The following is a 242,441-nucleotide window of genomic DNA, read 5'->3' as shown; positions in this document are numbered from 1 at the left end:
GGGTGCTGACTGTCAACTCTATCTATGCCTCCCATAATCTTGTACAGTTCTATCAAGTTGTCTCTCATCTTCTTTTGCTCCAAAGTGAAATACCTACCTTGCACAATTTTTCCTCATAAGACATGCTCTCTAAGCCAGGCAGCATAAATAATGAGGTGATCAGAAATGAACAAAATACTCGAACTGTGGTCGAACCAGAGTCCTATAGATCTGCAACATTACCTAGTGGCTCTTGAACGTAGTCCCCTGACTAATGAAGACCAACAAACCATATCCCCTCTTAACCACCGTATCAACTTGCGTAGCAGCTTTTGATGGATCCATGGGCTTGGACCCTAAGCTTCCTCTGTTCCCTCGCACTGCTAAGAATCCTGCTGTTACTCTGCCTTCAAGGTCAACCTTTCAAAGTGAATCACTTCACACCTTGTTGTTTTGATCTCCTTCTGTCACTTCTCAACTCATTCTATGTCCTAGTGTAAACTACGACAGCCTTCCACAATACCACCAACCTTTGTGTCAAGTGCAGACTTACTAACCCATCCTACTTTCTCAAAAAGTTAATTATAAAGAGCAGGGGTCCTAGAACCAATCCTTGCGGAACAACACAAAAAGACAAAGCAGACTATGCTCCATTTATTATCACCCTGTCTGCTGGTCACCAGCCAATTCTGCCAGGTTACCGTGAGTCCCATACCTCACAATTTTCTGGATGAGCCGACAATATCAAATGCTCTACTAAAATCCAAATGCACCACATCCACTGCTCTACCTTCATCAGTTTGTTTAGTCACTTCCTCAGAATTCAAAAAAAGCTCCTGAAACATAGCCTGCCCTTCACAAAGCCGTGCTGATTATTCCTAATAAAACCATGCTTATAAACTCCCTCCCTATGAGTTTACCCATCAACGAGGTAGGGCTTGCTGTTCTACAGTTCCCAGAATTATCCCTATCATCTTGAACAACAGGATATTTGCCGTCCTCGGGTACTACTGTAACCAGTGTCAATACAAAAATTGTCAGTAGGCTCTTTTCATTCCTTATTAACCTTGGGGATACCAATTTGGCCCTGGGGAGTTGTGTGTGCTGATGCTTTACAACAGCTCCAACACTGGCTCTTTCTTGACCTTGACATGCTCCATCACAATAGCCTGTTCAAAATTCAGAATAAATTTGTTATCAAAGTACATGCATGTCACCATATACAGCCTTGAGATTCAATTTTTTTTTGTGGAATTTCACAGTAAATAACAAAGAAACAAAAAAAAATAAATAAGCTACAACTATTGAGAGCACGAGATGAAGAGTCCTTGAAAGTGAATCCATAGGATGGGAGAATAGTTCCATGTTGGGGTGAGTGAGGATGAGTGAAGTAATCCCCTCTGGTTCAAGAGCTTGATGGTTAACGTGTAATTTCTTGAATTTGAGAGTGTGGGTCCTGTACCTCCTTCCTGATGGCAAAGGCAAGAGGAGAACATGGACTGGACAGTGGGAGTCCTTGATGACAGATACTGCTTTCATGCAACAACACTCGTAGATGTGCTCAATGGTGGGGAAGGCTTTGTCCATGACAGAGTGGGCTGTTCTGTTCAAGGGCATCGGTGTCTCCAGACTGTGGTGCAACTAGTCAATATAGTCTCCACCACACATCTAGAGAAGTTTGTCAAAGTCTTAGATGACACACCAAGTCTTCACAGTATGCTGACCTTGCATTCATCAAGGTTCCTTGCACTGGTGAATACTGGAGTATTAAGGAACCCCCCCGCCCCCCGCCCCCCGCCCCCCGCCCTTACCTCCTCTGACTTCCCCTTTATTCCTCAGCACTCTTACGCTTATGGGACAAATCTATCCAAAACCCCATGCAATTGCAACTGAGACAACCTTTGCATTTCTGTTGAGCTCTGTTCCCAGTTTACCCTCCCAAGTTCCTGCTTAATAGCATCATAATTAGCCCCTTCAATGCCAAATTAAATACTTTTCCATACCGTCATCCTATCCTTATGCATGGTTATACTGAAGGTCAGAGAGTTGTAGCCACTGTGTCCGAAATGCTCACCCACCAAGAGATCTGTCCCTGACCAGTTCTTCAGCCATGAGTTCATTTGCCAAATCATTCTATTCTTGCCCTCACTGGTGCATGGAACCAGCAGCAATTCAGAGGTTACTACCTTTGAGTTCCTGCTTTTTGACTTCCTTCCTAACTCTGTATTTGCTCTTGAGGACCTCTTCATTTTTCCTAACCAGGTCACTGGTACCAATACCTTGTCTTTTTGCTGCTCACCCTCCCCCTTAAAAATGCTCTGGACCCAATCCAGGTCGTCCCCGACCCTGGCACCTGTAAGACCCCTTCACACCCGCAGAATCTCCCTTCAGAGCTGGCGACCTTGTCACCACCGCTTTTACCTGGTTGTTAATTTAGCCTGTGTTGGCACATGGCCAAGTGGTTAAGGCATCGGTCTAGTGATCTGAAGGGCCCTAGTTCGAGCCTCAGCTGAGGCAGCGTGTTGTGTCCTTGAGCAAGGCATTTAACCGCACATTGATCTGCGATGACACCAGTGCCAAGGGGCACTGAGAGTGTATTGGCCCTAGTGCCCTTCCCTTGGACAACATCGGTGGCGTGGAGAGGGGAGACTTGCAGCATAGGCAACTGCCGGTTTTCCACACAACCTTGCCCAGGCCTGCGCCCTGGAAACTTTCCAAGGCACAAATCCGTGATCTCCCGAGACTAACGGATTCCTATAAAAAAAAATTTAGCCTAACAGTATCCAAAGTGGTATTCTTGTTATTGAGGGGAACAGCCACAGATGCCCTGCACTGGCTGCCTATTCCCTTCCTAACAGCCATCCAGCTACCCAGGTCAGGCAGCGTAAGTGTGGCTGTCGCCCTACAGATCCTGTCTAATCAACCCCTCAGTCTCCCAAATGATACAGAGTTCATCTGGCTCCAGTTCCCTCACACAGTCTATGAGGAGCTGCAGCTGCAATTGCCTCTCACAGGTGTCGTCATTACTGACTTCCTACATCACCCTCGGGATCTCAGGAACTGGCATGCAAAATGACAACCCTCAGAGAAGCTATATAGTACATCACACAACTCTCAAAAGCCCCAACAAGGCTCTGGGAAATTTCTATTACCTTATGTGTAGCAAGATCTCAGCCAGAGGGTTATGAATGACTGTAAAGTGAGGTCAACTACAGACACATGATTTTAAAAATAAATTGTGTCTTCTGAGCTGCTATTAAGTCCATTCACCAAGGTCAGGGACGCTGAAGTTAGGACTGGTTTGCTCATCCTCTAGTAAAAGCAGGAATCCCAGTGACATTCACCATGTTTCACCTTTTGAAAATCCCAATTATTAATCAGAGAATCATTAATGTAATTTTAAATGAGTCTGTTCATTTAACAGAACGACAGTCCACAGTAATTAAAATGCTACCATGGGTAATACACAATGTACTACCATTATAGAGGTGGTAGGGTTGGAGATATGTCTCTACCAAAGGGGGCGTAAGGCACGCCTTCCCTCCGCTAGCCTGCAGGTCACCCTTGAGCAAGGTGTGGCACCTGCTTAGCCCCCTCCCCTCCCGATCAGGGTCACGTGAAGCCGTGGGAGCAGCTGGTGGATCGTCGTATGAGCAGCTGGTGCGTATCACAAGTCTTGGTTGTGAGACCGCCGATCAGACACTGCCCAGCTGAAGGCAAAGGCAAAGCCCTTCTGTAGAAAAAATTGCCAAGAACATTTATGGTTATGGAAGACCATCAGATATAGGAGCAGAATTAGGCCATTTGGCCCATCAGTTCTGCTCTGCCATTTCATCATGGCTGATCCAATTTTCCTCTCAGTCCCTTCTCCCTGTATTCTTTCATGCCCTGACCAATCAAGAATCTATCAACCTCTGCCTTAAATATACTTTAAGACTTGGCCTCCACAGCTGCCTGTGGCAAAGAATTCTGCAGATTCACCACTCTGGCTAAGGAAATTCTTCCTCATCACCATTCTAAAAGGACACCTCTCTATTCTGAGGCTGTGTCATCTGGTCTTAGACTCTCCCATCATAGGAAACATCCTCTCCACATTCACTCTATCAAGGCCTTTCACCATTCAATCACAGAAAGACCATGACTGTCCATATTGTCTGACATGGCACATAATGAACGGACTATCATTATAACAATGGAAATGTACATCTTTAATGGTTTTTCATTAAAGAGGAAAGTAGTGGTTAGTTGTTGAAAATCAAATTCCATTGTTAGTGCCTTAAAAGTATTTTATCCTGATGGAGACAAATGAAGAAGAACTTCGAGATCTCAGTGAACAACTACAGGCTATGATTCAAGAAAAGGAAAACTTGGAAACAGCAGATACACTTGAAAAACAGCAATTTAAAAAGTATTTTATCCTGAGCAGATTAAACATTCTGGTGTTTTGGAGTCAAGGGGTCAGATTGGCAGCTACTTAAAATCCCTAAATGATACAAGAAATGATGAGATTTATCTTTTCTTTCCTCTTCCCAGTTTTTGATCTACTGTACTTTGTTCACTGCTGTTAAACGTGATGTTTCCATTAATCTGTCACATGGGGTTTCATTTGTGACAGCAGGAACCACACGGGAACATCTTGGAAGGAGGCCAATTGAATATTAGACTCATGAATCACATACAATCTTTGCCGTACTCTCCATTTGCACACTTACCCCCTGCTCTTTCCCAAACCCTGAGCCCTTCTCACCTTGGGTCCACCCTCCCACAATAGTCCTACCTCTGTTAACCCTTCACTATCTTCTAGCTCCCACAACAATACGAGCTTCCTTCCACTTTAGTTGCTTTGGTCTTCCTGTTCTCTTATTTTCCTCCAGTTTCCATTTCAACTCCCCAACCAAAAGAGAGTAATTGACCTTTTAAGGGTCACTTCCCTGATGATCAGTCAATTCCCCTTCCACCTCATCCACCTCAAAATACAGTATGATGTAAAAGTCTTAGGCACATATACTGTATCTACATACATGTAAAGTGCCTAAGACCTTTGCACAGTACTGTAGTAATTTTATGTATTGCACTGTACTGCTGCAGCAAAAAAAATGAATTTCATAATACATCTGAGCAATGATAAACCTGAACACGAGGATATCTGCAGACGCTGGAATTTCAAGCAACACACATAAAAATGCTGGTGAATGCAGCAGGCCAAGCAGCATCGATAGGAAGAGGTACCGCTTCCTAATGATAAACCTGATTCTGATATGGGTCTCTATTGTGGACTGAGAGTGGGAAGGGGACAAGGAGAGGGGAATCACGGTTGGGAAAAAGGGAGGGAGAGGGAAACATCGGAGAGGCATTCTGTAATGATCAATAAACCAATTTTTTGGAATCAAATGACCTTGCCTGGTGTCTGAGGGCTGGGTGTGTCAGCACCCACACCATCCCCCCCACCCTCTGCCCCCGGAACTCCTCCTCTGCCACCTATCCCACACCCCTCCACTGCAGCTCCACACTCGCCATTCCCAACATCCTTTGCTCCCACCAGATTTACAAACTCACTCTCCACTCCATATTGACAAATACAGCTCTGTGCAAGTTTGTTCATAATAAATATTGAATTTTAGATATAAATGTGGGAAGAGTGTAAATATTAAGCATCAATTTCTCTTTTCATAGAGATCAAAGACCAAGAACCATAGGCACAAGTAGGTCATCAATGGATCAAAGGGAGATGAGGTAAAAATCATCACCTGAGGGTGGTAAAGGATTAGAACTCACTGTCTGAAAGGGTGGAAGAGACAAATACACTCATCACATTGGAACAATCTGTGTATGTGTACTTGAGGAGCTGATACCAACAAGGCTACCAACCAAATGCAAGATGGGTTTGGGTTATGCACAAATATAATGGGCCGAATATACTCCTGCACATACAGATTTATAAGTTGCACATAAATGACTCAGGCAGTAAATATAAGGAGGTACATTTGGTAGCAAGAACAAGAATGTCCTAATAACAAAGTGCATGATTAGGTGAGGTAGGAAAACACAAGGAATGTCTGATCACACAAATAGACAAATTACAAAATGTTCATATGATGGGTTAGAAAACGCAGCAAGAAAGTAAACCAAGGTCTGAGGAAGTGTGGTGCCAGCACAGCAGTGAGTTTGGTTGTCTGCACTTTAAGACCATTGTTTACATTTATAGAAACATAGAAAATAGGTGCAGGAGTAGGCCATTCAGCCCTTCGAGCCTGCACTGCCATTCAGTATGATCATGGCTGATCATCCAACTCAGAACCCTGCACCAGCCTTCCCTCCATACCCCCTGATCCCCGTAGCCACAGGGGCCATATCTAACTGCCTCTTAAATATAGCCAATGAACTGGCCTCAACTGTTTCCTGTGGCAGAGAATTCCACAGATTCACCACTCTCTGTGTGAAGAAGTTTTTCCTAATCTCGGTCCTAAAAGGCTTCCCCTTTATCCTCAAACTGTGACCCCTCGTTCTGGACTTCCCCAACATCGGGAACAATCTTCCTGCATCCAGCCTGTCCAATCCCTTTAGGATTTTATATGTTTCAATAAGATCCCCCCTCAATCTTCTAAATTTCCAATGAGTATAAGCCTAGTCGATCCAGTCTTTCATCATATGAAAGTCCTGCCATCCCAGGAATCAATCTGGTGAACCTTCTTTGTACTCCCTCTATGGCAAGGATGTCTTTCCTCAGATTAGGGGGCCAAAACTGCACACAATACTCCAGGCGTGGTCTCACCAAGGCCTTGTACAACTGCAGTAGTACCTCCCTGCTCCTGTACTCGAATCCTCTTGCTATGAATGCCAGCATACCATTCACCTTTTTCACCGCCTGCTGTACCTGCATGCCCACTTTCAATGACTGGTGTATAATGACACCCAGGTCTCGTTGCACCTCCTCTTTTCCTAATTGGCCACCATTCAAATAATAATCTGTTTTCCTGTTCTTGCCACCAAAGTGGATAACCTCACATTTATCCACATTGAATTGCATCTGCCATGAATTTGCCCACTCACCTAATCTATCCAAGTCACCCTGCATCCTCTTAGCATCCTCCTCACAGCTAACACTGCCGCCCAGCTTCGTGTTATCCGCAAACTTGGAGATGCTGCATTTAATTCCCTCATCTAAGTCATTAATATATATTGTAAACAACTGGGGTCCCAGCACTGAGCCTTGCGGTACCCCACTAGTCACTGTCTGTCATTCTGAAAAGGTCCCGTTTATTCCCACTCTTTGCTTTCTGTCTGCCAACCAATTCTCTATCCACATCAATACCTTACCCCCAATACTGTGTGCTTTAAGTTTGCACACTAATCTCCTGTGTGGGACCTTGTCAAAAGCCTTTTGAAAATCCAAATATACCACATCCACTGGTTCTTCCCTTTCCACTCTACTAGTTACATCCTCAAAAAATTCTATGAGATTCGTCAGACATGATTTTCCTTTCACAAGTCCATGCTGACTTTGTTCGATCATTTCACCGCTTTCCAAATGTGCTGTTATCACATCTTTGATAACTGACTCTAGAAATTTCCCCACCACCGATGTTAGGCTAACCAGTCTATAATTCCCCAGTTTCTCTCTCCCTCCTTTTTTAAAAAGTGGGGTTACATTAGCCACCCTTCAATCCTCAGGAACTAGTCCAGAATCTAAGGAGTTTTGAAAAATTATCACTAATGCATCCACTATTTCTTGGGCTACTTCCTTAAGCACTCTGGGATGCAGACCATCTGGCCCTGGGGATTTATCTGCCTTTCATCCCTTCAATTTACCTAACACCACTTCCCTACTAACATGTATTTCCCCCAGTTCCCCTATCTCACTGGACCCTCTGTCCCCGACTATTTCTGGAAGATTATTTATGTCCTCCTTAGTGAAGACAGAACCAAAGTAGTTATTCAATTGGTCTGCCATGTCCTTGCTCCCCATAATCAATTCACCTGTTTCAGTCTGTAGGGGATCTACATTTGTCTTAATCAATCTTTTTCTTTTCACATATCTATAAACGCTCTTACAGTCAGTTTTTATGTTCCCTGCCAGTTTTCTTTCATAATCTTTTTTCCCTTTCCTAAATAAGCCCTTTGTCCTCCTCTGCTGGACTCTGAATTTCTCCCAGTCCTCAGGTGAGCCACTTTTTCTGGCTAATTTGTATGCTTCTTCTTTGGAATTGATACTATCCCTAATTTCCCTTGTCAGCCATGGGTGCACTACCTTCCTTGATTTATTCTTTTGCCAAACTGGGATGAACAATTGTTGTAGTTCATCCATGCAATCTTTAAATGCTTGCCATTGCATATCCACCGTCAATCCTTTAAGTGTCATTTGCCAGTCTATCTTAGCTAATTCACGTCTCATACCTTCAAAGTTATCCTTCTTTAAGTTCAGAACCTTTGTTTCTGAATTAACTATGTCACTCTCCATCTTAATGAAGAATTCCACCATATTATGGTCACTCTTACCCAAGGGGCCTCTCACGACAAGATTGCTAATTAACCCTTCCTCATTGCTCAATACCCAGTCTAGAATAGCCTGCTCTCTAGTTGGTTCCTCGACATGTTGTTTCAAAAAACCAACCCGCATACATTCCAAGAAATCTTCTTCCTCAGCACCTTACCAATTTGGTTCACCCAGTCTATATGTAGATTGAAGTCACCCATTTATAACTGCTGTTCCTTTATTGCACGCATTTCTAATTTCCTGTTTAATACCATCCCCAACCTCACTACTACTGTTAGGTGGCCTGTACACAACTCCCACCAGCGTTTTCTGCCCCTTAGTGTTATGCAGCTCTACCCATATCGATTCCACATCCTCCCGGCTAATGTCCTTCCTCTCTATTGCGTTAATCTCCTCTCTAACCAGCAATGCTACCCCACCTCCTTTTCTTTCATGTCTATCCCTCCTGAATATTGAATATCCCTGAATGTTGAGCTCCCATCCTTGGTCACCCTGGAGCCATGTCTCTGTGATCCCAACTATATCATAATTCATTAATAACAATCTGCACTTTTAATTCATCCACCTTGTTACGAATGCTCCTTGCATTGACACACAAAGCCTTAAGGCGCGCTTTTACAACTCTCTTAGCCCTTATACAATTATGTTGAAAAGTGGCCCTTTTTGATGCTTGCTCTGGATTTGTCGGCCTGCCACTTTTACTTTTCACCTTACTACTTTTTGCTTCTACCCTCATTTTACACCCCTCTGTCTCTCTGCACTGGTTCCCATCCCCCTGTTGTGAACTAATCTCCTCTCGCCTAGCCTGTTTAATTTGATTCCCACCCCCCAACCATTCTAGTTTAAAGTCACCTCAGTAGCCCTCGCTAATCTCCCTGCCAGGATACTGGTCCCCCTAGGATTCAAGTGTAACCCGTCCTTTTTGTACAGGTCACACCTGCGCCAAAAGAGGTCCCAATGATCCAAAAACTTGAATCCCTGCCCCCTGCTCCAATCCCTCAGCCACGCATTTATCCTCCACCTCACTCTATTCCTATACTCACTGTCACATGGCACAAGCTGCAATACCGAGATTACTACCTTTGAGGTCCTTTTTCTCAACTCCCTTCCTAACTCCCTATATTCTCCTTTCAGGACCTCTTCCCTTTCCTACCTATGTCATTGGTACCTATATGTACCACAACCTCTGGCTCCTCACCCTCCCACTTCAGGATATCTTGGACGTGATCAGAAATATCCTGGACCCTGGCACCAGGGAGGCAAACTACCATCCGGGTCTCTGGACTGCGTCCACAGAATCGTCTATCTGACCCCCTAACTATTGAGTCCCCTATTACTACTGCCCTCCTCTTCCTTTCCCTACCCTTCTGAGCTACAGGGCCGGACTCTGTGCCAGAGGCACGGCCACTGTCGCTTCCCCCAGGTAAGCTGTCCCCCCCAGCAGTACTCAAACAGGAGTAGCTATTGTCAAGGGGCACAGCCACCGAGGTACTCTCTATTACCTGACTCTTCCTCTTCCCCCTCCTAACCGTGACCCACTTGTCTGCCTCCCATGGCCCCGGTGTGACCACCTGCCTGTAACTCCTCTCTATCAACTCCTCACTCTCCCTGACCAGATGAAGGTCATCGAGCTGCAGCTCCAGTTCCCTAACGCGGTCCCTTAGGAGCTGGTTCTCGGCGCACCTGGCGCAGAAGTGGACGTCCAGGAGGCTTGGAGACTCCAAGGCCTCCCACATCTGGCACCAAGAACAACAAACTGCCCTCACACTCATACTGCCCCTCTCCTCAAATAACAACAAAAAATGAATACCAAACCTTCCTCGCCTGGCCCGTTTCCACCTAAGCCCGTTGAGCCGAAGCCCTTAAGCCTTCATTCTGCTCCCAGCTCACTCCGCAGCCTGCGAACTACGCTGCCCACTGTATGAGGCTGTATGTCCATATTATTAAGTATGGAGAGGATATCCAGAACATGAATGTGTGGTATCAGGAAGGAGTGAACAGATTGGGTCTCTTTCAGATGGAAAACGGGACTAGGGTGATCTGATCAAGGTCTTTTATATGCTATGGAATTTTCTGATGATGTGGATGTAGAGAGAACATTTCCATGTGTGGGGAAGGGCAGAACTAGAGGCTGTTGATATAAGGTGGCTAATAAGAGATCCAATGGGGAATTGAGAATAAATGATTACACAAAGAGTGGTGAGAATGAGAAACTCACTCCCACGGGGAGCAGTTTAGTTGAAAAGTGGAGGAAATAAAAACAGGAAATGCTGGAAATGCTCAGCAGGTTCAGAATCTGTTAACTTTTCAGGTTGAAGATCTCCGGCATCTGGAGTGTTGTAATTTACATTTAGGGAGGCTGGACAAGACAGATGAAAGAAAGGGAAATGGTTACATTGAAATGGTTACAAAGGGAAAGATCGGAGGAGGCTCAAGAGGACCATAAGACATAGGAGCAGAATTAGGCCATTTGGCCCATCAAGATTGCTCCACCATTTCATCATGGCTGCTCCATTTCCCTCTCAACCTCATTCTCCTGCCTTCTCCCTGTAACCTTTCACATCTTGACTAATGGAGAATATATGCCTCCAGAGTCACCTGTGGCAACAAATTCTACAGATTCACCACCCTCTGACTAAAGAAATTCCTTATCACTGTTAGCGTGGTTATATGCAGCTGAATGGTCTGCTTCTGTGTTCTATACCACATAAAATCCTATGGAAATATAATTATTCCCAATTGTAGGAAAAATAGTGTGCAGTGACAAGGTGACAGTAGACAGATAATCTGTTTTAGGAGCATTGATTGAGGGGAAAGTACTGGATGGAAGACCGTGGATAAACCTTCAACATCTTTATTTCTTAAGGGAGATGAATGTTTAATGCTTCATTCACAAGTAAATACCTCTAATGCAGCAATGGTCCAGCACTGCTCTGCTTTAGCAAGAATCAATTGTGTTACTAATTGAGCAGACAACATGACACTCGAGATACTGGAAGGAGAAAGGGGGTTGAAGGCTAGACAACTGACTCAGCACTCCCACATTTGGAGTGCACCTTCCATTCTTGCACTTCAGAACACAGTTACATGCAGACTGTGCAAACGTTCATCTCTGCATTCTGACTCAGGCCACTGGAGGCATCCCCATGAATTCACCAAAGATAGCCAGCAGAAACTTTTTATCTATGAAATTCATAATGTTCCAACAATATAAGCTCTTCGATAGACAACCCTTTTCTCATTTCCGAGTAATATTCAGTAGGGTCTCGTGTGCTTGATTACTCTTACCCCCCTCAGTCACTTGAGCATTTGTTTTTGCACAACAGTCTTTGCAACATTCTGCTGTTTTGCACTGATTGTTGTATGTATTATTGCCGTGTATAGTCTTTACTGAGCTTCATGTGAACAAAGAATTTCATTGCACCTGGTGTATGTCAATAAACTAACCTAACCTTGAAAAGCAACCTTGAAGCAAAACCAAGTTTTGGTTTTGAACTCATTTCCATTTTCCATGTGGTGTGACAAAACAACATCAGTGCGTTTATAGTCTTCAAGAAGTAATGAGTGTACCTCATAGGTTGGACTGGATGCTTTTATCTTGCCTTTACCTGGCTGGAGTCACTCAGTACCTCTCATAGCCAAGATAAGAAAAAGCAAACTGTTAGAGGAACTCAGTGGGCCAGGGAGTATCTATGGTTGGTTTGGGACCGTGTAGCAGAACTGAGACTGCATTAGGACAAAGATCCTCCACAGACGCTGCCTGGCCCTGTCAGCTTGCTTTTTCTTCGCTCCAGATTCCAATATCTGTGGTCTCAATATATGGCAGGTGGTGACTAGTGGGGTGCCACAGGGCTCGGTATTGGGACCACAGCTGTTTACGATTTACGTCAATGATTTAGAGGAAGGCATTGTGAATAACATCAGCAAGTTTGCTGATGATACTAAGCTGGGTGGCCGTGTGACATGTGATGAGTATGTTAGGAGAATTCAAGGTGACTTGGATAGGCTGGGTGAGTGGGCAGAAACTTGGCAGATGGTGTTTAATGTGAATAAGTGTGAGGTTATTCACTTTGGGAGCAAGAACAGGAAGGCAGATTATTATCTGAACGGTGTGGAGTTAGGCAAGGGAGAAATACAAAGAGATCTAGGAGTACTTGTTCACCAGTCTCTGAAGGTGAATGAGCAAGTGCAGCAGGCAGTGAAGAAGGCTAATGGAATGTTGGCCTTTATTACAAAGGGAATTAAGTACAAGAGCAAGGAAATCCTTTTGCATTTGTACAGGGCCCTGGTGAGACCACACCTGGAGTATTGTGTGCAGTTTTGGTCTCCAGGGTTAAGGAAGGACATCCTGGCTGTGGGGGAGGTGCAGCGTAGGTTCACTAGGTTAATTCCTGGGATGTCCGGACTGTCTTACGCAGAGAGGTTAGAGAGACTGGGCTTGTACACGCTGGAATTAAGGAGATTGAGGGGGGATCTGATTGAGACATATAAGATTATTAAGAGATTGGACAAGATAGAGGCAGGAAATATGTTCCAGATGCTGGGAGAGTCCAGTACCAGAGGGCATAGAAACATAGAAAATAGGTGCAGGAGTAGGCCATTCAGCCCTTCAAGCCTGCACCGCCATTCAGTACGATCATGGCTGATCATCCAACTCAGAACCCCGTACCAGCCTTCCCTCCATACACCCCGATCCCTTTAGCCACAAAGGCTGTACCTAACTCCCTCTTAAATATAGCCAATGAACTGGCCTCAACTGTTTCCTGTGGCAGAGAATTCCACAGATTCACCACTCTCTGTGTGAAGAAAATTTTCCCTAATCTCGGTCCTAAAAGGCTTCCCCTTTATCCTCAAACTGTGACCCCTCATTCTAGACTTCCCCAACATCGGGAACAATCTTCCTGCATCTAGCCTGTCTAATCCCTTTAGGATTTTATACGTTTCAATAAGATCCCCCCCCAATCTTCTAAATTCCAACGAGTATAAGCCTAGTCGATCCAGTCTTTCATCATACGAATGGTTTAAGAATAAGGGGTAGGTCATTTCGGACAGAGTTGAGGAGGAACTTCTTCTCTCAGGGAGTTGTGGAGGTGTGGATCGCGCTGCCTCAGAAGGCAGTGGAGGCCGATTCTCTGGATGCTTCAAGAAGGAGCTAGATAGGTATCTTATGGATAGGGGAATCAAGGGTTATGGGGACAAGGCAGGAACCGGGTATTGATAGTAGATGATCAGCCATGATCTCAGAATGGCGGTGCAGGCTCGAAGGGCCGAATGGTCTACTTCTGCATCTATTGTCTATTGTCTCTTGCACCTCCATATAGTGGAGATAAGCTACTTCAGGGACCGAAAAGCTATACTTGACTCTCTTCAACAATTCTTTTGCTTCTCAGATTCAAAGTATATCATATTGATCCTTTTTACATTTCTACACTCTTATTCCAGTCATCTGCTAAGCACCTATGACATCTGGCACTATTCCTTGGAGCACCAACCCCAGAAGATGCCTGGGGCTGATGCTATCACAAATGGAAGCCTATTGTAGTGGAACAGTCCAAAGTGATTCTGATTCTCATTCTCATTGTATTCCTTCAAACCTTTGCCCATTACAACCACATGATATGTCAAATGTTTACCAAGATCCACTCTTCCTGGATGGACCAACACATCAGAAAACCATAAGACGCAAACACGAGGAAATCTGTAGATGCATAAGACATAGAGGAAAAAAATTCAGCTTTTTGGCCCAATGAGTCTACTCCACCCTCCCAGCATGGCTGATTTATTATCACACTCAACTCCATTCTCCTGCCCTCTCGCCATATCCTTGGATGCCCTTACTAATTAAGAACCTATCAATCTCTGCTTTAAATATACAGAGAAGTCCACAGAAATTCTTCACAGTTAGCATCAGTTTACCTTCTCATACACAATCCCCATGGACCTTAATGCTGCCGTGTACCTTCACTACATCAATCTGCTTCATTTCTTCCCCAACCTGTTTCCTCACTATAAAGCACAAGTTGTGTTTTGAGGGAGGTACAGATTTACCTTTGAGAAGAATCCTCACCTCCGGAACTTTAACACTTCCAGGCTTATCATGAAAGCACTTGGGGTACTGATGCAAACACTTTCTTTCTGTTGTTGGTCTCTCCCTGGTCCAGCTGCTTCACCTGAACTCTCATATTGGATCCTCACCTGAGGCAATTAGATGAGGACACTTTGCTTTCCTCCAAATACTTCCTACTGTAGCCTTGCATATCCCTATCTGCAGTAGAATGGTGTAAGAATGGCAGATAGTTCCCAGCGTAGCACAACATAATCCGGCCACTGCCATCTCACACATCACTGAAACGGTAACACTCATGTTAGTTTCCACTGAAGCTCTCTTTCACTACATGTATTCTTACGTACAGAAAGCTCAGCCTTTGATACATATGAGTCACCACTTTCTTCACTTAACCCATATAAACAATGCGGGTCTTACTATTCCTTCGAAATACTTTCACACTGCCTACTGGCTTCAGTTTGTCATTGTTTTGGCTTTGTTTTTGAGCAAACAGTTCACAGTTTTCCCTTGTCATCAGAATTAGTCCAGACAGATGTGCCATGTTCACCATGTGTATTCACACAATGATAACATCTACCCTGCAGGTGACAATTCCCTTTCCTAGAGGATGTGGTTTAGCTTGACTCCAACTTATCCCCACTCTGAGGATGTTGCAGATCCTGCCCATGTCTGACCACTGTCAAATGCTGCTTGGAATTCAGATTTTTTTTGCTGAGCAGCGAGCTGTGAGTATGGACTTCAAGAGAAATAGAATCCTGCGACATCTCACCCCAGTTTGTACCACCCATTTACTGTTTAGCAATGCACCCCACATCTACAACAAAGTATGCCTAAATTTCATCATGATGCTTATTCCTGCTGTTAAAACATGGGATACTCATAACAGCATCAGAACTTGAACTTCCAGCCCTTCCCCCATCACCCAGCTCATGCCTCATTCTCATTGCTACCATCAGGCAGGAGGAACAGAAGCCTGAAGGCACACACTCAGCGATTCAGGAACAGCTTCTTCCCCTCTGCCATCCGATTCCTAAAAGGACATTGAACCCATGTACACTACCTCACTACTTTTTTATTTCTATTTTTGCACTACTTAACGTAACTACTTAATATATACTCTTGCTGTAATTCACATTTTTTCCTCTATTATTATGCGTTGCATTGTAGGTTACATGGTCAGCACAACATTGTGGGCCGAAGGGCCTGTAATGTGCTGCAGATTTCTATGTTCTCTGTTGTCACAAAGACAACAAATTTCACACATATGCCGGTGATATTAAACCTGGCTCCGATTCTGCTGCCGGCTTTGCCACTGAATAGAATCACGCGTCTTCTTTTACCTCAGCAGCTCTTTCTTGTACAAACCTATTGTCAGACTATTTTGGCCAACCTGACAAATTCCTCCTCTCCTGTTTTCTGGGGAGCCTGTCTTTTATTCATCACAACATCTACAGTTGAGAGTAAAATAACCTTCCTCCCTTCTGGAATATTGTCTGCAAGGAAAAGACCTCAACGTTTCCATGTAGTTAAGCTACTGATGTTATCTGTGGTACCCTTATTGATCATCTTGGCCTGCACGCCAAAAGCACCATTGCTTGCTGCTGGTTGATGTTTCCAACTGAGTTCACAAGATAATACAACGCTCCCTACTCAGGCTCATCTTTATCGGCATCCAGAGACAGACGACAACATTCCCCAAATTCTCAAGAAAGAAACATAGAACCATAGAAAAACTACAGCACAGAAACAGGCCTTTTGGCCCTTCTTGGCTGTGCTGAACCATTTTCTGCCTAGTCCCACTGACCTGCACACAGACCATATCCCTCCATACACCTCCCATCCATGTAACTGTCCAATTTATTCTTAAATGTTAAAAAAGAACCTGCATTTACCACCTCATCTGGCAGCTCATTCCATACTCCCACCACTCTCTGTGTGAAGCAGCCCCCCCTAATGTTCCCTTTAAACTTTTCCCCCCTCACCCTTAAACCATGTACTCTGGTTTTTTTCTCCCCTTGCCTCAGTGGAAAAAGCCTGCTTGCATTCACCCTATCTATACCCATGATAATTTTATATACCTCTATCAAATCTCCCCTCATTCTTCTACGCTCCAGGGAATAAAGTCCTAACCTATTCAACCTTTCTCTGTAACTGAGTTTCTCAAGTCCCGGCAACATCCTTGTAAACCTTCTCTGCATTCTTTCAACCTTATTTATATCCTTCCTGTAATTTGGTGACCAAAACTGAACACAATACTCCAGATTCGGCCTCACCAATGCCTTATACAACTTCATCATAACATTCCAGCTCTTATACTCAATACTTTGATTAATAAAGGCCAATGTACCAAAAGCTCTCTTTACGACACTATCTACCTGTGACGCCACTTTTAAGGAATTTTGTATCTGTATTCCCAGATCCCTCTGTTCCACTGCACTCCTCAGTGCCTTACCATTAACCCTGTATGTTCTACCTTGGTTTGTCCTTCCAACGTGCAATACCTCACACTTGTCTGTATTAAACTCAACCTGCCATTTTTCAGCCCATTTTTCCAGCTGGTCCAAGTCCCTCTGCAGGCTCTGAAAACCTTCCTCACTGTCTACTACACCTCCAATCTTTGTATCATCAGCAAATTTGCTGATCCAATTTACCACATTATCATCCAGATCATTGATATAGATGACAAATAACAATGGACCCAGCACTGATCCCTGTGGCACACCACTAGTCACAGGCCTCCACTCGGAGAAGCAATTCTCTACTACCACTCTTTGGCTTCTTCCATTGAGCCAATATCTAATCCAATTTACCACCTCTCCATGTATACCTAGCGACCAAATTTTCCTAACTAACCTCCCATGCGGGACCTTGTCAAAGGCCTTACTGAAGTCCATATAGACAACATCCACTTTCCTGGTAACCTCCTCGAAAAACTCCAATAGATTGGTCAAACATGACCTACCATGCACAAAGCCATGTTGACTCTCCCTAAAAGTCCCTGTCTATCCAAATGCTTGTAGATTCTGTCTCTTAGTACTCCTTCCAATAACTTACCTACTACCGACGTTAAATTTACCAGCCTATAATTTCCTGGATTACATGATGCTTAAAAATCTGAAACAGGGTCCTGATGAAGGATCTTTGACCTGAAGCATAAACTGTTGACTCCCCTCCATAGATGCTGCCTGACTTGCTGAGTTCCTTCAGCATTTTGTTTAGTCCTTGTCACCAACTAGTTGATCACAACAGCACCATTTAAAACACATGTAGAAACAACATGTACTTGATTTGTTACAAGGTGATCTCTTTGTGATTGTTACTCTCCACACTATATATATTACTTCATATTCAGAGTCAGTAGCAGTGCACATTAGGGTACTAGCGTGCAGAGTTATCACAAACACACACACATTAAAAATGCATATAGTGCAAGACCATTACAGTACCACGGTCACTGTGACTGGGGAAAGAGTTTGGTTGGTTGTAGCATTGTCACAAAATGCAGTCTTTAAAAGATCGATAATTCCATTAATTTTACATTCTGGTAGTCCTCTTGCTTCAACTTCTGAAGCTATCACGGAAATGCGCCAATCTTTAGTGGCCACCAACCTCCTGTGATACAGCACACGGGTTTAGTGCGGTGGCCACCAACACCCCCTGCTTCAGTACACTGACTCAGTGAAGCGGCCACCACCTCCACTGGTACACAGGTTCAGTAGCCAAGTGCTGTTTGCACCCTACTAAAAATAGCTATCCTACACACCCACTCAAATACCTCCATCCGTGCCGGGTTGAGCGTCGAGCTAGCCACTCGGCCTCGTTAAAAAAAAGGGTCGAGTCAGGAACGTTCGTATCGTGACCCGGTTAATCCGAAAGGAGACCAATCCCGACACTACGCGCCAGACAAGAATGGCTGACTGCCTGGTACGACAGGCTAAAAAATAACTTGCACCTGCCTTCAACCACCCCTCACCCCAAAGCTCTGACCAGGACAGATGGATAAAAGGTACTCACATGAATGTCCATTTCTTCTCTTGCTTTGTTAAACATTATGCCTGTTGTGAATTTCATAATATAACTCTGGAGCATACAATTGTTGACCCAAACCTGCAACTGCATTGGCTTCATGATGGCCCTTGCATGACCTGACGATGAATCCAGGAGTCAGTAAAAGAAATGGCGAAGTAACTAAGGGCTTATTTACTATTTTAAACATGAGAAAGTCTGCAGTTGCTGGAAATCCAAAGCAAAGCAGACAAAATTTACTATTTTAAAAGTTTACGCAAAAGTTTACTATTTTATGGATAGATTAAAAAGATAGAGAATATAGTTTAGAATTACATTAATACTAGATATTATGATTTATAAATTATTGCTATCATTGAATATCAAACTGCAGCATTTTACCGAGGAGAGACCAAAAGACTGGCTGAAGTGAAGGAGTTAGTAGAATTGGGGAAATGTAAACATTTTGGCCTTAAGTGTTGGCAGGTGTGATTCGAAATGGGAGTAACTCACTTAGGCAACTTGGTCAGTACAATCTACTTGGGCTGAAGGGCCTGTTTCTGCACTGTATAGCTCTAACTCTGCGAGTGCAAATTCCCTGAGTTTTTTTCCCCACTTTCTGAATCACAGTGCCTTGATTGTGGCTGTGTCAATGTAAAAAAAAATCCATGTCTTTTAGTGGTTGGAAATGAGAAATTGTGTTAAATTGGATTCGAACCTTGGTGCATCTTTTGCCTAAAGTAGCACAGCGTGTATGCACGTGCATCTTCTCAACAATTTCTATAATCTCGTGTCATTTTTGCCCCAAGGTGAACAGATATTTAATTAGGCAGCTTTGGGCAAGGACTGCCACTCGATTCAATGCCTCTTCTTATTTCATTTAATTTTGTTGTGTTTTCTAGAAAATCTGAATCAACATTCATACTTCTCTGACTTCCTGACGAGCGTAGATGTGACAATTTGCATAGCAGGTCAGACATGAGCAGATTCGGGAGGGAGGATGATTCCATGACTAATATCACTTCCAGTTCTGTCTGGCTGGTTTCAGTAACCTTTTCCATCTTTGGCAGTTATATAAAACGCTCTGTCGAGCTCCTGTTTTCCTCATTGGACCTTTTGTTCCTGTTCCTCACCGATATGAATTTTAAAAGCGTGGCTTAAGCGTTGTAGAAGTGTATAACCCTTTCCTGCACATTAATTCTTATTGAACCTGCTAACTGTCCGACCGAATGAATAAATCCCACGCTGCCCAGGCAGTGCAAGGTTCCACTTGTTCTCCCGTGATTTTTTTTTCTTTTTGCGGTCTGAGTCGGCAATTAAGCTCTGAGCCTATTGTGAGTGTATAATGCTCTTGGCAGACTGTCGTTGTAATCTGTTACATGCGCAGAATAATAATCATGGAAAAATGGTGATGACAAGAGTGGCATTTTGTTTACAAATCCACCCTCAAGCTTTACGGCTGTCAGAGTGCAATTTGAATGGGTGAACAGTAATTGGTACCACAAGTGGTCGAACAACATTTAGATTAACACTTTTCTCCCATGTCTACAAAATTTTTGCAGACGCCTTATTTTTTCCTTCTAGATGATTTCCTCGCCAGATTTAGATATTGTTTGTATCTAGCGTGCTAGGGAAAACTTACAGTCCTTCCACTGTGCAATGTAAAAGCATTTCGCAGTAGTACATTTAAAGAAGAAGGAAAATAAAATATAAATCATGGATTATGCCACATTAGTTAAAGAGGGAATTATAGATAGGTATTTTTGGTCTGATGACTGACAGAGTTTAGATCAGAAATTTAAGTTTAACATTAACAAACTCAATGAAATCATACAGTTGTAAGCATATTTTAAACCTTACAGCAATAACAAATTCATAACAGAACTATTAATGCTCGCACTTAACCACCTTCTGATGTCCCTATGTTCTTTGTATCCAGTTATATAATTTGTGCGGTGACTATTGCAGGAAAACATTAGAAAGTGTCAGTCGGACATGATGGACAGATAAGACCAATTGTTATTATGATAGGGATAGGCAGATTCCCATGGTGATGCTCCAGTCACTGTTCCTGAGGACTGGTGTCTGAGCATCCCCAAACTCCGGCCCCCAACAAATAAATTCCTAATATTTCTGGAACTAAATCTCTTGTTTTTAAAATGAGTCAGATATCCTGAGATCTCTTTAGCGAGTTGGTAAGGCGGCTGCCAGGTGTGTTATAGGTTTGTCAGCTCTTCAGAAATTCCCGATATTCTCATAGGATGGAAGGTTCCTAAGCAACCAGAAGTGGTCAGCCCAGCAGCCAGGGCTTAGACCTCTCTACTTCCTCCACCTGTTTATGTACTGCCTTTCCGATCTCCTTCTACAACTGCTGGTGGAACGCAAAGAAATACAATTGCAGGTAAACGTGATAATACCTGTAAGCTGTGGGCGTGTCTCCTGCTCACCTGTCGTAAAATCAAACCACCTGAAACAGAGTTGGCAATCTCAACCAATAGTTGTACAAGCCAAAATAATGCTCAAATACTGAGGTCCTATGTGTTATATGGTTTTTTACCTAACATCTAACACAGTAGTGATGGAACAATTTGGTGGCGCAGGATAGTAAGATAATTGTGACCTGTCCTTGAGAGACTAATTGGGTTGAAGAGCTAATAAGTAACAAGCCCAAGAGTATCTTCTCATCAACTTCCCTAATGTAAACTGGGCCCTTCTTAGTCCAAAGGGTTTAGATGGGGCAGAATTTGTTAAGTGTATCCAGGAAGGTTTCTTAGCAAGAGGAGAGGACTGGTGTTGTGTAATGAGCCTGACCAGGTGTCTGACTTTTCAGTGGGTGAGCAGTTAGGGAACAGTGACCACAACTCCTTAACTTTCAGGCTAGCTATAGATAAGCATAGGTATAGTCCTTGAGGGAGTGTTTTAAATTGGAGTAAGGAACATTATGAGGGCATTAGGCAGGAACTAAATAGAGTTAATAGGGAATACCCTTTTTTCTGGCAAGTTCATATCAGACATGTGGAGGGTGTTTAAAGATCAATTTTACAGACTATAGGGAAGGTATGTTCCTGTTAGGACAGGGAAGGAAAGATAAGAGAACCTTGAATGGCCAGAGAGGTGATGAATTTAGTCATGAAGAAAAATAAAAGTATGTAAAGCTTTGGAAGTTAGGATCAAATGAAACACATGAGGAGTATAAAGAAGCCAGAAAAGAACTAAAGACGGCAATGAGGAAAGCTAGGAGGGGCCAAGAAAAGTCCTCGGCAAGTAGGATTAAGGTGAACCCCAAGGCATTCTATACATACATCAAGAGCAGGAGGATATCTGGGGAGAGGGTGGGACCACTCCAAGGATAAAGGGGGGAAACATTTGCTTGGATGCAGAGAATGTGATTGAAGTATTAATGAGTACTTTGCTTCAGTATTTACCTAGGAAAAGGATATAGAGGACCTGGGGATCAGTGCTTTGTGTATAAATAAGTTAGGGTGTTCAGAGGTCAGGGAGGAGGAAGTGTTGGCCTCCTTATGAGCATTAAGATGGATCTGTCCCCAAGGCCTGATAGGATTTACCCCAGGTTATTGAAGGAGGCAGATGAGATTGCTGGGGCCTTGACCAGTATCTCCAGCCACAGGTGAGGTCCTGGAGGACTGGCAAGTGGCTAATGTTGTACCTCTGTTTAAGAAGGGAACAAGGGGAAATCCTGGGAACTATACACTCGTGAGTCTTACGTCAGTTGTAGGGAAATCACTAGGAATAGATTCTTAAGGATAGTATTTATGAGCATTTAGAAACACATGGCCTAATTAGGAAGAGCCAGAATGGCTTTGTGAGGGGCAGGTCATGTCTTACCAACTTGATTGAGATTTTGACAAGGTGATGAGGGTAGGGCAATGGATGTTGCCTACGTGGATTTTAGTCAGTCATTTGACAAAGTTCCACATGGGATGCTAATCCAGAAGAATCGTTAAGATGCACGGGGTCTGTAGCAAATGGGCTGCTTGGATTCAGAACCAGCTTGCACATAGAAGACGGAGGGTAGTGGTTGAAGGAATTTATTCGAGTTGGAGATCTGTAATCAGCGATGGTCTGCAGAGATCTCTGGTATTTGTGATAGCTATAAATGCCCTGGATGAAAATGTAGATGGGTGGGTTTATAAGATTGTAGATGATACCAAGATTGATGGAGTTATGTATAGTGTAGAAGAGTGACAAAAAATACAGCGTGATATAGATCAGTTGTAGATATGGGCAGAGAAATGGCAGATGGAGTTTAACCCAGATAAATGTGGTGTTGTACCTTGGTAGAACAAATGCAAGGAGACAGCACACTGTTAGGGACAAGATCCTTAACAGTGTTGCTGAGCAGAGCCATCTTACGATCCAAGTTCATAGTTCCTTGAAAGTACCTACACAGGTTGATCAGGTGGTTAATAAGGCTTATGGAATGCTTGTTTTTATTAGTCAAGGCACTGAGTTTAAAAGTCAAACTCAACTTTATAAAACTCTGGTTAGGCCACCTCTGGAGTATTACACACAGTTCTGGTCTCCCCACTACTGGAAGGATGTTGAGGCTCCGGAGAGGGTGCAGAAGAAGTTTACCAGGATGCTAACCAGAGGAATTCTGCAGGTGCTGGAAATTCAAGCAACACACATCAAAGTTGCTGGTGAACACAGCAGGCCAGGCAGCATCTCTAGGAAGAGGTACAGTTGACATTTCAGGCCGAGACCCTTCGACGAACTGTATCTCTTCCTAGAGATGCTGCCTGGCCTGCTGTGTTCACCAGCAACTTTGATGTGTGTTACCAGATTGCTGCCTGCTTTATAGGGCATGTGCTGTCATGAGAGGCTGCAGAAACTTGGTTTGTTTTCAATGGAACACTGGAGGCTAAGAGGAGATCTGATAGAGGTTTATATCCTTAAGATTATGAGGCATAGAGTAGAGGGGAATATCTGTTTCGTTCAATACCAGAGGACATGCATTGAAGTTGAGAGGGGTTAGGTTCAAGGGGGATGTGAGGGGTAAGTTTTTTTACTCAGAGTGGTGGATGACTGGTATGGTGTAGAGGCAAATACAGTAGAGGCTTTTAAGAGATGTTTGGATAGGCTGGTGGATGTAAGGAAGATGGAGGGATATGGACATGGTGTTTTTGATTTGCTTTTTAGCAGGTTTGGTATAACAATGTAGGCCAAATGGCCTGTTCCTGTGTTGTACTGTTCTATGCTCTATCAGAAGGCTTCCACAGTTCAGTCAGCACAAACAGGTTTCTGAGGAGCTGCTTTGTGCAGTGGTTTAGAGGAAGTAAATAATTATTTGCATAACATCACCAAAGCACGGGGGGAAATGGATAAAACCCAGTGTCTGGTTTATCTCTCCAGGGTACCAACCACACACATTTGCTAAACAAATAAAAACACATTTTAAAATATTAATCAAAATGTTTATATATTTGTTTTAATTGGCACATTGTTTATGAAGGTCAAAATCCAGCTGGGTTCCCTGTATCATTAAATCACCAGTTTCCTCACTACTTGGAAAGCAATGAAAGAATCCATTGTAACTCAAAATCATATGGTGCCTCTATGTATTGTTCATGTATAATCAACATCTTCCAGTCGAAGTGTTTGATCTTCATGGTATTAGACTTTCAATGTAATGCATTTCCCAGCAGATTAATCCATGCCGTGAAATCATCTCCAACAATTGCTATATGACAATAACCTTTATAATCTACTTTAGTATACTTAAACATCCTAAGGGACCTTAGAGGAATTGTAGCTAATAGAAATCAATACAGGGTTGCACAAGAAGATTTCTGGTGGCCAAAAGCTTGGTCAAATTAATGTGTTTTAAGCAGTGCCTTGGGGAGCACACATATAGGGAATGAATTTCAGAGCTCAATGTCTAGGCAGCTGAATAGAAGACACGCAATGGTTGTACACAGAAAACCTCAGTGGCATATTATGCTCCCCTGAAAACATGTATGAATACCCTGACTGGTATTCATTAGGGGACTCATACCACATACTCAAATGTATAAAATTTTACAATTAACCCCAGAATATATTTGGCTTATAATATTGATAGTTTCTAGTTGATTTAGTAAATGTATAATAACTACATTTCAGCAGCTGGTAAGTTTATTTAAATTGGTCTTTTTTTTAAAAGAACAAATGGTAATGTGTGTGGAAATTGATTCTAAAAGTAGAAATAACAACTTTTCTTAGCACACTGACACAATAAACTGTCAAATTTTACATAACTAACAATTGTTTAATTCAAAGGCACAATTCTCAGATCACTATTTTGCATTACTCAGTAGGAAAAATATTTCATCACAGACAAAAGACCAAACATCTTTGAGCACTTCAAATAGTTCAATATAACTTCTCTTCCACAATGACACTAAATTCTCAGAATAGGTTCAGATATTATCAAGCTTAGAGGTGTCTCAAGATTTTTCTACTAAGAACTGTTTTCCTTTGTTTTCTTACAAAGAGTAATCAGGGTCTATAGCGAATAGAGTGAAGGTTATTTACACAGCACACATATTAATGAATCAGCACAGAATTATTATCTCTCTCACGCAGAACACATATTATGATGTGACTGTTGTATCTGATCACTGGAATAATATTTACAAGGCGCACTGCACAGCAAGTTTCCTGCAATTCATTCCCTAGAGCAGGGGTTCCCAAACTGGGGTGCAGGGACCCCTGGCTTAATGGTATTGGACCATGGCATAAAAAGAGGTTGGGAAACCCTGGCCTAGAGTAACATTAATACACTAAAACACAAAAGAGTAGCTTTGCAAAGAAATACTTCCATCATATACAAATGTTAGAAATTAAAAATTATTGAGCTCTATTTATAGTTTAATAAAAAGTCTCAGTGGGTTACTAAACAGTAACTGTTGTTGATAGGTTCAGTTTAAAAACAAATCATCCAAAATTTGGTCACATAGTTCAAAAGTCAATTGAAGCCTTTATATGCATGAATTGTTCCTTGGGGTTGGTTCAAGGGAGTTGTTTATCCAGCTGATCAAACTAAAGGTACAGTTGAAAAGCAAAGCTGCCACATAAGTTATATCAAATAGTTGAAAGCTAAAATGCTAAATAGATCTTTTAACATGTTCATTCAATGTATTACCAGAATCATCTTGTAAGCATTCCAACATACCACAGAAAGCAACTCTGCATGGTTGCAAACACAATTTCATATCAAATCAATTATTTTGTTCAGCAAAATAGTGATTTATATTCATTAGCTTGTGAGTCAACATATGGTTTGGGAGAAATTTCAAAGTTCCCACCTCCCTACTATGTGGTGTATTAACTGGTAAAGAACTTGTCATAAAAGTATTAAAATCTGAGTTACTCTGTGTCAAAGAAGTTGCACCAGTATATCTGCACCTTTACATTTCAGATTTTCTTCTGCCTTGGATATCTTTTGTGCTGTTCCCACCCTTGGCATTGCACAAATATCAATCTGCATCCACTGACTGAAAAGAAAGCTCACTCTCCTCATAAACACTTCATAAAGGAAAAAGTTATAATTATACAGAATTTTTGATTAAAGTGCAACTGGAGAAATAACTCCACGAGAAGATACAGAGGAGGAGGTAAGGTTTTGGCCTTAGATTGGTGCAAAGGAGAATCTGTTTAGATGCAGTATCACTGTAGATTGCAAGCTTTTGCAGTAATTGGCTTTGCTGTTTCTGATCTAATGTTAATTCATAAAATAATACCAGCTGGATTGAAGGTTTTTGGAACAAAGGGAGATCAGAAATATGGAAGAGATGGTGGAAAATGCTTATGCCATCATTAGCAACAAACACAAAATACTGGAGAAACTCAGCAGGTCGGGCAGGATCTACAGAAGTAACAGTTAACTGTTTGGGCACAGACCTTCAGGAATGGAAGTGAAAGGGGAAGACGCCAGAATAAAAAGGAAGGGGGAGGGAAAGGAGGATAGCTAGGAGACAGGTAAAGCCAGGTGGTTAGGAAATGTAAAGGGCTGGAGAGGAAGGAATCTGGTAGAAGAGTGGACCATAGGAGAAAGGGAAGGAGTATGGAACTAGAAGGGAGGTGATAGGCAGGTGAGAAGAGATAAGAGGCCAGAGTGGGAACAGAAGAGGGGAGGGGGAAGGATTTTTTTTAATTGGAAGTGGAAAGCAATATTCATTGCATCAGGTTGGAGGCTATTCAGATGGAATATAAGGAGTTGCTCCTCCAACATGAAGATGGCTTCATGGTGGCACAAGAGGAGGCCAAGGACGGACACGTCGAATTAGGAATGGGAATGGGAATTAAATAGTTTGGCCACCGGGAAGTTCTGCTTTTGATGGATGGGGCAGAGGGACTCGATGAAACAGTCCCCCAATTTACAAGAGAAGGCTGCATCGGGAGCATTGGACATAATAGACTACCCTAATGAGATTAGCAGGTGAAGTATTGCCTCATCTGGAGTACTGCTTAGGGCCCTGAATGGAGATGAGGGAGAAGGTAAATGGGCACGTGTAGCACTTTGACCTCTTGCATGTTAATTGCTGAGAAAGAGTTTAGTGGGGAGGGACGAATGGACAAGGAATGCTGTTGTTAACTAGTTTATATAACTGGCCTTACCACCAGCTACATCATTGACAGAATTACTAATCTTGAACTCTCTACAAAGAGCAGCAAAGCTAATAATTAAGATGGATTTGAGAGATGATTATTAGTTGTGTTGGCCTTTTACAACAAATACAGAGAGGAGCTTATTTATCTGAGTGAATAAACCAGTTCAAGGATGAATAGAATAACATTATTCCAAACAGATATTTCAAGATAGATACCAAAGGAAATTCTACAGATGAAATTGAATATATTCAAAGACCTACAATTTTATAATTTATTGAGTTCTAAAACATACAGCACACTTTCCCATCTTTACACTACTTCTACTGCAATTTATCTCCCCCCTCCCACCCCACCTTTCCATCAATTTCCCCCAGATTCTACTACCCACCTACACACTAGGGGCAACTTACAGTGGTAGGAATGTGCTTAATTCTTATTATAATATTACGGTCTGTCATATACTGTACATCTATTACTGTATAGTTAAAAAGAGAGAGTAATGGAGGAATAAAGAACAGTAGCTTCCTATTCAAAATTAACAAAAACGCTCTTGTCAACCACTATTTTTATGTATAGTAACTTTCTGAGAAATTGGAATGGGCTAGGTGGATTATAATACTATTTTCTGATTCCATAAAATCATTAATTAACTCAAAGTGACTAATTTCAAAGTAATTGAAAATATTTTGGTAAAGATAAGAGAATATGAAAGAAACTACTGATTTGCTTTTAAATATTTGATTTCTCTGTCTAAACCTTGCAGTAAAAGGTGATCACTAGATTTTTAAAAACCTGGACATTCTATAAAAAATATGAACGCCAGTAGGGCTCAATCTGTGGAAAATAAATGAGAATTTCCAATAAATTCTTTGAAACATAACTTCCCTTGAAATCTTTAATGTTGTATTGATGCTTTGATAAGTAGATAACACCTGCTGCACAAGAATGGCTGCGACACATTCCATTACGATTCACAAGGTTTCTACAGCAACTAGAGTGTAACCTTGGATACAGTAACCTAGGACACTAGAGTTATTGGCAATGAAAAGGTATCCAATCCGATGTTAAAACTCTGGTACTCAGTCTTTACGGAAAAAGGGCATCAGATTACATCAAACTGCATATAAGAGACCGTTTGACTCAATTTCTTACCTGTATTACTTTTCAACTAAATACAAAAATACTGGAAATACAAAGCAGGCTTCATCATCAACATCTATTGACAAATAATATTATGAACATGAATGCTTTATTAAAATCGTAATTTAAAAGCCATGCCAAATCAAAATTAATGTTCATTATCGAGAGGAATGACATGTCATATTTATTTCATCTGCCCAAGTCTCCAACAGTAAAAGCTTACTGTGCGAACACTATTGCAACATTTTAGACTAAGATTTAACACTTGAATCACATTCTTAATTTTTCCATTTTGAATGGTTACAGCTAATAACAGGAAAGCATACATTTACATACAATTAATTCAAACAAAGCAGGCTAAAACAGTGTAATTACCCACCCACACGTATCAATATAAAATAATTATCAATGTGGATAAAAGGAATATTAAAAAGTGCATTTACAGTTAAGATCAGCACATTAATAGATTAATTAAATGAAATATCCTCCACTTGGGCTGATATAGTCAATAATTTGGCCTGTAGCTCTGCAGAACCAAAAATGTTGAATCACCGTTCAGAGAGTTTATATAATGCAAATACTGTTCAGGGAGTACCTTCTCTAACGATTAAGGGTTACTTTTGGAGTACTTCACGTGTATTCCTTCACATAAAACCAAGGTTTGTGATCTACAAAGTCACAGCTGACTCTTTGAAACACGCAGATCATGATCTTGGAGAGTATTTATTGTAACCATCACAGAACTGATTGATTGTAAATTTCACTGCACACTGACTCTATCTTGACAAAAGTTAAATGTGTTCTATTTCCGTTCTTCCAGTAACAATTAAAAATGTTTCTTCAAGTAGGTAGCTTACCGCGAAACAAAATGTCTGTTGCATGAACTTAAACCATAAGTGAAGATGCAAGGAAAAAAATTCAAAAAAAGTACCCTGGAAAAAATAAACATCTAAACCTTTATTGAAATAGATTATTCTTGTAGAATTCCACATTTTAATCACTAAATGCTCCAATTCCTGAGGTAGTGCACCATTGGCCTCATGACCACAAAACTCCCTATTTCAGTAACAGTGCTTGTTACTCAAGTCTGCTTTCACTAAACCCGTTTGCACAAATAAATTGCAGTCCATGCTTTGATGGGGCTTACTTCACTGTGGTCTCCAGTATTTATCAACATACATAACATGAATCATGCAATATCCACACAATGACATTGCAAAGAAAGGAAAAGTGAAGATATTAAAATTGGATGACTGCTGATGCAGTGGGTGGAGGATGAGGAAGGAGGTGGACCATTAGAGATTAAATGTTGCAATATAAAATTGTAAAACATAAAATTTAGACCTAAACCAATAAAAATTTGTATGATTTTGTACACCATTATAGAACAATAAACTTCTCCCAAGAAAACTGGGATGTTTTCAAATGGGAATGTTATTTCGTTTTAAATAAATGTATATTAAGACAACTACAGCAAACCTTCTAAAATTTATATTGTTGCTTCAATTTCTTTTTGAATATTCATGTTAGAACTCCTTTACACAATATTCCTGAAATATAGCTTGCTTTGAAGAAATGCAACAAAAGATGCCATTACTGGGACAGGTGATACATTCAGGCTAATTTTGACCGGGGTGGGGTGGGGTGTAACTACAGCAGTACTGATTCAGCTGTTTGCTGTTAGTTCTATTTCCAAGGAGGTCAAATAGCAGAGATTTATAACAGACATTAGTCCAACATTGCTCATTTTACATTGCACTCTCCAGTCAAGTTACCCTCTGAGAGCAGCTACTCGGACACATGGGTTTGCCCGATTTAACTCAGTGGCTGGTTGAGGTGGCTCATGAGGGCTTTCATTTGACCCTCTGGGGGGAGAAATAAATAGACTGGAATATTGAAATTGCTATGTATTATTTGTGTTACTTAGTAAATTCACAAACCAAAAAAACAACTCAATTTTTTTAACAGCTTTCACATTTTGAGGAACTATTGTAAACAACACCCACTGCATCCACACTGCAAGATGCATCCTCTACCCTGCTACATTCTGTTTGGGCTTCAGGAAGAGCAAGGTCTGCATCTGGACAACATTTTTACATTAGGGTAACTTTACATCCGCTGGGGTGCTGAGCTTTTCTCCTCTTTCTATGACACCTTAGCTATTATCATTCATTCCACTCAGTACCCCGGCAGAGAACTAAAGGAGTGAAAGTGAAAAATTTACTCATTTGACTAATTTAAAATCTAGGCTTTTATAATTTTTTTCCAACAATCAGAAAACTGGAATGAATTTAACACCTCATTATAAGATTGCCCATTTAAAAATATTAAGATCTATACCAAAGTTGTTTCGCTGCAACTATTAAATGCAACTACAACTTCTAGATTTCAAGTAACTAGGAACAAACAGATAAGTCTAGGTCTGGTTCAATCTGAAGTGCTGCTGTATCTTCTGGAAGCAGAACGTAAGCAACCTTGCTTGTTAGACAGGAGCTCATGTAAATAACATTAAATATACTTAAAAAAAATAAAAGTTGCAAATTGATCTGCTTTACAGGCTACCTTGCATTATCCACTGATCTGTGTGAAATGTCAATGGGGTGCAAGAAGTGGACATGTTTAACAGCATCCAGCTCCCATGACTATGTGTCAGAGCAAGTCTGGGAGGATGAGGCCTGGTGGCTTAGGCTCCACGCAATTAATCCAGAAATTGGCACAGCTGGCATGATACTGGTGACCACCATAAGATAACTTAAAATTGTCACTTGCTGAGTTAAAGGCCTGAAAAGAAGAAAACAATGGTAAGAATAAAAGATTAAACACAACTAGATGTAAAACTGAAACACAGATATAATATACATTAATGTCTGCATAAATATTTCCCATCAAATGTAGTTACTGTATATACAAGTGGAAATACTGGGATTAAAACACACACGTTTACAAAGATACTTATGGCTCAAAGTGCCCCACATGAATACAGTGCCTTTAGAACAGGGGTAAGGAGGGATTTTTTTTAGCCAGAAAGTAGTAAATCTGGAATGCTCTGTCACAGATTGCAGTGAAGGCTAAGTCCATGCATATATTTAAGGCGGAAGTTGATCATTTCCTGATCGGTCAGGGCATCAAAGGATATGGAGAAAAGGCAGGTGTATGGGATTGAATGGGATTCAGGATCAACCATGATTGAATGACAGAGCAGACTCGATGGGCTGAATGGCCTAATTCTGCTCTTATGTTTTATGGTCTTATGATGTGAAGGGCAGGCAAAACAACACCAAGTTACATTTGATTTTTCCTTGGTATATATTAAAATATGTAACAAAAAATGGAAGCTTGCAAAGCAAAATAGTGTTTTGCAAAAGTACAAGGGAACCAATTCCCATCCATGCTTTGAGAACTTGGGGTGAGTACTAGTTACAGCCTTGAAAGTAGATATGGTGAAAAGTCTGGGAAAGCAGTAAGAGCACAGGGTCTTGAAGGGTATAATAAGGGGCAATTTCTTTGTGGAAGTGGGAGATAGAGACAAGGACGTTGAGAGGGAGAGGGACTTGCAGTTCCCTCTAGCAGTTTATTGTGTGGTGTGGTTTAGTGATCCGTTTAGTGATAGTATTATTTTGTTTCTTTTATTACTCTATTAATCAGTTTTCTCTATTTCTGTATTTTACTCTTTATATAACTAAAAAAGTAATTTCTAATAACCTTTAACATGTGTACAGTGCTTTTTTTGTTTGCTGTTGAATCAGGAAAGGACAAGGAAGAAATTTTAAAATATTTTCGGTATACTATTTAAATGGGTTAACTTATCCTTTCACAAGTGAGGTAAGGCCGGGTAAGTTCCTTCAATAAATCTAATTACCTTAAGAGTAGGTAATGGAGGCAGCAGTTAGGGCAGTCGCGTACTCCATTTGCAGTATGCAGGATGTCAGGGCGAGCACAATCGTCCCTGATGACTACACCTGCAAAAGGTGCATCCAGCTGCAGCTCCTGACAAACTGAGTTAGGGAACTGGAGCTGGAGCTGGATGAACTTCAGATCATCCAGGAGGCAGAGACAGAAATAAACAGGAGTTACAGGGAGATAGTCACCCCTAAGAGTCAGGAGACTGGTAGCTGGGTGACTGTCAGGAGAGGGAAGGGGAATAGACAGAATGAGCAGAGCACCCCTGTAGCCGTTCCCACCAATAATACATCGTTTTGGATACTGTTGATGGGGACGACCTACCAGGGACAAGTTGCGGTGGTTGCATCTCTGGCGCCGAGACTGGACCCTCAGCTCAGAAGGGAAGGAGGGAAAAGAGGAGAGCAGTAGTGATAGGCGATTCGATAGTTAGGGGGAAAGTTAAGAGGTTCTGTGGAAGAGATCGAGAATCCCGGATGGTCTGTTGCCTCCCTGATGCCAAGGTCCGCGATATCTTGGATCGAGTTCTCGGTATTCTCAAGAGGGAGGGTGAGCAGCCAGATGTTGTGGTCCATGTAGGGACCAATGACGTGGGTAGGATAGGTGAGGAGGTCCTGAAAGGGGAGTTAGGCGCCAAGCTAAAGGACAGGACCTCCAGGATAGCAATCTCAGGATTGCTGCCAGTGCCACGTGCAGGCGGGTTTAGAAATAGTAAGATAGCGCAGATCAACACGTGGCTGAAGACATGGTGCAGGAGGGAGGGCTTCAGATTTATAGATAATTGGTCAGATTTTCAGGGAAGGTGGGACCTGTTCCGGCGGGATGGTTTCCATCTGAACTGGAGGGGGACAAATATTCTTGCAGGTAGGTTTGCTAGAGAGGCTCCGGTGGATTTAAACTAGATATGAGGGGGGAGGGGAACCAGAGTGTAGGAACAGTTGTAGGGAAGAAGGAAGAAAAAGAAAATAGTAAAGTTGTTTGCACTGTTAGTGATAAACAGAGAGTAAGAGGTGGAAAATTTCTTAAATGCATTTATTTTAATGCTAGGAGCATTATAAGAAAGGTGGATGAGCTTAAAGCATAGATTGATACCTGGAGGTATGATGTGATAGCTATTAGTGAAACATGGTTGCAGGAGAGGTGTGATTGGCAACTAAATATTCCTGGATTTAATTGCTTCAGGTGTGATAGAATCAGAGGGACAAGAGGGGGAGGTGTTGCATTGCTTGTCAGAGAAAATATTACAGCGGTGCTCTGGCAGGATAGATTAGAGCGCTTGTCTAGGGAGGCTATTTGGGTGGAATTGAGGAATGGGAAAGGTGTAACAACACTTATGGGGGTGTATTATAGACCACCAAATGGGGAGCGAGAATTGGAGGAGCAAATTTGTAAAGAGATAGCAGAAATTTGTAGTAAGCACAAAGTTGTGATTGTGGGAGATTTTAATTTTCCACACATAGACTGGGAGGACCATACTGTGGAGGGGCTGGATGATTTGGAGTTTGTAAAATGTGTGCAGGATAGTTTTTTGCAGCAATACATAGAGGTACCAACTAGAGAAGGGGCAGTGTTGGATCTCCTGTTAGGGAATAAGATAGGTCAGGTGACTGAGGTTTGTTTTCAGGAGCACTTCGGGTCCAGTGATCACAATGCTAATAGCTTCAATATAATTATGGAGAAGGATAGGTCTGGACCCAGGGTTGAGATTTTTGCTTGGAGAAAGGCTAACTTTGAGGAGATGCGAAAGGATTTAGAAGGAGTGGATTGGGACAATTTGTTTTATGGGAAGAATGTAATAGAGAAATGGAGGTCATTTAAAGGTCAAATTTTGAGGGTACAGAATCTTTATGTTCCTGTTAGGTTGAAAGGAAAGGTTAAACATTTGAGGGAGCCATTGTTTTCAAGGGATATTGGAAACTTGGTTTGGAAAAAGAGAAATATCTACAATAAATATAGGCAGCATGGAATAAATGAGGTGCTCAAGGAATATAAAGAATGTAAAAAGAATCTTAAGAAAGAAATTAGAAAAGCTAAAAGAAGATATGAGGTTGCTTTGGCAAGTAAGGTGAAAATAAATCCCAAGGGTTTCTACAGTTATATTAATAGCAAAGGATAGTGAGGGGAAAAAATTGGTCACTTAGAGAATCAGAGTGGACAGCTATGTGTGGAGCCAAAAGAGATGGGGGAGATTCTGAATCATTTCTTTTCTTTGGTATTCACTAAGGAGAAGGATATTGAATTGAGTAAGATAAGGGAAACAGGTAGAGAAGTTATGGAAACTACGATGATTAAAGGAGAGGAAGTACTGGCGCTTTTAAGGAATATAAAAGTGGATAAGTCTCCAGGTCCTGACGGGATATCCCGTAGGACCTTGAGGGATTTTGTTGAAATCTCCCCCATCTCTTTTGGCTCCACACATAGCTGTCCACTCTGATTCTCTAAGTGACCAATTTTTTCCCCTCACTATCCTTTGCTATTAATATAACTGTAGAAACCCTTGGGATTTATTTTCACCTTACTGTTGAAATAGCAGGGGCTCTGACAGAAATATTTCAAATCTCATTAGAAACGGGGATGGTGATGGAGGATTGGCGTATTGCTCATGTTGTTCATTGTTTAAAAAGGGTTCTAAGAGTAAACCTAGCAATTATCGGCCTGTGAGTTTGATGCCAGTGGTGGGTAAGTTGATGGTAAGTATTCTTAGAGATGGTATATATAATTATCTGGATAGATAGGGTCTGATCAGGAACAGTCAACATGGATTTGTGCGTGGAAGGTCATGTTTGACAAATCTTACTGAATTTTTTGAAGAGGTTACTAGGAAAGTTAACGAGGGTAAAGCGGTGGATGTTGTCTATATGGACTTCAGTGAGGCCTTTGACAAGGTTCCACACGGAAGGTTAGTTAGGAAGGTTCAATCGTTAGGTATTAATATTGAAGCAGTAAAATGGATTCAGCAGTGGCTGGGTGGGAGACGCCAGAGAGTAGTGGTGGATAACTGTTTGTCAGATTGGAGGCTGGTGACTAGTGGTGTGCCTCAGGGATCTGTACTGGGACCAATGTTGTTTGTCATATACATTAATGATCTGGATGATGGGGTGGTAAATTGGATGAGTAAGTATGCAGGTGATGCTAAGGTAGGTGGAGTTGTGGGTAATGAAGTAGGTTTTCAAAGCTTGCAGAGAGATTTAGGCCAGTTAGAAGAGTGGGTTGAAAGATGGCAGATGGAGTTTAATGCTGATAAATGTGAGGTGCTACATTTTGGTAGGACTAATCAAAATAGGACATACATGGTAAATGGTAGGGCACTGAAGAATGCAGTAGAACAGAGGGATCCTGGAATAATGGTGCATAGTTCCCTGAAGGTGGAATCTCATGTGGATAAGGTGGTGAAGAAAGCTTTTGGTATGCTGGCCTTTATAAATCAAAGCATTGAGTATAGGAGTTGGGATGTAATCTTGAAATTGTACAAGGCATTGGTGAGGCCAAATTAGGAGTATTGTGTACAGTTTTGGTCACCGAATTATAGGAAAGATGTCAACAAAATAGAGAGAGTACAGAGAAGATTTACTAGAATGTTACCTGGGTTTCATCTCCTAAGGTACAGAGAAAGGCTGAACAAGTTGGGCCTTTATTCTTTGGAGCGTAGAAGGTTGAGGGGGGACTTGATAGAGGTGTTTAAAATTATGAGGGGGATAGATAGAGTTGACGTGGATAGGCTTTTTCCATTGAGAGTGGGGGAGATTCAAACAACAGGATATGAGTTGAGAGTTAAAGGGCAAAAGTTTAGGGGTAACATGAGGGGGAACTTCTTTACTCAGAGTGTGGTAGCTGTGTGGAACGAGCTTCCAGCAGAAGTGGTTGAGGCAGGTTCGATGTTGTCGTTTAAAGTTAAATTGGATAGTTATATGGACAGGAAAGGAATGGAGGGTTATGGACTGAGTGCAGGTCAGTGGGACTAGGTGAGAGTAAGAGTTCAGCATGGACTAGAAGGGCCGAGATGTCCTGTTTCCGTGCTGTAATTGTTATATAGTCATATGGTAATTGCTGTTGGCTTTATTTCACAGGGCTCCCACAGGGTTATATCAAATACAAAGTTCCTGCCCCAGCTTCTGGAGGGCTAGAAAGAGTATGGACAACAGCAAATAAATACAAGGAGAAGGGATTTAAAGTAAACAGGATTATTCAAAATTCAGGATCATTGTCACTAAGCTTTCAATCGTCACACTCAAACAGCGTTGTTGATTGAATTGGGGGGAATTTGTTACAGCATACAGTAGAAACTTTTTAATGTTGATCCTTATTGAGGTTCACAGCATTTTTTTTCGGGGGGAGGGAGGTATAATTTGTTGTGAGTTCTAACAACGCACAAATATATGTGTATCACAAGTCAATGAGCCATGTATTATCATCAACAATGGCTCACAAAATGCTGATTTTTTTATGTCACTACATTCACCTGAGTTAAAATTTATTCTTACAAATCAGGAAATAAAAGTAGTCTTGAATTAAATGTAAATGGCAAGCCACATGCTTGGAAATTATGAGATTCAAAGGTACTCGTGAATCAGCATTCCACATTTAAAACTAGTGGAAACCAAAAATAATCTATCATTATTTTCTCTGAAGCATTCATTTTTATTTGTAATCTGATTGGTCAGTTTACTAAGGATGGCCATATTTGCAACAGTATTAATCAGAAATTTTCCACAAGGTATTCTTCAAATAATAGCTCTACAACATACCCAATGTTCATCAGAAAATAATTTTTAAAATCTGATATCTAATTTAGAACAAAAGGCAATGGGAGTGAAAGGATTTGTTCTATGAAGCCTTAGGTAGTTGGAATTGTAAAATCATTTATTGTAGTCTTAGGAAAGCGGTACCCTTACAGGTAGAGTTCAAGAAACAGTAGACCCAGTATGGGATCATAGGAGTCCATGAAGAAGGTCTTCAAATAACATCAGACTTTTAAAACAGCTAATCAAAGCTCATGTTGAATAATGTACAAGGAAGAATGAATCTGTACTGAAAATAGGCCCATACAAATATTCCGTCTTGTGGGAAACAAATTGTGCTTCAGAAGACTGAATTTGGAAGCTGACAGGACATAAATGCGAACTATAAGTTGCAATATATAAGGGATAAATAAATGAACATTAATTGAATTTGAACTGCAGCTTAAAATAAAGATAAAATTCTACAGATTTTGAACATGAGTGCCAGATAGGTCAATGCTGCAAATTACTTTCATTAACCTAGATTGTATGGATATAAGGATCAATATAGTTGACATTCATTGTAAAGTCATTCTTCACGTTGGCAGTTACAAATGCCACACCTTAAAAAAAACCTTAATTGGTAATCCATCTTTGAGCTCTCACAGCAGAATCACCATTAGAACACGGTTTACATGAGGAAAGATGTACCAAGCAGCATATAAGGGGGTGGGGGTGTGGAAGGTTGTTAATGAAGCAAGTTAAAAGTCAGTCTAGTGATATAACAAAAATCGTTCCAGGAAGAGATCTGGCCAATATTAGTGACCTCTGATGTGGAAAAATGTGGCAATTAAATGTGCCATGAAATTGTTATATTTAATGGTAAATGACATAACATTCAGCCAGATTCATTCAATTCTGAATTAAAATCCATTAGGAATCTAGATAGAAACATAGAAAACCTACAGCACAATACAAGCCCTTCGGCCCACAAAGTTGTGCCGAAGATGTCTCTACCTTAGAAATTACTAGGCTTCCTATAGCCCTCTATTTTTCTAAGCTCCACATATCTATCCAAAAGTCTCTTAAAAGACCCTATTGTATCCGCCTCCACCACCGTTGCCGGCAGCCCATTCCATGCACTCACCACTCTCTGAGTAAAAAACTTACCCCTGACATCTCCTCTGTACCTACTCCCCAGCACTTTAAACCTGTGTCCTCTTGTGGCAACCATTTCAGCCCTGGGAAAAAGCCTCTGACTATCCACACGATCTCATCATCTTATACACAGATAAATACTTTTCTCCAGATAAACACTGGAGAAAATATGATGAGGCTATTTGTAGTCATTTTAACAGTAAAGAATGATAAAAATGAATCTCAAATCAATAATATGAAATTTATCATATATATGTGTGTGTGTGTGTGTGTATATATATATATATATATATATATACACACACACACCAAAATATGATCAAATAGCCCGACAGTAAAATCTATCAATAATTACTTAAGTTCACACTCTCTTTTAAGTCCCCATTAAAATTACGTAAGTTGTATGACTATATAGTCATTTGTATGTGTTGTTCTAGATTTCCAGCATCTACAGAAACTCTTGTGTTTAGTCATTTGTCAATCAAGATCAATCAATACCCTACCCTTAGTCTATTTAATTATTTTATGTCATTGTGGTTAACACATCTAGGATAACATTGCATTTTACTTGAACAAAAGGACCAAATACTAATAGACTGTAGAGGAAAGGGAAGAAATTAACTCAACTTTTCTGATAGCACACCAACAGACCAAAATCTGCGTTGGGTTTGAAGTAATGGATGAATTACCATCTTTTAAATGATAGTCATGCTTTATTCTGGGATATATAAAAATATTTCTATAACCTCCAAGTGTTTTATGTTATAACATTAACAAGAACACAGTGTTACTTTTAAAGAATAGAACATTGGAGCATTAATGTTTTCTAATCCTGAAAGGGTTAATTCCTTCTATATTTTATAACAGCAGGATGAAGAATTCCTCAACACCTACTTTCTACTAAGAAAATTCTCTAGAGAGTTCACTATTCTACATAGAAAAAATTACAACAAGTTTTCTACATAATTACCTGCAATCATTCTTTAAAACTAATGCATTGTTCCAGTTCCACAGAAATGGGTAACTATGAATTCTTGCAGCAATGTCTTAATTATTACTTTGACAATTACAGTGTAATTTGAATTCAAGCACAGTGACAGGCTCACAGGCTATAATTTTAGTCTTTCCAAGATAAATATTCTATCATTCTCAAATGCATTTATAGCGCTGGCCTTATTATATGCCGTGAAATCGTATATCATCACTCAAATACAACTTGCCCTTTCTGTTCTATGGTATTGACTCCCTCATTAACGTAGAGTTCGATCAACAGCTGTTGCCTCTATACATTTCCAAAGCAATTCTATACACAATTGAGAAATTCAAAGGAGAACATGATCATGTTCTCATCTGACACCTGGCTATGCCATCTTCCAGCTGAAGGTTCACCAAGTGATTGAAAGCAAAAGTGAGCTCCTTGAAAGTGGCTACACAGGTCGATAAGGTGGTTAAGAAGGCTTATGGAATGCTTGTTCTTATTAGTTGAAGCACTGAGTTCAAAAGTCAGGTGGTTATTTTGCAACTTCATAAAACTGGTTATGTCACATTTGGAGTATTGTGTACAATTCTGGTCACCCCACCATGGGAAGGATGTTGAAGCTTTGGAGAGGGTACAAAGGAGATTTACCAGGATGCTGCCTGCTTTGGAGGACATGTGCTATCACAAGAGGCTGGATAAATTTGGGCTGTTTTCTCTAGAGCACTGGAGGCTGAGGAGAGATCTGATAAGAGGTTTACAAGATTATGAGAGGTATACGTAGAGTGGACAGAGAGTATCTGTTTCCCAAAGTTGAAATATCTAATACCAGAGGGCACACATTGAAGCTGAGAGGGGTTAGGTTCAAGGGGGATGTGAGAGCTAAGTTTTTTTACTCAGAGAGTAGTGGATGCCTGGAATGTGCTGCCTGGTATGGTGTAGAGGCAAATACATTAGAGGCTTTTAAGAGATGTTTGGATAGGCAGATGGATGTGGGGAAGATGGACGAATATGGACATGGCATAGGTAGGAGGGATTAGTGTTTGGGTGTTTTTGATTTGCTTTTTAGCTGGTTCAGCACAGCATTGTGGGCCGATTAGCCTATTCCTGTGCTGTACTGTTCTATGCTCTTAGCTGCACATGTCCTGGGTTAAAAGTACAATTTTCTGCAGAATGCACATAACAGACTTTGAATCTTGGACCTTCCTAGGATGTTGGCCAGAACTTGATACTTTCTCATCTGAGTGAGCAGGACCAAAATATTGATTGTAACAAGAATAAATTGATAATCTTGGTCCATCTGTATCATTAAAAAACAACTGGTTTGCCTTTGGCATTGTAACCAATACAGCCCTCATTGATGAGACTAGTGGTCTCTAAGCAGTTAGCTATCAGAGCAACCATTAAACTGAGCCATGACTGGTGTCCATTGTTGTTTGAAATGGTTATGTAATTCTGGGTGATTTCTTGTACAGACAATTCTAACAAAGATTCTCCTTCAACAGAGGACTTCAAATCTATATTGATAGCACATCATGTCACTTGCCTTTCAACGGCAAAACTATCAAAGTCGTCTGCATTTCTGAAATGAACCAAAACAATTCCATGGACCATACTTTATTTTGTTTATGCTTTGTTTTTTTAAATTGTGTCACAATGTACAGAAGATTGAAAATCAGTTTCACTCAGAAATCATGTGCTACTTGGACTAATGTCGTAGTTACTTCTGTGGAGTAGTCTGCCGAAGGTGAACATTTAAAAAATAAACATAAGGTATGATGTGTTCAGACATGCATGTGACTGACAGTGTTTTTGACTAGTAATCAATAATTAAACTGATCTAGTTAATTTTTCATGGTATTTATCGGCCTATACACTTCAAACCAATGAATTACTTTCGGAATCTTCAAAGAGAGATCATCCAACATGAATCTCTAAAGAAGATTTTAAAAAAAACTGATCCAGGAGAATATATTGTGAAGTAACTATCAAGAGATTAATAAAGTAATTACAGTCACACATTTAGTACTGGCATAATGGGCTATTATATATTTACAACTGAACAAAAGATGTCTTGAATACATGTGGAAAAATTTTTACACTAAAGTGAAGTACTGACATAATGCTACATGGTTAAAGATGACCTCCTTCAGGTGAGAAGTTGCTAACTACCCCTCGACTCTCTCAGTTATGTGTAAAAGACTCTGTGGTATTATGTTGAAGGGGTAATTCCAAATGTCCTGACTAAAACTGATCTCTCTAATAATCTAGTCATTATCATAGTTCGTGGGAACCATGTTCTCTACAGTACAATAACTACACTTCATCGGTTGCAGATAGCTGTGTAATATTCTGAGAAAAATTTGGTGATGTGGTACTATTATTCTGCTCAATTATTGTTTCTATTCCTGCCCTTTAATGTGGCTTGAATGTGATTCTATTGTAGCCAGCATCAATTAACATTCAGCTAAAGAGTCTTTCTTGATATGTAAGAATTGGGCACTCTATAAAAGATTAGCTTTATTTGTCACATGTGCATTGAAACATACAGTGAAATGTGTCACTTGTGACAACAACCAAACATGGCCTGAAAATGGTGCTGGGGCAGGCTGTAAGAGTCATGTTTCCGTCACTGACATAGCACACTCACAATTCACTGACCCTAACCGTAGGCCTTTGGAATGTGGCAGTGAACTGGTGCACCTGGGGGAAACCCATGCGGTCATGGGAAAAATGTACCATCTCCTTACAGACAGCGGTGGGAATTGAACCCTTAATGGGGACCACTGGCACAGTGATCTCTTTTTAATGTTGTAGAAATCATTGCTAAAGTTTGATTCTGTTCCAGCTGTAAATACTCGTTAGCCTTGGGTAAGTCAATTTAGAACAAGGAGGTGATTTCAGTGCAACATGCGATTCCGAGGGCACCTGACAAAGTGATGATGTTTCTCTTGGAGGGAAGGTCAGCAGGTTATAGACTTAAGGGAAGGTTATTATTTATTTCAGTCTAAAATGATGAGAAATGTCTTCTCCCAGTGACTTATGAATCTTAGGAATTCCCTGACATAATGAACTGTATATACTGAATCATGTAGTACATTTAAGATGGATAGATTTTTGGAATACAGGAGCATCAAGGGTTATGGGGTTCAAGCAGGAAAACAGAGTTGAGGCCAAAGATCAGATCAGCCTTGATTTTGTTGAATGACAAGGGATCCTATGGCTACTTCTGCTCCTAGTTCTTGTGTTCTTGCCCAGCAGAAGTTACTGCTTTATATGTCTAATTCAGTCTGAATGCTCCTAGCTATTGACAGACACACCACTGCCCTTGTCAAGATCGACAAACACATCACAGACTGATGAATAAACTTCTAATCTTGAATCATGCTCATCAACAATTTTTTCTGAGCATAATCACTAAAACTGTGAAGTTCTATGATGATGGGAGACATAATTGCGCCATTGCATTGTGAAAGGTTAATCAGGTCCCTAATTTGTCTATTATATAGAACAAGTTTATCATGAGTGAGATCTGTTTCTACCATAAGGAGTTAGATATGACCCTTGTGGCTAAAGGGATCAGTGGGTATGGAGGGAAGGCTGGTACAGAGTTCTGAGTTGGATGATCAGCCATGATCATACTGAATGGCGGTGCAGGCTCGAAGGGCCGAATGGCCTACTCCTGCACCTATTTTCTATGTTTCTATAAAGAACCTGCACACTGATGCAAGCAAGCATTTGAAGACATACCTTACTGCATTTAACAATATATTTTTTATTTGTTAAATGCAAGGAATTCCAGTTTTATTAGTAAAATGCATAACCTTTCATTAACATGCATGTTAAAACCACCCAGTCCTGATCCATGCATCACCAATTTCCCCATGCAATCCAAAAATACCACTGTAACACCATCAGGAAAAGGAACCCATCAGCCGTTGGAAGGAGATGATAGATTTTAAACAATTCTAAAGAAACTCAAGAGCCCAAAATTATAGTGCAAGAAAGGACAGATAACAAATTTATCCCCGTGCCAATTCTAGAGTTAATATTAATTTTGCCCCAATTCATAGCAACTTGGCAGATTTTGGATATAACTTTTAGAAGGTCATACTTGTTTTGGATGATCCTCCAAGTTTTCTTCCTTCTGGAATAAGTAAGACGTGACGTCATTATATAGTTAGTACCACAACAGTGGAATGATTTCATCTTCAAAATGTCAGTTTTTATCCCTCCTCACACTGCTTACTTTTAGCTCTCTCCACATTACATTAAGTTAACACTGATTGAAAGGACTGCATGAAGTGGTGTTGAGGCAAGAAGTTTTTTATGCATGTAGGTGCCACTTCATAGCCAGTCCAGCAACAAGCAAGATTTCCCAGTCATCACCAATTCTAATTTTACTCCCCATTCTCATTCCAACATGTTGGTCCATGGCCTCTTCTATTGCCATGATGAGGCCACTCTCAAGCTGGAGGAGCAATACCTCATCTTCTGTCTGCATAGCCTCGATCCTGAATGAATGTCAATTTCTTTAACTTCTGGTAATTTCTACCCCCCTCTCTTTTTCTATTTCCCATTCTGGCTACCCCTTACCCGTTCCCTCTCTTCACTTGCCTATCACCTCCCTTTTGTGCCCCTGTTCCTTCCCTTTCTCCCAAGGTCCACTCTCCTCCCCAATCAGATTCCTTCTTCGTCAACCCTTTACCTTTTCCACCTATTACCTCCCAGCTACTTACTTTATCCCCGTACCCCACCAACCTATCTTCTTCCTCACCTGGTTTCACCTATCACCTGCCAGCTTGTACGCCTTTCCCTCTCCCCATCTTATTATTCTGACATCTTCCCCCTTCCTTTCCAGTCCTGTTGAAGTGTTCTCAGCCAGAAACACAGGCTATTTATTCCTCTCCATAGACGCTGCCCGACCTGCTGAGTTCCTCCAGCATTGTGTGTGTGTTGCTCTGGATTTCCAGCACCTGCAACATCTCCTGTGTCTTAAGATTTAGTTCCTTCTGAACCCTGCTATGTACCTGACCATCTGGATGAGATGGACAAGGCATTACTCTGGGCCAAATGAGACTGCGATGGGAGTAGTTCATGTTGCAGCTCAAATCGCTGTGCAACCAACCGAGGCTTCAAATCCAATGAGATCATGAAACATTTGCTGTTTCTTCAGCTGCAGGTTTTAATTTATTAATGAAGGAAAAGAGACACATCAATAGCCATAGACAGGTGTTAACTAGGCTAGATCTGCTCCATGCAAGTTACTAATTTAAAATCTTAGTTCATTAAGTAAGAAATGAGAAACCTTGTGTTTACCTTGCTTCTGGAGTCAACATTAAGCAGACAAACTCCACAGGCTAGCTCTTTAGCATTTTTTATTCCTGGACGCAGGATACAGGAAGAGAAATCCAGAGAGTTTTCATCAGGCTGCAATGAATGTAAATAAATTACATATACAATTAAGATACAGATATTTTGATTTCAATGTTTAGATTTTCCATCACAGTCATTATGTAAATTAATGCATTTGTTGGGTGCATCCCAATGTCCATTTCCTGCTGTACAAAATGTTATTATCAATTCTATTACACCACACTCGGTAGTAGATATCTCCTGTACCTAATAAAGTTGCCACTGAGTGTATGTTTGTGGTCTTCTGCTGCTGTGGCCCATCCACTTCATGGTTCGACTTGTTGTGCACTCAAGGTCGCTCTTCTACATACCACTTGTGGTTATTTGAGTTACAGTCACCTTCCTGTCAACTTAAACCAGTCTGGACAGTCTCCTCTGACCTTTCTCATTAACAAGGTGTGTTTGCCCACAAAACTGCCACTCACTGGATGTTTTTGTTTTTTCTTTTGTAAACTTAAGAGACTGTAGTGTGTAAAAATCCCAGGAGATCAGCAATTACTGAGATGCTCAAACCACCCCATCTAGCACCAACAATCATTTGACAGTCAAAAACTCTTAGATCACATTTCTTTCCCATTCTGATGTTTGGTCTGAACAACAAATGAACCCTTTGAACATGTCTGCATGCTTTTATGCATTGAGTCACTGCCATGTGATTGGCTGATTAGATATTTGCTTTAATGAATAGGTCTAAAGGTATGTATAATAAAGCGACCACTGTGTGTATACCCCTAGATAAATTGAAGAAACCACTTTCAACAAGTACAGCGACATCCAGTTTTGGTCTAAAATGTTAGGGAATTTTATTAAGTAATTGACTGCAACAACTATGTGTAGTCACAGCCTCACAAAATATTAAAGGAAAGGCAAAAGTAGTCTGCAGAACACCACTTCAGCCAATCAGCGAGACTGAGAGGCTGCCTCAGCAGATTGGATTGTTGAGAATAGTAACTCAAAGTGCAATTGCAGTTGGAAAATTGACATAAAAATCTATGAAATACACGTGGTACATATCAACGTTATATATGTAGAGAAAGATAAAAGAGAAAGTTAAATAATAAACATTAGCTAGATTTCCCATGATCCTTTTCTTTAGGAATATTGGGAAGTTATGACAAGGCTGAAATTTAAGAACCAATGAAAAACTTTGAGAAATCTCACAGTTTTTCACCAGTTCTTTTAATTTCATTCTTAAAAATATTTTTAAAAAAAACAAGTTTTAAACATCATTCACCCTTTCCTACAAATTTATGGCTGTTTCAGAGAAGATCAGACAATCATAGCTTTTGTCAAAACACTTCAATTTGGTTGCCCAGGGAATCACTTCAGATCCCATCTAAGCTATAATTCTCCTGAGGCATAAAGGAATAACTTAAGAACGTAACAAATATTTTCATCATTTATGTTCCCCAAACCTGTACGATGGATCTTTAAGCAGCATTCACAAAAAAGATGGATAATAAACACTATAACTTAAGATGGAGGTCAGTTCACTGACGTTAAAAGTTATCCAAGAAAACTCTGGACAGGTGGGTGCATGGATGGGTGGAGTTTGAAGGGCTATGATCTAGGTACACATTGATAGGACAATAGATTGGCACAGATTAGATGGGCTGAAGGGCCTATTTCTGTATTGTTCTAAGACTCTGAAAGGGTTGTGGTTATAAAATCATAATCAGTGTGCACTGGAAAACAACAGGATTTGAAAATGCATTAAAGTTCAAGGAAAATGTCATTTCTTTTGCCAATGCAGCCTTTTCTTACTTCATTGTGTATATTATGAACATGTATTTTTATGATGCATTTAAGCATACAACCATAGTAAATTTTTAAAAAGTACACTGCAAAGTTTTACAGCATCTATTTCAGATTTTCGGTATCTGCAGTGTATTGTCCAGTGTACACAAGAGTATATAACATTATATATATATATATATGTTTGTAGTTGTGATTGTACCATGTGGTCAATAATGCTAGTTCCTTTATTTATATGATGGAAATAAAGGAAGAAAAAATTACTTTTATTGAAATACCAGATAAGTGACTATCAGATAGAGAACGGGCTTGCATCATTGTAAAAAAAAATTCTCAGGACATCTGATGGAGAAGGGCAAAGTATTTATTCGTAACACATTACCAACAATTTTTTTTGTAAGATTTTCATTTGTCTCCTGTCTTTTGCTGTATGCAGATAATAAAATTTCACTGAACAAGTGGGAAATATTTAGTTCCCAAATTTCTCAAAGTGGCGTTAATAAAAACACCATAATCATTAGGATTCATTTTTCTCAACTTAATATAACACACTGTTACAATTTAATTCTGACATAAAATTCTCATCTGTGAACAAAATGAAACATTTTCCTTACCTTCTGCATTATTCCAAAGGAATGCAGGTATATAAAGAAAAATTCAATGTATTTAATAGCTTTAATTTTCTGCTTCAATGCACTTTTATTTTAAAAATCACTTGATTTCTTTGATAATTTGCTCAAAGCTATTGACTTCATTTCATGGGAAAATCATATCAACTTCTGATCTGAATTAAGCTGAATCTAAACTTAAATTACTAAAGTAAAAAAATAGAAAGCTGCAGCCTATTCTACATGTATGAAGAACATAAATGTCAAATATAGTGAATTACAGCTAATTGGGACACTTTGGGGCCAGCACATTTTAACCCAGTTAAATGGGTGCCCTGATTAACTGAAGTTTCATGGAAATAGAAAGGTTTAAAAAGACAAATTACCATTTTAACTGTGACAAATTACGTATCTAAATGAAACACAGAATAAATTATAACACTATTAATATTATAAAACAGTGTATTAACTCCTACTAGTTATTGATGGAGAAATTCAGCTGTGTTCTGCTGATTAACTGTAAATGGGCAAAATCATTGCAGACACCTACTGCAGATAATGGACTGCCTCCATACAATCTTTTCGATGATTACATCTTCCAAATCTTCATTTTCATTGTAACATTCAAGATGATTGCCAATACCTTGAAATTCTTCTAGTTCCTAACTTTTTGAAGTAGTGAAATCATTTATTTTCACTCCTGGCCATTTCTGGTATCTGCAAGCCTGAATGCTTGAAACTGCAGTGAGCAAAACATTTCTGAATTGTCTCATCATTTATTTCTCATCAACCATCAGTGACAAACATCACTGCTTTTTGAACACAAAGACATGCAACTGATGCTATTTATTTTTTTTTTAAATTTTTAAAAAAATTTTATTTTTATTTGGATAAAGAATTCACAAATATCATGTACTTTTTTCACACATATAACCTTTTCCATTTTTTTATATGTATAAAACTACAATTATTTATACATTCTTAAGTACACATTGAGATGATATAAAAGGAAAATAAACATTTAAATAGATAATTATGTACTGTGGTAAATCTAACCTATTAGGCTAAGTAATGGAATTAGTTGTTAAGAAAAATGGTAATAATAGTTTCCATATAACCCTTCTGGACCATTTCCACTGGTCCAAAATGTTGTATATAAGCCTATGTATCAACCATTGTAGGTGTTTATATCCTAATTTGTTCATGCTTGCTCCTGCCTGCAGACATAATTATCCAATCCCTATGTACTTATTTACTTAATTTTTTCATTTTTTTATCCCTTTCCCAAATCTTTCCCTTTACTTGTGTTAATTCTCTATTTTCCAAAAGAAAACAAAAAAAGCAAACATTTAGACTAGGGGTGCTTACGTTAGCAATATTACTGTGTTGATGAGAAGAGCAGTATAAATCATTAGGAGAGTCATCTAAAGTCTGCTCGCATTGGGGTTATATATTCAATCCATTTATTCCAGATTTGATAAAATTTTTCTTTTTGAGTTCTCAGGGAGTAAGTCAACTTTTCCATTTTAAATATTTCCAAGATAATTTCATACCAATCTTCCAATGTAGGTGGTATTGGATTTAGCCATTTGCTAGTGATTGATTTCTTACTTGCCGCTAAGAGGGCCTGCAGCAACTTTATATCTTCCTTCTGTTCAAGAAACAATACATGCCCCAAATAGAGCGTCTCAAAGTTCAGAGGTATCTGGGACCTAAGTACCTTAACTAATGTTCTATGAATACCTTCCCAAAATAGACTTAATTTAGGGCAATCCCAAAAAATATGAAAATGATTTGCCCCCTTGGAGCCGCACCTTCTCCAACATATCACATTTGTATCTTTATATTTTTCCTGATATGGGGTCTTGAAGTATCTTATAATGTTTTTCCAACAATGTTCTCTCCAAGTCAAAGAATTAGTCGAGGACCATTGAAAGCTGCAGATTTTCCCCCAAGCCTCCTCTGAAAGTACCAACCCCGCTTCTTTCTCCCACTTCTCTTTAATATACAGTGTATTTACATTTTTAGCATGGGAGAGTGCATTATATAATCGAGAAACTGATTTACTAGGTATTGAACTGCAAGCCGAATTCAGAATCTTGAAAAATTCTAATTCTACTGTTGATAGGTCTGTATATCTACAACTCTGGTTAACATAGTTTCGTACTTGAAGGTACCTAAAAAAGTCATTATGTTCTAGGCCATGTTTGTCCTGCAGGACTTGGAAACTTTGTAATACTCTTTTATCTATAAATGAGAGGTAGGTTGTAAGACCTTTCTTTATCCATAGCTCAAATCTTTTATCTCCTCTGTTGGGAAGGAATTCGATATCATATGCACACCATCTAAAGAGTTTTAACATGTTATTAATTCCACATGAATTAACCACCTTCTGCCATACTTTTAATGTAAGATTTATCCAAGCGTTTTTAAATTTTTCCAACTGGGCCATCAATCCTTTGTCAGCTATTGAGGCCCGAAGAGGAAAACTGTCAACTAATCCAAATTCTATTTCCTTCCATCTAGCCTTATATTCCCTATTACACCAATATAACAGAGGGGATATCTGTGAGGCATAAAAATAATTTCTCAGGCAAGGAAGAACCATACCTCCTCCTTCCTTCCCTAATTGTAAGGTGTTATATCGAATTCTAGGTTTCTTTCCTTGCCAAATGAAGCGGGAAATCCATTTGTCCCATTCCCTGAATTGATTATCATCCACCTCCACCGGTAAAGTACGGAAAAGATACAATAACCGAGGAAGAATATTCATTTTTATAGTATTTATCCTTGAATTTAAACTTAAAAAGGGGATAAGATTCCATCTATGCATATCTGCTTTTATCTCTGAGATTAATGGCCCATAATTTACCTGTGACAGTGTTGAAAGATCCTTCGGCAGGGTTATTCCTAAATATTTTAATGATTTAGCTTCCCACTTAAGATCATATGTATCCTGCAATTTTTTGGATGGTGTATAATTTAGGGACATAACCTGCGTTTTCTTTACATTTATTTTATAACCTGATATTTTCCCAAAGTCATCCAACAGTGTAAACAATCCTATAAATGATTTTGTGGTTTACTCAGATAGACCAAAACATCATCCGTGAATAACGCCACCTTCTGTTCAATCCCTGCCACCTTGATACCTTTTACGATTTCGCTCTGTCTTATTAGTTGGGCAAGCGGTTCAATATATAGCACAAAAAGGAGAGGAGAAATTGGGCATCCCTGTCTAGTGCCTCTCTCTAAGATGAAGGAATCAGAGAGGTCCCCATTTATCTTAATTCGGGCTGTAGGGCTGTCATATAGAGTCTGAATTACTTTAATAAACTTTTCTTGAAAGCCGAATCTTCCTAACACTCTGTATAGGAATGCCCAACTAACCGAATCAAAAGCTTTCTCAGCGTGCAACTGATGCTATTTAAAAGCTCTTCTAAGCACGGTTTAATGTTTAATGGCCATAAAAGTGTGCGCAACTGACACCAGTTATAACCTGTTTGGCAACAGTCTCCTGCCCCAATTAAGTGGCAGTGTTACAAATTAACAAAGGAAATCCAGGCTATTTTCTTGATTCTTTAAGAGTTGTCTCAAATAAGCGGCTGCTCCAATTAACCGATAGGCCAATTAACCATTGTAACTACAAAATTACTAGATTGTATAAAATTTTTATTCCAATGTAGAGATCAAAACAAAATAGGGTTGGTAAATGATCTTCAAAAGTAAAACCTCTTGTTGGAGGTGGATTATATATAAAATTTGAACTTTACTATTTTTGCTAAGGGCAGAGATGGAACAAAACGTATGCTAGCTTATCCATAATTCCCTACTTGGGAATGTGCCTCGAATACTATGGGGTAGAATGTACAAAATATTACCACTTAGTATCAGAAACATTTTCAATTGTAACATTAAAACGCTATCCCAGCATACAATGGAAGTACAAAACTAATTTGACTGGAAGGAAAATTCGGTTGAAATGCAGTGGCAGTCTTACCGTGAGGGGAGTGAGTGACATGAATATCATAAGACTACTCCAGATCTTCTCTATTTCCTTCATCAGTAATTGGAGTTTCTCATTGCACACTGCTGTAGCTTTGATTCCGAGCTCAACACGTTTGGTGACTCTATATACCTCTATTACCCCTGTGAAAAGAACACAGTGTTCACTTAATGACAGCTAGATGGATTCATAATTACATAATAAGCATGCCTAGCAGTTTTTATAAATAGAGTATTTTTTTTTAAACTATGGTTGAAGTGGTTAATTTCCTTTGTTCTGATCTGGTTTATGTTAAAATATCTTTTTAGGTGCATAAAGAGTATGGAAACAGCAATGATCCAATTAGTATTTATAACAAATGCTGCCTTTGGGTATAATCTGGTTTTTCAGGTTCCTCTTTATCTGTGGGCATAATAGCCCCAGAAAAAATGACCCATTAGAAAGAAGCCAGGGACTTAGGGCCTGGTTTATAAGGACATCAATCAAATATTACCGTTCTTTTTTTTCACCACAATTCGACTTTACCTCAATTCTCCAGGTTATGTTCTGTGACATTTGAATGATTTTTCACTTAATTGTGAATTTCGAGGTGACTTTTTAGTCAATTGCTAAATGTTAAGGGAAGGTATTACAATAACCAACCAACAAACTTACTATGAGCAATCCCTCTGCAACCCGGAAACTTGCCCAAAAACTATCCCTCTCTACAAATTGGAGCAATTAGGCTGTTATAAAAAAAATCATACAATGATGGTAGAGGGAAAGAACAGTCTGAGGAATCAAAATAATAAAAAGTAAACTAGTATGGTAATCAAATATAAATTAACCATTGCTATACAAGTCAAAAACAATTTCATTACGTAGAGATAAGAAGGATCTTTCAAATATTTGTCTAAGTCTGCCTTATATATATAGTATCTGATGATCTTGCCTCCATCATCCTTGGGGCAGAAAATTTCAGAGTTTCATTACTTTTGGAAAAGAACTTTATGTATATATCAATTTTAAATGAACAGCCCCTTACTTTGCAGCTAAATCTCCTTGTTCATGACTCAAAATTGACTAAAAAGTCACTTCAAAATTCACAGTTAAATGAAAAATCATTCAAATGTCACAGAACATAACCTGGAGAATTGAGGTAAAATAGAATACTCTTGATGGTGAAAAAAATGGTTACATTTGAAATCTGAAATATTAACAGAAAAAGCTGCAAGTCATGAAGCAACTGAGGAATGTGAAACCGTTTACATTTCAGGCTGAAGATCCTTCATGGGGGAGGGAGAGAGAGAGAAAAAGAAAGGGGGTAGAGGGAGTGAGAGAGAGAAAGGGGGTAGAGAGAGAGAGAGAAAGGTGGGAGGGGGAGAGAGGGGGGAGGGAGATATGGAGCCAGGGATGGAGGGAGGGAGAGAGGGAAAGGGAGGGAGGGAGGGAGGGAGAGAGGGAAAGGGAGGGAGGGAGGGAGAGAGGGAAAGGGGGGAGGGAGGGGGAAGGGAAGGGAGAGGGGTGAGGGAGGATGTGGGAGGGGTGGGGGAGGGAGAGAAAAGAGTAGGAGGGAGAAAGAGAGGGAGAGGGAGGAAGAGAAGGAGAGGAGGGGAGAAAGAGAGGGAAAGAGAAAGAGAGGGAGAGAGAAAGGGAGAAAGAAAGAGGAGAGAGAGGGGGAAGGGAGAGGGGAAGGGAGAGGGAAAGGGGAGGGAGAAAAGGGGGAGAGAAAGAGAGAGGGAAAGGGAGTGAGAAAGAAAGAGGGGAGAGGGAACGACAGGAGAAGGAGTGAGTGAGAGGGAAAGGGCAAGGGGGAAGGGAGAGGGAGATAGGAAGGGGAAAAAAAGGAGGGAGAACAGTGTGCATCATAGAGAAGATGGGTGCAAAGGCAATTTCTGTGATTGGGTAAAATAACAAAGTCATTAGAAACTGTTGTGTCTTGGTTAAATGCAACTAATGTAAAGTCTACAACAAGTGTTCTTCCAATAAGATGGCAGAGCGTATACACGCAGTGGCCTCTCGGGGGCCAACCAAAGGTGTTTTTCTTCCTTGATAAATATGTCTTTATACATAGTAAGACTATTCTCAACTCCAATAACTACCTGTACAGCAGGTCCACCTCATCAGTGAGCTACTCATTGTTTGGAGTAGCCAGCTGGCGGCTTAGAGAAGGCAAGTCGGCCCGCTGGGTGGGGAGGTCGAATCAGCCTGTTGGGCCAGGCGATTAGAGCCGGACCGTCGGACCTGGGGGTTCGAGCTGGACTGTTAGGCTGCAGAAGCCAGTTTGGGTTCGGAAGAGCTGACCTGGGTGGAGACCATGCTGCTGTGTGCTACTTGTAGAAATCGGAGTTGGTGCCTTCGAGTTGGCGTGAAGGCGGCATGCAGCAAAACCGTGAGTGACAGTCTTGGATGTTTCTTTTGCGATTGCAAGACCCTGTTGGACACTGATTGCCACAGGCCTGCTTCCCTTGTTTGGTGGCGAGACAGGCAACGAGTAGTAGTGTTGCCTTGTTTGTAGCTAGGACTGGGCCTCAGCCCTCAGGCTTGCGTTATAGCATGGTGTCCGGGCTCAGTTGGGGGTGGCCTCTCCCGTTGGTGTGGTCCTCCAGTGGTGGATCAGTGGAATTACAGGCTGGACTGCCGGGGACCATTAATTTGTGGGACGTCGCTCAGGGACCTGGACAAAAAATTAGTTTTCTTACATGACTAAGTTCTTTCTTTCTTGTTATTTTGAACACGTGTGTATGTTTTTGTACCTTGGCCCCAGAGGATGATTCAGCTGTACCCATGTATGGTTGAATGACAATTAAACTTGATTTGATTTGATTGATTTGTATCGTCTAGCCCACTAGGATATGCTGTTGATCATCATCTGATGGATATCACATACTGGTACATTGTTCAGTGCTGATTTGAATCAAAATCATGTTTATTGTCACTGATATTAGTCGTGAAATGTGTTGTGTTGTGGCAGCAGTACTGTGGTCGTGCTGGTCAGGGGTAGAATATACACTGCAATCAGGGTGACAGTAACAAACTTCCTTGACAGATAGAATAGCAGGCTAGCAGGGCTGAGACAGAACTGCCACACTTGTGCACCACAATGAGTTAATCATGAAGCAAACACTGCTGTCCCTGCCTTTCCCTGACGCTTTTTTCAGGTCCATTTCATGGAAGGTAAGCCCCTGGGGCTGGAGCACTCAGTCCAGAATGCTGAGGTTGAGCCATGTCTCTGTGAAGCAAATACACAGCAGTCCCTGATTTCCCCTTGGGACTGCAATCTTGCCCTGAGGTCATCAGTTTTATTTTCCAGAGACCGTACATTAGACAGGATGATGGTAGGGAGGTGTGGACCCTGAGCCTTGCATTTCAGCTTTATCTGCAGCCTACTCTGACAGCCATGTTTTCTCAAACAATGGAGATGTTTCCACCACTACATTCACTCTCTGAGTGGTCTGCAGTCCTGGCTTTTAATGATTGATAAAGTACTTGAAACGTCGTTGCTAACTGCAGTGATTTCAGCTGAGTTCACAAAATGCTGGAGGAACTCAGCAGGTCAGATAGCATCTATGGAAAGGAATAAACAGTTGCGTTCTGAGACCTTTCATCGGGACCTCTTGTGTTTAAGATTTCATATGCATTCGTTCTGAATGGGAATATCAGATGATTCCCTTGAGAGCTACACACAAAATGTCGCCACTCTCTGGCACCATTTTGGAAAACATTTGTTTTCATGCATTTGATACGAACAGGTAATCTACTGGAGACATGCTCACAGTCTGTGTACTGCTATGCCATGAAGCCTGTCCTGCCCTTTCAACTGCTGCTCCTGTTGCCCATTGTACTTGTTATATCCCAAAGCCGGGGATAGCAGTGCAGCCAATAAATAAAGATGATGGCTTACACACAATCAACCAGAGGATTCTGGTGGTCTATCAACAACACAGGAAACAACTGCTGCTAGTCCTCAGCAATGCTTGCACTCATCATGCCAGCAAGGGTGCAGCCCTGAGTCCTGCGTCTTTCCTCTTAGCCTGTCCAAAGCCAGTCCTCAAAGGCAGCGTCTGCAGATTGCCATTCCACACCAAGCCTTGGGCTGCTGAGGTCACCATTTCACTGCTGCAGGAGTGTCAATGCAGAGCAGAGACTCACATCAGAATCCCAGCACAGCACAGTGGGAGGTAATGGGTTCATACCGCGTTCCTGGTACAGCAGGGTTGCTGGTAACCCACTTAAATGCTCTAATGACATCAAGGGCTAATTCCACTATTGCTCCTATTCCAGGGAACTCATTCTGAGTGGCACACAAGATAACCAGTCTAATTGGTTAACAGGGTCTTAGAAATATGAGAAGCCACTTTCTAATTGGCAAAACTACAAAAAAAATCACCTATAGCAGTTTATTATAAATCAGAGTTAGCTCTCTTATTTTGCACATTCACCAGCCACTTATTGTCAATCAGCAGCCAGTAATCAGTGCCTCTTAGCCTTCAAACAACAAATTTTGACTTCATCACTACAATGGACTTGGAAAGCACCCTATAAGGTTAAAATCTGAAGAAGCATTAGTGGGCAGAGCTTCTTCGGATTGCAAAGGCAAATAAACGCTAGTAACTAATAGACAAGTGTACTCTCTCTGCAGCTATATTGTGCTGTTATATTTATACTGTATGGCAGCTTAAATGTTGAAAAACTTCAGGATTTTTTTTAGCAGCTTAGTGGAGTGTTTGGATGCACAAATGATTGCTGGGAAAAATGCCCACATGATAACCTGGCTACTGTAACAACTAATTTTGTAGTCAGCTTACTGCATCATTTTGGTACCTATATGCCAAGCAGTTTCTGACAGCTATTACAGTAACCAGGAAGAAAACACTGTAATCCTTCAGGGGACTTAGAGATGGAACATTTTGAATCATGTTGTTAATTAAAGCTGAAGTGCCTGTGACAGGAAACACTGACAAGGTAAGTTGTGCGATGAGGTAGAAATTAGAGCTCTTGAAGTGGCAAGACACTCAGCAACAAATCACATGCCCTAGACATGCTTCACTAATCTGCATGTAAAAACCAATGATAGCATTGGACAATTCTGATGTGAAGGCTGTAAATTAAAACACAGGGTCTGAGAACAGCAAAATTAATTAATTACTGTATATAATTGACCACAACGGGAGAAACAAAATAAAGGATAAAAGTTCATTATTTGTCAAAGACTAGAATTCTGAAGGTTATTGATGTTTACTCTATAATGTTAATGAAATAAAGTATTCAGCTTTTATAATCGAAATCGACAAAGATGCAAATCAAGGACATCAGTTTGTCTTTTTTTATATACCTTTTTAACTATTTCCATAAAACTTCGGCTAATTTGGCCAAAATGTACTGGTCCCAATGTGTTTTAATTAACCAAAATCCACTGAGTTTATTCCAGAAATTAATTCATTTTAATTAATTATATATTCTACAATAAAACTAAGCAAAGGGAAAACTACTTGTCTTTAAACATAACAAAGGATTAATATGGAATTAAGAACATAAAAAAAACAGAGTAACTAGGCTCTTTATACCCATGAGTCTGGCTCCACATTCAATAAAATAACAGCCTCAAATCACCTTTCCATTTAAACCCATATTCTTCCATTCCCTTTCTGCACAAAAATATATCTTTCTATTGTGATTATAAAAGGATAAATGTCCACAGAGCAACTTAAATCATTCAACCTGTTGTCACCAGATACATTTCACAGTTCCCTGTTTCACCAGCATAGAAGCTCACTGCAGTAGGCACACATCTGCATCGACTCTTATCCTGTTTTTAAAATCACTTAACCATTTTTCTTCAAGCTAATTGCCTAAAACTGAGTTGCTTGGAACTTATTTCACAGGTTGCACACCACGCAGACAGATTTAATTTATCCAATAGTTTTGAGAAAGAGCTGATTAATTTTGGGCCATCTCTTTTAGTTCGCTAGGTAACTTAACTATAAAAACATTAAAGCTTCTACTAATGTGTGAAGAAGAGTAGCAAACATTAACAAGTGCATCTTATAGGAAGAAATTGTAATGGGGAATTAAGAAATAAACAAGTGAGTCATTCCACATGTAGTCTGCAAATTGTGTTTGCTATAGCATACAGTAAAATGATCAGAAAGAGTGGGGTGATAAAGTGTTGAAAAATGTTGGTTAATAGGTCCGGTGTTCGTTTCTCATTCTAAATCTGTATGTTAAGAGTTACAACATGCGAGCCAGTATATTCATGATGTAATTTTTCAACCCACCATCTGCATCTTTAAATATCAAGATACCCTTTAGTTATTCTCGCAAAGTAGCTGTGTAAAATACAAAAGAAATCAATGCACCAAATGTTAAAATACAGAAACAAATGGCACTCGACTTCAGCCTATTACAAGGGTTTGCTAAACAATCCTACAGTGCTATTGTTAATAGATCTTTGGAAGTGAACTAATTATTTCACCGAACACCATGTTTCTAATAACACAGTGCTCTTGATATTTTCTCAACCACTCTAAACTAAGATATTCCAAAAGCATTTCTTTTACATACATTACAACAATTTCATATAACTTAAAATTAAAAATCAAGTTAGTAAAACAGCATGATTGCTCTCGATACTAAATACTGTGATGTCATGCAATCAACATTTACATCACAATACCATCAAATGGGAGTATTTACTTAATTTATTGTTTTCTAGATTTCTATAAATATAGAGAACTCAGACAAGACCCAAACATGAACATCTCTCATATGCCAACTATACATACATGTCATATGGAGAACAAGATCCCAGATTTGACTGCATGAAAATGAACCAACTTGATTCAAGCTTGCCGACATGAACTCCAGGAAGGAAATATTTTTAGTTTTATTTAGAGGGATACAGCACAACAAGCCCACACCACCCAATTATATCCACGTGACTAACTAACCTACTAACCCGCACCCCTTTGGAATGTGGACGGAAACCAGAGCACCCAGAAGAAATCCAAGTGGTCATGAGGAGAACGTACAAACTCATTACAGAATTGAGTCTGAGTCATGGCGCTGTAAAGCTGCCATGCCACCCCAATGACTCAGTTAATCAGAGAATAATAAGATCATGGCTGAGCCCAAACATCTGTTGTTTATGGCCCATCCACCACGATGTTGCCGTAAACCAAAGAAATCTCCTTGGTTGCACACACACCAACTTTCTGTGCCATAAACACTGGCATCTGGCTAATACTTTAAATACAGGCTATGCTGCACTGCATTTATATGGGGCAGGGGTAACATGTTTATTTATTGAACCAGTGGGTTATCATGGACTCACTGTACACTCAGTGGCCACTTTATTTAGCACACCTGTACCCCTGCTCATTTATGCAAATATCTAATCAGCCAATCATGCGGCAGCAACACAATTTGTAAAAGCATGCAGACATGGTCAAGTGGTTCAGTTGTTTTTCAGACCAAACATCAGAATGGGGAAGAAATGTGATCTAAGTGACTTTGACCATGGAATGATTGTTGGTGCCAGATGCGGTGGTTTGAGGATCTTAGAAGCAGCTGATTTTCTAGGATTTTCATACACAGCAGTCTCTAGAGTTTATAGAGAATGGTGTGAAAAACAAAAAAAAACATCCAGTAAGAGGCAATTTAGTGGGCAAAAATGCCTTACTAATGAGAGAGGTTGGAGAGAGAATGGCCAGACTGGTTCAAGCTGACAGGAAGGTGATAGTAACTCAAATAACCACATGTTGCAACAGTGGTGTGCAGAAGAGCATCTCTGACTGCAAAACACATTGAACTTTGAAGTGGATGGGCTACAGCAGCAGAAGATCACGGGCATACACTCAGTGGCCACTTTATTAGGTACAGGAGAACCCTAATAAAGTGGCCACTAAGTGTTCATGCAGCAAGCACTGCCAACTTCTACTTGAACTTCCATTTCATGGAGTGTCTGAAGCAATCAACTGTGCCTGGCTGCACAGCATCAATGACAGAGAAACTTAGCCATACAATTTTCATTTACTAGTGCCTTTATTTGCCCTAACCACACACAGAAGTAGAAATAGCACGTAGACCGGCATGGGTAGAGACAGCATTGTTCTGAGCTGTGAAGCACTTTGCAGTGAAATAGCCTAAAGGCAATCAATACGAAAACTACTGTATGAGAAATTGTAATTTAAATAAGGCAAAGCAAGACTTACATGGCTATCTAGTCTTTTCCAAAAACATCCAAAATCTTTAGGGTGGAGGGGAAATAACTGAAAAATGCAATAGCTAAGGAAAATGACACCACAGGCTGTATGTGGTTTGAGAATTCCTCCCTGCCAGCCTGAGTTAAAATTACATACTTTAAAATATTAGCTATATTCACTGAATGGAGTCAAGACCCTTTGCGATTTTCAAAATACACACAGAACACCTGCTAAATTATTTTATGTGAAGTTACGAATGAAGAATGTCAAAGTTGAATTGGAGGATATGTATAATGTAAACACATTTAATATTTGATGAAATTCCAATTGCTGGATCCTACCTGCAATTTGACACACTACAGGCTCTAGCTCGCAAGCCGCTAGACAAGGTTTAGAGAGGAGCCAGACTGTTTGCAATGTGGGGGTGGGTAGAGAGTAGCAGTGAAGGTAGGAATGAATAGCCTAATCAAATGTTGGCTTAACATCACAATGTAAAAGCCCGAGGCCAATCATCTGCTCAACCTCAACCACAAACTACAAAGTATACACAGTATGATTTTTGAAGTGTCTATCTGGAGACTTAATAAAATTTACAAATAGGAGGTTGACATTTTTTCAGAAAATTATTTTCTACTTTGGTGCCAAAATATTGCTGTTGTCTGTTCTAGAAGACAACATACGCATGGGTTCTCAATAAATAATGAGTAACCCCCTAAAAATTAATAATATTAATTAATAATTGTTGCCACTCTCCTCATAGACTGTTGGTCCCACTCCCATCAAGGAGGAGGCTATGTAGAATCCACTCCAGGGCCACCAAACTCAAAAATAGTTACTTTCTGCAGCAGTAAGGCCGATCCACACCTCTACCCAATAACGCTCCCTCCATTACTTTCTAGTTTCTTGTCAGACACTCCTATGTCTAGTGTCACTTTATGGACATACAATAAATATCTTATCTCTTTATATTTATTGTGTTTTTTTTACTATGGTGTTCTTTATCTTACTGTAATTTTTATGTGCTGTGGAGACCTGGAGTAACAATTATTTTGTTTTCCTTTACACTTGTGTACTGGAAATGGCATTAAGCAATCTTGAATCTTGAAATATTGCTAGTATTTCTCCTAGAGGACAACATAGTTACAGGCTCTCAATAAATAACAGTAATCCCTAAATATTAATAACACAATAGAAATTAATAATTGATGTCTTTTGATACCATACCCAAGAGATATTCCATGCCCTGGGTCGACTGAATGACTTCACTACACACAGATGAGCTGCTGATTCCATTCAAAGTCTCACTGGCCTTGTTGATCACCTAAAAGAAGAAAAGCTTATATAGGGCTCTGTAAGATATCCTAAAAATGTCTTTTAAAACTTTATATTTACAACAAAATATAAAAGACTGGTACATGGAAACAGAACAGCTAATGAATTGTTATACTCACTAATGGGCAATTAAACAGTATGTATACTTAAGGTAAACAGTATCTTTAAAAAGTGAGTCAACTATTTGAAAATCTATTAACATTGGCAGCTTACTTGAAGTTGATCTGAAAAATCCCTCACAAGTATGTATTTATGCAGTGTTTTAAATGCCTACTATGTTCCAAAGTACTTCCCCATGACAGTGGGCACAAGCCTTGGTGATTGTAGCTGGTGGTTCTAACGGGAACCATCCATTTTCTGCCATTTGAGCTGAGGGAAGACATGGGCTTGTATGTGATTTGAGAAGTTCCAACAGGTTTGGATGGGGTAAGTGTTTCTCAGATTCTGTGCTAGTCAGAGCCATTTAATGACTAGCATAGCTTTTAAGGGTATTTGGAAGTGGGATCTCTGCACTACACTGCCTGCTGCCTAGCTCATCATTCGGATCCCGTTGAGTGAATTCGGTTATGAAATGCTGACAAGATAGGCCTGCTGGGTATTGTAGACCAGGTATGTGTAGGCTTGCAGGAGGCCTGACTCACAGGGTAGATAACTAAAAGCTTTGTAAGTGAGATTTTGAGGAGCACTTCAAAAGAGAGAGTAGAGATCAGGAGAAGTGATCCTGTCCTGTCCTGGAAGAGAACAACTAAATAAAGTGCTAACAAAACTATTCACAGCAGGAGGATGAGATACAGTGAGAAATTAAATACCAAGTTTAATTTCAATCACTTTATTTCCATAGTGACTTAATGTTTATGCTAATCTGCAGTGAAGAGAGATTTCATTTACCTAAAATGCAGTATCCCCCCCAATCATCTAAGACTACTGTGTTCAGCAAGTAATTGGTTGTCAATATATATCAGTAATTCATAATTTCCTCTAGACAAGTAGGACTGCCTATACAGTAATAATGTACAACTTTTAAAACTCAACTTGAGAGTGCGGCAAGTACAAATCTCTGTATATTTGCTTGAACTTCAAATATGTCCATACGTCAATCTGCAGCTATATTAAGAAATATCCCATTCTTTTCTCAGGAATCACCCACTACTGTGGTATAGGGTTGAAGGGTCTGTTTATGTGTGGTATTACTCCATACAGTCAACATGTATATGTGTGACTTTGCTCTGGCATAACATGACAATGCTTTGCTAAATAACATGCTGAAGGTTTTACCTGCAGTGCACTTTCTAAGCATCTTTGCCATTCATATGCGTAGCGTTCATTTTCCTGGAAAAGACACAAAGATAATTTTATTGGAAACTAATTCCCACACAAATTCCATATGCAGTGCTCTCTGCCTATAATGACACAGGTGATAGCCTCTCGGCCCATTGAGTCCATGCTAGCTTCCAAGATTGCTCCCTCATTTCTTTGTACCTCTGCAATTTACAGACCCACTTTGATTCTTTTTGCCATTAACCTATTATTTTAAACAGCCAATTAACCTTCCAATCCATCTATAGGATGTGGGATGACACCCAACACTCCGACACCCTGAGCTGCAATAGTGTTGCGCTAACTGCGACACTGTCGTGGGGCCCCCAGGCCACACCCACTCACTTCGTTCCTGTAATGGACATTAGATTTGATCTTTTTTCCGCTTAAGCTTCCAGAATGTGATTTGAATCTGAGAAGAGTACACTACCGAGAAGAGAACACTACCGAAAGAAAAGATACCTGACAGAGAAACATCAAAGTATCTGTGGTTTGACAGAAGAAAACCAGAAATACTGAAAGCTTTATGTTAAAAACAATCATATTTACTTCCTCAGTGCAAAGTGAACAACTTGGGTTGTTCTCCCTACAGCATAGGAGGCTGAGAGTTTGGCAGAGGTTTTCAAAATTATGGAAGGCTTAGATACATAATCAGATTTTTTCCCCTGGGGTAGAAAAGTCAAACACCAGAGAACATGTTTTTAAGATGGGGAGAGGGGGCATGGGTAGCATAAAAGTGAAGTGAAAGGCAATTTCTTTCCCGCAGAGAGTGGTAGGGATGGGTTAGCAGTAGAAGAAGACAGTATGGGGGAGTTTAAGAAGTTTTCAAATAGACACATGAATATGAAGGGAATGGAGGGATATAGATGATACACCAGAGTAGGTTATTTAGTAGAAGGTGGCATTAAGATTGGTACAACATCAATAGACCTAGTAGCCTGTCCAGTGCAGTGTTTTAAAGTATAATTTCCAAATATTATCCAACACAGTTTTTAATCAACATTTCTTAAATATAGGATCTTTACCTCTACTTCTCCAGTCAGGTCCTTATATTTGTCTCTGATGACAGGCAAAGGTGCTGCTGGTTTCTCATTTAGTGTATTTGAACGGTCCCTGAACGCCTGCTCTGAAGGTACTGGGGCACGGGTTACTTCCTTATCTCCCAGGCTCAGGCTCCTTTTATGAGATCCTGCAGTTTTTAGGTTGAAATTTTGTGTTAAACACGGGGTTTATGACAGAAAGTCACCTTAACAAAAATTGCGAAGCAGCACATTGTAGATGCCGGAACCTGGAGCAACACATTAGAAGCTGGAGGAATTCAGCAGGTGCAGATGAACGGTCTTCACCTGAAACATCTACCATCCATTTTCCTCCAAAGATGCTGAACGGCACACTGAGTTCCTCCAGCTTCTTGTGTGCCTGGTCAATAAAACTCAATAATCTGGCATGATGGTGCCAGACCAGCAGATTTATTGGAGTATGGGATGATATTCCTGTAAATACCATAACACACTTCAATTTCATTTTTTTAAAACGTGTTACACCAGTAGGATAATAGATTTTCCAAAGAACCCATGAGTTCAAAGGGAATGGGAAATAAACAAGTATTTAGGATCCTAGCTCCAAATATAGCCGTGTTTTTGACTCTTAGTGTTTTAGACTCCAATGCTGGCTCCGACTGCACACACTGCTGACTTCGGAGCTTAGGCCTGACCATACTGTGCACCCCACCCCCCAGCTGTGTCTGTATACTTGTGCTCTGGAAGTCCAACTTACATCCTAGACTCACGAGTGAGTTAGAAGATGACCACCAGGATTTCTGAAGAATTAGATAGATTATTGGAGTTTTACTAAATACGTGATCACAGGAAGGGGAGCTCTCACTCAAGGCTTTTGTCAGCAACATTAACAAATCCCCTCTACTCATAAAAGCCAGGAGTACTTAACTGAGAATCAGATTTAACAATTAGACACCATGAGTTTTAAAAATGTGCCAATTATTTAGACGTATTGAGAATTTTGATATAGATAGCTGGATTTCACTGTAGGTCAAGAATCTCCCTGAGATCTCAATCTCTAATGGAATATTTTTCTTCTGTGAATATCTTGTACTGACCGACCTTTTTACCCAACTCTCTGAAATGTCAGAGTAGAAAGCAAAATGCATTTTTTTAAGAACATGGAAATGTTGCAGAATCTCAGGAATGGATTTGACAGCAAATGTAAAGATTTAACACTGGCAATCTTGAGAAATGTTGACTTTCACAGGTTGGTGATGGCTTGAGGGAATAGGAAGAAGAATTTGGCTCTACAAAGGAGAAAACTTCAGCAAGTGAGCATGCCTTTGGAAAGCTAAGATCCACTCTCTGAAAACCTTCTTTAAACATTCTCTCTCATCATTCTTAAAATTCTCCATTAAAATTCACCTTTTCCCAAATGAACAATCACCCCTCTTAGTTATACCTTCTTCAATCTGGCATCTATGAAGAACCCTGGGACATATCTTACTTTAAAGATACATAAATATAAGCTGCTGTTAATGATGTCATTGAGAAGGAAACTCAGTGCATAAAATATTCAATAATTCCTTGAAGTAGGTTAGTACACAAGTTTATAAAGTTGCTCTTTGTAAACTCAAAACAGGCAATACAACTAACTGTAGTTTTAAAATTTGAACATTTTTTCCCAGAAATCTAAATTTTCTTTTCACCAAGTACATGCTTTTGCAAAAGCCAATTTTGAGCTTAGGTAGTAATATTACCATATCAATTTAGGACTAGATACAGACTGTCACTACATACCTTGTACGGAAAGGTCAAATGTTTCCATCTCACTCTTGATCATCTCTTCGCTGGATTTCATCTTTCCCTGGGAACTAGCCATTAGAAAATCAAATTTACTAATTTTGGGCTTTTCACTTTGAAATTCTCCAAATTCATCAAAGGTTTCAGTTTTTGTTTCTTCAGAGGAAGCCCCATTTGTGACGGGGACCTCAGTACTTTGTTCTGCGTCACCCAGGGTTGATTCTGCCACATTAGGCTCTGTAATCTCTCCCCCCCTAGATGAAGTAATTGCAATATCCCCAAAGTCAGTATTACTACTTTCCTTTTTCTCTTTGGTCTGCTCTGCAGTATCTTTGAAGTCTCTAAAGGCATCAAACTTATGATGGGAGCTTGCATCCTCAGCTGAGAATGTGGTTACCGTGGAGACAGTTGTCATAGTGATGTTCTCAGAGCTGCCGAAAGAAGTTTCTTTCTTCCGTAGCACTGATGTGGAGGATAAGGATCTGCTTTCTGGATTAAAAAAGTACGATGGCTGCTTCTTAATCTGGAAGCCAGGGTCCTCTTTCTCAGACCAATCATAACTGGTCAAGCTGCTCACTGCCGAGCCATTGCTGAAGTTACCAAACGGGTCAAACTTAAAGTCATCCACATCTGAAAGAAACAGTGAATTCTGATCACTAACCTTATACTGTGAATTTTAAAGAATGACTATAATTTGGCAGAAAGTCTGCTTTTAAGTAATAATTATTTAACTGTAAAAAGAATACTGCAAAGGTCTGAAACTGATCAGTGCATGCTTGCCCCTGCAGTGTATTTGCACTTCAATAAACTCGTTTATTTGAAATAGACCTCAACGCTATTGTCAATATTTTCTATGATTTTCAGAAGTCTGACTTACATCTGCTGCAGGAAATTAAAAGAATTTGTCAGAATTGATTAATACTTCTTTGCCTTTGCTGATGCATGGCTTTAGCATTTATTTTCCAGTTGACTTGCCAACAAAAATCTTTAAGAGGTAGAGAGACTTGTCTTAAGTTATCGAATATCTATTCTCTTTCCATGGGCCTGGAGTCGCTGGTGTTAAAGATAGTGGTTCTCTAAATTAAGAGTGAAATAGATTTGACAGTTAGCTTCAGTTCTGTAAAGCTGAAGCATAGCACAGGTTATAACCTGCATGTGTCATCAATATTCCCTTAACTGCTGCTCTCACAAATCAAGCATGGTCTGTTAATTCTTAGCCATTTTGCATATGCTATGGGCTGTGACAACTTGTAACAGGCAACCAACAGTAGAGATATGACAAGATACTGTGATTTGAAAAGGAATTCAGCATTTCAACTGGTTAAACTCCTGACTATTTTTAGACTGGTTCAGGCTAGACAGCCGAAGAAACTGTACACAACCAGAATTTAAACACATTATTACTGGATACCATTACACAGTGGAGCTCCAGTGTTTGGTGTCATGGAATGGTATGCGCCCACGACATCGCACTCAGCAAATTCCTGATCTTGACCAAGCTGAATACAAAGACAGTCGTCTTTGGCCACAGCCACTCCCCTCCACCCTAGCATTTAGTTTAAGTTATTAATAGGAGGCCTCCACAAACAAGTCATTCAAGCAACTTCATCACACAGTTTTTTTTACAGCATTGGAAATGGTGAACAAAAATAAAATTCATGACATGATTGCCATTTACTAAGTAAAGATCAATATAACTCACAGACCAAATAAAGTCATTAGTCATTTTTCAAAAAAAAAATCCTACGTTTAATTTCCTGCACTGTCAGAAACAGATTTCTATGGTTTTTGATGCTGCTGGCATTAGTCTGCAAAGAAAGGTCAGCTTCTTGACAAGATCTGGAGCGAAATCCGCAGCAAATGCTGTTGATTGCCAACAGTGATGGTCAGAATAAATTAGTACTGTTGCACGAAAACAAAAACTTGCAAACAGCATCATTAACACGATAAAAATTCAACTGCTTTGAATACAACTGATTACAGTTTTGTTACATTTCAACTGCAAACCTTGTTGTCAACTTTGGAAGCAGAACTCTTTGTAAGAAGCTTCACTTGCCATTGGGAATATCTAATCAAAAAACATTATTCTGTATTGAAGTGCTTGAAACTCAGACATTCATCATTGCTTGATCTGGCAATGTTTATTTGCATAAAGATGTTCTTCAATCAGTTAAAGCAACCCAGGTTTTACATTATTTATTTTCCTGTCTGTATTTACACTCAGTGGCCACTTTAGGTACAATTACACACCTGCTCATTAATGCAATAATCTAATCAACTAGTGACGTGGCAGCAACTCAGTGCAGAAAAGCATGCAGATATAGTCACAAGGTTCAGTTGTTGTTCAAATCAAACATCAGAATGGGAAAGAAATGTGATCTCAGTGACTTTGACTGTGGAATGATTGTTGGTGCCAGACGGGGTGGTTTGAGTATATCAGAATTGCTGATCTCCTGGGATCTTCATGCACAACAGTCTCTAGAGTTTATAGAGAATGGTGCGAAAACATTGAACATCAGTGAGCAGCAGTTCTGCAGGTGAAAATGCCTTGTTAATGAGAGTTTAGAGGAGAATGGCCAGACTGGTTCAAGCTGACAAGAAGGTGACAGTAACTCAAATAACCACGCGTTATGACAATGGTGTGCAGAATAGCATCTCTGAAGGCACAGCACATCGAACCTTGGAGTAGATGGGCTACAGCAGCAGACCATACACATGCACTCCGTACCAAATACAACGGCCACTGAGTATATGTAACAACTGCTTTTGAGTAGGCCGTTCAATCAAAAATACAACTTGTTAGAGACTAAAATAGGTACAGCTCTTTACATTTATGTTTTCCTGGGACTTGAATATTACTCTGAAGACTAGCACTTAGCATCCATCTCTAACTGTCCATGTTGGACCACTGCAGAGAGCAAGGATTAACTACGCCTAGACCACACGAGATAAGGGCAGGCAGTTTTCTTCCCCGGACACTATTAAACCTAACAGGTTTTACATACGGTAGATATGGTAGTTTTTTTTTGTCACTATTACTAATCCAGTTATCATCCAGCTTTGGAATGACTTGAATTTAAATTCCGCTAATGCTCTGATGAGATTTGAACTGTGTTGTCCACAACAATACAAGGTCCTCTGGGGACTACCATGATCCTACTGAAGCAGTTTCTCAGTGAAAGATCATACTTTATAAAGTGACTAATTCTTACTAACCTAATGCTACTGGCTATCAGCTACCAACAACGTATAAAGATTCAGAATATAATCAGTGTATTGCAATGACATTGAGTTGCAAGCTCAACCAGCTACATTATGGGCACTAGCCTCCCCAGCATTGAAGACATCTTCAAAAGGCAATGCCTCATAAAGGAGGTATCCAGCATTAAAGACCTCCCCCCCACCACCTAGGACATGTCCTCTTCTCATCAATGAGGTGGTACAGGAGCCTGAAGACATGCACTCAACGTTTTGGAAACAGTTTCTTTCCCTCTGCCATCAGATTTCTGAAGATAAAGAACCGACCCATGAACACTACCTCACTATTTTTTGCTCTTGTCTACGTAGTTGCTATTTGTTGTACTGCTGCAAAACAACAAATGTCACTCTATACAGTACGTCAGTGATATCAGACCAGATACACGGTACGTCAGTGTTATCAGACCTGATACACGGTACATCAGTGAGATCAGACCTGATACACGGTACGTCAGTGATATCAGACCTGATTCTGAAATTATTGATGCAAACACGAGGAAACCTGCAGATGCTGGATTTCAAGCAACACACATAAAAGTTGCTGGTGAAGGCAGGCCAGGCAGCATCTCTAGGAAGAGGTACAGTCCACGTTTCGAGCCGAGGCCTGATGAAGGGTCTCGGCCCAAAATGTTGACTGTACCTCTTCCTATAGATGCTGCCTGGCCTGCTGCGTTCACCAGCAACTTTTATGTGTGTTGTCTGAAATTATTGATATGGATAGCTCAGAACTAACATTGAGCTGCACTAGCAGTTGAAATTCCAGTGCTCTTTGATATTCCAAGTCAAGTTTCTCAATTGTTGCCAGATCCTATCTAGTCAGATGAGAACATACCATCACGGGCACATTCCTCCCCACTTCTTGTAGTTCCTATGCAACGCACTGCCTCCGGAAGTCAAGATCCATCATGAAGATCCGTACCACCCGGGCCATGCCATTTTCTCGTGGCTACCAGAGGCAGGAGATGAAGAAGCCTGAAGTCCAACACTACTAGCTTCAAGAATTCCTTCCTTCAACCGTTTGGTTCTTGAAACAACTTGCACAACCCTAATTGCTTTAACACTATGATCACTTTACACTAAAATACTTTTTTTTTAAATTCTAATTGTTCTTTCTTGTAAAAGTTGTGTATAATTTATTGTGAATGCTGCTTATATGATGCCATGTCCCTGTGATACGGCTGCAAGTAAGTTTTTTATTACACCTCTTACACATCTAATTTGCATATGACAAATACAGCTTTGACTTTGATCAGCTGGTTACCGAATGTATGTGGGACAGATGTGAGGAGAGCAGAGGAAAGATGAAAATAAAGTATATATTGAAGAACAAGGACACCTCCAGCTAGGTCTCAAAGAACAGCACAGTGGATGGTCATCTAAAAAATGGTGCTAAAATTATATTTTCTTGGTCATGGTTATTTACAGTGAGAAATCAAGTTATCTTCTAACGTTCAGTGAGAAAGATTTTGCCAGTTATTTAACTCTTATTGCAATTCTTTGAATACCACAGTCATTTACAGAATCTACCAGTAAAAAAAACAAGACTGGGATAGACAGAATCTCCCTCCCCTCCATCTTGCAAACAAGGAGCCTGCTTGAATGCAAAGCAGCTGGCTAATCCAACACTTTCAGTATAATATAACAAAAGGCATTCTTTTTTCCAACAGTTAACACAATTCACTTAATTATATAATTAAAAGACCCGTTATCGTATATTTGACAGTTATTAAAACATTTATAATAACCCAGGGGAACACCCTAATCTCCCTTGTGCTATGTTCTACCTATCAAAATAAATGCAGCAATCAATTTGCTGTCTTTTAGCATTGTTGGTGAGAATTGTGAAACATGTTCAAAATCATTTAAAAACAATTCTCCCTCTGATTTTGCAGTTTTCAGTGGGCAGATGACGTTTAGAAACTAAAAACCATCAGGCTCCTGAATAAGCTCAACACTGAACTGACTCCCCAACCTATAGACCCTGGCTGCTCCAGGCTTTGTGCCTGTGGGCCCTGTGATGTTTACTTGGCTGTGCACTGAACTGAGACGGAGGCTGTGGCCTGCTCCATCCACCCCAGGCTTCATGGACTCACTTCCATTCTGAATGCTACTCGCTTACTTTTATCGTTTGCACAATTTTTTTATCCTCTCTGCACATTGGGTGTTTGACGGTCTTTTTTTAAGGGTTCTTTTGGGTTTCTTTGCCCGGAAGGAGATGAATTTTAATTGGATAATGTATATACTTTGATAATAAATGTACTTGAACCTTATAGACTCACTTTCAAGGACTCTACAACTTACGATCTCAGTATTATTTATTGTATTTGTACAGTCTGTCCTCCTATGGACATTGGTTGTCAGTTCTTATGTGTAGTTTTTCATTGGTTATATAGTATTTCTCTGTTCTACTGTGAATGCCTGCAAGAAACTGAATCGCAAGTGACGTATACATACTTTATTTGAACTTTAGCAATAACTCCTTTCAAGTGTTAAGCCCAATAAGAAATGCAACCAAAGGTGGGAGGCCGTTTTTGAAATTATAAATTCACAATAGATAACTTCTGTGAATATTTGTAATATCAATATTGTTATAGCTATATTATAAATTGAATATCACAACATAGATAAAAGCTAATTTTCCAAGTTGACTCTGGGAATAGTTGGGTGGAGAAAGAAACCTTGAATATAAGGTAATTTATTCTCCCACAAAAAATATGCAATTAACAATGGGCAGCCAAATGCTAAAATGTTCAGTTGCAATTTCATTGCAAAAATGCAGCAAAATTCATGCTATGTATTACACAAAATGGTCTACACGGGTACAACTGAATAGATAATAGACAATAGACAATAGGTGCAGGAGTAGGCCATTCAGCCCTTCAAGCCAGCTCCACTATTTCACTGTGATCATGGCTGATCATCCACAATCAGTACCCTTTTCCTGCCTTCTCCCCACATCCCTTCACTCCGCTATCTTTAAGAGCTCTATCTAACTCTTTCTTGAAAGAATCCAGAGAATTGGCCTCCACTGCCTTCTGAAGCAGAGCATTCCACAGAACCACAACCCTCTGTGTGAAAAAGTTTTTCCTCAACTCCATTCTAAATTGTCTACCCCTTATTCTTAAACTGTGGCCTCTGGTTCTGGACTCCCCCAACATCAGGAATAACTATGGAATTGTGGAAAACAATAACTTGAGTATGCTTGAAATATAAAAAGACACAAACACTAAAATACTTAGCAGGTCGGGCAACATCTATGAAGGGAGAAACAGTTAAGTTCAATGAAAGGTCTGATGAAATGTCATTCATCTGTAAAGTTACTTGTCTCCACAGAAGCTGCCCAACCTGTTAACTATTAGCAGTGTTTTCTATATTTTTATTATGGAATTGTAGAATTACTCACATGGATTTTCTTTATAAGATTACAGGACAACTAGTACAACAAAACACTTGGAAATGCTGTTGACAGTGCAAATGATGTGCCCAACTGTTACCCATGCAGGAGAAATATAACTGCATTTATTAATAATCTTTGTGTGTTTTACCATAATAGAATAAAGAAATATTTTAGAGTAACGGCAGTCCCAGGTCTAAACACGATTCATTTTCATTTCTATTTTCTGTGCACAATTTTTTTTATGAGGAAGTTGAAAGCCTGATCACACCAATCAGTAGTCACTGTCCCTCTGGAAGTAACGTTTAGCCATTTATCAAATTGATTTTTAATTTGGTGAATTTATAAACGAATAAGCCAAGACACTTGTGAATGTCATGCATGTTTCTTATAAAATTTTATAGAATATTATGGAATATCTGTTCCATCTGAAAAGTTCATCCTGTTCCTCTTTTCAAGGGTGCCACCCAGCCTTGGATGTATGCCAAACTTCCATTTGTTGAAAAGTGTAATAGCAATGTTCATGTGACTTTTTAATGCATTTAAAACAATCATATGACACTGAGGGGCATCCAGATGATTGGAAATCTATATTCAGAAGTTTTTAAGCTGGCAAGAGGTTCTACTTCTCATGTAATTCCAGGCTCTTTATATATTGCTAGGGCTCAGATCCCTCCCAAGAATAGCCTGTGGACAGTAACACTGGGGTTTCCCTTCTACTTGTATATTCTAAATCTGCAGATGCTAATGCAGTAGTTATATGACTTTAATGCTCGAGAGCCTGTCCCTACTGTTATTTCCAGCACCATGTTCTAATCCCATAACAATAATCTCCATGCCCAAATTTTACCACTTTCCCTGGTTCTCCACATTAATTTGTAACCTCGGAAATTAGCTTTGAGCTATGTCATGCTGGCTCCCAAACCCAGAAATTCCATTTTTGCCCCAAAAGAGATGAACACATACTTCCAGCTGAACCTTTGTGGCATCCTTTCAGGTGCTCCCATATTGCTTTGGAATTGGTTAGATCTACTGTAGAAGAAAGATGTTTCCAGACTGCTCTTCTCATGCCTCTATTCTCCTTCTCCCAAAACAAGCCCCCAGGTGCTTTCACACTCATACAATGCATTACCTTCATGGATTCTGGCCCCTGTCTCTTATCTTCCTTCCGCATGCCTTCAACTTTAGCACAAAACTTTAAATGATATTGGATTAAATCACATGGATCAATCAGAGCGATTGTAGAATAGTTATGAGAAATAACAAAAGTTAGGCAAGTACCAAGGAGAACAGAAAGTTACAGATTGAATAAATCAGCAAAGGTTCATGTGCTAAGACATATACAGAGTGAGAGATAAGGACATGGGACAGAGGAGAGGAGGCTCGTCAAAGAAAGATCAGAGAGACACATAATACATGGTTTAAAGATATACACAGGGAAGAAAGATGACAATGACTAAGTGGATATACAGACAGAAATGTAAAAAGCAAGGAAAAATATTGAGAGAGAGGAACACAACTGCAATAATAGAAGATTCCTTAAAATTTTGTCAGTGAGCATCATCATGGGACATCAACAAGTTCAGCTCAAATGAACATTATCCAACTTGATTGAACAGCCACAGGTGGGGGGGGGGGAGTCAGAGGTGGGACTTTCTACTACTGACTTAGAAGAATGCACAGTATCTTAACATAGTTATATCATTTAAATCATACAGCCTTTTATAGTCAAAATGATTTGAGATTTATGATTTGCTTAAGAAAGGTTTTGATATGTTATAGTCAGTGCATTGCATATTTTTGGTTGGTTATAGGTACATTTCTGAACCTTTGCATTGGTTTGGCAAATAGGGCACCTGCAACTTAATTTGGGCACTTTTAGTTATGGCAAGTCAACATGACATTACACCACCAAATATTCAAAGATCAATGTTTATTAGCAAGATGCCACTTCAGAATAAAGTCAGAAAATACTATATGCAGTAGTTATACATTACAGAGTGTAACAGCTATTTAAAATACAGATTAGACTTCACATGCAATACTTCTGCAAACAGAGCAAAGTACAGAAAGGAAAGTTTAAGAAGGCAAATTCAGGTAGAAGGTCTTTTAAAGCATTAAGCATTTTTATACAAGAGATTGCACTTCATTACAAAAAGCAGTAATATAAATCTATTGGAATGCAGTTGAGTCTTGATAAAGACATGACCAACACTGCTGATCAGGGATGTTGGCATATATCACTGGGCTATACTTAGATCAGAAATTCAATGGATAGTGTAAAATGGGACTCTATGCTTTCAGCAGGTGCGCCTTTATATGGACTCAACTGTACAGGATTAAGATGTCAATGGTACTGATGTGAAACAAAGAAAGTTATACAGATTTTTTTTGTTAGATACAGAAAGGGTAAACATGAAACCAAAGAAAATGATTAAAATGAATCTAACCCTATTTTCAGCTCAGATATGATAATTCTTCACGCATTATGGGTAGAATGGTTCAGAATAGTTTGCATCTTCAACAGTAAGTAGTAGAAACATATTTTGGCAACAGTTCCATTGATAAGACAGATTTTTAATTGAGAAAAAAACAGGTTAATATTCAGAATCCAACATATGATTGTCTCTGGGTTCTGTTTTGATAATGACATGCCTAAAACCTTTGTTATTTGTGTTGGTTTTAAATAATAGCTAATGCAAAACAAAACACTAGTTACAGAGCATTCTTGTGGTAAGTATGGAGAACATAGTTCAATACTGCTAAAACTTCCTACAAGTAATGGTTTATCTCACTAATAATGTGTTCAGGCACAATAGCACAAGACAGAGAAGGCTTATATTGTCTAAAACACAGTCCCTTAAAACAGTTCCTGGACAGTTGAGTGAGAATACAAAACAGTACACTGCAAGTCAAAAACATTTATTGCCTCTTCAAATCACAGATACTCTGTAAGCGAGAATCAATTATAAAACAAAATAAAGGAAGTTAATGAACGTAGATCCTTTTCTATCGGATCATAATATTTATTGTTAGTTTCATGTAGCTTTTAGTTTTAATCCTCCATGCATTCAAAAACCAAGTTAAGCCTGCTTCCACACAGGAAGTTGTTTGCCAATTTCTCATCTACTCTGAGAACTTTAATACACTAGGTATGATTTTTATTGTAAATACCTAAATCCCTGCCCATTGGCAATTCTCTTTCTAACACATCTGCTGTTTGCTTTGAAATATTTGAAAATTTTGGCTTCAAATGCATCCACGAGGAAATTAATTTGACAAATGTGGAGGACCTTTTTAAAGCTTACACATTATTTACATTTAGTCAGTATGAGGTATTACTTTTAACTTAAGCTCAGCTGCAAAGTCAAAACAAAATCAAGTGCTGTTCTTCTCATTCAATCGTTTTGGTTCCGTAAACTTGCTCATTCACCAATAGTCATACATGATCAAAAAGACAAATGTGCAATTCAACTTCAGAGTAATTAGTCAAAGTGGTATTTAATCTAAAATTTACACATAGTGAAGTGCAGAGAGTGGGTGTGTGGGGGAGGTGTTGCTCAGTACTAGTTTATGTACAGTACTTGTGCAACATTTTCCTAACCAATTAAAATAAAGATGTTTTTACCAACTTATCAGGTACTATAGGTGCCTTTTTATTATCCTTAGGCATACAAAGATTGGACTCTAAATGGTCCCTTTCTTTACGGGAATGTTTTGATTCTTAAGGCTTGTAATTTCTTTGTATATTGTCAATAAACACTGTGAATTATTCAAGACCACAGTAAGCAACACTGGGCAGGTTGCTAAACCATGGTTATTACAGCATTCTGGTACTGGGACCACTTCCGTTTTTTTTCATATAAAAACAACATTTTCACAAAACTGCAATGCTTAGATCTACTGACACAATGCTTATAAATAATTCACTTCTTCAATTTCAAGCTTAAGTGAAAAAGCCCTTAGTATAGTCTGGCAGATTCACAATTCTCAAGAGTCAGACGAAGGTAAGAGTAGAAATACAATTCAGAACCAATTCTATACTATTTCCTTTTCTCTTTCATTTGTAATACAACAGCATGAGGAAAAGAAGTATTTTGCCAGTCCTCAGCATGACAATACTCCAACTGTCATAGTTTCCTTAATTCAGTTGTCCACACTTGCTATTAATCAGTTGTTTCCTGAGCTGGGTTTTTACAATGTCATTGGAATCAAGAAATTACCATGAATATTTTATAATATGTGATAAGTGACATCTCATAAATCTGACTGTGAGGGTAGAACTATCATAGTAGGCACAGCACATTTTTTTTGTCTGTTTGAAGTTCGGACTGTGTGCAACCCAGTGACAAGAGGAATTTATCCTACACTTTGTTTTAACGAGAAAAAAAAATGGATCAATTAATCGCTAGTCTAGGTTACTTTTTTTGTTATATAAAACTTAACAGCGTGACAATTTGATGAAGATACTTTGAATTGGTGGGAGTGCCTCCATTCTCTTTTGCCTATACTCTGTTTGAAGTGTGGTGTAGAATGTTACCTGTGTGACAATTTGATACCCATGTGTGTGGATGCATCCATAAACTTCAAAGCTTCATTATTCTGAAACAAGCTAAAAGTCATTCGATTCTATTACTGACTACATATGCAATGCAATCTATTTAAAAAAACTAAACCATTAGATAACTGGATTGAACCTGGTCTAGTTGGGTAAAAAAAATTGTTTCATCTTTGATAGATTACATGATACTTCATTTTGAAAAATAAATAGTTCTGTGCAATGTTCAGTACAAGTTTCCCTCATTTCAAGGAATTCACAATGCAGATTTGTAAATGTTATTGTTTTGTATCAAGCTCAGCTATTGCATTAAGAAATTTTTATTTACTTATTGAGATACATCACAAAATTGACCTTTCTGGCACTTCCAAGCTGCACCACCCAGCAACCACCAATTTAACCCTAGCCTAAGCATGGGATAATGGGACCAACCAACCTATATGTCTTTGGACTGTGGGAGGAAACCAGAGCACCCGGAGGAAATCCACGCAGTCGTGGGGAGAACGTACAAACTCCTTACAGGCAATGGTGAGAAATGAACCCGGGTCACTGGTACTGTAAAACACTGTGCTATCCACTATGCTACCTGTTAATTCAGCTATCTTTGAGTTATTCAGTAATTTGGAATAAGCAAAATAAATAATACCATATAAGAATTTCAATTTAACAGATTTAGTTACCATATAATTTAAATAGATTGCACTGTCATCATATCAATCTATAACAATAATACTATTTCTACAATGTTAAGACAGTCTTTAATTACACTTACAAGATATTCTATAATAAACACACTTGCCGCTACATTCAAGGTCTAAACCTGAGCAGAATTATACAAGCCTGACATCACGCCATGCATGAAACAACCAAAGGTCCAGGAACTATGCCACATGAAGCCACATAGTTAAATTTGGTTCAGGCTAAAAAATACTTTTAATCTACAGTTCTCCAAATAATATTGTTTTTAATTTCCAAATAACGTGGTTTTAAATCTATAGTTCTTCAAATAACATCACTTTTAGTCTAATGTTCTCCAAATATGACGATGTTTAATTTACAGTTTCCTTCTTAATTTCCTCTGAAGGCCTTGTCCTTTATCAACCAAGATAGCCAGATTAGACAATACTGTTTCCTCCCCTATTAAACATCTAGCTCAATGTTCAAGCATTAAAAAACAAGGTTTGGATCAAAATTTACAACCCTGCAAATTTCCCTGCTCAATGTAGCTTCCTGGCCCAGCCCTCCATCCACTGCACTTTCAAAAATACTACAACACAGTGATATATTACTACCTGTGGGCTAGCCAGGACTTTGTCCATAACAGTTCAGCCCTTAGTGATCTATGTTAAGATTCAAACACTACCGAGGTAGTCCAATGGCCCGTATGGAAGTTGATTATCATCAGAGGAGACTAGGTGACTGGAAGCAATATCAAAAGGCCACAAATTAATATAAATCCAGTTACTTGGCTTTGTGAAAAGTGTCAGGAACCTAATTGGGACAATTTACACAACATGTTGATCCTTCATTAACAGGGAAAGATAACTTAAAATAATAATTACATTGGTAAACGACTAATAACAGGGAGAGTGATGGATGGACCAGGGAGACACGTTTCCATTGTAAGGGGAAATCAAGGGCAAGATTAACTGCCCATTAACTGTGAATTAGCACTTAATATAAAAATGACTGCAAGAAGGCCTTTGAACCTGCTTGGCCAGTCAATAAGATCATAGTAACACTCTAGCACAGAACCAGACCCTTTGACTCATCTAATCCATGTGAACTGTTATTCTGCCTAGTTCCATCAACCCACACGTGGACCATGGCTCTCTATACCCCTCCCATCTATGAACTTATCCAGGGTTCTCTTAACTGTTTCAATCGAATCCACATCTACCACTTCCGTTCGCAGCTCGTTCCTCAATCACATGACTGATCTGGTTGTTGGCCTCAGCTCCACTATCCTGTCTGACCCACCACCACCTCCATCACTTTCTATTTCCCTACTGATCCATCTCAGCCTTGAGTATATAAGACCATAAGACAAAGGAACAGAAGTCGGCCATTCGGCCCATCAAGTCTGTTCCGCCATTTTATCATGAACTGATCCATTCTCCCATTTAGTCCCACTCCCCCGCTTTCTCACCATAACCTTTGATGCCCTGGCTACTCAGATACCTTTCAATCTCTGCCTTAAATACACCCAATGACTTGGCCTCTGCTGCCACCAGTGGCAACAAATTCCTTAGATCCAACACCCTCTGGCTAAAAAAATTTCTTCGCATCTCTGTTCTGAATGGGCGCCCTTCAATCCTTAAGTCATGCCCTCTCGTACTAGACTCCCCATCATGGGAAACAACTTTGCCACATCCACTCTGTCCATGCCTTTCAACATTTGAAATGTTTCTATGAGGTCTCCCCTCATTCTTCTAAACTCCAAGGAATACAGTCCAAGAGTGGACAAACGTTCCTCATATGTTAACCCTCTCATTCCCGGAATCATTCTAGTGAATCTTCTCTGTACCCTCTCCAACGTCAGCACATCCTTTCTTAAATAAGGAGCCCAAAACTGCCCACAGTACTCCAACTGAGGTCTTACCAGCGACCTATAGAGCCTCAACATCACATCCCTGCTCCTATACCCTATTCCTCTAGAAACGAATGCCAACATTGCATTCGCCTTCTTCACCACCGACTCAACCTGGAAGTTAACCTTAAGGGTATCCTGCACGAGGACTCCCAAGTCCCGTTGCATCTCAGAACTTTGAATTCTCTCCCCATTTAAATAATAGTCTGCCCGTTTATTTCTTCTGCCAAAGTGCATAATCATACACTTTCCAACATTGTATTTCATTTGCCACTTCTTTGCCTGTTCTTCCAATCTATCCAAGTCTCTCTGCAGACTCTGTTTCCTCAGCACTACCGGCCCCTCCACCTATCTTTGTATCATCAGCAAACTTAGCCACAAAGCCATCTATTGCATAATCCAAATCGTTGATGTACAATGTAAAAAGAAGTGGCCCCAACACAGACCCTTGTGGAACACCACTGGTAATCGGCAGCCAACCAGAATAGGATCCCTTTATTCCCGCTCTCTGTTTCCTGCCAATCAACCAACGCCCTATACACATATGTAACTTTCCCATAATTCCAGGGGCCCTTATCTTGTTAAGCAGCTTCACGTGTGGCACCTTGTCAAAGGCCTTCTGAAAATCCAAATATACAACATCCACTGCATCTCCCTTGTCTAGCCTACTGGTAATTTCCTCAAAAAATTGTAATAGGTTTGTCAGGCAGGATTTTCCTTTAAGGAAACCGTGCTGAGTTCTGCCTATCTTGTCATATGCCTCCAGGTACTCCGTAACCTCATCCTTGACAATCGACTCCAACAACTTCCCAACCACCGATGTCAAGCTAACAGGTCTATAATTTCCTTTTTGCTTCCTTGCCCCCTTCTTAAATAGCGGAGTGACATTTGCAATCTTCCAGTCCTCCAGAACCATGCCATAATCTATCGACTTTTGAAAAATTATTGCTAATGCCTCCGCAATCTCCACAGCCATGCTTCAGCATTCAAAACTCTCCGGGGTAAAGAATACCAAAGATTCATGAATCTCAAGGAAATTCCTCCTCGTTTTAATCTTAAACAGGCAATCATTTATCCAAAAAGTATCTTCTCTTGTTCCAGATTCACAGACTATGGTAAAACATCATCAAAGCATGTGCCCTGTCATAAACCCTCAGTATCACCTTTCAATAAGACCATCACTCTACAAAATATACAATAGGTTTAATTAACTGAATTCTTTCTCAAACTCTTCCTCCTGGTAAACAATTGACCAATCTCCTTTGCATTGCCTTGAGGGCTAGGACATCTTTTAACATAACATAGAACATTACAGCACAGTACAGGCCCCTCTGCCCACAAAGTTGTGTCGACCTTTTAACCTACTCTAAGATCAATCTAACCCTTCCCTTCAACATATCCCGTCATGTTTCTTTCATCCATGTTCCTATCTAAGAGTCTCTTAAAAGTCCCTAATGTATCTGCCTCTACCATCACACCTGGCAGGGCAGTCCATGCACCCACTTATAAACAGTTAAATCAGACCAAAACTGCATGCAGTAGAGGAGATGTGGCCTCACCAAGGCAATGTACAATTGAAGCAAGACATCTTTGCTTCCATTCCCCTTGCAATAAGTGTGAAAATTTCATATGCGTATGTAGTGTTTCCTGTACAAGTATAGCCAGATCTCTTTGCTTTTTTCTTCTTCCTACCAAAGGGAATAATTTTCCATTTCTCCATTTATCTCTTTTTGCTCACTCGTTTAACCCGTTGCCCAGGAAAGCAGCTAACATATGTCAGGGCATTAACGGAGAATCAATGGTGGCAACAAATCAGCATACAGGAACTCTGGCTGAGTGGTGCCACAACATCAACTCTCACTCAATGTCAGCAAGAACAAGGAAATAATTATTGACTTCTGGAGGAGGAAACCGAAGATCAATGAGCCCAGTCCTCATCGGGGGATCAGAAGTGGACAGAGTAAATAACTTTAAACTCCGTAATGTTATTATTTCAGAGGATCTGTCCTGAACCCAGCACACAAGTGCCATTATGAAGAAAGCACAGCAGCATCTCTACTTTCTTAGAAGTTTGCGAAGATTCGGCATGCCACCTAAAACATTTGAGCACATCTACACAGAGCACTGTCGCAGGAAAGCAGCATCTATCATCAAGGACCCCTCCATCATCCAGGCTATGTTCTCTTCTTGCTGCTGCCATCAGGAATAAGGTACAGGAACCTCAGGACCCACACCACCAGGTTCAGGAACGATTATTAACCCTCAACCAGAGGGAATTAGTTCATTCACCCCATCACTGAACTGTTCCACAACTTTCGGACACACTTTCAAGGACTCTTCATCGCATGTTCTCGATATTTATTGCTTATTTATTTATATATTTTTTTCTTTCTTTTTGTATTTGCACAGCTTGCTTTTTTGCAGATTGGTTGTCCTGTTAGGTGCGGTCTTTTATTGGCTCTATTGAGTTTCTTACATTTACTGTGATTGCCCACAAGAAAATGAATCTCAGGGTTCTATATGATGGCCTATATGTACTTTGATAATAAGTTTACTTGGATTTTGAAAGTCAAGGACCTCTCTCATCTCAGTCCTTCTCTCCTCTACCTTTTCTCATTGGGTGAAAGATACAAAAGCCAGAGCACACGAACCAGCAGACTCAAGAACAGCTTCTTTCCCACTGTTAATCGATGGACCTCTCCTATACTATGGGAAAACATCATCAAGCCCCTAAGTATCACCTTTCAATAAGACTACCACTCATTTTTGATCTGTCAGTCTACCTCATTATCGCCCTTACAGTTTATTTGTTAAACAGCACTGCACTTTCTCTGTAAATGCAACACCATATTCTGCACTGTTTTCTTTCTCCTACCTCATTATAATTATGTACGACATGACCCGTCCGGATGGCATTCAAAACAAAAGCTGTTCACTGTATCCCTTTGTTGACTTATTGCCTTCTCCTCACCACTTATTATTCCATAAGGTAGATTAAAGCTACTGTAAAATTAAGACCACTATTCTTCATTTTCAGTCAGGATATATAAGATAAGGCCATTCATGTATATAATCTCTCCCAATTGTTTTGCGTAATGAATAATAACTAAGATTTTCAAGAAAAATATGGCCACAGCAAGCCGTTGGTTCTCAACTGCTGATTAACAGAAGTAATTAGAGACAGAACACAAACAGCAAAATTAAATACTGATTAAAAAAGGCAGCACTGCTAACTGCTTAAATATGCACTACAACTCTGTTATCAATTACAGAAGATTTAATATTTTCAAATACTTAAGTATTTTTTTGATATCAACCTTGCTGCCTATCAAATTGCATAAAATTCTCTATTCTAATATTCTGACATTTGTTCATGCCATGCTATAACAGCATTGCTGCTTCTTCATCAACTCGACTGGATTGGATTCAATATGTTAGCTGTGATATAGGAGGTTCAAACATTAACAAACTGAGAACAAGGCAAGCAGATTAGATTACAACCTTCTAATACAAAATGGTTTAAAGTAAAATGAAGCATGGATTCAGCATCTCAGTGTCTTGCCTACATGGAAACCTCAAATTTGGCAGTCCTGAACATGTAGACACCTGTTAATATTTTATTGGCACACGTGAAAAACAGCATTGCCTTTACCAATTGCATATCCTTGTACCGTTCACATCTTTCAAAATTAAGTCTACCACAACAGCTGCTTCACCACTATCTATTAATCTGAGTAACAACTGTCTTATTTATGGATACCCTTACCATTTCATCATAGTTTTCCATTCTGTTCTTTCCTAATGCAAATTCTTTGACTTATTTATAGTATATGACATCAGAAGATGGCTGCACTCCTGGACTCAGCGGTCACTCCAGCTCCAACCAACGGTGAAATTTTTTGTCCAGTTCATCTTTCCTATGACTGAAAAACACTACTGAACATTGAGAACACCAACGTCTGAAAATCTACCTCGCTAGCGAGCAGAATAACGTAGATGCTGTGCAGTTACAGGCTCTTGCTTCTCACCACAGTCTACTACAGCTACTCGGGCGAGAGACCATCGGAAGCAGTGTGCTCAAACACAGAAACACAGTAGACACGCTGGTATTAAAGCGAGACTTAATGCGGATTCCTGTAGGCCAATGCTCCACCGATTCTACTTGTAAACATCAGAAAGTAAACTGGAGTACCAGTGCCTGTGTCTGAACTAGCGAGAGATGAGAGACTATCGCACACTCGGCATAACAGAAACGTGGTTTCAAGACACCATTCCAGACTCTGTCATCTAGCTAGAAGGTCTAATCTCCTTTTGGATAGAGAGAACTGCTGCGACCTCCAGCAAGGCACGTGGAGGAGGTATGTGCGTCTGCGTCAATATGAACTGGCGTGTGAATGCCTCAGTAGTAATGGCCCACTGCTCACCATAGGCAGAGTTTTTAATAATGAAGAGCAGGCCCTTACTCACCAAGGGAGCTCACTGCCATTGTGATTATTGCTGTTTACATCCCGCTCCCCCGCGCTGCAGAGTGCTGGAGAAGTGCTGCAGGACCTCTGTGGCGCACTCTGCATCCTCAATATCATTCATTCTGATGTTGTTGGTGACTTCAATCATGCCTACTTAAAAACAGGCCTGGCAAATTTCTACCAGCATGTCAACTTCTTAACCAGAGGAGAGAATATATTTGGCCTGGTTTATAGTAATGTTTGTGGAGCCTATAAGGCTTCCTCCCACTCTCACCTTGGATACTCAGACCACACATCCATTTTGTTAATCCCTGCATACAGGCCACTGGCTAAACAAATCAAACCCATTTACAGGGAGATCAGGATCTGGCCAGATGGTGCCACCTCAGCCCTGCAGGACTGCTTTGAAAGCACTGACTGGAACATATTCAGGGAGACGGCTGCCTACGATCATCATGTCAATATTGATGAATATGCAGAATCGGTGACTGGCTACATAGGAAAGTGATTGAGGACATTATCGTGATTAAACACTCCACTGCCAGGGTTAACCAGGAACCATGGCTGATTGCAAAGGTTTGTACACTACTTAGGGATCAGGACGATGCCTTCAGATCGGGGGATAGGTCAACTCTAAGGTCAGCAACAGCCGCTCTCTCCCAAGCCATCAGGAAGGCAAAGCATGAGTACGGACAGAAAATTCACAGGCACCTTTGTAACATCAGGAACATCTGGCAAGGTATACAAACCACAACCGATTTCAAGTCCATTTTGCACATCAACAACAGCGACACCACCCTAGCTGATAGGCTGAGTGCCTTCTATGCATGATTTGACCAACTGAATGATGTGAAAGTGAAAGCCCCCTCTCTTCCTGAGGAACAGGTACTGGCGGCCGAGGTGAGGAGGACCTCGCCACGGTAAACTCACACCAAGCTGCAGGGTCGGACAACGTATCTGGTCAGGTGCTGAGGAACTATGCAGTCCAGCTAACAGAGGTCTTAACGAACATCTTTAATAGCTTTCTGAAACAGTCCACAGTCCCTGCAGGTTTCAAGGTAGCCACCATCATTCCTGTGTCCAAGAGGGTAACAGTAACTGGCCTAAATGATTACCGCCCAGTGACAGTGATTTTCACAATCATGAAGTGCTTTGAGCAGAGAGTAATGGATCGTATAAAAGCTACATTGGACCCTTTCCAATTCGCCTACTGCTCATTGATGATGTCGTTAGTTCAGTCCTCCACTCCATTCTGTCCCACACGGAAAACAATGCTTCATATACCAGGGTACTGTTTGCTGACTCAGCTCAGTGTTTAACATTATCGTTCCTAGAGGCTGGTGGGTAAACTGCCCTTGTTGGGACTCAACACCCCTCTATCTAACTGGATCTATCTAACTGACTTTTTCATGGGAAGACCGCAGTCAGTCGGAATTGGCAGCAACACCTCAAGCTCCATCACGCTGAGAAGTGGTGTGCTCAGCCCGCTGCTGTTCACACTGCTGACTCATGACTGTACTGCCAGATTCAGCTCAAAGAGTACCATCAATTTTGCTGATGACACTACAGTGAGTTGGCCTATCAATAATGATGCATCGGCATAGACAGAGGGGTTAGAGAGGGTTGTCAAATGGTGAGAGAACAACAACCTGAGTCTCAATGTGGACAAGATAAAAGAAATGACTGTGGACTTCAGCAAGGTGCAGGTCAATCGCTCTCCATTGCACATCAATGGCTCTGCCATGGAGAGGGTGAGGAGGGCAAAGTTCCTTGGTGTGCACATAATGGACAATCTAACCTGGACTCACAACATGTCCTCACTAGTCAAGAAGGCACAGTGGTGCCTACACTTTCTGAGGAAATTCAGCCGTGCAAGGCACTCTGCCCCCATTCTAACAACTTTCTACAGGAGCACCATTGGGAGTATCCTGTCTGGCTGCATCATTGCAAGGTACGAAAGCTGCAAGGCATCGGACCCCAAGATCCTACAGGGGACAGTAAAAACTGCCAAGAGGATCACCAGGTCTTCCTCTCCCCTATTTGTGACAATGACTGGGAGCAATGCAGGTGAATTGCAGGGCCCAAAGCATTGTTGAGGATCTCTACCACCCATCCCACAATCTCTTTGACCCACTACCATCAGAAAGGAGGTACAGACGTATCAGGACTAGGACTGGCAGACTGGGTAACAACTTCATCCCTCTGGCTGTGAAACTAATGAATATCCTGCTACCACCACGGCCTCATCACTAGGACAGCAAGCTGTTTACTGTACTGTTTACCTGTTCTATGCTTTGCTACATGCAGTTTGAATTATATTTTATTAACTTATTTATAGTACTATTTTTGTTTATTTTTTAATATATGTTGTGTGGGTGTACTGTGGTCAGGGGAAACGTTCTTTTGTTTGGTTGTATATATAAGACCATAAAACATAGGAACAGAATTAGGCCATTTGGCCCATCGAGTCTGCCTGCCATTTCATCATAGCTGGTCCATTTTTCCTCTCAGCTCCATACAGTCAGATGATAATCAATCATTGGGTATATTTAAGGCAGAGGTTGATAGATTCTTGATTAGTCAGGGCATGAAGGCATACAGGGAGAAAGCAGGAGATGGGGTTGAGAGGGAAAATGGAGCCGCGATGAAATGGTGGAGCAGACCCGATGGGCCAAATAGCCTAATTCTGTTCCTATACCTTACGGTCTTATGGACAATAAACTTGAACTTGACTTGCATGCATGACCAATCAGATGCTTCAAGATGGTGGTTGTGAGCTATCTTCCTGAATCACACTCATTTACCTACAAGCAGCAATATCTTGAAACTCAGTATCTTAGACAAAAGATGTCAGAGAAAGCCTCCTTTCACCATATAACCTGTCAGCCTTTTATGTTCAAGTAATCACCTGCCATCCTTTTTAAACCTGTGGGAGAATAGGCCCGTCTTACTCAATCTCTGCTTTTAGCACAACTCAGTTCTTCCTTTCAACCTCAAACACTCCCATAAACTTCCCGCCCCGTAAGTCTGACCACTCACCTACACACGTGGGGCAATTTCAGAGGCCAAATAACCCACCAACCTGCACATTTTTGAAACGTGGGAGGGGACTGGAGAACCAAGAGGAAAACCATGTAGTCACAGGCAGAATGTGCAAACTCCAGGCAGACAGCGCTGCAGGAGGTCAGGGTTGAACTGTGAGCCAGCAGTGTTACTACTGTGCAGCTTTAGATGGGTTAATGGGAGTGGTGGGGAGAATAACATGGGATTAGCATAAAATTGGCGTAAACAGGTTCTTGATGTTTGCTGTTGCTCAGTGGCTGAAGGGCCTGTGACAATGCTGCATCAGCCCGTGACTCAGAATACTGAAGATAAAGTGAAACTAAAATCTGGGCACTACAAATTCACCCAAATAGAAAAATACTCCATGACTTAAGGGGATAAATCTGAAGAGGAAGGGGAATAATATAGCCCAACAGGTTTGTGCTTTGGTTGAAGCAGTAGAAAGGCCCATCAGAAATAGAACAACTGTAACATCTTCATTATTTATAAAATTGGTACGCATGTGATTCTCAGGAAAATCAGAATGAAGTTCAATTGACTTGAAATATTAAAGCTGTTATAAGACAATTGAATGGTCCCCAAAATAATAAGATGGGTTCTTGGCCTCACAGTCTACCTTGATACTTTACACTCAGTGTCTACCTGCACTGCACTTTCTCTACAAATTTATTCTGCACTCTGCTATTGTTTTACCTTGTACTATCTTAAATGCACTTTTTTTCAAGGTACCTTGGTATATGTGAGATATTCAACCAATTTACCCGTTCCAAGAACAGTGCACTGTGATTAAAATGTATGACCGTGAATTTTGTTTCATGAACTTCACTACAGGCAGTAGTACTTCAAGAGGATAATAGGACTCCCACAGCTTTTCATGAGGGTTTTTATAATGGTTCACTAATACAACTTTGATAGTAGTCGCAAAATCCCCAGAATGTGAAGAAAATGTAAAATGAAGAAAGTAAAAAAGGAATAATAAATAAATTTAATAAACATGCAAATAAATAAATAGACCGATAGATAACTAGACAGATAAATAAATAAACAAACAGATAAATAAATAAATAGATCTTACTTGTCACAAGTACATCAAAACATACAATGAAACGTGTCATTTTCGTCACATCAAATCAGCAAGAATTGTTCTGGGCATCCCACAAATCCGCAAATATCACCAGCAAATATCCAGCGCCAACATAGCTTGCCCACAACCCTCTAACTCTAATTGTACATCCTCAGAATATGGGAATAATCTAGAGTAGCTGGAGGAAATCCACCACCACAGGGAGAATGTACAAACTCTGTTTACAGACAGCAGTGGGAATCAAAGCTGCTGTAAACTGTTGTGCCAATTACTACACTACTGTGTCATGCCACCTCACATCATACAACATCTTATGGAATGTGCTATAGCAAAAGAATTAAACTAGTAGTAGGAACATGAAGAACAGCATCATGATGCACCTATTTTCTATGTTTCTATGTTTCTATGTATTTAGAGACCATATCCTCACCGATCAACTGTAAATTAAAGAGCAGAAAGTAAGAGTATGTCTAATTAATTTGCGTCAATTCTTAGAAGAACACTTTTGCAAACTGAAAATAAAAACTACACTTGTCAAGAGCTTTACACCTGTAAAGAAGTTTAGTTTTTTGTTCGGAAGTCTGCAGAAAGGGATACTCACCAAGGCCAAAGAGATTACTAATTTTCAGATATCTCCTAAATTAACCACAATAGCAAGTAAGTAACCTGAAGCAATATTTTTTCATAGCTTAGAAAGGAAGGAAGCTTGTTGCCCTTGCCTGGACTTGTCTGCTTGTGATATTTCAATAGCTAACCACTTGTTACCTTTTAAAGTGACTTTGGAAGCTAACTAATTGTACCTCATTCTCTCAGGGAAAATACAGATGGTGAAGAAATTCAGTCCCTGAGGGCAATATCCCATAGCATACAAATGAACAAGCAACTGAATTTGAGGTGCTTGAATCAATCAAAAGACAAGATTGCTTTATTTCCTTGTTCTTAAAGGTTCATGCCGAGTATGGTGGTGTTCAAACCAATGCAAACAGAGTTCTAGATCGCATCCATTAAACAGTCTAATATAAAGACCTACTACTGGCTGAAGGAAGTGAACATCTCCTTGAAGGGATCCTATTTAATGTAATCCCCATTCTGACCTTTTACCTATTCTCACCTGCCTATTACTTCCCCCGGGTCCCCTCCGCTTTCCCTATCTCCTATGGCCACTCTCCTCTCCAGCCCTCAATCATCCCCACCCACCTGGCTTCACCCATCACCTTCCAGCTAGCCTCCTCCCCCCTCCCCCCAACCTTTTTATTCTGGCATCTTCCCCCTTCCTTCTCACTCCTGAAGAAAGGTCTCAGCCCGAACCGTGGACTGTCTATTCATTTCCATAGATGTTGCCTGACCTGCTGAGTTTCTCCAGCACTTTGTGTGTTTTACTCCTCTGCCTAGTGCATGACTCCTGGCAGCCAATGCAGTGATAAACTCAGTATCCCAATTATATGTAATGGTTTAAGTGGACCAGTTGGTCTTGTTTGTCATGTTCTATACTACAAATGGAGATGAAGATTAACACTTATAATGAATCATAAATAAATTTATAATGACTCTGAAAAATTATAATAGCTCAAAATTCCCTTTAACTGTCTGAATTAATGATTCTAAAGAGTAAACCCGTGGAATTAACTGGCATTAAACAATTCTAATTCCTTCTCTCCAACTGACTTCTTGTTCATTGCACGTCACTTTTTAACTGGGGTTGGAATGCAGATGGTATGAAACAGAAAAAGTAGTTTCAACCAAATGTGAACAATATCATCTAATGTCTAATATCATCAAATCTTCTTGAGGCATTCTTGAGTTGGTTAAAAGGATAAATCTGCAGAGATTCATGATAATTTCACTCTTTGATTTTTAAATTCTGGCACTTCCTGACCCCCTTTCCAATTATTTATTCTGCTCACCTGCTCTTTTCTAACAGCGATGACCTTCAGCTGCTCCATAATCCAGGCTTCTCAGTTATAGTAAACTGTACAGCTAGAGGTCTGTTGTTGACAACTATTGATTGGAGAGATTACACATGCAGTTTGTAGATTCCTATATGTCATTCAATTGGAGATACAAATGTACCGATGGAGGGATGAGAGGAGACAGAGAGAGTGGGAGACAGGGAGGTGGTGAGGAGTGCAGATGAGAGAACTAGACAAGGAGAAATGGCTTCATGCAAAGGGCTGTCATTTTTTTTTGTAGCTTTCTACTTCAGAAATCTGTGGATATTGCCTGAGTATATTCAAAATAGATCAATAAACACAAATTGAAACAGGAGGATGTGAGGATCAGGAGAGAAAATGGACAAAGCACAAGGTCAGCCATAACATGCTGAATGATGGAGGATGCTCAGAAATATTATGTCTACCCTTGCTTCCATTTCTTAAGTTACTGGGTGTGGAAACGCTCCATGGTTAACAAAAGCTTAAAAGTTTCCTGCAAATGAAATGCATGGCATAACAATTATAAACAATGAGTAAGCAAACTATAACCAAAAGAAAAGACTATAAATAGTAGAAATCTGGAAATGTTTAAAATTTTTGACAAGTCAAGCAGCATCTATACAGAGAGAAACAGAGTTAATATTTCAGGTTGATGACCTTACATCAGAAGCAGGAAAAGCTAGAAATCAAAGAAATTTTAAATTTCAGAAATGTGATGAGTACAAAGAAACATCTGTGATAGGGTGGTAAAGGCTTGTTAATCACTGCTATGTGTCTGGAAGTGATGTAAACATGAGGGGTGATTGATAAGTTTGTGGCCTAAGGTAGAAGGAGATGAATTATTAACTTCAAACTTTCTGCATTATCACTCAAAGAGTTGAACTGCACGTGCATGTAACGAGAGCATCTTGGACCTCCAGGTGGTCCACAGCAGGGGTGATTGATACCTTCGTGGCCTAAGGTAGAAGGAGATGAGTTATTAACTTCAAACTTTCTGCATAATCACTCAAAGAGTTGAACTGTATGTGCATGTAACAGGAGCTGTATAATTCATCTCCTTCTACCTTAGGCCACGGACTTATCAATCACCCCTGCTGTGGACCACCTGGAGGCCCAAGACACTCTTGTTACATGCACGTGCAGTTCATCTCTTTGAGCGATAATGCAGAAAGTTTGAAGTTAATAACTCATCTCCTTCTACCTCAGGCCACAAACTTATCAATCACACCTGCTGTGGACCACTTCTACAAAGAAGGGATCCGTATGCTCCACGACCACTGGACTAAGTATGTACATGTAGGAGGGGACTATGTTGAAAAATAAATGTGCTCGGTTTTCTAAAATTGACGCCTTCTACCTTAGGCCACGAACTTATCAACTACCCCTTGTAGTTGACTGAGGGTAAGAGAAAAGAAGGGAGACACAATCCTGAAACTGAGATACAAAGCACTAAGGTTGTTGTAAATCCAGAAAATAAGAATTTTGGAAATTCCCAATACATTGAGCTACTGTTACAGATTGATGACATTCCCCTCAGAACTACTAATTCTGATGCAAAATGGCTGGTTACCTAAAACAGTTGAGTTCAATATTAAGTTTCGAGACTTGCAATGTGCCTAGACTGAAGATGAAATGCTGCTTCTCAGGCTTACTTTGAACTTTATTGTAACAGTGTAATTGGTCAACATGGGAGTAGAATGGAGAATTAAAGTAAAAGGCTTTAGAGTAAAAAATGTTAGGTTCATCATTGCAGACTGAACAGATGTGATCCAAAAAAGTCAGCCGATCTGAATTTGGTTGCAGATGATCTCAAATTGTGAGCATCAAATACAAAGTGCTATATCAGAATACGGAAATTCTTTGGTTGAGTGGGTGTTGATAGAGATGGAAGGGTGAACCAGGGAATTGTTATGTTAAGAGAATGGTTCCTTAAAAATGCTGAAGTGGGAGCAAAAGGAAGATATGACTGGTGCAGATCACATTGGAAGTGGAAGAAAATACACAGGTGGTTCTCAGGACAAATTTCCACAAAACTACAAAAGATATAAGGCCTGGCCTTTCCATTCCCACTATACGGTGACCCAAATACCAAATGAAGCAGCAATTAATTTAGTGTAGTGCTCTCAGTGCTCAGAATATGGTCTAACCTATTACTGGTAAACCAATTATTTAGTGGGTGACATCTTGGCAGAACACCTATGATTAGTTTGCAATTTTGAAGCAGACCTTCCATATGCCTGTCATTTTAACTCTGCATCTCACTTCAACTCTCGCCCTTGTGCCTTTGGCTTCTTACACAGTTGTAATGGCCCAACCTAAACTGGAGCAACAGCAACTCATTCACTGATAGGTGCATAAAGACCCCCCAATGACTCAACATTGAATTTAACAATTTAGATAACCAGTTTTTTTCAGTTTCTGTCTGAAACAGGCAATTCTGAAACAAGATCACCAATCGATAACATTGACTTAGTGTTTCTATCTTCACAGATGCTCCCTGTCCTGCTGGGTAATTCCAAGATTCTACTTTAGTTTAGATTTCCAGCAACTGCAATATTTCATAATTACCGCATTCTTTCATTTTCCTTCCTCCAATGGCCTCTTTCATGTCACTCTATATCTATTTCCTCCAGAGAGATCAAGTGTCATTAAATAAACTTTCACCATCTCCTTTCTATCAGTGTTAGCTTATCATGTTGTTCAGTCTCTCTCCATCTCCTCTCCACCAACTTTTTTGTTCTTTCCAACCCTCCCTCTCCTCTGCAACAAAATACATTCACCTAGGAACTGCTCCTTAATCCTGATGAAAGTTTACTGACCTGAGCTGAACTCATAGGTTTTAGCCTGTGAGTATTTCTAACAGCTTTCGTTTTTAAAGCAAAGTCTCGTACCAGCTGGAATAAACACAGTGAATGAGAAAAATGTTTATGTACAAACCCTATTAATCACTCTCCAAGTGCAGAGTGTTATATACGCATAACAGTGCAGCTAGTGCAAAGCACAGAAAGTATCACAAAGAAAAGCTTATGCTGATGCACTACATCCAACAAAAGAGTGTGAATTTAAACTGTACCATACAGAACAGCATAAATATTATTACATAGTGCTTAACATACTGCAAGGATCTACTGAACTGGTTTTCATACTCTTTCAGCAGAATTAATTTTCAAGTGCTACTTGACTGACTTTCAAAAGAAATGCCTTCCATTTCATTTTGTAAAAGTTTTTTAAAAAGTAACTGAGTAAGTAGTTCTATTCATCAGAAAGCAGAGGCTCTCTATTTTAGTAGTGGCTACGAGGTTTTGGCCTCAGACTTCTTTGGTCACTATATAAAAACATTTGTTTTCAGCTTCTCAATAACAGTTAAGATTCCTGTAATAAAACCAAATATTGATTTAGGATACCATAAAGACCAGTCCATGCAAGGAACACTTAAAAGGGCTAGTTCGACACTGCTTAAGACGTGTTAAAATAAAATCAATCTGCCACAACTGAATTAGTATTACGGGTTAATACTTCACCTGCAACTACAATACAGGTAAGTTATGACATCGAGGCACTTTTGGAGATGTCATCAAAGTGTAGAAGATAAATCATCCTACCATAAGCTGGCTTTTATTTTGATATGCAAACACAAACCTAAGAATAAAGTGGCTTCATCTTTTAAAACTTGTCTTTGGAGCCACTGTACAACTGGAGATCAACTGTCCAATGCAAGAGGCAGAAACTACAACGCTAAGCCATATTTGCACAAATCCAAGCACCAACCTAACAATAACTAGAGTGCTGGAAATTTCATCTTCAGTCCATCTCCACATCAATATATTTAAATAAAAAGGGTTTTCTTTTTTAAAAAATGATCCCATTTAAAAGAAGAGCATGCATCTGAACTATCAACATCTTCATGCTCTCAGGTTGTTCAAAGCCAATTAATTATTTTTGAAGGGTAGAAAATGTAGCTTTGTAGCTGATTTGTTCATAACATGATCCCATAATACCAGATGAATAAATACCCATTTGTAAGTATCCAAACAGCTTTTTGTGGCACAACAGTTAAACGTTACAATGAAATGAATATATACCAGAGTAACACATACAAAATGCTGGAGGAACTCAGCAGGTCAGGTAGTATCTATGGAGAGGAATAAACATTCAACTGTTTATTCCACTCCAGAGATGCTGCCTGACCGGCTGAGTTCCTCCAGCATTTTGTATATGTAACTCTGGATTTCCAGCATCTGCACATTCTCTTGTGGTAATGAATAAACTGCATTCATTTTTACCAGATGCAGTGACAACAGCCTAGGGCCTGAAAACTCTACTCGATTACAGCTCAGGTCTCTGCAAAATACTTTAAAATAAATAATAATCTAAAGTAAGCATTAGCAATTCCAATAATTGTGAGAGGTCCACATACAATTATTCCTGCAAGATAGTGCTGGCAAGACATGGCAATGCTTTGCAGGCAGCTAACAAAACTACTTACAATTCTACCAAATATCCTTTGTTGAAACTACGGTCACTGCAACCTGCAGCCTGTAACTTCCCTCTGGGAGGTGTATTTTTTGAATGTTTGACTGTTTATGATGTGGGGTTTTTCATGAATTCTATTTTGTTTCTTTGTTTTGTGGCTGCCTGCAAGAAGATGAATCTCATGGTTGTATATGGTGCATATACTTTGAATCTTGCTGCAGTGTATTTTCACCATCTTTAAAAAACATTTTTAACAGCTGTGCTTGTAAATTGAAAAAAAGTTGAAGAACTAATACTACTTGTCAGTATCGTTCTACAATAAAATCTCTTCATTTTACACTCTGAAAGAAAACAATTGTGCTTCCACAGGCATTAGGGGGCACTTTACAGACATTGCTTCCATACAACAATAATGGAATAGCAGGTCAGTTTCTAAGCTATGACTAATAGTTTCAAAAATTATTAGTCTGTTCAGTCTAATTTCTGTCTGTCTGACATTTTTTTAAATATTATACACAATTGCTACAGATGCACACCACCTCCTAATAGGTACTACCATTATAGACACAGGTTAAACATAGTCTGGTATGCCAGTATTGTATGGAGAGATGTTAAATAGACTATAATTAATTTTTGGTACATTTATCCCATCCACGAATAAATGAGGAGCCAATATTTGGACCAAGAAAATTGTTATATTTCATTTTTTTTTAAATAACCTTTTTTGGACATTTATTAAACCAGTCAATTGACCTGGAACCCCTTTCCAAATCGCTTTCATTATTGTTTTTGAGGAGTAATTTTTGCTCATATAATTATTTATATGTAACTGCTGTATTCACCACCTTTTGTCTTACCTATCAGTTGAAGAAACTATAGATAGTTATCCTAATGCTGACTTAATCTTGGCATGGCAAACTCAGGCTTTGTACAAACATTAACATCTTAGATGAAGTCTAGGATGTTTTGCCCAAGCTAAATTTTTGAAACCAGCTTCAACTGGCATTTTGTAAGTGAAAACAACATTGCTTATCTTCAAATAATGGTGCCCCTTCACAAAGAATCATTTGCAACCTTGTAAGAAAATTGCAGCTAAAACTAGGCACCACCTTAAGGCACCTTGTTCTTTTTTTTTGTACAACAGTTGCTATTGAATATGGTGCTAAAATTGAAATGGAAACTTAATTTTCTCAAAGATGGAAGTAAAATAACTAACAATTGCCATCCAAGCTAATTGTCACTCTCTCTGGGATTATAATGAATGACTTGAAAATATAGGCGCAGAACAACATTAGTGCCATTCCACATACTGACTGAACACTGTTACACGCTGGATGGAAAAACAGTAACAATGTTGGCACAACAATATATTGATGGCAATAGAGTAAAGATAGGTACATCAAAACAATTACCCAGTGATATTTCTAAATCAAGGGCACCGGTTGGATTTTTCCACTCTGTTTAAAACCACTGCAAACAGTGGCACTCAATACAATTCCCAACAGTGATGATTATACAGAATAGATAGCTGGATATGTAAATGGTAATTCACTGGTGCGGCATTACAGAAAGGTAACTGCAGTACGCGATTGATTTTGATGCATTTACCAGATCAATCGAACCATTTCCTCACCTGTAACAGGAGGTGGCTGACCAATGACAGGTGGCAAATCCAGCGAGCTGTCTGACAATACATGCTTCAGGTCACCACCAACCTCAGCTGACTTCATGTCAAACTGAGCAGATAAGGCATCTTCTGAGTCCTCTTTACCAATACTGCTTCCACCAATAGAAGGAAGGTCCAAAGATTTCACAGAAGCAGAGTCCTCCTTTGCTTGTTTAAAAGCAGAAAGTTTATCCATGAAAGCCTTATCGGAGGTGCCAAATGAAAGGGGCAACTTGGTTACTGGAAAGTCATCATCATTCTTCCCTTGTGAAAGCAAGGTGCTGTCTTTTTGCTCCTCAAAGTCCAAAACAGACCCTTCCTCAGGTAACTGTTTAAAAACATCATATTTGTCTACAGTGGAAGCTGGAGGTTGCTCTGCTATGCCAAGTGAGGCATCAAAAGATACCGTGAATCCATCATTCTTCTCCTGCCTCAAAACATTGTACTTATCATTTGATTTTTGTTCAGAGGATCCAGTAGAGCCAAAAGCAATAAAATCTGCAAATTCATCCTGACCCCATTCCCCACCTGTAGTAGTACTGGAAGGAATGCCAAAAAGACTGAAGTCTCCAAATTCATCAATTCCGCCAACAGTCCTGCTACCAGATGAGGAAAAAGTACTGGATGAATGTGACGATGGCAATGATGGTGCAACACACACAGATGAGGCAATGGATGATGTCACAGAAACTGATGGAAATGATACAGATTTGCTTTCTCCAGAAGAACTGACAGAGTTAAAAAGGTCCGTGAAATTGAAAGTTTCTTTAGGTTGTGTAACAGGCTGCAGTTGCTGAAGAAATGGCACGGAAGGAAAGGCCGTTGTGAACGTCTTTGCTTTCTCTGAAGAGTCTACTGGTGAAATACTGTCTGCAGTTTTGAAGTCTGTGAATCCATCGTCATTTCCCGGTGACTTGAATTCTGCAAAGCCCTCCCCTGCAAACATAAAGCTTTTCAGTGACAAAGTACCAGCAGTTACAAACGGAATTCTGTGTTTCACTTTTCACAGCACTCAAGCACAAGCACTTCCAAGTTAACTAAGACCAAAGCACCAACCCATACCATGCATGCAGTGCCAAGTAAAATCCTACTTAGAACATACCACCATTTAATTTCTCATTGTAGGGAAGAGGGATGATCACCGAACCAAATTTAAATACCCAAATGGCCCAAATTAGGGCCATTTTGCAAATCTGGAAAAAAGAAAGTGAGAGTTTTAACCCAGCTATGATGGGCAAGAGTCCGGATGTTCCCATGGCACATACGGCATTTTGCTACTTTCTATTCAGACCACACACAAAATGAAGGCACACAGCCTAATTAGCAAAAGTTGGTCATTTCAAAAAGGACTCTTATTTAAATTTGTTTAGTTTTTTGGTTCATTTTATCACCTGGAGATGTCATAAGTACCCTTTTAAACAGCCTTTTGGAGGGGATTGAAAAAATTGCATTCTTAACTATTTTAGAAAAACCATCCAAGCCTGGTCAATGAAATTTCACTTTGTCTCTGACTTTGTTCACAATGGCAATAATAACTTGTGTTTATATAGTAGTTTTCAGTTGCAATGTTTCAAGGAGTTTTGCACTGAACACAATTTGTGATTGTATCATAAAAGTAAAAATAGTCAAGTTGAGAGATTTATGAAGGAAATTGCAGAGTTTAGGGTCTTGGCAGCTAAAGCCACAGCTACTAATGGTAGGGCAAATATAGGAGAGGATATGGATGAAGTAAGAAACATTGGAGTGTGGATATTTTGGAGGAAATTACAGGTATTGTGAGACCATCATGGCCTTAATACACAAAGAATGAGAACATTAAAAAGAAGAGGTTGAATGACTAGGAATTGTTGACCGTTGATTCAAAAACACAGCTGTGGTGACTGAAACAGAGTGAGGATGAAGACAGAAGAAACTCGGATGACCTTATTTATGTAAATTACACTTAGCCTTCCTGCTCAAAATACATCTTTCATGTGAGATGGTTACTTTTCTTTAAAAGCCAATTATATTGGAGATAATATGAAGTGATGGGTAAAAATACAAAAGACTTGCGCACAGCTTTTCATCCGCCATTTTTCTAAAAGCCGCAGTTGTTCAATACCAGATTTCAATGAAGTGATAAAACCAATGAAAATGTCAAAATCTAGATTCCCCTTCCATTCGAACAGAAATTTCCAACATGGATTGCCATATAGTAAAACTGACTTCATACCCCGCTAAATAAAGGAGACCAACCATTTGCAGTCTCCTACTGCCACCCTGACCAGTATTTGGACCTGTGACCTTTCTTAACTGGTTTAGTGATTCACTAGAATACAGTTTAAGTGTTGAGAAAGCTGCAGTCACAAACTGTGCTGAGGTTAAAAAAAAACTACCTAAAAAGTAGATTTTTGAACTCACACGTTAGTTAAATTCGAAGTGTGCTTAATATTCTTGCTTGTAAATCTTTTGGCCTACATCCTATTGACTAGTTTACTTCAATTTTTAGGAAGTTGCTATGGTCAAGTAGCAAACACATCACAAGCTGGGTCTATTTCATTAATTGTCTGGTTCTTCTTCTACATCCAGTGGCCACTTCATTAGGTTCACCTCTTTGTTAATTCATATATCTAATCAGCCAATCATGTGGCAGCAACTCAATTCATAAAAGCTTGCATATATGGCTAAGTGATCCATTTATTGTTCAGATGAAACATCAGAATGGGGAAGAAATGTGATCTGAGTGACTTTGACTGTGGAATAATTGTTGATGCTACACTGGGTGGTCTGGGTATCTCAGAAGCTGCTGACCTTCTGGGATTTTCACACACAACAGTTTATAGAAAATGGTGCAGAAAACAAAAAAAGATCCAGTGAGCGGCAGTTCTGTGGGCTAAAATGCCTTGCTAATGAGAGTGGTCAGGGGAGAGTAGTCAGACTGGTTCAAGCTAACAGAAAGGCGACAGTGACTCAAATAACCATGTGTTACAACAGTGGTGTGCAGAACAGCATCTCTGAATGCACAGCACATCATTGTTTGAAATGGATGGATTACGGCAGCAGAAGACCACAAACATCCACTCAGTGGCCACTTTATTAGGTGCAGGAGGTATGAAATCCTACCCAAATAAAAAAATGTAAAGCAACTTTTACTCTGATCTTGGATAGAAAATTGGAATCCAGAAAAAAAAAGAAACAACAGAATATTGCAAGACTCATGGCAAGATTTTTCTTTTCTTTCTGAATACGAGCATTTTAGTTCTGTATCTTTTCCCCACCCTCCCTAATTTCATGGCCAATGGAGAAAAAGCAGTAAAAGAACAACAGGAAACGGGTCAATCAAACCACTGTTTGGTCGAGTTTTTCTTTTTGGAATACAAACATATTCTATTTCACTCAATTTCCTTCCAAAAAAAAAGGTGTGAACAGAAACCTTACATCAAATTTAAAAACAACAAGAAATAAATTGGCAAATAAAATTGTTTCAAATATAAAGGGAACAGTCTAATCATCTAGCATCTATGCAATATTCTGCATTTTACCAGTTCATTCAGTTTATTTTCACTTGTTTGTGACTCTGCATCATTTTAAACCAACTTGGTTCCATGTGACCAAGTGAGTCTCTTTTTTGCTACATGGACATTGCAACAAACACAAAGGCTTCTAGACTCATCTCAGTTCAATGCTAATGTTGGTCACATCCTGAAAACAAACCTGATGAGGCTTGAACCTGGAGAAGAATTACTGCAGAAAGGAAATGTAGAGTGACAAGCAAGTTTAAAATGTATAATTCGCAATTTACACTCAGCTTACTCTTGGGATAAAAGAAATAGCTTTAGCTATTACATGCAAAGGCAATTATACATAGTGGTCAATGCCTACTCACCTGAGGATTTGCTCTCTGTGCTCTGACCAAGCTCCCGAAACACACTGTATTTATCACCAAAATCTAAAGAGAGTTCAAACAGTTATTTCCCGTCAGCTAAATAACAGCAATTCTACTCTGAAAACTGTAACATCTTCACCCTTCCCTCAGTTCTGAGTAAGGTTTGCTAAGTCAAGAGATCCACTGATTTCTCTTTCTGTAGATGTTGATTAACCAGTTGAGTTCTCCCAGCAATTCGATTCTTGTTTAAGTTCCAGCATCTGCAGTTCTATATGTTTTTCCTCTGTACTCTCTCATCACTTATATCACAGGCTTCAATTTATTTTTCTTGCCAAAATGAAAAAATTCTCAATTTTTCATGCATTTTAACTGCTAGATCTCCTCCCACCCACTTAACCTATCTATATTCTTTGTAGACTTTTTATTTGTTTTTCATAGCTTGGTTTTCTACCATTACCAACTGTATCAGATATGCTACTCTGTTTTCCGATTCATCAGCCAACCCTTATCCCCATCAATATATTATCTCTACATAACTTCTTATCTTCCACAATAACTTTTGATGCAGCACTATATAAAATATCTTCTGGAAATCTAAATACAGTAAATTCACAGCACATTACTTCTTTAAGGAACTTCAACAGATTGGTCAAACAAGTTTCCACATGCAAAAATAAACACGGACTTTGCCTTGAAGTTTTCTAAGTGCCAAAGAAAATATACTCTAACAATTTCACTGAGATGGATACCTTTCTATAAATGCTGCCTGACCTGCTGAGTTCCTCCAACATCTTGTGTGTGCTACCATTAGATGGAAGTTAAGCAAACAGGCTTGTATCTTTCTGCTTTCTGCCTTCCAGCCTTTCTGAATAAAGGGGTCACATTCACTCTCTTCCAATCCAATTGAACCTTTCCAAAAATCTAGGGGAGTCTAAACAATTAAAACTACACATCAAATCCCTTATTACCTCCTTCTGTTAAGATCCTAGGATAAAGTCCATCAAGATTTAGAGATTTGTCAGCCCGAGGTCCAACAACTTGCTCAGTATCATTTCCCTCATCACAATAATTTCCCCCCCAAGTTACTCTCTCCCTTCCAATTATTGATTTAGATATTTCCACAGAAATTCCAAAAATTTGAGTCTAGATTTCTAGTTTATTTTATATTAAGTTTTCTGTCCTTTTTAAATTTTAATCATTCTTGCTGTTATTTTTAGATTTGATCCAATCTTCTCATCTACCACACACCTTCACACAATTATATGTTTCTCCTTTAAGGATAGTACTACTTTAACTTTGTTTACGTTTGATATAATCTCCATTCCATAAACAGATTAGAATCCCCCCCCCTAATTACCTCCCTACGTTATAGACAAGCTCCTGTTATTTTTCCTTTTATTTTCTTCCCTGACATGGGTCTGTACACAGGTACCTTCCTGCCTTTTATTATTTCTCATCTGCACCAAACTGTTTCTATGTCTTGGTTTCCTGAACTTGGGTCAACCTGCTCTTTTGTACTCAGGCTTTCATTAATTAACAGTCACTTTTCCACCATAACTTTACTTCTTCTTCCTAAATTTCAAGTAGCTTTTAATGCTGAGGTCCCTGTCTGTGTTGTCCCATCTTCATAATGATTCCCAGATCATATTATTTCCTTTCATGCTCTTTGCTCATCTGAATCATTTACAATGATTGGTTTGTTTCACATGCTACCTGTACTCAGATACATATTGTCTTTATTACATAAACATTAGTCTGCTACATACAGATTTACTCTTAGATTTGTGCTCGCTAACCCTTCCTGCCAGTCTGCTTATTATTTCCCATAGCAATATATTTCTCTCTTACTTCGTCTTTATTCCTTCCTTTTCTGCACTTCTGCAACTTTGACCCTTGCCTCCTCTATTTCAATTAAAATGATCTTAAACGCTAAGGTATGTGGCTCACGGTATTACAGGTCACAGCATGGTGCAGGTGCAGACCAGGCTAACAGTTCAGCTCCCACTTTTTCCATTACACGTGCCAGCATTTCAAGAACCTGAACCCATTTTGAACAGATCATAACATCATAAGACACAGGAGCAGAATTACACCATTTGGCCCATTGAGTTTGCTCTGCTATTCCATCATGTGTGATTTATTAACTCTCTCTACATGCTATATGTTCTTCTTCCGAAACTTGTTTTCGCCATGCCAATTTGTATGTGGCTCAAGTAGAGATTGGTTGGAGACTCTGCTTTCTGATTTGGTGTCTAAATGCTCATGAGCAGTTAGTTCATACTGCAGTACCTTATGTAAATGGCTCCATTTTTAAAAATTGTTCTGGGGCAATAACATCATGATAGATACAAGGTCAATTTTCTCCCTTTTTCCATAAAAGGTCATCATATTTACCAGACACATCTTGCATGTCTTTTAACAAATGAATTTGTTGGGTGGCAGAAATTCCTGGATCACTGAGCAGTATGTAATGAGTAGGCAGGAGAATCAAGTGTAGAAAATAGGGCATTCCAAAACAAAATGAAAATATGAAATCTATTAAATAACATGGAGATGCAAGAGAATGCAGATTCAGGAACATGGAGCAAAATAAAAACTGCTGGAGGAATTCCTGAGCAAAAACATTGCTTAGTCCCTTTGTGACCCACTGAGTTCCTCCAACATTTTGTTTAGTAAATTATATAATATGGACCAACAAAATTTAGTAACCTTTAACTTATTTCTTGGTAAGTAAAATTAAAATATGAGACTGTAAGTATTTAACAAATGTATTCACATTCTTGACAACTTCCTTTTGTTTAAAAAAGAAATACTGTTTGGCGTGTATTGCAACTTCATTTATGTACGTAGATGAAAATGCTGATTTTCAAGTGCATGCTTCTTTATACATATGTATTTGCAATAATTCATGGGTAGATTCCAATCATTACATTTTTTCCAGTGCTCAGTTTTGGAATAAACATTCCTTAAGGTAGTCTTTTGTACCTGCAAATGATGAACTTTCTGCAGGTTTGTCTTCCGTCAAGTCTTTAAAAACTGCATATTTATCAACTGAAGATGATGTAGAGGTTCCTGAAATTGGCATCAGTAAAGTATGTGCACTAAAAGACAGAATTCATAAAACCATTTCAAACATCACTCTTCGCAAATCCCTGCCTTTAGAGCTGCCATAACTATTTTATTATTCAGCAGTGTTACAAACAAAACCTCAGATCTCACCACCAGGTTCAGGAACAGTTTTTACCCTTCACCCAGCAGGCTCCTGAACCAGATGCTTTGCTCGCAGCATCACTGAACTGTTCCTACAACCTATGGACTCACTTTCAAGGATTCTTCATCTCATGTTCTCGATTTTTATTGCTTATTTATTTGTTATTATTATTATTTCTTTTTTCTTTCTATACAGAAATATAGAAAGCCTACAGCACAATGCTCTGCCGAACATGTACTTACTTTAGAAATTACCTAGGATTACCCATAGTCCTCTATTTTTCTAAGCTCCATGTACCTATCCAGGAGTCTCTTTAAAGACCCTATTGTACCTGCTTTTGTTTTTACTTGTAGAATGCCTTGGGGTTTTCTTTCTTTTCGTATTTGTACAGTCTGCTGTCTTTTGCACAGTGGTTGTTTGCCCATCCAGTTGTGTGCAGTCTTTCATTGACTCTATTGTTTCTTGTATTTACAATGATTGCCACAAGAAAATAATCTCAGGGTTGTATATGGTGAAGTATTGTACTTTGGTAATAATTTACTTTGAATTTTGAATAAATCTCTCCAATTAAGGCATGTAATTTCATCTAGAAGCACCCAAGTGCCATTTTTAATCTACAACGTTTTAAAAGCTACCCCTTTTCACTTCTACTCACTTCAGAGAGCAACATCATTATACCATCCTTTGATTGTCAAAGGATAAGCAAATAAAAGCTCGGAAAACAGCAAAATCTGCTCATGCTAGGGAAGAGATTATCCTAAAAATGCTTGTTGCTTATACCTGCAATTTACACAATATAGTCTGCACATTAATGGCTAATATTGCTTAGATGATGTTAAGAAGCTATTTTCTCACAAGTAACAAGTTACTTCACTGCTAGCACAGATTCCACAAATGACTATACACATTTGACAAGAGGAAGATAAATCCTATTTCAAAGGGAACAAAGGAAGGTCCCCTTGTTGACCCAATTCAATTGCCATTAATCACAACAATAATTATTTTGGAATTTGATTCAATAATTGAGATTTTATTCATACCAATGAATAGAAGTCTGTTGAATTCCTCTATAGGATGTGAGTATGGGTGTCATGACCAGTATAAACCCCCACCCTCAACTTCCCTCAGGTAGCCATGGTAAATTTGGTACATTGGTATCATTGTGGAGTTGGCCTTCGCACAGTGTTGCACTGTAGTGACTTTAGTATTTGGCCTCAACAATGGTAGGTGATTCGCAAAATATTTTAACTTTAAATGGCCAAAGCCTGGGTCTGGAAGTCTGCGAGTCTACTGGGAAAGTCGAAGGCGCAATGTTTGGAGAACTATGGATGTGTGGGAGAGAGGAATGGAGATTGTTTTGCTATTGTTGTTTTGTTGTTTGTTATGTTCCACATTGTTCTGCTGAACACAGTGACCATGCTATGTTAGCACCAGAATGTGTGGTTATTAACACAAACAATGCACTTCACTCTATCTTTCAATGTACATGTGATAAATAAATGAATATCTATTACTTAAATAGATAAATAACACATAATCTAGAGGAGAACATTCAGGTGTAGCTTTTCCATACACCACTGTTCTTCTACATGGTAGAGAGTTCGGCTTTTGAATGTTGCTGTGTGCATTGAGTCTCAGTGCACTGGCAGAGGGAAAGAATGTTCAGGATGGAGGAGTGGATAAAACTTAGGCAGGCTGCTTTATCCCAAATACTGTAGAGCTTCTTGAGTGTTGTTGGAACTGTACTTATCCAGCAAATAGACAGCATTCAATCACATTCCACTTATAATGGAGATGGCTTAATGCTTTGGGGAATTACCACAGCAAGCAAACTCTAACTTGCTTTTATAGCCAGGGTACTAATATCAGTGTTCCAGTTAACGTTCTGCTCATGTTTTCCTCAGCACTTTTATGACAGAGGTGGTTAGGTTCTCATTGCCTTTGGAAGTGTTCACTGCCAATCACTTGTATGGAACAGAGCCATGATCTGTTTTGTTATCTGCAGAGTTGCAAACGGAACAAAACTCTGCACAATCAGCAACAAACAACTCTATTTTTGTCTAAGGGAAGGTTATTGAAGAAGCTTCTGGAGATTATTTGACCTGAGATAGTCCCCTGAGAAACACCTACAGCAAAGTCACGAGGATGAGACCATTGGCCTTCCACAATCATGCAAATTATATTTGTGCTAAGAAAATATTTATTCCTTAATTCCCAGTAATTTACAACTTTACAAAGGATTCCTTGATTCTCTCATTGGTCAAAAGTATCCATTGTGTTAAGGTCTCTCTTTACCTCCCAATTACAAAGGATCACTTGACAGCCATCAATTAGTTCTTAACATAAAATCTACTATTTTAAAGTGCATTTTAATACAGCCTTAAATAGTTCCTCTTCATTAATAATTGTGATTTAATTCTGACTCAATAGAGATGACTTTAGTAAGTTTTGGCAAGGGTATTTGCATTAGTTTTAAGAATGAACATTATTATTAGTAAGCACTGTTCTCTATAGCTCTCACATTATCAGGGTTCTGAAATCAGGGTTCCAACGAAACTGATCATTAAAATTTTTAAAAAGTCAAAGTACAGACAAAAAAAATGAGGGATGTCCATGACAATAATTCAAACCTGACTGAAGTTTGAGAGTTTGGTGCTTTTGATAAAGTTCCAGAGGCTTCACTCTTGAATCCTTTGAATGAATCATCAGATGCATTAGGCTTGGGTGCTTCCTGAAAATCCTGGAAGTCATCGTCATCAGATTTTGTAGCCTAAATAGTGGATAAATTTTAACCTTGTGATATATTTAATCTTAAGAATAATGTTTGGACACTGCTAATATATCATATTGTTATGCATAGCTTGACTTTTATTCAGTTGAATTACACTTCCAAAATCATCACTATAACTTTATGCCACATGTGTTTCAGCCAAATAACTACAAAAAACTTATAAAATATCCTTTTGAAGCATCATTATAAATTGGTAAACTACTCTTCATAAAATTTCCTTCTTCCATTACAGACTTGAAAGCCATTAATGATGACACAGAAGATGGTCATGATGCCCATCAAGTCCATACCAGACTGCAGAAGAGAAACCCTATCAATCATATTCCTCCTTGTCCTATTCCCCTGTAGTCCTGCAACTCATTACCCCGCTCAATTCCCTCTCTTAATTATTTTACTTCAGCCAATTAATCTAACAGCACGTCTTTTGGATGCGGGAGAAAATCGACACAGCCAAAGAAAACCTACATGGTCATGGAGAATGGGCAAACTCCACACTGACAAAACTGGAGGTCAAAAACAAATATGGGTCCCTGGAGGTTTAAGTTAACGGCATTAAAAGCTGCATCATCACACGCACCTAGAATGCAGAGATAAGAAACTGTAGCACTGACATAAAAGAATATACTGCACCTGCATAGAAATCAGCTTCTATTTTCGATTTCCAGCATTATTCTGTCTTTGAACCTCATTAATTAAATACAAGCTACTAATCCAAATGATTCTTATAGCTATGGATCTCTGTTTTTAATGGGAAATTCTAATAATTTCTATTAATATTTGCAATCTATAGTTTTTATGTTATCCGTTTAAAAGGTCAAGTAACTATTTTTAATTTCCATTCAAAAATGCATGTACTAAAAGGGTTTAAACAAAAGTGATAGCACACAAATTTTGGTTTGTTTATATTCTATATACAACACTGACTCAATCTTCTCTGTGATTATCTTGGAATTATTACTCTTCAAGAGCATCAATGATCATTTAAAAGGTGGACAGTTTTGCAACTCAAAAAATTAAAATAAGTTGAATAAAACAAATAGAAATGGATTCTAAAATATGGTGGGAGAGGAGAGTTTTGAATTATATTTTATTAACTTATTTGTGGTAATATTTTGTTTTATCTGCTGTGTATGATTCAGTCTACATATGGGGGTACACTGTGGTCTGGAGGAACGTTGTTTTGTTTGCTTTGGTTGTGTCTATGTACAGTTGGATGTCAATCAACTTGAACTTGAACTTGAGAAGAGAGTAAGATTAAAAAGGATGCTCAGACCTAATTTATATTTGTACATATTTCTTATTTTAATCTATAGTTTCGTTTTTGTCTTACAATGTATTGCTGCCGTAAAACAAATTTCACGACATACGTCAATGATAATCCTGATTCTGATTCTGACTGTATTCACTATCTACGTAGAGAAAACAGGGGCAATTGTGGAGAAAGGCAGGACCATAATGACATATTACCGTGAGGATGGGATGGTCCTGCATCAGGATTACACTTACTGCGTCTTGTAATCCATAGGAAAATATAAACTAAGACTAGGTTCTAGAAAGCTGAATGTGCTTTAAAAACTATATACAACTTGAAGTCAAAAAATGAGAAGAGAGAACTTCCAACATGTTAAGGAGAGAGAGAGAGAGAAAATAAACATTGACTGCGAATTGGGTTGCTAATGCTAGCCTGAAGTTACCAAGCAGTTCCATCAATGCTCTACTCTGCACAACATCGATACCTGGAAATAATGCAGGAGTCAGTATAAAGTCCATCAGCACCATGGAGAGAAAATCATTCTTATTCACTCAGTCAATAGCTAAATGGTGTTTCTAACTAAATGGTGCTTCTTACCCCAATTTTTTCATTGCCCATTACAAGAGTAGAAGTTCACATTACTGATCCTATTTTTATAGGGTATTTTTACAAACTTATTTTCATGTAAGACAGCTGAAAGATATGAAAACCCCCTTCCTTTTATTAGATATCTCTGTTGCATTGGATTATAGACGTAATTGTTTAATGTACCTGCTCATTAATGCAAATATCTAATCAGCTAATTATGTGTCAGCAATTCAATCCATAAAAGCATGCAGACATGGTCAAAAGGTTCAGTTTTTGCTGATGATGGCGGTGTTGGTGGGGAATGCGATTTAAGTGACATTGACCATGGAAAGATAGCTGGTGTCACATGGTGTGATTTGAGTATCTCAGAAATGTTGACCTCCTGGGATTATCCTGTACAACAGTCTAAAGAGTTTACAAAGAATGGTGTGAAAAACAAAAAAAAAAATCCAGTGAGCAGCACATGCATTGTTATTGAGAGAGGTCAGAGGAGAATGGCCAGATTGCTTCAAGCTGACAGGAAGCAACAGCAACTCAAATATCCATCAGTGGTGTGCTGAAGAGCATCTCTGAACGCACAACATGTTAAAACCTCAAAACGGATGAGCTACAGCAGAAGACCACACTGGGTTCCACTCAACTACCTAATAAAGTGGCTACTGAGTGTACACAAGTCATTAAGTTTAAGTTCAAGTTTAACTACCATTGAGCCATACACGAAAATAGCTAAACGAAACATCATTCTTCTGGGGCCAAGGTACAAAACAACAGCACACTGCAAATAGCACATATGCTATTACACACTGCTGCAACATCCATGAACTCAGGGGCTTGGACTTGTTTTTGTGTTGTGTGACTGTATTTTATTGCTATCTCATATGGGCTGTATGTGCCTTATGCTGTGTATGCATGTTGGTACGGTGTTTTGTACCTTGTACTAGAATAACACTGTTTCATTTGGGTGTACTTATGAGTACTAGTACATGGTCGAATGACAATTAAACTTGGGCTTGAACTTGATATGGTTTTGATTAACACTGTTATAACATAAGTCTTCGTACTATTTTTTAAATTAAGTTAATCATTAATTGTACATCCATATCTGGCTCTCAATCACAAAAGTACCACATGCTTTTGTTAATATTTTATTGTACATCATGAACTTAATGTTTTAATGATACTGTTACCTGGCTGGCAGGAAAAGATGCCACAAAACTGCTGGAAACTGGAGCTGTGCTGCCACCCACTGGTGCAGGAAGATCCATGCCTACCACAGACTGGCCTGCTTGAACAGGCAGACTTGCACTCGGACCAGACGGCACTGAAATCATGGGCTGCTGTGGAACTGAAGTAGGTAAAGTCATCGGCATTGCACTTAACGTAGGAACAGGAGCTGATGAAAACTGGTTGAGATTTTCAAAATTCAATGCAGGAATGCCCCTCTGGAAAATAAAAGCAGTGTAGAACTAAAATCACAATGACCAATTACACAGATGTTATCCCATTTATATATTTGTTAATTTGTAAACAACCCAGAAATATGAAGTCACAGGTTACAATCATTTGCTTATTGAGCACAATATTATATACAAAGAAAGGTATTATCAATATGTCAGCCCAATATTTTGTTAAGTACCTTCTCAGTCAATTGTGATGCTTCTGCCAGTGATTTTCTGTATTACAACATTAGATTTTCTAAGAAAACCAGTCATTTTCTGGGTTTCTTTGCATGTTATTGAAACAGTTTAATCACCATCAGAAGATGAGATTATAAATACTCAGGGAGGTGGGAGAAAATCCACAAGTTTGCGGAACTCCTCAAAAAACTCTATTCCTTCCACATATCTATTATCCTCTATTGTAGATTACCAGATCAATATACATTGAGCTGTCCTCTACTAAAATTTATCTTTCTGTGTTCTACAACAAAAAACTATAAATTGAAAATTATGAAATAATCTATATCACTGAAGGTACACAATTAATAATGTTACAATACCTGTGACATGGCTATCATAGCCAATACAGTATACAGTTCCTCTTTGGTAAGTTTGCCTGGTGTTGCTCGATTAGCAAAAGCCCATATCTGACCCAACATCTCTCTAGGTAATCCCGATGAGAGAAGAATAGGATAAAGTTTTGCTGTATCAATGCCCACTGGGGTGAGAGTGACTTCAAGAACTTTCTTGTAGAGCTCTGTTGGAATATTATTTTGTAAATTTACAAGAATGTATTTGAACTATTCCAAATTTATTTTTTCAAGATTTGCTGCCTTATTTTTCAACAAGAGTTTAACAAGAATCCTCCAAGTTCAAAAGTTCCACCCTATATCCACCACTCAATAACCATATTAACTTAAATTACTGTTACTGAGGCACTTTAAATATAAGAAGAAATTTTACAAAAAGAAAAGTTAAAGTATAATTTAAATTATAGTTAAATTATAATTACCTGACATGAGTAAAACTGTCTTTCCTAAAATATATTAACATTTGAATTCTTTAAATACAGACTAAAACTAATGGGGTTTAAATTTTTTAAATTGCCTGCCAAACATCAGTGCAGTAGCACCTTCACCAGAGCACAACAGCATATTAAAATAATGGGTCATTACCACCATTCAAAGAACAATTTGAAAAGTAGCCTTGCCAGTGAGGACCATTTACAATAAAATGAATGAAAATTAGACAGGAGCGCAATGAAACTGTGAAAATAATCTCATTAACTATTTTCAGAGATTTAAACAAATACAAAGTCCACTGTACCTGGGACAAGACTGTCATTGAAAAGCCAAGGAGGCAGCATAGGCTGAAGTGTATCCTGTGAAGGGTACACTCCTACACCTAAACAAGATGAAGTGAACAAACAATTACAAAATGAACCAAAATTCCAGAAACACTTCATGTAAGCTGCAATATGACAATTCTTCTCAACATGCTGAGTTCCAGTTTATCATTTCTGAAAAAACATTTAAAGTAATTAGTGAAATGTTAGTAAAAGAGAAAATTAGACCACTGAGTTCCTTATTGTTATTCAATCCTCGGAAGAATGCAGCATTTTTGATTCATCGGGTATTTCCACTTTGATTGATAAATTGAAACTGTTAGGAATTAAAAGAAGAACACTTACTGAGATATTTTAAGTAGAGTCTCCACTTTCCAAATAAATTTTACAAAAAGCACAGCAACCCCATGTTCCGCTCCACACTTCTCACATGTACTTTCCAATCTTCATGAACCATGCACTAACCAGATTCTGTTCTAAAACCACCTTCAAAACTGGCCACCAGGGGGAGCATGAGACTACACAATTACTTTTCCTTTTGGGTAGAAACCTAACTGACTTCCTCTGAACTACAGCTGATGATGTGCATAAAAATGCAGGGCAATAATTATATCTCTTCACAGTGGTGTTGCAATCCAGTGTGGCAAGGAAACAACTTACAGCTTTTAAAGTCATTATAGTGTCCATTAAGCTGTTGCTTACACTTGGATGCAAAACAAGCTGGCTTACAATTTTCATACACATTTTGTCAACTACTTTACTGGTGAAACACCATCTTATTTTAGTTCATAATATGGTATTCCTTGCAAAGAAATTCCAAATCAATAAAATATTACATGGCTTGCTAACAGGTAGAACATGATTTAACAAAAATTCACTAAGTAGTACCTGTACCTGGTTTAAAAAGAACTGAAAGCTCACGAGTAAAAATGTTTACTACATAAGATGAGCACCAGTTCAATTGTATTACTTTATACATGAATAACTGCATACCAAGCAGAATAATTTTGAGCAGACAAAGGCTGAACTTTGATGAGATGGCAAAAATGCAATTATAATAATTTCCTACAATTTAACTTGTATCACTTACTAAAAGAATTTCAAAATAATTTGAGCCAAAGTTAACATCTAGAAACTTTAATAATCGAGAAGTGTTGGTGACTTTCTTCCCTGGTAACCAACATTTTAATATTAATAGTTTAATGTTCAGCAAATGAAGTCAAGATGGTTGTACATTAGTGCTAAAAGTGATATTATTTTTACGATTATATTAACGTCTTGAAAGGCTCCACTATTTAAAAAAAAATTCTTCTATTTGACTGGCTTAATTACCTGCAAAAACTAACCATAAGACCATAAGATATAGGAGCAGAATTAGGTCATTTGGCCCATCACATCTGCTCTGCCATTCAAACATGTCTGATCCAATTTTCCTCTCAGCCCCAATCTGCTGACTTCTTCCCACAGCCCTTTATGCCCTGACCAATCAAGAATCTTGAAGTACAATGTATAATCCGCACAGAATTCTTAGAAAGTTACAACAGAGTAACTCGGCACAAGGAGCAGTACAGCAGCACCCTCGAGTAATGCTCTATATATGTTGGAACAGGTTTGAGACGCAGAAAACTTGTTTTCAGGCATGTGAATTACGACAGATTACAATTACATTATATGATGAGAGTTAATTATTGAGATATTATCACAAATAATAAAACTATAATTAAGAGATATAATTGCTCTGATTTTGCAGAGGCCTGGTTAGTGATTTGGAAATAAGTAAGTTTGCTCACCACTCTCTTTGGCAGCCTTCTCTGGCACTGGATCCTTTGGCATATCTGCTGTGAAGATACCACTGAGGCTTTCAGACTGGATGCCCCAGTTACAGGCCTTGGCACTGGGCTGAAACTGAGTCGAGACTGAAGCTTTAGACCCAATGAGGGCCAGTGGCTCAGACTTGTTAAATTTATTGTGCGCCTTTTTAGGCAGGCTGAAATCACAGGAAGCAAACATTTTCTCTTCCAATGAAAGGCCTAAACAAACAGGAGGTGGAACAAGCGTTTCCCAGCTTAGACTGGTGAATTTCAAGTTAGTTACAATAAACTTTTAGACTTTAGAGGTTAAGAGTCAATTCCTATTAATTCTGTAGCAATTAAAAAAGTGCCCACATTTTAAATAAAATTAAGCTGTCTCTTCTGACACAAAGGATCAAAAATCTAAAACAATTCATCATGTTATTTTGTTGAGAGAATATAATAAATTAATTTAATAAATTTATGATAACTTTAAATCACTTAATTTCAATATCATAATTTCCTCCCCATAATTTTTTGTGTATTTATTTTAAACGAACAATTTAAAATAAGTTCAGTACTTGTTACCTTGGCTGTTTTTTGCTGAATGCCCTGCTGTGGCATACAATGCAGATGAAGCTTTGGGATGGACTGAAGTAACAGGCTGGGCCGGAGCTGCAGCCAGCTCAGACTGCAGCCCTGACGCTAATGTGGGGTGGAAGGGTTGGACATGCTGGAAACTGGTGGGGACCGCAGGTGCGGCAGAATCAGGCCCCTGAACAAACTCACTGAATTCTTCGTCGTCAGAAAAAGCAGGGGATTGGGAAGGAGGGGCAGTTGATAGGGATGACTGGGGAGGATCTGTAAAATGGATAAATCAAAATAAGGCAACACAAATTAAACTAAAAGTATCAAAAATATAAGTACATATAGGCAGATAAATACAATATTAAATCTCTGAACAAGTAATGGTTGTCTATTTCCAACATACAGAGAAGTTCAAATTATAATAGTCTTTTCAGGACAAGTACCTCTCTTCCTCCAAATCTCAGAACTTTCTTTTTTTTTCTGCATGTCAAAAAATTGGTAAGTGTGTGAAACCAACAATAAGATTAGTAAAAACAAAGCACAAAAACCAGTGTAAATATGATGCACACAGCAATTTAGTGAGAAAATGCTAGACTTGACAAGTCCCATTTCCAGAGACAGAAAACAAAGCCACACCAATAGCTAAACTCAATGCTTTAAAGATGCTCGCTTAGGCTGAAGAACAGAATAATGTGGCAATGTAATCCCTGCAGATCTCTTCCATTCCCAATACCACACTTTCAATAGCCAGCACTTCAGACGATTCCTGACAAGTGAGCAATTCTAGACATTTCAAACTGTATTAAAACATCGCTTTTCATTTACGGGGTTTACGCTGACTAAAACAGCTATCAAAAATGTTTTATTACAGAGTGTTTAAAAAACTGGCAACAACTGAATTAGCACAGATTAAAGCCTGTAAATTGGTTAAATACCAGTTAGAGTTTGCAAACAATGACTGCTTTCTATTGCACTGTAAGCAGGAGCAAAAAGCATAGCAAGAAAAGCTGAAGATTAGACATTATGACATCAAATTGTTGTTTTCTTTGGAATGTATCAAGAAGTTGTTATTTGGTTTGACTTCAATTTATATCTTTGTTATTTAATTTTTTAAAAATCACTAATTTCTCTGTTGTCAGTCAACATTTAAGAATTATCAAATAGGTTTCATATTTGCAGTTGAAGACAGAATGTGGTTAACTAGCAAAATGACCATTATCACTCTAACACCACACACAAAATGCTGGTGGAATGCAGCAGGCCAGACAGCATCCTTCGGAAGAAGCACAGTCGACGTTTCGGGCCGAGACCCTCCCTCAGGACCCTTCATCATCATTCTAAACTGTCTTCTGCTGATCTCACCATGCAACATCTCCCCCATCCCTCATGACACTGCGATGTCAGTCTCTGAGGCTGACATGTGAGCATCCGTCAGGAGAGTGAACCCATGGAAAACATCCAGCCCAGACAGGGTACCTGGCCCATTACTAAAGACCTGTGCTGATCAAATAGCTGGAGTGTCCACTAATATATTTAACCTCTCGCTTCAGCAGTCTCAGGTCCCCACCTGCTTCAAGAAGGCTTCAATTTTTCTGCTGCCTAAGAAGAACATGGTAACCTGCCTCAATGACTATTCACAAACACCAGAAAATCTGCAGAGGCTGGAAATCCTGAGGAAGACATACAAAATGCTGAAGGAACTTAGCAGGCCAGGCATCATCTATGGACAAGAGTAAACAATCAATGTTTTGGGCTGAGACTCTTCGTCAGGACTTGTGTGTGTTGCCTTCAGTGACTATTGTCCTGTAGCACTTACACCCACTGTGATGAAGTGCTTTGAGAGGTTGGTAATGAAGCATATCAATTCCTGCCTGAGAAGTGTCTTGGATCCGCTCCGATTTGCTTACTGGCATAACAGGTCCACAGCAGATGTCATTTCATTGGCTCTTCGCTCAACCAGAGAGCATCTGGACAACAAAGATGCATACATCAAGATGCTCTTTATCGACTACAGCTCGGCGTTCAACACCATCAACCCTTCAAAACTAATCAATAAGCTTCAAGACCTTGGCCTCAAAATCTCCTTGTGCAATTGGATCCTCGATCCAGTCATTCTGGATTGACAATAACATCTCCTTCGCAATCTCCATCCACACAGATGCACCACAAGGCTCTAGGCCCCTGCTCTACTCACTTTATACATATGACTGTGAGGTTAAGCACAGTTCCAATGCTATACTTAAGTTTGCTGATGACTCAACTGTCATTGGCTGAATCAAAGATAGTGATAAATCAGCATATTGGGAGGGAGGTTGAAAAACTGGCTGAGTGGTACCACACCAACAACCTCTAACTCAATGACAGCAAGACCAAAGAGCTGATTATTGACTTCAGGAGGAGGAAACTGGAGGCCATTCTTATCAGGGGACCAGAGACGGTCATCAACTTTCAATTCCTTGGTGTTATAATTTCAGAGGACCTTTCCTGGCCCCAGCATGTAAATGCATTTACGAAGAAAGCAGGGCAGCATCTCTACTTCCTTAGAAATATGCAAAGTTTCGGCATGATATCTAAAGCTTTGACAAACTTCCATAGGTGTGCAGAGTATATTGACTGGTTGCATCACAGCCCTGAATGGAAAAGCCAATACCCTTGAACAGAAAAGCCTATAAAAAGTAGTGGATGTGGCCCAGTCCCTGACAGCTAAAGCCATCCCTACCATTGAGCACATCTGCATGGAGCACTGTCGCAGGAAAGCAACATCCATCTTGAAGGACCCCCACCTTCCAGGCCATGCTCTCTTCTCGCTGCTGCCATCAGGGAGAAGGTACAGGAGCCTCAGGACCCACACCACCAGATTTTGAAACAGTTATTACCCTTCAACCATCAGGCTGTTGAACCAGAGGAGATAACTGCTTTCAACTTTATTCACTCCATCACTGAACTGTTCCCACAACCTATAGAACAGACACAAAATGCTGGAGGAACTCAGCAGGCCAGGCAGCATCTATGGAAAAGAGTACAGTCGACGTTTCAGCAGGACTGGAGGAAAAAAAAGACGAGGAGTAGATTTAAAAGGTGGGGGGAGGGGAGGGGAAGGAGACACACAAGGTGATTAAGTGAAACCAGAAGGGGGAGGGTGACATAAAGAGCTGGCAAGTTGATTGGTGAAAGAGATATAGAGCTGGAGAAGGGGGGAAAGGGGGAGGACCACCAGAGGGAGGCAATGGGCAGGTAAGGAGATAAGGTGAGAGAGGGAAAAGGGGATGGGGAATGGTGAGAGGGCAGCATTACCGGAAGTTCGAGGAATTGATGTTCTTGCCATCAGGTTGGAGGCTACCCAGATGGAATATAAGGTGTTGTTCCTCCAACCTGAGTGTGGCCTCATTGCAACAGTAGAGGAGGCTGTGGATTGACATATTGGAATGGGAATAGGAAGTAGAATTAAAATGGGTTGCCATTGGGAGACCCTGCTTCTTCTGGCAGATGGAGCATAGGTGCTCGGCAAAGCAGTCTCCCAATCTACGGTGGGTTTCACCAATATACAGGAGGCCATACTGGGAGCACCAGCCACAGTATTTGACCCCAACAGACTCACAGGTGAAGTGTTGCCTCACCTGGAAGGACTATTTGGGGCCCTGAATGGTAGTGAGTGAGGGGGTGTAGGGGCAGGTGTAGCACTTGTTCCATTTGCAAGGGTAAGTGCCAGGAGAGAGATCAGTGGGGAGGTACAAATGGACAAGGGAGTCACATAGGGAGCAATCCCTATGGAAAGCAGAAAGTGGGGGGACGGAAAGATGTGCTTGGTGGTGTACTCCCGTTGGAGATGGTGGAAGTGATGGAGAATTATGTGCTGGATGCAAAGGCTGGTGGGATGGTAGGTGAGGACAAGAGGAACCCTAGCCCTGGTAGGGTGGTGGGAGGATGGGGTGAGCGAAGATGTGTGTGAAACGGAAGAGATGCATTTGAGGGCAGCGTTGATAGTGGAGGAAAGAAAGCCCCTTTATTTGAAACAGGAAGATATCTCCTTCGTCCTGGAATGAAAAGCCTCATCGTGAGAGAAGATGCAGCAAAGACACAGGAATTGAGAGAAGGGGATGGCGTTTTTACAAGTAACAGGGTAGGAAAAGGTGTAGTCCAGGTAGCTGTGAGAGTCCGTGGGTTTATAATACACATCAGTGGATAAGCTGCCTCCAGAGATTAGAGACAGAGAGATCATGAAAGACGAGGGAGGTGTCAGAAATGGACCAGGAAATTTGAGGGCAGGGTGGAAGTTGGAGGGAAAGTTGATGAAGTAGATGAGCTCTGCATGGGTGCAGGAAGCAGCACCAATGCAGTCGTCGATGTACCGTAGGAAAAGTGGGGGTTGGACGCCAGTGTAGACTTGGAACATGAGACTGTTCCATGCATGTTCCATGCTGACAAAAAGACAGTTATAGCTGCGACCCATGAGACTGCCCATGGCTACACCTTCTGATTGAATGAAGTGGGAACAGACAAAAGAGAAATTATTTAGAGTGAGTACAGGCTCCACTAGGCGGAGGAAAGTGGTGATGGAGGGGAAGTGGTTGGGCTGGTGTCCAGAAAGGAACAGAGAGCTATGGACTCACTTTCAAATACTCTTCATCTCAAATTCTTGATATTTATTGCTTATTTACTTATTATAATTTTTTTTTCATTTATATTTGCACAGTTTGTTATCCTTTGCACACTGGTTGTTTGTCCGTCCTGTTGGGTGTGGTATTTCACTGATTCTATTATGTTTCTTGAAGTTAACATGTATGCTGCAACAAAATGAATCTCAGGGTTGTATATGGTGACATATATTTATACTTTGATCTAATTCCCACATATGAATAAGAAAATCACGCAAAAAAATGACAAACCCAAATGTGAGAATATCACTTTCCCCCACTTGTCTACTGTTTCTTTTCCACCAAAGAATGTTAGATATATTAAATAAACTGTTTATCACTGCTTATATCCAAACAATGTACTTCTCACTTTATAAGAGTACAACAACAGCCAGTCATACCTGCACTAGACCAGGAATAACCTCGGAAGAAGAAAGCAGGCTACAATTTTTATTAGGATTCTTCCCTCCCTATAGTAAAATGGGATAACCAAGATTGCAGGGAAGGCAAAGATTCTGCGTAAATTGGTTAGTAGTCTTAACACATGAAATAAAGCACAAATAAGATCCCCCTGTACCTTTTGAAGGATTTCAGAGGGATGCTGTTAGATGCAGTGTCGCTGACAGAATATATTAGCCACAGCATAATAAGGTAGCATGTTAGGTTTCCACATTTAAGAACCATGTAACATATCATTAAAAAAAAATCACAATCCAATTAAATTTCGGAATTAATCCAGAGTAGTAACACTGCATAGTAATTCAATCTCAAATGGTAAATAACAAAATATTGACATCAAAGACAGGCATCCTAGGTAAAGAGAATTGAAACAAATGTGACTATTGCCTTAACACAATAAGTTATATTACTTAGATCAAAGAACTTTATATGTATTTGTGTATATTGTATAAATATTCAAATTTGCATGAGAGGCTGGTTTTGCTTCAGTATAAAAGTGGCTCGAAAATGTAATTGTATAAAGTACATTTTAAATAATTAATTTTAAATATTCATTCTTTGGTTATTGTTCAAGTGGCTAAGCCTTAATTGTTCTACAGTGGCAGTGGCAAGGAGTCACCTCAGTCGCCAATACTAAGCCAACCTCATCTCGCAGACACATTCAAGAGCAAAATCACAGGTTGTTTTTCTTTTCCGTTCTCATGGAGGAAGAAAAGCAAGTTTGCAGTCATCAATGCTGCTGAAATCAGCCTAAACTGATCCAAGAATCAGGCTTACACCCTTTCTGATCCTTGTGGTACCCTTCTATATTTATCAATTAAGAGAGCAAAACAGCTTTTCTTCAACTGGAGGTACAGCTCTATCAACGCAGATCGATTCTAGATTAATCCCTGTCAGTAATAGGTTGCAGAATACCATTCAGAAGGATCCTTCGATATGGGTAACAGTGCTAACATATACAAGACACTAAAAATAATTTTTGTCTAAAATCTATTGCAAATGTTTTTCAACCTGGATTAATGAAATCAAACTGAAGTTTGGCTGCAATATGCCACATGAAATTTGATCTTTTGATTCAAAAGACTCATATACATCAGTAATCAATATTTCCTCCCTGCTTAAAAAGCTGTGATGTTTAGAAAACCTGTGATGCCTTGCACTTTGCCTTTTCAAAATTGATTAATTACTAGCTCTTATTTATTATCTAAAATTTGGCCAATGCCTATCTGCTGTTGAAAACTCAGATGTTCTGCATTTGGTGGAAGTAGATTCCTACTCTACCCGAATCATCAGCAAACATATTTAGTATAGGGGTAGAGGGCAAAACCAAATGAAATATTTATCTTTCAGGACTGCTGCATAGCAGAAAATGACTTTCATTCAGTACAGGGTGAATATAATCTGACAAGAGATAGGGAAGGTAGAAGTCTTCAATATTTCAAATAATTTGAGTTCTCATGATTCACTATCACAATTATAAATTATTGACAAGAACATCTTGTCAAATTTTAAGCATCCAAACTGATTTTTATCTTTTTTATTTATCTTTTTCCCATTTATTTTTATGATAAGCTTCATTTGTTTAAAGAGGTACTGACCTGATTTACTGGAATGTGAAGTAGGGCCTGGGTGCATCTTTGCATCCCTTGTGAAACCAGCAAGGTTTCCTTTAATGGCTTCCAAGGCATCATCTCTGTTTTTTTCCCCCATCTGAAACCAGAATGAGAGAAGTAAGTGATTATAAAGTACCATGAAATTGGAAAGAAAAGCATTTATAAAACAAGAACTATTACACTTACACTGAGTAAAAAAATCAGAGGGTAAAGAATGTGTGTCATTCTTTTATAGGGTTGCAAAGCCAAAAAAATGAACTGCTGGCATAAAGTCCCACAGAAAGTGTGGAATGAGGGGAAAAAGTGCCTGACTGAGGCAGCATCTACACCTGCTGTAAAAACGGTAGAATAACTTAAAGGTACAGAGCAGAGAACCAAAACCATTGTATTTTACTGCATTTCATGACATTATAAAGGTAACTACCTCAAGGCAGCAAACAGGAATTTAAAGAAAAAAAAGTACAGTGTAAGCTACTCTTAACCAGCTTCTAGCAGCTGGATGTGATAGGCAATAAGCCAAGATAAGAAACAGCTTGCCTGCCAAGGGAGGCCAGCATGACACAGTAACATTATAGTATATAAAAAATACCAAAAATAAAAACCAACACTTCAAAACATCAACAATGTCTCACTATGGACTCAGCCAGCTGGTGAATCAAATTGTATGTAACTGCCATATGTCCCTCACATTTCACAAACTCATTATAAACACTCTCAGTCTATTAATCCAGCCAAGCATGATACATCATTCCATGTGACAGATTGCACTCTACACTAATCTATAGTTTCTTAAGCACACAATTCTAGAGCTTTCACAGAATAAATAATGCGTTCTTATAACCTTTGACAATACGCTTCAATTATCAGCAAGATTTCATTTTAAAGGAATTGAAGAGGACAGCATTAATTATTTTTTGCTGGATATCTGCTGTTCAGAGGCCATCAGCAGCAACTGTTATTGAAAGGTAAAGCAGACAGCATTTTCTCCAACTGCATATACAAATACAGAAATTATTATGTTACTGTCCAAGCTGCCCCTCAAGGAACAATACAGATATCCAAGAGCATCCAAATACACAGAAAGGCCTGAAATTGCTGTATTCTCATTAAGGATACCCATTCAATCAGTCAGCAAATGGCTTCTCCATTCCAGCACATACACAGTATATTTTTAACCTCAAGACAATATTAATTGCCACTGAAAAGTAATTTTTATAGAAGTCAAACCTCATTGCTTCATATTTTTAGTTGTTGAAGCCAATAATGGTCTCTTTTATCTCTCAAACGTTTATTATTATTTAATTGATTTAATTACTGTCATTAAGGATTTTTCAGAATCAGGTTTAATATCACTAGCATATGTCATGAAATTTGTTATTTTGTGGCAGCAGTACAATGCAATACATAATAAATTTTGGAAAAAAACTATGAATGACAGTAGTATATATGTATATTAAAATAGTTAAATTAATTAAGTAAAGAAACACAGAAATTTAAAAAAAGTAGTGATGTAGTGTTTATGGGTTCAATGACCATTCAGAAATCAGGTGGCAGAGGGAAACGCAAACAACAGGAATTCTGCAGATGCTGGAAATTCAAGCAACACACATCAAAGTTGCTGGTCAACGCAGCAGGCCAGGCAGCATCTCTAGGAAGAGGTACAGTCGATGTTTCAGGCCGAGACCCTTCGTCAGGACTAACTGAAGGAAGAGTTAGTAAGAGATTTGAAAGTGGGAGGGGGAGGGGGAGATCCAAAATGATAGGAGAAGACAGGAGGGGGAGGGATGGAGCCAAGAGCTGGACAGGTGATTGGCAAAGGGGATATGAGAGGATCATGGGACAGGAGGCCCAGGGAGAAAGACGGGGTGGGGGGGGGGAACCTAGAGGATGGGCAAGGGGTATAGTGAGAGGGACAAAGGGAGAAAAAGGAGAGTGAGAGAAAGAATGTGTGTATAAAAATAAATAATGGATGGGGTACGAGGAGAAGGTGGGGCATTAGCAAAAGTTAGCTCTAACTTCCGCTAATGCCCCACCTCCCCCTCGTACCCCATCCGTTATTTATTTTTATACACACATTCTTTCTCTCACTCTCCTTTTTCTCCCTCTGTCCCTCTGACTATACCCCTTGCCCATCCTCTGGTTCCCCCTCCCCGCCCTGTTGTCTTTCTCCCCGGACCTCCTGTCCCATGATCCTCTCATATCCCCTTTGCCAATCACCTGTCCAGCTCCTGGCTCCATCCCTCCCCCTCCTGTCTTCTCCTATCATTTTGGATCTCCCCTCCCCCTCCCACTTTCAAATCTCTTACTAACTCTTCCTTCAGTTAGTCATGACAAAGGGTCTCGGCCTGAAACATCCACTGTACCTCTTCCTAGAGATGCTGCCTGGCCTGCTGCATTGACCAGCAACTTTGATGTGTGTGGCAGAGGGAAAGAAGCTTTTCCTGAATCACTGAGTATGTGCCTTCTGGCTTCTATACCTTCTTCCTGATAATAACTGTCCTGGATGGTGGGGGTTCTTAATGATGGACTCTGCCTTTTGGAGGCTAGTACCCATGATGGAGCTGACTAATTTTACAACTCCCTGCAGAAGCGCCCCACCCCTCACACCAGACGGTGATACAGCCAGTCAGAATGCTCTCCGTGGTACATCTGTAGAAATTCAACCTGATTTGTTAAGGATCTATTTATCTATTTAGCGTTTCACGTGCACCAGGCCCTCTGAGGCACGCCACCTCAGCAACCCCAGAACCTGATTAACTCTAACCTAATCAAAGGACAATTTACAATGATCAATTAACCTACCCACTACACCTTTGGACTGTGGGAGGAAACTAGACCCAGGATAGTGTTGGAATTGAACTCTGAACTCCAGGATGCCCCGAGTTGTAAAAGCTTCACACTAACCGCTGTGCTACTGTGGCGTCCATAATTCATGTACACAAGTTCTGAAATTTCTTTCGAGGGCATCACACTGAACTCACTTTCTAATGGGCAATGTTACAATAGTCATGGGGAATTTCAACAGGCATGTAAATTGAGAAAATCAGGGTGGTGCTGGATTCCAAGAGGGGAACCTAAAACTAAGTCATTAAGAAGGTAAAGATGGAATACAAAAGTAAGCTAGCCAATAATATTAAAGAGGATGCCAAAAGTATCTTCAAGTACACAAGTGGATATCGAATCACTAGAAAATGATCCTGGAGAGGTAGTAATGGCGGACAAGGAAATTGCAGACGAACTAAATAAGTATTTTTCATCAATCATCACTGTGGAAGACACTAGCAGTATGGTGGAAGTGCCAGGTGTCAGGGGTCATGAAGTGTTTGAAGTTACCATTACTAGAGAGAAAGTTCTCAGGAAACTGCAAGGTCTGAGGTAGATAAGTCACCTGGTCAGATGGTGTATGCTCCAAGGGTTCTGAAAGAGGAGGCTGAAGAGATCATGGAGGCATTAGTGATGATCTTTCAAGAATCACTAAATTCTGGAATGGTTCCAGAAGACTGGAAAATTGCAAATGTCACTCCACTCTTCAAGAAGGGAGAGAAGCAGAAGAAAGGAAATTATAGGCCAATTAGTCTGACAGTGGTTGGGAAGATGTTGGAGTCAATTATTAAGGATGAAATCTCAGGGTACTTGGAGGCAGATGTTAAAGTAGGCCATAGTCAGCATGGTTTCCTCAAGGGAAATCTTGCCTGACAAATCTGTTGAAACTCTTTGAAAAAATAACAAGCAGGATAGACAAAGGAGAATCAGCTGATGTTGTGTACTGGGATTTTCAGAAGGCCTTTGACAAGCTGTTACACATGAGGCTGCTTAACAAGTTATGAGCCCATGGTATTTCAGGAAAGATTCTAGCATGGATAAAGCAGTGGCTGATTGGCAGGAGGCAAAGAATGGGAATAAAGGGAGCCTCTTCTGGTTGGCTGCCATGACTAGTGGTTTTCCACAGGGGTCTGCGGTCGGACCGATTCTTTTTACCTTATACGTCAATGATCTGGATGATGGATTTGATGGCTTTATTGCAAAGTTTGCAGACAAAATGAAGATAGGTGGAGGGGCAAGTGGTTTTGAGGAAGTAGTGAGGTCGCAGAAGGGCTTAGACAGATTAAGAGAATGAGCAAAGAAGTGGCAGATGGAATACAGTGTCGGGAAGTGTGTGGTCATGCATTATGTAGAAGAATTGAAAGATTTGACTACTTACTAAATGGAGAGAAAATGCAAAAAACTGAGGCACAAAGGGACTTGGGAGTCCTTGTGCAGGATTCCCTAGAGGATAACTTGTAGGTTGAGCCTGTGGTGAGGAAAGCAAATGCGATGTTCGCATTCATTTCAAGAGGACTAGAATATGAAAGTAAGGATGTAGTGTCGAAACTTTATAAAGCACAGGTGAGGCCTCACTTGGAGTATTGTGAGCAGGTTTGGGCCCCTAATCTTAGAAAGGATGTGCTGAAACTAGAGAGGGTTCAAAGGAGGTTAACGAAAATGATTCCAGGATTGAATAGCTTGTTGTATGAACAGCATTTGATGGCTCTGGGCCAGTTATTTATTAGAATTCAGAAGAATGAAGGGTAACCTCATTGAAACCTATTGAATGGTGAAAGGCCTTGATAGTGTGTATGTGGAGAGGACGTTTCCCTTGATGGGAGAGTCAAAGATCAGAGGACAGAGCTTCAAAATATTGGGGCGTCCTTTTAGAACGGAGATGAGGAGGAATTTCTTTCGCCAAAGAATGGTGAATCTGTGGAATTCTTTGCCACAGGCAGCTATGGATGACATTTCTTTATTTATATTTAAGGCAGAGGCTGTTAGGTTCTTGATTGGTCAGGGCATGAAGGGATACGGGGAAAAGGCAGGAGACTGCAGCTGAGTGGAAAATTGGATCAGCTATGATGAAATGGTGGAGCAGATCCGATGGGCCAAATGGCTTAATTCTGCTCCTATATCTTATGGTCTAATAATGTCCAGTTGAAATGCAGGAAATCTATTGGGAATAGCTTCTACAATGAATTGCTAGTGCTAAACGTACATTGCTGACTACAAAGTTCTGGCCAGTTTTTTTTAAGATGTTCCGTACCTTTCCCCCAATTTCTCACACCTTTCCCCTTATGACCCCTCATCTATGATTAATTGATGAGAGACCTTTGACAAAGAACGGAGAGACTTTTTGAACTTGATTGGCATTAAAGGTGGACTCAGTCATTGCATCCTATATTCATCTAAATTTTCAACAAATCTTGGGAACCTTGATGAATTTTATACTATCAATATACCATCACCCATGTATATATCTGTTAAATCAAAAGTAATCATGTACAGAAGACAGCATCACTTCAGCCTAACTACCCAATCAAGCTACCTTCTGTTAAGTTAACCTCTTCAGTTTTTGAAGATCTCAACTAATTTGGTTTCTTTGTTCATTTTCCAATTCTCCAAGCCTTTGAGGGAAGGCTGACCCATCACTGATAGGGAAGGCATATTTAGAACACTGGGCTCAATCATGCTGGACACTCATTCCAGAGAATCGCAGTTATCTAGCATGCCTGGGCTCAATCAGGAGGACTTGTCTCTCTGGCCCTCCACTTCAAGAACCTAACAGCATGGTCCACATAGCATCTGGGCAGACTGCAGTTGTACATCTCCCTAAATACCTCTAACAACCTTTTACAGAAGGCAAACTGAGGCTGGATTTTTTTTTAGCAAAGAAGTTCAGAAACACTTTAAAAACTATAATTAAAATTAAAGTAAACATCTTATAAAGTTAAAGTTATAAAATGTTTTTAAAACTCAAGTAAACTAAAAATACAAATCATTTAGAATTTATTAAAAACATTAATAAGCCAGATAATTTACCTTTTCCAATGCCTTGCAAATCCCCAGTTGGCGTTTTGCATGAGGATTCCTCAAATTCATTATTAAAATTCAGACTTCCACATTTCAAAATGTGTTTATGCAAACCCACAACATACCCGAACCTTAGCAGCATAATTTAACCCATTAAATGCAGATTATGGTCACTACGCTTAAGTGTTACACAAGCAGTTTCCATAATAACAAATAGATTTGAGTCTCACCAAAGGAATTTCTGTTCTGAAACTTCTGGAAACTTTCTTCACCAATAAATGAAATAAACCAAATAGAACAAAAACACATTAATGAAACTGTTGAGTAATACCTTAGGTTTTACACTGCTCAAAAGACGAAGCTTCTGCTTTTGCTCTTCAAATTGTCGCCGCTTCCGTTCTTCTTCCATCATCTTTTGCTGTTGTTCAAACCGCTTCCTAGAGAAGCAGAAGTGACCAAGGACTAATTAACAGTGAAGTTACTGTTAAATTCACATTCCATTCTTGTACTAACACAGTAACCAATTAACCCATTACCCATCCCCCACTAAATGATAAAGTTTTCAAAAGTTAACTACTTAAATTACATTAATTGGCCTGCTTTGAGTTGAGTTATTTATAATAAAGCTATTGATTTTTAATGCAAATGTTTCAGGTAATGGTTAAGAATTTAATCACTCTACATGGAACTGACACTAGGAGAATATAAGCTTGTGTCCGCTTAGGAATAAATTAAATGCTCCTTTTATTGTCAGTACGAGTAATATGTAACAACCCACTGGGAGAGGAATAGTAGATAAGGAGACGATCGTGTGGAATATAGTCTACAGAAAAACTATATATTTAACAAATGATGACTTGACTTATTTCTACAGTTTATACTTATTGGGTTCAGGAACACTCAAAAAGCATTTGCCAGCTTGTGACCTGCTAATCACTTATCCAAATCTGCAGCCCTACAAAAATCATTTCCACTACATAATAACCTAAACAATAGCTTCCTTTTGCCTAGTATTTCTAAGGTAATAACATAAGCTGTACAATTACTACAAAATCATTCCAAACAGAAAAGAATCTTACTGTTGCTCTTCAGCAAACTGTTTTTGCATATCTGGCGTGTACTGTGGCGGAGAAGGACGCATTGCCATGTAATGATGCTGTGGCATATATGGCATTCCAGCTGGTGGCATTGGACCCATTGTCATTCCACCCTGATTGACGTAAAGATTATAAATAATTAAAACAGTACCTCCAATTGAACATAACAGAAACAAATAAAGTTATTCAATCGAACTTGCTCGCCTTTCTGGTTAGTTCCATTTCCAGAAGCTGCTCATCTACCTTGGACCCTTTAAGTCAAGTTAAGTACGGCTTTATAATAAAAATTGTCTGATGAAAATATCACCATGGTAGCCCAATACACACTTGAATGAGTTGTTAATAATTAAGCCAACATTGTACAACACATGAGAAAGCAATTAATGGCCAAGTGTACCCTTTAAATAAACATTCAATTTGCACAGTGCCCATCAAGAACAGTATTCATTTTGATAAAGCTTTTGAGTAACATGCAACAATAAATATTCTGTCTCAGAACTAGGTTTAAACGGTATCTTGCACAGCATGGGGTAGAATTGTGATGTCAACGAACCCAAGGCTATAAATCGTTATTGTGACCTGATCTGTGAAAGGGGTTGGGGGAGAGAAATATGGCACTTGGAAAAATAGGTTGGGGGCAAAAAGCATTTAACTGCACAACTTCTCATTTCCTGCATAATGTACAGCTTGGTGTGCAAACAGTTACCTCTAGATAGCCATCTGGGTTGCATAATTACTGTTTTTGAGACCCAATTAGACTTCCGTATTTTACCCTCTTTCTGGCTGAAATAAAAACACGATATAGGCACAATATATTTCTGCTCATATTTCTCACTGTTGGTAACATCATCCACATCTTGGAGGAGACAAGGAACTTGATCTATTAAAGAAGTGGTACCATGCTTAACCATTCAGAAGCTATTAATATAGCCAAGATGCTCTATTCTAAATATCATACTGATGTTCTATTTTAAATATCATAAAATAATAGTCAAATTTTTATTACTGAATTACCTGCATTGGCATTGATCCAGGAGGCATTTGTGAACCAAAATTCATTCCCATCATGCCTTGCATGTTGGGCTGCATCAAAGGTACCATGGGAAATCCTTGCTGCTGCTGCTGTTGCTGCTGCATTGGTGTCATACCTACACAGAAAAAATGGGAAATGGAAAGCTTCAGTTCAACTTTGAGTGGTTCTTTAAAAATGAGGAATAACACAGTATTTGAACAATTTCATTAGAGTTAAAAATATAAAACATAGGAAACAATAACAGGAGTTGGCCCACTAGAACTCTGAGCCTGCCCTATGGTGCAATAATGTCAAGATTGATCCATTTTTGGCATCAAACACCATTTTCTTGATACTAGCCAATCCACTTGTAATTCAAGTGTCAAGCTCTACCTTCAATATATTCAATAACTTGCCCTTTTGTCCTAGACTCCCCAACCATGGGAAACATCCTTTCCATATCTACTCTGTCTAGGCCTTTCAACATTTGAAAGGTTTCAATGAGATCTCCCCTCATCCTTCTAAATTCCAGTGTGTACAGACCCAGAACCATCAAACGTTCCTTGTATGATAATTGTTTCATTCCTGGAATCATCCTTGTGAACCTTCTCTGAACTGTCTCCAATGGCAGCACATCTTTTCTTAGATGAGGAGCCCAAAACTGTTTACAATACTCAAGGTGAGGTCTCAACAGCGCCTTGTAAAGTCTCAGCATCACACCCCTGCTCTTGTATTCTAGACCTCTTGAAATGAATGCTAAAATTACATTTGCCTTTCTCACCATTGACTCACCCTGAAAGTTAATCTTTAGGGTGTTCTGCACAAGGACTTCCAAGTCCCTTTGCCCTCTTAGATTTTTGGATAGTCTGCACATTTACTTCTACTACCAAAGTGCATGACCATGCATTTTCCAACATTGTACTTCATTTGCCATTTTCTTGCCCATTCTCCTAATCTGTCTAAGTCCTTCTGCAGGCTTCCCATTTCCTCAACACAACCTGCCCCTTCACCAATCTTCATATCATCTGCAAACTTGGCAACAAAGCCTGCTACTCCATCATCTAAGTCACTGATATACAGCATAAAAAGAAGCGGTCCCAATACTGACCCCTGTGGAACACCAGTAGACGTTGGCAGCCAACCAGAAAAGGATCCTTTTATTTCCATTCACTACCTTCTACCAATCAGACAATGCTCTAACCATACCAGTAGCTTTCCTGCAATACCATGGGCTCTTAACTTGATAAGCAGCCCCATGTGTGACACCTTGTCAAAGGCCTTCTGAAAATCCAAATACACAACATCCACTGCATTCTCTTTATCTATCCTACATGTAATCTCCTCAAAGAATTCCAACAGGTACATCAGGCAAGATTTTCCCTTAAGGAAACCATACTGACTTTGTTCTATCTTGTCCTTTGTCACCGAGTATTCTATAACCTTATCCTGACCAATTGACTCCAACATCTTCCCAACCACTGAGGTCAGGCTAACTGGTCAATAGTTTATTTTCTGCTGCCTTCCACCCTTCTTTAACATTTGCAATTTTCAGAGTATTTGCAAATTACAGAGCAATGTTTGAGGTCTCCCTGCACAACCCAGTCATATTACAAGGGGCTGTGAATGGAGTTGTTCTGAGCTAGGGAGGGGAAAATATAATCTAGCTTGAGGTATATCTTGAACTTTGTAGAATGGGGGGCTCTTTTCTCATCTCCCATCAAGGCTGAGATTTTTAAAAACTCAACCACAGGATGGACGTGTTTAATTCTAAAGACAGGTCTATTGCTCTAGATGCTGAGTATAAAACTCATCATTGCACAAAATTAGCTTCTTTCACCAGCTACCACCTTGCCCTGACCTGTACATTGCTCAATTTAAATCATACCTTGCAATTTGTCAATATCCATCCTGTCAATGTATCTGCAGCAGTTCTTGTTATTTTGCATAATCTATAAATGACTTTTTTGGTGTGTCGAAGCAATAAGATCAATTGAATCAATTTCCCACCCCATCCAAACCACCAGTTTCCCAACTAAACATAGTGGAGTAATTAACTCACTGCAAGTGTAACAAATGATAACAGTTGACCGGAAATAGATTGAAACATGATATCTCATACTTAAATATGACAGTTAACAAATTTTAAATAAGCTTCATGTAAACACCACCAAAAAATAAACATAACATTTACAATTACACATACACGTCCATTTATATGGGGATAAACACTTTCTCTATAAGATCAATAAAATAAACCAATTTGATTAAATGGCAAAAATCAACAGAGCAGCTGAATCATGTAGTCAGAATAATAATGTGTGGTTATATTTGTACTGAGCTATGTAAGCGCAGGATGACACAATAGTAGCAGCATTTGTCATCTTAAGCAAAGAAAAGGATATTAGAATTGATACCAATGTGCCCAATTTAAATTATTTCTAAATCCAGCCACTATCTTGGAAATGCAGATATGAATAAAACCACCTCAAAGTGACAGGTGCCTTTGCTGGCTTAAAACCTATATTTGTCATCTCACTTATATTTGGAGGCTTCAAGCTGACTAACTGGAAGGAGTATCACAGGATGATGTGGCACCTCTGAAAAATCGTATTATAGTAGCCTCTTAGACAAGAGAAAAAATTCTGATATAGAAAAAAAATGCAAGGCTAAAGAAAAATTTTATTTCCTGCAACTTCAAATGATGCATACAACTAAGTGTGCTTGGCTGATGTTGAATTTTATCAATAGCTTCAAAGCTATCAAACTCCAGCTTATGATTACATTTGCCAGCAAGAGTTCTGAAGTAGACCAATATCCTGCACAAGACTTGGACAGGCACAGTAGAGTAGCGACTAACTTAACATTAAACAGCGCCAGTGATCTGGGTTCAATTATCACCACTGTCTGTAAGGAGTTTGCATGTTCTTCCCGTAACCATGCGAGTTTCCTCCGGGTGTTCCAGTTTACTCCCACATTCCAAAGACATACAGCTAATTGGTCATATAAGGGTAATCGGGCAGTGCAGACCCACTGGCCTGAAGGACCTGTTACCGTGTTGTATGTCTAAATAAATAAAGACATGTGTTGCTGACACTGGAAGTCATTCCAATTTACTAAATGTAAGAAGTCAAATCCCTTTCAGTTCGGGATACTGCTAAACAACATCGTATAGCTGGTTGAAAATAATACAAAATTATAACACAAATTAAATCTAACAGAATGACATCTGGTTCTGTTGTGTTTACCCTTCGGCTATTTTTACAAACCAAAGGGCGTTGGCACAATGCTGTTACAGCCCGGGACACTCTGGAGTTCCGAGTTCAATTCCGGCACCATTCTGTAAGGAGTCTCTGTACGTCCTCCCTGTGGAATGCATGGATTTTCCTCGGGTGCTCCAGTTTCCTCCCACAGTCCAAAGATGTACCGGGTAAGTTAACTGGTCATTGTAAATTGTCCCGTGATTAGATTAGGGTTAATCAGGTTTGTTGGGGGTTGCTGGGGTGGCATGACTCACTACTCCACACTGTTCCACTAAAATAAATAGCTCCTCAGATGTGGAATGCACTCCAAGTTTTCCAGAGTCTCCTTTGTTAGTCTTTATAATCGAAGATGGGGAGTGATGTGTTGTACAAAGCAAGCAGGTTAATAAGACCATAAGACATCAGAGCAGTTCTCCTTTTGCTTGTCCTGTCTTTCCTCTCTTTTCTATAAATATTATGTGGAGATTTGTGGCATATATGACTATATGATATATATATATACAATATCTGAAATACATCTTATGGAAATGTCTGTTTGATGATGAACTTCAATAAAAAAAAGACATCAGAGCAGAATTAAGCCATTGGGCCCATTAAGTCTGCTCCGCCATTCCATCATGGCTGATTTATTATCCCTTTCAATCCCATTCTCCTGCTTCTCCCCATAACCTCTGAACCCTGACTAATCAGGAACCTATCAACCTCCACTTTAAATATACTCATGGACTTGGCCTCCATCACAGTCTGTGACAATGAATTTCACAGATTCACTATGCTCTAGATAAAGAAATTCATCCTCATCTCTGTTATAAATGGACACCCTTCTATTCTGAGGCGGTGCCCTCTGGTCCTAGACTCACCCACCATAGGAAACATCCTTTCCATATCCACTCTAACTAGAACTTTCAATATTCGAAAGGTTTCAGTGAGATCCTCCCATTCCTCTGTGAGTACAGGCCAAGAACCATCAAATGCTCCTCATACATTAACCCTTTCATTTGTGGAATAATTCTTGTGAAACTCCTCTGGACTCTCTCCATGCCAGGTACATCTTCTCTTCGATAAGGAGTCCAAAACTGCTCACAATAGTCCAAGGGTTGTCTGACCAATGCCTTATAAAGCCTCAGTATTACATTCTCGCTCTTATATTCTAGTCCTCTCGAAATGAATGCTAACATTGCTTCTGCCTTCCTTACCACCAACTCAACCCGCAAGTTAACTTTTAGGGAATCCAGTCCCAAATCCCTTTGCACCTCTGAGTTTTGAATTTTCTCCTATTTAGAAAATAGTCTATGCCTTTATTCCCTCTACCAAAGTGCAAGACTATATACTTCCTGACACTGCATTCCATCTCCCACTTCTTTGCCCATTCTCTCAATTTGTATAAGACCTTCTACATACTCCTTATATCCTCAACACTACCTGCCCCTCCGCTTATCTTCCTATCATCCTCAAACTTGGCCACAAAGCCATCAATTCCATCATCCAAATCATTGACACATATTATGAAAATACGCTGCCCTAATACTGACCCATCACTAGCAGCCAACCAGAAAAGACCTCCTGTATTCCCAATCTTTGCCTTCTGCCAGTCAGCCAATCTTCTATCCATGCTAGTATCCTTCCTGTAATACCATGGGCTTTTATCTTGTTAAGCAGCCTCCTGTCAAAGTAAACAACATCCTATGACTCTCCTTTGTCTATACAGCATGTTATTTCCTCAAAGAATTCTAACAGATCTGTTCCCCCGAGACTTCCATGCTGAATTTGGCCTATTTTATACCCCGAAACCTTATCCTTAATAATAGATTCCAGCATCTTCTCAACCACTGGAACCAGGCTAACTGACCTATAATTTCCTTTCTTCTGCTTCCCTCCTTTCTCAAAGAGTGGAGTGACATTTGAAACGTACCAGTCCTCTGAAACTTTCTCAGAGTCTAGTGATTTTTGAAAGATCATTACTAATGCATCCACAATCTCTTTGGCAACCTCTTTCAGAACTCTGGAGTGTAATCCTTCTGGTCCAGGTGATTTATCAACTTTCAAACCTTTCAGCTTCCCTAGCACCTTCTTCTTAGCAAAATCAACTACACTCAGTTCTGCCTTGACACTCTCGAATTTCTGGCATACTGCTAAGTGTCCTCCACAGTGAAGACTGATGCAAAATACTAACTGTTTGTCCAACATTTCTTTGCTCTTCATTACTAACTCTCCAGTGTCATTTTCCAGTGGTCCAATTTCCACTCTCACTTCTCTTTTTTTTTATATATCTGAAAAAAATTTCCAGTCTTCTCTTATTTTATTGGCTAGCTTTTCTTCGTATTTCATCTTTTTTTCCTCATGACTTTTTTATTTGCCTTCTGTTGATTTTTTAAAGCTTCCCAATAGTCTAACTTCACTAATTTTTCCTACACTATATGCCCTCTCTTTTGGTTTTATGCTGTCTTTGACTTCCCTTGTCAGCCATGGTTGCCTCAACCTCCCTTTAGAATACTTCTTCATCTCTGGGATGATACAGAAATCTGAAACACTGTCCCCTGCACCAATTTCTCTGCCATGCATTCATCTGCCAAATCATCCTATTCTTACACTCACTGGCACGTAGCACAGGCAGCAATCCAGAGATTACTACCCTGGAGGTCCTGCTTTTCAGTTTTCTAATTAACTCCTTATATTCCCTCTTCAGTTCCTCCTCCCATTTCCTACCTATGTCATTGGTACCAAGATGTACCACGACTTCTGGCTGCTCACCCACCCCTTTACAATGCTGTGGACCTGATCCAAGACATCCCTGACCACTGGCTCCTGGGAGACAAAATACCATCCAGATCTTTTTCACATCCATAGAATCTCCTGTCTGCTCCTCTGATTATGGAATCCCTTATCATTACTGCAGTCCACCCCTCCCCCCCCCCAAGTCCCTTCTGAGCCGCAGAGCCAGAGAACCTGTCGCAGCGTCTTCTAAGTGATAGGTCACTCTCTCCCAACAGTATTCAAAGCAGTACGCTTATTACTGAGGGTTCACCACAGGGGTACTCTGCAACGGGTGTCTGTCCCCTTTCCCTCTCCTGACAGTCACTCAGATAACTGTCTTCTGCAACTTAGGGGTGACTACCTCTCTGTAGCTCCTATCTATTACCTCCTCATTTTCCTCTTATGAGCCGTAGATCTTTGAGCTGCAGCTCCAGTTCCTTAATATGGTCCCTAAAAAGCTGCAGCTTGATGTACTTTATGCAGATGTAGTTATCAGGGAGTCTGAAGGTCTCCCATAATTCCCACGTCTCACACAAAGAACATACCACTAACTCTGGACCCGTTTTCAGTGCACTACTAGCTATGTACTAATAGACAAAGAGAGGGGAAAAAATCTTACTGGAAACTTCCTTAACCTCTGCTTGAGCTTGTCCAAGAGTGTTCTTGCTGAAGTTTGGTGAGCCAAAGCCTCCCATTCTAACACTGCCGTGCACACATGTGCAAAAAATGGCTGCTGTTTACGCCTTCCTTCCTATTAAGTCTTCAAAGTTCAGAATAAATTTATTAATAGAGTACATATATGTCAGCCCAGAGGTTCATTTTCTTGCGGGCACACTCAATGAATCCATAATGGAATAATAACCACAACAGAATCAATGAAAGACCTTACCAACTTGGGCGTTCAAACTAGTGTTCAATAGACAACAAACGGTGCAAATAAAAAAAGAAATAATAATAATAAATAAGCAATAAATACTGAGAACAAGAGACGAAGAGTCTTTGAAAGTGAGTCCTTAGATTGTGGGAACATTTCAGTGAAGTTGAGTCAAGTTATCCCTTTTGTCTCAAGAGCCTGATGGTTGAGAGGTAATAACTGTTCCTGAACCTGGTGATGTGAGTCCTAAAGCTCCTGTGCCTTCTGCCTGATAGCAACAGCGAGAAGAGAGTATGTCCTGGTTGGTGGGGGTCCCTGACAATGGATGCTGCTGTTCTGTGACGACGCTTTGTGTAGATGTGCTCAATGGTGGGAAAGGCTTTACTTGTGACGGACTGGGCTGTATCCACTACTTTTTGTAGGATATTCCGTTCAAGAGCATTGGTGTTTCCATACCAGGCCATGCTACAGCCAGTCAGTAGACTCTCCACCATACATATATAGAAATTTGTCAAAGTTTTAGTTGTCATGTCAAATCTTCGTAAAGTCCTAAGGAAGTAGAGCCTTTTTTGTAATTGTACTTATGTACTGGGCCCAGGACAGGTCCTCCGACATAACAACATGGAGGAATTTAAAGTTGCTGACCTTCTCCACCTTCTGATGAGGACTGGCTCATGGACCTCTAGTTTCCTCTTCCTAAAGTCGATAATCAGCTCCTTGGTCTTGCTGACATTGTGTGAGAGGTTGTTGCTGTGGCACCACTCAATCAGATTTTCAATCCCTCTCCTATATGCTGATTCATCACCACCTTTGATTCGGCCAACGACAGTGGTGTTGTCAGCAAACTTGAATGTCACACTGGAGCTGTGCTTAGCCACACAGTCAAAAGTGTAAAGCGACTAGAGCAGAAGCTAAGCACACAGCCCTGTGGTGCATGGAAATGGTGCACACCTGTGCTGATAGAGATTGTGGAGCAGATACTGTTATCAATCCAAACTGACTGGGGTCTGCAAGTGAAGAATTTGAGGATTCAATTGCACAAGGAGGTATTGAAGCTTATTGATTAGTTTTGAGGAGATGATGGTACTGAATGCTTTGATGCGGTTGATAAAGAGCATTCTGAGGTAGGCACCTTCGCTGTCCAGATGTTCCAGGGTTGAGTGAAGAACCAATGAGATGGCATCTGCTGTGGGCAAATTGGAGTGGATCCAAGTCACTTCTCAGGCAGCAGTTGATATGTTTCATCACCATCTTCTCCAAACACTTCATCAGTGTGGATGTAAGTGCTTCTGGACGATAGCCAATAAGGCAGGTTACCACATTCTTCTCAGGCACCAGTATAAATGGTCTGCTTGAAGCAGATGGGTGCCTCACACTCCTGAAGTGAGTAGTAAAGATCTCAGTGAACACTCTAGCCAGTTGGTCAACACAGGCCTTTAGTACTTGGCCAGGTACTCCCTCTGGGCCAAATGTTTTCAGTGGGTTCACCCTCCTGAAAGCTGCTTGCACATCGGCCTCAGAGATTTAAATCACAGGATCACCTAGAGTTGTGGCATTTGGTGATGGTTTCTCTGTCTTGACAGCTCAATTAAAACTCACTCCCAATGAGAATTGTTCTTTTCAAATAGCTCCCACGTTGCAAAGCTGTCTCACTCTCTCTCTCACTCATTACTTCTAATTGAAGAGGTTCCTATTCATCTTGCGCATTAATGAGACATGATAGAAGCCACGTGGAGTACTGCGACATGAAAGACCCATGAAGACACAGGCAAGGTCTCCTTATGTAAAAAATACACTTGGCTTAAGGCAATGCAGTAAAATTGCTGAATTGAAAGTCTTTTTTTTTCCAAGAACAAACTGAGCAGGGTGGACATGTGCTCTTTGGAACTTATTACAACAGCAAGCGACCTCAATGAAACATAGAAGATGGTGCGCTGGCTTAACATTATGGGGGTAGCTCCATAAATGAGGAATTTATAATATGCTCAGGCAGTTTCAAGATTAGGGGCTCAGCCCTGAAGATTCAGGTGAGAAGAAATTTCTTTTCTCAAAGGGTTGTGAATCTTAAAAATTTTGTAATGAGAGCCATGGATGCTGTCATAAGTATCCTTAAAGCTGTGCTGATGTTCTGGATGATAGTTGAATCATACAGAAACGCAGAGTCATTACTAACAATCATACAGTCCATGTACTGCATGGCGAAGCAAGAAGTTCAAGGGGCTGTTATGGCTTGTTATGTCAAGGACTATAATACTCAATGCATTAGAGTACAGATCACAAATATGATTAACTAGTTAATAAATAACTACGAAACATTTTCTGAGTGGAAATAAAAAGATTATTCTTTCTGCTTGAATAACAAAGGCACTTCAGCTTCAAACATAAAATTAGAATTAATGCTTTGATGATTCAGCTGCATGTACTTTCAGTTAAGGAACAATGTTCACCGCTGCTGCTGAAAACACCTATGCACAAAGTTTCAATGGCTTCTGCAGCTTGGATATTCTCTTTCCAGGCATTTACTGCTGACTAGCACTTTCAATGAGGGAATAACTGAAGGTGGGACTGGTGATGGGAGTAAGGAAATTTGGTCTCCAGTAAAAGTAAAGAATTCAAAGCGATTGAGCAGCTAATCAAAGACCAAAGAATTCTGACAGCAAACCAGTAAGTAATAAACCCTAAATATTACAAATTAGTTTGACATAAAATGTTTAAAAAGATTTTCAAAACACTTAAGATTATAACAGATCTAGAAAGGAAATGTTTTAAATGCTTACATGCTATTTTAGATTTCAGAAATAACCATTCTTGAGAATTAGACTCCACACATAAAAATAACAAGTTTTATGGCTTGAAAGCCAAAAACACTGCTAATTGCAGAAATCTGAAATAAAAACAAAAAATGCCAGAAACATAAAGCACGTCAGACAGGATCTATGGAAAGAGAAAAAGGGTTCATGTTTCAAGTCTGAAACCCTTTGTCAGAAATGGTAAAAAGAGAAAACAGATTAATTTCCACTTGCAGGGTAGGCAGAGAGGGATGAGTAGACCACAGGGAATACCTCTAACAGGATAACCTCCAAATGAATTAATGTAGATGACAGGAACACATTATGTCCCATTGTCTGCGCTACGTGTTGCTAATAGCAGGGCTACTGGATGTACCCACAGAACAAGCTATAAAAACATCCAACAGCCTTGCTATTAGCAACAGGGAAAACCTGAGCCAATATTACAGACTGTCAGAAATGGCCAGTTCTGATATAGAAAGGAAGGGAAAAATGAGTAACCTAAATTTGCAAAATTCCAAATTGAGATGCAATGTGCTCAGGTGGAAGATTAGCGCTTGCTCCACAAGCTTACTTTGGGATTTGCTGTTTTTATTGCAGCAAGGACAATGTATAAAATGGAGTTTCCATAAATTTACCAAATTATTTTTGAATGACCTTGCAAGGAGTAGAATAAGACACCCTATGGAGTTAACTGTTGAACTTAACCGCTCATAAATATACTCTATTAGTTGCCTGCCAAATTTTGTCTTTTATAATGGTGAATCGGGTAGCTTCACCCATGTCCTCATTGAAATTTCAAACCCACAACTTCTTAAATTCCCATGGTATCATCGAAAGTGTAGCTAGAACCTGTGTCAATTACAGCTATATACATAACAACTGTCATACAAACACTGAAGGGAGCGACAATAAGAATAAAAGGAATAACTATTTAAAGGATCGATCTCTAAACAGCAGAAAGGGCAATCTGGACATCAGTGAATAATGATATAAAAAATGTTTATCTTACAAAAATATGGAATGTGATGACTGATGATATCAAGGGACATGCAGGTCAGTTCAAGAAAGTGTCACTGAGGTACAACTTCAGCCACCGTCACTGAATTACAGAGGAGAAAAAAGGGCCTAATCTTCTCCTTGTTCCTATATTTTTAAGTTAACTATTCCAGGGGGTTACAGAATAGTAAAGTAGTTAAACTGATGCTGTTTGAAATTTTACAGATTAAAATGAAACAGATGGTACATGTTAAAAAATAGAACATATTCCTATTTCACACTGCCATAAACTTAGATTAGAGACAGCGTAACTAATGCTTAAACCAGATTTTGTAAGTGTAATATTTTCTGCAATTTTTCTGGAAAAATGCATCTTTTATAAATGTTATAATTTACAAAAGGCAGAAGTAAAATTTGCATTTATTTTCTATGATGTATGCAAATCTAAGGTTCTTCAAAATTGCACAATCCAACTTCTGACAAAGGATCTTCACCCTGAAATGTTCTGTAAAAACTGCCTCAATGGGTGAATGTTTCTAGCATTTCTGGCTTTATTTAAAAAATAGAGTTCTTTACATAATAGCAGAAACAAGTCTCTTTAAAAGGGACTTCATAAGATATATTTAAGTTTTACATGACTAAGTAAATATTTTAAAAATACGTATTTTATATCAGGACATAAAATATCCTGTGAGAGGTAATGACAAATATAAGATCATTACTCCTGTTAAAATGATTCAAATAAGTATCTGAAAATTGAACACTTATTAAGATAAAGAGAATGTACATAGAGAAAGGATTTGGAGGATTTAATGACCCTATATAGACATGAGACTCGAAACAGCTTCCTTATCTGGTTGCGTTAGAAGAAACTGCCTTTCCATATGGAAAAATGCAAGTGATTATTAACAATGAGAGATCAATTTTAATCCCATTAACTCTTTAATCACAAAATTAATTCATTTGCTGAAGAGTGGCATCATATGTAATTACAACAAAACAAATTCAAAAATGTTCTCTAGTTTCACTCTACTTTAAAGTACAAAGCACAAATAACTATATAAACAGTGAAGAATGTATTGTTACTGCTACATCAGTCAATGAAAAGTATATTAACATTTTATCTGTTGTTATATCTTACATATATTTCACACTCCATGCAGAGGTTCTTTTTAAATACACGTTCTAGGGTAAATGTATATTCTGATAAGTTGTTTGCTGAGATTCAAAATTAATTATTAGATTGCATAATAGCACAGAATACAGATGTAGACATTAACTTAGAGGAAACTTAACCTACTGTATAGAAATTATGTCCATGGGCAAACATAAGAAAGTTCTTGGGGGGGGGGGAGCATCAATGTGATTCAGATTTCTTGCAAGGAACAGGTGGTGCCAAGTGACAGCGATGGTAGAAAGGAAAAGGAACACAAGGTTCATTGTTTCGTTCATTTTAAGTGATCGGTACTAGGAAGTGGAGATGTAGTGGACAGTAAGGGATCATGAGTGAATAACTTTCAGATACTGCCAAAAGTATCACCAATAGTAACTAATCTCAGTATCATTTCAATTACTGTACAAAAGACAACATATATATGGAGAAGAAGGGCCATCTGGTACACGGCACACTCTTCAGAACATTTATAGGCATTTCTCAATGTTTAAATATTTTATGTACCAAATCCAACATATTGAAAAATAATTTATTTAGAGCTCATGGATGCATTAAAAGAAATACATGCAAAACTAGGGCACTGCAATGAGTGATTAAAAGATTGATGGTAATATAGCAATATAGCATATGTAATGGGTCACAAATGTAACATAAAGAAACGAAAAGCATCAAGATATGCATGGTAGAATTGCAGCATTGCCATACATACCTTGGGGAGGAACTAATCCCCCTGATACTGGGAACATGAAGCTGCAACCAAAGTACAAAAAAATAAAATTAGCATAACAGATCTTTATAAGTTATCGACAGAAACTAAATTGCTGTGTCCTTAAAACCTACATTAAATTAGAAGAAAACTAATCTTAATGCAAAGGCCAAAATACACTGCAACTATTGATTATTGTCTATAAATACTTGAAAATGAAATTTCATAGGTGTTGAAATAGGGGGGAACCAATAAAACCAGAGAGGAACTCTGAGGGAAGGCCTGAGAAGACAAATACGGACTATTTGAATCAATGGTTAAAACATTTAAATAATTCCATGCTTTAATGTCACTGTGATAAGGTTGCAAAGGCTGCTCATTTAAGGGTATTATAGCTGTATTTCCTTTTGAAAACGGAGGCATTTTAAATTACCTTTAATGGCTGTAGAAAATTCAAGAGTACCACTTCAAGAACTGTAGAGAGATTTGAATGATGGGCAAAGGATACACAGGTAAAAAGGATAAACTTTTACCTTCGGTATATTTGCTATTATTTAGAGATCTGTCCTCGTTGGATGATGTGGAAGCAGAGTCAACCAGGGCTTTGAAAAAGAAGTTGGATAGATGTAGAGGGAAAATAACTTGCAAATTAAAGGGAAAGAGCAGGGGAGAGGAACTGACTAGATTGCTTAACAAAGACCTGGCATTGACTCACTGGGTCAAATGTCTACCTCCTGGGCTACCTGCACATTCACCTCAACTCCAAACAATTTCTCAAAATGAATACGTTTTTGGAGGCATCCAACAATCCCCACACCCTGTGTATTTCTTCAAAAAGAACACAGACTAGAAATGGAGAATAAGATTCTTTTAAAATTGCAAATCACATTGAGATTCCACTTACTACTATTCAATATAGGACTAAACTCAACTTTTTGGCTTTTCAGGCAACTGTGAGACTGATAGTTCACCAGAAGATATCTTATACTTGCAGCAATATGTTATTTTTTAAAAGACGTACTAATTTGGAGGATGTGAACAATGTCTAATCACCCCTGGACTCAGAAAGAAGCCCATGTTTAAGTACATTTGGGGTCACAAAGAGAGGATCAGGCAAGGGAAGTATACATCCTTCCCTGAAAAGCATTCAGATAGTCGCTTTTTAATGATAATCATAGTTTCACTGATAACTGTGACTGAGACCAGCTTTACTTAAAAAAACTTTTTTAATGACTTGAATTTGTTTACCAATTATTGTGGCAGGATTTGAATCCATCTCTGGATCAATGACTAAACTGCTAGTCTCGTAACTTAACAACCACACTACTATCACACATTTGTGCAGTACTACGGCCAGTTACCAATCTCAAGTTCTAGAAATTTTGTTTGTTACAACAGTTATCAGCGCACCATTGAATTACAAGTTCCAAACTTTGTCTTAATCTCTTGTAAAGGTGCATCAGCGACTCATCAAATGTCAACTCCACTGAAATTTGTAACACATCATCGTGAAATCTCTTGTGTACTTAAATCAGTTCCCACATGCTGTAACACAGCACCTGTACAGAACCATGAGCATGCTGTAAATCTCATTAAACATCTATTACCTATATTTTGTGAGATTATAACAATGAGAAAGTTAGATAAAAGAGGAGACCAAAATTCAAATTTGATCCACAGGATAAACATGCGTCACAAAAAGATTTCAGTATGATCTTAGGCCTTAAATCTTGCAAATTTAATCTCATAATCACTTATCTAATTATTGTGTACTTCAAAAACAAACTCTTGACAGAAAATCTTTAGGATCACTAAGTTATGTCAGTACCTTGAAAACAGGACTTTGGGGTTACCAGTGAACCCTACTGATTAAAAACCATGGTTTTAGGCGGAAAATATCAGTGGGAAATAAAACCAAGCAGATTTTTCCACCTGCGATTATACTCACTCCAAGCACATCACTGACATGACTCATAATTACACAATGTGACGCATAAACAAAAGAATTACTAACAAAATTATTAATGCAACATTAGTCACAACAGTTTACAGAGAACAAATGTGTTCATCTCAGCAGAGAGGAAATATTCTCAATCCCAAATCAGTACCTATGAGAACTTAACTAATCACTTTGTCCAATACTTCACTGTAGTGCAGAAGTAAGTGCTATAATGATTAAAGGTACTGTCTTTTGAATTAACCAAGATACTGTCTGTCAGTTTGTATAGAAATTGTGGTTCCACTTTGCCAAAGCTGTCAAAGTTATTCTCTTAAAAAGATGCTAATGTATGTTGTATTAATAACATGGCTGTGAGGTTCTTTGAGCTTCAGTGTAATAAATACAATGATTAATTATTCAGAAAAGATTCCCTCAACATGCTGTCAATAGTCAAGACACAAGTTGTAATGAAGCATTAGATCAGAAAATAGTCAAGCAGGGTTATCAATGTCTTTGGTTGATCTGAACAAAACTTACAGCTGAGTTTTTTCACACATTGTGGTGTCATCACTTCGAGGCAGCTCAGTTGTCAGCCCCTACGACAACCCAGTTCCTGAACAGGAATAACTTCATTCACCTCTCCAGCTTTGTTATGGAATAGTACCAAACGGAAACAGATCTATTGGTCCATCAAATCTGCACCAACTATCAAGCAACTATTTCCATTAATCCCACTTTATTCCCTCACATTACCATCAACTCCTCCAACCGCAGATTAGAAGCAATTCATAGCGGCTGATTAATCTAATTTTGGGGATGTGGGAGGGAACCAGCACACCCAGGGGAAACAGAATCAAAGGCAAAATGTGCAAACTCCACATAGGTAGCACTGGAGATCAGGACTGAATCTGGGTTATAAAGCAGTAGCACAACTCACAGTGCCTGTGCACTACTTTGCATTAGTCCTTGACTTATCACATCCTTAAAACTTTGACCTCTTCACCTAACTATGGCCCCAGCATAGTTCTGGTTAGTGATAAGAGTGGTAGAGTTTTCACTTCCCCCTTTAGTGATGCCAATGCACTGTGAATCAGAATTCACTTCTGGCAGATTAGGCTTCGAGTCACAGGATATTCATCAAACAGTACTTGCCCAATGCTAATTTGCAAGTGATTCAGGAAACAGCACAGAAATGATCATCGTTGAGAAGCTGTTACTAATTTGATGCTTAGTTACTTGTTACAATTATGCACAACCTTTTTCGTTTTCCTGCCTGTTGTCATTGGTACCTACATATAGCACAATACTCCCCATCTAACTCTGCCTATCATTTCAGTTGTAAAAAAACATCAGTCATCTTAGTAGATCTAATGGCCCTCTTCTCCAACCTTAATCAATATAGAGGTCACTCTCTTACTCAGTCATGTACAAACCCCATTTCCAGAAAAGTTGGGATATTTTCCAAAATGCAATAAAAACAAAAATCTGTGATATTTTAATTCACATGAACCTTTATTTAACTGACAAAAGTACAAAGAAAAGATTTTCAATAGTTTTACTGACCAACTTAATTGCATTTTGTAAACATACACAAATTTAGAATTTGATGGCTGCAACACACTCAACACATGTTTACCATTGTGTTACATCACCTTTCCTTTTAATAACACTTTTTAATTGTTTTGGAACTGAGGATACTAATTGTAGTAGACTTACAATTGGAAATTTTGTCCATTCTTGCTTGATATAAGTCTTCAGCTGCTCAACAGTCCGTGGTCTCCGTTGTCTGATTCTCCTCTTCATGATGCGCCATACACTTTCAATAGGAGATAGATCTGGACTGGCAACAGGCCAGTCAAGCACACGCACTCTGTGCCTACAAAGCCACGCTGTTGTAGCCCGTGCAGAATGTGGTCTGGCATTGTCCTGCTGAAATAAGCATGAACGTCCCAGAAAGAGACGTCGCCTTGTTGGTAACATATGTCTCTCTAAAATCCTAATATACGCCTCAGAGTCAATGGTACCTTCACATACATGCAACTCACCCATGCCATGGGCACTGATGCACCCCCATACCATCACAGATGCTGGCTTTTGCAGCTTTCGCTGATAACAATCTGGATGGTCGTTTTCATCTTTGGCACGGAGAACTTGACGCCCATTTTTTCTGAAAACTAGCTGAAATGTGGACTCATCTGACCACAACACACAGTTCCACAGTCTTTCGGTCCATCTGAGATGAGCTCGGGCCCAGAGAACTTGCCAGCGTTTCTGCATAGAGTTGATGTATGGCTTCCTCCTTGCGTAATAGTTTCAAGTTGCATTTTTGGATGCAATGACGGACTGTGTTGAGTGACAATGGTTTTCCGAAGTACTCCCGAGCCCAGGTGGCTATAATTGTCATAGTAGCATGATGGTTTCTTAGGCAGTGCCACCTGAGGGCTCGAAGATCACACACATTCAACAGTGGTTTCCGACCTTGCCCTTTACGCACTGAGATGTCTCTGAATTCTCTGAATCTTTTCAGAATATTATGTACTGTAGATGTTGAAAGACCTAAATTCTCTGCAATCTTGCGTTGAGAAATGTTCCTTTTGAACCAACTAACAATTCTCTCACGAATTTTGGCACAAAGCAGTGAGGCACGACCCATCCTTGCCTGCAAAGACTGAGCCTTTGATGGACGCTACTTTTATACGCAGTCATGATACCTCACCTGCTACCAACTAACCTGCTTAATGTGGAGTCTTCCAAACCAGTGTTACTTGAATATTCTGTGCACTTTTCAATCTTATTTTAACTCTGTCCCAACTTTTGTTGAGTGTGTTGCAGCCATCAAATTCTAAATTTGTGTAGATTTACAAAATATAATTAAGTTGGTCAGTAAAATTATTGAAAATCTTTTCTTTGTACTTTTGTCAGTTAAATAAAGGCTCATGTGAACTAATATATCACAGATTTTTGTTTTTATTGCATTTTGGAAAATATCCCAACTTTTCTGGAAATGGGGTTTGTATTTGTTCTATTAAGTGATGCAAAGGCCATCAACTGAAAAGGGCTGAGGGAAATGGCTGTAAGATCACATGCCTATCCTCTTTATGAAGATATAACTTTTATATTACAAGGCCGGAAGAAAGTTTGGCAACATTTCAACTCACATACATGTTGTATGGGACGGTAACATATTCTTTATCTGGAATTCAGCAGGTCAGGCTGCATCTGTGGAGGAACTGGATTATCGACATTTCAGGTCAAGACCCTTCCTCTGGACTGAAAGACAGAGGGAGATTGCCAGTATAAAGAGGTGAGAGGAAGTAGTGATGCAAGAGCTGGTAAGTGATAAATGGATCCAGGTGAAGAGGGGTGATAAGTAAGCGGAGGGAGGAAGAGACTTCAATTTATGCAAATTATCACAAAATGCCTAAAAATGAATCTTAGGGTTCTATATAGTGACATACAGATTGTACAAAAGTCTTAGGTACATGTATAGCTAGGGTACCTAAGACTTCTGCACGGTACAGTATTTACCAACATGGAGCGGAGAGCAAGTTTGTACATTTGGCAGGAGCAAAGGATGTTGAGGATGCTAAGAGTAGAGTGCCATGGGAATGGTGTGGGACAGGTGGCAGAGAAGGAGTGCCAGGGTCGGGGTGGGGGTGGTGCAGGTACAGGCACTCCAGCCCTGAGACACCAGGCAAGATCATTCGATTCCAAACAATTGGTTTATTGATCATTACAGAATGTCTCTCTAGTGCTTCCCACTCCCTCCCTTCTCCTTTCCCCTTTTCCCAATGATGATTCCCCCCTTCCTGCCCCCTTTTCACACTCAGTCCACAAGAGACCCGTATCAGAATCAGGTTTATCATTATTTACATATGTTATGAAATTTGTTTTTTTTTGTGACAGCAATACAGTGCAATACAGAAAATTACTACAGTACTGTACAAAAGTCTTTAGGCACCCTAGTTATACATATATGACTAGGTCTTTTGCACAGTATTGTATATGTACTTTGATAATAAATTTACTTTGAATTTTGATTGATACTTAGAAGTTCTATTCATGACACTCCTATTGTCATATGGCCACATTACTGCCTTGCATCATAAGAACAATGTTTTAAATATTTATCTGTGTGATACTCACAGTTCTGGAGAAGCAAAATTTATTTAAAACGTTCTGTGGTGGGAATTTAATCACATGGCTTCTACATCACTAGTTCAATCTAAAGCCACAACTTAATACATTTCAACCGCCTCTTTTGTTAAAGTTCCAGAAAAATCCATACACTAAAATTCATTGTGAACATTAGACCTGAAAACAGTTATATACCCTCTCAATCCTCAACTGAGAGATCGTCACAAATGAAAATAAAATTGATTGTGTGCAGCTCAGAATTTTGTGTTGTGTATCTATAAAATATTAAGCATTAAGTGATTTGTTTTATATTATTTTGGAAACCAAATATGCTGCTCTGTAGTAAGCCTGAGCAAAGAACTAAACATCATGGTTTGCCTGGCTCGCCAAATGGTTTCATTTTTCACTACTGTATTCTGCTTCCTGTTAATGAGACTCTCAAGGTTCTTTCAACCCATAAACACAATTCTATATGATCTTTGTCTGCATTAAAGTATATCACTTGATCCCTAAGCAAGAAACAAAAATTTAATCCCTAGGACCTAGAAGCAAAAATTACCAACTGTAGGCTACCAAAAAAAAAACTACTGATATTATCTACTTCCTTATACAGATCAAATTATTCATATATAATTTAAAACTGGAAAGGTTCTCAGCGACAACTCGCGGATACCTCCTCTTATTTACCCCTCGATCGTGACCCCACTAAGGAGCACCAGGCCATTGTCTCCCACACCATCACTGACTTTATCCGCTCGGGGGATCTCCCATCCACTGCTACCAACCTTATAGTTCCCACACCCCACACTTCCCATTTCTACTTCCTACCCAAGATCCACAAACCTGCCTGTCCTGGCAGACCTATTGTCTCAGCTTGCTCCTGCCCCACCGAACTCATTTCTGCATACCTCGACACGGTTTTATCCCCCCCGTTCAATCTCTTCCTACCTATGTTCGTGACACTTCTCACGCTATTAAACTTTTCGATAATTTTAAGTTCCCTGGCCTCCACCGCTTTATTTTCACCATGGATGTCAGTCCCTATGTACTTCCATCCCCCATCAGGAAGGTCTCAAAGCTCTTCGCTTCTTTTTGGATTCCAGACCTAACCAGTTCCCCTCTACCACCACTCTGCTCTGTCTAGCGGAATTAGTCCTTACTCTTAATAATTTCTCCTTTGGCTCCTCCCACTTCCTCCAAACTAAAGGTGTAGCTATGGGCACCCGTATGGGTCCTAGCTATGCCTGCCTTTTTGTTGGCTTTGTGGAACAATCTATGTTCCAAATCTATTCTGGTATCCGTCCCCCAGTTTTCCTTCGCTACATCGACGACTGCATTGGTGCTGCTTCCTGCACGCATGCTGAGCTCGTTGACTTCATCAACTTTGCCTCCAACTTTCACCCTGCCCTCAAGTTCACCTGGTCCATTTCCGACACCTCCCTCCCCTTTCTAGATCTTTCTGTCTCTATCTCTGGAGACAGCTTATCTACTGATGTCTACTATAAGCCTAATGACTCTCACAGTTATCTGGACTATTCCTCTTCTCACCTTGTCTCTTGCAAAAATGTCATCCCCTTCTCGCAATTCCTCCGTTTCCGCCGCCTCTGCTCTCAGGATGAGGCTTTTCATTCCAGGACGAGGGAGATGTCCTCCTTTTTTAAAGAAAGGGACTTCCCTTCCTCCACCATCAACTCTGCGCTCAAACGCATCTCCCCCATTTCACGCACATCTGCTCTCACTCCATCCTCCCGCCACCCCACTAGGAATAGGGTTCCCCTGGTCCTCACCTACCACCCCACCAGCCTCCGGGTCCAACATATTATTCTCCGTAACTTCCGCCACCTCCAACGGGATCCCACAACTAAGCGCATCTTTCCCTCCCCCCACCCCCGCTTTCCGCAGGGATTGCTCCCTACGCGACTCCCTTGTCCATTCGTCCCCCCCCATCACTTCCCACCGATCTCCCTCCTGGCACTTATCCTTGTAAGCGGAACAAGTGCTACACATGCCCTTACACTTCCTCCCTTACCACCATTCAGGGCCCCAGACAGTCCTTCCAGGTGAGGCAACACTTCACCTGTGAGTCAGCTGGGGTGATATACTGCGTCCGGTGCTCCCGATGTGGCCTTCTATATATTGGCGAGACCCGACGAAGACTGGGAGATCGTTTCGCTGAACACCTACGCTCTGTCCGCCAGAGAAAGCAGGATCTCCCAGTGGCCACACATTTTAATTCCACGTCCCATTCCCATTCTGATATGTCTATCCACGGCCTCCTCTACTGTCAAGATGAAGCCACACTCAGGTTGGAGGAACACCACCTTATACTCCGTCTGGGTAGCCTCCAACCTGATGGCATGAACATTGACTTCTCAAACTTCTGCTAATGCCCCACCTCCCCCTCATACCCCATCCATTATTTATTTATTTACACACATATTTTTTTTCTCTCTCTCTCTCCTTTTTCTCCCTCTGTCCCTCTCACTGTACTCCTTGCCCATCCTCTGGGGTTTCTCCCCCTCTCCCCCTTTTCTTTCTCCCTGGGCCTCCTGTCCCATGATCCTCTCATATCCCTTTTGCCAATCAAATGTCCAGCACTTGGCTCCATCCCTCCCCCTCCTGTCTTCTCCTATCATTTTGGATCCCCCTCCCCCTCTCAAATCTCTTACTATCTCTTCTTTCAGTTAGTCCTGACGAAGGGTCCCGGCCCGAAACGTCGACTGTACCGCTTCCTAGAGATGCTGCCTGGCCTGCTGTGTTCACCAGCAACTTTGATGTGTGTTGCTTGAATTTCCAGCATCTGCAGAATTCCTTGTGTTTGAGGTTCTCAGAATACAAGTATTTTGCATTGCAATAATTATCTTTATTCATCCATTTAATCAGAAAGACTTAAGCTTTTAAGGTTGTGAGTGATAAACTTTTGGCTTCTCAGAAGATGTATGTAGTTTTAGATGTTCAAATTCATTAACTTAAAAATGATTACTGTGCAATGGTTCTTACAAGCTTCACATTATTTCCATTGCATTGTTAGTTCTGCATTACCTACTCTATGTGCTTAGTTTGAAAAGGCTGGTACCCAAAGAAGTTTTATTGCACAACTCTGGCTGTGGGGGTGGGGTGACTAACTGTTTCGGAGAGGAAATCGGATAATTCTTCTTACATCCAAGTACCCAAACTGAATTAGTTAATATGGGGAGGTATTTTTCAACAATGAAGTTTCTAATATAGCAACAGAATTTTTATTGTTAGAATAGTCAAAGCCTAAATGACAACATTACGCAAACATGCCATATAGCTTGAGTTAAGAGGCTTTCAGAAATATATAATAACAACCAATGATTCATTGGTTTGCCTGTTTCAAAGGCTTAAATCCTTTGGGAGGATTTGGATTGAGAGACTTCAGACGTAATAGCTGCCATTTACGAGGAAAGCCTGGGATTAAGGAAAGGTAGAGAGCATTGGCTAAGGGCATTCTTAATATTTAAGCAACTTATTCACTGCAATAATCATTTGTTACTGAAGTTCAACCAGACAAATTAATCCACTTGGATCCATAGCTGGAAGCACAACAATATGGGAAAGTAGGGAATAGAAATGAAGAAAGGGAGAATACATTATTTAATTTTAACAATGCTCTTATATTAGTTTTGACATTTGCAACATTACATTGACACTCCTTTTAATTATGAAAATGTTTTCAAAATGTTAGCCTTAAAGCAGAATTGAAGGCCCTTGCTACCACTTACTATGAAATCCTTAAATGTCTCTGAAACGAGGAGAATGTTGTCAACCACATTGGTAAATCTGGAGTCACATATAGACCAGAGAAGGTAAAAATGCATAAACACAAAAACATCTGCAGATGCTGGAAATCCAAACCAAAGAACACAAAAAGCTGGAGGAACTCAGCAGGTAAGGCAGCATCTATGGAAATGAGCAAACAGTTGACGTTTCAGGCCAAGAGCATTCTTCAGGACTGGAAAGGAAGGGGGAAGATGCCAAAATAAAAAGGTGGGGGTTGTAGAAGGATAGCTAGGTGACAGGTGAAGCAGGAGGGTATGAAAGATAAAGGGCTGGAGAGGAAGGAATCTGATAGGAGAGGAAAGTGGACCATAGAAAGGGAAGGAAGAGGTGACACAGGGGAGGCGATAGTCAGGTGAGAAGAGGGAAGAGGCCAGAGTGGGGAATAGAAGAGGAGGAGAGGGGGAGGGAATTTTTTTTAACCAGAAGGAGAAATCGACATTCATGCCATCAGGTTGGAGGATACCCAGGCGGAATAAAAGGAGTTGTTCCCCTACCCTGAGGCCATGGATCTCCTCTTGTGGGAAGAAGTAGGAATGTCATATTTCCCTCCCTGAAGTGCATAAGTGAATCTGATGAATCTTTACTACAATCAAATAGTTTCACTGTAATTCCAGAGTTAATTACATGAATTTAACTTTCTCAGCTGTTGGGATTTAAGTGTATGCTTCCTGTCCAGTCGGCTGACTGATAATCCGGTAGTTCAACCACTACGTTATAAATGAATGTCTGACATCTATAAATGGCACAGTACAAAAAGTATTACACACAACTAATCCTTCTTTCATTTTTTTGGCAACACGGATTTACTTGCCCATGATCAATGAGCTAGCTGACGAAACAATCATTTATTCATACCAGCTATGCCAAAAAAATTAAAGTTGGTTGCAGTTAGACCCACTGAGCATCAAAGATTTAGTTCACACTACATGTACAGTGGATTCCGCTTAATCAGGCCATATTGGTTGATCAGAGCAGCCACTTATTTGGGGCAACTCTTAAAGAACAAAAACTAACTGAGAAAATTACGGGAATTCGCTTTGTTTATTTGGGACACTGTGTTTCTTAATCGGGCAGGACACTGTTGCCCAACAGTTTCTAACCAGTTATCCCCTTTCCCTCTCCCTACCTTTTTATCCTAGCATCTTCTCCCTTCCTTTCCAGTCCTGAAGGGTCTCGGCACGAAACGTCGACGTTTATTCATTTCCATAGATGCTACCTGACCTGCTGCATTCCTCCAGCATTTTATGTGAGTTTCTAACTAGTGTCAGTCCTGTGCATTTGCATGGCTGTTAGGCACTACACTATGCGTACAGCAAACAGTCTTTAAATGGTGTCAGTTGTATGTGTTTGCCTTCAAAAAGCAGCGATTTTTGTCACTGACAGTTGGTGAGAAATAAGCAATTCAGGATGGTTTTGCTTACTGTCAAGCATTCAGACTTGGAGATGCCAGAAACGAACGGGAGTGAAAATGAAAAGATTTTACTACTTCATCAAGTTAGAAATTACAAAGAATTTGAAGGTATCGATAATCATCTTGAATGTTATAATGAAAATGGAGGATGCATATGTCGACAGCACTGTATAAAGGTAGTCCCTTCCACCCTTTGACAGGTTTTGTTTTTCGTCCTTCAGGGTGTCTAGCCACCCTCCTCACCGGGCAAGCCTGGTGGGGGAACCGGTTTAGTCACTGATCACCTGACCATGTGACAGGTAGTACTGGGTTACATGGTTATATGGTACCAGTAGCATTCAGACGAGTCAAAGGGCGGATGAACCCTCTCGTAGGGTCAATGACCATCTAGCAAACATGTGCTGTGAAGCGCGGAAAGGGCATCCCTTGCATCGAAGCTTGGTCAGGCCATTCACTGCAACAGAACCTCCCCCAGACGTCTTGGACCCAATCATGCCACTGGATCTGGGAGAGGATGTCAAGAGGGTGGGTCTGGACCTGTGCAACCCCCTACTCACCTAAAATCCATTCACACACCACGCTGTTCCTGTCTGAGGAGTGGGGTACCACCCCACTGACTGACTGAAAGGAACCATCATCATCCTATGGGATGAATAGCAAGAGAGAAAGAGAGAAAGAGAGAGAGAGAGAGAGAGAGATAAAGGCAGTCCATACCTGCACTAAATGTCCGTGCTGACTTTGTTCATTTACAGTCAAAAGAATGTAATGTGGATTAATTCTCCCATCGATAAGTTTTACTGTACTGTAATAGTATTCTAATTTGTTCTGTATTTCATCTAAATACATTATTTATTACTTAGTTTATCCTTTTGTACCTTTTTAACCATTTCCATGAAACCTCAGCTAATTGGGCAGCCGCTTATTTGGGTCAAAATGTACTGGTCCCAATGTGTCCTAATTAACAGGAATCCTCTGTACTCTCACACACTAGGAAGAGAAACGAAGCAAATTCAAAACTGCTGTATTCTATCGTTATGATCCTAGGAATTTTCACATTGTCATGATATCTGGGATGCAATTACTAACTTCATGAATTTTTCTACTGCACTATAATTGTGGGAGAAGAACGGAGAAAGGAAGAAACAGCCATCAAATTGTTGAATCCCCTCCCCATCAAATAAATTGTACTTAAATTAATAATGCTGGATGAAAGATGTCAGATGAAAGATGCATGAAGGACCGATTTCCTTCTGCAACATCAATTATTCAGTGCAGCACATCATATTACCGTCAAACGGCAACACTACAGCTTGAAACGAAGGAATAAAATCCTTTACTTTCTTCCAATCTGCCGTTTTTGACAGGGGGGAGGGGGGTGTTCAGCTTTCAGAGTGGAAGCTTTTACAACCATTTCGGAAGGAAAGAAAGACTGACAGTTTATTTCAGGGGCAGAAGACTATAAGCGGGAGTAACCGACATTGGTAAAAGTTGCCCAGCTGGGTCCTGGAGCTGGAGAGGAATGTGTTAGGGTGGCCTGCTCCCTGATCCATCCCCCAACGGACAGTGACGCCCCGGCGCCCGATCTCTTTTAGGTCGCCGCCGACACGACTGCTGTAATGCTCCCGTGTCGCTTAATATAAGAGGGAAGAGGGACTCGGAGAATGGGAGCCCCACCACTCACCCGCTGCCGCTGCCGCCACCGCCTCCCGATCCCGGTCGCAACGCCATCTTGATTCAGCTCCTTGTCAACCAGTAACTACTTCCGGGTTGGAACCCTCCACCTCCCCAAAGGTGAGCGCACCATCGCCTGTCAATCACCAGCTAGGCAGCGGCATGTTCATTGGAAAAAGCCAACGCATTTAAAACTTGTCTGAGCCTTTTCATTACAATAAAGGCTAAATCAATATAACTATATCATTTTAATTCATGCACGGTTTCATGTTTCATGCAATGCACCATTCCAGCAATATTTACCCTGACCTAATTACTATTGTCCACGTTGGGTTCATTAACATTGTTCCAATGGACGGAACATAATGGAATGATTGTGTCATAGACAGAAACTATCTCTTTTATCTGTTGAATTGTTAAAGGTCTAAATTCCAATGCCAGGCGGCGGTTTGACTGCTAAAAAGATCGGGTCTTTTATATCAGCATTTGAGATAAGGGAGTGCACCGTTTTGTGTTGGGATCGACCGACTGGTTGGAGTGTTTATTTTTGTGTGGTTAATGTACAAGTTCTCCCACACGTCTGACTTCTAATTTAAAAGTTCAAAATAAATTTATTATCCAAGTATGTATGTGTCACCATATACTGCCCCGAGGGGTGTATGGGGTGTCCAGGGAGGGGTAGCACTTCTGGTGAAGGGGCATGTCATGTCCATTCTGGGGCAGCTCACTCACCTTTGATCTGCACAGGGGACACAGCTCTCACCTGTGGCTCCAAGTAGCTGTTTCCATGCACTTGTACACCGCTTCGAAGGCGGTGCTAAACCTGGTGAAGGTAGCCAGCGGCCTCATATCTGGATGAAATGCAACATACCTGTCCTAACATGTGAAGTCAACTCTGGCAGACTGGGCAGATCAGATCTACAGTGAGATCCAACGACGGCATCTCAATGCTCGGTGGAGAGTGAAGGGCATGACAAGGCATAGAAGATGCTATGGTCATCCACTGCAACCAAGCCCTCAGTTTGTGACACTTGTTCATACCACTGGACCCAGACCTCTGAGGTCAATATTGGAACTGCCCCAGTGCAACAGCTTTTCCACTTTAAAAACTCTCCTGCACAGGTTTCCTGTCATCATCAGATACAATGGGCAACCACCACCACCCTGAGGTTTATCTTCTTGTGGGCATTTAACAGTAGAACAAAGAAATACAATCTGGTCACCGAATTATAGGAAAGATGTCAATAAAATTGAGAGAGTACATAGGAGGTTTACCAAAATGTTGCCTGGGTTTCATCTCCTAAGTTACAGAGAAAGGTTGAACAGGTTAGGTCTTTATTCTTTGGAGTGTAGAAGGTTGAGGGGGGACTTGATAGAGGTGTTTGAAATTATGAGGGGGATTGATAGAGTTGATGTGGATAGGCTTTTTCCATTGAGAGTGGGGAAGATTCAAACAAGAGGACATGAGTTGAGAGTTAAAGGACAAAAGTTTAGGGGTAACATGAGGGGGAACTTCTTTACTCAGAGAGTGGTAGCTGTGTGGAACGAGCTTCCAGCAGAAGTGGTTGAGGCAGGTTCGATGTTGTCGTTTAAAGTTAAATTGGATAGATATATGGACAGGAAAGGAATGGAGGGTTATGGGCTGAGTGCAGGTCGGTGGGACTAGGTGAGGGTAAGAGTTCGGCACGGACTAGAAGGGCCGAGATGGCCTGTTTCTGTGCTGTAATTGTTATATGGTCATATAATCAATGAAAAACTACACATAAATACTGACAAACAACCAATGTGCAAACGAAGAAAAACTGCAAATAAAAAAAACAAAATAATACACAAAAAAATAATATTGAGAACATGAATTGTACAGTCCTTGAACATGAATCTATACAATACTGTGCAAAGGTCTTAGGGACCCCAGCTATATAAATGTGCCTAAGACTTTTGCATAGTACTGTACAAACCTTGGAAGTAAAAAATAAATTCTTAGATTGATTCCTGGGATAAACCTGATGTTTAAGAAGGAAATATTGAACTAAATGGGTTTATAATGATCTGTATGCAGGCATGGATTTGAAATGACCTCCTATGTTATAATTACATTCACTGAAACGTACAAGATTCTGGGGGCCTTTGCAAAGTAGATGCTGTGAAATGTTCCCATGCCGGAGGAATCTAAAACTGAAAAACCTAATCTCAGGGCAAGGGGCTCATCATTTAAGTCTGAGATATGGAATTTCTATTCGGTAGGGGAATTCTAGGCAGCTTCTAGAGGATACATGGTTGGCACAACATTGTGGGCCAAAGGGCCTGTAATGTGCTGTAGATTTTCTATGTTCCATGTTCTTCTTTCTGAGGGTTCTGAAACTTGTCTGTCCCAAGGATTTAGACACTGACATTTTAGATTGCTTCATGATTAACGTACAGTAAGTAGATATTTGGGTTAGAATGAAATTAAAGTTCTGGTGATTCTGTGGGAAGGTAGAATTTCAATCAAAGATATGATCTGGTGGAACAGCTTCCAGGACAAGGGCTTACTCTTGCATAAAAGATCAGTGAATTTAATAAATGAGCATATTCTTCGAACATGGAACAAGATAGCTTAACATTTATTTGAGTGCAGACTTCTGCTTTTTAACTACACTCCCAGAAATGAATCCACATACTTTATTTCTGTCTTACGTCAGCAGCACTTTGCCCATACAAAGTTCACTGGATATGGATCAGTTCAGAATTTTTTGACAACCTTTCTCATAGCAAATACGTGTTGCGTTTTGCACTTACGGTTACTAGCCTGTTAATACGCAGGCATATAGTTCAATGGATTGGCAACCAGTGGACGACTTTTCAAGCTGCAAAGACTACAAGTTAAAGGTAGAAAAAAATCCAATCAGGCCTTGATAAGCTGAGAAATTACATTTTTCCATGTTAGGAGAACAGTGACAAATAGACTTTGTTGGAAATAAGAGAGATTACTCACTGGTGAAAGTATAGCACCATCTTTTTTTGTTATATGACACTGAGATAAGTTTTGACTGAATTAATTGTCTGTAGTTTCCTTTGACGGAGATAGAACAGTTTAACTATTTGTATCTGTCCTTGCCACATCCAATTTTCAAAAGGTTTGTGGAAGTTCATTCAAAAGCCACACGCAACCTCTTTCGATCAGTACACAAGGTTATTACACCCATTGTTTGAGCATCATCATAATGGGAAACCAAATATACTCCAGCATACTGGAGTTATCAGATCCAGTTATGAAAGAAATGGATGCCAAGAGAACTCAAAGGCATACCCAAATATGAAACAATCCTCCAGAAATTGCATTTTTTTCTTTTTTGCTTCCCTCAATCTTTAATTAATTTTGTTCTCCTCATTCTTGAGTGATCTGCCTCCTCTTAATTTGGGCACTACTCCTTCCACAAATTGGTATTGTCATTATAAACAGTTGTTCTAATTGCAACATGGACAGAGCTAATCCCATCTGAAACTGGTAACCAAAAACAAAATAGCAGATGTGTGTGCACTCAGCCTTGGACTTTCCTTTACTGAGGAGATCAGTGAACCACAGTTGATGAAAGAACATATGACAAGGAAAACAAAGGCGCTTTCAAAATGAGAAAAGTTACGGGACTTGTTGCCTGTAGCAATCAGATATACTGTATAAAAGTTTTTGCTTTGCTATATAAAGGGTCATTCAAGTGGTCAGTTCAGTGAATTATGATACTTGGGGACAGGAGAAGAAACTTGTTAGATCAAGATATATGACTACCTAAACAATAATTACCCAATCAATTGCTGACCGATTGGGAATAGTGCTATTTATGCAGATATGTACAAAGAGTGGGCATAAGATAAATCTCAGTCACTAATAGCAGTGCATCAGCATATGATTATATGGGTGGGCTGTTAATCAGTCATCTACATACACCGTACACAACCCTTTTTCTTGTTAAAATATCTGAGTTTAGATTAAGCTTTGAACTTATTTCTGATGAAACATTATGTGAAAAACAGCCATAAAATAGATCATTTCGAAATGTTCAATAACAAGTCTTGAAAAAGGACTCCCCCCCATCACCCAGGATATGCCCTCTTGTTATTGATACCATCAGGGAGGAGGTACAGGAGCCTGAAGGTACACACTCAATGATTCAAGAATAGCTTCTTCCCCTTTGCCATCAGATTTCTGAATGGACATTAAACCCATGAACACTACCTCACTACTTTTTTCTCCTCTCTTTGCACTACTTATATAATTTAACCATTATATTATTTTTTATAAATAAGTGTGCGTGTATATATATGTGTGTGTGTGTGTGTGTGTGTGTATGTATATACACACACACACTTACCGTTATTTAGTTTTTAAGTATTGCAGTGTACTGCTGCCACATATAATAAAATGACAATGTAGATAGGATTTTAGATCACTCATTACAAGCAGTTTTAGCTGTGATATATTTGACAATTCGAGAACAGATGTTAAAACTTAAGCCAGCTACTGTCCAGAATCACGAGTTCAAAGACAGCAGCACAGGAGCTTTTTTCCCTTGAACTAACAAAACCATTCATTTCGGTGCTAAGCTCTAACTAATAAGACCATAAAGACACAGAAGCAGAATTAGGCCATTCAGCCCATCGAGTCTGCTCTATTTCATCATTGTTGATCCTGGATCCCATTCAACCCCATACACCTGCCCTCTCACCATATCCCTTGATGCCCCAACCAATCAGGAATCTTACCAACTTTCACTTCGAATATACCCACAGACTTGACCTCCACTGCAGTCTGTGGCAGGGCATTCCACAGATTCACCACTCTTCCGTGAAAAAAATTCCTCCTTATTTCTGTCCTAATAGGTCGCCCCTCAATTTTGAGGCTGTGCCCTCTAGTTCTGGATACCCCCCCCCCCAGAGGAAACATCCTCTCCACATTCACTTTATCTTATCCTTTCAACATTCAGTAGGTTTCAATGAGATCTCAGTGAGTACAGGCCCGAAGGTGCCAAATGCTCTTCATATGTTAACCCCTTCATTCCCTGAATCATCCTGGTACTGACCCAAGCTGTACTCTCATTCTCCAGTATTTACTGCACCATGGCAGCCAAAAATTATTTGACTATATCGGGAGCTCCTTTGGTCCTTAATGCACATAATTAGGCTTTGTTTCATTGTCTACTTTTATTTTATTGTTTTTTTGATTTTCAACTGTTCCAATGAAGCTCAAAGAATAAAGCCTCATTTTGATAATTAGGCTCAAAGAGTGATTGTTCAACTGTTACACAAAAAGCTAAGTATTTTCTTGAAATATTGATCATAACATAAGACCTTTGAATTAGCCAAAGTCACAAGAAAACTGTTAGCTTCTAAAAGTGGAATTCTGTTTGAAGAATTGTACTGTAATAAAGTAGTTGACTGCATATTGATGTGGTGATTCGCAGTCTGTTAATTCTCCAGTCTCTCTGTAAGGGATAATTTATTTAACTGGAAACTGAAAGATAATCTGCATTTAGCAAATAGCTGACAGAAACTTCAAAGACAGAATGGAGACGTCAGTGAGCTTCAATCAGCTGTTCTTCAGGAATTAATAAGTGATGAGGGGTGGATAGCTCTTTCAATACACTGGATCTGTGGCAAATTCATTTCTTTTTTCAGTAATGCCACTGCTGTAACAAGGCTTTGAGCTCTTGGAGGAATAGATTAGAATACTTAGTCACATTTCAACATACAGAAAGCTTATTAAATTATCTGAGATAAACATATTTAATGCCTCTGTAAATTAAATTAAATGGTGACAAAAAAAGCTTATTATAGGGCCTCCCTGGAGAGTATAAGTGGCAGCAAGAGTCACTAAAGTAACTGTGAAATTGTTTGATCACTGGAAAAAGCTACTTTGTTTATGATTATTTCTAATGTAATAAACTTCTTTACTCAAACTATCTTCTATGACCCACGTCATCACAACTGACTCATGTGTGCTGTCAAGATGACATGACAAACCAGGGAAATAAATTCCACGTTGAGTATAAATTATTATATTTTCATTGTACAAAGAGGAATACTGGAAGTATTAAGAAACTAGCTTCTTTGACTCTACATTCACCTTCATGTCCCTGCATTAACCATAATGAAAGATCGGGAAGACATTATCCAGAGCTTCGACAATTATGAAATACAAAGTTTTATTTACACTCCTTCTCATACAATGATATAATGTAAACACTGTTAAAGGCCAATTTTGCTTCATACAATGATGGATACTTGATTTAAAAATTTATGACAGTTTGATGACAAATCACCCGTCATAGCTTTTCTGTATACACATTTTCACATACAACAAATTCTTATCAAAATAATTTAAAGTATAAATTTAATATATCAGGACTGCAATTCTCCACATCAGAAAAAAAAAGAATGTGAAACTCACATCCTCATTGGTATGTGATATTGTAGCACCTGTTAATTCTGAACAGTTTAAACATACAATATAGAAGAGATCACATACAGGTGACATTTCACTCTTGAGAATTCAGAGCATGCATCAGCAGTTCTGCTATCAACCACAGTGCACAAAAGGCATATGGCTATAAAACCTTGAGCATTTCCAACATCATTGGCTGTCTTGTGGAACCTTTTCAAGAATTGGTGACTGATGCCTTCTGGGATTTTTCTTTTTTCTTCTTGCTCTTCTGAATCAATTTTCTGTAAACAGTAAAATTAAAGTTCCCTGTTCACTAACTAGGATCCTGAGACACAGCAAGAAATATATTGCAACATTTCATATATATATTTACAATTACTTCTTCAACAACCCTCCTGGGTTTTAATTAATGCATTAGTTCTCCCTTTACTAATTAACATTTGCACCTCAGCAACTACACTAGAATTAATAGGTGCTGCATGGAGTTACATGTTCAAAATTATCTAACTTGCTTCATTCAGGAAATGTTTCCGGTTATAAAATGCAAAAACTGTGATGAACGAAAACACTATCTTGGTTTCCCTCCCCACAGGCGCTGCCTAACCTGCCAAGTAGCTCCATCATTTTGCTTTATTTCAAAAGTTTTCAAATAACATTTATACTAAAACGTAATAAGAAAACTGAATGACTAAATTCAGAGCACTTTTATACCAAACCATCACAGTAAACTAAATTTTCATATGTTAACAATGTAACACTTCTATCTACCATAGTACGCACAGTTCTGAGCGTACGAACTGTGCGTTAAAGTATTAAAATGAATACAGAACAATAGACTTATCTTTTACTTGAGACAAGAATACAAACTTAAGGCTGATTTATACTTGTGCGTACCAGCTTACGCTGTAGCCTACGCAAGTGGGCTATGCCGCCGTGAGCATTTATACTTGTGCGTTGGTGTGTCTGCGTCGCTCTGCAATTCGGGCACGTACATGCATGTGCACGTCACGTATTCACAGGTCATGCATGCGTACACACCTGCCCGTGCAAGGCTTCATGGTCATGGTAGTCTTTCTTGGGGTAAACAAGTTTAAAGCGAGCGCCTTTTTTCGTAAAAGCGAAATGTGTCCTCCATAATTTCGGAGGTCTGTAAAGCTTTATGGAAAGCATTGCAGCCAGAATTCCTTCCCTGCCCTTCAGTCGCCCAATGGGAAGCTACTGCAGCATAGGAGGAAATGCGATGCTACCAAGTGGACCAATCACAGTTGCTGCGGTCTGCGTTGCCGCGACACGTAGTTACATTTTGGGAGAGGTGCACATCAGGCTATGGCGTAGGGATCCACGTAGGCACTGTGTAGGGTTCGCGGTTACGGCGTCGATTTAACGCACAAGAGTAAATCAGCCTTAAAGATGAGTTTACCCAATTAGCATTCAAGTGCTTCATTTAGAAAAATACAACCCAGTCCTGTAAATGAATTTCCAGAGCAGAATTTATATAAATTAGGGTACAAGAACAACTAGTGTACCTTGATTAGTAAGTTTTCTGAATATTCAGTCTGATCAGGCTCACAAAGAAGAGTACGGGAATTTTACTGCAGAAATTACTTGATTTGTTAGGCGACTTAATGTACTCTAATTGTAGACAACTTAATTTAAAAAAAAATTTTTAAAAACCTTACTTCTTTTTGGCTGCCATTTCTAGGAAGTATTTTGGTGTGGTCTTGATGGTCGCTCGTTTGATTGGATTTTTGATCAACTTTTTCCTTTGTTTACTGCAATGAGGGCAGGATAGAAACCATTACTACAAAGTCATACAGTGTATTGTTAATGGATAAGGTTTAAAAACATCAGTACAAAACCTGAAACAACAAATTAATAACAGAATAAGAATGTGACAGGTACGATGATGAAGGTTTAAATCCACTCATAATTTATGGTATGTGAAGGATGTGCATTCAAGCTCATTCCAGAGATTGCTGCTTTGTACCAATGCTGTTGAATAGATCAGCTTCAGAGAACCCAACTTCCACCTTTCCTTTCTTTGCATTCATTGGATACAGCCTCAATGTCCCAGTTCAATAATGCTGAGGTCAAGATAAAACATTCCTTAACCATTTGTCTTCTGCAATGTAAAGGAAGCCACCCATTTGGTGCATTATCCAAATTCTCCAATGGAAGTTGTATATGGAAATAGATTGAATTGTTATCATTCAGTGTGAGGATGCATTTACTTGGGATAGACAGTGAGATCATGCTGATTGATGGAAGAAAATATACAGTGTGATTAAAACACAATTAAAAGAAAATAAAGCATAGCAATCAGAATGAAGAATAATTCAGAAATAGATTTATACATGTGGCCTTTTCTTATTCTGGACAATGGAAGCTCTATTGTATATGAATGAAAAATAAAGGATCAATAAAATTAGAGTGCATTTCAAGAGTATTTGTTAATTCTGCAAATATAGAATGTTTGTTCATCTTTGTAATAAGTAATTTAACATGTTTATCATTGTATTCAAAGGAAAAATACCAAAAGTCAGAGGAACCCTTTAGATCAAAGCTGTTCAGTTAAAAAAGCATTTGCCGCAATAGCAAGGTAGCTAGAAGATACTGCTGAGCAGACCCAGTTATTTAACTACTGCTCCCTTTAAACAGATTACCTTTAAACAATGCAACTCTTCCAGTGTGCCCATTTAAATAACATTTCTCAAATAAGTTATCAGAATCATTGTTAGAATATAGATTTAATTTGCGGCCTTAAGAATGGAGAAGGAACCGTCTATATGTGGTCCCCTTCTGCCATTTACCCACCCAACTACATCTGCCCATCCATCTACTCTTGCCACATCTTCAGTGACTGCTTTAGCTCTGTTGATGTGACTACGTAAATTCATTTTTGAAGAAGCAAAGAATAAGATGCAAAATAAAGACTGTTCAATAGACAGTTATTACCTTGAAATGTTACCCATGCATTCAAAGGTATTACTTGACCTGCTAATGCTGACATTTTCTCTTTTTAATTCAAATTTACAACATCCACTATGTTACATTTCTGGGTAAATTCAAGAACATTGCGTTTCTGGGGAAGTACATAATTATTTCTAAATGAAAATGTAGTTATTAACCTCGAAGCAGCAACAAATTTAATCCGATTTGCCAAATATGGTCGGTAACAATCTAGCAAATTTGACCACTCACTCAGATTAAGACAGCTAGATACAGCATTCCTCATCTTAATACATATAAAATCACGGACATTTACCTTTGCAATTTATTTATTTGCATCATGTAATCTGGTACAGGGCAGCCAGCTTGTTTGATGACATTTGCTATGCTGAATAAATAGAAAACAACATTAAACTAAAAAAGCACATTTCTGAAAAATTTAATTTACACTCTCACTAACAGCACTAAGTATAAAAAAACTACAGTATTCATCAAGTTCCTGGATTCTATCATGAAAGAAACAATGAACTGCAGCACACATTGTCGGCCAAACAGGGAGAAAACTATTCACAAGGATCCATCAGCATCAATTGGCTGTAAAGCGACATGAACAACTCTCCCTGGTCTCTAGCCGTGAAGATTGAGGGGCATCAGTAACAGTTATGGTGCAAGCAAACATGCAGCATCCAAGAGAATTCCTAGAAGGGTAGGGAAAGGAAGAGGAGGGCAGTTGTAATAGGGGACTCGATAGTAAGGGGGTCAGATAGGCGATTCTGTGGACGCAGTCCAGAGACCCGGATGGTAGTTTGCCTCCCTGGTGCCAGGGTCCGGGATATTTCTGATCGTGTCCAAGGTATCCTGAAGTGGGAGGGTGAGGAGCCAGGGGTCGTGGTACATATAGGTACCAATGACATAGGTAGGTAAAGGGAAGAGATCCTGAAAGGAGAATATAGGGAGCTAGGAAGGGAGTTGAGAAAAAGGACCGCAAAGGTAGTAATCTCAGGATTACTGCCTGTGCCACGTGACAGTGAGAGTAGGAATGCAATGAGGTGGAGGATAATTGCGTGGCTGAGGGATTGGAGCAGGGGGCAGGGATTCAAGTTTTTGGATCATTGGGACCTCTTTTGGCGCAGGCATGACCTGTACAAAAAGGACGGGTTACACTTGAATCCTAGGGGGACCAGTATCCTGGCAGGGAGATTAGCGAGGGCTACTGAGGTGACTTTAAACTAGAATGGTTGGGGGGTGGGAATCAAATTAAAGAGGCTAGGCGAGAGGAGATTAGTTCACTACAGGGGGATGGGAACCAGTGCAGAGAGACAGAGGGGTGTAAAATGAGGGTAGAAGCAAAAAGTAGTAAGGTGAAAAGTAAAAGTGGCAGGCCGACAAATCCAGAGCAAGCATCAAAAAGGGCCACTTTTCAACATAATTGTATAAGGGCTAAGAGAGTTGTAAAAGCGCGCCTGAAGGCTTTGTGTGTCAATGCAAGGAGCATTCGTAACAAGGTGGATGAATTAAAAGTGCAGATTGTTATTAATGAATATGATATAGTTGGGATCACAGAGACATGGCTCCAGGGTGACCAAGGATGGGAGCTCAACATTCAGGGATATTCAATATTCAGGAGGGATAGACATGAAAGAAAAGGAGGTAGGGTGGTGTTGCTGGTCAGAGAGGAGATTAACGCAATAGAAAGGAAGGACATTAGCTGGGAGGATGTGGAATCGATATGGGTAGAGCTGCATAACACTAAGGGGCAGAAAACGCTGGTGGGAGTTGTGTACAGGCCACCTAACAGTAGTAGTGAGGTTGGGGATAGTATTAAACAGGAAATTAGAAATGTGTGCAATAAAGGAACAGCAGTTATAATGGGTGACTTCAATCTACATGTAGATTGGGTGAACCAAATTGGTAAAGGTGCTGAGGAAGAGAATTTCTTGGAATGTATGCGGGATGGTTTTTTGAACCAACATGTCGAGGAACCAACTAGAGAGCAGGCTATTTTAGACTGGGTATTGAGCAATGAGGAAGGGCTAATTAGCAATCTTGTCGTGAGAGGCCCCTTGGGTAAGAGTGACCATAATATGGTGGAATTCTTCATTAAGATGGAGAGTGATATAGTTAATTCAGAAACAAAGGTTCTGAACTTAAAGAAGGGTAACTTTGAAGGTATGAGACATGAATTAGCTAAGATAGACTGGCAAATGACACTTAAAAGGGTTGACGGTGGATATGCAATGGATCGCATGGATGAACTACAACAATTGCTCATCCCAGTTTGGCAAAAGAATAAATCAAGGAAGGTAGTGCACCCGTGGCTGACAAGGGAAATTAGGGAGAGTATCAATTCCAAAGAAGAAGCATACAAATTAGCCAGAAAAAGTGGCTCACCTGAGGACTGGGAGAAATTCAGAGTTCAGCAGAGGAGGCCAAAGGGCTTAATTAGGAAGGGGAAAAAAGATTATGAGGGAAAACTAGCAGGGAACATAAAAACTGACTATAAAAGCTTTTATAGATATGTGAAAAGAAAAAAAATGGTTAAGACAAATATAGGTCCCCTACGGACAGAAACAGGTGAATTGATTATGGGGAGCAAGGACATGGCAGACCAATTGAATAATTACTTTGGTTCTGTCTTCACTAAGGAGGACATAAATAATCTTCCGGAAATGGTAGGGGACAGAGGGTCCAGTGAGATGGAGGAACTGCGGGAAATACATGTTAGTAGGGAAGTGGTGTTAGGTAAATTGAAGGGATTAAAGGCAGATAAATCCCCAGGGCCAGATGGTCTGCATCCCAGAGTGCTTAAGGAAGTAGCCCAAGAAATAGTGGATGCATTGGTGATAATTTTTCAAAACTCTTTAGATTCTGGACTAGTTCCTGAGGATTGGAGGGTGGCTAATGTAATCCCACTTTTTTAAAAAAGGAGGGAGAGAGAAACCAGGGAATTATAGACCGGTTAGCCTAACATCGGTGGTGGGGAAACTGCTAGAGTCAGTTATCAAAGATGTGATAGCAGCACATTTGGAAAGCGGTGAAATCATCGGACAAAATCAGCATGGATTTGTGAAAGGAAAATCATGTCTGATGAATCACATAGAATTTTTTGAGGATGTAACTAGTAGAGTGGATAGGGGAGAACCAGTGGGTGTGGTATATTTGGATTTTCAAAAGGCTTTTGACAAAGTCCCACACAGGAGATTAGTGTGCAAACTTAAAGCACACGGTATTGGGGGTAAGGTATTGATGTGGATAGAGAATTGGTTGGCAGACAGGAAGCAAAGAGTGGGAATAAACGGGACCTTTTCAGAATGGCAGGCAGTGACTAGTGGGGTACCGCAAGGCTCAGTGCTGGGACCCCAGTTGTTTACAATATATATTAATGACTTGGATGAGGAAATTAAATGCAGCATCTCCAAGTTTGCGGATGACATGAAGCTGGGCGGCAGTGTTAGCTGTGAGGAGGATGCTAAGAGGATGCAGGGTGACTTGGATAGGTTAGGTGAGTGGGCAAATTCATGGCAGATGCAATTTAATGTGGATAAATGTGAAGTTATCCACTTTGGTGGCAAAAACAGGAAAACAGATTATTATCTCAATGGTGGCTGATTAGGAAAAGGGGAGATGCAACGAGACCTGGGTGTCATTATACCAGTCATTGAAAGTGGGCATGCAGGTACAGCAGGTGGTGAAAAAGGCGAATGGTATGCTGGCATTTATAGCAAGAGGATTCGAGTACAGGAGCAGGGAGGTACTACTGTAGTTGTACAAGGCCTTGGTGAGACCACACCTGGAGTATTGTGTACAGTTTTGGTCCCCTAATCTGAGGAAAGACATCCTTGCCATAGAGGGAGTACAAAGAAGGTTGACCAGATTGATTCCTGGGATGGCAGGACTTTCATATGATGAAAGACTGGATGAACTAGGCTTATACTCGTTGGAATTTAGAAGATTGAGGGGGGATCTGATTGAAACGTATAAAATCCTAAAGGGATTGGACAGGTTAGATGCAGGAAGATTGTTCCCGATGTTGGGGAAGTCCAGAACAAGGGTCACAGTTTGAGGATAAAGGGGAAGCCTTTTAGGACCGAGATTAGGAAAAACTTCTTCACACAGAGAGTGGTGAATCTGTGGAATTCTCTGCCACAGGAAACAGTTGAGGCCAGTTCATTGGCTATATTTGAGAGGGAGTTAGATATGGCCCTTGTGGCTAAAGGGATCAGGGGGTATGGAGGGAAGGCTGGTACAGGGTTCTGAGTTAGACGATCAGCCATGATCATACCAAATGGCGGTGTAGGCTCGAAGGGCCGAATGGCCTACTCCTGCACCTATTTTCTATGTTTCTACGTAAGCGTGGTTTTCCACAAACAATTCTATAAACAGACATGTAGACCCCGATCCCATTTATAAGCCATCACGGGCAAAATTCCAGACAATGCCCAAAATTGGCCATGCAGCCAGTGATGAGACCCCCTCCCTATGTCACAAATGAGCTTCCGTAATGATGACCAATCAACTGGTAAGTATATAAAAGCCAAGCATTTGTCTCTTCGTATGGTGACGAAAGTTTGCAAATGGATTGCCAAGATCAGAGAACAACTCAACCCAACCATCAACCACCCAAGCTACACATTTTCTGAGTTATTTCCAACAATGAACTATCTCGCCAATATGATAGGAACAAATATGTTAATAATCTTTATTTTTGAATGCGATATGGACTGATGACCAGTTGCCAAATGTTTTGATAAATTAAGAAACCTCAATGAGGTAACTGCAGTGAAAACACATCTGGGCCCAACCTCTTCCCACATAGGGTTAAAGTTATTTGAGTTACACCCTGGATTTGCACAGATCCTTACCCTTCACTATAAACACTGATTTTGACAGCTAGCATTGCAAGCAACTTAAATAGTGGAACAGAAACTCACACAAGAAAGAACAGATTACAGAATTCCAACATTAGCTATTTTGTTCCTCACAAAACTTAACAATATTTCTCTAAAATACAAGTTCTCCATGCAAACACAGAACAATAATGTTATAGTTGGTGTTCCCTAGTTTTATCAGTTACATTCTGACACTGGACGCCTTGTGGAGTGTGGGTGGGAACTGAAGCTCGAGCAATTTACTCTACAGTTGGCTTGCCATATAAAATCCACAAAGCAATTCACTGACATTATTGCTTTCTAATTTTAAAAAAACTTGTATTTTCATTTTAGGTAATAATTTTAAAATATGAAGTACTTGTACAATGTGAGTAACAGTTTAGTATTTGGTCAGTGAGCATGAACGATATATAAAAACAGCTTAAAATCATAGTAAGGCAAATATTCAGCTCTATTATGCCTTTCACCATACTGAATATTAACTTCCCTACTTAAAAAAAAACTACCATAAAAATAGGTGTGCTTTTGCTCTGTGTACTCAGCAAATGGATTAGCATTTCTCTAACAATTCAGAACACCAAATTTTCTCAAGTTTTGTGTCCAAACTGACCTTCGCAGTAGTGGTTTATCATCTTCTGTGAAAAATGTAATAGCCTTTCCTTGGTGACCAGCTCTTCCAGTACGTCCTAGTCACAACAGAACATTTGTTACCAATGGTTACTGGCTTTTCATGTATTGTAAAATAGCGTCAGACACAACATAGGGTGGCAGAAATAGAAAACTGTAAAAGCAGAATAAAAGGCGGTTTTGCATAAAGATAACAGAATAGAGAAAGGCAAACACTGAATTCTGTAGGATTGAAAAACAACTTAAAGGCTTTCATGCTGGAACTTTAAAGTGTGCTCATCCAAACTGTCAAAAGCACATCATTATATAATACAACAAAAACAGAGTGAGGCAGATACATGAAAGTTTTAGGCAATGTTGAAAAAGGCCATAAAATAGCTTTCTTGTGTGACATAGGGCTGAGTTACAAGTAAAGACTGGAAATAATTTTCAGATCTGACAGGCAATGAAGGCATCACTGCAGGGCATGGATAGAAGGTAAACACAAGACACTGTTACGTTAACAGAAGGAGGAGGTGGTACAGGCTTTCAAATTGGCTAGCAAAATCTTTATACAAAAAAAATCTTTTAGGATGCACAGACAAATCTTTGGAAACATTGAATATCGTTATGGGGTGACTGTTCACACAGGATGGTTGAGCCCATTGGGCCAACTAGCCATTCATATTTGTTTCATCATACAATCAAATACCATAAGTCAATGTGAAACAATTATCCAGATGTCTTGGACTTGCATCTATTTTGCTTTCAAATATGATTTTGTTCGTATCATCATCAAATTTGCTGGCTGTTGCATCTTCTAGTAATGCTTAAACAGATTATAATTCAGTAGAACAACATGTATACTATCAGCATCAATATTCGGGGTTTTGAGGAGCAGTAAAACTGTACATTAGAAATCTTGCTTTCAACAATGTTAGGATTATTATTTTTGTCTGCAACTGAAACACTGAGCAGTGAAAATGGGCAGAAGCTTGAACAGAAGTGTTATCAGCTTGCAGAGACGTTCCTTTGGGAATCAAACAGAGTTCCTTGTGACGTCTCCACACACCTGAGACCAAATTATCCAGTTATTCCCTCAGGTATGGATGGTAAAACTAATTTTCAAAAATGGCGCAGTTTTTTCTTCTTCATAAATTGGATGATAACTATATTTACCAATAATACTAGATTAAATTCTCAACAAGATAAATCCGGCACACAAGAGATGGTCAGCTTCCTGAAAAGTAAGCAACCCAATACTTCTGCACATAATTTTGAGTAAATATCAAGATAAAATCACACACTAGAGATGCTTCACAAAAGAACAGGTCAGCTTTTTCCATGATAAAGTGTGCTTTGGAGGTGGGATGGAGAATGTTGCGAGAGGTCTGGAACTTCTGAAAGATGTCAGATCTGCTACAGTATACAATTTTTGTAATTCAGATAAAACTTTCCATCAAAAAAAATTGAGTGTCACTGGCTCTCTTAAGTGCACAAGATGCTTTATCTCACCTGCCTATTACTTCTCCCTGGGTCCACTCCTTCTTCCTTTCTGCTATGGTCCACTCTTCTCTCCAGTCACATTCCTTCTTCTCCAGCCCTTGACCTTTCCTGCTCACCTGGCTTCACCAATCACCTTCCAGTTAGCCGCCTTCTCCTCCACCTGCCTTTTTGTTCTTATGTCTTCCCCTTTCCTTCTCAGTCCTGAAGAAGGTTCTCAGCCTCGAACATCGACTGTTTATTCATGAACACAGCAGCAGTGTTGCTTGAAATTCCAGCGTCTGCAGATTTCCTTGTGACTGTTTGTTCATTTCTATAGGTGCTGCCTGACCTGCTGAGCTCCTCCAGTATTTTGTGTGTGCAACTTGTTCAACTTACCACAAGATACAAATCCATCCTCAAAAAACCCAAACTGCTAACCAGTACATAGTTTCTTCAAACAAAGCATGAGGAAAAATTTCATACACACCGATTCTATGGATGTATTCAATGGCACTGGTTGGAAAATCATAGTTGATGACTAAACTCACTCCTTTGAAATCGATACCTCGAGCCATGAGTGCAGTGCAGATCAGAACCCAAATTTTTCCCGCTCTGAAGCTGAACACAACATTATCTCTCTGATGGGGGAGAAAAAATACATGTTACTGCAATAGATCCATAGGGTGTCAAACAGAAAATTCAAGTGGGATCTGACTATAATTTTATGTAATACCAAGAATGGCACAATTCACTTGCACAAATACAGATAAGCCATGTTATTGCTGTTCAGGGTACAGAAATTTGCCCTTACAGAATTCACAAGTCACTAGCCAAAAAAAAAATCGAGATGCAGAATAAATGCTTTCTTGGAAAAAAAATGTAAATAAGACAATTTTTTTTCAACTTGCTATTCTTGATGCATACATAAATGCTGTAGCTTCAGGTCAGCAAAATCAATAAAGCTTCTCAAAACATAACCCCTCTACCTGTAATGCAGGGGTCACCTGTAGCTTTATATAAAACATGTAATGACAAATGTTCCTCACTCAAGTAAGCAAGTTGGAGATGCAATATAAATTAGCTTTAAGTTAGAAAAGAGAAGGCATTCTAAATAACTTATTATTTCAATATGTGACTAAAATGCAAGTATTGATGGTGAATCAGTCATATAGCAGATACAGGGCCTTTAATGGTTTACCCACTGTAACCACGCTAACATCAAGCACTGATTTTAACATTTATTCTTTCTATAGTCCCATCAACCACCCACACTCCATTTTTTACCATTCGTTTACTCACTAAAAACCATGTACAGTGGTCAGTTAACCAACCAACTTGCACACTTTCGGGATGTGGGAACAAACCAGAGCACACACAGGACATCCTCAGGGTCACAAAGAGAATTTCAGAATCCACACAAACAACACTGGAAGTCAAATTGAACCTGGTTGCTGAGACTAGCAGTGACATTGTGCCACCCTGACCAGCACTAATCAGTTATTATCCACAATGCAATTGAGACAAAGCAAAATCTGCCTAGTTCTCTACACTGGCCCCTTCAAAAGTCTCCACTGGCAAGTCCAGCATTTCCACCTCTACTTGTGACCAAGGTTGGCAAATGGGCGTCACATTAGCGTAGTGTTAGCGTAACTCTATTACAGCCCGGGGAGTTCCGGAGTTCAATTCCGACACCATCTGCGAAGAATTTGTACGTCCTCTCCGTGGAATGCGTGGGTTTCCTCCGGGTGCTCCGGTTTCCTCCCACAGTCCAAAGGCATACTGACTGGTAGGTAGTCATTGTAAACTGTCCTGTGATTAGCTATGGTTGAATCGGGGGTTGCTAGAGTGGTGCAGCTCATCTCAAAGGGCCAATAGGGCCTACTTCATGCTCTATTTCTAAATAAATAAATTCCAAAGAAATATTTGATAATGAGACAGACTACAGCAAGCAGTTTTCTGCTACTAAGCAAAGAGAGAGCTAACTAGTTCATATCCACAAAACTTTTTTACAAGTTGTCACACACATGGAATGAAAACAAGGAATATGATTGAATGGACCGGATTTCCTTAAAGACAGCAAGCATAGAATTGATGGGCCAAATGACTTCACTAGTGCCATGATAACTCTTTAGCTTGATATATAGAGATGGAATGATTAAAACATGAAAGACTAATTCCATCCTATTTCCAAACATACACAAATCTAGGCAGTATCTTCTTTCCAGAAGTTCTTTGTGCAAAGGAATACATAAGGGAATCTGTTCACTCCAAGTTATTCATCCATTCTGAACTAAAAGCTGGCCAAGCATTACATCAGGTTATATTTTCTTCTGAGATTTGCACTGCTGACTTTTTTTTTTCTACGAACATAGGAATATAACACCATGGCCCAGCCAATAGGGTAATTAAAAGCTCTAAATTCACATTCCAATTTCTGATACAAATTTTACCCACAGAATCAGTTGAATGACCAAAGCACAACACTGGGCAGCAGGACATTTTCTTCATCACTACTGTTAACCCATTGAGTTGAAGTTAGGCAATACACAAAAACAAATAAAATGGACCCTGCTTCTTAAACAAAAATCAGAGCTTTTATAACCTAATCTGCCTTCACACAGAAGCAATCCAGCCTACAAGGTAAAGGCTTTGGTCTTCCTCAGTGAATGATTTTATGGATTCAACTGAGTGAATAAAGAGAAGTTAATACTTTCTGAAACCAGAACATTACTTTAATAATGAGCTAGACTACTTATCAATGAAAACAGATATTATAGTTTATCTCCAACAACTGTGACCAAAACCTAAAGCATTCAGAGAAGGCAAATGTGCCTGATCCAACACGGTCTTGTTAATCCATGCCCACTGAAGGCCTGAAGCATGTTAATTTGTTGCATCAGTATTCTCAATTGAGTTGGCAATGTATCTTCCTATAAATTGTGTTGTGGGTGAACTACCAGTACCATATTCATGCAAAAGATAAGATTTCATTTTTATTCAGTCACCCAAAGACAATTTGAAATACTTAACATGGTCAATGGTTAATATCTAATAAATGTTAGTTATTGTCTTGCAATAAATTATCTATTATACATTATAATAGATAATTATAATATTGATATTGGTATTGATGTGGATAGAGAATTGGTTAGCAGACAGGAAGCAAAGAGTGGGAATAAACAGGACCTTTTCAGAATGGCAGGCGGTGACTAGTGGGGTACCGCAAGGCTCAGTGCTGGGACCCCAGTTGTTTACAATATATATTAATGACTTAGATGAGGGAATTAAATGCAGCATCTCCAAATTTGCGGATGACATGAAGCTGAGCGGCAATGTTAGCTGTGAGGAGGATGCTAAGAGGATGCAGGATGACTTGGATAGGTTAGGTGAGTGGGCAAATTCATGGCAGATGCAAATTAATGTGGATAAATGTGAGGTTATCCACTTTGGTGGCAAGAACAGGAAAACAGATTATTATCTGAATGGTGGCCGATCAGGAAATGGGGAGGTGCAACGAGACCTGGGTGTCATTGTACACCAGTCATTGAAAGTGGGCATGCAGGTACAGCAGGCGGTGAAAAAGGCGAATGGTATGCTGGCATTTATAGCAAGAGGATTCGAGTACAGGAGCAGGGAGGTACTACTGCAGTTGTACAAGGCCTTGGTGAGACCACACCTAGAGTATTGTGTGCAGTTTTGGTCCCCTAATCTGAGGAAAGACATTCTTGCCATAGAGGGAGTACAAAGAAGGTTCACCAGATTGATTCCCGGGATGGCAGGACTTTCATATGATGAAAGACTGGATCGGCTAGGCTTATACTCTCTGGAATTTAGAAGATTGAGGGGGGATCTTATTGAAACGTATAAAATTCTAAAGGGATTGGACAGGTTAGATGTAGGAAGATTGTTCCCGATGTTGGAGAAGTCCATAACGAGGGGTCACAGTTTGAGAATAAAGGGGAAGCCTTTTAGGACCGAGATGAGGAAAAACTTCTTCACACAGAGAGTGGTGAATCTGTGGAATTCTCTGCCACAGGAAACAGCTGAGGCCAATTCATTGGCTATATTTAAGAGGGAGTTGGATATGGCCCTTGTGGCTAAAGGGATCAGGGGGTACGGAGAGAAGGCAGGTACAGGGTTCTGAGTTGGATGATCAGCCATGATCGTACTGAATGGTGGTGCAGGCTCGAAGGGCCGAATGGCCTACTCCTGCACCGATTTTCTACGTTTCTATTATCTAATAATTTATTAAGCTATATTTCTTCAAACTTTGTACAAGAAAATAAAAGCTAGTACCTGTTGCTGTGTTCTTTCTGCATGGATAACTTCAACGTTAATACCTTCATAGATAAACTCACGGAAGAGCTCTTTTGCTCTTTCAATGGACTGAACAAAAACCAGCACCGGAGGTGAAAAACCCTTAATTTAAAATAAGCACAGTTTAGCAGATTCACAATTTAATGCAACTGGCATAGTTAACACAGTGACAATCTCAGACTGCATCCCCAAGCAAGGAAGCACTCATATAACACTGAGAACCCCACACATTCATCCTTACAAATGGTGTGGTACAAAACATTTGCTGACAGTGTGGAGGAGATTTAATGTGGTTCGTAAGACTACTCCATTGGCCTTCACATGCAAGCACTGATAGTTAATTGTAGAGATTAATGCAAGACCAGGAAACTCAACACTGCCCAGCAAGGGAAACTTGTCTTCGTAATGAAGGAAAATACTCAACCACCACTACCCGACTAAACCCTCACTGACCTGCCCTCTCTCCACTCCTACACAAAATTTTCAATATTTTCCCAAGGAGTAGATGGCTGTGTGTTGGAACAGTGATATCCCGATTTAAAAAAATGCTCTGACCATTTCCTAAAATTTGAGGCGGGAATGGAAAACTGAGCCCAAGGGAAGAGGTTTGAATTACACTTACTATCTGCTATTTTCAATGGAATATTCAGCACCTGCTCATAGTATGTATCACATAAAGATAGCAAGCACGAAATGAGTACAAGAGTATATGAATATAGGGTTTGAAGTGATAGGTGGAAATATTTGATAAGACAAGAAGTGAAATGAGACTTTTTTTGAAGTGACTTCAAATAAGACAGTACAGTACTGAGATGTCAAAGTTATTAAATGGTGCCACATAGTGGAAAGTGGTGAAACTACATGTACACAATGCCCTGAAGTACCTGGAAAATCTAAGAAAGATTCCAAAATAGCAATGACTTACAATCAGAAATATTCTTATACAAGGGCAGTATTTTAGTTCTGGTCATCGTTTACTTGCTGCTAACATTAAAAGTTTCAATGTCAGCCTGGGCTCAATAGCTCAATGCAAGTCTGCTACAACCCATCATTAATACTATTCAATTAATTCAATCCTGACCAGGACTCTAGCAGTACACCTATGACTTCTAAAACATGGATATTGCAGTTCAGATGGAAGATCTTCTAAACTTGTGTTTTGAAGAGCTGTGCAGGTAGCAGTTACATTGGTGATGTGGGGCTCATTATCTCAAACATTATGTACCTTTTTAATCAGGTCTCGCATTGCCAACAATTTTCCACTTTCAGTACCAACAAAAAGTAACTCCTGCTCAACAGTCTCCACAGCAGAGTTCCTACAAGGAAAAAAATATATGTATTTAACTATAACAGCATTAATTAGGGTGCAGCAGCTGGAAATCTGAAAAACAGCAGAAAATGCTGCAAGTGATCAGCTGTTGAACAAAATGATGAAACAGCCATTGACTTCTCAATATGTACCTGACCTTCTAAGCATGTGTTTGCTTGATATAATTTACAATCATTTCTGCTAAAGAAAAACATCCAGTGAACCCAAACATTTTTTGCTAACAAAAGCAGTCTAAAGTTGAGATCACACAGTATACCTATTTCTAACACATCAGCAAATTGCAATGAGAATAAAAAGGCAGTCAAAATAAGGAAATACTGTATCAACAGCATATCATTAAAAAGGAGTGAAGAGGACAAAACACAAATCTCTATTGTCACAGTCAAATTTTCAATTGAACTTTGTTCTTTTAATCAAATCAAACCATACTTAAAATTGATTGCAACACACACAAAATGCTGGAGGAACTCAGCGGGTCAGGCAGTATTTATGGAAATAAACAGTCAACATTTCGGGCCGAGACCTCTCATCGGGTCTGGAAAGGAAGGGGGAAGGTGTCAGAATAAAGGTGGGGGGAGTGGAAGGATAGCTGGAAGGTGATGGGTGAAGCCAGGTGGGTAGGAAAGGTAAAGGGCTGGAGAGGAAGGAATCTGTTAGGAGAGGAGAGTGGACCATAGGGGAAGGGGAAAGAGGAGGAGCACCAGAGGAGATGATAGACAGATAAGAAGAGGCAGGAGGCCAGAGTACGGAATAGAAGAGGGAAGGGGGAGGGAAAGAGATATTGATATTCATGTCATCAGGTTGGAAGCTACCTAAAAGGAATATAAGGTATTGCTCCTCCACCCTGAGGGGGCCTCACCATAGAACAAGAGGACGCCATGGACTGACATGTCGGAAGAGGAAATTGTTATTTGTCATCTATATCAATGATCTGGATGATAATGTGGTAAATTGGATCAGCAAGTTTGTTGATGATACAAAAATTGGAGGTGTAGTAGACAGTGAGGAAGGTTTTCAGAGCCTGCAGAGGGACTTGGACCATCTGGAAAAATGGGCTGAAAAATGGCAGATGGAGTTTAATACTGACAAGTGTGAGGTATTGCACGTTGGAAGGACAAACCAACGTAGAACATACAGGGTTAATGGTAAGGCACTGAGGAGTGCAGTGGAACAGAGGGATCTGGGAATACAGATACAAAATTCCCTAAGAGTGTCATCACAGGTAGATAGGGTCGTAAAGAGAGCTTTTGGTACATTGGCCTTTATTAATCGAAGTTTTGAGTATAAGAGCTGGAATATTATGATGAGGTTGTATAAGGCATTGGTGAGGCCGAATCTGGAGTATTGTGTTCAGCTTTGGTCACCAAGTTACAGGAAGGATATAAATAAGGTTGAAAGCGTGCAGAGAAGGTTTACAAGATGTTGCCGGGACTTGAGAAACTCAGTTACAGAGAAAGGTTGAATAGGTTAGGACTTTATTCCCTGGAGCGTAGAAGAATGAAGGGAGATTTGATAGAGGTATATAAAATTATGATGGGTATAGACAGAGTGAATGCAAGCAGGCTTTTTCCACTGAGGCAAGGGGAGAAAAAAAACCAGAGGACATGGGTTAAGTGTGAGGGGGGAAAAGTTTAAAGGGAACATTACGGGGGGCTTCTTCACACAGAAAGTGGTGGGAGTATGGAATGAGCTGCCAGACGAGGTGGTAAATGCGGGTTCCTTTTTAACATTTACGAATAAATTGGACAGATACATGGATGGAAGGTGTATGGAGGGATATGGTCCGTGTGCAGGTCAGTGGGACTAGGCAGAAAATGGTTCGGCACAGCCAAGGGCCAAAGGACCTGTTTCTGTGCTGTAGTTTCTATGGTTTCTATGGAAAGAGAATTAAAATGTTTGGCCACCAGAAAGTTCAGCTTTTGACAGATAGAGTGGAGGTGCTCAACGAAGTGGTCCGCCAATTTACAATGGGTCTCACCAATATAGAGGAGGTTGCGTTAAAGAGTACCGAATACAATCGACAACATCCGCAGATTCACAGGTGAAGTGTTGCGTCACCTGGGAGGACTATTTGGGGCCCTGAATGGGGATGAGTAAGGAGGTGAATCGGCAGGCTGCTTGTAGGGATTTGCCAGGAAGATTAGTGGGAAGTGACAAATGGACAAGGCAATCACAGAGGGAATAATCCCTGCAAAACGCAGAGAGAAGACTGGAGGTAAAGGTGTGTTGGTAGTAGGATCCCTTTGGAGATGATGGAAACTGTGGAGAATATGTTGGATGCAGGGGCTCATGGCATGGTAGGTAAGAAAAAGAAGAAATCTATCACTGTTAAGGCAGCAGGAAGATGGGCTGAATTTAAAACTGAATGATTGCAAGAAAATTATTGAATATACTGTATATTATATGTAGAGCTGTTTTCACCTTTATACAGTGGAACTCAGAATAAGGGCTTTCAACTTCAAGAACATCAAATGTGATACTATGTTCACATTTCAAAAGCTGAATAGTGATTTATGTTCACGGTATACAACAAATGTAATCTCTCAAATATTACCAACAGGTAAACCACAGTAGAGGATGTTGAGATGTATCCTAGGCTGCTATGAGAGGCAAGGGAGAAGAATGATGGGGGCTATAATGAGGATTTTAAAATCTTCACTGGCCATAAGTGAAGTACTAATTTACTGGAGGACAGTAAACATAGTATAGTTATTGAAGAGCAACAAGGTTATTGATTGTAAATCAATGCCCGTCGTAGGGAATTTATTGAAAAAAAAAACTGAAGGCAGGATTAATCTGTACTTGGAAATGCAGGGATTGATTAAAAACAGCCAGCATAGTCTTGATAGGGGACTATCCTATCTGACAAACCTAATTGATTTTTTTTTTAAACTAAAAAAAAACGCATTGATCAGAACAGTGCAGCAGATATTGATTTCACGCTCATAGCCACTTCAACTCCGCTACCCACTCCCATTCAGATATGTCCATACATGGTCTCCTCTACTGCCATGATGAGGCTAAACTCAGGTTGGAGGAGCAACACCTCATCAAGGTAGTCTCCAGCCCTTTGGTATGAACATAGAATTCTCCAACTTCTGGTAATTTCCTCCCCCTCCCTTCCCCTATCCCTACGTCACTCTGCCCCCTTCCCCAGCTGCCTATCATCCCCCTCATGGTTCCGCCTCCTTCTACTACCCATTGTGTTTCCCCCTATTCTTTCTTCACCGTTCCTGCCTATCCCCTCCCTGCTTCCCTCCCCCACCCCTTTATCTTTCCTCTTACTGGTTTTTCACCTGGAACCTACCAACCTTCTCCTTCCCACCCTCCCCCCACCTTCTTTATAGGGCCTCTGCCCCTTCCCCCTACAGTCCTGACGAAGGCTTCGGGCCCGAAACATCGACCGATCTTTTCCACGGATGCTGCCTGACCTGCTGAGTTCCTCCAGCATGTTGTGAGTGTTGCTTTGACCCCAGCATCTGCAGATTATTTTGTGTTTACGATTTCAGTAAGGTGTTGTGTGGAGAGTGGTCCAAAAGTTTTCCGGGCATTCACAGCAAATTCAATCCAGAAACGGCTTGGTAATAGGACTCAGTGTGATGGTGTAAGTTTGCACCACAGAGATCAGCACTGGGACCCATATATTAACAACCTAGTTACAAATGCAGGAGGAATAATTAGTAAATTTGCAGATGAAAATTGGTACTGCCGCTGAAGGCAAGGACAGTCTTAAGCTACAATATGACAATGATCGCTTAGAAAGGTGGGCAGAGCAATGGTAGATGGAATTTAAAAGAAAACAGCAGATGCTAGGCAATTGAAATAAAAAACAAAATTGCTGAAAACAACACACAAAACGCTGGAGGAACTCAGCAGGTCAGGCGTCATCTGTGGAGGGAAACGAACAGTCGATGTTTTGGGCCGAGACCATTCCTTAGGATTTGTGTCTCTCGTGTTTCCTCAATGTCAGACAAAATTTGTAGTTGGAGAAGCAATTAATTTTTGTGTCTGGGATCACTGTGAGAACTGGGAAAGAGACAAATACAAGTTACATACACAAAATGCAGGAGGAACTCAGCAGATCAGGCAGCATTTATGATCTTACCTGCAGAGATCCTCCTTCATTTTGTCTGTGCTGCTCTGGATTTCCAATATTGCAGAATATCATGTTAATCAAATCAAGGTTAGTTTTTTCAGTCGGAGAGAGAACAAAGGTAATATCTCTCTGATAGAAATCCAAATGACTTAATGGAGTCATTTAGCAGCACATCAAGCTTCATTGTTGGTTTAATGTGCTGTAAATGGTGAAGAGGTGGGAGGCTCAGTGTCACTCCTGCAGAATGAACAGATGCTAAGCAGCAATCATCAAACCTGAGCTTCTGGTTATCACCACCTTTAATTCATCACACTATTCCCACTCCAGCCTTTCTGTTCGTGGTCTGCTGCAACAAGGCCTACCATCATCTCGCAAAGTAATAACTTATCTTCCAAATGAGCACATAGTAACCCTCCAAACTCAAATCAGATTCTCAGTCCGGGTATCCTCCAACCTGATAGCATGAACATTGATTTCTCCAACTTGCAATAATTTTCCCTCTCCCTTTTCTCCATTCTAGTCCCCTTCTTCTCCACACCTGCCTGTCATCTCCCCCCTGCTTCTCTTTATTCCATGGTCCACTCTCCTCTCCTAACAGATTCCTTCTTTTCCAGCCCTTTACCACCCATCGCCTCCCAGCTTCTTGCTTCATTCCCCCTCCTTGAGTTATCCCCGTTGTTCTACACATCCCTCCACCAACTTCTCTCCAATTGAAGCTAACTTTTCCAGTTCTGATGGAGAACCTTCTACCAGAAGCTTTAACTGTTTCTCATTCCATGGATGCCAGCTGATCTGGGATGGAATTTAATCTTACTAAAGTAATGTGCTTTAGGAGGACTAATAAAGGAAGGAAACACATAATGAAAGGCAGGCTCTTTGGAAGTACAGCGGATTCTGGCTAATTGGGACACACTGGGACCTGTACATTTTGGCCCAATTAAGCAGCTGCCCCAATTTGCTGAAGTTTCATGGGAATAGCTAAAATGACAAACTACCGTTTAACCAAGTAACAAATTATGTATTTAAATGAAATACATAACCAATTAGAACACTACTGGTGATTGTCTGTCATATTCAACTATGGCAGGAAACCTGTGCGGGAGGGTTTTAAAGTGGAAAAACTGTTGGACTGGGGCAGTTCCACTCCCCCAACCTCGGAAGTCCGGGTCCAGAGGGACGAGTAGATATCACATCTGGGATCTTCCCCGGTTGCAGTGGATGATCATGACTTTTTTTTAATGTCTCACCACCCGCGTTGCTCTCCATGTAGTGTGGCAGAACTGCCTTCCTGGCCATTGGATCTCACTGCAAATCTCGTCCGCCCAATCTGCCGGATCTAACTTTGCATACTAGGACAGGCATGTCCTGTCTCATTGGGGTATGAGACCCGCCGGCTACCCTCACCTATTTTAGCCCACCTGCTGAAGTGGTGTACCCAACTGTGGCCGCTGCAGTATACAAGCAGCTACGTGGAGCCACAGTGAGAGCCGAATGTCCGGTTGGGACCAAAGGTAACATTCAAGATGATTGTCGATGCGTTCAAATTCTTCATAGTTCAAAGTTGCTGAAGTAGTGAAATCGTTTTATTTTCACTCCTGGCTGTTTCTGGCATTTCCAAGTCTGAATGCTTGAAACAGCAGTGAGCAAAACAGTTCTGAGTTGTCTCAATGCTTATTCAGTGACAAAATTCACTGCTTTTGTACATAAACACATGCAACTGATGCTATTCAAAAAATGTTTGCTCTAAGCACTGCATAATGTGTTAACAGCCACGTGACTGATGCTAGTTAGAAAATGTTCAGCCACAGTTTCTTCACCCAATTAAGTGGTATATTGTCCCAAATAAATGAAGGGAATCACGACTATTTTCTCAATTAGTTTTTGTTCTTTAAGAGTTGTTCCAAATAAGCAGCTGGCCCAATTAACCGATGGCCCAACTAACCAGAATCCACAATACTAAGAAACAGAGGGACCTTAGTGTAGAAGTTCCAGAATTCTTGAAAGCTGCAGTACAGAGATGAGATGGTGATGAAGACAAATGGGATATTTCCCTTCATAATCTAAGGCATATGAGACAGGGAGTTATGGTACAACTTTATAAAACATTGGTTAGATGACAGTTTGAGGACTATATACACTTCTGGTCACTGGAATACAGGAAAGACCTGATTGCATTGGAGGGGGTGCAGTGAAGATTCACTAGGATATTGCCTGGGATGCAGTGGCTCATTAAGAGCAGAGACCAAACAGATTTGTTTTTAAAATCTTGAAGCAAAAAAGGCTGAGATGGGGAACTAATGTAGGGCATAGATCGGTAAATAGTAGGAACCTTTTCCCATAGCAGAAATATCTACAATTAGAGATAGGCTTGGGTCCGAAAGGTTAACAGGGGAATCTTTTTCCACTTAGGGAGTGTCTGGAATCTGGAACACACTGCCTGAATGAGAGATGGAGCAGCTGCCCTCACAATATAAAAGCATCTAAATGGGCACTTGAATTTCCATTACATAGAAAGCTACAGAGCAAGCACTGGGATGAGAGTGAAAAGGTACTTGACGGCCTCCATGGGCATACCAGTATGACTAAAACCAGGTTAGTAATTAGTGTACTAGACAACATACCAATGGTAACCCTTTCCTCACCTTATACCGATTGACACTGAAACCACGTTGTCCAAGTTCAGCTTGCACCACTGCTCTACGTCCATCGCAAATGTGGCACTGAACATAGCTCGCCGCACATTGTGAGAAGTACAGGCCAGGAAAATAGTGGCCAACTGATCTCGAAATCCAGATTTGCCGTCCTCAAACAATTTATCCGATTCATCAACAACCAACCACTCCACCCTGAAATTCATCGATAGCAGCATTTTAGAAATCAGAACGATTTTACCTTACATTTTACTAAGCTATTTAAATGTGAGCCAACATTAACATACTCTATACATTAAAGCCAACTGAGCTAAAAATTGAGTAACATCTTCAATCCCAGCAACCCCTGCATTACAGAAAGGTGGGGGTTTATTTTCTTAGAAGGGTGCCTGTATTATGATTTTCCATAATGTGAAGCTGCGTCATATGCACATGCATCAAGAAATGAGATGAAAAGGTAAATCTTGTGCTTACTTACTTAATCCACATATAAATTCTGTAAGAGCGCATTTTATTCTGTACCTCTCTCAAAGATTTTTGGGCAGCGATTTGCAAATTCCGTAACGATAAATTTTTGTTACCCAACTGGCTGTAACACAAGGTTGCCTGTACCTTATAAAGAGCATTGTTTTTCAAGACAATGGAAATAACTGTTATACAAGCAAATCTGAAGACAAGCAGGGCTAAAGACCTAAAGTGAAGTTCTCTAATGTGTGTAGTAGTCATCATTCTATTTTCTGTTAGCGTACAGTAAACCAGCATTTAATAAAAATGAATGAACTGCTGATCAATGTTTATTTTTTTTAATTTACTGAGATACAGCACAGAATAGGCCCTTCCAGCTGCACCACTCAGCAATCCCCAGTTTAACCCTTGCCTTATCACAGGATCAATTAACCTACCAACTGGTACGTCTTTGGACTGTGGGAGGAAACCCACGCGGTCACAGGGAGAACGTACAAACTCCTTATAGACAGCAGAGGGAATTGAACCTGGGGCACCTGCACTGCAAAGCGTTGTGCTAACCACTATGCTACCATGCCGCCTGTGAGGCAACTAAATCACTATCTACCGAGCAAAAGGTTACATTCTAATCAATACATTTTACATTTATCAAGTGAACCTATATTTCAACAACTTTGCAAGAAAGTTGTTCTGAAGAAATACTTGCCTGCAACAGACCACTTCAAAATCCCAAAAAAGATGTCTGGAGTCATTCACTCCGTCATAATGCATTCTTAATTTGTTAAATGCTTATGGAACAGAAAATTCAAGATTTGTTTGAAGTATTCCTCTGAATATCTAGAAAGCTGCTAACAGATTTTCATCTTACGATGGTACATAAAATACACAACTGATTTCATTTGTGGCAACAAACAAGTCATAATACCAAATTATGCCAATGGAGACATTAGGAAACGATCCAGTGGTCTAACTCTTAGCCCTTAATTTAACATTTACTTGACCTTTCAGCTATCTCCCCTTCTTTCAGAGAATGGCTGACTGGATAGCTTCAAAAACAATAGGTCCCAATTCATGCCTCTCATGATAGTCTGATCTGAAAGTACAGGTAGAATCTTTGACTGTGGGTATCTCAGACAAGTCCTTTGGCTCTTACTCTGACTACTAATACAGCACTTTTTAAGCATGCATCACACACCAGCAATTAAAGGTGGATATATTTAACTGATTGCTTATTTCCAAGCCAAGAAGCTGACTGTCGAACACCCACTGCCACTGCAAATGATGTCAACCACCTGAGCAGACTAACAATTAAATCTGGTCTGATTTAGCTACAAACGGGCTTCACAGCCAAGGAAAATGAGGAAATTCTCTTGATATTTGTAATGGCATGTGATACAACAAACACCAATACATATCACTATAACATGCAATAACTTTTGCACTTAATTTAATAGCCCGCTTTAAAACATAAACAAAATCCAGAGGGTTTGGCAGAGTAGACTCGATGGATTAAATGGCCTAATTCTGCTCCTACATCTGATGGATTAGCTTTAATAACCCAACAACAAGCATCTAAGGCATATGCTCAATCACACTGGCTAAGGCAAAGAGTACAGGAGCCAGGACATAACACTACAACGGAACAAATCATCAGTTAGTTCACACTTGCAGTACGGAGTGCCGTTCTAATCACCACACTACAGAAAGAATGCAGTCACGAGCACATTGCCTCCTTTATAAGGAGAGATTGAATATGCTGTGCCTGTTTTCCCTGGAGTGAGGGAATCCAAGAGGTGACCTTATAGAAAGTTATAATGAGTAAAGCAGACACTATAGCCATTTCCTCAGGTTAGGGGAATTTAAAACTAGAGGGCATCAGTTTACAGTGGGGGGGAGATTTTCAAAGTATTTTAAAGAGCAGGTGGGCATATGGAACAAGCTGCTGGAGTAAGTGGTAGAGGCAAGTACAATTACTGCTTTTACTATGCAGTACATTGGGACAGGAACATGCATTTGAAGGGATGTAGGCCAAAGGTATATAAATGGGATTAGAAACCATAGAAACTACAGCACAGAAACAGGCCTTTTGGCCCTTCTTGGCTGTGCCGAACCATTTTCTGCCTAGTCCCACTGACCTGCACACGGACCATATCCCTCCATACACTTCTCATCCATGTACCTGTCCAAGTTTTTCTTAAATGTTACAATTTACCACCTCGTCTGGCAGCTCATTCCATACTCCCACCACTCTCTGTGTGAAGAAGCCCCCCTAATGTTCCCTTTAAACTTTTCCCCCCTCACACTTAACCCATGTCCTCTGGTTTTTTTCTCTCCTTGCCTCAGTGGAAAAAGCCTGCTTGCATTCACTCTATCTATACCCATCATAATTTTATATACCTCTATCAAATCTCCCCTCATTCTTCTACGCTCCAGGGAATAAAGTCCTAACCTATTCAACCTTTCTCTGTAACTGAGTTTCTCAAGTTCCGGCAACATCCTTGTAAACCTTCTCTGCACTCTTTCAACCTTATTTATATCCTTCCTGTAATTTGGTGACCAAAACTGAACACAATACTCCAGATTCAGCCTCACCAATGCCTTATACAACCTCATCATAACATTCCAGCTCTTATACTCAATACTTCGATTAATAAAGGCCAATGTACCAAAAGCTCTCTTTACGACCCTATCTACCTGTGACGACACTTTTAGGGAATTTTGTATCTGTATTCCCAGATCCCTCTGTTCCACTGCACTCCTCAGTGCCTTACCATTAACCCTGTATGTTCTACATTGGTTTGTCCTTCCAACGTGCAATACCTCACATTTGTCAGTATTAAACTCCATCTGCCCACAGACAGTGTGGATAAATGGGGTCAAAGGGCCTTTTCTGTGTTGTACCTAACCCCAATGCAAGTCTATGATACACAAACTAAAGATTCCAAATAAATTTGTGAAAAAAAGAACAACAAACCTGCTGAGATCCAGTGCTGGGGGCTCTTGTTTTAACAGATAAATCAGTCTGTTTGGAGTTGTCACCAAAATATCTGAAGACAAAGAAAAGCATTTCAATAAACATGGTTGCTAAAATCAGGAAAAAAATGAACCAGTGTACTTATTACTTGTATTTAAAAACAGTGCCTCTTTACAAGAACAGTTGCCCATGAAATTTCCTCCTGTTTCTACTTAATACTATTCTTACTCCATTATGAAAAAATGAAATAGCTTAAATGCAGACAGTTCCAGAGATACAAATTCCACTCAACAAAATCCTTTTAATACCGAATAAAATTCTTACAATACTTGATCATCCTTCAAGGGTAATAGTACCAACTAGAATCCAATCATAAGACCAGAAGACATGGGAGCAAATTAGACCATTTGGCCCATCGAGTCTGCTCTGCTATTCCGATGATCAATCCTGATGTTAGACCCATCTTTTTCCCCACCAAATTTAATCCTTTAAGTTAGAGTTATGTAACATTACTCACCAAATTTATTTGATGTCTTGGGACCAAACTTTTTGGCAGCTTCAGCTGCTTTGTTGATCATGTGAATTCTAAAACCAATACCTTCAGAGAGTTTTACTAGTTCCCGATGAGTCTGGAAAAAGTCAAATTTTTAAAACAACAATATTGGAAAGTGTTGAATTTTTCTTGTCCAGAGTACATGAAGATCAGCTTCTTCCTCACGAATGTACAGATTAAGAGTTTGGATGACTAGGAAATGTACATAGGACAACTCAATTTATATAGCACTTTTTAATGACATAAAATGTCCAAGAGAATTTCACAGGAACACATCAGATAAAACCAGGACAAGTCAAATCAATAGATATTAGTACAGGAGACCAAAAGTATAGACAGAGATTTCCCTTAAGAATCAGCCTTAGGACTAAGAGGCTGATAGACATGAAGGTTAATGGACAGTATTGCAGAGATTAGGGCCAAGTGACCAACAATTAGAGGAACAGATATAGGTTTGCATCATAAGCTACCAAGTTTAAGAACACAATTTTAGGGCTGGAGGCTGTTCGGGGGAGGGGGAGGGGGAGGGGGAGAGATAAAACAAAAGAGATTTCAAATTTGAGGAAATACCTTAAAGAAAAAGGAAAATCAAATTATTTGCATGGTTCTGGTCGTTGGAAGTGCAGAAACAATGCAGCCAGTTCCTGAACTTCAATGCATACACTTCAAGAAACACTGGTGGCAACACTGAGAAATTCAGTATTACTGTCTCAGAATTTAATCTGCCCTGCCACAGTCAAGTCCAACTTGCTTCATTCACAAGATCAATGAGTGCATTCCGATGCCTGTCTTGGCTTAAAAGTAATAATGCCAGCATTTTGTTAACTGTCTTTCACTGTGTCTAAACTGTGTGTCTCAAATGCTGCATTTAAGAATCATGATTGCTCTCTAGTACCAACACTTACCTGACTGGCAAGTTCTCGAGTAGGAGATAAGATCAATGCCCTGAAGCCTTTGTTCATTGGCTGTTTTAGACATGTCAAGAGTGGAATGCAAAAAGCCAAGGTCTTTCCTGATCCAGTTGGGGCACAGGCCAGGATTTCACGATTCTATGAAAGATACATAAACAGTTTCAGGATAACATCAAGAATGTTGACTAGGTCTTGTCGTGGATCTTAATTGTTGAGGAAGGGGTGCAGGTAATATTGTGTGGTGGGGGATCATGGCTTTGTTGATGTTCAGTGCTGCAGATATGAAGTTGGGTCACATGCATGATTTTATTGAATGTTGAAAGGTACTTCAAAGCATAAACATTTATATTCCTCTACATTGAGCTCTACCAACTTCAGATATGTTAATAAGGGCACAAATACAAATAGAAAGGACCCAAAGAAATCAATGTAGCTTGAGATCACTCAGACTAAGGCAAAGTGCCGAGAATTTATTGCTGTGGAATAAAGTTTAATGATAACTTCAATCAAATGAAGTTGCCCGATTTAACAGCAGCCCTACAATATCCTGACCAAGTGTCAGTTATGCATGTAATTGTGATATCATAATGTGATTCCTATTCTCAACTTTGTTTAATGTGAACTTTTAGCACAACTCTCAGACCTGCTGGCTGGTGTAAGAACCCTCCATTCTCATACTGATCAGCATTATGTGAATCTGCTACGACTCTAACCTAGCCAAGATCAGATATATTAAGAAAGATCTGGCTTGCAATCAGATAATCAGTGGGACAGACTGGATTGGCCAACATGTTCAAGACAGAAATCAGTAGATATTTCATCATCAACATTACATGCTGTGTCATATGACTTGGACGATCACGGTCTTTCATCTATATCCATGACCATGATTGTTCTTGGAAAATTTTTCTAAAGTGGTTTGCCACTGCCTTCTTCTGAGCAGTGTATTTACAAGATGGGTAACTCCAGCCATTATCAATACTCTTCAGAGATTGTCTGCCTGTCGTCAGTGGTCCCATAACCAGGACTTGTGATGTGCACCAGCTGCTCGTACGACCATCCACCGGCAGTTCCGATAGCTTCACGTGACACCAATCAGGGGAGGGGGGGTTTAAGCAGGTGCTACACCTTGCCCTAGGGTGACCCGCAGACTAGCAGAGTGAAAGAATGCCTTATACCTCCTTTGGTAGAGACGCATCTCCACACCACACCCAGCAGACATTTCGATATTAGAATAACTAAGGGTCAGTTCAGGAAAATAGTGTTAAGATCTGTCAAAATCTTATTGAACAACAGAACAATCATGAAGGATCTAAAGACTTACTCTGATTTCTATTTCCTTTCTTGCCTGGTCTGCACCAAGACTCATGTTTTGCATATGAACCAACAAAACACTTACATGTAGCATGATGGGTATAGCTTGCATCTGTATCGGAGTAGGAAGTTGGAACCCAGCTTCCTGCATATGTTGAATAATCTTTGGGTGGACCTTATATTCTTGGCGGAGTTGCTCAAAGGTAGCAACTGGTTCAGGGATATCAGTCCCGTCCACATAAATCCGATGCTTCCGCCGGAACTTGTTTATCTTAAAAACAAGTAAGATTTTATAATAAAGGCAAGCTTTACTGTAGGATTTTTCAATTATCCTTCCTGCAACAAGCAAGTAAGACACATCCCTAGAAATGGACAAAGGACAAACCTTTTCTCGTCGCTGGTGTTCCAGTTGCTCAGCACTAAGTTCTGTGCCAGGACTTCTTTTGATCTTGCATTCAAGCGAGGATGCTATACCTTCATCACCCTTTACATTGGGAAAATCGTCTTATATTTGAGTGAGGGTGATGCAAGGAGGAGAAAGAGACAGAACAGGAAACTTTAGTGCCAACATCAGCAATGTTCATAACTCCACAGAATTTTTGAAAAGAAATTAAGAAAAACACAAGAAAACCACTCAGCTCTACTCAGAATCAGATTTACCATCACTGACATTTGTCCTGAAATTTTTTATTTTGCAGCCACAGTACAGTGCAATACATAGAAATGCTATAAATTACAGTAAGAAACAAAAAATAAATTAGTAGTGGAAAAATATCGAGGTGGTATTCATGGGTCAGTTTATTGTCATTCAGAAATCTGATGGTGGAGGGAAGAAGCTGTTCCGAAAACATTTGAACGTGCATCCCCTCAGGCCTCTGTACTTCCTCTCTGATGGTAGCAATAAGAAGAGAGTATGTCCTCAGTGATGGGGATCCTTAATGATAGATGCTGTCTTTATGAGACATCGCCTTTCGAAGATGCCCTCTTCACTAAAGTAATGAAATGCCATTGGATCTTGATTATTTTTAGTATTCCTTTCTGCTTTGTCTTCCCCTTGAGTGAGCAACTCAGTGGACAATAAACTGCAATATTAACTGTCAACACTACTTTTGATATAGCAGCCAAGAAACACAGGAGGTTTCTTTAGTAAGATAATTCAATCAGCTGCTGTTCTAATTCTCCACACTCCACAATAATTAAATCTGTTCCTGTCAACAGTACAATTAAGTACAGAAGGTAGCAAGTTGGGGAATCGTATAGTCTGACACAGTGGGAGTAGTGATATGTTGATTTTTAGAATACTTGCCACATGTGGTTCAGCACATTCAACCATCAAAGTGCGCCTAGGTTCTGAGACACACCTCTAACGTCAGGCTTCATTGAATTTCAGATATTAGATTCATCGTTGGCTTCAGACAGAGTGAAAGGAGGCACCGGGATGCAGCAGGTCATACTGCTACCCAACAGCACTGCCAACTGCTTCAAGTGTTGGCCCTGTGGAGGCTGCACACTTTCCCATGATCACAGTTTGGTCTAGCTTCATCCCACGCCCCAAAGACATGCTGGTTGGTTATTGCAAATCATGCTCAGGTCCCCAAAGGCCACGGGTATCACAGAGAAATAAGCAAGGGAATTGGATTGATTAATTGCTCTGATGCAATTGCATAGACTTGAACAACCTTCATTTAAGCCGTAAGAATTTATAAGAACATTTTCCCCAAACTATCCCGGCTTCTGTATGAGAAATTACATTGGACGAGGCTCAACAGTAGATTGCTTATTCACAAAGACAAGTCTAGTGAAATCACAAAGGAAAAGTTAAACAGCATAGGCCCAAAAAACACTTAAAACTGATACACGAGGAATTCTGCAGATGCTGGAAATTCAAGCAACACACATCAAAGTTGCTGGTGAGCGCAGCAGGCCAAGCAGCATCTGTAGGAAAAGGTACAGTCAACGTTTCAGGCCGAGACCCTTCATCAGGACTAACTGAAAAAAGAGCTAGTAAGAGATTTAAAAGTGGGAGGGGGAGATCCAAAATGATAGGACAAGACAGGAGGGGGAGGGATGGAGCCAAGAGCTGGACAGGTGATTGGCAAAAGGGATATGAGAGGATCATGAGACAGGAGACCCAGAGAGAAGGAAAGGGGGGGGACCCAGAGGATGGGCAAGGGGTATAGTCAGAGGGAGAAAAAGTAGAGTGAGAGAAAGAAGGTGTGTATATATAAATAAATAATGGATGGGTTACGAGGGGGAGGTGGGGCATTAGCAGAAGTTAGAGAAGTCAAAGTTCATGCCATCAGGTTGGAGGCTACCCAGACGGAATATAAAGTGTTGTTCCTCCAACCTGAGTGTGGCTTCATCTTTACAGTAGAGGAAGCCGTGGATAGATATATCAGAATGGGAATGGGATGTGGAATTAAAATGTGTGGCCACTGGGAGATCCTGCTTTCTCTGACGGACAGAGCGTAGGTGTTCAGCAAAACGATCTCCCAGTCTGCGTCAGGTCTCGCCAATATATAGAAGGCCACATCGGGAGCACCAGACGCAGTATATCACCCCAGCCGACTCACAGGTGAAGTGTCGCCTCACCTGGAAGGACTGTCTGGGGCCCTGAATGGTGGTGAGGGAGGAAGTGTAAGGGCATGTGTAGCACTTGTTCTGCTTACAAGGATAAGTGCCAGGAGGGAGATTGGTGGGGAGGGATGGGGGGGATGAATGGACAAGGGAGTCGCGAAGGGAGCGATCCCTGCGGAAAGCGGGGGGGGGGGGCGGGAAAGATGTGCTTAGTGGTGGGATCCCGTTGGAGGTGGCGGAAGTTACAGAGAATAATATGTTGGACCCGGAGGCTGGTGAGGTGGTAGATGAGGATCATGGGAACCTTATTCCTAGTGGGGTGGCGGGAGGATGGAGTGAGAGCAGATGTGCGTGAAATGGGGGAGACGCGTTTGAGAGAAGAGTTGATAGTGGAGGAAGGCTCTTTCTTCTGTTAGTCCTGATGAAGGGTCTCGGCCTGAAACGTCGACTGTACCTCTTCCTAGAGATGCTGCCTGGCCTGCTGCGTTCACCAGCAACTTTGACGTGTGTTACTTAAAACCGATTATTTTTTTCTAAAAATAAAGTTAAATGCCTAAAAAGTGAAATCAAAATGTTCATAATGATGAACTGTTCTTAGCACCTAAGCACTACACAGTAAATCTTTTAAAACAATGAAACTCTGCTAACAATGGTTGAATGGGTAAAAGCACCTTCACACAGAACCTGAGTTTAGAAGAGTGACACATCTCATTGAAGCATACGAGGTTCTGACAAGTCTCAACAGGCTGGATGCAAGGAGGGCGCATAGAACTAGGGGGCCACTGAATATATTCTGAAAGCTACTTGGGAGTAGGACAAGCAGACAGTTCTTCACAAATTGCTCCTGCTACAGAAGACTATAGAACATAGAACAGCACAGCACAGCACAGGAACAGGTCTTTCAGCTCACAATGTTGTGCCAAGCCAGCTAAAAAACCAATCAAAAACTCCCAAACACTAATCCCTCCTACCTACACAATGTCCACGTCCCTCCAACTTCCTTACATCCATGTGCCAATCTTGCTGAACACACTTAAGGACTTCTAGACACAAAAGGTATTGAGGAGTATCTGGTGACGACTAGAATGTGGAATTGAGTTAACGGAGCAGGCAAGATTATGATCGAACAGCACAACAGGCTTAGTGGCTGAAGGGTTTACTGCTCTCCAATTTTTCTAGCTGAATCAGGATAGCCCCAAGTTCTACAAACACTCTGTGCTGTACTGTAAACTGATCACAACCATGGTAAAGATTTTTTACATCTGGAATCTGTTTTTCCAGTCAGGGAGGGTTAAAGCAGTCAGCCAAATTACTAATCAAGCTCTATCCAGTGCCAACTGATAAAAAACATTTCTTCGACAAGTAGTACACAATTGCTTTGTAATTTCATGTCATAAACCTAAAGTCAAATTATTTGTTGACAATATCATGGTTCAAGCAGAGTATGGTCATTACAGCAAACCACCAAACACTTCGGTATTTTTGTCAAGAGGGACCGAACAGCAAGGAATTTTGGGCAAGGACCTGACACATATCTGTGCAAATTATACTTCTGGCATCCTGAAATACACTCATTAAAACCCCAAAAAATCACTATATGCCTCTTTGGGAAAGAGTGAAAATTATTATGAAAAGAAATGTACCCCATAGATTCTGAAGTTAGTAACAGTACAGACAGATTACTCTGCAATAGGAAACACAGCATACCTTTGGCTTCCTTCTTGCTCCTTTTGCTCTTTTCTGATTCATTAATTGCAAGTTTTCTTTTTCCTGTGGATGTAAAGATGCAGAGATCCTCACACTCTCCATCGGAATGGTCTTTCTGCCCCCTGCTCTTCGAAATATTCTCCACTAGCTTTTTATTTGCAGTATGCTGATTCTTAAAAAAGTCAAGGTCTGCAGAGTTTTCACTTAAGATAGTATTGCTTGATTTTGTGATCTGAAAATGTGAACAATGGACAGGATTTATATCAATATATGTAAAGAACTTTTGGTTAACTGCTTCTCCCTTCTAACCTGCTGATCATTACTGTGAGTTTCAGCTTATGGTTCAGGTTTCCAGACAGCAAAATTTAAGGGCATAAACTTCAATTACAGATTGTTTGGCTAAACTGGGATTGCTTTCCCTGAAGAAAACATAAAATGGCATTTAATGTGATGAAACTGAGTAAACAACTGTTTCCCAAAGGTGAAAGGGTCAAGAAGCACTGGAAGTTTACTTAAAGCGTCCAGCTAAACAACCAGAGCTGACCTGAAGGAAAGAAGTTTTGCTTGATAGATGGACATGATATGATTTCACTACCCAAGAGGAGAGTATGGAATTACATTCAATCACCATGTTAAAAAGGAGAAATACTGTAAAACCAAACAGATAAATTAATGGGAGTGTAGATTATTCTTGTAAAGCTGGCATGGGCTCAATAGTCTCAAAGGACTGTGCCATGTAACGTGTAAACCTGCACTTGGATGACCAGACTGTTAATCCAAACAATATCCTGAGATGCAAAGCGGAGAAATGGCAGGAGATTGGGCTGAGCAGACTCGATGGGCTAAATGGCTTAATTCTGCTCTGTGATTTTACGGTCTTAAATAAATTCCCTCCTGCAGATCTTAATGGGAGTGATGGCCACAATATGCAAAGTTTGTGCAGATATTCTTAAGGATTGCCCACTATCTTTGTGGGCTATTGAATCTTTTTCAAAAGATTTAGCCATAAAAACATAACAATTAGGAGAAGGCTATCTGGCCCTTCAAGCCCACTTCATCATGCATGGAAATCATGGATAATCCCTATCCTATCCCCATATTCTACCATAAACACAAGAGATTCTGCAGATGCTGGAAATCCAGAGCAACACACACAAAATGCTGGAGGAACTCGGCAGGTCAGGCAGCATCTATGGGATTGAATAATCAGTCTATGTTTTGGGCTGAGATACTTCATCAGGGCTGGAAAGGAAGGGGAAGAAACTAGAATAAAGTCAGAAGCAAGAATATTCTGGCTTCTACCCACTTCCTTTCCAGTCCTGATGAAGGGTCTAAACCTGAAACATCCACAGTTTGTTTGCTTTCATAGATGCTGCCTGACCTGCTGAGTTCCTCCAGCCTTTTGTCTGTGTTTCCCATCTCCTGCCGCTGTCTACAAGTTGTTTGTACATTCTCTTCATGACTGCGTTGGTTTCCTCCGGGTGCTCCAGTTTCCTCCCACGTTTCAAAGACACACAGGTTAGGACTGGTTAAGTTGTGGTCATGCTACATTGGTGAAACTCGTAGGCTGCCCAGTGCAATTCTCGGAATGTGTTGGCCGCTGATGCAAACAACACATTTCACTGTGTTTCGATGTGCATGTGATGAATAAAGTTTATTTTATATCTTATCTCTTAATATTGAATTCTGAACCTCTTATTATACTAAAATCAATGATTGAGCTTCTCCAGCACTTCCAAGCTGAGAAGTCCAAAGATTCTTGGAACATAAAACAGGCCCTTTGGACCATGATGCTAAATAAAACAAATCCCACCTGCCTGCACGACCCATATAGTTTCATTTTTCTTCCTGTTCGTGTTTTTAAATGTCAACATCATGTCTACTTCCACCAGAACCTCTGGTAGCTTATTCCAGACAGCAACCACTGTTTTAAAAAGTCTCCCTTAAACTTCCCTCCTTTCATATTAAAGCTATTACCTCCTTGCATCTAACATTTTTATCCTGGGAAAGAGACCACCTCCCCATCTGTGCCTCTCAATTTTATTTTGTATACTTTAATCATGTCTCCCCTCAGCCACTGATTCTGCTTACAGCTAATACTCTCAGATCCCAGTGAAACTCCCGTATACTCTCTCCAAAGCCTCCAGATCCTGTAATGGGGTGAACAGAAATGAACACAATGCTCTATATATAAAATCATGCAACACACATCAAAGTTGCTGGTGAACGCAGCAGGCCAGGCAGCATCTCTAGGAAGAGGTACAGTCGACGTTTCGGGCTGAGACTCTTCGTCAGGGCTAACTGAAGGAAGAGCTAGTAAGAGATAAAATCATAAGAGCTTTATGCAGCTACAATATAATTTCTTGGCTTGTGTACTCAATGCCCCAACTCTGGGTGAAGAAATTTCTCGCTTCAGTCATAACAGGCAACTCTTTATTCTGAGACTGTGACCCTGGGTTCCAGTCCACTTATCCAGAGGAAATATCCTCGCACCATCCTCCCGTCAAACCCTTCAAGAATTTTGCGATATTTACTGTGCATAGCTTCAAGGTATTTCCCGTTTAACACTGAGACAAAGAACTTCTTGCCCCTTCACACATCTTTGGAAGCCATCATTGAACATTCTCAAGACCACAGTGGATAGAGTTTGGTTTCCTGGGTAGGGGCAGGCCAGGGCAACGAGGCATAGCCTAATTCCAGCAATCCAAATTCAATACTGCTTCTACCTGGCGTGTGCCCGTTCTCCTTCAGACCACATGGGCTCCCCATCAAGGGATTCTCCCATATGCCAACGGTGTGCAGATGGGTTAATCGGCTGCTTGTAAATTACCCCTGGTGCAGGTAGGAGCGAGCCGGGGAGGTACAGGGGAGAGAGTGGGAGAGCTACAGGGGAGTGGGACTGAGCGTATTGCACAGAGTTGACATTGCCCCATGAGCCGGACGGCCTCCTTCGCTACCGAGCTGATGGGGAATGGGGAACAGAGAGGAGCAGGGAGCCGGGAATAGATGAGCTTTTATCCCGTGACCCTCTGATCTCTGGTGTCGGGGCACAATGGGAGAACATGCCGCCCCACAGCAGGTAGCCTCGGGCCTTGGCTCATACCCTCCCGCCGCTCGCCCCTCAAACCCCCACACAGAGTGGTCGAAGGCACCACCCCACCGAAACCCCGCTGCTCACCCTCAGCCTCTCGGCGTCGCGGCCGAACCGCTTCCAGTCAAACGTGGCGCCGGCGCCCAGCGCTCGGAACAGGTCCAACGCCTCCATCGCCATGAGCACTGCGCAGTTCGCAGCATCGATCGCCGATCTCAGCGATTGATCTGTGATTGACAACCGTCCCCACAAGCCTGGAATTAAAGGGACAGTGCATCAAACTGTTGAAGGCATTCTTTTTGGTTTATGGAGAATGAACATTTATGATAAATATATAATCCACATTCTGCTTGTACTAATGCTTTAAAAAGTCCTTAAATAGGAGTAAGAATAGGATGTCTTATTTGAGCAGTCTGAAGTCAAAGTCGAGAAATTGTACATCATCAGAACCAAACAAAACAGAATTCATCATAGTGCAAAGTGATCAAAGTAGCCTTAGTGTTGCGTTGCTGTAGTGATAAAGGTGAGCCGGTTGGTTCAAGAACCGAAAGGTTAAGCGAAGTAGCCGCTCTTGAATGTTACGTTAGGACAATTCTGTACATAATCTTTATCCTTACTGGATATTGTTCAAAAAAGTCCAAAAAATAATCATTTACAATTGAAAGCCAATATTCCGCAATATTTAAAACTGAAAATAGTTTATGATGCCCTCAGCCATTTGAATGTGCAAGAACAGACAGTATAGTTTTGACGTGATGTTTCACCTTAGGGGGCATCATAAGTCCTGTTCTAAGAAGTCTTTACAAACACCCATTCTCACCAATTGGTCCAAGATAATGTACAGGTGTTGAAATTGGTTACTTTTAACCTAGTTCTCTAAATGGAAATACAGAAACTTGTATTCCTACCAGGCATGTCACTTTGTCATGAACCAGACAACAAGCAAGATCTATAACAACAGGAATTCTGCAGATGCTGGAAATTCAAGCAACACAGATCAAAGTTGCTGGTGAACGCAGCAGGCCAGGCAGCATCTCTAGGAAGAGGTACAGTCGAAGTTTCAGGCCGAGACCCTTTGCCAGTCGACTGTACCTCTTCCTAAAGGTGCTGCCTGGCCTGCTGCATTCACCAGCAACTTTGATGTGTGAAGCAAGATCTATATTGATTCTCAAATTTTGATATGCATGCAATCAGACATTTGATTTCCAAAGCAACACACACAAAATGCTCCAGGAACTCAGGCAGCATCTATGGAAAAGAGTAAACAGTCAACATTTCAGGCCTGTACAATCAAGGCAGACAGGTCTGTCTGCATATAACTAAATGACTAAACTTAATGAATTTAATACTTAAACTTAGTACTGAACATTGCCTGATAAATGGAACCTTACAAGAATTGAGACGAACATAATTTTCTATTGGAATATTTTGAAGAAACGGTGATGTACTTGTAGATATTGGATGCATTCCCTATGTATTTACAGTAGGGCATTGCAACAATGACTTTTCAGCAGAATCTCTATACCTATGCAACTTGATTTCAGATGAAAAGTATTACCAAATGCATGAACAACTAATACATGCACACATTTTTCATTTCTTGGGGGTAATGATGAAATTGGACATTGAAGCCTCATAAGCAGAGGTGATTTACCTCAGCACAAACAACAAACACATTTACAGACTGGAATACCATATATTTAATGCAGCAGCAACAAAACATCACAGACTCACCTAATGCTGATTTGAAGGTGCAACAGGAATACTGGCAAGTCCTCATAAATCCGGAATGTTTTTTTTAATTACAAAATATACTTTATTCAAAAATAAAATTATATACAATAAACCATTCAATAACTTTCCATCCTTTACATACGTTCCCATTATAGTCAGTACATATCCATACTTATGGCCACCCATGTGGCAGTCCAGTTGTTCACCTTACCACATTATTGTTGAGGGGTATACTCCCCACCACCCGACCCCTCCCACTCCCACAGGTGAAGAGACCCATACCATGGTCCTTCCCCACCGGGCCCTTGCGGCGGCTGCACCGAGTTTCAGTGCGTCCCTCAGCACGTACTCCTGCAGCCGAGAATGTGCCAGTCGGCAGCATTTTCCCACGGACATCTCCATGTGCTGGTAGATCATCAAGTTTCGGGCCGACCAAAGAGCATCTTTCACCGAGTTGATGATCTGCCAGCAGCACCGGATGTTGGTCTCCGTGTGTGTCCCCGGGAGCAGCCCATAGATCAGAGAGTCCTCTGTTACGCAGTTGCTGGGGATGAAACGTGACACTAGCCCGTCCATCCTCCTCCACACCCTCTCTGCGAACTCACAGTGTGCAAAGGGGTGGGTCACAGACTCCTCCTCACTGCAGTCCTCCCGTGAAGAACTTTTCTATGTAGGACAGGTATGCCGGCAACGACCAGCTGACTGGGGCGTTGTGCGGGAGTGGTGCCAGACCCATCCTTCGTAGCCAGGGCAACGGGTAGAACCTGGGCACATAGCGGTACCTGGTGCCCACATACCTGGGTTCTACACACAACCTGATGCAGCCACATACGAAGCTGGCTATCAGGGTGAGGGTGACATTGGGGACGTTCTTGCCCCCGTTGTCCAGGGACTTGTGCATGACGGTCCGTCTCACCTGCTCCATCTTGGATCCCCAGATGAATCTGAAGACAGCTCGGGTGATTTCCGAGCTGTAGGAGTGGGGGACGGGCCACACCTGCACCAAGTACTGCAGCCCTGAGAGCACCTCACACCTGATGACCAGGTTCTTGCCCGTTATCGACAGGGAGCGCCCTCCCCACAGTCCCAGTTTCTGTTTCACCTTGGCAGTCCGCTCCTGCCAGTTCTTGTTGCACGCCTCAGCCCCTCCGAACCAGATCCCCAACACCTTCACGTGGTCAGACCTGATGGTGAAAGGGAGGCTGGATCGGTCAGGCCAGTTGCCAAAGACCATGTTGAGACACAAGAGGGCAGTATAAATCTGCAGTGGCATCCCCAAATTCTCCAGCAGGCAATTACAGATAAAGGTATCCAACCTCTGCCTCACACATCAAAGTTGCTGGTGAACGCAGCAGGCCAGGTGGCATCTCCCGGCCTGCTGCATTCACCAGCAACTTTGATGTGTGGTGCTTGAATTTCAACATCTGCAGATTTCCTCGTGTTTACGTTTCCAACCTCCGCCTGTTGCTTTAGCCTCAGCCACTGTCTGCCCATTTAGTCATGTCATACTCCAAGTGTGCTGGTGTTAAAATGCAATCAAAACCTCAACTAAACTTGTAAATTAGTTCAAAATCCATTTTGAAAGATAGTATGAATACTGTACTGTTCATAATACTTACAAAAACCTTTGTTATCCAGCAATTCTTTCATGAAGGTAAACTTTGTTTTAGCAAGCAAAGACGTTCTTTTATTTACTCATCAAGTAAAACCCCCATTTACTCTCCATCTCTATTTTCCCTTACAATAAATGGTTATTGAAACCATTTCAGAGGATGGAGACAACAGAGATGGCTGAATTCACATATAACCCAGAACAAGTGAAGAAGACAGATCTCCTTCCCTTAAAGAGCATCAATGAACCAGGTAGTTCAAATGCTCACCACTGCAGACATGGGTTATTAAATCCATAATTTATTTCACTTAACAGAATTTAAATTCCCCAGGTGCCTTTATGTGATTTGGGCTCGTACCTCTGGACCATCAATGAAGAGGTTCTAATGTGCAGGATGAAAAGTGGCTGCAAAGGGCGGTAGACTCAGCCAGTTCAAGAACTGCCCTAACCCTCCCCACCCACAAGGGCATTTTCAGGAGACAGTGCTCCAAGCAGGGTATCCTTCACTAAGGACCCTCATCATCTGTGTCTCGGCCTCTTCTGATTACTACCATCACGGAGGAGATACAGGAGACTGAAGACCCACATTCACCGTTCTAGGAAAGTCTTCTTCCCTCTGCCATCAGATTTCTGAATGGTTCATGAACCCATGAATATCACCTCATTATCCCGCTTTCACACTATTTATTTATTTGCTTATTAATTTATTCATTCATTGTAACGAATAATGTTTTATGTCTTGCACTGTACTGCTGCTGCAAAGCATGAGATTTCACAACATATATCAGCGATAGGGCACCTGATTCTGACAATCACTATTGCTCTATGGTCGCATAGCTCAGCCGGATTTGCCAGACCTGCAAAGATTCATTAAGGCATTGACTTTTTACAAGAAGCCGACTGTGTCAGCTTGAATTTCGTCGTATCTTCCAGCAAAGTAAGTTAATTAGAGTTATGAAGGAGATTTACCCAAGGACAAAATGTTAGTGGATCTCCATATACTATACATATGTTGGGGATCTGAATAAAATAAATTATACATGTTCTGTCTAGGCTAAATGGATATTCCCGACAATGTATCTGCAATTGTGGTTTCATCTACAGACCGTTATGTGGGGTCGAAGTCTCCCTGATTCCTATGAATTCCAAGCCCAAGACCATCCAAATTGGAGAAGGGAATCTCAGTCATTGTGTATGTTTAAGGCAGAGGATGAGAGATTCTTAATAAGTCAGGGATACGGGGAGAAGACAGGAAATTGGGGCCGAAAGGAAAATGGTGAAATGGGGGTGCAGACGCGATGGGCCAAATGGCCTAATTCTGCTCCTATATCTCATGGTCTTACGGTCTTATAACATTGTGATCTTTATAACCATACAGTGGGTGCCCAGTGTTAATCGTGGTGGGAGTAAACTACTCACACATTCCCATCACCCATCTCCCGCTCTGGAAACACCTGCAATTCCCAAATTGCCCTAATCAGTCTGCTGTAAACACACAAAACCGGATTGGGAGCAGATCATCTCTCACCCTGATGGAGTGCCTAAAATGAAGAATTTGCTGCTACTCTGTTTAGTTACATAATGTTTAAACAGGTGAGTGGATCAACAAACCTGTTTTCCCAGCAGCTGAAATCTTAGTTAGCAATTTTCTCTGCGCAGTAACAAACACGGGAGAATCTCAGTGCGTCGAGCAGCATCTGTGGAGGCAAAGGGATGTTCAATGTTTCAGATCAGGACCCTGCACCACGGCCCAAAATGGCGACCAGCCATTCGCCTCCACGGACGCTGCCTGGCCCTCCACCAGTTAGTTCATTGTTCCAGATTCCAGCATCTGCAGTCCCCTTTGTCTCCCGTGTGAGCCGTGTCCAAAGTCATATGAAGATGCCTATGCTATAGAGGAGGCATAATCCTCCAGAGTGAATCCCTGTCAGCCCTTGTCCAAAGCCCATCTCAAAGGCAATGAAAGGAAGAGAAAGACGCACACTTTCTGAAATGTGCCAGTTTACAAGTGTCTTGTTCATATCCATTAAGGGATATGGGCTTCAGAGGCTGAGACGCACTTAATTGCTCATCCCTAGTTGCCCTTGAGAAGGTGATTGTGAGCTGCTTTCTTGGACTGCTGCACTCATTGAAGTGTGGGTAGACCTACAATGCTATTAGGGAGAAATTTCCAGGATTTTGACCCAGTAACAGTGAGGGAATGGCGATGTATTTCCAAGTCGACATGGTGTGTGGCTGCCCTTGTGTAATGAGCTCTTCAGGCCTGTGTAGGGAGCCGGAGAGCGTTGGGCTCCAAAGTTTTTGGAACACCTGACCTGGTTAATTGTTGTTTAATAACAGTTCTTATCAGAATCAAAATCAGGTTTATTATCACCGGCATGTGATGTGAAATTTGTTAACTTAGCAGCAGCAGTTCAATGCAATACATAATCTAGAAGAGAAAAATAAATAAATGAATAAATAATAAACAAATAAATTACATTGAATAGATTAAAAATCGTGCAAAAACAGAAATACTGCATATTTTTAAAAGTGAGGTAGTGTCCAAGGGTACAATGTCCATTTAGGAATCGGACGGCAGAGGGGAAAAAGCTGTTCCTGAGTCTCTGAGTGTGTGCCTTCAGGCTTCTGTACCTCCTACCTGATGGTAACAGTGAGAAAAGGGCATGCCCTGGGTGCTGAAGGTCCTTAATAATGGACGCTGCCTTCTTGAGACACCGCTCCCTGAAGATGTCCTGGGTACTTTGTAGTCTAGTACCCACGATAGAGCTGACTAGATTTACAACCCTCTGCAGCTTCTTTCAGTCCTGTGCAGTAGCCCCCCACCGCCATACCAGACAGTGATGCAGTCTGAGTTTTTCAGTGTATTTGTTGACATGCCAAATCTCTTCAAACTCCCAATGAAGTATAGCCGCTGTCTTGCCTTCTTTATAACTACATCGATATGTTGGGACCAGGTTAGATCCTCAGAGATCTTGACATCCAAGAACTTGAAACTGCTCACTCTCTCCACTTCTGATCCCTCTATGAGGATTGGTGTGTGTTCCTTCGTCTTACCCTTCCTGAAGTCCACAATCAGCTCTTTTGTCCTACTGACGTTGAGTGCCAGGTTGTTGCTGTGGCACCACTCCACTAGTTGGCATATCTCACTCCTGTACGCCCTCTCGTCGCCATCTGAGATTCTACCAACAATGGTTGTATCGTCAACAAATTTATAGATGGTATTTGAGCTATGCCTAGCCACATAGTCGTGCGTATATAGAGAGTAGAGCAGTGGGCTAAGCACACACCCCTGAGGTGCACCAGTGTTGATCGTCAGTGAGGAGGATTTATTATCGCCAATCCGCACAGGTAGTGGTCTTCCGGTTAGGAAGTCAAGGATCCAATTACAGAGGGAGGTACAGAGGCCCAGGTTCTGCAACTTCTCAATCAGGACTGTGGGAATAATGGTATTAAATATCATTTATGCTAACAGCCAAAAATCAAATGCTTTGCAGGTTTGAGTTTGGATAATGCTGCAAAGTTCTTGTTCCAAATATTTTCCCACTATTGGAATGGAAGTTTGGAGCTGAGCCTGGCTTCTACAAACATCCACAAACATCTTAGCAGTAAAGGACAAGTGATGTAAGTGGCTGGGGACTCCAGCAATCCATTCTCTTCCCACCATACACAATCAGTTTGTTACCTTTCATAAACTCTTTATCAAAAGCTTAGTTAACATACAAAGCATAACATTCACTACTGAAGGCTCATCTTCCCACGCATAGAGGTGTACAAGATAATGAGAGGCATTGATTGTGTGGTTAGTAAGAGGCTTTTCCCCAGGGCTGAAATGGCTAGCACAAGAGGGCATAGTTTTAAGGTGCTTGGAAGCAGTTACAGAGGAGATGTCAGGGGTCAGTTTTTTATGCAGAGAGTGGTGAGTGTGTGGAATGGGCTGCCAGCGGCAGTGGTGGAGGCGGAAACGATAGGGTCTTTTAGGTGACTCCTGGATGGCTACATGGAGCTTAGAAGAATAGAGGGCTATGGGTAAAACCTAGGTAGTTCTAAGGTAGGGACATGTTCAGCACAGCTTTGTGGGCCGAAGGGCCTGTATTGCACTGTATGTTTTCTATGTTTCTAAATGCTGAGCTATAGTTGATGAATAGCATCCTGACATAGGTATTTGTATTGTCCAGGCGGTCTAAGACCATGTGAAGAGCCATTGATATTGCATCTGCCATTGACCTACTGTGGTATTAGGCAAACTGCAATGGGTCCAGGTCCTTGCTGAGGCAGGAGTTCAGACTAGTCACGTCCAACCTCTCAAAGAATTTCATCACTGTTGATGTGAGTGCTACCAGGCGAAAGTCATTAAGGCAGCTCACATTATTCTTCTTAGGCACTGGTATAACTGTTTCCTTTTTGAAGCAAGTGAGAACCTCCACCTGTGAGAGGTTGAAATTGTCCTTGAGTACTCCCACTGGTTGGTTGGCACAGGTTTTCAGAGCCTTACCAGGTATTCCATCTGGACCTTCTGCTTCGCGAGGTTTCACTCTCTTTAAAGATAGCCTAACATCGGCTTCTGAGACAGATCACAGGGTCATCAGGTGCAGCAGGGATCTTCATAGCTGTAGTTGTGTTCTCCCTTTCAAAACGTGCATAGAAGCCGTTGAGTTCATCTGGTAATCATTTAGAGTTCATTGTGTTTTCTTTCAAGTGACTCACTCTTTGTAACGCGGTCTCTCGGTGCTTTAACCTTGTTAAGTTAATTTTGATAGGCAGGGTGATTCCGTGTTACTTGTATTATGTAAGTGAATGCCTGATTACTGTTAATTGCAGGGTCCTAGTTTAGTGAATGTTATCTCTCACGGTGTCGCTTGGCTGAGCCACCGATGTTTTTTATTGGAGTTATTATGAATAAACTCTCGCTGCCGTCTCTACATCAGAGTCTGTCTTTCCTCCGCACTTGGGTTCCGATATTGCCAGTGCACATTGTGACACTTTGTCCTTCAGGCTGGCAGAGGTCGTGAGTTTGATAGGTGTTATCTAAGGAGTCTTGGTGAGTTGCTGTAGATCATCCTGTGGATGGTACCGGCTGCCATGTGTCAGGTGGCAGAGTGAATGGGATGCCTATGAAGTGGACTGCCACAGTGTTGAGCTTTTAGAGAGTTGTTGAAGCTGCATTCATCCAGACAAGTGGAGAGTGTTCCGTCAGTCTTGATTGAAGCCTGAGGCTCCAATTATTATTATATTATAATATACTACACAGAAACCACTGGAAATGCAAACAGCTCTGGCAGCGCCTGTTGAAAGAGAAACAAAAGCCGTGGATGAACCAAAAGATCTATAGTCGGCTGATGACTATGTCTGTGGCATTCAAAACCGCTGATCAAGAACTACAAAAGAAGTCAGGTATGACATACAGTAGGCTATGTTAAGAGCGATAAAACAATTCCGATTGAAGTTAGAGATGAAATCGGAAGCACAGGTGGATGTGGAAAGGATGTTTCCCATGGTGGGGGAGTCTTGGTCAAGAGGGCGCAACCTCAGGATAGAGGAGTGTCCATTCAAAACAGAGATACTGAGAAATTTCTTTAGCCAGATGGTGGTGAATTTGTGGAATTTATTACCATAGGCGGCTGAGGAGGCCAGATTGTTGGTGTATTTAAGACAGAGCTTGATAGGTTCTTGATTGGACACAGCATCCAAGGTTATGAAGAGAAAGCTGGGGAGTGGGGCTGAGGAGGGGATAAAAGGATCGGCCATGTTTGAATGGCAGAGCAGACTTGATGAGCCAAATGGCCTAATTCTGCTCCTATGTCTCATGGTCTTATGGTTTCACATCAGCTCTGGCAGTTTGTAGGCCATTACTTTCTTCAAGGTGAAATATAACATTATGAATGGCTGCAATGCTTCGCTCCCAGATCAGCTCAACACCATTTATGCACCCTTTGGAGAATCCCTGTGCGAATCCCTGCAACATCTGGTGACCCGTTACCTCTGTCTTGGAGGCCAATATCAAAACATCCTTCATGAGGGTGAACCCCCGCAAGGCATCAGGCCCTGATGGTATACCTGGTAGGGCACAGAAAACCTGTGAACGTTCAATTGGTGGGACTGTTCAAGGTCATCTTCAGTCGCTCACTGCTGCAGTCGGAGGTCCCCATCTGCTTCAAAAGGTCAACAATCATACCAGTGCCCAGGAAGAGCAGGGTGAGCTGCCTCAATGACTAACAACCAAATACACTCATATCTACTGTGATGAAGTGCTTTGAGAAGTTGGTCATTAACTTGAATTGACTTTATTTATTTCTTACATCCTTCATATACATGAGGAGTAAATATCTGTACATTACATCTCCATCTAAATGTGCAATTTATAGCAATTTGTAATAAATAGTATGTACAACAGGACAGTCAATTCTATAGGTATCCGTTAGTCTCATAAGACCATGGATTTATGCCTTGGAAGGTTTCCAGGGCGCAGGCCTGGGCAAGGTTGTATGGAAGACCAGCAGTTGCCCATGCTGCAAATCTCCCCTCTCCACACCACCGATGTTGCCCAAAGGAAGGGCATTAGGATCCATACAGCTTGGCACTGGTGTCGTCACAGAGCAATGTGTGGTTAAGTGCCTTGCTCAAGGACACACACACTGCCTCAGCCAAGGCTCGAGCTAGTGACCTTCAAATCACTAGACGAACGCCTTAACCACTTGGCCACGCGCCAACACAGGACAGTCAATAGAGCATAGAAATACAATTGTATCAGCATGAATTAATCAGTCTGATAGCCTGGTGGAAGAAGCTGTCCCAGAGCTGTTGGTCCTGGCTTTTATGCTGCGGTACCGTTTCCCAGATGGTAATAGTTTGTAGTTGGGGTGACTTGGGTCCCTAATGATCCTTCGGGCTCTGTAAATGTTCTGAATAGTGGGAAGTTCACATCTACAGATGTGCTGGGCTGTCTGCACCTCTCTCTGCAGAGTCCTGCGATTGAAGGAAGTACAGCTCCAATACTAAGCAGTGATGCAGCCAGTCAAAATGCTCTCAATTGTGCCCCTGTAGAAAGTATTTGGGATTTGGAGACTCACGCCAAACCTCTTTAGCCGTCTGAGGTGAATGGCCAGAATCAACTTCTGCCTAAGCAAGGACCTGGACCTGCTGCTATTTGCCTATTGGCACAATAGGTCTACAGCAGATACAATCTCACTGGCTCTCCATTTGGTTTTAGATCTCACTGGCTCTCCATTTGGTTTTAGAACACCTAGATTGTAGTAATACCTACGTCAGGCTGCTGTTTATTGATTACAGCTCAGCGTTCAAAACCATCAACCCTTCAGTACTACTCAACAAGCTCCACATCCAGGGCGTCTATACCTCACTCTGCAACTAGATTCTTGACTTCTTCACCAGGAGACCACAGTCAGTGCACATCAGAAATACCATCTCCTCCTCGCTGACTATCAGCATTGGCACACCTCAAGGATGCGTGACTTAGCCCCCTGCTCTACTCTCTCTACACGACTGTGTGGCGAGGCACAGCTCAAACACCATCCATGGATTTGCCGATGACACAACTATTGTCGGCAGAATTTCAGATGGTGACAAGGAGGTGTACAGGAGTGAGACAGATCAGCTGGTTGAGTGGTGTCACAACAACCTTGCACCCAGCATCAGTGAGACCAAGAAATTGACTGTGGGCTTCAGAAAGGAGAAGTCGAGGGAACACTCACCAGTCCTCATCGAGGGATCAGCAGTGGAAAGGGTGAGCAGTTTCAAGTTCCCAAGTGTTAACATCTCTGAGGACCTATCCTGGGCCCAACATATTGATGCATTTACGAAGAAGGTATGAGAACAGAGATACTTTATGAGGAGCTTTAGTAGACCCAGTATGTCACCAAAGATTTTGAAATTGCTACAGATGTACTGTGGAGCTGTACATTCCAGCTGGTTGCATCATTTTCTGGTACGGAGGACCCACTGCACAGAGTCGGAAAAAAGCTGCAGAAAGTTGCAGACTCAGCCGGCTCCTCCATCATGGGCACCAGCCTCCCCAACAGCGAGGACATCTTCAGAAGTTAAAGTTAGTTCAAGTCTGTCCCAAGCCTCATAGGCTCATCAGGCCAGTGCTTATGCCGGTTTCCGTGGCGTGAGGCAACTGAGAGTACGAGACTCCCCACCGCATAGGGGTCCAGCCTATCGCAAGGTTAACCCCCAGCATTTTGCCGGTACCCATTTTCAGCCGGGTGGACTGGAGCAGTGTGTGGTTAAGTGCCTTGCTCAAGGACACAACAGACTGCCTCGGCTGGGGCTCAAACTCACGACCTTCAAATCGCTAGTCCAACACCTTAACCACTTGGCCACGTGCCACACACATCTTCAGAAGGCAATGCCACAGAAAGGCATCATCGATCATTAAAGACTCCTATCACCCAGAACATGCCCGCTTCTCATTGCTGGCATCAAGGAAGACGTTTGGGAGCCTATTTCAGGAAAAGCTTCTTCCCCTCCACCATCAGATTTCTGAATGGACAATGAACCCATGTACACTACCTCATTATTTTTTTTGCTCCCTTTTTGCATTACTTATTTAATTTATTTTTAAATATATTTCTTAATATGATTTATAATTTTTTAAATTATGTATTGCTGCCACAAAACAATGTATTTCATGACACATGCCAGTGATATTAAGCTTGATTTTGATTCTGAGAATTAATGTTTCAGGTCAGAGACTTCCTCAATAACTTTTATTGATGAAGCCTCCAATTAATACTGGCCATATTCTGCCTCTTTGTGGCCCTTTTCCTTGCCAAGATGCTCCCTAAAGCCGAGCTCCTTCACCCGGCTTCTGATAATTTGCCTATTTGCCTTAACATTATTTTCAAATAATAGCTCTGATTGGCTCGCAATCAGGGCCAATCAATTTTGACCTAGAATGTTCCTGTGAAGCACATGGTACAGTTTAGACAACTTGGCGACGCTATAAAAATGGAAGCCATCTGTTAGTCCATTGCTTTAAAAGTATTACCCAAAGGCAAATTATATTTGGTGCCTGCAAACGATTGATTAGTCCCTAAAAATTCAGATTTGGATTGTTTTATTTGGAGTGTTGGAAAATGAGGGACAACCTCATAGACATAAACACACATATAGGTATAGACATGGTAGTCAGAATCTTTCTCTCAGGATGGAAAAGTCAAATACCAGAGGGTGGAGTTTTGAAGTGAGAGGTGGAAAGTTTGAAGGAGATTTATGAGGCACAAAGAGTGGTAGATACCTGGAGTGCTTTGCCAGGGGAGTGCAGGAAGCAGATAGAGAAGCAGCCTTTAAGTGGCATTTACATGAACCAGCTGGGAGTAGACGGATATAGACCATGCGCAGACACAGGGCATGGCACAGGTATTGTGGGCTGAATAAACTATTTCTCTACTGCACTTTTCTATGTTCCATTGTAGAAGTTCATCCAAGGGCACTTATAGTATCTAAAAAATATAAATATGTAGTGCTGTGCGAAAGTCTTAGGTACATATGTATAGCAAGCTCGTCCAAGACTTTTGCACGTTTGTCAACATGGAGCAGTCAGCAAGTTAGTCAATCGGGCAGGAGCAAAGAATGTTGGGAATGGCAAGGGTGGAGCACAATGGGAGAGGTGCGGGACAGCTGGCAGAGAAGGAGTGCCAGGAGCAGGGGATGGCACGGATGCTAACACATCCACCCCAAAGACAGCAGGCAAGGTAATTTGATTCCAAACAATTGGTTTATTGATTATTACAGAATGTCTCTCTGGTGCTTCCTGCTCCCTTCCCCATTTCCCAAGCACGATTCCCCTCTCCCTGCCACTTCTCCATTCTCAGTCCACAATAAAGACCCATATCAGAATCAGGTTTGTCATCACTCACATATGTTACAAATTTTTTTTGCAGCAGTACTACAGTACTGTGCAAAGCAAATATTTTGATACATCTTTTACATTTTTCATAAACTAGTGATGAGAGAAACCTTTGCAAAGATTTTGTCTAGCAATGGACATCACACATTGCATATGCTTATTGAATAGATTTTCAATAAACTTCATCCTTAATTATTGACTTGTTTTATCAGAATTGATTTTATTATCACTGACATTTGCCATGAAATTTGTTTTTTTGTGGCAGCAAGATATAAAAAATTAAAGTTCAAAGCTCAAAGTACATTTATTGTCAAAATTGTTTCTACATTTTTACAACCTTGAGATTTGTCTCCTTACAGGCAACCACAAAACAAGAAACCCAAAAGAACCCATTAAATAAAGACGAACAAATACCCAATGCGCAGAGAGGGAAAAAAGGGGGAAAAAAACACAAATTGTGCAAACAGTAAAAATAAGCAACAGCATTCAGAGTGAAGGTGAGTCCGTAGACACGAAGCCTGGGGCAGCTGGAGCAGGCCCGCATCCTCAGCCTCGCTTCATCACCAGCAGAGTACACGCTGCAGAGCACCGAGTACACTGGCCTGACCCTCACATCCGGTGCCGACACCCTGCCTTTTCAATCCATCCATCGGGCCTGGCATTTATTACCATGAGTTACAATAAAGAACAAATAAATAGCACAAAAGAGGGATAAGAAGGTTGTGCTCATTGACCTAGATTCATACCATATTCTACACTGCTTTTCAAATTTGATCTCATTGATTGCTATGAGGATAAAATTTGGAAGTGGATTAGAACAGGCAATCGCTGCAAAATTATGATTTCCCATCACAAATGAATTTCTAGGCAATGTTGTCAACAGATAGTCTCGTTCTTGGCTAATATTTTGGCTTATTGATGACAGTGGATTCTGACGGTATGAATCTAGATACACAGTAACAGATACAAAATGCTTGAGGAACTCAGCAGGCCAGGCAGCATCTATTTCTTGCATACTCACTGCCTGTTATGCCGCTGATGTTTAAAGTCGCAATGAAGGTCCTCCATCTCTGGTGGTGTTCAGGGCTTTCTTCATCGTGTCAGTAGCTTCCTCTCACTACTTTCAGTCATGCAAGTCACGAGTGGAGACTCAGGAATACCGTCGCACTCGGATGTAGAAGGATTCTTCATTGCTGATTCTGTAACAGTTTTGTTTTACCAGTCAGTGTTGTTAGCCTTGAGCTGAACCCCCAAACTCAGAGGACCAGTGGACTACTCTTAATCTGGCCTCTACCCTTTGACCTGTTTGGCATAAGAACATAAGAAATAGGAGCAGGAATAGGCCATCTGGCCCATCAAGCCTACTCTGTCATTCAATAAGATCATGGCTGAACTGGCCATGGATTCATCTCCACCTACCTGCCTTTTCCTCATAATCCTTAATTCCCCTACTGTGCATGGGTGACCCTACCAACAGCCAAAACATAAAGCCCTGATTCCAGTCAACATATCTGTCCGGGTCACTGAGGCACGCAAGCCTCCAAACCATGACAAGGTTGTGGTCCTCTTGGAGGAGGCAGTCTCTCTGTAAAGGAATAAACGATCAATGTTTCGGGCCAAGACCTTTCATCAAGACCCTTCATAAATCTAAATATCTGACACACAACACAAGGAAGATGCACCAATGGCTTCAGAACCTCATGGGTCAACATCATCTGTCTGGCGTGTAGCAGTATTTGCATTTAGCTTCAAACAGATGGAAGTGCATGGTTAAAATCAAAGGCCCCAGAAATTCAACCCAAACTGTGCTGCTCGCTGCCCAAATTTAATTTAATGGAATTGTTACTGGCACACCATTGAAACATGTTAAAAAGTGTACCAGATTCAGAGTGAACATGTCATAGATATTTGCCTAATATTGAACTGATGACCATTATTTACCGTCAAGCAGTCACTCTGAGACTGGAAATACTTGCAGTGTTCCTTTCCATCAGCTCCGAATTCTGAATGGGGATTTTAGAGAATTGAATTATTTTTAAAAATTCTCTTTCACATCTGTGGCAAGAGACCTGACTCCCACTACCCTTTCAAGGTAGTATATGGTGACAAGGAAGTTCACAGTTCAAAGTTAATTTTATTATCAGGGTACATATATGTCACCACATACAACCCTGAGATTCATTTTCCTGCAGGCATACACAGAATATAGCATAGTAGCTATAACAGGGTGAATGAAAGATCAACCAGTGCAGAAGACAACAAACTGTGTGAATGCAAATATAAATAAATAGCAATAAATAATGAGAACATGAGATAATGGGATAAAGAGTCCTTAAAGTGAGATCATTGGTTGTAGGAATATTTCAATGATGGGGCAAGTGAGTGCAGCTATCCTCTTTTATTCAAGAACCCAATGGTTGAGGGGTTGGAACATACTTTGATACTAAATTTACTTTGATTTCGCAATAAGGTTATCTTCTATTCCTGTGTCAATCATGGGTGGTTTGATTTAAAATGGCAATCACAAAGATGATGGGGTGGGTCGGTAGTGTAAGTAAGTTCATCTATTGTCAAAGTCAATGAGGACCTCGACACCATCATGATGGTGTCGAGAATAGCGTGTGATTTGGATTTAAGTGAGGGAGAGTTGTGCCGCGTCAGCCTCACTCTCTCTTCCCAATTCCCATCTGGATCCAGTGGCAAGACAGAGTCGAGACGGCTGGAGATGGGACTAGGCGCAGTGGATGACCAGGACGTCTTCTGTGTCTTGTCCTGCTCTACACGTTCCACGACGCTTGCAGAGACCGCGTTCTTAACCGTTGGACCTTCCATTGGTCTCGTCCGCTCAATCCGCCGGAGTCTGTCTTCACATGCTGGGATAGACAACTCCCTATCTCGCCGAGGGTTTGAGACCCGTCGGCTACCCTCACCTGGTTTAGCCGGCCTGTCGAAGCCGTTGCCCGGGGTGTGGCCGCTGTCGCATGCAAACAGCTACGGGGAGCCACAGGTGAGAGCTGGGTGCCAGGTGGGGACCAAAGGTGGACTACCCACCTTGAAAAGGACGAGACATGTTCCCCCACCAGAGGTGCTACCCCTCCCTGACACCCCATACATCGGTAGTGTAGTGTTTAGCACAATGCTTCATAGTACAGGTGACCCGGGTTCAATTCCTGCCACTGCCTGCCACTGAGTTTGTACGTTCTCCCTGTGACCTTGTGGGTTTCTTCTGGGTGTGTCGGTTTCCTGCCACAGTCCAAAGACATATTGGTTGGTAGGTTGATTGGTCATTGTAAATCGTCCCGTGATTAGGCTAGGGTTCAATCGGAGGATTGCTGGGTGGCGCAGCTCGAAGAGCCAAAAGGGCCTATTCTGTGCAATTAATTTATCAAATAATGTGATACAGTAAATTATCAAAAAATTATGTCTGATATTCATCATCAAAATTATCTTGTCTCTTATAATTGAACATTTTGTTATCTGTCAAGTAGGGGACCGTGCACAATCCTGATTTGATGGAGACAGACATGCGTGCATAGCGGAACATCGGGAGAACTTTTGAAATGTCTGCTTTGCTACAGCTGCTACTGTGTGGAAACCGGAATCTTCGGAGCTGAAGGCCTCGAAATCCTCAGCTTTGTGTGTTTCAGCGGCCGGGGAGAGGTCGAAGGCGCTCGGCACAGGATGGCGCTCGGGAGGCTGCTCGGAAGCTTGGCATTTTTGGACGGATGGACTCAGGGTCAGCTGCTTCCAAGGTATTGGCAAGTTGACGGTGCCTGGAGGTTTATGGCAGGGAGTTTCTCCCTTTTGCCACCTGCCATCGGGGACTCAGGAGTCGATCAACTCAGGGACTTTGAGATTATTTTTTTTACTGTGCCTATGGACTGTTCTTCATCAAATTATGGTATTGCTTTGCACTGCTGTAACTATATGGTATAATTATGTGGTTTTGTCAGTTTTAGTCTTTGGTCTGTCTTGTTTTCTGTGATATCACGCCAGAGAAGCATTGTATCATTTCTTAATGCATGTATGCATTTCTAAATGACAATAAAAGAGGACTGAATGTTCTCATAATCTAAAAAAAAAATTTCATTGAGGAATCTGATTTGCCCCATTTTGCAACTGACAAATACCACTTTGAGTTCCTTTGTTGACACGTGTCTGTTTTTAAGATTTACAATGGGGATTTTCAGTTACTCTCTGTTAGTTTCAAAGCAGTGATAAGCAACTCTTGCAGAAATCAATCACATTGAGACCTGCCCCTCCCCGTTCCCCTCCTGCACCGATGCTTTCCAAGAACCGCATTGCTACCCATCAGCGCGAGGTTTCAGATATGCCATCGCCTCTTTGAACCATGTAAAGGGGAAAATAATGGAGCAACCACTTCTGAGGGCATTATTTTCGCTTAGGCTATCATACTTAATATGCACATAATTGCCAATTAGCCTGCCTAAGTGGACTTGTGACCTCTTCCCCACTGTGACGCCCAATCCATTCAACGGGGCAGTTGCTCTCACATCACAGTGTGGTTCTGATGTAAGTTCTATTATCTAACAGCAAAGAAACATGCTCAGTTATTCACTCTTGCGTTTCCACATTCTGTTCTTTTGTCCCTGGTTTCTGTTCCCTGTACTGCTAACCTGGTCACAACTTTTTGACCTCATGTTCCTGCCTCCCCCAAGGGTGTTGTTAGATCACTTTGCAAATGAAAGTACCTTTTGTTCTTTTCCCATAAAGGAGAGTCAGCAAAACTGTTTTAAGTGCCTGGAGAATTGTTTTTGCTGGTGTATGTCTCCTTCCTGAATCAGGTGCAGGTACCTTGCTGACAATTTTCCAGCAAGGTGCCCGGCAGACGTTAAACAAGAACGCCAATACTTTGTCTCAGAAATGTTCAAACCTCTTTCTTATGCCGCACAGTACTGGTTAGTTCAACGTCTTACAGCTGTAAGACTGGGGTTCGATTCCCCGCCACTGTCCGTAAGGAGTTAGTACATTCAAACCGTGACCCTGAGGTGTTCCTCTGGGTGCTCTGACTGCCTCCCTCATTCCAAAGATGGACAGGTTAGGGTTAATGAGTCACGGGCATGCTACATTGGCACAGGAAGCATGGCGACACTTTCAGACAGCCCACCAGAACAACCTTCACTGATTTGAATTGATGCAAAACGATGCCTTTCACTGCATGTTTTGATGGACATGTGACAAATAACGCTAATTGTAAGATCTTAATCTTTTTGAAGCACTGAGATTTTATTAGATGCCAGTTTTTGCTCGGTCACATTGATCACTGCCACTCCCCATCCCTCTCTTTCTCACCTTTGAGTCATAGCTCCCTATAGTAACCTGAGGACAAATTCTGTAAGTACTGTATTATTGTGGTTATGTTACTGGAACAACATTCCTGCAGCCCAGGCTAAAGACCTGGAGGTACGAGTTCAAATCGAGTGGAGGAATTTTAATTCAGTTAAACGAGTGGAATGAACTGTTAGTAGAAAACTTGTGACGATTGACATACAAAGCTTCACTAAGGCCCTTCAGGAAGGGAATTCTGCTCTCCTTTCCAATCAGCAGAAGTGACGTCGGGCAATGCTCTGTGAATTTGCCTGGCAGGCCACTCTCTCAGCAAGAAAGTGGTCAGCACTTTATCTCCTGTGTAACAAGGGATAGGCAGTAAATGCAGGCGTGGTCTCTGATACTGATATTCTGTAAATGAATCCAGCTGCAAAGCTGAAAGAGAATGCTCTGACGGAAACGGCTGATATGAAATGACATAATCTTAAGGTGATTGGGGAATGTCAGAGGTAAGTTTATTTACACAGAGTGTGGTAGGTGCATGGAAGGGGTGGTGGTAGAGGCAGATATATTAGGGACATTAAGGAGACTCTTAGGTAGGCTTATGGATGATAGAACAAAGGTGGGCTAGATGGGAGGAAACCATTGGATTGATCTTGAGGTAGGCTAAAGGGTTGGTACAACATCATGGGCCGAAGGGCCTGTACTATTTTCTGCTGCATGTTCCATGGTATAAAGCAATTCAAAAGATATGGGAATTAGCTGGCAATCAGCCATGGATCTTTGTCAATAGCAGAGCAGGCTCAAGAGCTTCTTGGCCTATTCCTATTTCCATTCATTGCCTTTTCGGAGTTATTTAGTCCATTATTCATTCTAGCTTCAGTGGATCCTGGTTAGTGGGGCACATCTGAACATACCTTGGTAAACACGAGGAATTCTGCAGATGCTGGAAATTCAAACAACACACATCAAAGTTGCTGGTGAACGCATATCTTGGCCCTATTTAGTGGCTTTCCCAATTAGCCAGTTTCATAGATATACTTAAAAAGGTATAAAAAGGACAAACTGGGTAACAAATTATGTACTTAAATGAAATACAAAGCAAATTAGCACACTACTGCCAATACAACTACAGTACTATAAAATTGCATTAGTTCCTAATGATTATTGGCAGAGGAGTTCATCCAGTTCTTTTGACTGTAAAGGAACAAAATCAGCACAGATACCATAGTGCAGATAATGGACTGCCTTCATACAATGCTTTCGATGATTATTTCCTCTAAATCCTCATTTTCATTGTCACATTCAAGATGGCTGCTGATACCTTCAAATTCATGGTAGTTCCTAATTTGTTGAAGTAGTCAAATTGTTTCACTTTCACTCCCAGCCGTTTCCATCATCCCCAAGCTTGGAGGCTTGAAACCACAGTGAGTAAAACAGTTCTGAATTGTCTCACTGCTTATTTCTCAACAACTATCAGTGACAAAAATCACTGCTTTTTAAACACAAACACACACAATTGTTGCTATTTAAAAACTGTTCACTCTACGCATAGTGTGGCGTCTAGCGGCCACAGACGTGCACGTGACCGATAGTAGTCCGGAAACAGTTTCCTGTCCCAATCAACTGACATGGTGTCCCAAATCAACAAAGGGGAATCCAGCTATTTTTTCAATTGCTTTTTGTTTTTTATGAGTTGTCCCAAATAAGTGGTTGACCGATTAACCAAAGGCCCAATTAACCAGAACCCACTGTAATCCTATCACAAACAAGAGAAAATCTGCAGATGCTGGAAATCTGAGCAAGACACACAAAATGCTGGAGGAACTCAGCAGGCCAGGTTGTGCCTAGGAAAAGAGTACAGTTGCTATTTCAGGCCGAGACCCTTCGGCAGCCCAAAACGTCGACTGTACTCTCTTCCTAGACGCTGCCTGGTCTGCTGGACTCCCCCAGGATTTTGTGTGTGCTCCACTGTAATCCCTTCCTTTTTATGGAAAAGTACCTGGGCTTGACCAACAGCCAGCATCACCTGAATAACGATTTCACTTTAAATGGAGCAAGGGGAGAGGTGAAGTGAGCAGTGACTCCTGGAACAGTCTTGGACTCCCACATAGATGACAACAAAGAGATTCTGTTCTTAAGGCATTCCAATTTGGGGCAGGCGGGGCTCCAGCATGAACTACCTCATAAAAATAAATTGATTTCAAGGCAGCTGGAGATAGATTTTATAGGTATTAACAAATTAAACAAAACATGACCCTGTTTAATATTCTTAACCACTGATATTCAGGAACAAACCCTGGGTGCAGCTGTTGAGAGGGAATCTGCCAGTTGTGTATGAGTGGGGGGGGTAGATGAGGGGACGGAAGTCCTCGTTTGATCAAACTGCACAACGAGTTCTAAGCACAAGAGACTCTGCAGATACTGGAAGTCTTGAGCAACACACACAGAATGCTGGAGGAACTCAGCAGGTCAGGTAGCACCTCTGGAGGGGAATAAACAATGTTTTGGGCCACAAAATATCGGCAGGTGCTGCCTGACTTGCTGAGTTCCTCCGGCACTTTGTGCGTGTTGCTCAACAAATTCTACTTGTCTGCCACGATCAGGAACGTCGACACTAAGATGCAGCCAATCCACGAAGGAATTAAATGACTCTTCCTGATTGGGTTAATATCCTCTCTGACCTTGGTGATAACCTTTTTTGGGATTTTGCTGTTAAATAAAAATCAACGCGTTCAACTGAATTATGAGTTTGGTCCTCTATGACCTAATCGCTCTATAAAGAACGCTAGACAGTGCCATTAAATAGAGCACACATTTAAATGCGGACGACAGGGAGAAGTAGCACCTTGAAGCTCTGGTTGTGGTCTTCATTAGCTCTGTCACAGAGTTACAAGACAGACCTCGCCACACCAAAGGCCTCCCATGGCTGACTGCACATTGTAACATTCCTTCTAAATTGCCTGAAGGCAACTGATAGAGAAGATATAACACTTTATCCATTAGCTGAAGCATTTTAAATCCTCTGTTGTTGGTGTCGGCCAATAAAAGCACACTAAAAAAATGCTACCCTAATTTTTATTCCATACCCAGATGAAGGTTGCAGGTTAATGGGGTTGACAGGGTTAAGCCCATCCCACCACAGTCCCTGCCAACATGACGTCAGCATTTCCTTTCAGAGTCATTTTATGTACAGACACTCTTGTGCCTAGCATCACTTTATGCACATATAGTTAGTCTATGCATATAAACTAACCTCATGTATTTACATTTATTGTGTTCTTTATGCTTATTGTGTTTTTTAAGCTGCATCAGATCCAGAGTAACAATCTTTTCATTCTCCTTTACATTTATGTACTGCCAAATCACGATATACAATCAATAATCAATGAAACAGCAGCCATGATTGAATAGTGGAACAGACTTGATGGACCAAGTGGCCTAATTCTGCTCCTATGTCTTATGGTCTTATGGATTCATTTCCTCATGGTTCTGTTGGATTAGAGTGTGAAATTGTTATTTTTCTCATAGTTTAACTTTTCCCACGCCTGTTTCTATTTTTATATCATCACCTACAGCATATAGGTGTAATTGCTTGGTGAATTTTCAGTCACTGCAGTGCAGCTAATTCTGTATTTTTCTAGAAGCTTCTCTGCAGCAGGTGTTATGCCACTTGAATCTAGCTATTGCATTGTTTATTTATTGTCATGCAATGTCTTGTTATCTTTCTAGTTTGAGATAGTTTTTAGACGAAGGTGACCATGGCTTCATTGTTGTTTGTCTTTTCTCATCGTTTGTTCTTTGCTCTTATAACACTTAATAAACAGCCAAAACCAACATGTTTTATGCCTTATTCTTGGCTTCCAGAGAACCTTTGGATTGCAAACTTACCAGGTTCCAACAGTCCTTATGATCTCTTTCTGCTTGAGGAAAAGGTGGTGTGGTGAGGATGTGTCCCCTGGATAGAAACAGTCTACCAACCACAGCATGTATTGCAATTTCCATCAGGTGCAGATTTACCTTAAACTGAGCCTCATCTGTTGCTCATTGGTGTTGCTTTCATGATGCTAACACCATGCATTATATTTCACTTTTGATCCTTCTAAGCTAGGGGTTCCCAACCTGGGCTTCACAGTTAATGGTAGGGGTCCATGGCGTTAAAAAAAAAGGTTGTGAACCCCTGTTCTAAGCAATGTCACTTTGAGAATTGGATCACATTTCCAGCTTGTCACCCCCAGGATAAGAATCGGGGTTGAAGAATCTATGAGAATAATGCCTTTCCCTGCTTGCCTCAACCTCTGCGGAGAACATCCATAGTCTTTGTGTGACAGTCTTTGAATGTTGATTGCCCACAAACAAATTAGCAACTTTTAACATAGTTGTGTTAATTCCACCATGGACGGTCTCAAGCCTGGCTACAGAAGGAGAAGGGTTGGGCATGGAGCTAGCAACCCCATCCCATAAAATCCCAGACATCCCACTTCTCCCGGAACTTCCGGGAGTCTCCCGCATATTAATAGTGGCTCCCTGATGCCCGAAAATTATATACAATATCACGGAAATCAATTTTTTGGAGAGCGAGCGAGAGAAAAGCAAGAGAGCGCGAGAGCGACCACGAGAGAGAGCGCGCGCGAGAGCGAGCGAGCAAGCAAGCAAGAGCGCAAGCAAGCCAGAGAGGGAGAGAGACCGAGCGAAAGAGAAAGCAAGCAAGAGCACTTGAGAGCGCGCGAGTGACCACGAGAGAGAGAGAGAGAGAGCGTGCGAGTGAGAGCGCGCCATTGCAGAGTGTTCCAAAAAGAAATAAAACGTACTTCACCTCAGACTACACTAAAATGTACCCCTGCCTAATAGGGGTCAAAATAATGACAGTGTTGCTCGCTGCACTGTTTGCAACAGTGACTTTTCTATTGCCCATGGTGGGTTAAGGCTGTAAAAGACTTGTTGAGGTGAGTTTAACAGGTGTCATTCATTCATTAGCATAGCTAACATTATTTAAATTAGCTGGCTAGCTGCTAAGAAGCTACTCTATTGCAGACATCCCACCTCTCCCGGAAGTCTCCCGCAAATTGATGGTGCTACCTCCCTGAAATGAGTTTTTGCAAGGTGGATGATTGAAATCCCAGAGCTACAGAAACACCAACAGAAGCTCCAAAGACCTCATCCCTAGGAGAGGAAGGATCTTCAAAGATGGGCTACGCTTGGGGACAACATGAAAGACTGCCCAGGACAGAAGACACTGATGAGCTGCTGATGGCAGCCTATGCCCCTGTAGGGGTGATGGGGCTAAAAAAAACAACAGAGATGTGTTGGGGAGAAATCACTTTAACTTTGACAGATGGTAGGCAATATGGAATTAGCTAATTTCTCTTCCTTATTAAGCTATATTTGATGGGATGTATGTTAGCCAGCCTCTTTAATATCGCTCATCATACACAGAGAATGAATTACCTGAAGGAGTCATATTACCTGGAATAATCTCCAGTGGCACAGACAAAAATGAAGCAATCATTCATGGGACTGTTAGATGTCGTAATAAGAACAAAAAAAAAAATTACATGCCAAGAAGATCTTAACAGCAGAGTTAATTGTTCATCCATGGCTTGTGACTTGATTTTTCTTTGCCACATACGAATTCCGCAAGTGTTTGATCTATGAGAAGAGAACGAGCCCTCTTCTCACTGCTACTATCAGGGGGAAGTACAGGAGCCTGAGGATACACACTCAACATTTAAGGATTAGCTTCTGTCAAATTTCCAAATGGACAATGAACCAATCCATATACATATACATACAAATATACGTATATACATACATCTTTTTTATTTCTTATTGCAATTTATAGTAAACACAAGAGATTCTACAGATGCTAGAAATCCAGAGTAACACACTCTGCTGGAAAGCTGGAAGAAATTAGCAGGTCAGGCAGCATCCATGGAAAGGAATAAACAGTTGATATTTGCCAGAATTCTGTACTGCTGCACCAAAGCAACAAATTTCACAACATGTGCCAGTGGTATTGAACCTGATTCTAATACTGACTTCAAATATGGATCCCTTGCCAATCTATTTCATGATTTCAATATATGGGGAGAGGAGCGGAAGTGGCGACACTATCGGTTCTATCTGAGGTATCAAAATAGCCCTTTCTTTTTTTTTCCATAGTTTTCTTTAGTTTGGGTAGATTAGTTTTTTTTGGGGGAATTTTTTTCTTTTTCTGTTTTTTATGATATTTTATATTTTATGTATACGCTTTATATATTTTGTTGTTAATCTGTGTGATTTTGGAATATTTCTAACTATGTGTTATCTGACTGTAAACTTTAAAAATTACTATCAATTAACATAATCCCAATTACTATGTACTTACTTTTTGTAATGTGTTTGTTGTTGAAACTAATAAAAAGATTGGAAAAGAAAGAACAAATATGGATAAGGACTGGCTGAGCTTTCACAAGTTCGGTGCTGTACATACCTGCACAGTGGAATCTTGGCCTCAGCTGTGATCGCACCTTGGGACAGGCTACTCTGCTAGAACCAAAAAGAATAAGAAACAAATTTAAATCAATCACATAAGAATTTAGAACCAATCCTGCACAGATCTAAACCCGGAATATATTGATTCTGGTTTCCATGCTGATATAGTTAGTGCATAAAAGCAGTGGCAACAGACTCCCAGCTCTCTTAGTTGAATTTAGGCTCATTACTTTCTGGTTGAGTTAAGTTTCTATCTTCTCACCTGCTATTGAAAAATAAACTCATTGTAAAAGGTGCAGAGGATTTACAATCAGTCTTGTATTTCCTGCTCATACTCTGTAATATTCACTGGTTTGTGGCTGTAGATTTAACATAGCTTTAGAGTAATGTTATAAACTATGGTTGACTCATTATAATCCATCCCTTCTGGGCACGGAAATCAGGAATTACCTTAATCCTTCTGTGAATCCAGACACTAGCGTTCTCTGTCACAAGTTTGATCTCTCCGGTGGAGTAATTTGTTTCAGTGGTTATGAACATGGAAATTGTTTAACTCTCCAGCCTGTTCTGTGTGATATGTGCACATTTTTGGTATATTTTCCTGGGTATAAACCCTAAATATGTAGAGCACTTTTTGCAGTGTTACTTAATACCCGTAGCTATCAACATTCCATTAGTCTCAGATTTCAATTTGATAATGGATGAAGAATCATTCTTATTTGCAGAGGAGTTTACCATTCTTTTCTGGAATACATTTTTTTTCTATTTATACTCCTGAAAGTTGTTATATTATCCACCTCAGATCTGGACCCCCAAAACATCCAGCATCTTAATTCTCTCTCATATATTATCAGTCAAAGCATGCCCTAACTTCTAAGTTCCATGAAATATAACTCTCTTTGTTACAAAGCCCTTTATAATTCCAAACTTGAGTGTTGTTTTTGTTGTGGTAAACCCTCCAAAGTTAGTTTTATTCTTCTGTATGTGTATCCAGATTCCATGACCAATGGACTGGACCATTAATACAGAAATATGAGTTTGAAGCCCATCATAATATGTGGCAAATTTTAATTACAGCAACTAAAAATATAGTTTGAAAAGTTAGCGTTAGTAATTGTGATGTTTAAACTACTGGACTGCAGATGAAAACCTATCTTACATTAGGGAAGGTCTAAAAGAAATCCCAGATACATCAATGTGGTTGGCTCATTATTTCCTTTCTCAGTTCAGTGGGAATTACCAAAAGACAATTAATTCTGACATTGTCAATGCCATCCACATTTTGTAAATGAATAAAAGAAACCTCTGGATTTTCCCGTTATTATTTCCCACTGCCGCTGGAAGGAGATGGACTGGGCAGGATAAGGAAGGAGATCACAGTGGCTCGGCTAATGGAGCTGTTGTTTCACAGCTCTGGTGACTCCTGATCTCTGGTGCTGACTGTGTAGAGTTTGCACGTTCTTCCTTGACTAACTGGGTTTCCTCCAGGTGTTGGAGTTTCCTCTCTTATACCAAAAACACAGAATCAGAATCAGGTTCAATATCTTTGCCATATGGCATGAAACTTGTTGTTTTCAGGCAGCAGTTATTCAGTTAAAGAGTTGGTTCATTGTCCATTCATAAATCTGATGGTAGATGGGAAGTATTATGTTCTGGTCTCACCGTGTTTTTCTTTTGATTAATTTTATGTCTTGGAGTTACAAAGCATAACAGCGGTGATGAGAAAGTTTTAAGTGAACTGGAGATGACTACCTACCGGTTGATGCACAGTGAAATGTCTGAGTTTAAAAAAAAGCTCAGTGAGACATTGAGGTAAAAAATGAGATGTTCGAGTTTTAAAATAATGTAACGTTTGGTTCTTCGCAAAGGGGAGAAAATGATAGTCAAGATTTTTTTTAAAAAGGCAGAAAACGGATGAATTCATGAGTTCATAAACATTGAGTACCGGGTGATAATAATAATAAGTAAAAAAACAAGAGCAGAAATGGCTGGCTACATCAGAAAGGTATTTGCATTTGATTACACAAAAGATAACTGGATGTTGCATACTGAGCGAATTAGGCCGTATTTTGAAGCAAATGAAAAGTGAGTGCCAGTTTTGCTGAGTGCATTGGGTGGAAAGGCATGCAGTTTGCTCAGAAGTTTAAATGTTTGAACCAAACCAGCTGAAATGAGCTTTGCTGTATCGTCAAATCAATGCAGGAACATTTGGAATCAAAGCTATTGTTGATTGCAGAATGCTTTAGGCTTCTTTATCAGAATCAAAAAGAAGGAGAGCCCATTTCAGCGTACATGTCTAAATTGAAGAGATTATCTGAGAATTGTCAGTTCAGTGATGGACTTAATGATGCACCGAGAGATCGATTAGATTGTGGAATCTGACAAGAAAGCATTCAAAAATGGCTCCCAACTGAAGCACAACTCACATTTAAAGCAGCAGTTGAAATCATTGTAACAATGGAAACAGCAGCTGGGGACAGAATTGAGTTGCAGTCAGGAATGAAAGTGAATGTGAAAATAATTTCAACTTCGAAACAGAAAACTGCCTGGCTGAGCAAATTGTGTTACTGTTGTGACTGGGGGTCACATACAAAGAGCATGTTGGGCAGACAAAAATCAATGGACAGCATAGCAAAGAGATAAAGATAAAAAATCAAGTTGCAGTTTCAAGAAGAGCTCTAATCTGCATGCTGTTGATGAAAAATCTTATGATGATGAGAGTGATACAGGACTGAGTAGCCTTGCGATTTACAATGTGAATACTAACAATATACAAGGAGTATGGCTTACACCAGAATTGAATGGCAAATTAATTAAAATGGAATTGGATAGTGGTTTGGTTGTTTCAGTTATTCCCCAAAATGAGTTTGAATGGCATTTCAAATATACTGAATTGAGTGAGGCCTCCGTAGGTCAAGGCCGGCCATGGATGATGCATCCTAGCTGTCTAGGTATGCAAGCCCAGGCAGTACAATATAGAGAACAAGCTGTTGCTCATGTAGCAAGCTCCAACTCTCCATGCACCTGATGAACCCAAAGGAATGGCGGAGACCGATACAGTTTGGTACCAGCAGTGTCGCAGGAGTTGCCAGTCAGTGTTGAACTCAATGTAGGACGGCCTTAGGGGCTCCAGCTCCCGATTTTTCCCTCAAAGCCTTCCCTATAGCCGCAAGGCAGTGGAGGTTTGAGATCAGTTTTCCTTCTCCTAGATGAGTTGTCAACATGGCTGATGAGCCCCATCTGCCTGAAGTGACTTGTTTTAAGGCACCAGTAACCGGCCTTTGTCCCTTCTCCTGTCAGGGGAAGTAGCTCCGCCGGGCTTAATAGCTAAACTACATGAAGGCCAGGAGCCAGTCTTGGTTGTCAGGGGCTATTTGAGGTGCATGCCATTTTAAGTATTTAATAGGTACCGGGAGCTTATCCCCATTATCACCCCCGGCTATAACAACCTTAAGGAATTGGAACCTGCAGATATTCAACTAAGGACCTATACTGGAGAAAAGATAACTCCTGTGGGAATGATATTCATAACAGTGAAACACAACGACCAACAAGCCACATTGAGCTTGTATGTGGTAAAAAAACTGGAGAGTCGGCAATGTGGGGACGTGATTGGCTGAGACAACTATAACTTGATTAGAGATCCAACCACCATTTGCATGGCACATCCCCTGCAGTAGAATCACTGAAGGTGAATTAAGAATGGTACTGGATGATGCCACAGCAGTGTTCAAGAATGGCACTTGGAAAACTCAAACATATCAAGGGTAAAATAGTGTTAAATAAAAATGGCCTTTCCAAGACCGAGTGGAGCCCATGGGCAATGCCAGTGGTCCCAGTAGCCATGAGGAATAGGTCTGTCAGGATTTGTGGTGTTAAGATCACCATAAATCCAGTACGGAAAGTAGATCAATACCTCTGTGCAGGATAGAGGATATCTTTGCAAACCTTTCTAGAGTGAAACACTTCAACAAAGTGAACTTAGCTAAGGCTTACCTACAAACTGAGATGGAAGAAGGGTGAAAAGTGTTTCTCACCATGAACATTCACAAAGGGCTTTATCACTTTTACAGGCTTTTTTTTTGGAGTAGCGTCAGCACCTGAACTCCGGGAGAAAGCCACAGACCAGGTGCTGCAAGGCTGCCCAGGCGCTCAGTGTTACCCGGATGACATCATTGTTACTAGTAGGGATGACAAGGAATATCTCCAAAATCTCAAGACACTGTTGAACAGATTAGAACATTGTGGGCTCAGAGCACAATGTGACAAGCGTGAATTATTTAAACCAAGCATCACTTACTGTGGGCACACCATTGATGCATAAGGATTACATTGGTACTGAGGAAGTCTAAGCAATGGTTGATGCCCCAAGGTCAAAGGACATATCACAGCTGTGATACTTTTTAGGATCTATAAATTACGATAACAGGCTCCAGTCAAATCAGATCAAAAAGAAATAGCAATGGACAACACTGTATGAGGTGGCTTTCCAAAATATAAAGGAAATGGTGACATCAGATACTGTACTCACACATTATTATCCGCATTGTCCACTGAAGCTTGCTTGTAGTGCCTCACCTGATGATATATGTACAGTCATGTCACAAAGTATGAGTGATGGAAGTGAACATCCCATAGCCTTTGCATCACGTTGCATTATCGCTGCAGAGAAAATTATGCACAGATTGACAGAAAGGCCTTGAGTCCGGTTTGGGGTGTAAAATGCTTCTACTAGTGCTTGTATGGGAGAGAGTTTACTGATCATCAAGCACTACTGTCCATTTTCAATCCACAATCGTCCACTCAACAGCAGCAGCACGAATGCAGAGATGGACTCCATTTCCTCGATGACACAATTATAAGATTGAATTCCAGACAACGACTAACCATGGAAATGTTGACGGATTGTCCTGTTTAGCCTTGGAAAAGGAAATACCTGAGAAATTTACAGAAGAGGACACTTCGCTGAACATATTCTCCCTAATGCAAATGAAAATCTCCCTATTACGGCAGATATGATCCAGAGGGAAACCAGAGAAGACCCACCCCACACTACCTCAGGTCTACATGGTTGGTTTATGTAGCAGAAATACCAGTTCCCCCATTTCTACCAGTGCTGGGTCAACTTATGCTTGACGGTTGTTGCCTTGTGTGGGGATTGAGGTGTGTTGTACCATCCAAGCTGAGAGCTAAAGTGTTGGAGGAGCTGCATGCTGGTTATCTAGGCATGGTCAAAATGGAAGTGTTGGCTTGGAGCTTGGTCTGGTGCCCTGGGATAGATCAGCAGATTCAACAGCTTACCATGCCCTGTTCAGGATGCCAACACATCCAGAAGAAAAGTATTGGGACGGTTAGAACCTCTCCATGCAGTCCCACAGTCAACCCCTACAAGCACCACAGAGGAGGCACCAGATCCTGAGGTTGTTTCAGAGCCACAAGTCTCACCTGCCAAGCAGAATGACCTCCCTGGTCAGGAAAGATGTTATCCCACAAGAATAAGAAATCCTCAATAGCAATTAAATCTTTCGACCTGAATGGGTCAATTTAAAGTTTACTATGCTATGGATGTTTTATGTAGTATACTGTATCTATAGTATAATTATGTAAGTTGAGATGCATTCTATATTGAATTGGAGTTAATAGCTAAGCAGGGAGGAGTGTTGTATCTTTAATATTCCAGTAATAATTAACATTGTAAGCATATTGTTTGATTAAGCATTCGTTGCTCACTTAAATAATTAATTATGGGTTATATGTAAAAGTACATGAATGGCATACGTCATTTTGTTACCACATCATAAGTGTGCACCTCACTTAAAGTGAAGAAATTAATGTACCCGTTCTCCTGGTCTCAACAATTTTCTCTTTTGATTAGTTTTATGTTCTGGAGTTACAAAACATAACAGGAAGAAGCTGGGTTGGTAGCTTAATTAGCAACTGTTAATTGGCATATTGGTCATAATCTGTAAGTAAATAGCAGAATCTGGGGTCAGTTGATAGTAATATAGGGAGAACAAATGGGATTAGTGTCAAAGGGTGCTTGGTTGGCATCTGGGAAGAAAAGATTTCTATGTCACTCTGTAATATTGTGAGAATTACTCTAGCTGTTGATCACTCTGATAGGAAGTCAAGATTCAAGATTGTTTGTTGTCATTCGTCAGTACACAAGTGTAAAGCGGAACAAAATGATTGTTACTCCGGATCCGATGCAGCATAAAAAATAAACAGAATAAGCAAAGAGAACACAATTAAAAAACTCAATAAATATAAATACCTAAGAAGAGCTCATATGCATATCTTATATTTGCAGCAAAAATTCAGGCATGTCCCTCCCGCAGAGTGTTCCTAAGTTGAAAGGCAGCATGCATCCAGTTAAAATCTAGCTTTGTTGAGTGCTGCCCCGTGTCCTACAGCACCAGTCACCCACAGCTCAAAGGTCAGCAGCTCTGCAGAGAGAAATTTCCAAGCCCAGATCACAGCTGAGTGACCTCTAATCAAATAGGATGGTTGTAATTTGCTGGTGTAAGCAAGATCATCTAAATGCTAGCTAGCTGCCAACATAATAGTGTTGGTAACACACTGGAAACATTTCATGCACCAGGGACAGGTCTATTGTGATATTCAGTGTAAATTTGATTTATTATCCATTGTTAAACAATTTCCCTCACATTCTTCAGAGCTCTCAATAACCATTTGTCATTGATATAAAAGAAGGGGCAGCAAGTGAACTGGGGTTAATTACTTTAATCGCATGGTAGGGAGTTCTGTGGGTCTTCTTTTCATGTGGATAAAAAATGCAGAAAGTTTATTATCGATACAACAGTTTAATTTTGTTTCTGTAGAAATACAGTAAAGGCAATGCATTAAAGGTGCTTACTAGTGTTCTGTGATTATGCACATTGCAAGGTGTCAAATATTACAAAGCATTATCCACCAACTACAATACACACAAAATGCTGGAGGAACTCAGCAGACAAGGCAGCACCTATGGAAAACAAAATTGCCGATATTTCGAGCAGAGACCTTTCATCAGAATCAGAATCAGGTTTATTATCACTGGCATGTGACGTGAAATTTGTTAACTTAGCAGCAGCAGTTCAATGCAGTACATAATCTAGCAGAGAGAAAAAAACTAAATGAGTAAATCAATTACGTATATTGAATAGATTTTAAAAATCATGCAAAAACAGAAATACTATATATTAAAACAAAGAGAGGTAGTGTCCAAAGGTTCAATGTCCATTTGGAAATTGGATGGCGGAGGGGAAGAAGCTGTTCCTGAATCGCTGAGTGCGTGCCTTCAGCCTTCTGTACCTCCTACCTGATGGCTACAGTGAGAAAAAGGCATGTTCTGGGAGCTGGAGGTCCCTAATAATGGACGCTGCCTTTCTGAGACATCGCTCCCTAAAGATGTCCTGGGTACTTTGTAGGCTAGTACCCAAGATGGAGCTGACTAGATTTACAACCTTCTGCAGTTTCTTTTGGTCCTGTGCAGTAGCCTCTCCATACCTGACAGTGATGCAGCCTGTCAGAATGCTCTCCATAGTACAACTATAGAAGCTTTTGAGTGTGTTCGTTGACATGCCAAATCTCTTCAAACTCCTGATAACGTATAGCCGCTGTCTTGCCTTCTTTATAACTACATTGATATGTTGGGACCAGGTTAGGTCCTCAGAGATCTTGACACCCAGGAACCTGAAGCTGCTCATTCTCTCCACTTCTGATCCCTCTATGAGGATCGGTATGTGTTCCCTCATCTTACCCTTTCTGAGTCCACAATCAGCTTTTTTCTTACTGATGTTGAGTGCCAGGTTGTTGCTACCACACCACTCCACTAGTTGGCATATCTCACTCCTCCACACCCTCTCATCACCACCTGAAATTCTACCAACAATTGTTGTATCGTCAGCAAATTTGTAGATGGTATTTGAGCTATGCCTAGCCACACAGTCATGTATACATAGAGAGTAGAACAGTGGGCTAAGCACACACCCCTGAGGTGCGCCAGTATTGATCGTCAGTGAGGACAAGATATTATCACTAATCCGCACAGATTGTGGTCTTCCGGTTAGGAAGTCAAGGATCCAATTGCAGGGGGAGGTACAGAGGCCCAGGTTCTGCAACTTCTCAATCAGGATTGTGGGAATGATGGTATTAAATGCTGAGCTATAGTCGATGAACAGCATCCTGACGTAAGTGTTTGTGTTGTTTAAGTTGTCTAAAGCTGTGTGGAGAGCCATTGAGATTGTGTTGATCTATTGTGGCAGTAGGCATATTGTAATGGGTCCAGGTCCTTGCTGAGGCAGGAGTTCAGTCTAGTCATGAACAACCTCTCAAAGCATTTCATCACTGTCAATGTGAGTGCTACTGGACGATGGTCATTAAGGCAGCCCACCGGAAATGTTGACAATTTACTCCTTTCCATGGATGCTGCCCAGCCTCCTGAGTTCCTCCAGCATTTTGTGTGTGTTGCTTTGGATTTTGAGCAGAGTTTTTGTGTTTGTGATTATGAGCCTACTCTTTGTTTGCCAATGCTCAAAGCACAAAATAATTAATTCCAGCATCCTGATGAAGGATCTCAGCCTGAGAGGCCGACTTCTTTATTTGCTTCCATAGCTGCTGCCTGACCTGCTGAGTTCCTCACACATTTTGAGTGTGTTGCTCATTTTCAGACCCAGAGAAACCACTTTTTAAGGGGAGTTACAAGAGTCTGCAGAGGCTGGAATCTGAAGCAAAGAGCAAACTGCTGGAGGAACTCACCGAGTCAGGTGGTGTCCGTGGAAGGAAAAGGACAGTTGCATTTTGGCCGAAATCCTTCATCTGGACTTTGCTTCAGAGCAGTTTTAAATTTTTCTGTTGGGTTGTTTCCTTGTGATGAGGAAACAAGAGCTTCCCTCTTCAAAAGACAACCAAAGGGTGACAGAATTACTCACAAAATCTTCCATAGACACAGGAATTCTTTGATTATATACACTCTGTGCCCACTTTATAAGATATCTCCTGGATCTAATAAGGTGGCCATTGAGTGTACGTCTGTGGTCTTCCATTTCAGGTTTGATGCGGTGTGCATCCAGCGATGCTCTTCTGCACACCACTGTTCTAAATGAATGGTTACTGTCACCTTCCAGTCTGGTCATCCTCCTCTGACTTCTCTCATTAACAAGGCATTTTCGCCCACACAACTGCTACTCACCAGATGTTTCGCACACCATTCTCTGTAAACTCCAGAGACTGTTGTGTGTGAAAATCCCAGGAGATCATCAGTTTCTGAAATACTCAAACCACCCCATCTGACACCAACGATCATTCCATTGTCAAAGTCACTTAGATCACATTTCTTACCCATTCTGATGTTTAGTCTGAACAACAAATGAACCATTTGACCAGGTCTTCATTCTTTTATGCATAGAATGGCTGCCACACGATGGGTGATTAGATACAGTACTCGCATTGACGAGCAGGTGTACCTAATAAAATGGCCACTGAATGTACATAGCCTCCGGACCTTTTGATTTGTACAGATATACAGATCCGTCTCTTTATCGAAACACCCACTCATTTTGCACTCCGGGTAGGCTGACATTCATGTTAAGTATATTTCAGCTGAGAGATCACACAAGCTTCTGTATATCTTGGCAGTAATTCAAAACTTAAGACTGTGCTATATTGTATTCAATTGCCTTGCCTTAAACTTTCATGAGTCAACAAAACTTGATGCTCATCCATATTCCTTCGTGCAGTTTTCTTCATTCACGTCCATTTCAGAAGGCTCAGAAATAGAAGATGCCTGGGGGATATTTCTTTCTGGCAACTTCAAGGGGGTGTCACAAGTAACCGGGACACCAGAATGTTGTCTGTTCCCTAGCTGTCTCTGACTGAGGTCAACCTGCTGGTTCCTGAGTGGCCAAATAAGACAGAAAACTCAAAACAACAGCCAATCCACATCTGAGGTAACACCTAAAGATGATTTCTCATCATTTTTAAAGATTAGCTTTATTTGTCATATGTATATCTCTGATCAACTACAAAAGAGACTTGTCAGAAAAGAATCTCACTGCACTGAGAATGGCAAGAAACAACGCTCAAAGGATGGCCAGATGCTGCATAATTGACTACTGGCAGAATCTGTGCCAGAACATCCAGACCTACACCGACCGTGGCAATGTGCAAGGCGTGTATGAGGGGATGAAGAAAGCCTTCGGGCCCACCGCTAGCAAGATCGCTCCATTGAAGTCCAAGGACGGTGAAGTCATCAAAGACCGTGCCAAGCAGATGGAGAGGTGGACCGAGCACTACCAGAACCTGTACTCCACTGAGAACATGGTCACTGAGTCAGCCCTTGCCAGTATCCCTGCCCTACCTGTTATGAAAGAGCTGGACCTACCCCCAACAGAGGAAGAATTCAGCAAGGCCATCGACTCACTTGCTCACGGCAGGGCACCAGGCAAAGACAGCATCCCTGCAGAAGTGATCCAGTGCGGGAAACCAGTGCTCCTAAGCCATCTTCACAAGCTGCTCTGCCAGTGCTGGGAGGAGGAATCGGTTCCCCGAGACATGTGAGACGCAAACATCATCACATTGTTCAAGAATAAGGGAGACTGCAATGACTGTAACAATTACAGAGGCATATTCCTGCTCAACACCATTGGCACAGCGTTTGCCTGAGTGGTTCTGAAGCAACTGCAGACACTGGCAGAACGCGTCTACCCTGAGTCCCAGTGTGGCTTCAGAGCAGAGAGATCCACCATCGACATGATCTTCTCACTCAGGCAGCTACAGGAGAAGAGCCAGGAACAGAGACAGCCTTTGTACATTGCCTTTATCGATCTGACCAAGGCTTTCGACCTGGTTAGCAGAAGAGGCTTCTTCGCCCTCCTGAAGAAGATCGGATGCCCTTCACAGCTGCTGAATCTCATCGCCTCTTTCCATGACGGCATGCAAGGGACAGTACAATTCGATGGATCATCCTCAGAGCCCTTCCCCATCCAAAGCGGAGTGAAGCAGGGTTGTGTCCTTGCCCGATGCTCTTTGGAATCTTCTTCTCCCTCGTACTGTTGTACGCTTTCAGGACATCTGATGACGGAGTGTACCTACTCGCTAGGTCCGACGGCAAGCTCTTCAACCTTGCACACCTCAGAGCAAAGACCAAAGTGCGTCAGGTCCTGATCCGGGAGATACTCTTCGCTGATGATGCCGCCCTGACATCACACACACAGTCTGGTCTCCAGAGACTAGTCAGTACCCTGGCACATGCTTGCCAAGAGTTTGGCCTCACCATCAGCCTGAAGAAGACAGAGATCATGGGCCAGGACGTCAGTGAAGCCCCCAGCATCAGCATCGGCGACCACACCCTGCAAGCGGTAGATGAATTCACCTGCCTAGGATCGACAGTCTCCAGCAACCTGTCCCTCGATCCAGAGCTCAACAGGCGAATAGGGAAAGCTGCCGCTGCTATGGCCAAGCTGTCGAAGAGCGTGTGGAAAAACAACAAGCTCATCACAGCCACCAAGATTGCTGTGTACAGAGCCTGCCTACTGAGTACTCTTCTCTACGGCAGTGAGTGTTGGACAACCTACGCGCACCAAGAGCACCGCCTCAACAGCTTCCATCTACGGTGCTTACGTCGGATCCTGGGCATTTCCTGGAAAGACCGCATGCCAAACAAAGACGTTCTGGACCAGGCCAGCATGCCAAGCATGTATGTCCTTCTCACACAGCGACAACTGCGCTGGCTTGGCCACATCCGCCGCATGCAGGATGGCCACATCCCCAAGGACATCCTATACAGAGAACTTGCTGGACCCCAGCCCATAGGGCGCCCACTGCCGCGTTACAGGGACGTTTGTAAACGCGACCTGAAGTCTGCTGATATCAGGGTGGACACTTGGGAAGAGACAGCTGCAAATCGCTGCACCTGGCGACAGGCTGAATGTACAGGCATTACCAATGCAGAGGTAAAACGAACTCGACTGTGGTCAGACGGAAGAGAGGGAAGGAAAGATGCGGCAGTGACTACCCAGCCGCAACCATCAGCCTTCGTGTGCAGCAGCTGTGCCAAGGACTGCCGCTCAAGAATCGGCTTATTCAGCCACAGTCGACGCTGTTCCACACCCAATTGAGCCCTAAACTGGGAGGATGGAGACAGACGGAGCCATTAATATCAAAACTTTAAAACATACAGCGAAATGCATCACTGGCATCAAATCAAGTCAACGAGAATTGTGTTGAGGAGAGCCCACAAGTGTCGCCATGCTTCTGGCGCCATCCTAGCATGCCCACGACTTATTAACCTTAACCCTAGCCTGCATCTTTGGACTGTGGGAGGAAACCGGAGCACCCGGAGGAAACCCACGCAGTCACTGGGAGAACATACAAACTCCTTACAGACAGCGTCAGGAATTGATCTCTGATCGCTAATTGCTGTTGCTGTAAAGAGATTACACTACCATACCTCAGCAGATAAACCATGAAGCCACTGGTTCCACAACAAGTTCTGTCTTACTGAAGATGTTATATTAATCCACAAAAAAAATGCCAACATGATCAAAAACAGAAAGAGTTATCATTGAAGTTCTGCTTTGTCAAATTTGAATGTTTGAATGTTTATCTATTCATTCACAGGGAATGGACATCACGAGAAACCAGCATGCATTGCCCATTCTAAGTTATCCCTGTAATGAGAGACAGTTAAGATCAACCATGACAGTGCACCCATATAAGTTGAACTGGATTTGTTTGTTATGTTGTATGACATCATCATCATGCGCCATGTCATATGACGTGGGCAATCATGATTTTTCCATGATTGTTCTTGACAAATTTTCTACAGAAGTGGTTTGCCATTGCCTTCTTCTGGACAGTGTCTTACAAGACGGGTCGCCTCAGCCATTATCAATACTCTTCAAAGATTGTCTGTCTGGCATCAGTGGTCGCATAACCAGGATTTGTGATGTGCACCAGCTGTTCATACAACCATCCACCTCCTGCTCCCATAGCTTCATGTAACCCTGATTGGGGAGGGGGAGGTGGTGCTAAGCAGGTGCTACACCTTCCCAAGGGTGACCTGTAGTCTAGCAGAGGAAAGAAATGGCTTACACCTCCTTTGGTAGAGACGTATCTCCAATCCGTCACCCAGAAAACCAAACTGGGTAAAAGAGGCTAATTTTCTTTCCCTGATGGTTGCTGCTGAAACAAGTAGGTTTGATGGATACCTGTCACAATACCAGGGTTTTTTCCATAATTATTTGATTTCAACTGCTGCTGTGATGGGATTTGAACTCATGTCTTTGGATCAATGATACAGAATTCTGGCTGTCATTTTGATAACCACTGTACCACCATATCCAACTCGTCAGGCTACTTGACACCCTTAAGGGGAGGTTTTTTTTTATATTGTGGGAATTTGAGAATCACCAGCAGCACCAATTATGTCTATTGATGCCCTCTAACCATGAATTAGCTGGATTCTCCAGGTGAGGCACAGCTCTTCAGGTGCCTGAGACACTGTATGCACACCTGGGTACCAATCCCGGTAGGTGTGAGGGCCGGGATATGTTGTCGTCTCTGGACCGCTCGTCAGAAACCAAGCAGTCAGTGTGCTGTGTTAACTACTCTTGAACCGAGGGGTGGATTCTGACAGAAGATCTTTGACCTGAAACGTCAACTATTTCTCTTTCTACAGATGCCGCTTGACCTACTGGGTGTTTCTCTTTTTATTTCAGAATTCCAAAACAAGATATAGGAGCAGAATTAGGCTATCTGGCCCATCGAGTGTGCTCCTCCATTCAATCATGGCTGATCCTTTCTTCTATCTCCTCCTCAACCCCAGTTCCTGGCCTTCTCCCCGTAGCCTTTGATGCCATGTCCAATCAAGAACCTATCAATCTCTGCCTTAAATACACCCAACGACCTGGCCTCCACAGCTGCACGTGGTAACAAATTCCACAAATTCACCACCCTTTGGCTAAAGAAGCCCCACATCTTTGTTTTGAAAGGGTGCCCCTCTATCCTGAGGCCATACCCTCTTGTCCTAGACTCCCACCATGGGAAACATCCTTTCCACATCTACTCTGTTTAGGCCTTTCAACATTCGAAAGGTTTCAATGAGATCCCCCTCATCCTTCTGAATTCCAACATCTTCCAGAGGCAGGGGAACTCCTATGAGTTACAATGGGGAAGACTGGGTAAGGTCATAAATTTAATTCCTTAAAGTACACAAGCCCATAGCACAGGTTATCACTATAATCCATTGATACTAGCCTTTTAATTCAAAAGTTTATACTTCGTAACTAGTCCCCCAAACAGCATGGTGAGATTTGAACTCTGTCATCAAGTCCAGCAATATAACCACAGCACCATCATGAACATAAGTGAAATCGAATAAAAGGGCAGCAGGAGGCTATTGTGGAGCTTAAATTGTATTGATGGGTTGGACTGAATGGCCTCGTTCTGTGCTAGTAAATTTCAAAGAGTTGGCGCACGTGTGTTCACTCTTCCCACGCCAGATCTTTTATTCAATTAGATAGTAAGTTAAAGAGTAACCAGGTTGGAATTTGATTTCAACTCCGTTAAAAGATCAACTGCACAGGCACTCAAGATGCAGTCCTGTTAGGCACACTGAAATCATGTCCACAGATTCTCTCCGAGCACAAATCGGATGGGTTCTCCAGCGGCACGGTAGCACGGCGGTTAGCACCATCGCTTTATAGCACCAGCCATCACCAAGTAGGACTCGACTCCCACTGCTGTCTGTGCGTTCTCTCCATGACCACGTGGGTTTCGTTCCACATTCCAAAAACATGTACCGGTTTGGGTTAGTAAATTGTGGATAAGCTATGTTGGGGCCAGAAGCGTGGCGACATACACCCAGCGCAATCCTCGCTGATTTGACTTGACACAAAACGGCGCCTTTCACCGTATGTTTTGATGTACCTGTGACAAATAAAACTAATCTCGCTCTAAAAACAAACAAGAGAAAATCTGCAGTTGCTGGAAATCCCAGCAACACACACAAAATGCTGGAGGAAACCAGCAGGCCAGGCAGCATCTATGGAAAAAAGTACAGTCGACGTTTCAGGCCAAGCTCTGTCAGTTTACACTTTTCCATAGATGCTGCCAGGCCTGCTGAGTTCCTCTAGCTCCTTGTGTGCATAATCTCTCTCTAATTTCTCTCTTCAGGTGCCTGAGACATTGTACGCACAGCTGGATGCCAACAACCCTGGGAGCTTTTGTCCCAGTCGGTGGGTGGATTGTTTTTTGTCACCGTCTCTGGACCGCTCCGCTTGAAACTCCAAGCAGTCAGCTCAAGTTCAAGCTTAATTGTCATTCAACAACACATGAATACCCATGAATACAGCCAAGCGAAACAGCATTACTCCGAGGTCAAAGTGCAATCAAAGTACTAACAGTCATGCACAGCACAAGGTACATTTAGCACATATAAGATAGAAATAAACATACTCATACAAATAAAAAAATGTAGGCCAAGTCCTTGAGTCCATGGATGTTGTTAGCAAGAACAAGCCGCAGACAAACACAATCCAGCTTATCTTCCACCAAGTGAACCTTGGAAGGCGGCACCGATGGGAGGGGGTAGCTCCCCCCCCCCCACCAATCCAGCATGGGTACCGTGCCACATCTCTCCTGGGCAGCTGCAACAGGCAACACTGCAGCATGAGGCCTAGTCTCCGTGACAACCGAGGCCATGCAGCTTCCCCGCCGTCAGGCTCCCCAACTTGCAGTATTCTACATTCTCACAGGCCAACAGAGTCTTGCGATCACAAGAAAAACATCCAAGACAATTATTTGCCATTAGACTTCACACACCGTTTCCAATGCCTTTCTGTAGCCGGCAGCAACATGGTCTGCACCAAGTCCAGCACCTCCACTGGCGAGCAACTCGATGAAGGGATAGACATGCTGTACTTGAAGCTCTTAATGTCCAGCAGTCGTAAAAAAAGACATTTTTAAAAAGGCAATAACACATTTGATTAGCCCCATAAAGGCTGCTACATCTGAGTGCACCGCCAGCTTACCAGAAGATCTTGAATGCCATGCTAAAGGACTGATTCTACAATTTCTTTAGATAAATGATAAGGTTGACAAGGATTCTGGCAGTTTCCTTACCCTTCATCCCTCCCCCACCTTGACATAAAATTGAATTGAATTGACTTTATTTCTTACATCCTTCACGTACATGAGGAGTGAAAATCTTTACATTACATCTCTGTCTAAATGTGACATCATAGTAATTTATAATAATTTATAATAAATAGAACAGTCAATGTAACATAGAAATGCACTCAAATCGGCGTGAATTAATCAGTCTGAGGTCTTGGTGGAAGAAGCTGTCCTGGACCCTGTTGGTCCTGGCTTTTATGTTGTGGTACTGTTTCCCAGATGTTAACAGCTGGAATAGATTGTGGTTGGGGTGACTCGGGTCCCCAATGATCCTTTGGGCCCTTTTTACACACCTGTCTTTGTAAATGTCCCAATCATAAGAAGTTCACAACTACGGATGCGCTGGGCTGTCTGCACCACTCTCTGCAGAGTCCTGTGATTAAGGGAGGTACAGTTCCCATACCAGGCAGTGATACAGCCAGTCAGGATGCTCTCAATTGTGCCCTTGTAGAAAGTTCTTAGGATTTGGGGGCCCACACCAAACTTCTTCAACTGTCTGAAGTGAAAGAGACGCGGCTGTGCCTTTTCCACCACGCAGCTGGTGTGTACAGACCGTGCAAAGTTCTCGGTGACGTGGATGTTACCCTCTACATCCCTGGATGAGGAACCTGCCTGATAGGCCTGCCAGAAGGAAATGGAGAAGAGGATGGAGAAGAGGAGTTCGGTGGGTAATAAAATGGACGAGTTGACGGTGCTAGCCAGGAGTCAGAGAACATTTCGGGAGTGCAGTGTTATGTGTTTTACTGAAACGGGGCTGCACGAGGACATATCCGATCAAATCTTTTCCATGGACGGCTTCCAAACCATTCGGGCTGACCGGAAGTGCACTGAGAGCAGTAAGCGCAAAGGAGTTGGTGGCTTGCTGTTCTGGTTAACAACAGATGGTGCAATCCTGGTCATATTACGATCGAGGAACGTGTTTGTAGACCGGATATTGAACTTTTTGCTGTTGGGACTCCAGCCATATTCCACCGAGATACAACACTGGGCGTCACGGGAGGTTGTGCCTGCCTGTGGCCATCGAACATTGCAGCTCCTCCTGTGGAGGGTCAGACACCCTGAGCCAATAGGCTGGCCCTGGACTTATTTCCATCTGGCATAGTTTGCATTTTGTTGTTTGATTGTTTGTGGTTTTTGTATTGCTATATTTATGCTCTATTCTTGGTTGGTGCGGCTGTAATGAAACCCAATTTCCCTTGGGATCAATAAAGTATATCTATCTATCTATCTATCTAGGTGTCCCACAGCAGTCTCCTGTAACAATGAGCTCTATGATGGCAGGTTGAGATGTTACACCACTCAAGGCTGGCCACCAAATGTCAGTGTTGAAATCAGTGCATAATCTTTCATTCAGCTTTTCTCGAGTTACTCTATTCACTACAAGAATAGTCTACTTGATCAACTCAGGAAACCACTATAATTAACGCTATCATGAGGTGAATGGAGCAGAACATAATACAATGTACATCATTCATTATTCACCTACCTTCTGTAAGTTCCAATAGCAAGCTCACCTCTCAACTTTCCACATACAGAAAACACTCCTGTCTCGTGTGTTGGGCTATTTTTCCTTTGCCTGATTGAGTACTGCTCCAAATCGTACAAGGTGCTTAGTATGAAATTGTTGCCTTCTTGATGGGTTCCCTGCCCACACCCCCTCCTTCCACCGCTGGCGCACCGTGGCTGCACTCGAACACAGATGCAACTTGTCCGTGTGTCTCCAACAGCAGCCACCCAAACCGGCAACCTATACCCCACCCTGCATGGACAAAGAGCGGTGGCTGGAGGTGCATAGGAACGTCAGCTCTCCGGCCCACACCCGAGAAATACTACCTCACCACAGGCCCCTCAGGGACACCATTTAGAAGTCAGCATGAGGTGCCGAACTCCGTATCCCGCGGCTGTCTGTAAGGACTTCAAACGTTCTCTCTGTGACTACGTGGGTTTCCTCCTGGTGTTCCGGTTTCCTCCTGGAGTCCAAAGCCGTACCAGTTGGTAAGTTAATCCGTCATTGTAAATTGATCCGTGTTTAGGCTAGAGTGAAATCGGGGGTTGCTGGGCGGCGCAGCTCGAAGGGCTGGGAGGACTTATTCCAAACAGTGTCTCAATAAAAAAAATCTCATGGTAAAACTGAACCATACCTCTCCCACTACACCTTGACATGAGACTATTGCTGGGCGTAATTTACACACTAGTGTTTTTTGAAAAAGCTGTTTCTACACCCTTTCAGTTCATTCCATTTTCTAATCACGGCCTCATAAAGACTTGTGTGTGTATGTTTTTCAGGAAAACATCATGACAGGTGCTATATAAATCCAAGTGTCACTTCTTTTCTCCCTAGTTCAAGACTGGAAACCCGAAGCGAAGGTGAACAGGGAAAAAAATACCACTTTACGGTCGCAGAGGGAGGGAACTCGTCGCACTCTGTTTAAGGCAGTTCTCTTTTAGTTGCATGTCACGAAATAAAATTGCCAGACTGGCTACAAATGGAAGTGCAAAAATTAATCACTTCATTTGCATGAATTACAGATTCAAACTCTGAGCACTGATGGGAAAATGAGCTGACACCGGTGCGATAAATGTAATGGGCCCATTTATCTGAGGTTGCCAGGGCAACAGGAAAAATAACCAGACTCATAAAGTCATGGTATTGAGGACGCAGCACACCCTCTGCATGTGGAGGGAAAGTAAGAGCTCCATTAATGTAGCACCTTGCACATTCTTTCGTAGGGTGTCCTGAAACAATTTCTAACCTATGAAGTGCTTTTGTAGCTTAACCAAGGTTGTAAGATAAAGGCATGGCAACCAATGTACACATTCCAGGATCTATCAGACAGCACTGTGCCAACTCTTAAACAAGATGTTCATTTAGTAAGGGATAAATATTGGAGCGGGATAGCAGAGATTGATCTCCTGCTCCTCCGCATTGGATGACTGATATCCACCAGCGAAGGACGGCAGGATTTCGTCTTTACATATCATCCCCAAAAAAAAATTCAACACACCATTGGAATTATATCTTCAAACCCTCACCAACGGTAAAGATTAAAGATTAACTTTATTTGTCACATGTACATCGAAACATACAGTACTGTGCAAAAGTCTTAGGCTATTTACACACACACAGTCAATTCAATTCGAGTAGGACGGTGGCTTGGTAGCACAGTGGTTAGTGTAACGCTTTACAGCACCAGCGATCTGGGTTCAAGTCCCACCTCTGCCTGGAGGGAGTTTGTATGTTCTCCCCACAACAATGTGGGTTTCCTCCAGATGCTCTGGTTTCTTTCCGATGTATGGCTTTGAGTTAGTAAGTTGTGGGTATGCTGTGTTGGCACCGGAAGCACAGTGACGCTTGTGGGCTGCCCCCAGCACATCCTTGGATTGTGTTGGTCGTTGATACAAATGACGCATTTCACTCCACCCCTCTTCTTCCATTCCCCACTCTGGTCTCTTACCTCTTCTCACCTGCCTATCACCTCCTCCTCCCCTTTCTCCTATCAGATTCCTTCATCTCCAGCCTTTTACCTTTCCCACCCACCTGGCTTCACCTATCACCTTCCTGCTCGTCCTCCTTCCCCTCCCCTCCACCATTTTATTCTAACATCTTCCCCGTTCCTTTCTGGTCCTGAAGAAGGCTTTCAGCCCGAAATGTCCACTGTTTGTTCGTTTCCATGGGTGAGGCCTGGCCTGCTGAGTTCCTCCTGCATTTTGTGTGCATTGCTTTGGTTTTCCAGCATCTGCAGAAGTTCATGTGTTTACAGCACATTTCACTATATGGTCCAATGTTTCAATGTACTGTAACAAAGAAATCTAATATTTAATTGTTAGGTCTTTCAGATGATGTCAACCCACTGGCTCTAGTCAACAAGGGAGGGGTCAAAGCAATTCTGGGCAAAAATCAAATGAATGAGGACACAATATTCATTCACAAATTAAGTCAAAATGTAAATGACAGAGTAAACCCACATGCATAAGGCCATAAGACATATTGGAGCAGAATTAGGCCATTCAGCCCATCAATCTGCTCTGCCATTCCATCATGGTTGATCCTGGATCCCACTCAATCCCATACACCTGCCTTCTCGCCATATCCTTTGATGCCCTGACTGATCAGGAAACAATCAGACACCAAATCTTTAGTGTCATGATTGATGAAATTGGTGTCGAGGTACTGTCAGTATTGCCTCTGCAAAAATCACCACATCTTCTGGCATGAACAGTGAACTAACATCAGTTTCTCTCCCCAGACCAATATAAATATATATATATATATAGCATCCGTTAGTCTTGCGAGACCATGGATCTGCGCCTGGAAAGTCTTCATTCTCCAGGGCACAGGCCTGGGCAAGGTTGTATGGAAGACCGGCAGTTGCCCATGCTGCAAGTCTCCCCTCTGCACAACACCGATGTTGTCCAAGGGAAGGGCATTAGGACCCATACAGCTTGGCACCAGTGTCGTCGCAGAGCACTGTGTGATTAAGTGCCTTGCTCAAGGACACAACATGCTGCCTCGGCTGGGGCTCGAGCTTGCAACCTTCAGATCGCTAGTTGAACGCCTTAACCACTTGGCCATGCCCCAGACCAATACCCTGACATTATTCAACAAGCTCTGATGGGTAGGATATACCTTTCACGTGCTCGATACCTGATTCCCAAAATAGTGGGGAGGATTGAGCCCATAATAGACTTGGCAGAGTCTACAACCCTTTGCAGCCTCTTGTGATCTATCGTACAGCGTCCTAACATACAGCTATAGAAGTCTGCAAGACTCTTTGGTGATATATCTAGAGAACATCTGAAATTCTTTGGGTGGTGGCTCAGTCACTGAGTTCATTCTCAACAGGACTTCCGGTCAAGATGGTGCCTGCAGTTAGTGCTCCTTCATTTAACATCTTCTGGATAGATCATGAAACCATATATTTCACTTCTTATATGTCTTTTATGTTTCTTTTCTGTCTTGAATGTGATTCTGGAATTGTTGGAGCCTGTGATTTGCAGTTTGGAGACTGTCGGGGTGTTTCAGCGCTCTGCAGTCTACAAGGGGATTCCGAGGCAGAAGCAGTGTGCAGGAATGTCGTGGTGGGAAGGCTGCGGGCCGATGTCTGACTCCATTTCGCTGATTAGAGCTCCCATTGTTCGTCGATTAAAGCAACAATGGATATTGAAATGCCAACTGCCTGCCTTTTTCTCGTCTGGGGGATCGCTTGGCTGCCAGAGAGGGGAGGCTGTCTTTTTATCGCTGTGCTACGGACAGGAGAGACCACCTTTTTATCGCTGGGGGATCACTCTGCCACAGGGAGGGGAGGCTGCCTTTTTATCTTTGGTGAGATCGCTCTGCTATGGAGAGGAAGAATGTTGCCCAGGTTTTCTGCATTTTGGATGTGGACTTGAACTGTGAACTTTTTTTCAGTCTCATGGGTTTTCTTTTGTATTCTGTGTTTTTCACCTGATCTTTCAAATTTTATTGTGTGCACCAGAGGGGGATTTGGGGGTCAACGTGCCTGTTCCGTTTTTGTTCATCTCTTTGTGCTGTCGTTCTTTTCTTTCATGATTTCGTGACTATCTGGAGAAGAAAAATATCAGAGTTCTATACTTTGAAAATAAATGAATCTTTGAAAGGATTGATACCCAGATATGAAGAGAAGAGATAGGGCGGAAAAGAAGAATCAAAAAGGTCAGTGTAACGAATGGTGGTGTTAGAGATCATTCTAGAGTTATGACATTATGGAAGCATGGGATTAACTCAATGAGAACCAGTCTTCAGGAAATAAAACCTGCACTGTACACAATTTAACGTATTTTGTGGCTAGTAAAACCAATCCTTCTGATTCTGTCCCAGTGAATCTACACCGGGGAAAACAATGAATGTTCCTGCTATTAGCACATTGTTAAAGGTGTATTTAACCATTAAAGGCGCCACTTAATGCACAGTTCAGGACAAATCTATTTTGTCAGTTAAAATTCTGGTCAGTTGTATATTCACGGAGCTGTCCCTCAGCACTGCAACAAAAGGGTGTCTGGCTTTTGGAACAGACATCAGTATTGAATATCCAAAGGAGTTCTGCTAGGTGGGATGTGTTACCATTGTAAATATGTAATTTGGCAAATTTACTTGACTATATTCAAAATATTAAAGTTAAGTATATGATCATAGCAATTGAAAATGCAGTTAATCAATTATTGGTATTGTTGTGTTGAAGAAGTATAAAACATCATATCAGGAGAGTGAGATTCCATTGAATTCTCCTGGACTCTCTCTCTCCTGGAGGCTCTCTGTGTTAATAAAGACTTTTATATTTCCCGGTTACAGCTTCTGTGTGGCTCAGTTTTAGTCAGCCACAACAGTGGAAGAGGCTCAGGGACTTGTTGAAATCCTATTTCTTATGTTATTATATTCTTATTAAAACTGGTGAAAAGTGTGAGAAAGCCTTAAGCAACTATTATAATAATATTTAATAATAAGTAAGTAGATATAACACAATTAGTGCCCATAGGCTTCACCATCCTTCTAGTGCTAGGGCAAAGTGCCACATTCTTAGAATGACATTGTGACATGATGCACTTCGATCTGCATGCGTTCTGCTGGGAACAATGTTGATAGTGATTTGTAGCATGGTATTAAATCAAGATTGGGTAACTTCATTGTTCTGGCCACCAGCTAAATCAAGGTATCAATTCCGAGGACAAAAGAAAGGCCTGGTGGAAGCAAGCCTTGCAGTTGCCAGGTGCAGAGCGGTTTACTTTGCTGTGCTGCATCACCTTTCAGACTCCCCATTATTCTCCCGTTTCCAAGTTGCCTGACATGACGCACCCCACCCACTGCTGGAAGAGAAGGCCAACTCTGGGCCCGCACACTTTATCCATGAGGGCTTACTTGGGGTAGTCGTGACCTATCTACTGCAAAGCCTGTGTCGCCTGTCGAAAGGGCATTGTAACAAGGGACAGGTAACCAA

At 40.7% G+C, this 242,441-nt stretch overlaps 2 protein-coding genes across 6 annotated transcripts; both read right to left on the bottom strand.

Moving 5' to 3' along the window:
* Positions 1–27,522: 27,522 nt before the first annotated feature.
* On the bottom strand, positions 27,523–152,086 carry synrg (synergin, gamma). Of its 5 annotated transcripts, XM_072243347.1 has the most exons (23): positions 152,007–152,086; positions 139,038–139,078; positions 126,481–126,614; positions 125,449–125,579; positions 124,701–124,806; positions 118,514–118,625; positions 111,823–112,095; positions 111,235–111,474; positions 109,426–109,503; positions 108,660–108,856; positions 107,848–108,102; positions 104,660–104,799; positions 101,804–101,919; positions 98,819–98,881; positions 94,921–95,889; positions 64,468–65,100; positions 62,692–62,855; positions 61,625–61,678; positions 60,242–60,338; positions 50,829–50,977; positions 44,370–44,480; positions 43,165–43,197; positions 27,523–31,079 (listed from the first exon to the last, which is right to left on the bottom strand). In XM_072243347.1, exons 1-23 carry the CDS (start codon positions 152,051–152,053, stop codon positions 30,948–30,950), a joined length of 4,275 nt encoding a protein of 1,424 aa, XP_072099448.1. In that variant the 5' UTR covers positions 152,054–152,086; the 3' UTR covers positions 27,523–30,947. The 5 variants fall into 5 exon arrangements, with proteins under 5 accessions (XP_072099448.1, XP_072099449.1, XP_072099450.1 ...); XM_072243348.1 differs by lacking the exon at positions 43,165–43,197; XM_072243349.1 differs by lacking the exon at positions 139,038–139,078 and having other exon boundaries at positions 152,007–152,064.
* A 5,988-nt stretch (positions 152,087–158,074) lies between these two features.
* Positions 158,075–194,535, bottom strand: ddx52 (DEAD (Asp-Glu-Ala-Asp) box polypeptide 52). Its single transcript, XM_072243353.1, has 15 exons — positions 194,417–194,535; positions 191,239–191,470; positions 187,340–187,458; positions 187,040–187,225; positions 185,635–185,778; positions 184,694–184,805; positions 184,177–184,249; positions 180,729–180,932; positions 173,886–173,976; positions 172,640–172,762; positions 168,831–168,981; positions 166,863–166,938; positions 161,680–161,751; positions 160,094–160,186; positions 158,075–158,695 (listed from the first exon to the last, which is right to left on the bottom strand). Exons 1-15 carry the CDS (start codon positions 194,507–194,509, stop codon positions 158,629–158,631), a joined length of 1,836 nt encoding a protein of 611 aa, XP_072099454.1. The 5' UTR covers positions 194,510–194,535; the 3' UTR covers positions 158,075–158,628.
* Positions 194,536–242,441: the final 47,906 nt, after the last annotated feature.

This window comes from Mobula birostris, chromosome 25, assembly GCF_030028105.1.
Source record: "Mobula birostris isolate sMobBir1 chromosome 25, sMobBir1.hap1, whole genome shotgun sequence".
NCBI classification, from domain to species: domain Eukaryota; kingdom Metazoa; phylum Chordata; class Chondrichthyes; order Myliobatiformes; family Myliobatidae; genus Mobula; species Mobula birostris.
This window is presented reverse-complemented; position numbering and strand designations above follow the sequence as displayed.

Excerpts from the sequence above, each read along its gene's own strand:
- synrg (XM_072243347.1), bottom strand. The coding sequence starts at position 152,053 with ATGGCGTTGCGACCGGGATCGGGAGGCGGTGGCGGCAGCGGCAGCGG. Across the intron at positions 111,475-111,822 it reads TTCAGCAAAAAACAGCCAAG|GCCTTTCATTGGAAGAGAAA; the intron begins GTAACAAGTACT and ends CTGTTTGTTTAG. Across the intron at positions 50,978-60,241 it reads GGGCATGGAATATCTCTTGG|GGGTAATAGAGGTATATAGA; the intron begins GTATGGTATCAA and ends TTCTTTTCACAG.
- ddx52 (XM_072243353.1), bottom strand. The coding sequence starts at position 194,509 with ATGGCGATGGAGGCGTTGGACCTGTTCCGAGCGCTGGGCGCCGGCGCC. Across the intron at positions 187,226-187,339 it reads AACACCAGCGACGAGAAAAG|ATAAACAAGTTCCGGCGGAA; the intron begins GTTTGTCCTTTG and ends CTTGTTTTTAAG. Across the intron at positions 184,250-184,693 it reads CAAGACATCAAATAAATTTG|ATATTTTGGTGACAACTCCA; the intron begins GTGAGTAATGTT and ends CTTTGTCTTCAG.